Genomic DNA, 288,358 nt, shown 5'->3' with positions numbered 1-288,358 from the left:
TAAGGATTTTTAAGCTGCTATGTAAGTGGAAATGGACAAGTAGGAAATAAGTGGTATCTTCATTCAATCCTGATTTCAATTCTACTCTTCTAATCCTAAAAATCCGACTTCTAAACAGTCGACTGAATGTCCAGTGTCATTTTAGTAGCACTTGAACAAGCAGCACTTGGTAATGATATTATTGATACCATTATATATTAATTTAATGATAAAAAATAAGGAATTATTTAATCTTTTTATGGTTTTCATATAGAAATAAATTATTTTAATTTTCGTATTAGTAATGATGTGCAAAACAAATGAAGTTGGAACATTAAGAAGCAACTAAATGCATGTTTCTTGGGAAAAAAGTGAGGAAAAATGTTGAACCAATTCTAAGTTTTAATTAGAAAAAGATTAACTGTATAATTGACTTTGTTAACAAAGGCACAATTAGGTCCAATTTTGTTCTTCTGTATTGTAGTTGACATGTTCGATGTGAGGATTTATAAACCTTAAAATTCTGCAAATGGAGACTCAATTACAGGCACCATATGTTTCACTTGTTGATTTTAGGGTATTACCAACACTCACAAATAGACAATTCCAAATCCATCTTAAAATTTAAGTACTTGCCATTTTTATGATGTTTTCTCATGAGGTTTCTCTCTGAGATCTGTCTTTTCAATTACCATTTACTGTCATTCATCACTTCTTGCACTTTAATTTTATAATGCAAATGCCTCTGAATCCATCAAGGTTTATTTCAGTCCCTTCTCTGTTTCCATGCTGTTTTTAGTCCCAAGTAGTTTTTAAGGATCGTTCTCAAAAAACATGATTGGTAAAGTATAGTGAGGTTCAGAAAGCAATAGTAAGAGTTCACAGTTTCAAGCTTTTCTGAAAAAGCAAACAATTAGGCCATTTCTCTCTTGAATTTGTAGTAGAATTAAAGCTTCACCAGATAGAAACTAGGGCTTTAAAAAAAATGTAAGCATCATGACATAAAATATCATCAAAATAAGAAAACTCTAGTCTTGGTAGCATCCAGAGTGATAAAAGCAATATGTAATGGCTTAAGAGTATGTGTGGTGCTTCTAGCTCCTGTCTTATGCCTAAATATGTAATTGGCTAGAAAAGAAAGATCACAATAAAAGATTCATGGTTTTGGCTACTCTCTTGCAATGTTAAGACCAAAGCATTGTAGAGTGTCAGTGCCGATACTTTTTTGCAGTTACAGGTCTTGGGGATAAAGCTATTCCTAAGTGGAATTGAATTTGGTCATTGTTATGCTTGGTTTTCTACAATGCTGAATACCTGCTGGTTTTTGGAAGTTCAAAAATACTTTGACCTTTACTGAAGCCAGTAAGAGCTGTGTGTGTTTAGGACTGTTGAAATTAGAAAGTTGCATGCCAGAGCACAGGATACACAAGGCCTAATGTCTCAGGATGCCATCATTTAATTGCTGTATTAGCTAGCTAGTAACTAAATTAAAGCTCTGCTCTTGAATTGCCCTGTGAAGGTGTCTGTCTGTCTTATCTAACCATGGATGAGAAGCAGCTACTTGACATATTACCTGATTTTCTTAAAATAAGCCTTCACAAATACTCTGTGTCTTAATTTTTCAGTCTAAGTTTGAAAATGGCAACTTCCATGTTTTGTAAGTGGCAGTACAGGTAACTCAATTCTATCACCGTAACTTCTTTTTTGTTTATGTACATGTTATAGGAAAATTAAAAGCAAAGAGTCATTCTTAGGTGTTTGGCCACAAAAGTGGTAGATCCTAGAAGCATGCTAACAAGCTGGGAATTTCTCAAATGAGACATTTTACATTGACCCTTTTTGAATCGATGTAGCCTGCTTTTGAATTTCTCTAATTGTGTTCTTAAATTTCCTAAGTTCCTAAATGTGAATCTTATGCCTCCTTTTGAAAGTTCTGTAGTTTTTACTCAATTACTTCCTTGTCAGTGTGGTTCATGTTTTTTCTACAATATCTCTCATTTGACAAAGTAAACCTGCATGCTGTTTCATTACTGAAGTGGTGAGTTTTAATTGGCTTTATAGTTGAATTTCTTCAGAGTGACATCTGTTTTATTAGTCAAGAAGCTACCTTCTGTGAAAGTGGTCTGCTTTTTCTCTTTGAGTGAAACAAATTGCTATATACAGGATAAGTGCTGAACTAATTTTACAGGCTTTTGTTAGGAAGTTTTACAGGTTTTTTGATCAAGCTCTGGCCTTGTGACACCGCATTTCCTTAGGAGTTCTGTAGTGTGTTTTCCAGTGAATGGGCTGATGTTAGTGTCTTGATTCATTCGTCATACCATGTCCTTCCAGGTGCTTAGGATGGAGAATGTCTTAGGAGGAACAAGTATTTACGATGGTTAGTGCAGCCTTAAGTGTTCTGTTAACCTCTGTGCTTCTTCCTCTGTTCAGATTTGAGTGGGTATAATTTTGTCTGCGAGATTTCATGCTACTTGTTAATTTCTTAAGTTGAAAACTCCATCTGGAGAAGGTATTAATCCAAAAAGGTTATTCTGGTGCAGCTTGTTTTGAAGTTATTTGTTTTGGATTGGGAATGATTTGACCAGTAGTATGTTAAATAGTCACTTCTTTTGGAAATCTTTTTAGTATATTTAGATATGGCCATATACTTTCAGAGTGTTTCATGTCCTATTTGATATATGCTGTCTCTTGAGCATGTCTGTGACTTTGGCTCTCTCTCAAACATGTTTATCTTCAGTGGATTAATCTATTTTCTTAAAATGTTTTTCTTTCATGAGGTCTAATAAAAAAACCTGCTTTGACCTAGTTTTCTTGCAAATTTTTTAGAAGTTATTGCACATACTAGTTGCAATTTGTGGTTTACTATGAATGGGAGGTTTCAAATTTTTTTTCTTTTTAAATTGCAGGTTAACTTTCAGATGAAGTATTGTGTTGCTCTTCCATATGCAGAATTTGAAAGTAGGTAATTTAGAGTCAGCCTTTTGTGAGAAATTTCTTCCAATATTTAAAATTCCTTTCATATAACAGAGGATCAGTGTGAAGTATTCTTGGAGGGAATAGTTTCTTCTTCCGTTGCTAGATTAGTCTTGAGATCTTGTTTCTAATTAACAAAAAAAGCCCAGCAGCGTAATTCCATGTGGGGAAGAAAACTAGGGAAAGTTGCATGGTTGAGATAAGGCAAAAAGAGAAGTTCCTCAGCAGCATCTTTGAGACAGTTTCATGACTTGCAGTTTTTCATTTTAGATTTTATTTTTTTTTTACACTGAGAAAAAAGAAAAGATAAGGTAAGACTATTCTTGCAGAAGGAATGATCTCTTCTTATCCCTAGCCTTTCCCTGCATCTGGCTGCTGCGAAATACAATAGTGAGGTCATAGGCATATAGAAATGAATAAAAATATAGCAGTTATAAAGATAAGCCTAATCAGAGACAAAATCTGATAGTCAGTTGACTCTGTGAGTGACTTGTCCTGTTTCCTCCCAGTCTCATGGCAGATGATCCAGTGTGTTCCTGCTGTGCCATCTTTCTATTTTCCAGAGGTTGTCCCCTGCCTGCCCCCAACCCTGTTTGGGAGACTGTAATTTCTGGCAGGGATACCCGCCAGCAGGGGCCTCTGGGAGATGTGGGCCCAGAGCCTGCTTCTGCCACTGTGGTTGCAGACTGCATGCAGGTACCATTGCTTGCCATCTGGGCCATTTTGCTCTCTTTTAGCTCATCCATCTAAACATTCACAAAGCCAAGGTTCCTATATACTGAAATTTGTTCTTTATTTCTTCTGCTCCCCGTGACCCTAGCCCCTCTGGGACAAGGTAGGGAATGTGTGTGTTCATTAACCAGCATGACTTGAACAGTGCTGGTTTGCATTCTCTAGCCCAGGGGCAGACTAAGGTCTTAGAAAGACTAATTAATAGTTAGTTTATTAAAAGAACAAAATACATTAACTAACATTTTTCTTAAGTTCTGTTTATGTATAGATAGCAACTATTTCATTTCTATCATCTTTTGACCCCTTAATTTTAATCTTTGTGAAAGGAAGGTTCAGAGCTGTGAAAAACAGCGTTTGCTACAAAATGGGGTTCCTGATGGAAACAAATATGCTTCTAAATAGTAGTTACTGCTTCCCAAAAGGGCAGGCCCATTGCAATACCCTGCAACAGGGTGACAGACAGGGCAACCCAGTCAATCTGCTTGTCTCACTACAATTTGTTACATATGCTTAGTCCTGAGCCACTTAAAATTGAAATCACCATAAAATCCCATAAATGGGGTATATGCCCTGCTAAATTTAAGCATTTAAACATGAGGTTTCTGTTCCGTTCATTCATTGCTGGACAAAGGGTTTTTAATTCAGGTTTGCATACATGTATGTGCTGGAGGTATAAGTTATTGATAAAATATAATAACTATCTTTTTCAACCTTTTGAAATCCATTTTGCTAATAGATGAGATTGTAATTGATATACCCAGATAGAGAAGTTGTGATTTCTGTATACTTTGTTTGGCAATATTGTACACATCTTACCCTAAATTCAGGAAATAGGCAGAAACCTCTTACTGAAATTTAGTGTTGAAAACAGGGAGCTGTTTGTATTCTTTGGATGTGGTTCTGTCACTATGTCAGGATGATAAACAAACTCCATGTTAATCTGACTTAGTAAGGAGCTTTCAGGATTGTAAATTAGCAGATTCATAATCTGATTGTTTGTAAACAGATACAGTTGTTGACCTTGTTTATTGTGGATGTGCTTCATCACTATAGCTTTAGAAGAGCATGGTACCTTTCCCCATTACCTAAATTGCACAAATGAAAATGGAAGCCAGATTTTTCTGCCATATATTTCTCAAATAACTTTATTATCCCATAGCTGAAGACCTAGTGCTGTTTTCATGTTCTTATGCAATGCTTTTAATCCTCAGTGATCAGCATCCTTTAAGAATTAGAGCATCCAATTTTTCCACTCCTATTATTTTTGTGGGCACACAGTACACATACACCGGTGCTGCTTAGAAGCCACTGTGTGAAATAAATTGGTTAGTAACAAGCTGTATTTAAGGGTTCCCCTGCTGGACCTGTTGTCTCTTTCTGTTGCTTTCTACTCTTGTTTTTATTATGCAAAATAAATTGTGTTCATCATTTAGCTGGCTAAGAGAAGATGAACACCAAACTCTTAAATTCTACCTCTTTATAAAGTGCTGAATGTTAATTGGGTTCCTCATTAGGAGCTGTCTTGAGAGTCAATATGACTATAGTGTAATTGCTTGAAAGCAAAACATCTGCAGGACTGAAGCAACATCAAGTAGATTTGTTTTCTAATAAGGTACTTGAAAACAGTTAAAATGATTAATATTTTACATGCCACAGCAATAATATTTTTCAGTCCAATGGCTTGTATCTTCTGTTTCTCATACAGAAAGCAGCAAATAGAAGTTGCTTAGTGAAAGTATCTGAGACTGCTCATCCCCAGAAGTTTGCTTGAAAGCTTTTTTCTTTCTGAAACTAAGCTGACTAAAAAAGTGGCAGGTTGGGTAATACAGTTCCCCTTTTTTTCAAGAAAGTAGGACCAGATTTTACAGACTACATCTTTTTGCATTTTCTTAGACCTAGTTTCGTGCCCTGTCAATCCTCTCTGTGCTTGTGTCAACAGTGCTTCAGTCCGTCAGTGCAGTGATGGTATTTGTGTTGCATTTTTGTATGGGAATCACAGAATCACTAAGGTTGGAAAGGACCTTCAAGATCATCAAGTCCAACCATTAATCCAGCGCCACTGTGTCCCCTAAACTATGTCCTGAAGCACCACATCCACATGTTTTTTGAACACTTCCAGAGATGGTGACTCCACCACCTCCCTGGGCAGCCTGTTCCAATGCCTGACCACTCTCTCGGTGAAGAAATTTTTCCTAATATCCAATCTAAACCTCCCCTGCTGCAACTTGAGGCCATTTCCTCTCGTCCTATCACTAGTTCCTTGGGAGAAGAGACCAGCATCCTCATTGCCACCACCCCGTTTCAGGTAGTTGTAGAGAGCGATAAGGTCTCCCCTCAGCCTCCTCTTCTCCAGACTGAACAACCCCAGTTCCCTCAGCCACTCCTCATAAGACTTGTTCTCCAGACCCCTCACCAGCTTCGTTGCCCTTCTCTGGACACGCTCCAGCACCTCAGCATCCTTCTTGTAGTGAGGGGCCCAAAACTGAACACAGGATTCAAGGTGCAGCCTCACCAGTGCCGAGTACAGGGGCACAATCACTTCCCTACTCCTGCTGGCCACACTATTTCTGGTACAGGTCAGGATGCTGTTGGCCTTCTTGGCCACCTGGGCACACTGCTGGCTCATGTTCAGCTGGCTGTCAGCCAGCACCTCCAGGTCCCTTTCCCCCGGGCAGCTTTCCAGCCACTCCTCCCCAAGCCTGTAGCGTTGCAGGGGATTGTTGTGGCCAAAGTGCAGGACCCTGCACTTGGCCTTATTAAACCTCATACAGTTGACCTCAGCCCATCGATCCAGCCTGTCCAGGGAAGTCGGGTGCCTTGGAGGGGTTTTCGTATTTCGTGCCCATGCAGGGTATCGGCACTTGATCTGTGTACTGTAGCTGCAGAGTGAGAGTGTAATGGCGAATGTGGTTGTAACTACTGCTCTGTAGCAACTCATTTTCCTTTTACATGACCTTTTCACCTCATGAGTAAAAAATGTCAAATCCAGAAACAAGTAGCTAGTCAGTGTGCATTATTCAGAAGTGCTGCCTGCAGCCAGTTCCCACCACTATTAGAGAAGTAATCCATTTACACTTGCTTCTTTTTAACCAAAAGCATACCTGAAGCTGACCAGCAGCAGATGATTAGGTAGCATCTTTTTCTGATCAGATTTTAATTCATTTTTATATTCACTGATTTTTGAAGGCTCACAAAGTCTTACATGAGCTGCTGTATTTCTTTACACTTTATGGACTCCTGCGTCTTCCTAGAGAAAAACACTGGGCCCTGATATTGGGGAGTGTTTCACCACTGTGAAGGTGGCATGCAGCACATCATGTCCTGGCATATTGCTGCTTGTAATTAGTGGACAAATACTCTGTAGAGCATAATTGAGTAGCTCTATAGGAAACCGAAGCATCTGTCTCCCACCTACTTACTGTCTTGGCTTCATGCCTCTTGCATTCCTGACAGCACTGTAGTCCTGCTTCACTAGAAGGGATGACTGGGACTTCTGCCTGTAAAACCATCAAAGAATGGATTTTGGATCTTGCCTTCAGGTGTTTTAGTCCTTCACTGGATCTGTCCTTACTCAGTGTGGTAAATGCCAGCCACTTCTATTTTAATTTGCACTGAACAGCTGAGTCCATTGAAGTCAGTGGAACTACTTAAAAAATGAGGAGCAAATCTGTAAATTGAGTTTCAAAATCTGATTCAAGGTAGTCTGAGAGAGATTTAATGAGAAATAAGAAAACAACCATCTTGCAAACCACCCGCTTTTTCATGCACACACGTGTGCATGCACATATGGACACGCACAGTGCCTTAGCGTCTCTGATGGAAAACTTGCAGTCGGTTCTGATTTGACTTAATGTACTCTACTGCTGCCCACTATTTATAGAAAAGTTTTGGATCTGAATGACCCATTTTTCTGTATGAAATTGTTGGCTGTAAACCTTTTCATTGTCTTTTTTCTCAACTAACTCTTAATGACTATGATTGACTCTAAGTTCAGCTTCTCCAGCCATTTTAAATAAGTAAATTAGAATTTCAGTGATGGTTATGGTTGACCTGCCTATCATATAAGGAACCAGGAAACAGTTTGCAATACATTAAAGACGTAGGTGTTTCCTAGGTATATCCAGCTCCTGTTTTGGGGAAATAAGATGTCATAAGTGACAGAGTTCAGGAGAGAGCTGTAGAAGAGAGGTAAGCAAGTAATGACCAAATAAAAAACACATACTGAAATTAAACTTCTTTTGGTTCCCTGAACATGATACGGAATGAAAAATGTTTCCCAATGTTCAGAGACTAAAAAGTCTGCCTTTCTTGCCTTCTGCTGCCACTGTGAACACTGTCTTCTAACCAGCTCTCTCTAAACCACAGTTTCGTGTTTTTACGCATTGTCTTGCACGTCATCATGCTACTACATGCTGCCTTCCCTACTGTGAAACTATTATAGCATGGTGGACAATAAAGGTTGCCCGCTGTGATGAATGTTTGCTACCCAAGGGCAATGACATCCTTCCTGACTTCACTTCTGAGTTGCTGACTGTGCCTCCCAGGACACCTACATGAAAGATCTTAATAATAAATTGATCCCCAGTTTTGTTACTTACTCTTAGTGTGTGAAATAAATAAATAAATAAATCTTATAAAAAGAACACTTTATTGTTGTGTACAAAGGAACTAACTAACACAATTTATTTTGCTAACATGTAAGAAGAAACTGCAAGTTAGGAGTGGAGGAAAAATGTTTGTTTATTCTTCTCTACACAGCTTGGTGATTTTATTTTATTTTTCTCATGGCTTCAAAAAATGTATTTTAGCATTTCACTTGTGTATGGTTGCTCCAAGCTGCTCATAAATTCAAGCTGATCAAGACTCCTCATTGATCAGACTTTGATGTCTTTTCTCAGGCAAAATATACACAAGAATGCTGTATTTAGCTTCTTGTAAGAATATTATTTTCATGTATTTAGGTAGTTGCATCTGTAGTTTTATCAGTTCTTGATGAATCTGGAATTTCAAAGTGTTTCTAAAGGTAAATTTGTTTCTGCTATAGTTGTCTGATGCTTGATTTTTATTTATTTTACATCTAGTTTTTGGTTTGACTGCTGTTTTTGCTGGTGTCTTGAAAACTTCGTGACACAAACTGTAGCATTCTGATTATAAAGATTTTGCAAAGTTCTTTTGCTGTTGTTGCATTCTCTAGTTTTCAAATGATTTTTTTTAAATATACTTTTTCTTTTTTCTCACAAAAAACACCACTCTAACATTGTCTGTCAACAGAAGGAGAATGGAAATTGAGGGTGGAAAAATCCTAGGGTCAATTTGGTTATGCTACAATAATAATTTCTTGATCTTTGTTGTTGATGTGTTAGGTTTTTGTTACAACAAAGCTACACTAAGGTTTTGCCTGCTTCCATCTTCTGGGTTGCTTCTGAATCTTTCAGATTCTACTATGCAACAGACCTACTTAATTCTTCAGGGTATTGAAGGCAAGCAGGGTGGCCTGTTGATTGCTTGTGTGTTTCTCATAAAACCTGTAGTTAAGACTGACTTTATTGAAGTTGCAGACTCTTACAGGATAGTGGCTGCATGCTGTTGTCAAACAGAACATTCCTGTATCTGGAACTTGGAAAAAGCCATGCTTTCCAAAGGTTCTTAAATAGTTATAATAATAATTTTTTTTTGTAGTGATGTGCAGTAAGGCCAAGAAAGAGATGCATGAACAGTTTCACTTGTGCACATCAAGTAATTGTCTCAGCTTTTTAATTAGATTTGCCAGGATTTACAGGTTGCCTGCATGTTGCCTGCTATTCTCACTTGCTGAAGACTGCTGATTCTTTACAAATGGGATTTCCTGGACCCAGCTCCCAGTGTGGTTCTTTTGCACTTTTTTAGGAGATACTCTCAAATGAGTTCTTTGAAGCTGTCTCACCAGATGAACACGACCCACTGCAGGAGATTGTACCCCAAATTCATTACCTTTATCTATATTCTTAACCATCTCTAATCAGTTTCCCGTATTACCCCCCAAAAAAGCTCATTCTGGTTGCGAAAACTGAAATATTTACACTATCCTTGACAAGAATTATTTTTCAGTTGTTCTAGTAGCTGTCATTTAGAGTCCCAAGGATGTGCCAGAGCCAATAGATATGAAAGTCTGACCCTCTTGTGATACCCTTTCCCTGAAAAAGTCCTAGAAGAAAAGAAGTTGCAGGTCATACGTTTGTCAGACAGTGACCTAGTCTTCAGTAGGTCTATCTAGCATCTGGGCAGCCCTCTCCAAAACCCTGCAAAAAAATCATCTGTGTTTGGCATGTCTGGAAGCCAGCACTGTCTTCCAAGCTGGTGTGCTGTGATGGGGATTCATGAGTTACCAGCACTTGAGGAAATGCAAGCCTGGGACTAATGAGTTATGCAAAAAAGGTGTAACTTGTTAGATTTGAATAGGTGCCTTAGTGTATACATTCTGAATGCTTTGAGAGAATGATTGGGTTTACATGGATTTGAGGAAGGAGCGAGCTTTCCAAAATGAAACATTAAATAAATAAGGTGGAATCTAAAGCTTGTGGTGGCTTCTTTTGAAAATTTGTATTTCAATGTTGATAATGTACCCTTTCTGTCACAGTTAAGATTTTGAGAGCTAAATTGAAGATAAGCACTTAGTAATCTAGCTTGGCTGGTTCTGTTTTCTTCTTACATATAGGCCCACTATTGAGCTCCAAGGAACCCAAACTCCAATATAATGACAATAGCGAAAATGAGGGAGGGGCAGTTTTTCGTTCTTATGACACGGGGCAAATGCAGTACCCACAGATGTTATAATTAAGGACTGTGACCTATAGGCTGTTAAGTATTCTGCTTATCCATGTGTTTGATTTAACAAGTAATAAAGCATCTCAGTAAGCCTGATTTGCCTAGTAGTTTCTTGGAGATTTTATTCTTCCCTTACAAAATAAAGTTTCTAAGCCTCCAGCGGATCACCGCATTTCTGTCTCAATTCAGTACCAATGCATTTTATGTTTCTCTGTATCTGTCCTACAGGCAGTATGTTGGTATTACAGCTTGGAACCTCAGATATGGTCATTTGCATGTCAAAGGAAAATCCTTGGTTCTGGAGATCCCTTTGTTGTTTATACTGGACATCAAGATAATGGCACGTACTGAAGAGAGGACTATGCACGTTTGTAGTAATAACCTATGGATCCCGTGACTGACCCTTCATTTTCTCCCCCACCAAGGCCACCCAAGAGATACCACCAAAATCTTCCAAACAGTCAAAATGAGGTGGGGGTTTTTGGTGGGCTTTTTGTTTCTCCCTTTCCGCGCTCCTCCCCCCCCCACCCCCCCCTTCATTCAGGCCATAAATCTTGTACCTTTGGTAAAAAGATTTTTTTCCTGCAGAGATTTGGTGAGGTAATATACCAATAGCTGCCAAAAGACATCTCTCCAACTCTTGTATTGCGTTTCAGAAAAGGATCAGTTTTCTCGTCAGATTTTGGCTAGTAAAATAAACACGTACGAAGCTCCTTCCTTGCTCTTTTTTGATGTGAAAAATTCAGAGAAGAAACTTGACATTTCTGAAGTGAGGTGATTTCAACAAATTATGGACTATTAAAATTAAGCTAAAACTTCCTTTGACATCTTTGCATTGACTAGACCTTTTGTAATCTCTTTGCTGCGGTGCTATAAATTTCTTCCAGCAATAGGTATACCATCTTTGGTGAATCAAGGAACCTTCATTTAAGCAGTAGACAGGCCCAAGCATTTGTATTAAGATCTGTAATTCCCACATTTAGTTTTCTGCTGGGAGGAATTAGATACCATGCATAATTTTCTTGGAGCATAGTTTCAAATACCAGAATAATTTTCTTATTTTTTATTAATAAACTATTTGATATGAGTAGTCTTACTTAGTGTTCATTCCAACAGCATATATGCTCTGAGAGGTGTTTTTATATGCTTAAAGTGATCATATTAATACTCAGATTTAACTCATGGTGTCTAATTTTCTATCTCAGTAATCTCAAATTTAATCAAGGACAAATGCAGGGCTTTGCACCTGGGGCGGAGTGAGGCCGGGCCCAAGGAGAAACTGGGAAAGGAGCGGCTGGAGAGCAGCCCTGCAGAAAGGGAGCTGGGGGTGCTGGTCGGCAGCAGCCTCGACAAGAGTCAGCAGTGAGCCCCGGCAGCCAAGAGGGCAAACCGCATCTCGGGGTGCATCAAACACAGCATGACCAGCCCGCCAACAGAGGTCATTGTCCCGCTGTATTCGTAGAATCATTTAGGTTGGAAAAGACCTCTAAGGTCATGAAGTGCAACATCGGTGTTGGTGCGGCCTCACCTTGAGTATACTGCGTGCAGTTCTGGGCCCCACAGTTCAAGAAGGATGTGAAGGTGCTTGAACGCATCCAGAGGAGGGCAACAAAGCTGGTGACAGGGCTGGAAGGCATGTGCTATGAGGAGCAGCTAAGGACTTTGGGCTTGTCTAGTTTGGAGAAAAGGAGGCTGAGGGGAGACCTCCTTGCTCTCCACAGCTTCCTGAGGAGGGGAAGTGGAGCGGGAGGTGCTGAGCTCTTGTCCCTGGGATCCAGGGATAGGGCATGTGGGAGCGGTTCAAAGCTGCGCCAGGGGAGGTTTAGACTGGACGTTAGGAAGCATATCTTTACTGAGAGGGTGGTCAAACACTGGAATAGGCTTCCTGGAGAGGTGGTCGATGCCCCGAGCCTGTCAGTGTTTAAGAGGCATTTGGACGATGCCCTTAACAACAGGCTTTAACTTCTGGTCAGCCTGGAAGTGGTCGGGCAGTTGGACTAGATGATTGTTGTAGGTCCCTTCCAGCTGAACTATTCTATTCTATTCTACTAAAATTTCTTCTAACTTGATAACAACGCAAACTTTCACATTAGCAATTCTATTCTCCCACCTTTTGAAGATACAGTTTTTTGGGTCACCTTTTTTGTTAATGGTCCTCTGGGAAATGAGAGAAGGTTCATTGGGACAGGTTGGAGTGGTTACTGTTCTTGCTACTGTGTGGGTCAGATCCGGTCTGTGAAGAAAAAAATGAGATGAATGCACAAAAATAGGGAAGGAAGAGAACAGTGAGAAATGAAGTGGGTCATCTGTTCCTTTTACTGATGCTTACAGAGGTGCTAGAGAATGACGTAGGTACCTGTTCAGAGACTTGGTGAACTTGTATCAGCTCAGGACTGTGTAAGACCTTGCTTTTAGCTCCCTTTCTCGTCAAAGGCTACATTGCTGTTGCAGAGTATGAGGTTCTGGCAGTTTAGGTCTGATGGTTTTTTGGGTTTTTTTGAGGGGGGGCGGAGGGGGGCAGGGGAAGTAAACTGAAGGCTAGAAGAATTAAGAGAAAAGAAAAGGAGACACGTCAAGAAAATGAGCAGGATAATCTTGCATTCTAGGTGATTTTCAGAGCTTACCTGAAGCTGTAAGAGACAGGAAAATTGTCTCAATCTCTTGTTCTCTAACTCAGTTTATTCTTACCAGGTCTTAGCCTGAGGGCAGCAAAGGTATAACAGCATTGCAGTATTTTCTGTACATAACAGTGAACATGGTGCAGGTGCTAAAACATGTTGCATTTAGACGACTTGTTCTACCTTTAATGTCCAAGACCCTTTAACCCCACAAATGATTGATGGACTAGGTATTTTATTATTTTTATTTATTAGTCAAACCTTAAATTATATGAACTTAATGATTTTCACACTAAAATATATAGGAAGCTGGCTGAAGCAATCGCTGAACATGTTAATAAATTCTTTTTGAGGAGTGTGATGTATTGTTGAGTTTCCAGAAACTACAAAACACAAGAAAGGGAATGATTAGCAGTGTAGGAGTGCCAGGGAAAAAATCTGAGAGAAGAAAACTGGATGTTAGCTACTGATGTTGACTGCTGAGGAAGAAAAAAGGAAATACCAAACTGGAATATAGAACCAGGGTTGCTGTATATAAGATAGTAAATAATTTCTGTTTTACTCAGTATGCATGGAATACTGTCTCCAGTTTTGGGCATCCACATTTTAAAACATGAAGAAAGACTATCAGAAGTAAAGAAAACATGACCTCTAGGAAAAATTGAATTCTAAGGGGATGTTTGACCTAAAGAAGGGACACACTGGGGAGACATGGGAACAGTGCTCAAATATGTGAAATGCCTTTGTGAGAAAAAGGGTAAAGAGTTGTTCTTTGTGTCTGCTGGGAAAATAATGAATAACAAGCTTGAGTTGTGTCAAAGGTGTTATTTTCAGGAACAAAATTCTGATGTTTAGAATAGCAAAGCCATTTCAGATTCCATCCTTTGAGGTTTGTAAGAACAGGTTATAGTTAGCCCAATATATATTAGAAATGGCTTAAATACACCTCATTTTGCTGTGGGCAAAGAGTATAAAGTAAGTAGTCTTGTGATCCCTTTTAGCCTGTTAGAACTCTTCTGTGTTCACCAAGTTTCTGACACTCCTGTGATCTACTGATTCTTGATTCCACCTGTCTGCCGAACACAGCCTCAACATAGTTGAGCACAGCATCTTTGAATGTTTTCAGTTTTGGGATAATCCTCTCTTTTTCTCTTTAGTTTTTGCTGACTGTGTAAAAGAATTTAATGTGTCTTCTAAGAATTGTTTCTTCTGTGAGAGTTAATTTTGTTGTTTCACAATTTACCATGAGTTCAGTTGTTGTTGGAAAGGAAAACAGTAGGACTTGGTCTTTTGGTCTTTAGAAGTGGAAAGTCACAATGTGACTCCAGCCAGCATTCTTCAGAATAGGACTGGGGGAGAGAAATTAATGAAGAATCACCTTTTAGCGCCACAGTCATGTATGAGCCCTTTCTGTTATAATAAATCTACCTTAGCTTCAGCTGTACTTGGTGGGATGAAAGCCACAGAGTGCCAAGAAGTGGAACACTTTAGTTTTTTACAAAACTGGAAGTGTAACTTCTGATCTAAAAAACCTGTTCACCTGTTCTTACAGATCTGGCCCAAAAGGTTTGAGTGGCACAGTCTATAGCCTGCAGCACTCTTGGATCCAATTCCAGCTGAGAACTTCACTGTATAGTCAGCTTTCTTCTTGAAAATGAGAAGTGGAAAACAGTAAATCCTTTATATTGTAATTTCTGTATTTATGGCTTTCAAAAGATAGGATGAAAACCATTAATGTCATTAAATGAATGGCAGTGGGACAACCACAGTGACTGTGAATGAAATAGATTTTTTTGTGTTGATATAAATAGGTAGACATGCCAGCTGATTAGGGGAGACTTTTAGTAAAGTGAACTCTCTGAGAGGAAGCATTTGTAATACAGTCAGGAAAATCTGCATTATCGTATCTTGGGATATATTCTTCAGCCAGATAATGACTAAGCATAAATGCCTTTCATAGTGTATTGAGTAAATGTCATTCTCTTTATTTTCCTCCTCTTGAATATCACAGACTAGATTAAGGGAAAGTGCTTGAGTGCCTATTCAATAAGAAATTGATATACTGAAATTCCTATTTTATATCCTTCTGTACAGTTAAGTGATATCTTCTCTTTAATTTTCGATATAAGTAATTATCACTGGAACTGTAGTTAAAATGAAAATCAGTACCGTAGCATTACTTTAAAAGTCGATTTGTGAAAAACAGAATCCATATGTTTTTGAGGTTTACCTACTACTGTTTTTGTCTGTACCATCTGTAATAAGGTACAAAAAAAATTGTAATGCCTCTTTTTATGATGACAACTAATAAAGTCATGTGCTTGACATATTCTGCTTTGTCTGAGTTGTACTCACTCTACTCCCTTTTGAATTAGTCCAGATAAATACAGCCAAAGCTCATGTGTTTCTTCATCCTCCAAAGGTTTCTGTCTTTGTGTGACTGACTAGAGACTCAGGTCTGTAGAATTCTGTTCCCTGCTGTTGCTCACATTTAGCTGACATTATTTTATTCTGAGGAGAGAGCTTTTATCTGTTAAAAAATACAGTGCTTGTGAAATACTGAACTGAGCTTACAGTACCACTACATTTCATAATAGTGCAAAAGAGTACAGGAAAGATAGCAGTTCATCTGCTTTGGTCCCAGGAGTTGTTTTATGTCTACATCTCTATTTCTGTGGAATTAGGTATGATTCCTGCAGTCCTCCCTCTGCTGCTGTAAATTACACAACTATGTTGTATTTTTCCTGCAGCATTAGCAAATGATATATAGAAATCTGATACACAGTTTCTCAAATGGCTTGTAATCAGACAGAAGTAAGACTTTTATTGGGTTTAGTGGCAAGGTTTTGATGCAGGGTGGGGCTGCAGGGGTGACTTCTGTGGGAAGAAGGCAAGATCTGCCCCCACGTCTGACAGAGCTGGTTCCATACATTCCAAGACAGACCCACTGCTGGCCAAAGCTGAGCCCATCAGTGACTTTGGTGGTGCCTCTGTGATGACATATTTAAGAAAGGGTAAAAAAAGCTGTGTGGCAGCTGTGAGAGAGAAGTGAGGGAAAAAAAAGAGAGGAACAACTCTGCATGCAGACACCAAGATCTGTGAAGAAGTAGGGAGAGGAGGTGCTCCAGGTGCTCGAGCAAGAGATTCCCCTGCAGCCTGTGGAGAAGACCATAGGGAAGCAAGTTGTCCCCCTGCAGCCCATGGGGCACCCATAGTGGAGCAGAGAGCCACCTGCAGCCTGTGGAGAAGACCATAGGGAAACAAGTTGTCCCCCTGCAGCCCATGGGGCACCCATAGTGGAGCAGAGAGCCACCTGCAGCCTGTGGAGGACCCCATGCTGGAGCAGGTGGACGTGCTCTGAAGGATGCTGCAGCGCATGGAGAGCCCACACAGGACCAGGCTCCTGACAGGTGCTGTGGCCCATGGAGAGGATCCCACGCTGGAGCAGGTCTTCTGACAGACCCTGTGACCCCATGGGGGACCCACACTATAGCAGTCTGTTCCTGCAGGACTGTACCTCGTGGAAAGGACCCACGCTGCAGCAGTTCTTGAAGGACTGGATCCTGTGGAAGGGACCCCATGCTGGAGCAGAGGAGGAAGAAGCGGCAGAGACAAAGCATTATGGGCTGACCACAACCCCCATTCCCTGTCCCCCTGTGCTGCCTGAGAGGGGAGGAGCAAGTCAGGAGCAAAGTTGAGCCTGGGACAAAGCAAACGATGGGGGAAAGTGGTTTTAGATGTGCTTTTATGTCTCACTATCCTACTGTGTTACAATTAATTGGCAATAAAATTAAATTAATTTCCCCAAGGTGAGTCTGTCTCCTGTGCCAGTAATTGATGAGCAATCTCCCTGTCCTTATCTCGACCCATGGGCTTTTCCATCTTCTTTTCTCCCCTTGTCCTTTTGAGGAGGGGGAGTAAGAGAGCAGCTGGTGGGCACCTGGCAGCCAGCCAAGGTCAACACACGTTTGATTTTATATTTACTGTATATGTGGGATATACAATCTGAGAGATTACGTCTTTTCTGTGCAGATTAACACCTGTCTTTAGAATGCCCTTTAGAAGTAGTTTTACAGAGGGTGCAAACATTTCTTAAAGGTTTTAACCTTTAATGATCATTTGAGAAGTTATGACCAGGATGTTGTCTGTGACTTTAAAGTCTGCTTATGAAACTACTGTTCCAGAGTTCACAGATGCTCTCCTTGTGCCAATGCAGCCTGTGCTGTAAACTACATCATTGAAATGATCTGAGCAATTAAAATTTTTTCTAAAGTAAATACTGGGTTTTTTTTAAAGATTTTTTATTTTGAGTGGGCAAATTAATCTGATTCATTTCAACTGCCTGGTTTTAGTGTAGTCCTAGATGACATTATACTTGTACAACTAAAGGGAGAGCAAACTGAGGGATAGGAATTAAAAACCAGGATGGGCCTGAAGTGAATAAGACCTTGCTTGCTACTGGAGGAGATTTGTCATCGAGCTATGTCTGAAAGCAGCAGCCCGCCTGCTGCAGTTGATGTCGGTTTCTTCAGCTTTGAGGAACATTAAGTTCATGATCCCTTTGTGTCTACTTGGGATATTCATGATTTTCCCAGAGCGGAGAGGGGTGGCTAAATAGCACCAACTTCACATTTCACAGCAAGCTGTAAATGAACCATTGCATCTACCATTTATGTCTTGGCAGATTTAGTTTTATCATTAATGTTCACTGACTTCAGGTGAGCTTTTGGAAAGGGTTTTTTAGACTATTATTATTTTCAGCTTCTGCCCAACTTCAGTAGGCTTTATAAGTCTTTGTAAATAAAGAAAAATAATGAAATCCTGATCAGTCCTGGTTACTCCCTGTGAGTCTACTCTGTATGCATGCTGTTTTCTCTTCATAGGCGCATCCACTACTTAATTAATAATAAATAATTGATAGTCCAGCAATTGTGCCGAGAAGGAGGAGTCTTTTTTTTTTTCCTGCCTTAGATTTCCAAGGACCTTAGATTTTAAGATAATCTAAAGGATGTAGAGGAGCATCCTTTTATCCTGAAATCTTAGGAAAGGAAGCTGTATGTGCTGGCATGAAGGTGAAGGATGGCAAAATACCCAGTGCAAATGGCTGTTTGTTTTTATCTGTCTTATTTAAAAATCGATACATTTCTTTAGCATGCTCACAGAGACCATGCTAAGAAATTTTCTCTCCTACTACAGTAGGTAGAAGCTAAACTTAGCTATGACATGAGAAAGATACATATACGGTATTTTATGTGGGAAAAGAAGAGAAACGAAAGCAAATGGAAATGAAGGATATCGTGAGGCTTTGGTGATCGTAGTATTTTAAAGAATGGAAGATGAGGGTTTAAAAACAAAGGATAAAAGAAGAATTATCAGATGACATCACTCAAGCTGTCACTGGGATGAGGAGGCAAACTGGTGATTCTTTTTTGTTGATGTCTTAAAAACCAGAAATATTTAACTTCATTTTGGAAGAAAACCTCTGTTATGGAAACTATGATTCGAATAAAAAGCATAGAGCAGTCATAATGTAATTAATCTGTAAAGAAAAAACTGGATGTGTAAGAAGATTAAATTAACAGGATTACAAATGTAATCATAACAGACAATAGTATTAGATCTTTGGCAACTATGTGGTTGCTGTAAAAGTCTGCTGACATGAAATAAACACCACAAACATATGAAGTTAATTTCTGTATTTCTAAAATACTTTCCCTTCAGGTATCAGAAAAAACAAGGTAATGAAAAAATACAGAATTAATACTTCTGAATGGCCATAATGTTGGCTGCCCTCGTGATTTACAGTAGACAAAATGAATTATTTATTAAACTCTTGATACTGAACTGACCTTTGATCAACAACAGATGGCAGTCGGGTTTATTTCACTGCAGGAGAATTGCTGTTAATGATTTCATTTACATTTCAGATAAATCAGCCTTTGTCTTACATTTCATTTTTCTCTATTTGAATAGGACTTCATTTTATTGGCTCATTTATTTTTATTTATCATTTAGTTGCCTAAGAAGCCACTAACAAGTTAGCTAAAAGAGCTGCCAAACTAGAGCTTTAATTGTTTATTTGAATTTTAAGGTATACTTCCTTCAAGTGTTAAGGTAATTAAACAAAACGGGAAAAAATACCAAGCAGGATTAGGTAGAGAAGACACGTGTTGTGTATTTTGTAAAGGTTTGAAGAAATGATTTGTTTTCATTTTGAAATGGTTGATTGTGCAGTATAGTAAAAAGGCTGAAATAAGTGATGTGAGGCAGAGTTTCACAGAGCTTAAGGTCAGAAGTAATCAATCTCTGTGTGTGTATCCATGGGCCAATACATTGGTTAACCCTGGATGATCCTAGTGTCTTTGACGAGACGTAGCTTGTGTTTTTTGAAGCATAACTTTTGGGAAGATGTTGTGATTCTACCTAAGTATCCTATTATACTTGCTGTAAAACCATTTCTTACATTGCTTTGTGCCTTTGTTTTTTTACACTGCTGTGTAAAGTAGTTGAAAATTCAGGTGACATTTTCTTGCTTTATATGTTTTGGATGTATCTGCATATCACTTGGCTCCTTTTACTCTGAGTAGTTCAGGCTCTTAGAGTAAAACAGTCTATACAGTTTGTCAAGTATGGAAGAGGGCAGACATCTACAGGAGGAAGCCAGTGTTTTCAAGACAGAGGGCAGGAGAAGAGCACTGACCTACCAAAAATGTTCTGCTGAGCATCTGTACGTGATCTTGTCCTTCTCTTCTGCATTTTTGTTTCATCTTTTGGTATCTCTTAAGGGTGTTGGTGAGTTTATCAGAATGTATTTTTTCTAAGCACCAGCAAAATAATAACTTTTAATAAGGTATGGTATTTAGGTTGAATGCTATATTGTTGAGACACACTGAATTGCATATTTTTCATCTCTGGTGGCATTGGTGGAATTACTCAAAAAGCCTCAAATGTATGAAAGTGCAGTTTAGCAAAATAAATGAAATGTGGTTTAGTGGGTGATTTAGCTGTGTACAGGAAAGTGTTTGGGTAGTATTGCAGTCTTTTGGAGGGGCCCATCGACACAGAGGCCTTGCCTTTGGGGTGCAAATGTAAAGAACTTGGAGCCTCAAATGTATTTGTTAAATATCGTATGGGCACTTCACAACATACTTGCTGAAGTCTGAATAATGTTTAAGAGCCTTTGGTTCTTTCATATTATTAGTAATGTTTGTTGTGTTTTTTTTAAAGTGATTATGATTAGTGAAGCACAGCAGTAACTGTTTTTTGTAAATGGAGAAATTTTGTTCCCACTGAGTGATTGCTTTGTGGCAAGGATAGAATTAGGAATATTTCTAGTTAACTTCAGGCTTTGTTTGTCTGTTGATTTGTTTCTCAGCAGTCTTTTTCCAGAGATAGCCTGAATTAACTGACTGCCAAGTCTTTCTTAGAATTTCCCTTTCCATTTTACTGCAACCATAATACTTAGACTATAATGTGGCAGTATATCAAAGCCTTCCAGAAGTGCAAAAATCGTTTCATCCCCATTAGCTCTCATTGTCACTTCATCTAACTGTAACTTAAGTAAGCATGACCTGTTCGGTATAAATCCATGTTCATTTTTATTGCCTAAGTACTGAACTAGAGTTTTCTCTCTTATTTCTATTTTTCATATTTTTCTTCCTCACTTCTGAAAAAAAACAATGTAGAAAAGTGATGCTGATAGTAAACTTCTTATATACTCCAGGTATCCCCAGTGCTATGGGTACTAAAGTCACTCCCTTTCCATTCCTTGGGTTATTTCTTTTGAACTAGTAAAATTCTATGTATAGTTCCTTTTACTTCAAAGGTAGCAATTCACAAAATCCTTGAATTTGGTTGCTGTTTTGTGACTCAGTTTTTCCCATTGCCTGTAGAAGATGCTTTGTTCTGCTCTTACTTTTCAGGACTTACTGTTTGCTGCATAAACTGTATGCAGTTTACTATGTTACTGCATAGTAGTGTTTTATTTCTCATGTCTTGCCTCATCTGTTTATTGCCCCCTCCTAGCTTTCAATATCTTTCAACTCAACTGTCTCAGGTTTATATTTTGATATATTTTGTTCCTGTTTGCTGCTTTTAGTCCTGTATATAAATATACTGAATTGACCTCTTCTGGGAGGAATTTAATATAATTTGGTTTTCTAACCTTTCAGAACAGAAGTTCTAAAGTGTTCTCTTCTTGCTATTTCCTTAAAACAAAAAATCGTCTGCAGTCATCCTATCATCATATTTGTACCAGCATTATATTTCAATTATCCCAGCTTCAACCATCATTTCACATCCCCTTCCATTTATTTCCTTCTTTGTACATAGACTCACAGGATCACAGGATAACTGAAGTTGGAGGGGACCTCAGAAGGGCTCTAGTCCATCCTCCTGCTCAACTCATGGTCAGCTGTGAGATCAGTCCAAGTTGCTCAGGGCTTTATTCAGATAGGTTTTGAGAAACTTGAAGGAGGGAGGCTGCACAACCTCTCCGGGCAATATGGTCTGCTGCTCAACTGTGATCATGGTAAAAAGCACCTCTTTTATATCCAGTAAAGCCTCTCGTTTCAGTAAACACCTACTGTCTCTCATCCTCCCACCATGCATCACTGTGAAGAGGCTGGCTCCATCTTCTTAACAACCTCCCTGTTGGTACTGGAATGAGCCCTTAGGTCCCCTGAAGCCACCCACCCCTTCTCCAGGCTGGAGCAGCCCAGCTCCCCCAGCCTCTTCTTACAGGGCAGGTGCTCCAGCCTGACCAGCCTGGGGGCCCTACGGTGAACTCACTCCAGTTTCTCAGTGACCTTCTTGCATTGAGGGCAGGTTGCAGAACTGGATGCAGTATTTCAGGAATGGTCTGATGATTTTTGAATAAAAGGGAATGATCCTGTCCCTCTATCTGCTGGCCATGCTCTTCCTAATAAAGTCTGGGACGCTATTTGCTATCTCTGCGCCGGGGCATGCTGCTGGCTTGCGCTCAGCTTGCTGCCTCTGGGGCCCTCCCAGCCAGGCAGTGCCCAGCCTATGCCACTGCAAGAGTTTCTTCCTTCCCAAGTACAGGACTTTGTGTTTGTCCTTGCTGAATTTCATAAGGTCCCTGTCAGCTCATCCCTCCAGCCTGTCCAAGTCTCCCTGGATGACAGCCCTGCCCTTAAGCATATCAACTGGTCTCCCCTAATTTGGTGCCATCTGCAAACTGGATGACAGTGCAGTCCGTTGCCTCCTCCAGGTCATTGATAAGGAACTTCTTTTGTAATTCTATGAACATTTTATGCCATGTTTATCACTATAATACAATTGTTTCTTATCAGAAAATATTTTTATTCTTGATAGTTGTGCTCAAATTTGCATGGGTTTGAGCAGTTAGTGTGAATCTCAGTAGATCATGCTTAAATACATCAGGTATAAATGAAAAGGTTTACTGCACCTTTGTGCCAGTTTTTCTGTATGAAATGGCGTCTTTAAGACATCATTTTAGAAATCACTATTGCTGCTGAGAAGTTTCTCATTTTGGAAGTTGTAGCCTTCAGAATTTATCTCCAAGCAGATAAATGACATTTTTCATCTGCTCTAGTGCAAAGTGAGTCTGTTTACTTTAACTAGACTTACCCATTTAATGTGGCTGGCTAGAAGAGAGCAAGGACGGTTCTCCCAGGCTCTTCTGCCACTTTGCTATGAGGACGGTACCTTCCACTGGAGAGGGACGAGGTTCAACTGAAAGGCAGTAGCTGACAGGCAGTCATCCTTGCTAAGCCAGCGAAATGCTGTGGGAAACACTTCTGTGCAAAAACTTCCTGTGCAAGAAAAAAAATGTCCAATGTCCAAATTAATGTTTCATTTAATATATTTGGTGACCATATCAGTCTTTTTTTTTCCAAAAAGGTTATAGTTGTGCCTCAAGGAAAAGGAAGGTGATGCTGCCAGCAAAGTTTCTGTTGAGACAGGTGGCAACGTCTCCAACACCTTGCTCTTCTGACTTTCGCACCAGTCACTTTCAAGGGAGGATACTTCAGCTACTCAGCAATTTTATACCTGCTCATTTTCCTCAAATAGCTTGTCCTGTTTTCTGAGAAACTACAGTACCTTATGTCATCACTGACATTATTATTTATATCCAAGAAGAGACAGAAAGCATCACAGCCCTTCAGTGAAAGTTCTTACGAACATAAAGGCAGACTTACCTACTAACGTAAGATGCTTAAAACAGAATAAATGCTTGTGAATGGTGGAAAAAGAAATGATCATCAAATGATTGAATAAACTAGGGTTAAAATTTTCAGTGTCAAAGTTCCACCGATGCTCCTGGGATCATAAGTGACTTTTTCATTTTCAAATATGGCACCTGGACTTCCAGGTCACAACCTAAATACTTCTGAAAATTAAATTAAGGAGTTTGAACCTTGCTACTTCTAGGATAAAAGGAATGCCTGAATCAGATCTTTGTAGTGCATTTACAGATTTAGGCTCCACATTGTATAATCAGCTGTCTGAATGGCTTGAGATACTTAACGTGTGCACTGGGGCAGAGGCTGAGTTGCAGTCCTTAATCTCATCCATGTTCTGTCTCTGAGCTGCGTATCTGACAGCGTAGACATAGCTTAGGCTTCCAGTTAGCCTGACAATTGTAAATAGCGAACTGGAGTGTGATTTCCCAAGACATGCAGGGAATGTGCATGCCCCAAATCCATTGATTCACAGTTTGAGTGGACACTTGGCTTACTTAGAAGCTTTACAAATTTCCAATCAAGACAGCTAACTTGAAGCATGCATTTGTTATGCTCTCAATGTAGAGCAACTGATGTTAGTGAGTGGCAGGGAGAATAATGGCATGGGAAGGAGAATGTACTTCAGGCTGATGATATTTGTGCTGCTTGCCCAGCTGCAAGGCTGTGATTCTGGAACAACAGGGCATGGAAAGGAAGAGGGAGGTTCCCTTTGACTCTTTGCAGCTGTACAAATGAAGGAGCCACACCAACACAAAACAACCCTACACAAAACAAAAAAAAAAGTGTGTTAGGAGCAACTGGTAAATTGAGACAAAAATGTCACTGCCCAAACCCATAATGGAATATGGTGCTGTGAAAATACCACTTCCTCACCTGGAGGCAACAAGACATCTTACCTGGTGTCATTTTATCTGGTGTGACATGGAGATGTGAAGTCCCCTTCAGCATCTTAGAATTTAGGAGGGAGTTTGTAGATAAAAATCCTCCTGTCAGTCAAGATCATGTAATTACAGCTTCCTGATGAACAAAACATTTGTATCTAGATTGCACATTTACATTTTAAAAATCAACTAAACTAGGATAGATTTTTTTATTTTGTAAGCTATGTCTTTCTGCTTTAAATTGAACATTCGGGAGTCAGGCGGAAAGGTTTCATTAGCATCAAAATTAGATGTCGGGAGGGCAGTGGACGCGTGCGATAACATTCACAAGGGTTGTGAACCAAGGTTGCGAGCCGTTGCAGTCTCGTGGGAAGGGACCCGGCGGGGAAGCCTCGCGCTGGAGGGGCTGGTGCCTGCCTGCACTTTGCAGTTGCTATTCCTGCTCCGCGGGCAGTGAGGGACCGGAGCGCTGTGAACAGGGGCTGCGCAAGGGGCTTGGTTTGTGGGGCTGGGAGGATGCAGGGCACCCAGAGCGCTGCCTGGGCTGCTCTTCGTGGGTGCTCTGCCCGGTTTGTCTCTGCTTCCACTTCTGCTGGGAGCTGCTTCCGGCACCTTTACCTCCAGGCTGCTGCTGGGAATGGCTGACTCCTGCTTTGGGAGGGCTAAGCTCGTGGGGAGCAGCAATGACCCCCGTGTCACAGCCATTAGCACAGCAGGGACACAGCATCTCTGCTTAAACTTGCCCAGAGTGGCTTGGAGGATGTACAGTGAGGGTCTCAATGCCCCACAGGGATGTTCCCTGGCACCAGCTTGTCGTTGACACATTGGAGCTCCTCAGCCTAGAGGGCACACCGAGGAGGCTGCCACTGGCCTGGCGTGGGGCTGCAGAGCACTTGGGGCTTCTTCTGGGCTTGGGGCAATGGGGGCCTCTCCTGGGGACAGGCACACGGAGTGAGGTGCTGACTCACATGGGGAAGGAGCTGCAGAAGAGATGAGCAGACCATGCACCACCAGGAGAGAGAGGAGGAGATACTTGGGGTCCTCACCGAAACTCTGCAAAGATAAGAGCCTGAGCCGGGCAAAGTGAGGAAGGAGGGACAGATGCAGACCATGGGTGAAGAAGTTGTGGCTCTCAAGAGAGACAGTCTCAAGACAGGAGGGAGGGAAACTAATGACTTTGGGCAACAGAAGGAAGATTCCTGCTCAACCTTACCAAACACACATAGCACGGCAACAAGTGGGGGGAATTAGGAGTTCTTGCACAGCTGCAGCGCTGTGACCGCAGTGGGATTACAGGTAAATGGCGGGCTAGCGCTCGTGACTGCAGTGCTGCAGCAGATGGATACACCAGTGGAGACTGGTGGTAAGACCAGGTGGGCAAGCCAGGAGGAGGGGTTGTGGTCTGTGTAAAGGAGTGGCCTGAATGCTGACCAGGCTCAAATAGAGTAAGGAAGGACTCAGAGGGTGTAAGAGGGGCAGGCTACGTGGGAGGAATACGGGACATGTAGGAGCACTGAGGAGTACAGTTGGCAAAGCCAAAGTCCAGCTGGAATCAAAACTAGCCAAGGAGGTGAAGAGCAACAAGAAAGGTTTCTGTAAGTACATTGGCAGTGAAAGGGAAAGCAAGGGGAGCATGGGCCCATTGCTCAGTGTGGCCGTGTGGAAAAAAGCCTGAAGTACTCAATGCCTTTTTTCCCTTGGATTTTGCTGGAGAGACTTGTCCTCAGGCCTCCCCAGGTGCCTGAGCCTCCTAGCAGAGTGAAGCAGTACTTGCAGTAGAGGAAGACAGCATTAAGGATCGCTTAGCCCACTTGAATGTACAGAAGTCCACAGGACCAGATGGGATGTGTTTAAGGGTGTTGAAGAAGCTGGCTGATGTTCTTGCAAAGCTGCTGTCTCATCTTTGAAAAGTCATGGCACGTGGGAGAGGTTCTTCATGACTGGAAAACAGCAAACGTCACACCCAGCTAGTAACTAGTGAGGTCCCTCTGGGTTCAATATTGGGACCAACACTGTTTAGCGTCTTCATTAATGACATCAGGGATGGGATGGAGTGCAGTCTCAGCAAGTTTACGAATGACATCAAGTTGCAGGCAGCAGTCATTGTGCTGGAGGGCAGTGCTGCTCTTCAGGGAGACCTGGGCAGGTTGGAGAAATGGGCTGACAGGAACCTCACCAAGTTGAGCAAAAGCAAATGCAAGGTCTTGCCCATGGGATGGAATAACCCTGTGTAAAAGGATGGGCTGGAGACAGCTGCCTGGGAAGCAGTGCTGCAGAAAGGGGTCTCAGAGGCCTAGGGAACCGCATTTTGAGCATGAGCCAGCTGTGTGCCCTTACAGCAACGAAAGAGGGAGAAGAGACTAAGGTAGTCATTCAACAAATTGAGCACCAACATTTAATTAAGATGTAAATTTATATAGCTGGCAATTCAGGACGATCTTGTTTAGCTGCTTTGAGGCACCTGAATTTCACTCGGGCACCTGAATTCACCTTTTGAAGGCAGAGGCTTTTAGATATTGCGCTACCAGATAGCATTATACCTAACTCTCTTTGGCGAGTAACTGCTCTAACAACCTCAGGTTTAAGCCCTACCAGTAGGTTTTGGTCTTAGGTTTTGTAACTTTTATCTTTTGTTTGTTAACCTTTACATTGTTTTGCTAACACTGTATTTCTACAGAATTGCCAGCTATTCTCTGAAGTTGCACTGGAACGTGTTTACTAACGTACTTATTGTTCAAGATATTAAAATCAAGGTCCTGAGTTGCTTAGTCTAAAAATCTCTGTCTTTCTTCTCATCCAGGTCAACAGAAACAGCCTTGTGCAGAGCAGTGCATTCATAAATGTGAAACAAGCCTGCACCATCATGTTTGGCACTAAGAGGTCAGTTTTCACCTTTGTTGTTATGCTTTTCATCTCCAAAAAATGGTATAGCTGTTGTGACTCTAATCAGAAAATTTTACATTTTCTGAATGTATTGTTATACAAAATGCATGAACTGGATATATTGCTCTTTCTGTTATATTGGTTGGGTTTTATTTCTTGTACAGCTCTGATCTACTTTAACTGGGAGGTGTGTGGCTTAGAGGCCATGTAGCGCACAGGCAAATAGTATCCCCAAGACATTGTGGGTCACACCAAGACTGCCAGAGAATACACTGTAACTAGTGCTGGAGGGCATCCCTTCTGCTTTCTGGGTACGGAAAATAACACCAGGACAACAAAGCACCAGTGTAAGTCAGGTTCTCTTCTGCCATTTTAGGGAGTCCATACTGAGTAAAAGGTAACCTCCATCTCTTATTCTGGATGATTCAATGTCATACCCCAAATGTCTCTAAAAAATCAGTATTTTTGAATCCATGCTGTCTACTTCCTGCATCTTTGAGTGCTCTTCTTAAGAATTGGGTATCCTGTACTTATCAGCAGACAGCATGGCCTTGCTTCTCCTGCAGTTTTTGCAGCGACAGAAGCCATCACGGCACCCTGAGGAACCCTGAGGCACCTTGCCAGGTACCAGCTTCTGCAGCTGTGGGTCTTTTGTGCGGGAGTGTGATTTCCCCATGGAACAAATATTCTGTAGACCATTCCTCCTCTATGTAAACTCCCTGAATTTTAGGGAGTTTAGGTTTTTAGTCCAAGCTAGCCGAGGCCTTCAACATCTGTGCCCCAGTCTCACGGCAGCCTAATCAAACGTTCACCCTGTGCAGTGGCAGATCACCTTTAATCTGGTACCTGGAGAAGTAGCTCACCTCTTCTGAACTGTTAGGAAGCGGGCAGGCTAGCTTGCCTCTGAGAAGTCGCACATATGAAGCAGCATCTTGCATGCCTGCAGTAATCAGGGGTGGCAAATAATAAGAAAAAGCAGCTTGGTTTTCTGAGGCATCAGCTCCTGCACCAGTTGCGCAGGGCTTCACGTGAGCTGCATCTCCGTCCGAGTCGGGGTGCTACCAGGGACTGCCCGGTCCCTTCTGCTCCTGCGAGCACGGGCACTGCTGCCTCACTCGGCAACAAATTCAACAGGATTTGTGTCTGTCTGAAGTGGTATTGGCATCCCATTCCAGACTCTGTTTTCTTGTATGCGAGACGCAAATGCAGGACATTTTTAGGGTAACTTCAGGAAAAGGAAACTTTGGTCCTATTTTTAGGTAAGTACAGAATTCATTGTTTTGGCAGTACGATGAGTTTAAGATAACTTTTGCTGAGGGTATAGCAATGGAATTGCAAACTTCCCATTTGAGGATTTCTGCTTTTAATTGATTGCCTCTGCAGAATATTAACACTCAAGTTAATCAAAGACATTCTGCTAAGTGACATAAATTATTGTATTACATTATATTGAAGTGGATTAGTTATTTTTGCCACTGTTTAATATTACCCCGTATGAACTCCTTCTGGGCTAAACTAAACATTTTTTTTACTCTCAGGATAGTCTCTTTATCTATTCTTAGCATTATAAAGTGATGGCAAAATGAAGAATTATGTTTGACTGGTAGCCTTGAAATTTGATTCTTCATCTTTTTTTCACCCGGTTTGAATCTTGATTACTATGCAAATGAAAATTCCTCGTGAGGAATATTACAGACACTATGAAATTCTCTTTCATGTCTGCAAAGAGAGGTTTTATGAAAAAGGCACATCTGGGGAACAGAAATTCTTTGCCTCTCCACTGTACCATGTTCTGCTATTTCTCACTTTACACAGACTGTTTTGAACCACATACAATAAATAAAGAAATTCCTGTTTCCAGGAGGAAAAGAGGCAGAGTGGACTTCCGTAATAGTAGCCTCCTGTGTGTAAACTGGGAAATTACATCAAGTATTCTTGAGATTGGTACCATATTTTAGTTAGACAGTGATTAGGTACTTGTCAGATGTTTTGTTCTCCCAATTGCAGTGCATTTTGAATTTAATTTTCATATAGGACTGTTAACTGTGAACAAGAAAATCCCAAGTTTTTATTGATCATTTTTAAAGGTTATAAACACCTGCAAATAGACTGCCTGAAACTACCGAGAGTTTTTGAAAATGTTGGTTTGATAAGTTAATTCTCTTCCTAAAAAGAAATACTGTATTTACTTGGAAATGTCATGAGAAAGCTATTTTACTATAGGAAAGGATGATTTAAGGTTTATTTTCTTGTATAATTAATTTTTAATTAGTTCTAATAATACATTGCTAATTATAATCTCCACAAAACATTTAACAAAATTACAAAGCTCTGACTCAAAGACTGAATTATATCCTGTCACCAGATCTTGAGAAGTTATCAGGTATATAGCATCTCAGCTCCTTTTTTCATTTTTACATTTCCCTTAATTTTACATACAAAGTTCATTTTTAGTGGATAATCCCTGTTGAACGGACTGAATAATGAAGTTGATAAAAGTGATTGTCCTATCAGAACAGCTTTGACAAAATTCATATGTGAGGAAGATATTTCTCAGCTGCTTTATAAAAAGCTGTGTTGTTAATGTGAACTGACATTGCTAACAGAGAGGTGAATTCTTCTTGATTTCAATTTAATGTGAGAGCTGATCCCATGCTTTTAAATACTGAACTATTGTGGTTTCTCCATGTTGTCATGTATTCTGCTCTCATCTTTTTCTCTACCATGTTAATTTTTTTCCAATTAATTAAATCTACAACAGACAACAGCATTGAAATAGCAGAGTCAGTATGTATACCAATGAGTTTCTGATGTGTTGTATTATTCATGTTGTGTACTTATTTCAGTCTTGCAAGAGCAATTGCCGATACCATTGACCTCCTGTGGAAGGGAAAAGTATGTAAATGGCTTTAGAGAAGTTGTTTTGTGGGAACCAACTTTATGTGTGGAAGTCGCTCTGCAAAGACAGGCCCCAAATTAGCACATCTTCAGGATTTGCAGTAAACTCTGACTGGCTACCTACCACTGGCATCATGTTTGGGGATACTCTAACCTGTGGTTATATACGTTCTTCAGCTTGGAAACCTTGTGTTGTACAACTCCTTTAAACTACATCCACGCAGATGGAGGGTATTTCTCCTGGATGGCGTGCTCGGTTCTCTTCTACTTCTCTAGCGTAGATTGGAGTGCTTCAAAAGATGGCCTAAGTGACAGATCTAACCCCCAGTGCCCAGCCATTTGGTCCCTAAATGAGTTTAGATAGGCTGAAGGAAGCAGATGTCAGAAGCAGGAGGTGAGAAGTATGAGAACATTTGCTTAAGTGTATATGCGATACAGCTCCATTTCTGGAGCTGCATCCATTTGTCCCGCTTTTGAGGAGCTTTCCACACAGCATATGTTTGAATTGGGCTTGTGGAGGATACCACCTTGGTCCTGTGAAGCGTGCAGACTACCACTAGTATCTCTGGTTAATTAGAAGTTCGCTGCCACATCCAAGTCTGTCTGAGTTGTCTTCTGCTGTAAGCATGTGGCGTCTCCTTCCCCCTCCATTGGTTTGAAGCTCAAGAAGGTCCATAGAGCTTAGAGAGCAGCTAGAAGCTTGTGTGATCAGTTGTGAGCACTTAGGCTGTTGAGGGCTAGTGTTACCAGGTTTAATTCAAACTACTTTGGATGAAAGAAAGAAAAGGTGAACAAAAAGAGGAAAGGACTCTGATCTCCACATACCCTGATCACCCTGATGTGAACTCAGGGTTTATTTTTATTATGGTTGTCTTTGTGAAGAGGATGTCACTCCAGCCTGAGTCTCCGGTGGCTAATGCAGCTGGTAGCTTCTGTTATGTGCCGATGGCTGGTTTGGTGCTTTGTGATGGACAGCCAGATTGTGTGAACGGCAGCGCTGACAGCCTTGGCCAGCGGTCCAAGAGTTTCATAACACAACAGTTGTTTCTGGAGGCAAATAGTTTTCTTTCCAAATCATATTCCAGTCAGCCATCCTGGAAAGTTATATATATATTTTCTTAGGCCAGGTCTGTCAGCAGCAATTTGAGTCCTGTGATAAGTAGAAAAATGAACCTTTCTTGTGGTGTCAACTTATATTGGCATGTTTATGATACTAGGTGATAGCTGAACTGGGGAAGTAATGTGACGTATAGAAGGAGGATGAAGAGATTTGGAAAGGCACATTGACTTTTTAGTCACTGACAGTTACTGACTTCCTATTCTTGTATCTGGTTTTGATTAGAAAGTTACAGAAATAGTATTAATTTATGAGCTCCTGATATGAACAAACTGTAATGTTTTCAAGATAATATAAGCCTAGTTTCTTCTTTCCCCTTAGGCGGCAGAAAGGCTATGTTTACACATGGTTTCTAAATTTCATATTTTTTATTGGCATTGGTCCTGGACCGTTCATGTGTTTGTTCTAATACTTCTGCCAGGTTCTAAAGCATGGCCAGTGGATGACCACGAAACTCTGTCCGCTGCTGAACACTAAAAGCGTGTGTTAAAGTTCTTTTCTTTGGGATTTGTAAGTGTACAAAAATAATTATCTGGTTTGGCCTAAATTCACATGATGTTCACTATCCCCTTCCTTTTGCTTCTTAATTGGAAGTGACACTACTTGAATGAAGCTGTATCATGTTTTGTCTCTTCTGCTCTGTATGGAATTAACTTTCTTACTGCTGAATTTTGTTATGGTAGTAAACTGCAAAATAGTATCTATTGACATGGACTTTTTTAAAGTTTACTACCATTTCCTAAATATGAACTTCCAATGTCTTGCACTGTTTTATTGCTTTGGGGCCTAGAGGCTGAAAAATGTAAAATGATAAGGCAGCTTTGGGACTTGGTTTCTAAGTCCCAGGCTAGTTATACAGATGTATGTAGGACAACAGAATGTCTAACATCCTATACTGACTGTCTCCTGGTTTTCAAGGTTTTTTTCCCTTTCACACACCTGTCCATTTTTTCCAGCCTGTGCTATGCTTAATGAGAGCTCAGCTTTCTTAATAGATCACATAACTCTTTAGATGGGGTAACTCAAGCCTTCAGTGCATATATGGTCTTTCTGTTCATCCTTCCAACATGGAGTGTGGCTCTCTTCTGATAACCCACAGCTGCTCTCAGCAGCCTTTGTTCTAGCTGTGGGTAAGCAAGAAGGAGAGGAAGTGGACCTGAGCATGTCATTCCAGTTACGAATGATCGCTTGCTCATGTCAGGTAGCAGCACGGAAGATTTTTCTTCTTCACCTTAAATGTGCACTACCCGAGTGCCAATTGATTCAGGATGTAAGGGGCCAAGTTCTTTGCCTTTCTTGACAGCTTTATGTGTTTGTAGCTCCAGAACTTAACTGTAGAGCACAACTTGAGCTTCCCTGTAGATTGGCAATTTATCTTCGTCAAGTGTTTCCTCTGTCATGTCTTCCATCTGCTTAGTTTTCCTCTTTTCATTGGGTTTGGTGTTTGCCACACACTACGTTCTCTGATCCCTTTGGGCCCAGTTTCCTGTAGTCTGTCTCTGCTTTGTCTGAGCATCTGCTGTTCATCTTCTGCCTCTTGCACTCAGTTCACCAAGATTCTTAATGATCTCCTTGTGACTCTGCACTTTGGCCTCTGCAACATGGTGGCTGCCTTAAACATACACTTCTTGAAACGTTATCCTCTGTTAGCTTCCTTGAGTCTCACTTCTCTGAATATTATTCTTCCTACTGGAGTGAAGAGGGTTTTGATCTTTTTTACTTCTTCCGGTAATAATGAAACTAAACCCCAAAGTAGCCTTGTTTAACTAATGAAGTAGTAAGATAACAAAAATTTGATTTGCTATGGATCTGCCAAAAAAGTCCTGAAGAGTTTACAGGTTATGTGGTAGTTTCATCTTGTCCAACAACTAAACACCCACACAGCCACTCACTCCACTGTCCCATGGGATGGGGTGAAAAGAGAAGGAAGGTGATAAGATTTGTGGATCAAGATAAAGACAGAGCAATAGGTGAAGCAAAAGTACACAAACAAAGGAGAATAAGGAATTCATTCACTGCTTCCCATTGGCAGGCAGATGTTTAACCACTTTCTGGATAGCAGGACCTCAAGTCATGTAACAGCTACTTTATAAGGCAAATGCCATAACCACGAATGTCCCCCTTCCCTCTTTCCTTCAGGTTTTATTGCTGAGCACAAGATCGTATGGGTATGGAATATCCTTTCAGTCACTTCTGGTCAGCTGAAGTTTTGTTTACCAGTCCCTCTAATAAAAATATGGCTTTCTATACAAACAAATAAAACCAAAAAAATTTTAAGCTATGGTGAACAGCTTTTAAAAATTTACTTCAAGCAATTGCATCCTTAATTATAAAATGTGAATTAATATTTGGATATAATCTATGTTTTTACAAATGAACATATAAAAGAAATTTAACTCTGTTTAAATTTAAGTGATTAACATTTTCTCAGTTAAATTTTTGCAGAAGTCTCTTTCACAATAAGAGAATTTCACAATTTCTACTCCACCTTCTGTAGAGCCTTTCAAAGGCACTTGCATGAGCTAACCAGCCAACCTGGCATGTATCTTTTTGTTAGAGGAAGTCATCTCCATTTCTACACCAACTTCATGCTGTAGATCTAATACTCAGAATTATTTAATTCTCCTATTGTGTTTCTTTGCTATATCTTGGAGTTTTTGTAAGAGTATCTGATTATTGCCTGCAGATTCTTTAATTAGAGGATTACACTTGCAGTTCAGTTATAACCTTTAATACCATAAGTTACTTCTTCAAAAGTGGCTGGCATTTGAAATTACAAAGAGGAACTAACATCCCTGTGACTGGATTTTTTTGTTTGTTTTTCGTTGCATTGGAATGCTAGTGTGCTTATTAACTTCTCCAGTTGATCTCAAGCAATTAATGTGTGAGCAAAGCTGCAGACACCTTTCTTGTTTTGTTTCCAAGATCCTTAAGATTTGTCATGTATGTGGCTGGGCTCTTCAGTGTACAAGGATGTGTTCCCCATTACACCCCATGCAAGCTCCCGCAAAAGGGAAAACCTCTGGCATTTCTGAAGTCAGTGAAATTCTTTTGCTCTTATTCTAGAAGTCAGAATTTCACCTGAATTTTCTAACAGTACTCTTTACCGAGAGTATGCAGGATGAGGAAAATGTTATTCGGTTTCGCTATTCAAGAAATGCATTTGGAAGAAAAATATGCCAAGGTATAAACTGAAGGTCAGTCAGTCGAAGGGACTCATGCCCCAGTTCAGTCACTTCTTCTTCATGAAGATATTTCCCAGGCAAGGATGAACTTTTTCCTCATGCTCAGATTTCGTGCTGAGCTTCGGCCTCAGTGCCCTGCAGACATCTCCAGTTGTTGGTATGTTTCTGGTCTTAGGTTCTGGCTTTAAAACTAACTTCGTAAGATTTCTCTCATTTTTAGGAAATTAAGTCTGTAGATTAGAGAATTATCAGTGCTGCCACTCATGAAACCTAGTCTCATTTTAAAACCACTCTAGCTTAATTTCAACTTAAGAATTCACAATTCTTAAATGTGAAAGGCACACGTATGACCATCAGCACCTAACAGCGCTAAGTGGCATCATCTAGACTCTGCTGCATCTTTCACATGTAAGAATAGCTTCACTGGTGGTCAGAAATACATTTTCTCTTGGGGGTTGCTTGCCAGATAGCTCTTTGAAACCTTCCGAAGCAGAACTGGTTCCACGTAGTGAGAGCTTGTTGTTGTGTTCTACAGACCTTTTCAAATGCTTCTGGCAATTACATGCTTTCTTTGGATGCTTTTTTAAATCCCTGCCCACAATCATAACACTATATCAGAGCAAAAGGCTCTTCTCCCTGTATCTTTATTTCCTAACAAAAATCCAAGTATCCTGACAAAAACCAAACCTCATTTCACAATGTGATATGCCTGCGCCCTGCTTGTATGTATAAAGCCCTGGGGTTAAATTTTCAATGTGGTGGCATAGCAGATACCTGCACAAATCCCATTGTCTGCTAATGGGATCTGTTCATGCTGCTCCCCGACACCTTTTTAAGCACTCATCCTGGTGATTTATTTTATTACAATGTTATAGAGGATACATAGTGAAGTGTGTTCTGATCCTGCATTCGGCAACATGAAGCAGTCAGAGGGAGCGGGACCAACCAAACGGCTGTGTCTGTGCTGTATTGCCACAGATAGTGGTCGTGGGTTGTTGGCTCCGTATTTATGTGGTCGTAAGTTGCCTATTTTGCTGACACTTCAAAGTAAATGAAGGGAAGCGTCAGCACTGCTGGCTTTCTGGCAGGAAGCCTAAGAGCAGCTTGGTATGCCTTGTGTGTCTAGCTAATGCCACTTCGATGGAAAGTTTTAATTAAGTGCGTGTCTGTGCGTGCAGAGAAGAAATCAGAGACACTTGGGAAAAAGAAAGTGGATCTGCTCCAGACTCATTGAGGAATAACTTGTTGAGAGCACTACATGACTTTAATTAATTGGAAAATATTTTCTTAAATATCGCTGGAAAGTACAAGAAAATCAGTCTGTAGATCTAATCCATTTGCTCCATACTTGTTGGAAGATGTCATGGTAGTACAAGCAGAGGTGTAGGGATTGTGAAACTAATCTGATACACTGGGTTTCATTAAGTTCCCTAACTGTAATTATCAGAGGAACACTGGAAGCTAGTTTGCCTACAGCCAGTATTTTTGGTTTGTTATTTCTGTAACAGTTTCTAAGGTTACAAACATCCAAAAATTCATTGTTAATACAAGTATAATTTTTATAGCAAATATTTTATAAGTAGGTAGCTATATTAAAATTCTAGCTGGTGAAATTGAACTTATTACATGGGAATTTTAGCTCCATTTCCTGCTTCTCATAGTTACTGGAAGAAAATTCACTCAGTTCTCTTCAGACTGTCTAGAGGCATAGCTCTTTATGAAAAGAGCAGTTCTGAGGAGCAGGGATGATTCATTTACCACTAGATACGGTGTGTGATTTATTTTGAATAATGTTTGGTGTATGAGTCATTGTTCTATCTGCATTATAGCAAAGCCAAAAGGGCCAACCCAGGCTTGTACAGGGCTTGTTATGTCATACTGTACTTGCCTTAATCCCTGTAATCTTTTTATGGCCTCAATACAGCATGACTTCCACACTTTTATCAATCTTTCAACCAAGGTAGAAAACCTGCTTTATTATTCACATACCTTTTCTTCTGGAAAAAATGCAGTTTTCTCAAGAGCCAATCCAAACCTGTGCAACAAACTCCGTGAGGGGGTGGGGATGACCAAGTCTTAGCTTTGTTCCTATTTGACCTTCCATCTTTAATATAACTCTAAAGTACTCTTTGCATTAAATAACCACAGTGAAAGAATAACACGGGTGGCTTAAGCCTTATCCCGGCGAACTCTTCTGTTGCTCTGTATGACGAGTGATCGGTCAGCTCCTTTGATTCAGCTTATTTTAAATGCCTATTCTTCTGTGAACGGTACTGTCAGATGAAACCTTCCCTCATCCCCAAAGCCCCATTTTTTTGTTTTTTTGTTTCTTAACATGGACAAGGTTATTTTCTGAACACAGAATTCTAGGTCTGATTTCCTAATATCTTTCTCTATTTCTGCTGATATTTATGAAAAAGTGAATCTGAAGACTGGAATAGATAAGGCTCTGCTCTTAGCATGAATTATCAGACGCCATTTCAGATGTATACAGCAGATGGGGAGTCTCATGGGAAGGGGAGAAATGAATGCAACAGATCCATCATAAAAGCAAAAAAGCTACTTATGAGAATAGTTTCAGGAATGGAAGATGCCATCAAAAGGTTATTTACCTTTTGGCAAATCATTGCATTTTGCCTGACTTTTTCTAATCTGAGAAATGAGAAATACTTCGGCATTTATTACCAGAAACTAGTTGTAAACAGAATTATCTTGTTTCTCTGGGCATAATGGAGCAACGCTAGGTGCCTCCACTGCTCATGACAAAGGCAGACAAAGAAAGGAATGCTTTTGGACAACATAGGGAAAGTCCAGAACCCAGAAAAATGAAGAATCTCCAAGTATTCCAATAAAAGCAATGAATGCTGTGGTCTTAAGACCTTTGCTGCCTTAAGACCTTTGTAGGATCACCACTTCACACTAAGTTAGAGCAGTGGTCCCGTGCAGAGTGTGGGGAGGCATGAGAAACATTGCCCGTATGACAGCCCCCACCCCGTACACCAGGCCTGCGCGCGGCTCCTCAGGCAGCGCATAGGCAGGCTCTGGAATTTGTTGCAGCAGCATGTGAGTGCTAAAAAGTTCAGGAAACGCAAGAGAAAACTTCTTTTAATGTGAAGGTGGTCAAACACTGATACAGGTTGCTGTGAGGTTGTGTGGTTTCCATGTGGGGAGATAATCAAAACCCAACTGGATGTGGCCCTGAGCAATCTGCTGCAGCTGAGCTGGCTCTGAGCAGGAGGGTGGACTGGAGGATCTCCAGGAGTCCCTACCAGCCTCAGCAACCCTGTAGTCTGTTGCAGGCTATGAAACACAAAGAAATACCTCTACATGATGGAGCCTCTGAAACCCAGATTCCTGGGAGAAGGGAAGCTTTGTCCTACTGTTTGTCCTGCTGTTTGCCACTGTCTGTATCAATTTCTTCCGTAGGGCTGGTCTTGGCCACCATCCCAGAGGATGCTGAACTAGGCTGATCGTTGGTCTGATCCAGCATGGATGTTCTTGTGTGTGTTAAGAGGATACTGGGATAGACTGCAGATAAGGAGTAAGTCTGATTATGGAGAGGTTATTTAGGAGAGGAGAGGAAAGCAATGCGGCTCCACCCGCGATCCAGGCAGGGCCCCCCAGGGAGACTCCTGACATTGAGCCGTGTTTCTCCTATGGGCATTGCAACTCAGGGTGGAGATGCTGGAAATCTGTCCAACACCAGTGTCCCCAGCCCAATCCACTGGGGTTGCTGCTGGGGCTTGGCAGCTACAGCGCAAGGCAGACTGGTGCCCTGTGCTCACCCCTTCTCCACGTAAGCTCAACACAGCTTCCTCTTAATTTTAAATGTGTTTAGTCCAGTTGCTGGGGACCCGACATTATCCCAAGAGCTAAACAAATTGATGTTTGTGACGTTTGACCGCTGGGCAGCTGGGAGGCTTGATTTGTGTTATAACACTTATTTAGTTTCACCTGTTTAATAGATAGGACTGTCGGGGTTAACGGTTGACATCTTGTTAAGGTATGTGAAAGGGTTGCCACAAACTCTAAAGGCCACAGTAGGAGAAGCCAAAAAGGAAAGATTTGAAAAGTGATACTTCTGAAGTTAGAAATGGAGATGAAGCAAAGTAAATTAAGTTAGAAACAAACCCCAAAGACTGCTTCTTCATCAACTGTGAGTCCTTCTTGTCTTTCTTTATAAATGTCAGTTTCTTTATAAATAAACAATTTGCTCTTTTAAAATAATTGGTGATGACTCAATAGCTCATCTTTGTTATTGTGTATTTTAAATATGCAGACTTCAGCAAGTCTAAATCTGTGCTCTCTGGGGAAAAAATAAGGCTTTAATCATATTCAGACCTAGCCTCCCTTTCATCTGGTAGTTTACTTTCTTTGACAGGTGAATATAACTTTCTGAGATCTCTGTTTTGTTTTTAAACCTATTCACCTTCTTATATAACTTTCCTTACATAGAGATTGTAATTTTTGTTTTACCTTAACTGACACCAGTCAGATAAAGAGGCAGGTTTATAGACATTTGCAGTTTATTTATTATTTTCCAGTTGGTGTTTATAATATTCTCTCCTGAAAATTAAGTGTTTCTCATATAAAAAGGAAGGTAAGCAGAACTGCACGTGGCAATGCAGAGGTATTTTTTGTTATTGTTATTCATTAAACCCCACACTGGGTCCTGAGTAAAGGATCTCGACACTGCTGTTGCTTGGATATCTCCTGCTTTGCCCAGTGCTGATTGCCGCAAGGCTGCAATATAACTCTGCCCCTCATTTGAGTTAATGAGAAAGGAAGGTGGAAAAGCACATAGTTTTGTTTTCTTAGAGGTTGTATGATGTAAGGCTTGTGGGTCCTCCTCTTTGAGGAGGCATTAAAGTACCTGGGTGCTTCGGTGAGGAGTCTCTGTAACCGTGCAGCAGCAATGGGAACCATCTGCTAATGCTGTGCTGTGCTGGGGAGAGCGGGAGCTGTCAGAGCTTAGCACTAGCACTGAAGGAACAGGAAAATAAATTAATTCCAGTTAAACGTGAGTGTGAAATTACCACTCTGAGGCAAGGTTGAATATTTATAGCAGCAAACAGCCAGTGGATTGGCCCACAATAAAAAGACAGCATTACCTTTCAAAGGGGAATTTGACTTTTGGAAGTAGAGCAAGACTTTGGCTTCAGGGCAAGCATATCTACAAATAAATACTGGGGTTTTTTTCAAGCGTTTGTATGTGTTATGAAAAGCACTAGCAGCAGAAAGAATAACAAGCTGCCCCATATTGTGAAAATGTCTGTCTATAGTGGATCCACGTGCGAGCTTGGCTTGCAGCAGGTAGCTTTCTGCCTGTTCTATCACAAGCAACTCCATGCTATTGGAAACAACTATGTGTTACTTCACTTTCTGGGCACCCGTATTTCCTCATGTCAAAGCTGCCCTTTGGGCCTGCCCCTCTGCAGTGTGGCTTATGCCAGTAGAGATCCAAGACCCCTGCACTGAGAAGAGCTTCTGCATGCATCATCTTTAATATAAGGAGAGACTTGCATTGTCTGTATTGATTACAGTTCATAAAGCTGACATTTAATTGACATCAGAGTTAACCGTCAACATCCTCAGTGGAGTTAGTCCAGCTTTCATGTTTTAATAACTGTGAACAGCATGGACCCACAGGTAGATTCCTTTCAGGGTAGATTCATTAGGGCAAAAAAGTTCATTAGCTGCTGGTAATGGATTGTTTCTCAGTAAGATAAACACAAATTCAGACACGCTTTGAACAAATTCAGAACAAGCCAGTCTAGGCTTGTTTCAATGACAAAGGGAGCAGGTGAGCCATATATCCTGATTATTCCTTTTACTTCTGTTTTAAAAAAAAACAACTTTGAAGACCACAAAGTGTTGGAAATATATTGTCCTATCCACTAATGAGCAGTAGAGATAATGAGATATCTCAAAACTCCTTCAGTGTCCACCTACTTAGTGTATACTTGGCTGAACTTCATCTAATTTTTTTCAAAGTGACGTGTGGATTTGGTGTCAGGAGAGAAATACTGGAAGCAGTTTCCATCCACTTCAGTCGTTCAGTCACTCATGCTGGGTGAGAAGCGCTGGTCAGATCTGGGTATCTGTTATGCTTTGTGGTGAGCATATAATGACATGGTCGCTGCCTTGCTGTATTCTCCTCTAGTTCATGGGCAACATTCATAAAGCCAGGATGAGAAAAGTTTGGTGATAGCCATTGTTTGCTGGAGAAAATTTTATATGAAGGAAAAAATACTATGTGGCAATATCCTCTCATGTATGACGGTGCAGTGGTGGTAATGGTGGAAGCCTGGCTTGCCCATAAAATTATCCATTTCCAGAAACGCCTTCAGGGGGATTTCTCATAGGGTGTGGGTTCTGCCTCTGTTCTTTCCCCTTCTGCTCAGTAAGGGCTGTTCTCACAGGTACAGCTCTGGCTGCAGCTGCCGCACAGGAATAAGGGAATCCTTATTCCTTATTAATTGAGAGATTGTGTTTGATAGAGGCTTGCTGAAAGAAAACAGCTCCTTTAATAAAGCACAACATCTTTCTGTGGCTTTTACCTCCTGTTTGTGTTGGCATCCTGAAATACGTTTGTTTAAAAAAGTGCATAGTCCCTTTCTTTAAAAAAAAAAAAAAAGGTCATTCTCTGTATCTTATTTACTGGAAGCACTCCCTCGTGCACCACTCCAGAGAGATAAAAGATTTCTGAGCTGCTTGTGGTTCTGTACTTTTCACCTTGTGACATTTTCTCACAGGAAATAGTTGCAGCTTTTGCAAATGTTCAGAGTTTTCTCTCGGTCCTTGTGACTAGCAATGGCTAAGATGTATGCAGTTTTAATCTCAGAAAAAGACGATCATGTGCTTCCTTTAATAATGGAAGTTATTTAAGTCTGGACATCTTGTCTAGCTAATATGATTATTTTGGTTTTAAATTGACTAGGGAGCTGAACATATTCATGTGAATAGTTTGAACCTAGCCTCACTGAACAGCTTGTATATAAAAGAGTGCAGATATTGGTATGTGATTATGAAATAGCTAGCATACATACTGATAATCAGATTTTTTAAAAAATAATTGTTATTCTTTCCCTCAAATGCCTCTCTAGATTCTGTCCAGTCCATCTTGTGAAAGTTTCTGAAAGCCATTTTATAGGAAGAGACCGTCTTCACAGGAATCGTTACTATCGGTTAACGTGTGCTTGGCCACAATTTGGTGCATGTTCTTAATAACATATTAACAAAGGATTTGGCAGAATTTTTGTTCTGTGCAGGCCTTTTATTCAGGATAAATGATCTGCTAGAGAATAAGGAGTTGAACTTTCTACAGGGATTTTTTTGATGAAATCCTGTGGTCTTTGTTGTTTATGAAACAAATGTTTCATAAAGGCCAAATGTTATGGCCTTGGATTTAACCCTCCCTCTCCCTCTTTTGTTTTGTCCATTATTATAGTCTGCGAACATGGAAGATTTGACTTGGCAGAATATTGTGTTTTATTTTGTAATTATATTGGAAATCCAAATGAAACCTCCTCTGCATACCTACTTCACCCATTACAAGGTGTTACTAGAAGGGAAATGCGGTTAACTACAAGCTATGCAGAGCTCACGGCCACAGACTTTTTAACCCTTGGCTCTGTGCATCCTGTTACGTTGCTGCTCTTTCATCGGTCCAGCAACTCCTTTGCAGCCTTGTCTAAAATGGAGGTTTGAATCATGGGATGAAATCCTAGGACAACTGAAGAAACTTCTGAACTCCTGTTGGAGTTAGGGTTTTTCTTATCCTGAATGCTGGCTGGAGCCCCTCATGCAAACCTCTCAATGGGGAGTGAAGTAGGGTCAGGAAGGGACTATAGGAAAAAGATACAGTTCTGAATAGGTGTTTGAATGCATAATCTATTTAGTGAATGCCTTCTCACTAGTAGTTTTCTAGGATGCTTAAACCATCTCAAGTACCGTAGATACATCTGATTTATATGATCTTTATATGATCTTCTATCTTCTATATATCTTATATGATGTATGAGACTTCAAAGGTGCTGTTTTGCTTGTGACACGTTATTTTATGCTTTCTGTCTCTCTCTCTCTGTTACATTTTTTCCTCAAACATTAAGAAGAGTCTAAACTACCAGTTTAGATCAAATAACTTCTAATAATAATTGTATTGATGCCTGTATAAAGTAGATAATATACTGCTGCTGTAAACTGTGTTGGTGGGACTTGAAAGACTATAAACAACCAGGATGCTGATTTCAGGTTTCATCCAAAACAGAACCCTCAGGGAGACCAGCCAACCCTGCACCCTGCAACTTACAGTTGTGGATTACTGCTTTAGGCAGCTGCCTATTGATTTTGTTGTATGTCTGGCAGACCTAAACACACTGGACTTGCTGTGCATTCAGAGCAGGTGAATTTGCTGCTTTCAGAATCCTAATACTGGTAGAACTGCTGTCTGGAACATGGAATTAAATACTGATTTAGCATTAACAGTTCAGGAGATGGTGATCTTAACATTGCTTTCTGCGAGGATGTTCTGCAAAACATCCATAAGTCATGGGACCTGACGAGATGCATCCCGGAGACCTGAGGGAATTGGCTGATGTAGTTGCCAAGCTACTCTCCATGATATTTGAAAAGTCATGGCAGTCAGGTGAAGTCCGTGGTGACTGCAAAAAGGGAAACATTGCACCCATTTTTAAAAAAGGAAAGCAAGGAAGATCCTGGGAACTACTGACCTGTCAGCCTCACCTCTGTGCCTGGGAAGATCATGAAACAGATCCTCCTAGAAGTTTTGCTAAGGGACATGGGGGACAGGGAGGTCATTCGAGACAGCCAGCATGGCTTCATCAATGGCAAGTCCTGCCTGACCAACCTAGTAGCCTTCTGTGATGGAGTGAACACATCAGTGGACAAGGGAAGAGCTACCAGTGTCATCTGTCTGGACTTCTGTAAGCCCTTCGACACGGTCCCCCACAACATCCTTCTCTCTAAATTGGAGAGATACAAATTTGATGGGTAGACTGTTGGGTGGATGAAGAATTGGTTGGATGGTCACATCCAGAGGGTAGTGGTCAATGGCTCAATGTCCAGACGGAGATCAGTGATGAGTGGTGTCCCTGAGGGGTCCGTACTGGGACCAGTACTCTTTAATATCTTAATCAGTGACATAGTGGGATCAAGTGCACCCTCAGAAAGTTTGCAAATGACACCAAGCTGAGTGCTGCGGTTGACACACCTGAGGGACGGGATGCCATCCAGAGGCATCGAGGCATGGGCTCGTGTGAACCTCATGAGGTTCAACATGGCCAAGTGGAGGGTCCTGCACCTGGGTCAGGGCGATCCCCAGTATCAGTACAGGCTGGGGGATGAATGGATTGAGAGCAGCCCTGCCGAGAAGGCCTTGGGGGTTCTGGTGGATGAAAAACTGGACAGGAGCCGGCAATGTGCACTCGCAGCCCTGAAGGCCAAGGATATCCTGGGCTGCATGCGAAGCAGCGTGGCCAGCAGGTCGAGAGATGATTCTGCCCCTTTACTCCACTCTGGTGAGACCCCACCTGGAGTCCTGCATCCAGCTTTGGAGCGCTCAGCACATGAAAGACATGGACCTGTTGGAGCGGGTCTAGAGCAGGGCCACCAAAATGATCAGAGGGATGGAACAACTCTCCTGTGAGGACAGGCTGAGAGAGTTGTGGTTGTTCAGCCTGGAGAAGAGAAGGCTCCAGGGAGACCTTATTGCAGCCTTCCAGTCCTTAAAGGGGTCTTCTAAGAAAGGTGGGAACAGACTTTTTAGCAGGGCCTGTAGCAATAGGACGAGGGATAATGGTTTTAAACTACAAGAGGGTAGATTCAGACTAGATGTAAGGAAAAAATTTTTGACAATGAGGGTGGTGAAACACTGGCCCAGATTGCCCAGAGAGGTGGTAGATGCCCATCCCTGGAAACATTCCAGGTCAGGTTGGACAGGGCTCTGAGAAGCAACCTGATCTAGTTGAAGATGTCCCTGCTCATTGCAGGGGGGGTAGGCTATGTGGTCTTTGAAGGTCCCTTCCAACCTGAAGTATTCTATGATTCTAAATATCTGAGTGTTCTACTTCATTCATGGGAAGTATTCTTGTGACTGATGTTTGTGACCTTTTTTTTTAGAAATACTTTGTATTCCAGAATGTCACTTAACTCTAAATAAGTGATGTCAAGATTTAATTCATTTACTGATTCATACGTGCTTTTGAGAGGTTTTTAAATTTAAAAAAAAACATGAATATAATGCAATTTCCAAAGTATTTGAGAGGGCAATTTAAAGGGAAAAAAAGCACTAGTTTTGAGATGGAAGCTGTAGTTTTAGGAAACATCTGGAGCCAAAATAACAGCTCACCTCTGGCAAAAGCGGGAGAGAGGGCAGTTCTGCCTTCTCCCTCTCATGCTTTGCTCCGCTTACGCACCTGCTTTTGCCACTTAAGCAAGTGCCAGAGCTTTCCAGGTGATTGCCTGGCAGGTGGGTCCCGCTCCCTAAAGCAGCAGAAGAGCAGCTCGGGGTTGTAACGTTTCTTGCTATGTCAGTGAGGCAGGGCTCGGTTCTGGGGCCGGCCTTGTTCAATATCTTTATTGATGATCTGGATGAGGGGATCGAGTGCTCCCTCAGTAAGTTTGCAGATGACACCAAGTTGGGTGGGAGTGTTGATCTGCTGGAGGGTAGGAGGGCTCTGCAGAGGGATCTGGACAGGCTGGATCGATGGGCAGAGGCCAACTGTATGAGGTTTAATAAGGCCAAGTGCAGGGTCCTGCACTTTGGCCGCAACAACCCCATGCAACGCTACAGGCTTGGAGAGGAGTGGCTGGTGAGCTGCCCGGCGGAAAGGGACCTGGGGGTGCTGGTTGACAGCCGGCTGAACATGAGCCGGCAGCGTGCCCAGGTGGCCAAGAAGGCCAACAGCGTCCTGGCCTGTATCAGCAATAGTGTGGCCAGCAGGAGTAGGGAAGTGATTGTGCCCCTGTACTCGGCACTGGTGAGGCCGCAGCTTGAATCCTGTGTTCAGTTTTGGGCCCCTCACTACAAGAAGGACATTGAGGTGCTGGAGCATGTCCAGAGAAGGGCAACGAAGCTGGTGAGGGGTCTGGAGCACAAGTTTTATGAGGAGTGGCTGAGGGAACTGGGGTTGTTTAGTCTGGAGAAGAGGAGGTTGAGGGGAGACCTTATCGCTCTCTACAACTACCTGAAAGGGGGTTGTGGCGACGAGGGTGTTGGTCTCTTCTCCCAAGTAACTAGTGATAGGACAAGAGGAAATGGCCTCAAGTTGCGCCAGGGGAGGTTTAGATTGGATATTAGGAAAAATTTCTTCACCGAGAGGGTGGTCAGGCATTGGAACAGGCTGCCCAGGGAGGTGGTGGATTCGCCATCTCTGGAAGTGTTCAAAAAACGTGTGGATGTGGCACTTCAGGACATGGTTTAGGGGACATGGTGCCACTGGATTAATGGTTGGACTTGATGATCTTGAAGGTCCTTTCCAACCTAGTGATTCTGTGATTCTGTGATATAGCCTGACACCTAGCATCAGGGCTAGTGCAGAGAAGACCCAGGACTAGTGCAGGCATGGTGGTGGGCAGGAAGGAGACACACCACCAGATTTTGGGGATGGTTTCTGAACTGCTCCCTTCTTTAGGCTGTGACAGTTAGCTCTTCCACTTTAAGACCCTTTTTTTTTTTTAAGAACAGAATAGAATACAGTAGAGTAGAGTAGAATAGAATAGAATAGAATAGAATAGTGCAGTTGGAAGGGACCTACAACAATCATCTAGTCCAACTGCCTGACCGCTTCCGGGCTGACCAGAAGTTAAAGCCTGTTTTTAAGGGCATTGTCCAAATGCCTCTTAAACACTGACAGGCTTGGGGCATCGACCACCTCTCCAGGAAGCCTATTGCAGTGTTTGACCACCCTTTCAGTAAAGATATGCTTCCTAACGTCCAGTCTAAACCTCCCCTGGCGCAGCTTTGAACCGTTCCCACATGTCCTGTCCCTGGATCCCAGGGACAAGAGCTCAGCACCTCCCTCTCCACTTCCCCTCCTCAGGAAGCTGTGGAGAGCAAGGAGGTCTCCCCTCAGCCTCCTTTTCTCCAAACTAGACAAGCCCGAAGTCCTTAGCTGCTCCTCATAGCACATGCCTTCCAGCCCTGTCACCAGCTTTGTTGCCCTCCTCTGGACGCGTTCAAGGACCTTCACATCCTTCTTGAACTGTGGGGCCCAGAACTGCACGCAGTATACTCAAGGTGAGGCCGCACCAACACCGATGTTGCACTTCATGACCTTAGAGGTCTTTTCCAACCTAAATGATTCTACGAATACAGCGGGACAATGACCTCTGTTGGCGGGCTGGTCATGCTGTGTTTGATGCACCCTGAGATGCGGTTTGCCCTCTTGGCTGCCGGGGCTCACTGCTGACTCCTGTCGAGGCTGCTGCCGACCAGCACCCCCAGCTCCCTTTCTGCAGGGCTGCTCTCCAGCCGCTCCTTTCCCAGTTTCTCCTTGGGCCTGGCCCTACTCCACCCCAAGTGCAGAACTCAGCATTTTGACATGTTAAATTTCATCCCGTTAATCACATCCCAATGCTCCAATCTATGTAGAACCCTCTGTAAAGCCTCCAGTCCCTCGAGAGAGTCAACAGCACCTCCCAGTTTGGTATCATCAGCAAACTTGCTGACAGTGCATTCCACCCCTGCCTCCAGATTGTTCACAAGTGTGTTAACAGAACCTGCCCTGGGATTGAGCCCCGAGGAACACCGCTAGTGACCCGTTGCCAGCCAGGTGCAGCTGCAAAAAAGGAGCTGTCAGAAGTGGGATTCGAACCCACGCCTCCAGGGGAGACTGCGACCTGAACGCAGCGCCTTAGACCGCTCGGCCATCCTGACCCACAGAATACCAGTGCTACCACTGTATTATTGGTGTATTTGTAGATATTTTTTAGTGATGCTATATTGTACTATTCGTCTCACGCAGAGGATGTTCAAAAATGTTCCAAACTAAAATGTATATTGTGTTGAATCTAATGTAATTCTAATAACTGATGTTACTTTGGTACATGCAGCTGTTTCATTCTGTGAGTACGTCAGTGTTCGTATGTTGAGAACGAAGCAGGGGCTGTTGCACATAAATTAAGTGTGCCATGTACAGAACGAATAAGAATGCAGTGTGTTGCACAAGGGCATTGCTTAAGGCTGATTTGTTTCCTGTAATGTCTATGAAAATCCCCTTGAGACAGGTACAGATTATTCACGGTGAGAGTTCTCTGTGACATTTGAAAGGGGACTGTGACACTGAAACAAATTGTATGTCCCTGTGCTGTATTTTTATAAGAGGAATTCATGTACTTGAAAGGTGCGTCCAGGAAGCTCTAAACATACAAATTTGGTCAGGATTTGTGAGTAAAAGTCAATGCAGAAAGCAAGAGGTATACTTGCTTGCGGGCGTCAGCTGTAAAATCTAGTTGCTGTTTGGAATGTAAATGTAGTATAAAAATTTTGGAATGGACAATCAGAAACTGACTATCAGAAATGGCAAGTATACCTCTGGTCCCAAAATGTAATTATGTCCCAGAACCTTAAGGAACAATATTTTCCAATGGCAAAAAAGGCTACAGTCTCTACTAGATTGGTCAGAAATTGATACTAATTTTATTTGGTACTGGTATTGAAGCAAAACAGTTGCTAGTTTGGAGAAACCAGTTCATCTGGCTCCAGTTTGCCAATGTCTTTCTTGCACTGGGGAGCCCAAAGTGCTGGATCCAGTTCTGTGATGCAGTCCCACTGTTGTCGAGTAGAGGGGAATAATGACTTGCCTTGACCTGCTGGCCATATGTCGGTCCTTGGATATGCACAAGAGTTGACTGGACCAGGCTCTGTCTTGCCCTGACTCCAGTGTTACATCTATCTTCAAAGTTGGCCCTGCTTTGAGCAAGGCATTAGAGCAGGTAAATGCCAAAGATCCCCTCAAACCAAAATTGTTCTGGAATTCTACAATGACATGCCATATTTTTGAACAATTTTAGGTAACAACACTCTTACAAATTGAGAGTATTAATGCTGTATCTTGTATATGCAGTTAATGTTTCCTAAACATTTGCATTTTTACCCTTGTGCTCATTCTAGGGCAACAAGTAATCTTGTCGGAGTCCTAACTCTATGTTAGGACTGGCCTAGGTAACGAATATTTTTATAACATTCTGGAAATTTTATGCTTGTTGTTATGGTGGGACACAGAAGGTATGCTGTAATGCATTTCAGTATTCCAGTCTTGGAGAAAGAGCAGGACTGGTTGACTTACTGGAGGGATTCTTTGATGGTCAAAGGTGCAACTTTCCTATATTTAGAATTAGTAATAAATTTAAATACTGTGAAAACAGGGACTTGGTACACAAAGTCACAAAAACTGTTCATATGGAAACAGTAGTTTTGTCCAAATCCTAGTCGTAGTAAATGTGGTGGTGGTGGTCTTTTTTTTAAGCTATAAGTATTGAAGTCAACAGAAGCAGAATTATCCCAGTTTTGGTAAGTCTTCCTGCCCTCTGTAGCAAGATTGCCAGAGTCTAATAAGAGAAGTACAGGTGGCAGAGGTATCACCATCAAAGGCTGCTCATAGAGTAGCAACTCCAGGATGAGCTGAGGTTGCAACCTAGACTCTTTCTCCTATCAGCACATAGCCAGCATCTCCAGAACCTTATGTTCACTAGTTTAAGACACAATGATGATGTAAAACTGGTTAAATATATCTTGAATAGCTGGGAAAAGTAACTAAATATGTCTTAATTTAAATTGAAGCCTAAGTCATAAAGATAGCATTACCCGTTGTGTTCAAGACTCCTGGATCACACAAGGAAGGCTCTTCCTGCAGAACTAAGTGTGTACCAACATACAGTGACCTCAGTGAAGAATCGGCCCAAGCCTACCACTGGACAGCACCAGTGTCTCCTTTACTAGTGAGAATTTTTTGGACCAGAACTTCAGTAGTTAACTCTCAAGCTGCTGTCCAAATCCCTGCTCATCTGGCAAACTTGCTGGTCAAAACGTAGTGGTACTTCGTATGCAAAGGGTGGATTCAGCCTTGATTGCTGACCCATGACTCAATTTCATATAGCAGTTGCCATACTGACTGAATTGTGCTCTACTAAGTGAACTGGCAGCCTCAATAAAAATGAAGTATTTATAAAGATACATGTATTCCCTAACTGCTTTGACATAGACTTAACTAACTGCCTGTATATCACTCAGCCAGACTCATTGGACTTGAGGCTGGAGATTGTTCTGTTGCAGGATGTTGATAGGCTCCAGCAAATGTGTTCCTCAGCCACTGAAAAGAAGTCCCTGGGATGTGTGAATTGTTATTGTCCATCAGAAGGGTTAACTCTACTTGTACCTGAGTACATGTTCTGATGATAGCAGGTGAAGAACAGGAAACCCAACTCTTGTTGGGTATCTTTGCCGATATTCCCTTGTACATCTTTGCGCTGGTACCCAACCTAAAATTACAATGATAGACTCCTATTCATAGCATATTTGGAGAAAATCTTACTCTGTTTTGCATTTTTTGTATATGTAACAAAAAGCAGTACAAAGTCCGAGTTTAGTTTTCAGAATACCTGATGACAACCAGCATTGTTCTAGAAGGTTCAATGAGATAATGGAGAATCCTGAAAAATAATTGTAATGTGGCTGTGCATAATAAAATCCTTAGTAATGACTTGTCCTCTGAAAGCACATTTGAAGAATCAAGTTAAGAATAATGATAAACCCATACAAGCTAATGTGAAAATGTCGGCAATGATCACACTGATCAATGGAGCTTCAAGTGCTGTTCACATTAGAGTGAATTAATGGATTTAATCAGCGTAACAGGAAACATTTTTGGGGAAAAATGTCTTTCCTCAAATAGAACTCAATAAAATAGCAGGATTTTTCTTTCATTTGTATTTTTTCTTGTGTGAGTTCACAGCTATGGTACCTGCCTATAATGTCAGTTGATGAGGTTCATGATTTGATGGATGTTACATGATGCTTCATAAAGCTCTTTGCAGTTAGAAAGGGAAACAATGTTTGTAAATTCTGGTTTTATTTTGGGCAAAATTCAGAAATAACAGGTAGCAACAAGGGGACTCCCAAATTCAGAAGTGTGTCCAGATTCTGCACTTGGGCGTGGGTACACAATTTTTTCTGATTCTGCTCTAGCTTCTGGGTGTCAATCCCTAAACACTTTCTGGAAAAAGAGATTTAACCCAAGACTATTTACAGCTGAAATGATATGCAGAATGGTCAGCTAAGCTGGCAGGTCTTGAGGCTGTAACGTTCTCACCCAGCACTGCTGGGAAGAGAAAGTAGTACATACTCATCATAGAATCATAGAATAGTTTGGGTTGGAAGGGACATTTATAGGTCATCTAGTCCACCTCCCTGCAGTGAGCAGGGACATCTTTCAACTAGATCAGGTTGCTCAGAGCCTCATCCAGCCTGACCTGGGATGTTAACTGTATGAGGTTTAATAAGGCCAAGTGCTGCGTCCTGCACTTGGGTCACAACAACCCCATGGAACGCTACAGGCTTGGGGAGGAGTGGCTGGAGAGCTGCCCAGGGGAAAGGGACCTGGGGGTGCTGGTTGACAGCCGGCTGAACATGAGCCGGCAGCGTGCCCAGGTGGCCAAGAAGGCCAACAGCATCCTGGCCAGTATCAGAAATAGTGTGGCCAGCAGGAGTAGGGAAGTGATTGTGCCCCTGTACTCGGCACTGGTGAGGCCGCACCTCGAATCCTGTGTTCAGTTTTGGGCCCCTCACTACAAGAAGGACATTGAGGTGCTGGTGTCCAGAGAAGGGCAACGAAGCTGGTGAGGGGTCTGGAGCACAAGTCTCATGAGGAGCAGCTGAGGGAACTGGGGTTGTTCAGTCTGGAGAAGAGGAGGCTGAGGGGAGACCTTATCGCTCTCTACAACTACCTGAAAGGGGGTTGTGGCGACGAGGATGTTGGCCTCTTCTCCCGAGTAACTAGTGATAGGACGAGAGGAAATAGCCTTAAGTTGCGCCAGGGGAGGTTTAGATTGGATATTAGGAGAAATTTTTTTCCTGAGAGAGTGGTCATGCATTGAAATAGGCTGCCCAGGGAGGCGGTGGAGTCACCATCTCTGGAAGTGTTCAAAAAACGTGTGGATGTGGCACTTTGGGACATGATTTAGTGGGCATGGTGGTGTTGGTTTGATGGTTGGACTTGATGATCTTAGAGGTCTTTTCCAACCTTAATGATTCTGTGATTATGTGATTCTGTTTCCAGGGATGGGGCATCTACCGCCTCTCTGGGCAACATGTGACAGTGTTTCACCACCCTCGTTGTCAAAAATTTCTTCCTTGTGTCTAGTGTAAATCTGCCCTCATTTAGTTTAAAACCATTACCTCTTGTCCTATTGCAACAGGCCCTGCTAAAAAGTCTGTCCCCATCTTTCTTAGAAGCCCCTTTAAGTACTGGAAGGCTGCAGTAACGTCTCCCCGGAGCCTTCTCTTCTCCAGGCTGAAAACCCCAAGCTTACGTCCATACGACTCTGTCAAACACCAGTGAAGTTGCAGGGTCTGAGGTTAGTGGTGCTACGCAGTTTTAATACTGAATTTGAACTTGTTCTTGTAGATGTCATGGTAAAGCTTACTGTGCTGTGGTGATTTACATTGACGTCACTGTACAGTAGCAGGTGATCTATTTAAATGCTCTGGGTCCAGTGTCTCCAGCACTGGAGTTAAAAGGCCTCACAACATCCCGTGATATCAAAGGCCTCTCTCCCACCTTTTCTGTCTTGCCTCTGTCACTTGATAGCCCCTGCTTGGCCATTCTGGGTTTCTGTCCTGCTTTAAGCAAAGCCACTGGCAAAGTGAGAGCATCTTTTGTGCTTTTGTACTCTTCTTTCTCTGAATAGGAGAGTTGTTTTCCGCCTTAGGTTTCAGCGCTCTTCCTGTGGGCCTTGAAAGAAATACTTACTAATTCAAAAAAAATGGCTGAATCCCGTGGGACCAATGCATCTCCTTCCAATGAGAAAGTGGAGTATGTTATATGGATGATAACGAGGTTAAACATGGTTAAATGGAGAGCTGATTTAAAAACATGATCCCTTTTCAATATTTTTATAACTTTAGTTCTGCAAATGCAAACGTGCTTAACTTTACGGGTATCACTAGTCCTGTTGTCAGACCTTTCCGGTTGCACAAACAGTAATAGAAAGCAGTGCATAGACTCCAAATGTTGTCAGTCACCTGGGAAGCTCGCATCCTGCTCTGTGAAATCTTTAGGGACCAGACTTACTCCTTTATATTAAAAATCTATCTACAGCAGTAGCAGAAACAGATTGCGAGCTAGATACAAGACTGCTGTGCATCAGATCCATGTCATCTCAGCTGCCAACTGTTTTTGCAGTAGAAGTTCAAGTCTTGTTGTGGTCACAGGTAGGAATGGGCTTGAATAGTAATGGAGGCTTTGTCCTGGGCATATTCCAGCTCTTCTAGTGGGAATTAGAGATTTGAAGGGGGCAGCTGAGGAAGAAAGTAATCTTTGTCTTACTCCATTCACATGCATGGGTCTTCTCTATGTGAGAGAACTCATCCTCAAAACACCTAATAAGTACGAACGCTCATAAACCTCCTTTGAATTAAATATATGCCGTTAAATTCTCAAAATTAGTAAACTATATTTGAAGATATAAAGCAGATGAAATGTGTGAAACCCTATAGTGGTTATAGAAAATTGAGAATACTAAAGAAGGCTGGAATAGAATGTCTGCACTCTGTGATGATAACAGAAAATGCCTCAGGAGTGTATGTTATCAGCAGGATCCAGAAGAGGTACAGCATCTGTATTTGTGGCAGGGGAGGGAGAATTCCTTCTATCCCTTGAAACTGATGCTGAGTATCAGCTTTTTTTTCCTCACAAATCACTATTTCATCATGAACTTGAGCACCAACTGGAGAGCTCTTTGCTCTGTGGTTGCTGCTTGTTGAGGGGCAATAACTTTTTTTCTTCATACTTGTAATTCCAAAGTGTAAACTGGGGAGTTCTTCAAAACAAAAAGATAGAAATGTCTTTATTTTAATGCTCATGTCTGCTGTTCACAAGAGTCATGAGTGAGGATAGTGAGTGGATTTCTTGTCCACTTTCATTAGAACAAATTCACATGAAGAGCTGAGCGCAGTCGTGTTCCCGACCTGTCCTCTTACTGTCCAGGAAGATAAAAGAGGTTACATTTATGACTGTAAATGCAGGGTGTGGATGTGGGTGTGTATTTAACATGGCTGCAGTAAAAGGTAACTTGACAGCTGACACCGGGGCAGAACCTGACCTGCAAAATCCTAATTACTAATTGATGAGTAAGCATCTAACCTGACTTCCAGCTTCCAGCTCAAGTGTTCTAGCAATGAGAAATATGCTTGTGCTTGTTTGAAAAAAAAAAAAAAATAAAGAGAATCTGTAACTCATTGGAGATATGATAAGCATGGAAACTCATAATGACAGAATAACTATGTTTTACTGTTAACAGTGAATTTATTTTCATTTTTAGATGACAAATTCCTAAAATATTTCAAGAACAACTGCACATTTACACTCTGTTAAGTTCTGTCCTTATTTATAAAGGCAATAGGAAGGAAACTATTGAACCTGAGGGAGCTAAGTGTTGCAGCCTTGTGGTAATTAATTGATGTTAAAAGAATCAGATGATGTCCTGTTTCCCAGGTTCTCAAGTGGATGAACCAGGGACAGAAGTAGTTTATTGCCTAACCTGTGCTGAAGGCCCTGTGTCCTCTCTTGGCACCTTCCAGGAAGGCTGAGACATGGCAGAGAAGTTTTAGCTTAAACAGGGTGTCGTGGTTGAGCTGAAACCAGGACACAGGGCTAAGCAGGATTTGGCTGTTAGACCTGGCTGTGGAGAGCTCAAGAATGGCTTGCCTCCTGCAATCAGCTGGAGCGGGGAGAACCGAATGGGATTATCATCTAGAGTGTTGCAAGTGAATGGCTCTTCCAGATTTTTGCAGGGTAATAAACAAGCTTCAAAGAAAGGAGAGGAAGCTGCCTGCAGCTTGGTTTCTATTTCCGTGCAATAAAGCCACTTCCTACTTAGGGAAAGTCTGTGAAGTAAATTCCAGGCCTGTTGGTGCTGGATGTTAGTGCTTGGTTCCTCCTTTTGCACATTCCAGCCTTTCCCTCCTCTCCAGAGGGAAAGGATGGGGCCTGCGGGCATTTGCTCCCCGATACACAAGTGAATGTTGCTTCTTAGGTGCAGAGGACAGAGGTAGCGAGCTTCCAGCTGATTTTATACGGGCTTGTTTGCAATACAGAAGAGTGCAACAAGTGCAGCACTGCTAATTATTACACAATGGTGATAATGATAATTAATAATGATACAATATATATTATATAATAAAAATACTAAATGACCTAATAATGATTGGCATATTATAAAGTGTAGAAGGTTTCTCAAGAGCATGGTCTGTTTGAAAACTGGGGTTCGTTAGTGCAGTTGTCAATACTAGAGTCTTGTGGCTGAGTTATCAGTTATGTAAAAGAGATAAGCAAGATGTTAAATGCAAAATACTTAGCCCTTCACTGTGTACAGAAAACAGTGACCCAGTAACGGGCAAATATTAGCCATCCCCTTAGAATTCCTTCTTTTTCTAAAAGCAAAATCTTTACACATTTACTTTTCTTATCCCAAAGAGAGACACGATCTTCTTTTCTTTCCCTCAAAAGACTTCCTATTTGCATGATTAATATGTTCCTTACATACTGTGAAGAGGGAACCCATTCTTCACTCTGGTATCTGTGCTGACTCCCCATCGTTTCCTCTCCAACGTAAGGACTATTTATGTTTGCAACAAAAAGAAATCATGCTGGTTTTGAGTGACGTTTACTTGTTGACATTTTAGAAACTGTTTCAGGCTCTTCTTAATATTTGGACAAACCAATATGTTTGCTTTTTGTGGTATTGCTGTTGATATTTCCTAAGGGAATTGCTGAAGATGTTAACAACTTCCCAGCACAGGCATGCTGTAATGGAATAGTTCTTTGCTTGTGGCCTTGACACAAATTCCTCTTAACTGATGTTTTTGCTGAAAGTAATGTGATTGTGATAACTTACGTGAGTCTGGGTAAATGTGAATCAGCCCTGGCTATTTTGGGGAGCATAAATGTCTGCTGAACTCCTTAGTGTTTTGCTTCTTGCAGATATAACAAGCAGAAGGTGCCAATTTATTGTGTGCATCAGAGCCTCTGTGCTGCACAAACATCTGCAGTGCACAGCGGAAAGAAAGTCCGCAAGGAGCATTGGTAATTGGCTAAGCCTGATGGCCAGGAGAGCTTGTAACCCAACCAGCAGAAACTGGTCAGTTAGAGGCTTGGATAATTTTTAAGCCAGTAGCCATGAAAAACAATCACGTAGCAGAGCTTGCTCTTATATGTGTAGCATATACCTCAAGGGCACGGTGGGTTAGACACAGATTGATGTTATTGTGAGTTTGCTTCTTTAAGCCATGATTATGAACCTGTGCACTTCCATATCTTTAATATCTGGTCAGTACAAACAGTCCATAATTATGTTAGCAATTAAGTCAGGACTATCCACTTAGATTTATCCTTTATTACACACCTTTTATATGTGAAGGTTTTGAAGACTTTTCACGCAGGCTGGGTTTTGTTCTGGAATCCCTATTTAAAAGTATGAAGCTCTTACATGCGACCAGACAGCCGGTTTAGTCTGTGGTCTGTATTAAAAATACCCACATTGTTATCTCCAAGAATCAGCTATCGCTTACAATCTTTTAGCAATACAGTATCTTTTCCTGACTGGTCACCATGTATTGCAGCTATGGAACAAATACTCCTCAAAACACATTGCTGTTTTAAAATCCTTTTAATTGAAAAGCATTTCTGTTTCGGCAATTATCCTAACCTCAACTGTTACATCCTCTGCGTTTTCAGTGGAATTGTAGAGAAACTCACTTGCAAGATGGTCATGCAGCAGCATTTTGGCCATGTTGTTTGTTCCATTTCCGAGCCCTTCGGCAGAGGCTTGGGGAGAGGCAGTCTTTGTTGGTCTGCGGCTGTTTCCCTGCCTTGAAAAAGAACAAAAACTGTCAGGAAGAAAGATATTCATCCTAAGGGTAGACTCCAGTTACATTAAACAGAATAGCAGCCACTTGGAGATGGGACTGGAAGGCAGCCAAAAGGACACTGTGAAATTTTTCAATAGTCTGTCCCTATGCCTGTCTTCCAGTGATCGACAGAGAATGTAATTTCAACCTTCAAACTATTCACTGCTACCAAAGGGAACTGAATGCTGTTCTGGCTCTATTTTAAAGAGCGTTGGAACCTAGATGAGAAGATAGATGCTCTTCTCTGAAATATGCGTGGTGTTCTACTATTGCAGTAATTCATTGCAGATATTACTACTTACTTGTTTAAGTAAATTGTCCTTTTGACTGTCTTCTATGTGTTTCATAAGGAAAAAAATTTGGCCTTGACCAGTGGGTATAACATAATTTCAATGGGTGTTTTGATTAAGGATTTCTCAGGTGGTCCTTGGTGCTTATATTAGCTGGAGGCGGTCAGCCTGGAATCACCAAGTTAATTCGTGTTTTGAGGCAATAGCATAGTGGTATGATCAGCTGGCTTTCCACGTAATGTCCGCAAAAGGGTTTAATTACATGCTGTAACCTCTTTATGAAAATCTCTCAGGTTTATGTATGTAAAGGCAGATGGCCTGTAACTTACAGCAAGATTACAGCCTCATGAATCTCCAGCAATTTCAGGCATGTATTTGCAATAATAACTATTCCTTCCTTGTGAGAAATCTCTGTAGCCTCATGTCATTGTACGTGAGGCATAACGCATCCAGCCTGGTGGATCATCTCAGACGAAGCAAGATCAAAACCAGGTCTGCTGTCAGTTGGTTTCAGGCACTGCTGCTCCCTCCCCAGTGGGATCTCTACATATGTCTTCTGAGGGAAAGGAGGAGCTGAGCCCTTTTTAATTTTAAAACAGTGCTTGTGTTTTCTTTCCTGGTGAAATGTACAGCTGTACTTGTAACGCCATTTAAAAAACAGCAACACCTTGTCCCTTCTTTCTACACATAATGGTACTGAAATAGTTACTTCAGTAAATAGGAAAGCAAAGAGGTGGGAGGTGCCCTCTGTGAACATGTTTTGGATGTAAAGAAGTAAAGATGACATTCAGCTTCAGCAAGATGAGCTGTAGGATTCAGGAATAGAAAAACATAGGTGCAATAGGTATATATATGGGCTCAGTTACCGCTGAGTAGTGATTTCTCAAAGTTTTTAATGTGCTTTATTCTCTGCTTCCCACAGGGTAACCTGCTCTGTTTTGCAGGTAGGTGTCAAAGTACAGGGGAAGTAAGTGGTCTGCCCAAAGCCCTGTAGTCCCACCCGGGCCATGGACAATCCTTGAACGTGCCACTAAGTATGACGCTTATTATGAGATATATGGGGTCTTGCACAAGTGTAGTGTCTTGTCTAAAGTCCCCACTGACCACAGCTAGTAATTATGAAGAGCAGCAGTTACCACTGTAAGTAGTCCATTAGCTTCAACAGAAACTGCGTTGGTGTGTTCAGGAGTAAAATAATGTCCTTTATTTTTTCATTAAATGTAGGTAGGGCTGCATCTGTGATGCTAAAAATCTGGATTTATGACATGTTGGCAGCTGAAGTGCTCTTCAGGGCAGATAGTTTTACTGAATAAAATTTTTTAAGAGTTTGGCAGATAGAAGAGAAAGAGCGATTTAATAGCCACCTTTAAATTCGGTATTTGGTAAACGCACTAGAATCTAGCGCTCTGGCTCAGATTTCTGTCTCTCACGGGGCTTGTGCAGAGTCTGTTGCTTCTAAGGACCATGATCTATGAGATGAGAATAATGACAGATGTTTTCTGTGACGTGGATGGCATGGCTTGCTGGCATGGAGTTCCTGGACTTAAAATGGGCACTGCTGTTAGCCATGTCCACCCCGGGGGTTCTTCGGGAGGACAGGGCATCATTCAGCCAGAGCTGCATCTTAGACCTCAGCATCACACAGGCCTGCAGGTGCTGATTACTTCCCAATCTGTTTGTTACAAAATGTCCATGTTCAATTATGACTCCTTTCTGAAATCATCTAGTTTGTTATACTCTTTTTTTCCTCTCTGTGCAAATTATGGTAAATAAATGGGGGCTAATAAGAAGACTGAATGAATAAGGAAGGAGACAAACAAAAGAAAGGTGAAAGGAGTGAGGGCAGTATGAGGGAGTGAATGATAACAAGGGACAGAGCTGAAAGAAAATGAAGTTACATATGTATAAACATTTTGGTGGCTCTAGGAAAATTAATAGATTCAGGATTATAAACTAAGGAGAGTCTACCTAGACTTGTGCAAAGCATCTGACACTGTCCCACATGACATCCTCATCTCTAAATTGGAGTGATATGGATTTGACAGATGGACCACTTGGTGCATAAGGAATTGGGTGGTGGTCGCACTTGAAAGAGTTGTGATCAGCGGCTTGATGTCCAAGTGGAGACCAGTGTAGAGGGTTGTGCTTCAGGGGTCAGTATCAGGACAGGAGCTGTTTAATCTCTTTGTTGGCGACATGGACAGTGGGACTGAATGCACCCTCAACAAGTTTGCTGACGACACCAAGCTGTATGGTGCTGGAAGGAAGGGATGCCATCCAGAGGGACCTTGACAGGCTTGAGAGCTGGGCCCATGTGAATATCATGAAGTTCAACAAAGCCAAGTGCAGGGTCCTGAACCTGGGTTGAGGCAATCCCAAGCACAAATACAGGTTGGGTGAAGAATGGACTGAGAGCAGCCCTTAGGAGAAAGACTTGTGGGTGTTGGTTGATGAGAAGCTGGACATGACCCAACAACGTGCACTTGCAGCCCAGAAAGTAAATGTATCCTGGGCTGCATGCAAAGCAGCATGGCCAGCAGGTCGAGGGAGGGGATTTTGCCCCTCTACCTTGATCTTGCATGACCCCACCTGGAGTCCCGCGTCCAGCTTTGGAGCCCTCAGCACAGGAAAGACATAGAGCTGTTGGAGCGGGTCCAGAGGAGGCCACCAAAATGATCAGAGGGATGGAACACCTCTGCTAGGAAGAAAGGCTGAGAGAGTTGGGGTTGTTCAGTTTGGAGAAGAGAAGGCTCCAGGGAGACCTTTTAGCAGCCTTCCAGTACCTGAAGAAGGCCTACAAGAAAGCTGGAGAGGGACTTACAAGGGCCTATAGTGACAGGACAAGGGGCAACAGTTTTAAACTGAAAGAGTTTAGATTGGATGTAAGGAAGGAATTTTTTACTATGAGGGTGGTGAGACACTGGACCAGGTTGCCCAAAGAAGTTGTGGATGCCCCATCCCTGGAAACATAGATGAGCAACGATCTAGTTGAAGATGTCCCTGCTTATTGCAGGGTGGTTGGACTAGATGATCTTTAAAGGTCCCTTCCAACCCAAACCTTCTGTGATTCTATGGTTCTATATTCCTTGTAGCCCAGGGGCTTTGACGTCTTGAACATCAAAAGGTTTTCTCTATTGATTAGCTTATTAATTTATAAAGCTTTACCAATTCTATTGATTTTGATTGATCTCCTACTTGAAAGGAACTTCTCCATTTAGACAATTCTAAACCTGCCCTTAGTATCTCTTCAATAAAGGTTGTACTAGAAATATCATTGTTACCTTGGTATCACATGATATCACTGCAATACAAACCCCGTTGCAGAGAAACACCAACAAAACCTGTAACAGAACTCCTGTAGCGTGACTGTTGTTGTGGAGCCAGAATAATGCTCTTTGTATGTGATTCTCTCGGGCTTTATCTTCCTAATAAATTTTCTATTCTTCACTTTTACATCTAACGTTGCTACATTTATAACTCTGTGAAGCAGATGATAGTGTAATTGAAAGAAAACAGCTTTGTGTATCATGTTTGTTGTTTTCAGCCAGTAAATGCACCTGAGCATCGATTTTCTTGAGCCAGCTCAAGGGTGATACTGCTGATTCTGACAAAAATGTTTTTGTAATTAGCCTTACAAGGAAGTTTCTTGATTAACACTTGCACTTTGTATTCTTATAGGCAATAATAAGTGGATGCAATGCTTCCAAGGGTTAGAACTACAAAAACATCTGGGCTGACGGTTAAGAAATCATCCTGTTAGATGTTTCTTCATATCATATTACCTGGTAACAGCAGGAGTTAAGGAGCATCCAGAGTTGATTAGCATTTGACAGGATAAGCCTCTTTCAAATTGTCTCTTCCTATCCCCAGGTTCTGAATCTATTTCTATCACATTTTGAATAATTTTCTAACAAGGTAGCTAGATAATGCTTCTCCTTGATTCAGTGAGAATGTTCGTTCATAAAGTGAAACTTTAAATGTATATTCTCAAAACTGTATCTGTTTTTCCTATGAGCATGAGATTAATCTTCCTGTTAGGTTTCTCCTGTTCTTAAATTTGTCTATGTCAACTTTATGTCAAAATGTCAACTTTACACTGTTTTATCGTTCAAAGTAAGTGGTATTTTGGGTGGAATGGAACAAAAATCCAGTACAAATGAGCTGATTTGATAGTATGCCAAAAAATAACCAGTTATTTCATTAGAAGTGTGCTTTCCCTGTTCCTACAGGCTGTGTAATTTCAATCACTAGTGTTAAGAATAGAAGATAGAATTATAATACAGGTCACTTATTAGTGAAGATTTAATTTCCTGTACTGAAATGTAATTAGGTAGTGTAATATCAGTGATATTGTCTGTCATGTGATATGGGAACATGTGCCTATTTGCATATACACTGTCTCTGTGTATAGTATTACCTTCACAATAGTTCCTTAATTTGGAGGTTCCTTACATAGTGCTTGGGTTTTCAAAACAGTGTATCATCTGTCTAATCTTCCCAATCAGACCTATCTGTCTGATCAGCTCTGTGAATATATAAAAATGCACATCTGTTTGATGAGTATTTTGTTGCCAGGGCCTGATTTTCAATGCCAGTTTGAGACTGCTGACCTTTGTCTGTACAGCAGAAGTGAAGTTGTGTTGGTTCTTGACGTTTCATAGTGTAGAAGAGGTCAATGGGAAATACAGACAGGGATATGTTTGTTTGACTCATTAGACAGTGGAAAAGCAGCAAAAGGACAAGGTACACAAAACAATGGACAGCATTGGAAAAGATAATTTTCATTATACTACTCATACTACTTTTTTGTATTATAAGGCAAAACATTAATTTAAAAGAATTTAAAAGGCAGTGGTTTTATACCTATGAAAAATACATGTGGGGTTTTTAACACAAAAAGTAATTAACCTGTGGAGCTGATGCCACGGAGGCAAAAGGTCTAGGGAGTTCAAAAAGGCCTTCACATTCACTCAACGGTAATGAAGCACTCAGGATTTTGTTAAGACAGGGTGATGCTTTTTCTAAGGAATACCAGAAAAAACCTTAATGCTCAGGGAATGAAACTTCTGGCTGACTACAGTCTGGAGGAAGCTTTCCTTGGGTTCTGCTCACTGGTGCTGGCTGCTTGTCAATAATAGAACCCCTGTTCTCACCCTGGATTTCTGGTTTTTTGGTGTTTTAATTCCCTTTACGTGCTGGGGCTAAATCTGTACACACTACTCATGCTAGAAAAAAGCAGGCATTAAGTGAAATAATAATTCTAAAAGTGTTGTCATCTGCCAAAGTTACTTCTAAGGTCATGGCCAAGCAAAGAGGAGAGTGCAGACACCACAGCTTAAGCCCACCACTCCATCCACTTCCCATTTCTGTAGTGAAGGAAAAGCTTATTAGTTGAAGGTCTAGTGAGTCATACCAGCTGGCGTTTCAACTGCCATAATAATGGACCACAGTCAAAACATAATAATTCATATTTCTGTGTGCGGTGTTTATGTACAACTGAACAAAAATTTACTCACAAAATTAAGACATTTATTGCTAATATTGCCTCTTTGGTTTTTGTTTTAGTCTCTCTTGAGTCATAAAGAGGGTGTGCCTTTTTATTTCAGCATAGAACTACTTCATCTAATAGGATGGTTTTCAGTTTTTTTCCTGATTATCTTTGCTTTGCCTTTATACAATAGTTAAATGTTTGCTCCACTCTGCTAATGAAAGGCGTGAGTTCAGGTTTTCTGTGCTGAAGTTCTGCTTTGTTACTGCCTCCTGCATATCCATCTCCATCATCTGTTTGTTCTTAAACTTGCCAGTTCTTTTTAATGTATTGCTTTTACGTGTCTAAATGGATCAGTGATACCATGAGGCTGAGTAGGATTGTCCAGTCTTCTTGATTTCCTTCATAAAAATTACTGACTTTTAAACTCCCTTTCAGAGTTTAATAATAGCCACTTTTGATATAACAAAAAAAGAGAGCCTAGACTTCTAAGAATATTCCAAAGAGGCTATAAAACAGACTATCAGATTACTGTTCACTTGAAATGATCATAGTGATAGAGAGTTGAAAAGAAAATTTGCATAGCTTTTCAAACAGGGAAAGAAAAAAGACAAGATTTATATCATTATATCAAATGTTATGCTGAAGGGTCTTCCATTATTTTCTTACAGTTCTTTTTGGTCTGCTGAGTTAGTGGAGGATGATAAGTCAGGCTGGACTCAATTCTTCCTCTGGGTTCCAATTTTCTTTTCTCATGTTGAAGTTTTAAGCATAAAAATTTTCAGGTGGAGGAAGGATAGTCGAATTGATCTGCTTATTTGATGTCTGCAAACAATGATTACTTGAGAGTATGATTTAGAGCTATGAACTGTAATGGCATTACATTTAAGCAGTCAGAAAATTCCTGGATCAAATGTAAAGATGATGTCAGGTTGGAAGAGTTTAACTCCTGATGCACTATTGAGTCTTAAATTCACTGTGTAACAGAAAAAATGTAACTGAGAATGAAAGGAGAAAGAAACCACTACATTTTCTCCTGTAAGCCAGCTAGCAGAGAAGTCCTACAGCCTTCCTCACATTTTATACCTGGACTTAAAATATTCACATACAAAATGTAGAAGTCATTAAATATTCCATATACAAGGTGGAATTCATATATCTGATTTTTTTCTGCGGGACATTCCTCTTTCTGTAAACTTCTAGTAGTGTAGAGTCCCTGGAAGGTACAGGAAAGAACATAAAAACTGATAAACTGAAGAGAATTTGAAAAAGGAATGTGAAGAAGATGGATCGACAAGTTATGGACATGGTTTTGGTCTATGAGGATATAGTAACGCTCCTCAGAGATTATACCCTGAGGATACCAAATATATCTTTATATATTTTTTTTTTATTATATATTTTCCTGTTTCTCATTCCCACCCTCTCTTCACATGCATCACCCAGTGGGTTAACAGTGGGCTTTCTGGTCATAAGATTAGACTCTCATGTATAAGGTATGTGAGCTTAATGCTAAGTCCAAACTCCGAATGGTTTTCTGTAATACAGGGGAGGAACTCTGTTCCCTGTGTAGGTGAAAGTTCATTGAATGTTGTGTAAAATAGGAATGACTCGAGAGAAAAAAAAAGCCTAATTCCCAGATGATATTACTGGGGCATTTAGTTTGATAAAAAAGCTTTTAATTTTTCTGCATTGGATGTCATCTTACAAAATGCTGAGAATTTTGCTGCTGATGTTAGCAAAATTCCAGGCATTGAACTAACATCAATTAATAAAGAAATCGTCCAGGCATTGATGTTAGTCTTAGGAATTATCTCCTTATTTTAGCTTGACTTCATTCTTTTTCGTGTGTTCTTTATCACAATTTATGATAGCAAAAAGGCTTGGAAAGGATTATTAGGTCTGTCCCACTGCCACTTAAAACTGTTACCCATGTTCCATCTTTATAACAGTTGCTTAAATATCCCTGTCTGCCATCCTTATTTTCTAAGACTTTCTTTCTGTGTGGACATCAAAATAGTTCTGAGGGAATGTACAAACATATTAGCGGAAGCTTTTTTTGCTCATCCGTATCTCCCAGAAGCCAGGCCTACTTCTGGAGCAGGAACACTATGATAATATATCACAGGCTTGTTATATTAATTACTGTACAATATATCACAAGCTGCTAAGGTCTTGTTCTACAATAAGGCTACCAGTTGTAACGGTGCCATGAGGAGATTTAATAGCACTCGTGCAGAACTCACTTTGTCACCGCTTTATAGTATGTGAGATAACAGTTCAATAAATATTCTGGGCCAGCCTAGACTAAGTGAACATTGAATATGTAATTTAAAATACTTACCTTTGTTGGAGGCAGGTTTTAAACCAACAAACACACGTGACCATTTATTACTCATAGAATACGATTAGAATCATTATTAGAATCACTGGAATATGTTACAAACTAAGCATTGCGACTTCAAAAGGAATTGCACATTTGAGCAATTCTATAATATTTTCTTAAAGCCAAGCTAAGCTGATTCCACATGACAGCAGTCTTAATGAGACTTAATACACAGTACAGTTGGTAACCTCAGGCCAACTGCTGAGCAGAAGCCGAGAGCAGTGCTACAGCTTTAGTGAACCCATTCCTGTGAAAGATGCTGGATCCTGGAGCAGCCTGAGTCACTCATTGCACAAGAGATGAAGCTCCGATAAATACAAATGAATATCCAAGGTGATGGGTGACAACTTTGTGCATACGTGATTTTCTCTGATTTGACAGTGCCTTGATATGTTCTTAAGGCATGTGGCTTACTAGCAGCCATTTACATTTTTAGCCATTGAATCTTCTGTTTTACTTGCAGACATTAATGTTTGGGGCTTGTGGTTTTGTGTAAGTATTAAAAATTTCCTTTGCTTACTTTTTGGGCCTAATTCTCAGAACTACTTAAGATCTAGAACAACCCCTATAAACTGTTAGAATAGTCAACAATGCTGAAATGTCTATGGTTTTTTTCTGACAAGTTATGCTTATGTTTATTAAAGTCTTCTGAAGTTGAATTGATACAAGAGCTTGCATGGGCATGAAGTGTCTTCAGTCACATGATGACAAGTAGTCTTGAGCTGCTTATAGCAAACCCTGTTGCAGGCCCATTCATTCCCTTAGGTTGAAAACAAAGAGCAAATTACTGTGTCTTGATTTTTTATTTTACTAGTTGTTTAACTTTTCCTATCCACTTTTTGAAAAGAGCTATTTTTAATAAATAACCCTGAATTTGTTCTTTCATTTGGAAACTTTGGTACATAGAATAATGGAATAGTTTGGGTTGGAAGAGACCTTTAAAGGTCATCTAGTCCAGCCCCCTTGCAGTGAGCAGGGACATCTTCAACTAGATCAGGTTGCTCAGAGCCCCGTCCAACCTGACCTGGAATGTTTCCAGGGATGGGGCATCTCCCACCTCTCTGGGCAACCTGCCCTGCTAAAAAAGCCTATCCCCATCTTTCTTACAAGCCCCCCATAAGTACTGAAAGGCTGCAATAATCTGCAAGGAAATATTATAATCAGTTGCTGGAGTCAGATATACTATTAGCACATGATAAAACAAACTCTCCTCTAGCATTAATGTAATACAAACTGGTTAACATTCTGCAGTAATATTGCTTTTGCAGTGTTGTGGATAGAAATTGGTAGCGATGCTGCATTATCATGAGTTTACCATGCAGCTGTCTATAGGATAGGATTATCAAATTCTTCCATTTCCTGTGTTGCCCAGATTAAAAATTGAGTACGTTGAAACTCCCAGCCTTATGCTACCCTTTTGTTTTCCAATGTGGGAGAAAGTATTCTGGGATTTTGAGCCCAGCACAACTTGAGGCCAGTTGAAATCACAAGTCACCTCCTGAGCCACAAGCTTCCCACAGGCATGGGATGTTTCCTACCCTTGGGGCTGATCTCGGCCCATCTCCCCCCACCAGCACATCCACTGGCCTGGAGCCCCATGAGGGTCCTCCATAAACAGTCTGCGTCTCCCAGGAAGAAGGTGAGGAAATAGTGCTTAAAAGACCACTAGAGGCAACTAACTCCTCTTTTAAGGTGCTATGGTTCCCTTAGTCTTTATGAAAATATTCCTAAAGGTTCTCTGGAAATACAGTATAAGTGGATTTAAGGACTGAAAGAGCAGAGCTGTGTTATTTAAACTTGAAGTGAACAGGGATGCTGAACCAACTCTACGGCTGTTAAAAGTACAGACCAAATTAAACAGAAGTGGTGGTGGCACAGAATAAAAAATTTGGTATTGTACAAGAAAACAGGCAGAGATTTGTTTACATTGGTGAAAATAGTATATAATGTGCTGGACTGTTTACTCATATTTCCCTGAGATAATCTTATTAAAAAAAAAAAATAAATCTGAGGAGTTAACCATGTGTGCCAAAATTGTGATTCTTAAATTTTTACCTGTCAGTTTTGCAAAGTTGCTGAATCACAGGTTAAGTGGTTAATACTGAAATGCAGGCTGATAACAGGTTTACCATTTACGCTTTTGATCTTCAACCTAGTAAGACGGCAGAAAAAGATGTTAAAATAACATGGAGCCACTGCAAAAAGATTATGCAATCAGATGCTGTTCCCTATTTAGTACAGTTAAAATACCGAATGGCAACAACAAAGCATAAGTTGTCATCTGCTGACATTTAATTTAGTGGAAAACAGGAATAATGCACTGTTAGAAAGTGGTATCAGAATTACTAGGGATTTGCAGAGATCTAAAGAGACAGATGAACACAACAAAAATCAATATGGTTAGTGTCCTGGGCTCTATCGCCACTTCACAAAATGACAGAGTTTGTATTTACAGTTGGGAATGATGTCCTCACATAGTGGTGGCATTGCAAGAAATGGTCTGGTGACCACTTAACATCATCACTCAGACTGTGAAGGGACAAACCACAGCTTTTTTAATCACTGGAGGAGGGGGAATGAATGATACTAGTACACTGTTTTTCTTTAGAAGGCGTCAGGCATAGTACGGTGCAGAGTGAGATGTCTGAGCCAAGTGACAAAATGCAAAGTGCACTTCTACTGGGTAGGTCAAACATTTGGAGTTCCAGGCAGCAGTGTCCATAATCTGAGATTAAAGAAGTGTTGCTAGTTTGATTTTGCAAGCGTATTGGTAGTTGGCATTTGAAATTGTTCTGTAAGCGGCTATTGTTCATGGGTAGGAACATAGTAGCGTTCATAGGAACATCGGTAAATGTTTCTTTCCAAAGAAGACTGGCATGAAAAGAGTTGTTGTGTTATGCAGGAGTAGTTTTTTAGTGTCATTGCCCGTTGAGTGTCCCTGCTAGGTTAAAAGACACATATGAAAGGAAGACGGTTGTGCTAATTGCCAGAGGTTTTATAGGCTTAAAGCTATTAAAAAAAAAAAAAGTAGGTAACTGAGCGTAATGTATTATTCAGGAAATTTTTTCCTTGGCGTAAGGCTGCGTGTGTGAGGTCTCTAGTTGCTAAAACATGAGTGACTTAGTAATAACATGGATCTGTGTTGCCATGACTTTTGAATGCCTATAGACATCTCTGTCACACAAACGCGATGCTGTGGCTTTGTGCAGCTTGTTGCAGTGTAGCATCTGGACTAATGATAGGCCTGAACTTTAAACGGTCTTGTATCCTAAAGAAATTGGCACCTGACAGCTTTTCCCATGTTGCTGTGTCTGTGCTGAGGAGTTCGTGATCACTGACTCGGGGAAACAAACGGGGCACCTGTGCAGAACTCCAGAATTTCAGTTGTTTCGCATTACAAGTCGCTAGCTTATTTATTGAATCAGAATTTATTGCTGTTTCCCATCTCCACAGAAGCTTAAAAAGACAAAAAGCTAAAATGGACTATAAATCCAGAATGAAATCTCTTATGATGTATATGTCTGTAGGCCCTGGGGCCAGTTTTCCTGAAGGTATCCCATGGGAAGTCCAGGATCACTCCACTTTGCCCGTTGCACCTTGTGATGTATTCCTGCCACTGTGACAGTAAAGCAAGAGATGAAGTAATTTGGTTTTGAGTGGAGATGGATGAGGCATATAAACTAGTACGTGCCAGGCCTCAGACATTTTCCTGCAGTGGAAGGAGAGCTCTCTTTCCTCTCCATTACTATCACCTATGGTTGTGGTGCCTGGGACAGATTTTGAGTGGGTGGGGAAATTGTACTGCCTGGGGTCTCATCACGTTGTACATGTGATCATGGCCACCCATGTGTGAAACTCCCTACCCTCAGCCAAATGAGGGGTGAGCCACCCTCTCCGAACTCCTCCTTGTGCAAACACGGCGGTGCAGGAGAAGGCATCTCAGTAACCCAGCTAGGGCGGATCAGCAGTACCGGGGATGAAGAGCAAGGAGCAGTGGCTGGTGATGTCCTTACTGCTTCATTCTCCCTTTGCATTGAGAGTCTCAATGTAACTTCTGTGTGCTTGAGTTATTAAAAATTATGTTCTAAGCTCCTAACTGCAGGCAAGTTTTTATGAGTGAGTGGTGTAATTCTTGTGATCAAAGCATGAGCTTTGCTTTGTCAAAATAATATACAAGCATAAATGAATTGTTCCCATGTCTGTTGAAGCTTCTCTCTCATTCTGAGTATCAGAGAAATAATCTCCTTTCTTTTCTTTTGTCAAATTAGATTTGCTGTTTGATTGATATTCCTTTTAGGAGGAAATTCAGGTATGAAAGCCTAGGGGCAGTGATAATTTGGAAAAAGATATTTTCTATCTGTTTGTGTTGACTTTATTGTTCTGGCTAGGAGGAATTCATTTGGCCTGAATAGCCATCCTGGACTACTGCAAACCAGTAACTGGGTCAAAAATGAAGTGTTTTACTAAATTGTCACTTGAGTCATTGTTGTAATTATTTTGATGACATACTCAAAACAATTCATTGTTATATAGTACAGCTATTGTTCTGATGCTGTCATGCTGATTTTATAAAATAAGAAGGTTTATTTATTTAGATCTTCACTTATACATACAACAAATGACAGACCGCTTTCACTCCTAGGTAAGGACAGAACTTCAGAATGAAATCAGATACTTTGAAGAATTTTTGAAGTTAGAGGTTCCTTTTTAACCAGAAAGTAGAAGATGCTCACAAGGAAGGTTAGACTGTAGGACACCTAAACTCGGAACATTGTACCCAGGAGGTATAAGGCCAGAATTGCTCATGTAAGTCAACACCACCCTGTTACAAACAAGCGCAACTTCAATGTAAGCTCACCGAGAATCTTGTCTGTAGGGTATTTGCCTTAAGTTCAATTTACTTTTAGGACACTGATAGGAAAGCCTATTTCATTCATGGACAGTAATGGCTTCATCAGAGACATTGAGTCTGATGATCAATTGTTAATTAAATTTCTAATAAGAATATAAAAAAGAAAAATGTCATAGTAAAAACCCCTGTAATATTTTATTAAGCAAGTTGACCCTCCAATTTTCATGTTTCTGCAAGAACTGTAAAAATGTCATTTTAAATTAGATTGCAGCTTATTGATGAAACGCTAAGGAAAGTATTCCATCCTTTTTGTTTTAATGCCACCATCTGAAGCTATGTCGCAACATCGTGATGAGCATTTCTACTGCAGCTAAAGCAAAGCCTTTAGCACTGGTCTCTGCACTGAGGGCGCCTGGATTTAGAAACCCTTACGCGTGAGAATTTGTAACTAAATCCGTACAAGATTGATTAGCCCAAATGCTTATGTACGATGTTTCACACATGAAAATTTCTGCCGTGCAGCTTTGGTGCTGCGCTTGCTTGCTCTGCCCAGGAGCCGCGGTGGGAGAGGGCTGTGCTGGGAGCCTCGCCGTCCCTGTCGAACCGGGCACGCGTCCCCTGCTGCGGGGGCTTGGCAGCAGCTGAGGCAGAGGCTGCTCCTGCCTCTGCAGGAGGAAAAAGGTCTTTTTACCCTGCCTTGGTCAGCCAGCGCCTGCAAGGAGAGGGGGAGGAGCCGGTGCCGGGGCAAGGAAGCATCACTAGCACAGCCAGCCTGTGGCTCTGTGAGCAAAACAGTTTGTCAGAGCCTTGCAGAGCTTCCCCTGAGGAGTGTTGTAAGAGATGGTCTTCCACAAAACTCCAAAATAAATAGCAGGGAACAAGTATGATGGTTCCTCGCTTCCTCTTCCCATCTCTCTTGAATGTGAGGTAGTTGCCAGCTAGAGGATCTGAAGAAAAAGGAAAGGAGAAAATGACACAAAATAGCGTAGCAGTTACCATCTTCTATCCTAAAATTTGTAGAACCAGACAATCCTCTGAGGTGATTCAGTGAAGAGTTGAATCAGTTTATTTCTGAAGGGGAACTGAAGTCTTTGATACTCCTGTTTGAGTTTTTAAAATTAACCAGTGGTCTTTATCTGAGCACTTGCCGCTGACAGGCAGCAGAGGAGCAGCAACAGCACGGCTGGAGCAGAGGCCAGTTCAGCACGCTGAGCGTTGGCTGCTGCTCGCTCCTCTGCCGCGGAGCCATGAAGCTGTTCTTTGTAACGCGAAGGGGGGTGGAAGAGCTCTGCTGCCTGCGGAGCTCAGCCTCCAACATCAAGAGCGGTGCTGAAACGGCATTGAAATGACAGTGGCGTTACCTGAAGAGAGGACAATGACATTGAGACAACAAAACAAAATACAGGAATATTTACGGGTGAGGGTAGTATCACTAATATTACTGACGGTCAGTGTTAGAGCTCTCGAGATGTGAGTCCATTCGATGGAAAGTGGAAAGGGAAGCAGTACGGGTGGAGGCAGAGCTGACCCTGACAAAGCCAGAAACAAGGGCAGTTATGAGCAGCAGAAGCCAACAGAAGTGATATAAAATGCGTGGCAGGTTCGCGGTTACAGTGCTGGCTTTGCCACCGATGTTTCCCAGTAGTTAGAGGCGCGGTGGGTAGCTGACCCCTTCTCCTCCCCTGGCCAAACACCCGCAGCCGCCGAATTAGCAAAAGCCCGAGCTGCCTCATTCTGTGTGAGCATCGCTTTGACAGAAATAGGCTTGGGGGAAAAAAGCAAAACCACCTGGCTAGTAAGGTGAAACAGTGTCACTAATAACATGAATTCTAGGACATCAGCTGTCCTCAGCATATATACAGATTTGGATTTTAGAAGATAAAAACAAGCAGTGATACAGGAGCAGCTGCAGCTGTGTCAGGAAATACAAGTAATTTAATGAATACAATATATGGTTTATGTTTTTGACATTAACAGTTTAATAGGAAGGAAAAGAGAGTTGTGGAGTTGAAGACAGTGCAGCGGAGCTTAGTGTCTCCAGACCTCAGCTTTTGTAAAGGATATTGGATATTCTGTTAAGGTGAATACACTTCAATATGTTACTTACAGTTATTCCATGGATATATGAAAGGACAAGGGAACTTTTCTTGGAATGGGCTCCTTTTAGTACTTTTGCTGTCAGGTTGTGGGGTTTTTTTTGTTTTGTTTTGGTCTGGTTTGATTTATTTTCCCAGCAGTAGCCTAAAAATAGTTTGAACTACTGGGAGGTGAGGGGAGGCTTCATAGAGATACACGGTAATATAATTTGAGTAGAAGATCTGCATGTGTTCTGGCAGCAATGTCTTGAGGCACTTAATGACTGTCTTTGCACACTGCTAATTTGGACTGGTATTTTTAGTTGTACTCCCAGTAGAAATGGCACTGAGTTTTTGACAGCATCTCACAGGCAGCTTTGATAGGTGACTCTCAGGGGAAGAGGGTACCATGGAGCTGCAGTAGCCATCCATCCCACCATTAAGGCTGATGCCTGCTTTACCCTGATAAACCCAGTTTTCAAAAAAACCCAACCTCCTAAAACTGCACATCCTGTTCTTTCCAGTGAGATGTTTGATTTTTTCCTGGAAGACCAGGGGAAGGGATTCTGGGTGTATGTTAAAGCTGTATTTATACAATTTATCATCTGTCCTACCAACCTTAACCTGCAAATTCTCAAGTGATGTTATCTTGTTAGTTGTGTTTGAATATTGTAGTGATTTTCTCCATCTCTTCTCCTTCTGTTTTTATAAGAGTGTGTTGGGAAATGAGAGAGCTACTTCACAGAGCTTGTAACAGACTATGTAATAGACTTTATGAAAATCGGCAGAGATGCTCAACCAAGAGTCCTTCAGATGAATTATACAAAGAAAAAGGGGACTTAAAAGAATGTTTTTTATTTTTCTAGTTTATTTTACTTAGTAAAACTGCACTGTGATAAACTCTTTGCATATTTAAATAGGTCACGTATGGAATACATCTGCAGACTAATAATGATACAAATCATCTGGGATAAAAAAATAATTTGTGACACCAGAAATCATAACTTTGTGAAACATTATGTCTGTAGGACTAAAAGAAAACCCAAAAGCTATTTTAGATTTCTCTAATATTCATAATCAGAACTACTATTCCATGAAGGGTTGTGAAATAGTCCTGTTGGGCATGCAAGTATTCCTCATGAGCAGTTCTCAGAATTTCTAAGGACTGACTTTGCTCTTTTATTAGTATTTGAGTTTTCGAGGGCCAGAGCCCTTGTGACTCGTGCTGCTGGCAGGCCTGCGGAGTGCCTCGCTTGTATGCTGGAGAGAGAGAAGTACTGCCCTGATATATTGGTAGTGGATTGCGAGTGACGTGCAGAGCAGAAGCCTGGATTGCTTTAAAAAGTACATGTGGGGCGGGGGGTTGCCATGTTTTTGTTTTTCAAGCAACCAATTTGTATTGGTAGTCCTGAAGATACTCACTTTTCAACTGTGATTTCAGGAGCAGTTTCTGCCATTACTGGGAGTCCTTTGTAATTGCATTTTTTTGGGTGGGAGTGTTGGGAACTAAAATACCCCCCAAAATTGAGCACTGTATTGCTTTTTCTCCAGTAGTCTTTGTCACAAAAAATTCTTATACTACGTCTCTGCCGGACACTGCGGTTTGCATATTATCCTGTTTTCACTGTCTACGGCAGCTCATGGCTTTTATTTCCAAAAGGTGCCAGCACTGGAGGCAGGTGTGGGGTACGAAGTACCCGCAGCAGTTGGAAACCAGGCATTCTGCGAGTTGCGGCGAGGCAGAGGCAGAAGAAGCAGCTGCTGGATGGTGGGAAGTCCATGAGAGTTGAGCTCTCCATTTGTGTATAGAAGACTTGGGAGGCTTTGAGCTAGATCACAGGTAGTCCTGAATTTCTGCACATGGCTCTCCACTGTCCTCTAGCTAAAAATATTTTCTGGAACGGAGAGTGCAGGCACCTTGCTTTGGACTGTCCTAACTCCCGCTGTGTTCAGTACATCTTTCTGTTGATGCAAGCAGAGCAGGTACCACTGGGTGAACACACCAGGCTCTTTTGTGCAGGAGAATGTGGAGACACTCTAAATGTCGGGTGAATGGGCTGGGCAAAATACGGGAAGCTGCTTGGATAACACGTGCAGTCGAAGAACATGGGAGGTAGGAGGAGGGTGGCAGAGGGGGCCGCTCCTGGGAGCTGTGTGGCAGCTGTGTACGTCGTCTGTGAAGCAAAGAGTTTCCTCAGCATAAATGCCCTTTATTTGCATTGGGTTTTGCCGTCATTTTACGTAAAGGCCAGTTTGTATTGATGCTGTGGATAAGGAGAGTCACCAGGCTTGACGACACCTTTCTCGTTTCTTTTCCCTGTCTCCGCTATCGGCAGATGTATGAAGATAACGCACAGCAATACTTGATCTTGCAAAATGGCGGTGCTTATGATCTGGTGGCAACAACTGAGCGCAAATCCAGTGCCACTTTTGTTGGAGGAGAGAAAGGACAGGCCGCTCGTGGGGAGGCCAGCATGGTAGCCATCCCCATGTGAGCGGGGTGGGCGGGGCTGGTGATGGTAGCCAGCGTCAGCCCCGAGTCCGGCAGTCACCCCGCAAGCTGACAGTGGTGGGGCAGGTCTGAGGGCCGGCTGGGAGGTTGGCTCGCAGGTCAGGGTCTGGATCAGTGGGTGCAAAGACAGGCACGGGCATGGCAGCAGTGCAGCTGCAACACTGCTCACCCGTACTGGATTTCCCTCTAGTGAATTACTCCAAAGTTTAATTTCTCTTACTGTCAGGAAATTTCATGTTTTTAAGGTTTTGTTCATCTAAGCCTGTTTACACCTATCGAATCTTATGCCTTTGTTTGCAAGACTGGAAAGTAATTTTCCTCCAAGCGTTTTCCATATGTAATCATAAAAATTCAGTGACAATTCACCTTTCATCCTTCCCTTATGAGCTGAGTAGATTGAACTTCTTTAATTTAGCATTGCAAGGCTTATTTCTCAGCCTCAGGGTTACTTTTGTTCTCCTTCAAAGTCTTCAGGAAGTAAGTGGAAATAATAATAAACTTTATCAACAGAAATGTTATTCTAGTCTGGTAGTGTTTGAGTTCAACCATGTATGAAACTTCTTTTACGCCAGCATTGAACCCAGACCTTTATGAGAAAGCAGGCATGGCTTTAGATAACCAAGTCTGTCTTTGAGCTGTTTCGTTCCAAGACAGGATCTTTTGTCCTGACTTGGAAACACGTTATCTTGGAGGAAGAAAAGAACATTGAAGTGGCAAAACCTTTTTCCAAAAAAAAACCATGTTGACTGGCATTAATCAGTTTTCTTGCATCTAATTGATAAGTCACTATGATGACAACAGTGAAGAAAAACCTTAGAGGACTTGAAATTTTCTGTGGGTGGTAAGGATACCTTTAGATAACAGTAAATACTATCACATTTTAATGAGGATAAAAGATTTTGAACTAGCTTTTATATCTAAATATAAAGATTCACAGTTAGTTTTAAAGCGTGCGTAGGAGAGGAGAGGGGGGCCTTTTACCCCGTGTCTCTCTAAAGCAAAGTTTTGTGTTGCTACACTGATCATTGGAGAAAAATACTGGATTGGGCCCGATTCAATATCCCTATTACTGTACAAAAAAAGATGAGTTGGTGGCTTTGACAGAATTGCACAATAAATTCTACTACAAACAAGAAATCAGGTTCTCTTAAGGCACTTGATGCCATTCAGTGATGTATCTTCCCAAATCTTAATTGCAGGGCGGTTCTCGGGCACACATTCTGCCACGCGGACTGAGCGCGGTCTCGCGGGCTGTCAGCAGAAGAGGCTGCAGGGAGCCGGTGCCGAGCCAGGTGCCGCAGGGCCATGAATTCCAAACTCTTCCACCATCTACCTGGACTTTAGTAAAGCCTTTGACAGCGTCTCCCACAGCATTCTCCTGGAGAAACTGGCGGCTCGTGGCTTAGACAGGTTTACTCTTCACTGGGTCAGGAACTGGCTGGATGGCCGAGCCCAGAGAGTTGTGGTGAATGGCGTTAAATCCGGCTGGCGGCCGGTCACGAGTGGTGTTCCCCAGGGCTCGGTTCTGGGACCAGTCTTGTTCAACATCTTTATAGATGATCTGGATGAGGGAATTGAGTGCTCCCTCAGTAAGTTTGCAGATGACACCAAGCTGAGTGGGAGTGTTGATCTGCTGGAGGGTAGGAGGGCTCTGCAGAGGGATCTGGACAGGCTCGATCGATGGGCAGAGGCCAACTGTATGAGGTTTAATAAGGCCAAGTGCAGGGTCCTGCACTTTGGCCACAACAACCCCATGCAATGCTACAGGCTTGGGGAGGAGTGGCTAGAGAGCAGCCCGGCGGAAAGGGACCTGGGGGTGCTGGTTGACAGCCGGCTGAACATGAGCCGGCAGTGTGCCCAGGTGGCCAAGAAGGCCAACAGCGTCCTGGCCTGTATCAGCAATAGTGTGGCCAGCAGGAGCAGGGAAGTGATTGTGCCCCTGTACTCGGCACTGGTGAGGCCGCACCTTGAATCCTGTGTTCAGTTTTGGGCCCCTCACTACAAGAAGGATGTTGAGGTGCTGGAGCGTGTCCAGAGAAGGGCAACGAAGCTGGTGAGGGGTCTGGAGCACATGTCATATGAGGAGCGGCTGAGGGAACTGGGGTTGTTTAGTCTGGAGAAGAGGAGGCTGAGGGGAGACCTTATCGCTCTCTACAACTACCTGAAAGGGGGTTGTGGCGATGAGGGTGTTGGTCTCTTCTCCCAAGTAACTAGTGATAGGACAAGAGGAAATGGCCTCAAGTTGCGCCAGGGGAGGTTTAGATTGGATATTAGGAAAAATTTCTTCACTGAGAGGGTGGTCAGGCATTGGAACAGGCTGCCCAGGGAGGTGGTGGAGTCGCCATCCCTGGAAGTGTTCAAAAAACGTGTGGATGTGGCGCTTCAGGACATGGTTTAGGGGACATGGTAGTTCTGGATTAATGGTTGGACTTGATGATCTTAAAGGTCCTTTCCAACCTAGTGATTCTGTGATTCTGTGATTCTGTGATCTGCTTTCAGGAAACAGAGGGGGGAACGTCACTGTCCTTGGGGGCGTTTTTGCCTGTGGCTATCAGACAGTCTTCAACAGCACTGAGCCCTGGCTCTGAGCTCTGCCTGCAGTCCCTTTCCCTCGCTCCAGCTCCTGCGGTGAGCTCGAAGGAGCCTGACCCATTAGAAACTTTATATCGCATTTCTTCTGAGTATTATAAAACTAGTTAGAAAATGATAGAAGTGGTGAATCAACTTTTTTTATTTCCAGTAAGTAAAGGATTGAAAAAAACAAAGAATCCACCCAGACCTTTCTTGAAACGAGTGAGCGCATGTCCCCGCTGCCCAGCGACTCCCGCAGGCACGGGTGGTGTTGCTTCCTTTGCTGTGACGGCATGTCTCGCTCCTTGCTGTGTGGCGTAGGTCTGTGCTAGCCACAAGTTCATAGGGAGCTATGGAATGGTGAGGAGCCCTGCCTGCTTGTGCGCAAACCCCGTTGCCTCAGCAGCTCTTACTTGCTGTGTGCGGCACTGAGCTGGAGCAGTCGTCCTGCTCGTTTTGTGGCCCAAAGAGCCGTGACAGCCTCTGCCGGCTCAGGTCTCCGCTGTCCTTGTATCAGCCCCTGGTTTTGTAGTCTGAGAGGCTGAAGACTGGAGGGAATAGCTGAAGCACTGGCACAAGAGCCGGTGTGGGGTAGACCTTCAGCTGCAAATTGGGAGAATTTGCGACTCACAGGTTTGCAGTTTCGTTAAGAGTCTTTTTGAAACCCCCAGTATCCTTGTGTCGTGGTTTAGCCCCAGCCGGCAACTAAGCACCACGCAGCCGCTCGCTCACTGCCCCCCTCCCGCAGTGGGACAGGGCAGAGAATTGGGAAAAACTCGTGAGTTGAGATAAAAACAGCTTAATAGGACAGCAAGAGAGGAGGAAACAACAATGATAACAATACCACTACTACTGCTACTACTACTAGTAATAATACGGACAAAGGCATGTACAAGAACGAGCGATGCCCAATACAGCAATTGCTCACCACCCGGCAATCGACAGCCTGTCCCCGAGCAGCAGTTCCCGCCCCCCGGCCAACTCCAGTTTATGTACTGGGCATGACGTTATACGGTAGGGAATATTGCCATGGCCAGGCTGGGTCAGCTGTCCTGGCCATGCCCCCTCTCAGCTTCCCGTGCACCTCCCCGCTGGCAGAGCCTGGGAAACTGAAAAGTCCTTGAGTTAGTATAAGCACCACAACTACTTAACCACGGCTAAAACTTCAGTGTGTTATTAACAACATTCTCATACCAACTCCAAAGCACAGCACGGTACCAGCTATTTGAGAAGAAAAACCAAGTCCATCCCAGCTGAAACCAGGACACCTTGCTGGAGGGCTGATCCACTTCCAGATGTGGGTGGCCAACCATTTTTGCCTTCTGCCCAGATCTCCCAGCCATGCAAGTGAATAGTGATGAAAATAAAATAGCTGCATTACGTAAACCAGAACACCCTTCCAGCCGGAGAAGAGGATGAAGCTTAATATTATCATTGTGGTGGTCTTGATGGCCTTTTTTTATTGGTCACATAAGACTGTCAGCATGGGGAATGAAATGCGTTTGAGATTCACACACATCTGCACTGGCTCCTTGCACTTGTGGGATTTATTTTTGACTTCTTCCATTGTGCTTGGAGTGCCTAAAGTGTCATTTGCAAAATTAATCCTTGAAATGGAGGAAGAATACTCATTGCATTTGGAGAAATGGAGTAGGGGCTAAAAGCCTCATTCGGCAAATATTGCAAATGTCATATTGTGCTAAAAAAATTGGCAAAAACGTGAGAATGGTTTTAGTCCAATTTTAAAGCAACATAAAAATTAATGGCCAATGGACATCTGAAACCTTTGAATATTTTGAAAACAGAGAAACCTTGAATTATCTACAGTCAATTTGAATAGTAAGATGGTTTTTAATTGAAATATCATAAAGAATATTTTATGAACTTTTAAATTAAATTTTGTTCTTTTAAATGAGAGATTAAGCAAGTAGCAGTCATGTTTGAACATCAGTTTGGGAGCATTTCTACTTGAAAAGCAGAAGAAAAGAAAAATCTCTCTGTATTTAAATTATTTTTTTATGAAAAGTTTAGAAACTCCTTAACAAAAATCTTTGGCTTTTTTAATGAAAAATAATAATCGGAGGATTTTTAGACACGTTCTGAAAAATTATTTCAATCTGTGAATTTTTTTTCTGAAAAACATATTTTTTTCCTTCTCGGGGGATGTAAATGTGCTGTTGATGGTTTAGGGAGCTGTTTTGTTCACATAGTAGATTCTATGGAGCTATTTTGTTAGCACTGATAGCTAAATAAAACCCAAGCAAGTAGTGGCAAAAGTTAAAGCCAAACATCTTCCTGAATGATTTATAAGTTTGTTACTTTATATGTTTATTTCTTTTTTTAAAGCCTGATTTTTATTATGTCAGATGATGTTCAGCATTCAAATAGTGACTGTCCCACCATAAAACTGCTATTCAAAGCTGGAAAAATATTGTTATTAAAATACATTATTTCTGCTAGAGTCTGACGTTAAATGATGCATTCAAACAGTTCAATATTTGCTGTACAATATTATTATGGAAGGGAAATAATAAGAGAACATCCTGTGTTAGTGGTCAAGCAAGTTATTAGCCTTAGAGTGCATGTCTCTCTGTGAAACAATAGTTTTGTGGGGGATTTTTCTGTGGTCTTTTGTGAGAAGTGTAACGAATAGCAAAGAAGTTGCTTGCTGCATCAGCCTTTTACCTAATCTGTTCTGGAAGAAAAAGTGCCTTCTGCACATCACACTTTTATGAGTCTGACCTGAAAATACTAAGAAAAGGAACTTTCTCTAAGTCTTCTTTGACCACTTTTGTCCTCAAAGGGGTGGTAATGTATGCAAATAAAATTATTGCAACATCTTATTAGTTTCTGATTCTCCTGCCTTCTCCCAGAGGCAGACCTGCAGGGGCTGGGGCATCTGCTGCTGCTCTGCAGAAGGACAGAGATAATCATTATATTGGCATTCAGTCTCTCCCTTGGGTAATCCTTGTCCCTTCCCGCCTTTCCATCTTCTTTCTGTAAATATTAATGTGTTGTCTTGTTTGAATTTTAAGACTGATTTTTTTCCCTTAAGGCTAATTTTCTGTAATTATTTATGCTATTACCTATTTCTGAAAGATTTGCGTAAAAGCTGTAAACTCAGTATGGGGATGTAAAACAAAACACTTTTTCTTCCTTGGCAGTGAAGTCTAAGGAAAGCTAGAAATGGTTGTTTATTAAAATATTCAAACTTATTTAGAATTCAGACAGCAATTTCTGTCTGTTCAGACAAATATTTGTTCCTCCTGTGAGGGCAGCTCCCAGTACAATCTGATGGACTGGGTACTCATGCCAGTCTCACTTCATCAGTGATTTAAAAAGAAACAGAAGTGAGTATTTTGGGCAAGGTCATCCTGCAAGTGAGAAAGAACCTGGAAAATATCTGGAAACTTCCACTGTTGTGGTACCCTCCTCATGAACACTTTCAGAGAGTTGGAGATTGTGACTCCTCTCCTTTATCCCTCACCGCAGGCAAAAGATTTCCACCCCATAAATCTCCGTTTGGTGCACTGAGAAGCCTAACACTCCAGCGGCAGCAACACCCAAGCCTTGTTTTGGGCATTCAGTCCCTTCCTTCCCTGCCGGACACTGCCACGGAGCACAGCAGGGGTCCTTTTCTCAGCTTCTCTTCCTCTCTTCTTTCTCCTCCTCCTCAACTCTTCAGGTTGCATAGCACTCAGGCTGCGTGTGCAAAATCTACTGACGTTTTACTATTTATTTATCTTATTTCAGTCTTCCTGAGCTGTCTGGAGGTGGATGATGTAAGAACAACTCTTGCATCCTTAGTTAAGGTACTTATAATTTGGAGCAGGTGTAGCACCACTGTAATTCTTACCGGGGAATCTCAGATGTCTCCTTTGCTCAATAGGCAGGTATCTACTTTTGCCTATAATAATGCATGATCCCTAGAAGAGATTATACAGTAATCAAACCGAATATTTATATTTTCTTTTGTTTTCACAATACCCTTAGAGGTAAAATAGGTTGTAGATTACATTAGCTGTGTTTCTGGGGTTTGGATTTATTTTGGTGTGGGTTTTTTTCCCTGTGTTGTACTAAAAATCTCTAGGCTATTATTAGTACTGCACTATTTTCTGAGTGAAAAAAAATAAATGCCACTTGACAGTTCACAAACTAGCAGAATATGCTTTTAAACAGAAAAAGCCATTACCCTGGTAATGGGTGATGGCAGACTGGGTGATCCTGATGTAGTGTACCCGACTTTCACATGCAAAGTGTTGGTCCAGCTGTCACAGTTTCTTCTGTCCATGATGGCTGGGATCTAGCAACAGCAACATGAGCATGAAACCCTTGTATTGAGGAGCCTCATACATCTTCTGCTGTTATGGTGTTTAAATGGTTGCCAGGGAAAACAAAGGAAGGCCTGTTTGGAGAGGAAGGGAGTTAAAGACAAACTGGTTCCCAGTCCATTCTGCATGTGAATAGTGTGACACTGCAGCAACAATAGCATGAATGGGAAATGTGTTTATTTTTAGGTATGTTCCAGCAGTTTCCTATTTGTTCATTATTCTGATTGTAAGCTTGCTAGCTGGGCAGTAGGAACACACGTAGAAAGAAAATATACATTAGGAGCAGAGCTGGAGAGGTTTTTAGCAAGAATGGACTAACCTAGAGAAACTTACTTCCATGCACAGATTATATATTTGTTTTAATCTTTTTGTTATTAGTCCTAATAGGGTCATCCCTGTTTGGGATGATGACAGTCATCACCTTAGTATTTCCTTCCAATTTGCATTGCAGCTGTGAGCAATTTTCTGTTGTGCTGGGGAATAAATCTCCTTATGCATCAGGTACGCTGGCAATTCAGTAAGAAACAGTTATTTCATGTTCCTTCCATCTGTTGTGCTTCGCAAACTTGTAACGGGAGGAATGGGGAAAGCACAAATTATAGGTCCTATGATTCCTGCCAAAACTACTAGCAAAATGTCACTGCACTGGCGGTGGATATTTCTGAAACTGCTACTGTTGTGGCTACTTCTTACCAGGCAAAGATTCTTTGTTCTCAAGAGTCCAATATAAGAAAAGAATATATGCAAACTTGAAATGAGTGGTGTAATAGAAACCTATTCAAAGGGCATTTGCAACTAGACCCCTTACTTCTTTGGACTAGGTGGATTTCCGTGTTGTGCAAAACGGGGTGCCTGAACAATGTTTTACTCTAGGAGCCAGCTGCTGAACCTCTGCTGCTGGGCCTGCGTTGCTTTTTTTTATTCCTTCTTGTCACTGGTTCTTCATGTTGGCCAAGGACACTTTGTCCAGCTTTTATACATGGATTCTCAGATTTGGGTTAAGTTCTAACAGCTTTTTATCCCTTTGTAATTAAACTGTTTTTATGCATCATATCGTAGGCTGTGACAGAAGGCTGTAACCAGCAAGAATGTGTTGTTTTTTTTTTCCTTGGGGAGACCCTTTGAACACAAAATGCTTGTAGGAGACAAACGGTAACCAGCTCTGCCCAGCATCACAGCCTCCCCTGTTCTCCAGGGACATGTTGTTTGGAAAAGCCAATGAGTTACATCTGAAATGTGGAGTTTTGTTGGAGGGGAGATGCTGCATTAGTGCAATAAAATGCATGAATCGCCAGTGTCAGAGAAATGAGAGGGGAGGGCAGCAATAGGGATTAGTTTCATATACCTCAGATCTGACAGATTTATGTAACACAGACATATGGTCTGGGTATAGATCCCAAGATGGAAAAGAGTCCACATCCACTGCTCGATGGTAAAATGTGAAAATACAGCCTGCATTTCTAGAGCATCACTCTTCACTGTTGCCTGGGCCACATGGAAATTGTCAGAACAGCTACAGCCTTTTAACTAACAGCCTCTGAAGGAAGGTCTGCATATGTTTTTTCTAAATTAATACGGTTTAAAAGAAGACCAAGAATCTGCTGTGGTGCATGCAAATGAAGAGGTGCTTGTGTCGATGTCTGTATGCTTCTAGCCACACAAGTGCCACGCCAACACAGATCTAGCATTTCCAAGTTAAGCTTTCTGAACAATGGTGATTTCATTTTGCAGTGTGTTTCTGCTCTGTGCTGGAATAGATCCAAAGCCTTCAAAGCAGCATCACAAAATGAAATTTTGTGAAAGTATCCGTTTTCAGATCGGAAAGATTAATTTTTTTATTTGGCATCTCCCTTTGGAAGTGACAGAAATGTACCATGAACTACAGAAACCGTTCCACTGAAATTGATACATCCCTGTGAAACATTTCAGCCTTGATGAAACAGCATAATTCTGTGGGAAAAAAACCCAGCACCCAAAATATTTTGTCAAGTTTTGACAAGATCTAGTCTCGTTTCAGAGAAGTCTCAGAGTAAATGGATTAATTCAAGCTGTTTGTTTCTCTTTTTTTTTTTTTCTGTTTCCTTAATAGGACTATTTTGCCATAAAGATATTTTTTGAAAAATATACCATGGCTTCCAGCCTTTTGACACAAGTGTGCATCTAGCACTGCCTGCTAGGTGATATAAAAAATGACCGGCCTGGAACCAAATGTCTCACTGAAAACTAACATGAACAAAAATGTCAGTCAGGCTTACAAGAGATAGCTAGAAAACCTAAAGGTCTCCTTAGGTGCCCTTATCATTTGTCTTTTTCTAATTTGGCAATGGATGCTAGCAAAGTCTGCTTCCTGATGTTCCTTAGACTACAGACCTATGTATGAAAGAACAAACTGACAAAACTGCTTAGTTCAAATGCGTGCTAGAAAGGGATACATAACTCAGGTACAGGTGCTAGTGCTTAGGTACAGGTACATGATTTTACAAAAGGCCAACAAGTCTACTCCTATGAGAGTCTATGGAGAGCAGCCCTGCCAAAAAGGACTTGAGGGTTCTGGTGGATGAAAAGCTGGACATGAGCCGGCAATGTGCGCTCGCAGCCCAGAAGGGCGACCGGTTCCTGGGCTGCATCCAAAGCAGCGTGGCCAGCAGGTCGAGGGAGGGGATTCTGCCCCTCTGCTCCACTCTGCTGAGACCCCACCTGGAGTCCTGCATCCAGCTCTGGAGTCCTCAGCACAGGAAAGACATGGACCTCTTGGAGCAGGTCCAGAGGAGGGCCACCAAAATGATCAGAGGGATGGAACACCTCTTCTGTGAGGACAGGCTGAGAGAGTTGGGGTTGTTCAGCCTGCAGAAGAGAATCTGGGGAGACCTTAATGCAGCCTTCCAGGAATTAAAGGGAGCTTCGAGGAAAGATGGGGACAGACTTTTTAGCAGGGCCTGTAGCGATAGGACACGGGATAATGATATTAAACTAAGAGAGGGTAGATTTAGACTGGAAATAAGGAAGAAATTTTTCACCATGAGGTTGGTGAACCACTGGCCCAGGTTGCCCACACAGGTGGTAGATGCCCCATCCCTGGAAACATTCCAGGTCAGGTTGGACGGGGCTCTGAGCAACCTGGTCTAGTGGAAGATGTCCCTGCTTACTGCAGGGGGGTTGCACTAGATGACCTTAAAAGGTGCCGTCCAACCTAAACTGTTCTATGATTCTGTGATTCTATCCCACAGGCCTGTGAGATTCCCCAGATGAGACTGCTGTTGTCTGCCTTTGGGAGCTCACAGAAGATTGCATGTAACTCTTCAGCATGTGTGGCAGCTCCAAGGATTAGGTGAAATAGTTTTTGAGACTGAGAAACATCACTTGAGGATTACAATTACTGAGGAAGGAAGCATGTCCCTGTCCTACCCCTGGCCACTCCCTGTGCACGAAGTGAGGAAGGCCTGGGGGCAAAGGCACATCATTCCTTCCCTCCCAGCTATTAGGCTGTTGCATCCAAGCTCTTCCCCACTCCTCCCAGTGTGACTGTCCCATAGGCCGATTACTTTTCTCATCCTGCTGACTAAAATCTACTGCCATCAGCATGAGGGCTTGAAGGGATGCCTGGGAACATCAGTTTGCAGGTTCCTGAGAAATCTGTCCTGTTTCCATTTTAAAATGCTACCATTTATTTATGGTGGAAAGCTTTTAAAAAATAATTATCATCAAGCGAGTGTCATCTTTGCAAATTACAGCAGCAGACTGTATCTTCACTGTATGCTGTTAAGGTTTCTCACTTCATGGGCCCCTCCCAGGATTGTGTAAGACTTTGACTGGGGTGGAAGCAGTATCAAGGGCATTTAATTATATTTCCTTTATTTACTTACAGATGTTTCTCTTACAGTCTTTCTCCTACAAGAAACATATGTGAGTGGATGTTTCTTGATCCCTCCTAGGGATTTGGTTTACTTTCAGGAGTGTGCACAGGAGGCAACACCGAGTGCTTGGTGATGTTTTGGGGGATCAGATGCATTGGCATGTGCAGTCTGTTGCCCACGTAAATGTCAAAATTCTGTTGCTGCAAACATCCCTTGGGCCACCAGTCCAAGTGGTTAGGGCTTGTCAGCTGAAAAATAAAATGCTGCTTTAATAATCTCATAGTGCCTTATTTCACACTGCTGGTTTGAAAGCACCAGGTGATACATGATACTATTTTCTGTATTGATCAGCTTATTTAAAAGAAAGAAGTCATTACAAGTCGTGGGCAAACTCCAGCAAAGCCGACTTACTGTTAACAAAAGCAAACCAGGACAGACCTGGGAGCCCTCTCGCGCCGAAGGAAAATTTATTTTGGCTTTCATGAATAAACCCAGCTCCGAGTGAAGTCCAGCCTCCTGTGCCGGGAAACAGTGGCGCAGACGAACGCACATGCCTCATCTCCGGTTTCCTTCGCCGCATCCTCCGCGCAGTGTCGGTGTGACAGCACCGGTGGCAGAACGCCACCGCAGCCGCCGGCAGCAGGCTGCGCCCCCCGGGCCGCGGCCGGCTCGATGAAACCCCCGCTCCCCGGCGGGCTGGGGCCGCGGCCGGGGCCGGCTCGGTAAAACCCCCGCTCCCCGGCGGGCTGGGGCCGGGGCCGCGGCCGGGGCCGGCTCGGTAAAACCCCCGCTCCCCGGCGGGCCGGGGCCGCGGCCGGGGCCGGCTCGGTAAAACCCCCGCTCCCCGGCGGGCCGGGGCCGGGACGGAGGCCGGCTCGGTAAAACCCCCGCTCCCCGGCGGGCCGGGGCCGGGGCCGCGGCCGGCCGACAGGTGGCAGCCCCGCACCGCCGGGCGGCAGCCGGCGCCTCCTGGCGGGCAGCCCGCGGCGCCCGCGCGCCTCGGCCTTCCACCGAAGGGCTGCTGCGAGCTGGGAGAACGTTTCTGCCCCCGCTGCGATGGCGGATTGGCTTTCTGTTTGCCTTCCGTTTTCTTCCGGCTGTACAAAACGCTTTCAAAGCCCCCGTAGCTATGCGTAAAAAACAAACCAACCGAACAACCCAGCAGTAGAAACTACCGTCCTTCTCCTTGGCGACGGGCTGCCGCCGCGGAGCTGCCGCGCTGCGGGCCGGGATGGAGGGCGCGCAGGCAGGCGTGCGCCCAGCCTCTCCCTGCAGCCAGCGAGAGATGCGCGCCGGTGTGGAGGCAGAGGCGGAATCCTTGTGCAGGATTATGGGGCCGTTTCCGGGGAAGCGGCACGTAAAATGGAGGGTTCCTCTGTTTAGGATGATACTATTATGTACTTTCTGGAGGGTTATTGATTACGTGATTAGTTTAACTTCTGTACAGATTTCTTTAGCCTAATAACTGTGTGATTATGTTTAACAGCCTACTCGCGTAGTCCTTAGGCTATACTTGCCTCAATGCTAACATTTCACCTATGTGTAAATACTAAATCACAAGGAAGCGCGTGCGTGTCGAACCAAGAGGCCTCATGAAATTAAAACAAAGAAGAGTTAAGAGCAAGAACTGAGAAATTAACCTTGAGAACAGAAACATCCTAGCAGGAGTGTTCAAACAAGGATAAGAAAGAACTGCTTCGCTGCACAACAGAAGGGGCAAACATCCGAGGAGAAGAAACTATCCTCAGGAGACCTGAGACTATAGAAGGGAAAAAGGAGTAGGGAGCTAACTCCCCAAACAACCACCGACCACCACCCGAGACCCCCGCGCATGCCTAGTGTAGTTTTGCAATGCTAGCATTATGTAAATGTAGTAGATAGGCAGGGAGGTGGAGATTTCTCGGAAAATGTGTGAATATTCATGTCTTTAAGGTATATAAAGGATGAACTTTTGTTTCAGGGTATGCATGTTAGGTGGAACGATCCCCCGTGCAGGAAGCGCTGCGATAAAGAATGCTTGCCTTCTAAAACTTCAAACTAAGTGTTAGAGGGCTTTCTTGCTGACTTTTTGGTATCAAGGAGCTGTGATTTGCTCCCTGAGTGCTGCCCCGGACCACTGGCTGAGCCAAGCCCTGCCCTCGCCGCTGCCCCTGGCCACCAAATTCCTGGCTTAGGGGGGTAAGGGATACTCTGCTTTGCTCCAGCTCAGCTGAGCAGCTCTTGCAGTGCCACAGAGGACATAACGATAGCATAGACACGAGACTGGCCTGGGCTGTTCTTTTTCTTGATTTTTACCTCTCTGGAGGTGACTGGACTGTCTACAAGGTTGCATAAATGCTGGGAAGATGTGGGGCAAAAAAGTCTGCCTTGGAATTGGAAAAAATAAAAGTCTGTGCTTTTGGATATGTAGCACAGATATCACAAAGGAATGTTTAATTAACATAGGTCTCTTGATGAGAAATGGTGTTTCCATAGGTTGTAATTCATTAAGCATAGTTGTAATTGTGTGAAAATTTTGTGCATTCTCTTTTCTTAAAGTGAAAATATACTCCTCTAGTGAAACTGTTCTGTATATAGAAGACAAAGAGCTTTTTATTAAAGTTGAATTAGACTGTTATATGTGCCCAGAGAGGCGGTTCCCCGGAGGCAGAAACACTCCAGGTCAGGCTGGACGGGGCTCTGAGCAACCTGATCTAGTTGCAGATGTCCCTGCTCACTGCAGGGGTGTTGGACCAGATGGCCTTTGAAGGTCCCTTCCAACCCAAACTGCTCTATGATTCTATTACCGTACTCCTAGCTTGTATGTGTGTGGAAAGGTATCTGTAACCGACAGTAGGCTTTGAGAGCATAGTGAAAGATGAATATCCTGGCAGGATCATCAGATGCTTTCACTTGGGAGTGACTTGCAGAAAGCAACTCCTCCTGTGAAACCGTGGTATTTTCAATAAACCTCACAAAGCGGATAGGACTTGTATTTCAACCATCCAAAGCCATGTGGTGAAATGATACAGCCCTGCAAATCTCTGCTCTCTGGTCTTAATAACAACTGTCCAAGATGCATTTGCTCCTCACAGCCTGAAGAGAAAGTAGAATGTTAGCAAAGCAAAAATGCCTCCCCTTCTCCTCCTGAGGTACCGTTTTTCCCATTCCTCCCCCCGAACCCCCACTTTGTGTCACAGGAATCCTGTAGGGCTTTCCTCTTCCCTGAAAATGCATCTTTTTGCACTGAGAGAAGCTGTAAGGACCCCTTTTCAATAAAATCTCTGTACAGTTTAGCTGCTGTGGGTGTGCCAGGCCTGTGGTTATAACTCCGGATAGTTTCTGTTTCACAGACCTCTCTGAAAGTCTTTGGATGCATCTAAGATCTTCAGGTAACTTAGAGGAGATGTAAATTAACATGGCTTTACCATTCTTCCCTAAAGTTGTAAATAGGATTAAAAAAAACAGGTTTTCATCTGTTTTAAACCAACCACTGTGTATTGGGTGTCAGGCCCAGGTGCTGACAGTGGGGGCTGCAGGGGCGGCCTCTGTGAGGGCTGCCCCGTGCTGGGCACAGCCGGTTCCAGCTGGTTCCAGCCAGCTCCAGCTGGCTCCAACCGGCTCCCAGGGACCCACCGCAGGGCACAGCTGAGCCCCTCAGCCACGGTGGTGGTGCCTCTGTGATAACACATTTAAGAAAGGGCAAAAAAACGCTGAAGGAGATAGAAGGAGTGAAGTTGAGCCCAGGAAGGAGGAGGGGCTGGGGAAGGTGTTTTTAGTTTTGTTTTTATTTCTTACTATCCTACTTTGTTATTAATTGGCAGTGAAATTAAATTAGTTTCCCCAAGTTGAGTCTATTTTGCCTGTCATGGTAATTGGTGAGCAATCTCCCTGTCCTTATCTCGACCCAGGAGCTTTTCTTCTTATTTTCTCTCCCTGTCCTGCGGAGGAGGGGGAGGAAGAGCAGCTGGGTGGGCACCTTGCAGCCAGCCAGGGTCAACCCACCACACACAAACTTTGCTTTACTGCAGGTGCCATTAAGAAAACCAGTTTTTAAAACAAAGTTTTTGGAAAGGATCTCTGAAATCTAAAAAAATAAAACAAAAACCAATGTCTCGCATCACTTTTTATATCTAGACTCAACACTAAGGGTTTAACCCGTGTTTGTGTAGAAAGCATTAAACAAGTTTAATTTTCAGAATGAAGAAAAAAAAGAAGCAAAACCACTGTGTTCTTCATGGTGCTTGTTCAGTTTATTTTGATAGTCCACTTAGGGCCAGCTTTAGAAGGTTTTCTGTGACTTTGGCTCATTGGTTGTAAGTAAGCTGCTATGTTTCGTGGTCCATTGCTTAACTTGCCTCAAGAACTGATAAATGCATCAGTAAAACCTGGCACCATGTCCAATGCAAATAGAACTTGTCAGGCCAGTGCATCAGAGCTGATCTTCATATCAAGCAATGAGAACACACAGTCACTTTGGATAAACAATATTCCCATGCAGTTGGTTTGACTTGGTGTAAAGTATGTGCTTTAATGAGACAGAGACTGCAATGTATATTATACTTCCAGCTTTATACAAAGAAAAAATCTATGAAATTTCTAAGTTACTAATATAGTGTTGTTGCTTTTGTTTTCTCTGGCTTTAGCATTCAGAAATAGTTTCCCATAAACCCCTTGCAGGGACCTAAATAATGATTTCGTGACTGGGATGAATAAAATAAGTATCTGCTCTGGTTACTTAACTGAGCATTTAGAAGAAATTATGCTGTATTGAAATTTGCATGTAACATCAAAGTCAGGATTTATTTCCACAAAATCCTATTACATTCCAGGCATCAAACTGAAAAAAAGAGCATCTGTTGTCCTCCATGTAGTTTGTTTGTGTTTTTTTCTGCATGTGATCTATATACAATCAGTGGAGGCATTAGGAAAACAGGTGTATATGCACATCAGCATATAGATGCACAGAGCATATGTATGCACATTAGCTCTAGATTGCTAATTTTATCAAAGGAATTCTTGCTTTGTTTCATTATGACTGTTTTCCTTTCCTGTCTACTTTCCTTTACCCACCTTCCCTCTCCCAGAAATCTAAGTTTTGACTCAATGTTTCACTCTGGAAAAGGAAAATCCATGGAATATATTACACTGAAAATATCATAAGCTGTTTCTTCAGATACAGATGTTTGATCTTCTCACACCTCCTGATTTTTATTTGGTTGCCATTTGAAGAAATTTCTGCTTTGTGAGCATTTCTAACAAAAGCTACCTAATCCTCAAAGCACAGCGTCCGCTCACAAGAGCTCTGTGCCTGACTCCAGAGAACTGCACAGTGCTTGGCACATGGAGTTGCATTCTTTCACACTGCACATTTTTGGAACCTCACTTTGCTGTCAAATTTCCCTTGGCTCCCGCCTCATCAACAGAGAGATTAAATCACCCTCAGTCAGGGAAAGTCAAATTAATCAGCAGGCAGGTGCTGTGACTATCTCTTCATGTGTAGATGTGGCACTTAGGGACATGGCTTAGTGGTGGACTTGGCAGTGCTAGGTTCACAGTTGGACTCAGTGATCTTAAAGGTCTTTTCCAACCTAAATGTTTCTATGGTTTATGATTCCATTTCCCGACATTTGAACAAATTCACAGAGGCTGAGCTATATACTGATGTGCTCTATAGGATATAAAAATACACATACATGACTTGATAATGAAAACTAGTTATCTGAAGAAGGATGTGAATTGCTAAAGTACAGACTTGGTGCTTGGACAGTGGAAAACAGTTATGGTTTTTACAAGGAATGAGGGGCTCTCCAGCATATGTTTGCTGCATTAATATATTAACTTGTACCCTTTTAAGATGTTGAGGTGAAGAAGGAAAGAAAATTAGCCTGACCCAAATTTTTCCAAGATTCCTGAAGCAGAAGGGATTATTTATCTGAACCTATTTCTAAACAGAAATTAAGATCATTTTCCCTAAGTGACTTAAACTCGTTTCTAATCCCCTAGCAACCTTAACCAACAAGTTTAAAATGTTGTTAAAAAACTATTTAAGGCTTTTTACTTGGATCTTACTGTCACTAATCCAATAGCACTATTCTTAGTGAAATCAGTGCAAAGTAACTTTGTTCACGTACTGTCACATAAGAGCAAACAACACAAAAATGTGTTGCGGGGAATACGTATCTGTAGTGTTGTTATACGGTATTGTATTTTTTTACACAGGAGGCCCTTTTATGCTACCTTGAAATTAATCAGCAGAGTCCATGCTGCAGCAGCATCCTTGAAAGGATACCCAGCCTGGAAGGTGCCCACCCTTCTGCAGGCCCTGACGCAGATTTTGAGGAGCGGTGCGTCCCCCAGGCCATGCTGTCCTGTGCAAGAGCCGCTGAGCATTCGTGCCTTTCTGCAGCCTGTCTCCTGTGATTGCCCCTGGCAATCTGCAACTTCTGCTCTGGGTTGGGAAGGGGTGAGAGGGAGCGTCAGCTGCAGCGGGGGAGGCGAACGCACTGCTGTGCCGTCACACTGCCAGCAGCACTAGGCAGCCCTGACCCCCGCAGAGTTGCAGCCGCTGTCTAACAGGGCTTGCCATCCTCAGCCCTCTTCAGGGAGTGTGAACTTGTTTCTCTTGAACCTCTTCATGGTCATGCCATCCTTGGTGGCCGCTTCGGTCAGAGGGCTCCCACTTGGTTAGAAGTGGCTGGTGCTGGTGCTACCCCTGCAGATCTCTGCCGAGCACTGCTGGTGATACTCTCTTCTCCTGAGGATGCTATCAACAGGCAGAAGAGCACAGGTGAAGCTTCCCGTGCTAAAATTCCCTCCTTCCCAGCAGATGGAGGCAGCTGTCATGCCTGATCTGGAATGGTGCTGTGTGAGATATGTAAGAAAGAGGGATGTGCCCTGCTAGTGTCAGTGACTTCTATTACAATATGCAATGTAAGAGCACCAGGGAATGCAGCATGATCATGAGAGCTAAGCTGTCTGGATACTCTTTGACAGACTTGGAGTGATTTATACAGAGATATTGTGGTTATTACAGCTTCTTGGTGGCAGCAGCCTGAAGGGCCCTCTTTTCTTGTTTTCCTTGGGCTGTTCTGAGCGGGTCCCAGAGGCCACTACAAAAGTTAGACATTGGATGGTGAAAGAATTAGGTCTCAGTGATGCTTGGGGAGACACAGACACTGGTTGACAATGATGCAAAACTGCTGGGCTCTCTGCTTCCAAGGTCTTCCTGACATATGTTGGAGCTTTGTACTGTTGTACTTTCCTTAGCGACTAAGCGTGCTTCTTTGCAAACTTGGCTGCAATAACAAGTCCCTGGTAGATTCTGTGCACTCCTCAGAACTCCTGTCCTTTAGAAATTAATGGGTTGTTACTTCAATTTACAGTGGTCTCAGTATATTTTTTGGTTATTCCTCTGTTATTCTGGGTTGGTTTGGTTGTACTTTTTGCATACTTCTTTTGAAAGGATGGGGATGAAGCCACAATGTAGCTCTGTATTTCTTGTTCCCTCCTGACCCCCTCCAAAGAACTAAAGGGGAATGAATCGGAAATTCCTAGGTCCCTTAATATTAAGAGAATTAAATTCTCGGTGTGACTGCAATTTTAGGCTGAGACTAAATGTTTAGAAAAGTATTTGTAGAAAAATTTTCTGTGCAGAGTTGTTGATTCAAGTTTTATTTCTTTGCAAAACAAAACCAAAGAAATGACAGTTCAAACCTCTTAATATCTTATGTCTTCCAGATCTTTCGCCTGGGGATTTAGGGGTTCCCTTGCTGGGTTCATCTGAGCATCTTTAACCTAATTACTTCCCTGATAGCAGAGGTGCCCCAGGCACTGGTAGTGTCTTGCTCATTCCTGTTGGTTTTTTACCTTTTCAGTTTTCCTTTTAGTGTCTTGGACAGGAATATTTGAATTAAGTAATAACAAGCCTAAAAGTGGAAAACTTTGATGAAAGAAACAGGAACTTGGTGTAAATGGTCTAATACCATTTCGTCTAGTGCCTGAAGTCTGAGGTGCCTTTCCTTGAAGACAGATAGTTTTGAAAGAAGAGAGGACCTTTTTTGCATGCAAGACGTGTTCTGTGTGTCATGCTTTTCTCTAAAACTTTTGGGTGATCTTTTAAAGGCTGACTCTGTCACTTCATATCACATTACATCTCTTTTCAAGATCTGAGAAACAGACACTTCTCAAATGGCCAAGACTGTAGACTGACCCCAGAGATGCCTGGATGGGAGCATTATCAATACAGCAAAACAGAGCCTGTCCTAGGGTTCGAGCTCCTTTTTTATGTCAAATTGAAATATGGAACACTGTGTTCTTCGTACATGTGAATAGACCTGTTTAGCTCACTCTTGTCCAGAAGTGCTTAGTTTGTTTGAAAATGAATTTTGTAAACTCATGGCTGGATCATGTATTCCTTTTGAGTGGAGCAGTAGGAAAGTCTGGCAGTGAACCTACAGAGTTTGTTGGGCCCTATTACAGATTTGAGCCTTTATTGGCAAACTTAATGCTATGACTGATGGCTCCTTCTAGATTGAGTGGTGGCTGTCTTCCCCTTCTGAGCTCACCATTGTCCCAAATGAGAACCCAAGATGTACCATTAGGGAAGTGATTGTACCCCTGTACTCAGCACTGGTGAGGCCGCACCTCAAATACTGTGTTCAGCTTTGGACCCCTCACGACAAGAAGGACGTTGAGGTGCTGGACCATGTCCAGAGAAGGGCAACGAAGCTGGTGAGGGGTCTGGAGAACAAGTCTTACAAGGAGCAGCTGAGGGAACTGGGGTTGTTCAGTCTGGAGAAGAGGAGGCTGACGGGAGACCTTATCGCTCTCTACAACTACCTGAAAGGAGGTTGTAGTAAGGTGGGTGTTGGCCTCTTCTCACAAGTAACTAGCGATAGAACGAGAGGAAATGGCCTCAAGTTGCACCAGGGGAGGTTTAGATTAGATATTGGGGAAAAAATTCTTCACCGAAAGAGTGGTTAAACATTGGAACAGGCTGCCCAGGGAGGTGGTGGAGTCACCATCACTGGAAGTATTCCAAAAACATGTGAATGTGGCGCTTCAGGATGTGGTTTAGTGGGCATAGTGGTGTTGGTTTGGTGCCTGGACTTGATGATCTTAAAGGTCTTTTCCCACCTTAATGATTCTGTGATTCTGTGGTTATTCCTTTTCACCCACATGGCTTTGTCTCCTCAAATAACCAACGTCTGGAAGAGGTCATTGCTATATGGCTCAGTCTCCAATTACAGAGCACTAGTGCTTCAAAGTTCTCCTTGGCCCACCTGCTTAGACGTAGTGACAAACTGCGTGTCAAATTAGGCTTCAAAACAAAACAGATGCATATTTCTCAGTGTTTGCAGAAGGGAAAGGTGGTGATGGAACTACTCCTTAGAGTTCACTAAAGATTTTGTCTAGTTTGTAGTGTGTTAGTGGCATGTCATATATCTCTCTGGGGGTTGTTATTTCCCTTTGTTATGCTCAGAAACACTGGGTAAAAGGAACAATAAATAAGATAGCTCTCTATCAATCTACCTATACTTGGAAAATGAACAATTTGGACACCCACTTAGCAGCTGAAGGGAAAGCACTATACTATATCCTGGGAAGGGCAAATCATGTGTTCCATGGTGACAGAAATGGCTCATTCAGGCAGAAAATGTAAGTCTTTGGGCACTCTTAGATTGTGTAAGTTCAGCTGTAGCAGTTTGTTAACCAGCAGACAGATCCACCCTAGGTTTCTGCTTGAGCACTGCAGAAGACTCCAGAATGCATAATTGTTACCAATGCTGGAACTCAAAGTCTTAGTAATGATTTTTACCATGTAACTGAAGGTTAATTTTTTTATTTCAAATGATGCATTTGAAAGACAGCTTTGTGTTCAAAGTACTTAATTCATTTGTATTTCTATTATTCAGCATGCTTACTTTGCATAAGGAGTATCTAGAGCTGTGTTTTCCCATGTATGGAAAGCCATATGTGGGAAGTATTACAACAAGTAAAGTGAAATTACTATAACTTGGGTTTTTTAGCTATTTCAACTACATCAACAATTCAGTAAAGACACAAACCTGAAAAGCTGGTACACTGCCAGCATCATCTGTCTGTACTGTTGTGGAAAACTTCCAAGCAGTTTTTTCATGTTTGCTTTGGCAAGTGGTTACCAATAGGGATGGATGGTTGCTGTAGCTAGCAAGATTTTGGCATTTGTTAGACTTTCGTTTGTTTAATCCCTGTTTACCAGGAAAAGGCAGAAAAGGGAGGCAAAACTGCTCAGAGGTATGGCGTGCCCTCCTGGTGTGGTTTAACCCCAGCCGGGAACTCAGCCCCATGCAGCTGCCCACTCACTCTGCCCTAGTGGGATGGAGAGAAGAATCGGAAGCGTAAAAGTGAGGAAACTCGTGGGTTGTGATAAAGACAGTTTAACAGGGAAAGCAAAAGCAAAGCAAGGAATACATTTGCTACTTTCCATGGGCAGGCAAGTGTTTAGCCATCTCCAGGAAAGCAGGGCTCCATCACACGTAATGGTTACTTGGGAAGACAGATGCTATAACTCTGAACGTCCCCCACTTCTTCTTCCACCAGCTTTATATGCTGAGCATGACGTTATATGGTATGGAATATCCCTTTGGTCAGCTGGGGTCAGCTGTCCCAGCTGTGTCCCCTCCCAGGTTCCTGTGCACCCCCAGCCTCCTTGCTGGTGGGGTGGGGTGAGAAGCAGAAAAGGCCCTGACGCTGTGTAAGCACTGCTCAGCAGTAACGAAAACACCCCTGTATTATCCACACAGTTTTCAGCACAAATCCAGAACACAGCCCCGTACTGGCTACTGTGAAGAAAATTAACTTTATCCCAGCCAAAAACAGCGCACCTCTGTACAAGGAGAGAGTAAACAGGGACTCTTCAGTTTGAGAATACATATATATATACACACATACATAGTGTCTGTAAAGCATCCATTAAATTTAGCTATCGGTGGGTTTGAAATTGTCACCTGATGTTACAGGGACACACAGGTTCTTTTAGGCATCCTTGGCAGAATGAGGACTGGCCACATGGTTGCAGTTATAATTAGAGCCTTATTATTACATCAAAAACTTAATAATCACCGTAGGTTATTGTTATCTACAATTTCTAGCGGTTAGCATGTCTTAGTGTTATAGAGTATTCTTAGCAATTATCAGTTAAACAGAATTTATAGTAATTAGTGTACCTTTCTTACTATCTAGAGTTTTTAGTTACCTGGGTCCTCTGCAGATCGGGTCAAATTCTTAATAATCAGAGTGCAATACGATAACCATGATGTAGGTTCAGACTCTACCTAAAACAACATGAGTCACTCAGGCTCGGAGGAGGCAGGCGATGGTGGGGGTGTCCCAGACCCCCGGGGGATGACGGGTTTTGCCGTCCAGCAGCAGTTCTGGTCTATGTCCCACTTAGGACTTGCAGCTGCTTGATTTTTTAGGCAATACCTCACGTGCTGGTACGCTTCCCTGTTCCCTAATGGGTGTCACCACATCCTGGCAACAGTGCTTGGTGGGCAAATGGTCTTGTTGCAATGCTGACAGGGGGGCTGTCTGTTCTATAAGAGGGGTCATCACATCCTGGTGACAACCACAGTGTTGAAAAGGGGAAGAGAGAAGGGGGTGGTACGTGATCAGCATGCTGACGTATTACGTCCGTTTGTCTTAGAAAGGGGTGTTGGTTATGCTAACCATGTTACCAGGGTCGGGAACAGGGAGTACCAGACTCAGAAACAGAGGAAGTTATTTTTCACTCAAACCTGAGTAAATTACCACAGGTTCCCATGAATGCCAAAAGCATAACTAGGTTGAAAGAGGGATCAGACACAGTGGTCCAGATATAATCTCTTGGATCTACTCAGCAAGCTCCTAACCTGCTCATTTTCAGAAGGATAAATACAGCGGGATAATAAGTTTGCCCTTTTTCTTACGCCCTCTTTATAAATTCCAGTTTTTGGCGACTCTTGGGAATAGGATTGAGGAAGAGAAAAGGAGTTGTTCTGGCCGGCGTGGCAGTTCCCATACTGTCACAGTTACACTGGGTACGTAAACTGCAGGTGACACATTTAAAACAAACAAACAAACAAACAAAACCCAACAAAAACAAACAAACAAACAAACAAACAAACTTGTTCTGCAAATACAGACATACCTGCTTAGCCAGGCTGTGCCTGCCTGCCTCCTTCTAAGGCTCTGCATGAAGTCAGGAAGGTCCATGTAATATCGATGAGCCTGTACATTGATTGTGATGAGGAACACAGGATTGCTGCTGGCTCTCTTTGACGCCATGATTTACAGTGACTTCATGGAGGGTAAGACTGGCATTTCCAAAGCCGTTATAAATGCTGTTGCAGTTTTGACTGCTCAGCTACAAATGCTTGATCAAAAATATAAACGTAGTAACAAATACCTATTTGCATGCGGTTGGGTGTGTAGAATAACAAACTGCCAATTACAGTGCTGTTCAATATTAAGGTTTGGAAAACCTATTCTGTTTAAGATGTCGGCTTATTTAAACGTTTTGCAAGTGGACAGTCTAAATTGCGTATGCTCTGCTCTCTCACAGCAATATGTGTGCCATATGTCGCAGAGTTTGCATAATTCATGGAAGCCAGGTGTATAACTGTGCTGTTATGAAACTTGCATAAAAATCAGTATTTTTGGTATCCAGGAAACTGTGGGCATATGTGGACTATCCAAGAGCTTTTATGTGTAGTTGCTTTGTGTTTAGTTTGCAATTAAGTTGGGCATAGATCTTTTAGAATGACTTGAGAACATTTTAAGGAGATTTACAGTAGTTGTCTGTAATATCTTTTCATCAGGATTGATAATTATTCATGTGGTTTCATAATACTAGAAGTTACTTTTGTTCTGCATCTTGTTTCCTAAATATTTTAATGTGTTTTCTTCAAAAATCTTATCCCACAGAGAGAGTAGTAAGCAGTAAAGCAGGTGTAATGTGCTTTTGTAAATGTTTGAAATTGCCAGTGTTCACCAGGTATCGTGGGAGCTGAAGAAATTGCTCTTTCTAAAGTTACTAGTGCCAGTTAGCCTCTGATTTAATGAGGAGGGAAGGAAAATTGCTGGTACTGAAAAGTATATCTGAAGGATTGTTTCTGTAGTGTATTTTCGCTCTTCTGTTGAGGCACTGAAAATATCACTATTCTAAACTGGTATCTCCTCTGCTTTAAAATGTTTTCGTTTTTAATTAAAGTTTTGTCAAAATTACAGAAAACACTAGGAGGGAAGAGATTTTTTAAAATAGTAGCATTATTCCTAAAACAGAACTGCCCAAGACTTTGGTCGCACAGCTGCAGAAGAGGGCCAAGAGGAAAGTGAGATGACTCTTACCCTTTTGATTTCCAGTGGGGTGTTTTCCTTGGTGTGTCAGAGAGGATCTAGCCCAAGCAGCTCTCTGGGTCAGACCATTAAATCAACTGTGGTCAAGGGAGCTGAATGTCAGCAGGTTTTGGAACAGACCCCCGGGGGAGATAAAAGGTCAGAAACACTTAGTTGTTAAGGTTTTTTTTCTTTACTGCTTAAAAGATGGTATGCATATTATAATTTAAGTAACGACCTTTTTCTAAAATTTCACTTAGTTCATGTATCCAAATAGCTTTTATATTACTTCTGTTCATACACATTCAGGTTACTAGAGTAAAATGAGGTTTCAGCACGAGTGCCATTAATTTTCAGTTCTTACCAGTGCTGTGAACCTTTACATTTGTAGCTGTTTTTCAGTGTTTGTTAGGCTATGAAAATTTCCAAGACTCTCTTCCATGCTTTTCTTTATTTTAGCTACATTTAATTAGTGAATTTAACTACAAAAAGAAAAGAAGGAAAGCTAGAATCCAATAAAGTTGTATCTCTTTTTCCTTATTTTGCCTAATTTATAGTAAGAGATTGACTATTGCAAATGTAGAAGTTGATGTGTTAGTGCCCAAAGAAAATATTGGAAAAATCTTCTGTAGTTTGTCTGCATGCTTTGCTTCTATACAAGGACAATTCCAAGTGCCTTGGTAACAATAGAGGCAGGTTCTTATTCTAATCCCAAACCTGTGCATCCATCATGAAAAAACCTAAACGCATTTAGTCATTTCTCTCAAAGGAGTCACAGTGGGGATTAAACATTAAATTGTCACTCAGTGCTTTTGATCAGGGGTGTATTCTTTGTAGAAAGCCTGTACAGGAGTAGCACAGAAAATCTGTGAACTTGAAGACTCTGAGCTGCGAGGTGAAGACAGCATTATGCCAAATGTGGACACCCAAATAGAGTACGATGGTTCCTATTCCTGTGTCCTCCATCCTCCTGGCCTGACTCTGTCTTACTGTATCAGTATCACACATGAAGGACATAGCTTCCCACTCTGTGTCCAGGCACTTCTTTGTTTTCTTTCTGCCATTGTTATAAAATGCTTAAATAAGACATTACAAGTCTTGGAAAACATTAGAAAGCCCGAGTCGCACTTAGTACTTGAGAAATGGACTATGTGAACTCAACTGGTAGCTGAGCAGAAGGTGAAACAGTGCCGACAAAACAGTATTTAGGAGCTGGACACTTACTTTATTGTTCTGGATTCATCCTTCTGGACAAGGCTGACTTTACCAAATGCAGGACTGTGTGAAAACAGAATATTAACAAGAAGGAAAACTACAGCTTAGAAACAAGGACAAATTCCCAGCTGCATTAGGAGAGTGAGCACTATGTATTTTGCCATTTAAAACTTTTAATGAGAAATTAATTCATTTTTATCCCGTGTACTCCCTGAGATACAAACCTCCCCAAAGCTTAGGACCTAATGCAGGCAGCACATTTTCTGAAGCCACATCTGTTTCATGGTCGCCAGAATGTGCCGCAGCACTGCTGTCTTCCTGCTGTCAGTGCCTCGTAAAGCTTTTTATAGCCAGCCGTAGACTTGTGACGGTGAGTAGCATGTCGGTGTGAGACAGTCTGCTGACTGTAGACAGGGAAATATGCAAACTGGTTGGCAAGTCTCTGCTTTGCATAGACTGAAGGGTGTCTCAGCAAACAAAATGAAGTATGAACTTCCAGCTCTGTGCAAGAAAGGCTTCTTCTCCACAGGAGCTGTGACTAAGAGTTGCCTGAGTGTCTGAAAGGAGGAGGAGGAAGGAAACATCTTGTGATCCGGCAAGATATAAGGTTGAATTGAAGCAAAATGGGAGGAGTGGTTGAGCTTGCTTACCTCCTGGTTTATCCCTGATTTTTTCCCACAATCTCTACTGTCCTGGTTTCAGCCAGGATGGAGTTAATTTTCTTCACAGAAGCCAGTGTGAGGCTATGTTTTGGATTTGGGATGAGAAAATGTTGATAACGTGCTGATGTTTTGGGTTGTTGCTAGGTAGTCAAGGACAGTCCAGTTTCTCATGCTGGCCGCTAGTAAGAAGGCTGGGGGTGCACGGGAAGCTGGGAGGGGACACAGCCAGGACAGCTGAGCCAGGCTGACCAAAGAGATATTCCATACCATATGACATTGTGGCCGGTATATAAAGTTGGGACGAAGAAGGAGGTGGGGAGAGACGTTTGGAGTGATGGCATCTGTCTTCCCAAGAAACCATTACGCGTGATGCAGCCCTGCTTCCCTGGAGATGGCTGAACACCTGCCTGCCCATGGGGAGTAGTGAATGGATTCCTTGCTTTGCTCTGCTTGTGTGCGCAGCTTTTGCTTTACCTTTTAAACTGTCTTTATCTCAACCCATGAGTTTTCTCCCTTTTACCCTTCTGATTCTCTGCCCCATTCCACTGGGGAGGTGTGAGCGAGCGGCTGTGTGGGGCTTAGTTGTTGGCTGGGGTTAAACCACGACATCTATTCGTTTGGGTTGTCTGTGCCACTTATCTATGCCTTTGGCAGTGATGTGGCTCAGGAGATGGCCTCCAAAGCAGCACACTCCCACTCCCTGTCCTGTACTCTGTGTAAATGCAGTCTTCAAGTGAAATGTCTGCAAATCCCACATAGCATTCATGTCTGTGATGCTGGAAAAAGTCTTGCCGTCCTGTCTGTTGAGTGTCTCCTATACCGTGTTGTCACCACAGAGGAGTATTGCCTGTATGTTAAAAATCTGGCTGAGCAGAGGGTGTCCTGGCCAGACTCTGCTTATTCACAGGTCTTACGAGGAGATGCTGAGGGAACTCGGGATGTTTAGCCTGGAGAAAAGAAGGCTCAAGAAAGACCTTATCGCTCTCTACAACTACCTGAAAGAGGGTTGTAGTGAGGTGGGTGTTGATTTCTTTTCCCTAGCAACAAGCGATAGGACAAGAGGAAACGGCCTCAAGTTGCGCCAGGGGAGGTTTTGATTGGGTATCAGGACAAATTTCTTCACAGAAGGGGATGTCAAGCACAGGAACAGGCTGCCCAGGGAAGTGGTTGAGTCGCCATCCATGGAGGTATTTAGAAGACATGTAGATGTGGCACTTAGGGACATACATGGTTTAGTGGTGGACTTGGCCGTGCTAGGTTTACAGTTGGACTCAATGATCTTAAAGGTCTTTTCCAACTGAAATGATTCTATAATTCCATGATCTGCAGCTGTGCGTGAGCCTGCTGCTCAGATCTGCTCCTGAGGCTTGCACAGAGCCGAAAGCCGTGCATGAGCTTGGTTGGATCTGTGTATTTTGGATGTCAGCTAAGAACAGGCTCAGGCAAAGGCTTTACCCATATTGCATTTTAGGCCTAAATCTGTCTTGTATCTCAGCTTTGAAGTGTAAGGTGGGGTATTTCTACCTTGCCTTACAGGTAATGAAAGCCTTTACTGATGATGAGGCTCTCTAAAAAGCAGTTTAGTGCTGATTTTTATAAAATCTGATTCATATTGTATGCAAAAAATGTTAAGGAACAGATATGTGCGTGTTAGTTGCACCACATCTGTGATAGGGCATGAACCCCCTCCATGTGTAACAAGAGGAAAAAGACATGTTACTGGACTTCTTGTGTGAGAAGGAAAATAACTGTCATAATTTATAAGAAACCTAAAGTAGGCACGGATGGAGGACCTGACAGCTGACCTAATTAGAGAAGGGCTGACTATAATGAGGCGTGCTCCAGCAAATTAACTAGTTTGTCCAAGCTAAAAGACCCTCATCTTATGGTTGAGTGTTAAGGAGAAATACTTCTCTGCAATATTACTTAAAGCACAGTTCTGGAAAATACCGATATAAGCAAAACATTTAATAACAGTATCAATATTATGTTCATATTTCTGCTACAGATAAGGTACAAGTAGGTATCAATAGAAATGCAAAGACTGGGGTATTATTTAAATGTAAAATATTGCTAGCCCTGATTCATATTTTCATTTTTAGATTAGATTTTCATTTTAGATTATATTTCATTTTGGGTTAGATTTTGTCAGCTCTCCAGCCAGATTCATCTGCATTTCTGCTAGTAGTAACAGGTTGCAGTTAATTGTCCCACTTCTATCACAGGTGCAAAAACCTTCCAATTTTCTTCTGTTTTTATCTTTCTAGGATTGCTTTTTCAGTGAGGCATCATCTGACTTAAGCTCATTTTAGCATGTAAAAATCCTTTATTTTTGACAGTTGTCAGTCATACTGACAAACTGGTGTCCATTTATTGAAATGGACACTTGATTTGAAATCTGTTGGTTTCAGAATGTCAGTAGATTTGTGGAATAAACAGTTCAATTTAAAAGAATGTTAGGTTGAGAAATTTTGGGGTAGTAAGACTTGCTGTCAGATTCTAAGTTTGCAACATTTTTGAACATGTGGGTTTGATCATCTTTTAAAGATTAAAATTTTAAAATACCAAATCAAGTAGTGCATTAATACAGTGTTAGACTAGTGTATTCTATTAAAGCAGAACAAGAAGTGTAGTAAAACAGTTAGCATAATCCACTAGTCCACAGTGATGACATCGTAAGGCCATCAAGGAAAAATATATGCCTAATATTTCAGGTCAGTCTTCCTAAAGGAAAAGATTTATCGAACTTGCCAGTAATGTAATCATCTCTTGCTCAAACACAATAATAGAGGATTGTAAACTTTTAGGATACTAACACCACTCATCTTGCTGTGGTAACGAAATACTCTAAGTTGAGAAGAAAGGAAAATCTAAAACCCCTGAAGCAATCGTGACTCCTCCTGACTATGCTATGCAACAAGCAAAGACTCCCATCACAGATATTTCTTTTTTAAGAGTTACATATATCTGTTATCTTGCAGCTCTTCAGCGCACTGTCTGGAATTCAGAGCAAAGCAGAATAATTCCTGTGTGTAATTCTCCATGATGGTGAATCAGAGAAAATTCTTAACCCTGTGTCTCAATCCTAAATAAAATCAGTGTTGCAGGAGTGCATGCCTCTGCCATCTCTGCCACCGGTGTGGTGTTTAGGAAGGCTAATCAGTCTTGCAAATTTTGATTTTGGTCATGGGGCAGACGATTCAAGTGGAAGCTAAAGAGATGGCCAGCTCATTGTACGGTGGGCACTACGTAATGACCAGCTATCGACTACCAGCTAGGTTGGTATGCAGCCAGGAAGTCTCCCTCTTAGAAAATTGTTTCCTTATGAGACAAAGTAGTTCAAGATATTGCTGTCCCCTCTACTGAAAGATATGAGTGTTCGTGATGTATTTCAGTGGAAAGGAAGACAAATTAGTTTAACACAGATTATGAGAGCTCTGTGGTGAATTAATCACATCTCAGCAGCAGAGGAGCAACTCCTTTAAATCATTGCTGCTGCTTAATAGGTGAACATTTGACCATCTCCCTATGCATGACACAGATTGCTATGTTGAGAACATGCTCTTTAGACTTTTTCTGAATTTAAGCAAATGCATGCATTCTTTGTTGCTTTAGGGTGGAGAGGACCATAATCTGGTTTGCAGTTCACCATCCTCCAAGGTTGTGTAGTCCTGTTTAAACAAGCAGGCATACTGAGTTCAGTGCCCCAAATTCCAACTCATATATTGTGTATCCCTGTAGAAGATTTGCTCAAATTAAAGTAGCTTAAATATTCATATGACCCAGCTTTTTAGACTAATTGCAGACAAAATAAATTAAAATACATAATCAGATCCTTGCATGAAGTACTGTAAGAAAAGCTTTAACAAAAATCCCCCTGAGAAGAAAAAGTCAATAAATGTTTTATATAGTGCTTTCCAGTCCCTTTTATCTTGAGAAAAAGTTCTGTTACTTATAGTGACAAAATTGTGCAAATTGTAACTAATTATCCTATGATTGGTTTGTCTTTACTCAGCTTTTATGAAGGGTGGGGGAGAGGAGATTTATCTGAGTGTGCTATGCGTTTGCTTTGCTTTGCCTCCTTTCCTAGGGGATAGGAGAAGAAGGTTTGGAGTAAGCCTCCGCAAGACCATCCAGTAAGTAAAAAGAATGACCACTTCCACATGGTATAAACAATTATTTATCTGTCTGTCTTATCTTCTGTGGGTTTTTTGGACCGTGCTGAGTGCAGACCAGCAGAGACCGAGAGTAGCTGGTAATAGATGGTATGATACAACTGTCGTCTTCTGCCCTTCGTACCCAAGGAAGTTCAGTAGATGAACCAAAGACATTAATGAATGTATCACTGTGTCTGGTAGATAAATTGTGCTCCTCTAATTATACTGATGGGACTAAGAAACAACCTTCCTCTGGGTAATATGGGCATAATTATGTCAATCCTATAGTCCAAAGCCATAGCTGTGTGTCTTTGCTGTAAAATGGCAGTGCTGAGGTGCCATTTTTGAGGGTGTAATGTCAAGACAATCCATATCAGGTTTTCTATTTGTTTAAACAGTGCAAGTTTCTTTATAAAACTTACTGCTCTTTGTTAGCAAGTGTTGTACACTGATAAAATGATGAAGGGAAAAGCATACACTTTGATATTAATGCTCAACTAGCTGCTCTCAGAAATCAATATCTTAGCTATCACTTCACCACACCTTCAAAGAACACTTTTTAAACGTTCCTGACATTTTTTCCTGACATCTTCCTTAACTGCAGGTAATTTATAAACCTCTAAACAAGTATGAGTCATCCTGCTTTTAAACTCAGTGACTCTTCTGCACTGAATAAAAGGCGCTAGCCAAAAAAGGAAGTTTCTTTTCAAAGAGAAGCTGAAAATGTTTTTAGATTTATGCTGTCATCCTTCTACCTCAGCAAAGCCAGGCTTGCGTACGTGTGTGCTCTAGATGCATTTTACGTTCTCTGGTGTTGGAAGCACACGTATGTGTGAACTGGTTGTCATAACAAAGATGCATGTACCTTGAATAAGTAGGGCTGGGCTGAGCTCATTATTTGATACAGCCCTAAGGAAGGACCTGATGACCTTGCTGCGCTCCCAGCTGGGACTTGTGGTAGAGCTGACCTCCTGGCAGAGGAAAGGTAAGGAGGAGGAGGAGTTATCTTGGAGATAAGTCCTTAAGCCCTCCTGTCACTGGTGGAAAGAACCTGGAGTTTTGCAAATCTGGTGGTCCTGGCTGGCATAACATATCACTGACGTCTCTGGACACATGCGTTTGTCACTGCACATGTTTTATAGCCTTGTTTTTGTCGCTGCGGTTGAGGTTGGTCAGCACTGTGGTACTTTCACAGTGTCATTGTCCTATCCAGAACAAGCACTGATGCTACTTGTTCTTGAAGCTGTAACTCTGCACGTAAGGCATATATTTGTATCAGCTGCTCTTCAGTTTTGAAGTCACTGACGATAGGTGATGAAACAAACTCCAAGAGCCTACCGCTGAACACGGTGAGAAATTGGGATCAGATCATTGTTCTTAAACATAGTGCTCAGTCCAGCTGTGCTGCAGGGGTTTTTAAGTATGCTTGGTATCTTGTTATTAGCTGAGCCAGGCAGAGGAGTCGTCACTGATGCTGAGCAACAAAGAACTAAGAACATGCTTTAGTTTGTCGCTTGTAGTTTGTAGCTTGCCAGCATATCCCTGGTATGTCTCTGATCAGAACTTGAACCTCTCTGTTAGCTTGAAAGCCCTTGAAAGGCCTTGCCTGAGTTGTCTGGTTGGACGTGCAATGCCAAGTGGTGGTGGATCTGCCTTTACCTCTGTCTCCTCTCCTGCAGCTGCCCTGAGACACGCTGGCCTTTGGGAAACTGTGTATAAAATTGTGCACTGTTGAAGTACGCTTTTTGTGTAGGAATTTACTGGGTCTAAGAGCATCCTGACCGATACCCAAAACATCTTAAAGATTTGTGTTCTGCAGTAGTGTCTAATTCAGGTTTGAGATGAATTGTTAGATTTAAGTGTGTGTGGGAAAGATAAGCAGCAGGTATGTTATTAAAAGACTTTGTTTTTATGGGAGAAACTGTTTGCAAGTTCATAAGAATATGAATCACCTGGCCACTGAAGTCCTCTGGAGTTTACTTTATTGCTAGATAAAGTAGCTCTAGTTCAATACCTGAACTCTTCTGTTGCCATTTTCAAACAATACTTCAGAGTGTTTTCACATTTGTTTTCATGCCTTTGATAGCTCAAGTCAAACACTGTCAAACAGAATATAGCTTGACTGTATCAGATTTATGATTAGGTTATTGCAGGAGAATTTTCCCACAATTGTTCTTTGTTTTATTTGCAATAAATATCAAGAAGAGTTTCACAATCAGTGCATTTTGCCATCCAAAACACCACCAAGTGATGTGTGCAAATGCTGTGTGCGGCAGTAGCTCATACGGGCCTTGAACTCCACAAGAAGACAGTAAAATAAGCTGTCTGAAAGAAGTACCCCGGGGAGCCTAAAGAGTTGTGGCCAATCCACCCCATGATGTGCAGACTTACGCAACGAAACCTTTGTGAGGTGTTTCCCTCCCTTTCTAGGTGAGCATAGTAACTGGAAGCTGCAAGATAAAACTGGAATAGGGAGGGAGGAAAAGAAGCCCTGAATGTGAGAACTTCTTTTTTTCAGAAGCTATTTCTCAAAACTTTACAATTTGCCTAAACAGATCTGGAGAAACAGATGACCAAAGCCATCAACTACGTCCAGAGTTCTTTTTCTGCTGTTAACTATTTATTAAACAAAACAAATATAAAGCTAAGAAATAGCACTATATGGGAAGGTTTTAATGATGGAAGAGCAAATGATGTAACATCTTTCTCTTTTTTAAGAAATTTTATCAGTTGAAACCTGAGAAGTGGAAAAACTTTTAGAAACATTATTTTCAGAGAGAAATACTGATCCTTCTCCTGTTAAATATTCATACAAGGAGCAATTCTAGATTCCTCAATCTCCACAGGCCACAGTCCCTTTGGGGGTGCACCTGCTCTAGCATGGGCTCATCTGCAGCCCCAGTTCCTTTGCTGTGGAGCACCTCCTTCTGCTCTGGCCTTGTTCTTCCCTTTGGCTCCTCCATCTTCCTTCTCTCCCTTTTGCCCTTTCTTAAATAAACTTAAGAAAATTTTGCCCTTTCTTAAATAAGATTTCACAGAGGTACCACCAGGTTGGCTGATGGTCTCAGCTGTGTTCTGCGGCTGTTGCGGAGCTGGCTGGGACTTGCTGTGTTGAGCACAGGGCAGGCCCTGGCCTCTTCTCACCGAGGCCATCCCCGAAGCACACCTCTACCAAAACCTTGGCATGGACACCCGATACAACTGCTAAGTGTAAGAAACAGACCAATGATTTAAAACATTTGGAATAAGGTTCTTGTAACTGTAAATAGGAAGCATGGAGGGTAGTTTTAAAAAACATGTTGCATTCTCAACAATGTAAATTATTTACCTTAGCAAAAACAGTGCAATAGAAAGACCTTATAAGAAGTAATAAAAATCATTACATGAAAAAAATAAGTTAAAAATGCATTTCCTAAGATTTCTCAAATTAAGCACTGATGCAAGACATACACAAACCTGCAGTTTGGAATAGTCTTATTCCCTGCCACTTTAACTGTCAGTGGCTACATGTCTCTGTTTTCAAAAAGAGCAAAACTGGATCTTCATTATTTAAAGAAAGGCAGTAGTGGGAAGCACTGGCAGTGACACGCCTCTTTTAAAAAATACTCACAAAATTCAACATCCAATAGACTCAGGAATATTTCCAAGAAAGAAGTTATTTATCCACAACCCATGCTGGAGCAGAAGAAACAAATAAGAAGGAAGGAGCAACAGAAGAGAGGAGTGGGAAGCAGAGAGTGGCTGAGACGAACCGCTACACTGGTAACTCCCTGCACCTCCCATCACCTCACTGAAGGGGCTGAGTGTAACCTGGGGTGATAACAAGGGGAGTGGAGACCAGGGAGGGGAAAGGAGAGGCGTCTGGAATGAAACTGAGGCTGGAAAGAGGGGGTTTTTTTCCTAAGTGTATAAATATTTGTCTGTTTTGTTCATTTCTCAATATGTGAATCATTAATTAAATATTTATGCTAAATGACAATAAATTAAGTGTCCCCAAATTAAGGCTGTTTTGCCTGCAACAGTACTTGGTAAGAGATTTCCCTCTCTTTATTTCTACCCAAAAGTTTTCTCATTCTCATTCTTCCTATTTTCACTTGTGTCCCGTTGGGGACAGAGGGAGCGAGCAGCTGGGTGGGTGCTTGGCTGCCAGGCAGGATCAAAACCACCACAGCAATCTATATCTTTGCAGTTCTTCACACTTGCTTTCCCAGTATTTGTTACTGTCTGCCATTACAAAAGGTCAATTACCAGTGGATTTTTCCAGATCAATCTTCCTTACACCTTTTAGAAACTCTGCAATTAAGATGCATTTCCTTGCTAAATATTTTTTACTGTTTCCAAGTATTTTATATATAATAAAAATAATTTACTGATGCAGCACACCAGCATGTGTTGATGCCTCACTATACCCGTAAGTTATGTTTCAGACTATCGGGGAAAAAGTGACACCCAAAATACTTTGCTTCCAGTGATGCTCCATTTGAAATCAACTTGCCCCCTTTTGCTCTTAAAAAAAGGAAATGTGACACTGACTAGAATGGGAAATACCTGACTTAAACTTCACAGAATTAGAAGGTTTGTGTTGAAATTTGTATGATTTTTTAAAATATAAAATCTATCTTAACAAGGAATAGGCATAGAAATGAGAAGTTTTTTCTGTTGAAAAGCAAAACCATGATGATTAGTTTTAAAGTGATAAGATTCTGACCTCAAGCTACCTCTTTTTGCAGAGATAATTTGTTACCTTCAATTGGCAATGGTGTCTATGCAGGTAGCCCTTTTTAATTATGGAGAATTTATTTGAAGTTTGGGTCTAAATTTGCCCCTTGCTCACAGTTAGACCTGCGAATGGCATGTGAATTGTGACAAGAAGTCTAATATGATTTTAAAGGAGGGATGTTATTTCATCAATGATAAATTTTCCCTTCAGAAATTCATTAAGCTGAGGCTGCCTTCAGCCTCTCTTGCTCATCCCAGCAGGTTCTTGTACAGCCCTAAGGATCCAGGATGAAGGCAGCAGAAAAAAACCTTAGGAATTACACAAAACAGGAAAGAATTTTTGAGATTAAGTAGTGCTTTAGTGTGGAACATTGCCACTGTGGGATTACACAGTGAACACTGGACTCCCAGGAATAGATAAGATGCATTTCTTTTGGTTTTCAGAAGAACCAATGCCTCTTGGGGGTTCATGGAGGGTGCACACTGTTAGCAGAGACAGCCCTGACTGCTTCTGTTTGAGCAGTAGCTAAAGGAGCCTGTATTTTACCACCTCTTTCCCTACCTACGTTATGGGTCTTGTCCCATTCAGTAGTGAGAGGAGGACAGTTATGCTCTGATGCATTGAAGACCATGATGGGCTGTGGCATCTTCTTACACGGCTGATCACCTGCAGGTCAGCAGGATAAAGCAGCCCTACAGTAGTGTAATTAAGCCTATTAGACTGTAGACAAAGATCTTCCTTGCTCATCTGTTAGGTTTCCTTCAGTCTTTTCCGACAGAGTTGTTCCTGTGAAAAGCTGCTGCTTTGCCCACTGCTGAATATAGTTGACATTTTAAGCTTCTGCTTGGATTCCGCACTAACAGGCTGCCAGGTCCAGTTCTGGTTTGTGTAACTGGTTCATTTGGAATGGAGTAAATTGGGAGGCAGGCTATCAGTACATGCCATGGAGAGGGAGGCTTTGCCGTCATAATGCAGCAGGAGAAGAAAAACATCTTCATCTAGATATATCATAAAATGTTGCCCTTTCTTTTATCTGAGAGTTCTCCAAATTTTTCTTTAAGAAACATTCCTATTCTGACATTAACGATACCCTGTTTCTCCAGGAAAGTGCATTTCCCCAAGATTCTTCTAGATTGTCAGGTAGAAAAGACATGAGATGAATGCTGTAACATCAGTCTGAGCCCTCCGTGCAGCCCACCACTGCAGGCAGAATTTGCTCATGTCCACGTGATGTTCTGTGAGTGCCGATTATGCAACATTATGATGACAGGACATAAAAATGTTCCCATAGAGAGAACAGCGGTTCACAAAAAATGTCATCAGTTCAGAGTTTTTTCTAAAGCATCCCTCAAATAGCATTAGTACATTGTAAAACTACAGTTCTTGCAAACTTTTTTTTGCAGTCTGCTGAAAAATGAAAATGGAAAGAGAAATAATACGATACAATAAATGAGACATGAGAATTGGAAGAACAAAGACAGAAGTTATAAAGAATTAAGATGTAGGATATGTAGGAAGAAGAAAGACAGAGGCTAAAGAAAGTGATAATGCACAGGAGCCAAAATGTATTATTTCATTGAGGACCAGTACAATACTTGTAATCACTTAAAACTTGTGCAAAAAATCAAGAGCAACTTCAAAATTAAGGAGAAAGGAAAAAAATTTAGTGGAAAACCCCATGGAAAATGTGAGATCAAAAGGATTAATTTCACATAACCTTACATTCAAGTGCATATAGCTTCTGCTCATGCTTGCAGTGTCGTATGGAAGTCTTATGTTCCCATGATGTAAAGGTGTGTTATTAACTGTTTTGAGAATTTACAGTACATGTCAGATAATAGTATTCACCAAAAGTATAGTTTCTGTCATCTAAGTGACTTGAGAGAGCACACAGGAGGGCAGAGTGTATCAGGTAGCCTAAAGGAAATCCAAAGTTTGCCCATTGCAGACAGATGTGTCCTTACTATGCAAATGTTAGATTTAAATCTAGAATTGTGAAATCTTTGGAGTTCTGTCAAATAGCGTGACTAGCTAGTGAGGGACAAAATATACCTGGTGGTGCCGTAGAATGAATGGCCATATCACCCTCTGTATATTACAAGGCGATGAATAAATAAATAACCCCCAGTTGTTCAGATCTTTCCTCAGCTAATATTTCATTTTATCTGTCAGTTTACAAAGGCATATATTTTATTACTTGCCCTACTTTGCTTTCTCCACTATGGAAGACTTGTGAGCAGTAGATACATGGAGTTATAGACAGTTCTTTAAGCAGGATTCAATCAGAGGCTGACAAATGTTTATTTTAGTTTTAGAAAGTTAAACATTAACATTCCTACCTATGGCCAAGTTTTATTTCTCTGGCATAGCTCTACCAGATACCAGTAACCCACTGTCTGGAAGCAATGGGCCCGATTCTCATTGTCCTCGGTAGGCAATACGGTGAATAGATAACAGGATGTTAAACCACTTGTGACAGGGCTCAGATAGGGCTTAAAATCTTGAAGTGTATGAATTTGCCTCCAGTTATGTATAAGTCTTGTGTCCCTGGCAGAGTGGAGTAGTGAAGTTGTAATGGACATGTCCATGTACCTGTAGAGTCCAGCTGTGGTCAGAGCAGGTCATGGCGGCAGGGGAAATGTGTCACAGTCTCTGCTAGCACCTGTGGTTTTTTTGTGTGCCTATAGAAACGCAAGCCCCGGTTCCAGCCTCATGAGTGCAGTGCTGGAATAGCAAAATGGTTCTGCTTCCTTTTACTCTGCTTCAAGAATCTGGCCTTAACGTATGTTGGGTCAAAATAGGTTGTATCCTGAACTGAGTGAAAGTGGTCTTCATGTCATCATCCCGTACTTGCACCAAAGGAACCCCTCATGAGTTTGCAGGCATACTTCTGCTTTTCTAGCCACATCAGGACCTCAGTTTCTGGATTTTCCTAACACCTTTCTTTATTGCTGCAAGTTATGGTTTCTTAAACAGCTTATTTAAGATGGAAGATGGCTGCTGTAATTTAGGACTAATTCTTTTACTGTCATCTTCAGAAAAAGAAATAAAAAGTTGGTGTTAAAAATAGTGATGCCTTTATTTACATTTTTCCTTTGCACTAAGAGTTTGGAAAATGTATCAACTGAGGTATGTGACTTGAGGTATATTTAGGCCTTAACCACTGCCAGTCAGGCTTTGCTAGTCTAGAATTCTTATTGTCCTGCAAGGCACAAGAGGATGCATAGGTACTGAACGTGCGAGGAGAGCAACTATTTCTACATTATAGATGTATGTCGACCATCATAGATAGAAGGATGTGTATGCTTCTGTGGTATCCTTGTCCACTCAAAGGAGTGAAAGGTCAGATCTACTAGTGGGAGGAGCTGCATGGCATTTATTCTCTTCTCAGAGGCTTTTGAGGATGCAGTGTTAGTGGGGTATCACTCCTGCCTTTCCTCAGGAGCAGTGGTAGAAGCTCCAGAGATTTCACAGTACCTGAATCCCCCTCCATGCTGCCATGCTTGTTCCCATTTTGGCTGATTCCTACTTGTCCTTTTTGAGGTGGGTGTTCTGGGGAGCTGGAGGTGGGAATACAGGTTCCTCTGGTTTACGCAGATACCATTTCTAGTTTACAAAGAATTGAGTTGAGGTGAGGCAATGAGCACTGGGAAAGAAATACGGCCCTGAGGAAGAAGGGATCAGCTTAGGTCACACTGTAGGGTCTTCCTTTCTGGATCCAGGGAATGGACAGGCTCAAGGCTTGGGTATACCCAGATACCTTTCAGCTCTCAGTGGCTTCCATGACATTAAGCTTTAGAGGACACTCTAAGGAGCTGGTGCTATTTAGGGAAGCTGTGGGTCAAGTATGAGGCTGTGAATGTAGGAAGAGAGAAGGTTAAAGAGCAGTGGCAGGAAATACAAGCTTTGTGAAAATGGCTGAGCAGAGACGGTGGCAGCTTCTCAGTAGGGGCGATTTACTCATAAATAGACTTGTCACAGCTCAGGTTTGCTTCAAATGTGGCTTGGCAGGGGAGTGAACAGGGGCCTGGTCTTCCAAAGGAAGCTCAGGAACCTCATGCCCATGTACCACGTGCCACCTCTGCATCCTGGACTCCCAGCTCAATTTGTGTTAATTAGATAGACACTACATTCCATGGCTAGGGGTCCTTATTTAATGTCATAAATTTATGGCAATAAAAAGAAATGCTTTGTATCGGCCATTAGGCTTTGGTCAGAGAGACTGTGTTTTTTGTAATTGCTGTGAGTGTCACTCTCCAGAACTGCTCGGTGTCCCAGTTAGCTGCCTTCACCTTGCGTGGCTGGTGGCTTCTGTTTTGTCCTTAGTTTTCTCCCTTTGTATTTGATGGTGATTATGACCGTGGAAGATGAATGGCACTGGCAGATGCCGTAGGTGTGCAGTGAAGGGAGGTTTTGCACAGGAACCCTCCTGTGCTCTTGTCTGGCTTATTTCTGATTTTAGAAGCCCAGCATGCTGCGCCACACAGATGGAGGTGTGGGCAACTGCCTGGTAAAGATGGGGGCGAAGTCATTCGCTCTGTTTATGAACAAACCAAACTCGAATCCCTGGATTAAACATCTTGGATGCTGAAACTGGACTCCTCATTCAATGCAAAAATTTAAAATTAAGTATTACTTAGCTTTGGTTCTCAGCACTAACTAGCTCTAATTTCAGTAGGTGTTTCTGGCTGTTCAGTACTTTCAAACATCAGGATGTTCCTCTAGATAGGAATATGGTTGTATCACTGTCCACAGTGCAATTCATGGCCTGAAATAATTCCATTTTGCCGCTCAGCATCTGATTGCATTGCCTTTCAAAGCAGAGAAATCTGCTGAAGAGAAACATTTGTGCTGCAGAGAACAGAAAAGCTTGTGCTTTTTCAGTGGTCTAATTCTCAGTGTTCCTCCTGAATTTACAGGAAACATGTCAATGTAAATAATGAGAGAAGAAATACTGTACTTCACTGTGTAACCACTTTTTATCTATTGAAGTTGGGAAATACCTACCGAGGTGGTACACTTGATAAAGCTTTGCTTTCCAAAGCAGTGGGGATACAATGTGTACACACATTTTCCTGATAGGTTGATGCTAAAACTGTTGCTAGGACAAAATTAATTGGAGTGTCCATGCCATGAATATCACAGCACATCCCTTTTTCTCTTATTTGCTTATTTGTGCTTCTTAACTTTTAAAATGCTGTTTAATTTCCTAGCACACAAGTTCCTGGAGCTGGAACATCTGGAAGTGAGAACAATGGGCTCACTGCATGTTTCAAAGAAAGGTGTTCCACCCACGTGGTGGGCATAGGGGAGTAGGGAGATGTGAAGGATTAGTGAGAAGCATGGAGAAGTCAACCTGTAGCTCTTCAGCTGAGAGGATTCTGACCAGTGGTGCAAAAGGTTCCCTAGTGGGAAGCTGAGTTTAAGCACTGCCTGAATTACTGGAGAGAGGTGATTGCTCTATCAGTCTGCTGGTGTGTCTGCATTCGTCAGTAAATTTTACAGAGAATGGAAATTCTTCTGCTCCACATTTCTAGATATTAATTTCTGCCTGAGTGTATTCTTTCAGTTATGGCCACATGCTTTAATGTCTATACCCTCCTGTACCTTTTACATTATGAGGGAAAAAGAGAAGTTGCAATGAGACCTTTTTTCTAGGGAGGACACCAAGCAATTTAGCGTTGGGTTTGCAGGTGGTGCTGTACACATAGCTTCTTAGAAAACACCATACTGAAAATATTATAGCATGAGTGGTCTTTTTTTTTTTTATAGCTATTTCTTATTTGGGTACTTTTTTTGTAAAGTCCTTTGTGTAATACAAAGAAGGATGCTAGCAACCCACTTACTTTAGGAAATATGCCTTTCTAATGATGTACTTCTGTTTCATAAATTGCAAGATGTAGAAATTTGATCTGATGGATTTTGAGGTGGAAGTGAAGAAGAGCAGTGGACAGGGCCTGCATTAGTTATAATGATGTTCATGTATTCTCCTTGAAAGGACAGGAAGAAAGAAACCATTAGAGAAGAACAAAACTGCATTAATAATATTTTATAATAGCATAGATGTTAACACCATGGGCTGCATAATGTGTTTTGGTTTGTTTTGAAGCTGAACTTAACAGTCAGTGCTGTTTTAGTAAAGGAAAATGGTGAAACCTAAGGTCATCAGTGATATCAGTTCCTAAATTTACATTCCACCTTTTAAAAGTCTGTTGAAATACAATATATGTCCCTTAGATGCCATTTCAGAAGGAAATTTAGACTAAGAGTCAGCTTGTTCCCAACTGAAACCTTTATTTCAAGATGCAGGTAAGAGGCCAAAACGATTAAAATCATAATTGAATTTTACGGTTACGGCCTTTGCAACATTAATTTTATTACAGCAGCTGGGAATCAAATAGAAGTATAAATGCCCTTTTTTTAACCCCCAAAGGTTTGTTTTAAAAAACTGGTGTCACGAGGATGGATCACTCTTACAGAATATTAAACATAACAAGTTTAGGTGTTGCCAATGATACATCATTTTATGGGGTAAATAACCAAATTATTTCATACTTTTATATTCCCTCTTCCTGTAAATGACAGCTAAACGGGAATAAATTGCCTATCTGTTTCCAAATGTCACTTTTAGCCACCTGCTTTCTGAACTTCAGAGATGCTCACTAACAGCCCTGGTATTGCTTTGCCTCCCTGTGCTATTTATAGTTAACGTCAATGCGAGAAAGTTGTTTATTTCTCAAACTGGTTTTCTTCTGGGAAATCAGGGATGTATGCCTCCTTTCAGAATTGACCATCAGTGTTTCTAACCTATCTATGATCAGAAAAAGGGACATATTGCAGTTCCCCAATTTCCAACAAGAATAAAACCTTATTGTTCGTTAAAACTGTAAAGTGTGATTCATGGGGTCTATAAGGCAGTGATCTCTTTTGCAAGGTTTCTTTCAAACTGCAGTTTTGCAAGCCTGTTATCCCTGATAAATTTTGTGGTTCGCTATCTTCTCACATCTCGTGTCAAGCTGGCTCTAAGAGCTAGCTAGCACACTCAACAACTGCTGATGAAAATGAAGAGCATGAAAAGTAAAATGTGACTTGCAGAGAAGCTGAAGAGTTCCTATTTATGTGATCGTCCTGGATGAGTCACTGAAGTAGAAGTGAGATGACTTGTGGTGAGGGAAGGCAACTGGCTCCAAGAGTTGTCATTCGAGCCTGTCCCATGTAGCCTATTTGGGAGGAGGGACAGAAGATGGAATGAGAGATAGGGAAAAGCAGTTACTTAAGGCATTCCTCCTCCACGGCATATCTGGGGGTAAAAGAAAACAAAACCAAACCCTTGATGTAGTTCCTTGATGAGCTTAACAGCTTTGATGAAGGGAGTTGGATATGGCAGTGGCAATGTGGCCTCTTTGACAGTCTTGGTTCACAGAGTAGAGGACGATCAAGAGACTTGTAGCTGGAGGAGGAAATGTTCAGCCTTCTTTTCTATTATTTTCAGAGCTGAACTGATACACGTTTCCAAAATATACAGTTTTATAGCAAGCAGGCATTTTAGATCATAGCACTGATTAAACACTCCCCTGATTTGGCAGTTGCGAAGGCACAAAGAATTCTGGAGTGGCAAGAGATAAACTCTCATTACAAGAGACCAGCATTGACCTGAGAGATGTCTGACGTCAGTGTCATGGCAAGTAGTTGCTGAGAAAGTCACTTAGAAAACAGATTGCTTTTGCTGAGGGTTCCTGGTATTGGAGTGACTCTGCAAAGAAATTATTTTTGAAAGCTGCTGTCATTTCTTAATGCAGGCCTTGTTTTGCTGAGTACAGGAATATGTCAAAAACAGCTTTTCCTTTTGGTATATGGTATCTGAAGGTACCCACAGTTTCTGAATGGAGTGGGCTTTTTTCTTTAGGACTGGTGACAGCATCCTGACTGACAAAGATGCTTCTGCCTTTATGCTTTCCTATTAAAGCTCTCATTTTCTCATAAGCAGGCTAACAGGTAAAGGAATTCCAGTTGACTTATGAAGACAGATGCACATTATTACATTAACAGAGGGGCTATCTTCTGTTTTAAAGCCATTTGTGGGGAAAAAAACACCAATAAAAAAACCACCAGATAGGCAATGATCATGTAAGATGCTACATGCAGCCAGGTGTCTGTGCTGACCTCTTCGAGGATCTGGAGAGCCCAGGCGTATGCCTGCGGTGAGGGGCTTGCAGGACTGATAGTTCACTGGGCATTGGTCCAGCATCAAGCACAGCATCTTCCAGGCTGAAATCATGGGTATGTTTCTTTGCCTCCACCCTCAGGAAATCTGGGAAAGGAAGTGGGAGGAATGAGAGGGCATTGCCTTATTAATTGTGTCTCTTGTATTCTGCTGCTGTACAACGATTTTTCACTTCTGGGATTTCCCTGTATGGTTGTAAATCTTTCAAAATGTCAATGGAAAGTCTGTCCCACACAGACTTGTTTTTCTCTCCCCTAATTTTTCAGGTAGCCTAAATAAGGTGGTCATACACCAGAAACTAAAGCGTACAGACATCAATAATTTCTTACTTTTTTTGTGTGTGTGTATAACACCTCAGTCTCCAGAAATGAAATATTTAACCTGTGTTCATTGAGTCCTGCTTCCCCCTCCATGCTGATGACACCTTGTCTCTCTTTTCCTCTCGTTGTTCCAGCAGAAGACAATGGATGCAGGTGGGTGTAGTTTAATATGGACTATCAGGGATGCAATCAGAAAAACCCTCCGGGAGGAAACAAAGGAAAATCTCAAGAGGGACTACATGGGTATCCATGTCCTGCAGTTCCTTGCCTCCCAAGAGGAGGAATAAGAAAGGGAGGGGGGAAAGAAAGAGGAGAGGGGAGGAACTGAGGGTGCAGAAGGCATGGAACTCCCAGAATGGACCTTCGGGGTGGGAGAGGAGTCTGCTAAAGCAAGAGAGAGAGAAGTTGGAATGACATGGCAGGGACCTCCCAGCTCTGTTGGGCACGTCTTTTGTGACAGAGCCCTGCCCTCCTGAGCGAAGGCCGCTGTTGGGGGATGATAATTGCAAACTGCTGCCAGGATAGAGGCCTAAGAAACAAAAAGGAAGTGATTTCTTATCGGAGTGTTGCGTGCATCCAGCTTAAATGGATTTTGTAGCCATTATTTGTATTCCTGATTGAAATGCACAGGCTACTACATCTGCAGTAGTTCTCCTGACATTTCTGCTCTTGGAAGCTTTCCAAAATCTGATTGCTTATATTACTTCTCCATCCATCTTGTCTTCTTTAAAAAAAGATAATAAAATCCCTCCCGCAGAGGAGAGCCCATGTAAAAATAGTATTGAAGTGGCTTAACTCAGTTCCATGAATTTTCTTATCTGACTTTTTCTTATGTGCTCCTTTAGTCCTGTTATCATGGAGGAAGTGGAGCAACATGAATGGAGAAGTACTAGAGAGAAACAAGGAGATTAAGATGGGGGGGATCTTTGGAGTAGTACCATCCGCTTGATGGGAGGAGGAATCAGAAGGCAGCTAAGCGTGGGAAGCAGGAGACTTGCTGTGGTTTTACTGGGTCAGCCAGATGAAAGACAGCACTTACTGTTCTGCTGAGATTAATTTCAAATCCTGAATCGTGGGTCATTTGTCTGGATGTGAACATAGGGAGATGAAAAGAGCTGTAGGGAGTTAATACTGTCTTTGCTTGGAAACTTTTTAGGCATTTAGTGATAGGAAGAAGTGATAAAAGGAAAGATTGTTTTTTGCAATTCTGCAGTGCTCTGGCAAAAGCTGGAAGCCTTGAATTTTTAGCTTTGTCACCCCCAGTGAGACACAGTTTTATCAATGACTCGTCTCTGAGTAGTGGTGAATGACTAAATAATCTGTTCCTCTGTGTGAGTGGTGAACAGAAGTGCTGAGGAATAAACGAGAATATTAACTGTAAGAAGGCAGCAATGTGGATAAAATGCTTCCAGTCAGTCTGCTGCGGGAAGCCTTCAGTTGTAAACGGGGGAATGAGTCTGAAAGGACAGTTGGTCCAGCTCCAATACTGACTAGTGAACAAAATGAGAGGAGAAGGTCAAGTCTTCTTTGGACCAACATGGCTGTCTACAAGTCTAGCCTCAAATATCTACCATCTATCTATGGTATTATTTCTTATCTACCAGTAAAAAGTTTAAAATCTTAACACGCGACTGATAATCTCATCCACAGTACAGTTGCGAACTTCATCTTAAAGCTTTGAAAATCCCTTCTCTGAAAACCTTGTGGAAGAAGCAGCCCCTCGGGCTTATGAGTGGTCATGCAATGCATATTGAATGCATGTGTGCAAAGTGTGTCTTGGCGTAAAATTGATTTCTGTTATCTCATTCCCTGCAGCTATTCAAAAAGACACTGAATTTGCCTTCTAATGTCTTGAAGATCTCAATTATACATTTAATTGCTACCCAGAAGGCATCTTTGGCAGGAGGGTACAGTGAACATGTGGCTATTTTAAAATGCAAAGGCATTTTAGTTAAAAAGAAAGAAGTAAAGAAAGAAATCATATCATCAGATGGCAGTGGGAGCTATTTGGGAATTCTGCTTTTGGTTAGGTCTTTCCCAGGTATTGTAATTATAGAACTTGAATAAGTAGTTCTCAAGCCTTTTTCTTTTTTTTTAAATTAATCTCTCCTAGAAGCTGTATTTTGAAGAAATCTGTACTGGCACTGTAGCAGATTAGAATATCAGAGTTACGTGAAGGAAACCCACAGAAGTAGTGATTTGTTGTGTTACAATTTTCTCTTATGGCACTGCTGCAGTTTCCCAGTCATTAAAATTCTGCTGCTGCTCTTTGAGTGGTGGGAAATCCTGACATGGCTGAACAAAATGCAGTGAACATTTCTTTATGCTTCTAAAATATATTAAATATAATATTGGGTGTAAAAAATGTGAAAGCTTTCTTGTGAAAGCAAGTTTAGCAGAGTCCAGATACAGCTGGCAGCTGACCTGATCACACAAGGATTATTGGTAAATGAAACTGCTCTTTATTTCCTTTAGGACAGCGTTGTGCAGCTAGGGCAAGTACATGTTTCTCCAGCTTGCTGTGCTCAAGAGTCTCAGCCTTGATTTTATAACAGACCATCTGACGAAAGTACTTGTAGTTTGCTGATGCTGATAATTAAGCAAGAGATTTATCCTCAATGCAAAGATTTAATTCTCTGGGTATGGACAGTGGTGCCTTTTGTCGCCATGCGGTTGTGCAGCTCTCACTTTTGCTCACAGGACTAGATCCAGATGGAGTTCTGTGCCTAAGAATGTGAAGACCTTGGTCTGGTGGGCTTCTGAAGTAGCTGCTTAATAGATGGGCAGCAACACCTCACAAAAACACAGTGTCTGGTACTTCCTTTTGAAAGGTGCTGAGAGAGATGTAGTTTCCCTGTTTATAGAGCAGTTTGGTAATTCACTGGAGCCAGAGATCGATTTTTGACGTGAACAATGCATTTAACCTTGGCCATGTTACATAGAGGCAGACCCTTCTCCTCCCCCAGAAAAGGCACACAGGCAGATTTTTGATACCCAAGTCCAGAAGTGCCTCCTTGAAAGTCCTTGTAATACAGATGGCTGGTCTGAATAGATTCAACTCTGTAACTTAGAGCTTCACAAGCTCCCTCTCGATTTTAAGTTTTTCTCTGTTTGGTACTTCCCTGTTGAAATTATTTGTGTTAGGAGGAATTTAGGCTGGATTAGACCATAGAAGAGGTGCAACTGATGCAACTTGGGTCCCCAGTACACAACATGGACCTGCTAGAGTGGGTCCATAGAAGGGTCATGAAAATGGTCAGAGGACTGGAACACCTCTCCTATGAAGACAGGCTGAGAGAGTTGGGGTTGTTCAGCCTGGAGAAGAGAAGGCTCTGGGGAGACCTTCTTGCAGCTTTCCAGTACTTAAAGTACTTCTAAGAAAGACTGGGACAGAATTTTTAGCAGGGCCTGTAGTGACAGAACAAGGGGCAAGGGTTTTAAACTGGCAGAGGGTGGGTTTATGTTTGACATAAGGACAAAATTTTTTTATGATGAGCATGGTGAGACACTGGACCAGGTTGCCCAGAGAAGTTGTGGATGCCCCATCCGTGGACAACTTCAAGGTCAATTTGGACGGGACTTTGAGCAACCTGATCTAGTTAAAGATTTCCCTGCCCACAGCGGGGGGGGTTGGACCAGCTGACCTTTGAAAGTCACATCTAACCCAATCCATTATATGATTCTATGATTTTATCCAGTTACTTTCTTCAGGTAGAATGTGTCAACCACCCTGAATTCCTGATTGTGCAATGCTGTCATTTTAATTTGGTTTTGGTTCAGTGAATTCTCTTGTCATGTACTTTGGTCATATTTTCATATGCTCCTTTTTCTTCCATTATACCCATATACAGAAAATGTCTTCTTTTGGTTCCCTTCTCTAAAAGTTCACTCCACTTGTAAATGAATCAAAAGAGAATTACCGATCTTTTTTTTCCAGGTGGCCTAGGTTTGAATGGAGAAATGGTGAGATCAGTCAATGCAGGGATTAAAAAGAGATAAATTTTTGTGGACTCTAGAGATTCTTTTATGGCTCCTGATCTAGTATCATTGTCTGTTTTGGTTTCCTTTGCTGAGAGAACTGGAAAATAAAATAGATCTGTTGACTTGGCTTAGCCTCCAATCAAAGATAGCTTTAAATTTTTTTGATGGAACTGTTTTCCCTTACGAAAGTACAGACTGATTTAAGTAGGACTGTGTTGTGTTTCCAGGTTAAAAAAGCATATACTTTCCTACAAAAGTATACAAGAATTGTTTGGCTTTCTTACAATTAAGCTCCATGTTGTAAGTCACACTTATTTTACCTATTTACTATTTAGCATAAGCAAAATCAAAATGATGTCGTTTATTCTGTTCCTTCTCTGCTCTGCCTGTCCTTCCACTTCCCTCCCACACTCTCTTTTTCTTCAAAGTTTTATTGCTCATTCTTATTTAAAAATATACATGTATATAGGGATGTATTATGGGATGGAGATTTTGGTTCCTAAAGATTTTTTTTTTTCACATCTTGTAATTGATTTTAACAGAGTGGAACTTAAAATGTCATTGGCCCTATCAGCTTTTTACTGAGTTATATAACTTCTTGGTTTCTAAGCACTCTGTAAAGTTGAAATGGTGTAGCTGCACACAGATGAAGAGGTCGGTTCTCATACACGAAATACTGTGTTTACCCTTTCTCCACTTGTATGTTACATGTCCTATTTTTTTATCAAAGCAAATGACTAATTTTTACCATAATAATATTTAAAGCTTTATATTCTCAGAATATGTGTAATTCTATGAATTACTGAATTCCAAGCCAATTTTTTTCTGCAGTATATACTGCAAAATAAATGCAATGGAAGGTCAAGAAACTCCGTATTTTGTTCACATAAATTATAAGTACTATGATGTTCTAAATATACGTCATTTGGACACCCAGTTATCTTGGAAAAGCTGTGGGACTGGATCTGCAGGAGGTCACAGTAATGATCAGTACCAAGACAGACACTGAACTGGTGTATGTAATTCATATTCCTGCTGCAGAGTAGGAACAAGCTTTCTGTCTCATTTTAGAGATCTCCATATGAATCTTTGCATTGCTCTAAAATATTTCTATAAAAATACAAACCCGGCATTAACCTTAGAGCCAAATTAAGTCAGTTCAATCTGGATTTCATTTACCAAAACCATGCATTTTTCTAGAGGAAAGTATTATTTTAAATAAAACTTGGGAAGCATAAGAGTTTCCCAATGCAAAGCTTGACTTCTTCTGGGTTTTGACTTTGGTGGAGAGTTTATTTTTTGAGCCCAAACCATTCTGAAAGTGGAAATCTTGACTGCATGAAACACCAGAGCTTTCAAGCTCTGGGCTGAAGGAGCTAGGCACGGTGCTTGTGCTGCTGGGTTTCAAGGAGGGGACCCTGCCTGGCAGCCGGAGACGGAGCAGAGCCTTTCGTACGCGCCGCAACAGGCAGGAGCATGGGCTGCCTGTTGGCCCTTTCCCGTCTGTGCTCGGTGAGCGGAGGTGCCAAGCGGAGCCTGCGTCCAGGCTGGCTGGGCAGGAGAGTGAGGAGCTCTACTGCCTTTTCCTCCTTCTATTCTTTCGAGTTTGCCGTAAAGACTTACACGGGTTTTAACAGGTGTTTCTTGCAGGCTACTAATATGGTTAAGAAATTAGCCAATTTTTTGGGGATCTGAACTAAGTATATATAAATGCAGAGGGCTGTTGAAGTGCATGGAGGGCATAGGATCCAGGCTCTTTCATTTTTTTCTGTTGATTTATGTTCCTAAATTCTTCCTCACATTTTTCACGTGCGAGCAAGAGGTTTTACCTTTCTGTTCATAAGAGCAATTAGCAAGGCTTTGCCATGATATTTTGTTTTCCTAATAGCTACTTTTCATAGAAGATTATCCAAGGGAAAAAACACACATTGTGAAATTTGTTGAATAAATCTTGAAGTCCTGCCAATACTTCCTGAAAACAAAGTGTGATTTACTGATTCTTAGTTTGCATTTAGAAGAAAAGCTTCTGATTTATATGGTAGGACTTCTAAAATCTTGACAGTTTTATTGCATGCATCTAAAATGCAGCTTCCATGTTTTAGCTTGTATGCTGTTTTCTTACAAATGCTTATCAGGTGGTTGTTTAACAGTTCTGCCTTAGAGCTGAGCTCTAGTTAGGAAGCTAAATACATAAATGTTTCCAAACTCCCTTGCCTCATTTAAAATGCTCTGGCCTCATTTGTCTTCTGGGCTCTGGTTTTGATCTTTTCCAACGGTGTTTAAATCTCTCCTTGGCTTCTCTTTTTCATACTGTCAGACACTAGCTCCTCGTCTCCTGTACCTTCTCTGTTCTGCTGCCTGTCGAGGCTTATGTCTGATCATATGGATCTTAACCCGGCAATGCCAGACCAGCCTTGAGGTGCTCTTTATTCTGGACTAAGGGGGAAAAAAGCCTCACTGTGCTTTGGAAAGCCACACTATAGTGCTTTTTGATTGGATTTGTCTTTAATGTCATTTACTATGATGCCTATAGATTGCTAGTGTCTGGTAGTGGGTGTGGCTGCAGTGCTTACAGCAGTTCTGCTCTCTGGGTTTATTGATTTAAAAATAATAATAAAAAACCCTGCAGGGCATCAGTGTTCTTCAATCTCTTGTTTCTGTGTTTGTCCAACTCTATTTTGTGTCGTTGTGAGTGATTAAAAAAATTAGGAAAAGATTGTTGCTTGCCTCAGGCATAAATCTAAACGGTGGTTCAAGGGCAAGGTCATCCTTTTCTGCTGGTGCGGACATGTCTTTCCTTCAGCATGAAACTGAATTGTGGTTTAGGTTTCAGATTTCTTCCTGAATCTCAGTATGTGCTGCCTGTAACTCACCTGCAGAAGAGAAATAAGCAGTGCTGAAGCTGTTCCTAGCCTGTCTGGCGCAAGCTGCAGCCCGAGCCCCAGGGGCTGACAGCCATTACTGCCGCTGCAGACGCGTAGGTGGCTGCCCGGGAGCGCTGCTGGTCTTCCCCTGCCTTCCTGTTTTTCCTTTCTCTACCCCCGTGTCTCTCCCCAGTCTGCAGCTAAAAGGTTGAGAAGACACCCAATTTGTGGATAAAACTTAATGATCTCTTTCATACTGTTGCAATGTCACTGCAGCGCTTGTGAGGACTGCCCTTCTTGGTATCTTAACTTCTTGCTGGGATCTTCCTCCCTTGCTTAATCCACCAAGGTTTGAGTGGGGATTAGGGTTTTAGGGTAGGATTGTGGTTTTAGGGTCAAGCAGCTCATCTGTAAATCTCTGAGAAAGGAAGAATGAAAAAGCTGTGCTTACTGCAGTGTGCAGACCCAGGAGCCGCGGTCCCAAAAAAATCCTCTTCATGCCCATGACAGAGAGTGCCGCTACTGAAGACACGACAGCTGAAACATGTTGAAGCACAGGAGCACAGATGCAAGATGCATCCTGAAAGAAAATTAGGAAAAAGCTGAGACGGATTGTTTTGCTTTGGTGTTGCACAGGAATGTTTTGCTTACCGGGAGCTGAGCCTTAAGGCGATGATGTGAACAGGCTTGTACCATCCTGGACACGCACTTGCCTCTCAGGCGTCAACTACTTCATGTTTATCAATGCAATTTCTTACAAGGCTTCTAGATGCTCTGCAACATAAATGAAGAGGTTTGATATTTAAGTGTTTTTATGGTGTAGCGGCTTGGCAGATAACTCTGCAGAAGGATGCTAGTTGTCTGCCCTTGAATCTCAACACGTGCATGTGCCTACTGAGCCAATTGGTCCTTGGCAAGCTGTCACCTGCCTCCACAGCTAGTTCAAGAAATAAATTTCTTCCGTATTAGGATGCTGAAAAGAGCCCAAGATTGTTAACTCCTGCAAATCTGATCTTTCTTTTTACTATTGACATGCAAATTGACAACTAGAGATTTACATTGCACATGTAAAAAAAAAAAGTATCTGTTGATAAGCTGTGCTGTGCGTTAATGGTGACCTCCTTCCCAGGACGGTGACAGCTGAGCCACCTTGCTGGTGGTCTCAGGGTTAGGCAGGGACCTAAGGATGCCACTGAATCAGGGCCCCTGTCAGAAGGCTGGGAGAGACTCAGAAATGCGGAGCTGGTTTATTAAAGACTGAGCAGTAACACACTTCATCATGCTGTTCTCTACTTTAATTTAATTGACTGGCAACACCTGTCAGAAGAAAGTTCAGCTTCTGAGAAAATTCTGACAAACTTGGTAACTGCAGTACTTGATGTCAAGGTGGGTCTATTAAACACACAACTTAAAAATTAAGCCTTCAGTCTGTTCCTAACAAAGCAAACTTTGCGATATTTTTAAAAACTTTTTCAATATTTATTGATATCATTGCTATGGATATAAAATAGAGGTGTCCCTTCCTTTCTAGGGCAATTTCCTTTCCTAATGTTAAAATTTTGCTACGTGTTGTAGAAACATATTATATATTTTTACGACAGGAAAGATACATTTTTTGTTATTTAAATATTTTAAAATGTGTAAATTTTTTAAGCATACACCTTTTTAGAATCCTACATCTTTATATAAATCTGGACTATGTAAGTACTGGACTACGTATTTATTTTGTCCATCACAGTTGTAAGTAAGTAAGTGGAACGCCCACCCTACCTGCTTGAAGCTCAGGCCACGGGCGCTGTGCATAGACAGGGCATTGAGGGCGCTTGCTGCCTTGTCCAGCAGGAGATGTGGTGGTGGCAACATGTTGTGTAGTCTAGAAGTGCCTTTACGTTCAGTAAATGGGAGAAATCAAAATAAATGGTGATACTTTTATTAAGGACGGGTATTTTAAAATAGTGGAAATCTGCTATCTAAATCTCCGGTGGCTTCCAGCAGCCAGCAATATGCTTTGATCATTGGGTCATCAAAGCACAGTGTCTTGATAACGGGAGCAGAAAACAGGATTACAGGGGAGGACCTGAAAGGACCCAGGACCAAGTCATCTTAAGAGGCAAGGAGGAATTTCATTTGTAAGGAAACTTGAAAAGAGAAATTGGCTGTCATAATTCTTAGTTCGAAACAGAACTTAAGACGAGGAGAAAACTGCACTGGTAGGAATGAAGAGAGCTTTCACAGCCCTGATGAAGTTTCATAGGCACTGTCCATTGCGAGCCAATATCCAAATAAAAAATATCATAAAAAATAAAAAATATACATCCTACACTATGCTTAGTGTAGGATAGATATCAGCAGTGGCTCCTGCTTACAGCTCCGCAGACCTAGAATTTACTGGGAGTGGGAATTTTTACTGTGATCACATCACATTTATTTTATGTCCCCATGGTTAGGGGATGTTCAAATCACTGTTGAAATCTCAAACTTTCTCAAAATATAAAAACTTTCATGTTCTTGAAGGGTTTTCTTTTTCCTTTTTTTACCATAGTTTGTTGTCCCCAGAATACGTTTCCTTGGTTTCAGGTCGAACATGATTTCGGTGTTTGCCTGAACCACTTCATTCTCTCCTGGGGATGCTCATACCCTGGTTCTCACTCCTGTGGCTCTTGCTGCTCTGCCCAAGAGAGCTTCCCCCAGTGCACAGACTCTTCTGCACCAAGGACTCTTCTACACCAAGGCGGTGTATCATCATCAACGCTTGTGGGCTCTCCTTGGAGAGCAAAGACGTAAAGAAATGTCTTTACAGCCTTTACACTTTTCCGGGCACAAAGTAAGAAGTTGTTAAAAATGTTCCCCCTACTGCCACAGAACTGCGAAACAAAATAGTTGTGTGGGTTTTCAGTTTGTTTTTAAGTAAGTAGGAACTATTTCACAACCTATCTGTTCAGATGGATGTTTCTCCTTTATATATAGATTTGCTTAGTCCAACCTGTTATTAATCAGCTTACCAAGTGGCATCTCTTACTTTTTGGGATGACAGGCCATGAAAACATATATGCTTAAGATAGCGTTTTCTCAATAGGTGCAATTAACAGACTTCCCATTTTCTAGTTGCATCTGATGGGACCTTAACAAGGCTCTGGATCTCTATCTATGGTGTGGCTGCAGTGTCCGAGTGAGTAGAGTATGGGCTGGCATCCCCAGTCAGCCCGTGGAGCTCGTCTTGGAGCTCTGGACGAAATGCTGGTAACTGCTTTGCCATGTTACTGACCCCGGGTGAAAAGAGAAAGCTGGTTGGGGTTAGTCGGAGATGAATACTTAGAGCAGGAGGGTCTCCTGCCAGAAAGGTAGGAGGATAATTTTGGCTTGTCTAAGTACAAAATACTCTTGGATCTTTGAAGATGTTTCTTTCCCATCTGGTATATGCTTGGCTAACCTGATTTATGAATCAGAAATGCAAAAAGAACAAGACAAGCACTTTTTCAAACCTGTGTGGTTAGTGCCCAATGAAACTGCCTCAAGAAAAAGAACCTTGAATGAACATGTTTTCAGTGGAGGATGTGGTGTATATATCAAATAATAGTCAAAACAGCCAACCAATATAAAGCTCATTTTATACAGTCTATGTATTTTCCGCACGTTTCACTAAAATGCTAAAATTATACTTACTATTCAAAATACTGGAGTTATGCATGAGTTGTAAGGCAAAAGCTCAATTCTTCTTTGGCTCTCATGATGAAAGAATTCTCATTTTGCCTCGTTTCTGACTTGCCTTTAATAAGTTAGGTGCTTCCACAGAGCTTTATCCGATATTGTTATATCCTGCAGAGCACTCTGAGAACCAATTTATGTTCCTAGCAAGGAGAAATGCTAGATGTTTTAGTCTCCTCGAGGAACAGCTTCTGTCTCTCTCTTCACTGTAACAAGAGTCTGCCCTTTGTGAGTTGGTGCTAATTGCTTCATTTTATGACAGTTTCTTTTTGTCCTGTGAGGACTTATAGAAGAATATATGATGCGCATGTTGCAAATCTATGTAATTTTTATTTCAAGGCTAACCTTGAGGACACGGGTTTTGTACAAATTGTATAACTTAGTAGCCTAAGATAACTACTGTTTGGCTTACAGTTGAAGTTGCTAGCCTTTGTCCAGTCTTGTCATTGACCTGTATTCAATGTAGACAGATGGGTACTTCCAAAGACTTCTAAGTATTAGAAGTATTAGGAGGAAGACCAGACCAGAAGGTCCCCACTTGCCTGGAGGCACTGCAGCCGATGGGCTGTTGTATCTCCCTGGGCTGAGATGCTCCTGGCTGGAGCTCACTCACTGCTTATTTATAATATTTTCCCCTTTCACAAAATACCTGTACAACTCACTGAATTTTCAGTGATGAGATCAGAATGTCTATCCCAGGTATGTGTTGTGGAATAAAGATAATAACGATGTATAAATTGGTTTTATATTTTGAAAGAAGTCTTTAAGTTCTTTCACCGTGTACATTTCAAGTTGTATGAGCTACCGGGCAAGGCAGAAGAATGTTCAGATTTGCATTTCCACATTGTAGGACAAGCATATCCACAGCATGTTCTTCAAACCTGAGCTCCAGTCGCCTGCTGTGCTGATGCTTATTTGTTGAGATGATAGGACTAGAACACACAAAGCTGTGGTACTGTAAGAGCATTGTAACTTCCAACCTCCTCTGCTGTCTCTTTGAGAAGTTAAAAAGCCCTTTTGCTTCCAAATTTGTCTACATAAATGTGTGTGTGTTATGATTGCATATACTGTAGCAATGTCAGGAACATTAAGTGCCCAGGGATATTGCAGCTGACTTGTAAACAACTCAGAAAAAGCATCAAGCCTAGGGTTGGAATCAGAAACGCAAATGCAATTGCCTAAATTAAAGGCTATGGATAAAACAGCTTTGTTGATGCATAAATTACCTGCAGTTAGCACAGAAAATAATTGCTATTATGACAAAGTTAATTATATGGAAAAATGCTACGAGTTTATATGGCTTCACTGTAGGTGAGGTATTCCATATGTCTCAGGGTATGCCACGCAGCTCCCAGACCACCAGTTACACCTGCCCTTGAAAACCCTGAATTCCATGTTTAGGAAAGAGAAGATGGTAGTATAGGAAGGATGTGGTCCTGGATAATGTAGGATGTGTGAAAACCTCACAGTAATTTTCAGGGGAATAGGATCTGGGTGCTGGTTGCATAACCTATAATAAAGAGATTTCAGAAATAGCTACTCCTAATCAGGTGAAGTAAAGACTTAGTGATACAACCTTAAAATAGTTCGGACAGTTTGAATCCATCCTTGTAAATGAAGTTGCATTATATATAATGCTACAGCATAAATGAGATAAATAAGAATGAAATAAAAATTATCATTACTTTAAAACCATTATGCAAAATTTTTCTGTGCTGAAATGACAGAGCTGGAAATTTCAAGACCCATGCAAATTGTACTGAGGTAGATTTGCATAAAGCATTGGAAGAGCTTTTGTGAAAATGGAACTAGTGGGAGTTATTTAAATAACAGTATAGCAGCTATTAACAAAATAGCAAGATTCAAAATAGTAATTTACTTTACACATCTCTGCTAAAACATGTCCAGAATCAAGATAACTGTCAGCAAATAGTACAGCACTGCAACCCACCCTCTCAAAATCCTGAAAGAAATGTTGAAGAGATTCTCATCCCTGACAAAACACACACCCTAGTTGCAGAGCTTATTACTTCCACCATGTAGAGCAGCTGTGAAATATTCTACAGCCATGGCGAAGCCATATGATCTTGAGCTCTTAATCCTTACAAAAACTTAGGCAGGAAAAAAAAGAATGAATTGTATATGCTGTGACTATCTGAGTTACGTTATGTATTTAGCGTGAGTGCTGCCATCTTCCTCTCCATCATCACCATTGCCTCCCTCCCCACTTCTGCCATGCCTCACCCTTCTGCAAATGTACATCTCCAGGCCCATCCGTGGTGTGTAGACGCTTTGACTCCTTTGCCCGCGGACTCACTAACGCTTCTCTCCCAGGCAGTGAGAATGCCTTGTCACACCTGAACCACAAGTAGATTCTGGATTCTCCCGCTTGGAGTTCATGGATGTAACCTGGCAGCAACCAATCTATATGTCTTCTGTAAATGGTCCTCCAAGGGTTTACCTGTAGCAGTGCTGTCATGCTCCCGGGAATAATCACAAGGTTTGTGTTCATTTTCTAAGTCTTTATTCTGTGATGTGTCCTTGAAAGACAAGGTGCCAGCGTTGCCTATAGAACTTGTTAAAAGGGTGTGGGTTGCCTGTTCCACACATCACAAAACCAATTTTTTAATCATTGAGATGCTCTTCATTTTTTCCCCTGAAGGCCAGTGGAAAATTGTGGTTTGGCATTGTCTTTTCTTACAGAATGAGGGATGGTGGCAGTTTTCCTTGAATGGGCTGGGACCACTTCCATAAGGGTGACTGAGAAGTGGAGAGAGGGTGGTTTTGGTTTGCTTTCTGGTACTCTGATGATTAACAGCTGTTGCATCTAATTTACGTGGTAATTTTTGGTCGTGTGTGTAAAGATGCAAAAAAGAGTGTGTTGTATGCTTGCTGTACATGCTCAAATACATATGATGGGGGTATAGAGCAAAATATGACATTGAAATGCCACTATTTTTTTTGCATTGTTTTCTTTCCTGAAGCTGGGCTGAGTTTTGCATTGTTGATACCTACTTGCTGCTTTGAGTTGTTTTCTGGGCTGTGTAGGTGTGAATTCATTCCTAACCCTTTCACAATGCCACCCCTGTGAAGGTCATCTTGTCTTCTGCCATCAAACGATCTCATAAGCCGCTTTGCATGATCAGAAGACTCTGCTGCGTGATCAATGCGAAAAGTAACAGTCTGAAGGGCTTTTCTGTGGAGTTTTGTTTGTTTGTTTGCTGACAGACACCGATTTTAGTGGCATTCTGTTTTCTAGATGCTTTGTGGTGATTGGTTTTGTTTCCCTCTGCAATTCATAAAGAGCAGTTCAGATTTGAATTGCAGGTATGTTGCGCTTGGTTGTGTGTAGTAGCAAGTAGTAGTGGGTACGTAGGGATAATAGGAGAGGGGGAGCATGCAGGGAGTGGCTCTTTCCCCGTGAAACCCCGCTACCTTCCAGCAATCCTTGGCTCAAGGATTTTGCTGGCTGAAGTACCGGCATGCTTCACAGCCCCTGATGGATGTCTTCTGACGGACTCGTGTCACTCGTTTCTGTACCGAGCGATACTCCAGACCTGCACAATTATTTCCATCATGCAATTACGTGCTATTCAAAGAAGTACTTCTTTGTGTTTATTTCAAACTTGCTACTTGCCTTCATTTGGCGCTTCTTAAATCTCCCGTGGTGAAAAACCATTTGCCAGCCCCGCTTCCCATGCCTGATGGCTGTAGCCATCCCTGCGCTGATCCCCGCCGGCAGCTACTTCCCACAGGATGTTTCGTCTCGCCCCATGAGGAACCGACCCATCGTCATCAGGGCTGGTTTTTGTCTGTATCAGTCTAATCCTGCTATCTTCTTTTTGGGAGGGGACGGCCAGAGCTGCAAGTGGTGTTGAAGAGCATTACACAGGAGATCTTCCGCCAGCCCCGCGTGGCGCTGCCGGCCTGCAGAAGGAGGCTCAGGCAGTAAATGGAGCCTGACTGCAGACCACAAGCCTTTTACCTGGCCCCTCTGAATTGCCACAGGAGCCAAAGAATGCCAGCCATCTGCACATGCAGATTTGGGTAGGGGCTGGCGGGGACAGCGTGTCCAGAGGGGAACAAGTAACTGGTTTTGGGGCTAGTCTGCACAGGCACGGGGCGGGGGGGTTAGGCCTTCTGCTGTGTTTAAGTTGTCAGACCTTTGCAGTGCTGTGTTGAAAACAGAAGGCGTTTGCTTTTTTCCAGAATCGGATAAATCCTGGCTGTTGACATGAGTTTAAATCACATTTCTTGCTACAAAGAAGTCAAACTCATAACCAGCTCTTCTGGGCAGCCAGGAATACTAAATGCATCTCTGAAAACTGAGCATCATTCTTCAAATGAATGATTTTGCTTCTCCAATTAACCGTGTAGTAAAATCTCTGTGATAGTCACAAGGAGTGCAGGGAGTTTTTCTGTATTCTGTAGATAAGAATGAGCGAGGCTTTCCTCCAAATCTTTGTTGCAGTAAGGAATTTTTACTTAGAAATTCACAAAGACCAAATTGTACAGATTCCCAGCCCCTGGAATGCTTTGTATGCTTATTTGTTTCCACCATAAATGGTTTAAATACTTTTTTTTCCCCTTTTCTTTCCAACTGGACTTCCAGCCATGCTTGATTTAGGTACTTTCAAGATCTGTTTAGACAGTAATGCCTTTTTTTTTTCCCCATGCTGCTTTACAAAAATTCAGTTTGCAATTAGAACATGAAAAAGTGCATGGATTGTATTAGGAACGGAATAGGTTTGTGATAGTGAATGCTGGGGATGAAATCCTAATGCTCTTGAAATCTAGAGCAGACCTGCCAGATAATTCACTAGCCCCAGGACTTCTGGACTTCCCATATGCCCAGAGCACTTGGAGGTCGATGCCCAAACACTCGACCACCTGACCACATTTTTTTTTTTTTTTGAGGGAAATGGTAAGAATCTGTTCAAAGTGACCCGTTCCTGGGAGGTGCGGCTGGGGAGCGCAGGACGCCAGCTGGTCAGGAGGAGGTAAAAGCTGGGGCCATCTGTTAGGCTGTTTCTATGATGCAGTAGAAGACTTTGCAGTTGTATGCAGAGAGTGGAAAGAGAAATGAAGCTTTTGCTAGTCAGTGCATCTGCCTACAGGTATGTCATATCACACAGCTTGGAGATGCACATTCCTCCTGAATTAGCTAAATGAGCAAATCCTCTGCAATCGGTAACTGGCACGGTGCTGAAAGGCAGATTTGGGCTTTGTGCCTCTGTCTGGTAGGTTAGAGGCACTGAGGGGTGACTGCGTAGAAGGTCTTGGATGGCTGGAGTTACTGTGGTGAGCAACATCTGTTCTAGGAAAACACAGCAAGTTATGAAAGGAGCAAATGGGGCCTTAAGGGATTATTAGCAATAGTGCAACTGAATTACACAAATAGGTGTGTGAAACGTGCGTTTGAACAAGGTTATGTAAAACTGCTCAGCCGTGCTCCAAGAAAACATGGCATTTCCAGATCCAGTCAGCAGCACCCAAGTAACCCTTCTCTGGCCCTGCTTGAGCTTCGACCCAGGATAGTTTGCTTGAATTAATTGTCAACAATTGGGACTTCACAATCATTCCGTGTTATCTTCTCCTCTGAATTTACCACTTTTGCTATGAAGGTGCCTGTCTGTTTGGGTGTCTGTTTTAACACCCAAGTGAGAGCACGACCATATTTCACAGAAGCAACCAGTAGCCAAAAGACAATCATAGAATCATAGAATCATGGAGTAGTTTGGGTTGGAAGGGACCTTTAAAAGTGATCTCGTCCAACCCCCCGGCAATGAGCAGGGACATCTTCGGCTAGATCAGGTTGCTCAGAGCCCCATCCAACCTGACCTTAAACGTTTCCAGGGATGGGGCATCTACCACTTCTCTGGGCAACCTGTGCCAGTGGTTCACCACCCTCACTGGAAAACATTTATTCCTTAGATCTAGTCTAAATCTGCCCTCTTTTAGTTAAAACCGTTACCCCATGTCCTATCACAAGAGGCCCTGCTAAAAAGTCTGTCCCCATCTTTCTTATAGGCCCCCTTTAAGTACTGGAAGGCTGCAGTAAGGTCTCCCCGGAGCCTTCTCTTCTCCAGGTTGAACAACCCCAACTCTCTCAGCCTGTCCTCACATGAGAGCTGCTCCATCCCTCTGATGATTTTGGTGGCCTCCTCTGGACCCGCTCCAACAGGTCCATGTCTTTCCTGTGCTGAGGGCTCCAGAGCTGAGCACTCCAGGTGGGGTCTCAGCAGAGTGGAGTAGAGGGGCAGAATCCCCTCCCTCAACCTGCTGGCCACACTGCTTTGGATGCAGCCCAGGATATGGTGGCTAGCTCAGGGTTTCACACCTCTCAAAGGCCGCAAATTTTCCTATTTTTATGTTGCATAGTTTGCCCTCTCCTGGAACTATTATAATTTAAGGATAGATGGAGAAAAAAAGAGGAAATTTTTGCCCCTTTTACTTCAGATCTTCAAAGTTAGGACTTTGTCCTTGCTATCAGATACACATTTCCAAGCCCACCTAGTGCACTGCTGACTTTGAAATCCTCGCTGGCATGCTGTCTGCCAGCTGTCGGCAGCAGCATCATTTGGGGTCACACCAGGCAATACTGAATGATCTGTGTTGCCTGTCATCAAAAAGTTAGTTGAAAGCTACTACAGAATACATAGAGTAAAAGATAAAAAAGCTTTGCCACGGTATTTCTTAGATTTTTTATTTATTTTTCTACAAGCAGATAGCCTGAAACAAAGGGAGAACCAGGAATGTGATCCCAAGGCATTTCATGTTCAGATTTCTTTCTGTCAGAGAATAAATCTTGTTTCATCCTGACTGTGCAGCTTTAATGTAAAAACCCAAGAACAAATGCAACACAAATCTAGTAATAAAGCAGGGTGCTGGAAAAGGGCCAGGCTTACAAAGAATTCTTTCTCTTGGCTTCAAAACATACACAGTACTCGGGCTTTCTTTGCAAGATGTGGTGGTCTAGTGAAGATGCCTGCAAGTTGTTGTTCAAAGGCTGCAGTGTTCTTTCAAACCATTTGCCAGCCATGACTATTCAATATACAGTTCAGGTGGGCTGAAGGAAGAGGCATCTGGGTAAGTTAAGTTGCTTGGTTTTGTCAAGTCATTCCTATAAAGTTGTGTCCTTACTTGAACCTGTGTCCTACTCAGCTGACCCTGTTACACAGAGTCTGGGTTAATTCAGACCCTGTATCTTTCCGTCTTTCCTGGCAGCAAAAGCACTGTCACCACGGTCTCTCAAGAACTATTTGACAATATTATGTGCACTTGCTTGTCTTTCATGCTCCTGTTCTTTAATTTTAGTACTTGAGTGCCTATAACGATTGAAATCTTACGTTTAAATTATTCTGCATTGCAAGAGTAGATAATTTTTTGGACATCAATTTGCTATAGGCATTTCAGCTGGGTCTTTTATTAATGATAAGTCACCTGAAAAAGGCCATGTGACATTTTTACTGCTCAGGTGACATGTACTATCCCTTTATTCCCATGTGGTTCTAGAAGAATAGACACAGTAATACTATTTGTAACAACAAGCTGGTATTCCCCACAGCGCAGTGAGCTATTTTATTAGCTACCTCCACACTGTAACTCTCAGCTTTATTAATTGGACTGTCTTTCAGACAGCCTTGGTGGTGAAGAATGTGTTCATAACATAGTCAACAATATAAATCATAACGGTATTTTTTAATTTGTATAATTTATTTCAACTTACCTGCTGTCTGTCTTCCTCTGGGGCAGAGCACAGAAATGCGTAATGCAGGACATATGTACACTTACTGATCTTTAGGCCTCATTTGCCTTGATTTGAGATTATGGAGATACTAAACACTTTGTAGCTTCATTGCCCACAACTGTTTTGCACAACACAGAAGCTAGACGCCTTAATCACAGTGGAAGCTTTAATGTGAAGTAGAGCATTACTTCTTGCCCCTGTACTCAGCACTGGTTGCCCCTGTACTCAGCACTGGTTGCCCCTGTACTCAGCACTGGTGAGGCCGCACCTTGAATACTGTGTTCAGTTTTGGGCCCCTCACTACAAGAAGGATCTTGAGGTGCTGGAGCGTGTCCAGAGAAGGGCAACGAAGCTGGTGAGGGGTCTGGAGCACAAGTCTTACGAGGAGTGGCTGAGGGAACTGGGGTTGTTCAGTCTGGAGAAGAGGAGGCTGAGAGGAGACCTTATCACTCTCTACAACTACCTGAAAGGGGGTTGTGGCGACGAGGGTGTTGGTCTCTTCTCCCAAGTAACTAGTGATAGGACAAGAGGAAATGGCCTCAAGTTGCGCCAGGGGAGGTTTAGATTGGATATTAGGAAAAATTTCTTCACCGAGAGGGTGGTCAGGCATTGGAACAGGCTGCCCAGGGAGGTGGTGGAGTCGCCATCTCTGGAAGTGTTCAAAAAACATGTGGATGTGGCGCTTCAGGACATGGTTTAGGGGACATGGTGGCGCTGGATTAATGGTTGGACTTGATGATCTTAAAGGTCCTTTCCAACCTAGTGATTCTGTGATTCTTGAAAACTAGTGATTTTCTTCCCAAAAGTCATCCTTTAAATCTTCAAAGATTGCAAGTGGTAAGGAATTATAGAGATTTTTTATATCACCTGAAATATGGCATATTCACAACGTAGCAGAATTCAACTTCATAATGGAACACCATTTCATTGTTAATGAGTCAATGAAATATTCCAGCCTTCATTTTAGGTAAATGCACTTGACCAGCTGTAGGCTTAAAGCTCGAACTGCTTAAAACAAGGTCTCAGTTTCTGGAGCATCATTTCAAACAACAGTGCTTTCTTTCCTTTTCACACAGTGTTTACTCAGAGAAAATGACCTGCCTAGTCTTATCTTGATTTTTATATGTATCAGTGCTCATAGAAGTATTCAGTTCACCCCAAGCTGTTCAGGATGGTGTCCCCGCTGACTCCATACATGGGTCCATCGACCAAGATCCTCAAAGTAAAGACAGTTTTATCACAGTGACAAGTTGTTCTTCCTATATCTGTAGGGCTCTGTGAACAGCAGGAGCTAATGTAAGCTGCTGGTATAAATGGAGTAGTAGTTGTTCATTGTTTCTCATAATGCCACTTTTACAAGTCATTAAAATAAGCTATTGTGGCTACTGTACGCTAAACAGTGCATAGTTAAACCAGACCCTGTCAAGGTGGGATGCCACCTATATCAGAAGTTTAGATGTGTTCACAAGTAATTAAGGATAAACCGAGAAAAATAACTCCCAAGAGCTAAAAAAGGTGCATCATCTAACTCAGGAAACCCATAAACCAGAGTTTGTTGGAGGGGGAGGTAGCACTGTGCACCTGCTTGTACTCTTTCCATTGTTGAAGTTGCTAAAGACATTTGTCTAGTTGAACATCTCCTTTGACCCAGTACAGCCTTTCTTATGGGGATAAAGGTCCCTGCCACCCTGAACTGTTTGTGCGTGGCGTTGAACGCAACACACACTAGGCCAGTCTAGGGAAAAAGGTTATAGTGGAAGTAGTCTTTCTCATTGGACCAAGAAGAGAAGTTAATTTCTAACTGCTTTCAGACTGCTAGTCCTTTCCCTGGACTAGCAATACCCTATATGAGTATAGCAATTTTGCCTTCATAGTGTAATTCATAAAATTCTACATGCACTTTTGTACTTTAAAATATCTTTCAGAGCTTGATCATGACCTGAAGATTTTCCAGTCTACTAATAGCAGTAATTATTATTATGATATTTAATCAGTTAATCTCTTAAACTAGCAGATTCTATTCTCAGTGCAGGAATCCATGCTCTTTAATTGCAACCAATACCTGGAGAAAATGTTTTAAAAATGAGGAAGCGTGGAGTTAAGAGGGATGCTGCTTAGCATTGAATTGTTACCCTAATAAAATTATCCGTCGGCATTACAGAACTTTATTATTTTACTTCACTTCAAAATTTCAGAATTCTTATGATCCCTTCATCTCAAATCAGTATTTTGCTGCAATGCCATAGACCTCTTTTATTTCCAGGATCAAATAATGTAGTCAACTATATACGTTTACAGAGACTTAATTTAAGAAAAGTGTTGACAAAATCCAGTGTGTATGTAGTGAGGTTCATCATAACAGAGCATTTGTCTCTATTCAATAACACTAGTAGCATAATCACCTCTATTTTATGTTGCTGGAGATAGAGGAGATGCCAGAACTAGGGTGATTCAGTGATGGGAGTACTCACCACCACTCTGAAGCAGGATTTGAGAGTTTATCTAAGTCTCTCTCCCACAGAACTCTGATAAAATGACTAGATTTGTGAGGAGTGGGGAGCAATAATGTCATTTGCCTTGACTTTAGCAAGACTCTTGACACTGTCTCTCACAATATACTTGTGCCCAAGTTATGATGCTATGTCTGGATGTGTGGACAGCTAGATGGGTAAAAAACTGGTTGCATGAGGATAGTGATTAATAAGTCGTACTCTACCTGGATGCCAGTACCGAGTTGAGTAACACTGATTTCTTCTGCAAGACAGAGAATTTCTTTTCTTCTGTCCACTGCTGTTGCAGTGTACAAAATGGTACCTGGGGTTAGAGGGATTCTTGAGTTTTGGTGAGAAACAAAACATTGAAACTATTGCAGAATGAGAAATGCAGTTGTAGAGCTACGTCTGAATTCAGAAGTTTGTAAGTCAGTTCTTTTCTCTTGGGGCTTTCAGCAACTTTGTGCAAATGATTTAATTTCTTTGTACACCCCTGTGTGTGGAAACTTAAGCCAGGCAGCTTAATGATAGGGTAATTGTTGGCAGGACATCTTCTCTGAAATAGATTAGGGACTGATCCTTCAAGCAGCTCAGCAGGCTGATCTGAGGGCAGTTTACCATTTGTAGCTACATGTGAGATGCAAGTCCTGTAAGTGATTTAGCAGGAGCAGAAAGGGAAAATTAATACAAGGCCTAATTTATCACTGCTGTTCTTCTGTGTTTTGCTGTGGCATGCATGAATTGTTGTACAACGAATATACTGCTGTCATTCTATACATAATCTAGGTATAGGATGATGATTAATAATACCTTACTGCCTTAAATTGCCTTTAGATTAAAGAAGAAGTCCCAGTCAGTGGATATTAGTGGGCCAGGATGCAACCCAGTGGCAGCAGAAGCTCAGACACCTCAGCCTAGTAAACCTTTACTTGCCACTAAGACAGCTGCTTCTGAGGAGGAACAGAACAACACTGCAAACACCCAACGGCGCAATCCACGGAGGAGTGAGTTGAAAAGATACTACACCATTGGTGAGTTTTCTTTCACAGAAAAAAAAAAAATATATGCTTATTAAAAAGGCAAGGTCGTCCTGCTTATTTGTGGTTTATTTCTTTTGATTAATTCCAGTTGGCTGCTAAGATTACAAATGCCCACAGCGAGAATTAAGATGTCATATCTTAATGCTGATGTTAAACTACTCTGAAGAATTAACTTGCTTTATTTATCTTCCACTGTTTACAAGAATTCTTTCTTCCACCTTTTATTTTTAATAAGAACAAGTATCAAAGAAAACATAAAAGCAATTTTGGGAGGAAGGATGTAGGAAGAACATAATTGCCTTTGACAATGGATTGCATCAGAATTTTGGCAGAGATTGTTTGTAAGGCTCCTGGTTAGAAAGGATTTCCAGTTTGGAGAGGGAGGCGGCCAGCTGAGTATTAAGGGTTAATTAAGGGGGGCTCTGGATATCTTTCTCTAAATATTTTGATTTTCTGGATATTCTTCTGGGATTTCAGCATCTATGTGATTCTTGTAAAACCATCTTAGGCACTCTAGAAGATGCTTCATAACTTGCTTCCCCATAAATCATTTTGGGACTGGGTCTGACTGATCCCTTTGGCAACATTTTGCTTCTCGCCTGATTAAAACAAAGTGGAGAGTGGTCTTATAGTGTTTGTGCTGGGTTCATTAGCGCTTGTGAGAGGCAGATGTGCTAATGGGAGTGGTACAAACAAGAGGGATGGATGCTAATGCCGTACTTTGAAGAGACAAAATGTCAGTAGATTTAAGAAATACGTCATACATTTTAATTGTGGGTTTGTGTGCTGTTGAATTATTGCATTATAATGTGATCATTTCTTCTGTTCCAAGGTAACTATTTGCATGTCTTTAACTTGTCTAAGAGGTAAAGAAAAATGTGTTGCCTTAAACATCTTTCATTGTGTTATGTCTGAACCCTTGAAGTTGGCTGTCATCATAAATTATGTTTTTAAAGAAGGAAACTGCTTTAGCAATTTACACATTTTAATAACGAAGGCTGTGTTTTAAGTGGTTAATTATTGTATGTGTTTGCATTTTTTGATGCCCTGCATTCAAAATGGGGTGTGCAACTGCCTTCTGAAAACTGATAGAAGTTTCAGTTATCAGTCAATCCTGTCTACCCCAAAATAAATAAAAATGAGGCAAAGTGAAGACATTGATGGGTTCATTGGCATCTTGGACAATAAGTCTAAAATTTTACTTTAAAAATCTCAAATTGGATAATTCTTTTTTAAAGAAGATTCTGTCATATCATGTGTGAGAATAGCACCATAAAAATAAATATACTTAAGTATAGAACATATTTTCTGACAAAGCATAGTTAAAACAGTGCACTTGAGTGACTTTCTACTGTTAAAAGATATTCCCTAAGAAATACTGCTCTCTGGCTTTTTTCTCCTCCTTCTTCCAAATAATCTTAAAGGACTATCAAAGATATGCCAAGATTGCTTCATACCTAAAGCAGGAGATGGAATGGAAGAGCTTTGCATAATAGTAATAATGCAAGTAGAAATCCACCACATCACCAAAATGAGTTCTTAATCTAACTCGGGTTTAAAAAATAGTATTGGTAAATTGACCATAGTTGAATGTTCTGCTGTGATCACCCAAAACATAGCCTGTGCATGGAAGCACAGACTCAAGTTTGCATTTATCTACTTGTTAAATTTGACTCACCTGCATTTTCTGTTGGGAACCTTTACAAAATCCTTATAACGTGAACTCCATGAATGTTGGTAACCTAGATGTGCTTCTAGCGATCACAAGATCTGAGCACTAGATGCTCAAGATCTAAACTCAGTGTTGGAATAACAGATGTTTTTCATACATTTGATTAATTTGTTGGAATGTTTTGCAGCACTTGATTTGACAGATTTGTTGACTGGAAAAGACCTCTGAAGGTTATATAGTCTGGTGTCCTCTCTGAAGTGGGACTTAAGCCAACACTAGATCAGAACAGCCAAACCTTTGTCTTACGAGTCTTGACAATCTCCAGGGGTGGATACTCCACAGCCTCTCTGCATATCGTGCTGGAACATGGACAGCGTGTCCATAGACAACAGCATTCACGGGCAACTTGCCCATAAACAGATGATAACTTTTGTGAACAACAGTTGTAGACCCTGGGGAAGTATGAGGGGAATAGACCACAGAAAGTGGCCAAGCTTCCTTATTTTTCTGAAATATCATCTTCTGTTATCCTTGTACAGAATACCGGGTGAGGTAGCCCGGCTGGACCGACCCACTATGGGAGACATATTGGATTTATGTTCTTATACATACAGCCTTGTCTACGTGACTTGCCTAAGTCACAGGGAGTAAATTGCTAGGGCCAATATGACTGCATACTACATAATGTTTGAATTTTGCTGACAGGCAAATTGAAGAAACAAGAGGTTCTCTGTATCTTCACAAGTGTTTAATGGCACACATTCCTGAATATTGTGAAAATGAAAGGTTTCATCTCGGACAGCACAGTACTGATACCAGATTAACATGTTTACTGTACTGGCTAAGTTGTTCTGATATTGAGTCTATGGTTTTGATAATCTGAGAGAAACAGTAATTATCTTCTTAGAGCTTCCCATCAACTCCAGCATACTTTAAGTTATGACCTATATCACCCCCTTGATTTAAAAGTAAATTTCTATGACTTGTCTCAAAAATTATTTTTAATAGTCAAAGTCTAAGGAAGTGGTTTGTTACTTTCTGAGGATGAATGAGCTGACGCACCTGCAATGGGCTGGGACCCTAAAATATAAAAATATCAAATTCTAGTGATGTTTTATGTACAGTTGGCTGTTAAATAGCGTAAACAAGCACATTAGACCTGTCTGACCTAATACAATTACACAGGGTTTTAACTTGTTTTGCCCTTGTTTGCACGTTGTTCTCTACTAAAAGCAATCTGTGTCCAAGATCGAGCAACATGAATTAATCATTACTGTGATAAATGGATTAAGAAAATGTGTTAGAAAACTAATGCTCTCAGCTGGCTTTGCTTCCTTCATTTTAAAGTTAGTATTCTGTGGCATTAACCTCAGACCAAATTGGCAGATGACAGTGTTTATGGTAGTGACTAACGGAGCTTAAGCAAACTACTGCCAATTGTGTTTTGTGTTACTCTCATCTTAACAACTTATTTTCAGTAATTATCATGATCTTCAAAGTACTTTATAGATGTGAGAACTGAGTTCAAATCTGGATATAGAAAAGAAGTATAACATCTATATTTAGACACATACATATATATGGTTTGTATGTTTTAAAATTGTCGTGGTTTAACCCCAGCCAGCAACTAAGCACCACGCAGCAGCTCGCTCACTGCCCCACTTTGTGGTGGGGGAGAGAAGTGGAAGAGTAAAAGTGAGGAAACTCATGGGTTGGGACAAAGACAGTTTAATAGGGAAAGCAAAAGCTGCACACACAAGCAGAGCAAAACAAGGAATTCATTCACCACTTCCCAACAGCAAGCAGGTGTTCAGCCAACTCAAGGAAAGCAGGGCTCCATCACACATGACAATTACTTGGGAAGACAAACGCCATAATCCAATCGTCCCCCTCTTCCTTCTTCTTCCCCCAGCTTTATATGCTGAGCATGATGTCATATGGTATGGGATGTCCCTTTGGTCAGTTGGGGTCAGCTGTCCCAGCTGTGTCCCCCGCCAGGTTCCTGCGTACCCCCAGCCTCATCGCTAGTGGGGTGGGGTGGGGTGAGACACAGAAAAGGCCTTGACTGTGTGTAAGCACTGCTCAGCAGTAACGAAAACACCCCTGTATTATCCACACAGTTTTCAGCACAAATCCCGTACTGGCTACTGTGAAGAAAATTAACTCTGTCCCAACCAAAACCAGCACAGAAGTAAATGTCAGCATCACATTCCCTATTAAAACTTAACTTAAGGCCTAGCTGGATTTATGAATGGCTGCCCATTTTATTGAATAGCCGTGCAGCTTAAAATTATGTTTAAAGAAATATGTAACCAGCTTTACTTTATCAACTCGTGGAAAGAGTAAAATTAAAATGATTTCTAAATTATGGTTTTTTGTTTTGGCTATGCAGAAAGCACTTCAGAGACCTTTACATAGAACTAACCCTGCTTTGCAGACCCAAAGACACGTGAGCATTTCCCTTACACACACATGCTTTGCAGAAGAAATTGTAGCAGCTTGTGTGTGCTTCCAGCTACCGTGAGCAAATAGAGGCAGTTGTCTACCAGCCTGTGTTTCTAAATATTCTGTAGCTTTGGAATACTCATTAATTTTTGTGTCACTTTATGTGTACACAGATCTACCTCGGACCTTTCGAAGTTGAATGTGTAACGAGTAAGGAATATCCTGGTAATTCCAAGAGATTATAAAATTTTATCAGGACTGCTCCTCCTGTAGAGAACTATCCACAAGATAATTATTTTGCATTTCATCTTTCCCACAGGCTGCATCTCAGATGATTCCCAAACTTAATGAATGCAGCTGCCCTTTTAAAAAGTGGGGAAAAACTAGGTAAGAGGGAGAAGAACTGAGAGGAATAGGCAACAGGGAACAAGTTGTGTGCTCAGATGAAATGAAACGGAAAATGGAGAGTCAGTGAGGGGGAGAAATAACTCTTCCATATGGCAGGCTCAGCAGGCAGGAAGGCTCCTGCACCTCCAGTGCTGAACTGGTGTGAAGAAATTGAGTGGGAACTCCGAGATTAATAAGGCAAGTGTAGGAAAAACAGTCTGTGTGGTGGGTTGGGTGAAGTTTTTTGGAGAACTCTAGAAACAGCATCCAAGACACTTAAAAATAAAAACTAAAATTAGACTCTTTAGATGCTTCAGGCACTTAAAAATTCAGGCCACTTATTTCTGAAGTGCTTATTGTTGAGCAACTCCCTCGAAAGAGAAAAATAAGCTATCTGGGTCTTCTGCACTCTAAAAAGTGGGCTGGAATAGTATACAATGGAGAATTACATGGGTAACCTGAATTCAGAGCAGTAAGGCTGTATCAGCTCAATGCCATGCCCAGGCTACAACTAGCTCTTCTTAGCTGGCTTGCAGTTAGCCCAGGTGCAGCATCACAGCTGTGTTGCTTGTAGGACCCAACTGAAGGGTTGCAGGACCATACATTATGGTGTGATGCCTCAGAATATATGCTTAGCAATTTATTAAGGTGACTGAAGTAGCTAATGTTGTTACCCTATAAAGACATGCACTTGAGGTCTAAACTCTGCTTCTCGTTAAGCCATGAAAGCCTGGTATATAGTGCTTAGATACCTCTAAGAGGATATACCCAGTAGACTATCTGCCTAGTAACCCTAGTTGTGTAGATGTAAAAGGCCTTCTTTTGTTCTATTTGCCATTAAACTGCAGCACTGGTATATAGTAAATGCATACATCATTTAAAAATAAGATGATTGCATAAAAGTATTTTCCTGATTCTAGGAATCGGGCAAAAGAAATCATGGAGCAGGACAGTAGTTCATACTAGAAAATGTTAGTGTACAGTGTTGATGGGGAGAGGAAGAATGCAGCAATTTTTATTATATCTTCTAATAAAAGCCTTAATGCAAATGTTGCTGTACAGGTTTCTGCTAACACAGCTTATTTCATTTAGAAGACAATTATCAACTGTCCCAGGAGGCATCTTTCGTTGGTATAGTCTCTGTCGTCAGTGGAAGGTATTGCTGCTACAGCTACATACACTTAGTAGTTTAGACGGAATGCATGAGTATGTATATGTATACATAATATACAGCATGAGGACATTTGGGAAATACTAATTGCCAAAGTTCCCTTCACTCTAGTGGTTCATTTTTTAAAAATGTATTTCATGTTCCACTTGTTAAAAAAAAAAAGACAACAAGCCCTTTTCTTCTCCAATCTCTCTTGCAAATGAGGTCAGCAGAAATCTTAATAGAGAAAATATTTTCTGCTAGCTTGACCTGGCCATATTAGTACTCTACACTTGTATATTCCTTGAATATCAACATATTCAGAGTAGTGGAATTGACTGATGGAAAATCAGTGTGGAAGAGAAATGAAGCTTTTGGCATAAGCAACTCTGAATAAATACATATGAATTGACTAAGTTTCCAAAGCAAGTGTCTAGTAGCTAATGACAAAGTGATAAATAGGAAAACAGACTTTCTTGTGGGCTCCTAATCTCGTTTGTAACAGAAAGTTTCAGTGGGTAGTCACTTTAAATTTAGTTGGGATTAGTTTAGTCATTACTAATAATTTAGTACTTCAAAATGTATTTTGTGAAAAGAAGATGTATCTTACAAAGAATTTAATGGCATACAATGTAAGTAATGACTGGTCACAAGAATTATTATTAATGCACAAAACAGTATAAGAGAGTATTTATAGAGTGATAGAGAGTATTCTAGAGACAATTTTATGGGGACACCTAAAACAAAATGTTTTTTTTCAAGTGATTAATAAGTCATAGTCTATTCCTCCTGTTATGAAAGGGAGAACTAAATAAAAGCTGGTCAGCTACTATTTAGTGGATATAACTATACCTAACTCTTGTGCTATATGCTTTTGAGTGAGTCCATTTAAGTCATGACTTTTACAATGATTTGGAAGCATAAATAAATGTCATATTGTTTACATGTGCAGTAGATGCACTTTCTTTCTGTTTACATACATTCCAGGCCGCTTCCATAAAATTATTACTTACTTTAAAATATGTCAGAGCTACCAGATTAAGTATGAATTCACCCACATTTATTACTAAATTTATATGGTGTACACTATCTGCTAATATAATTCTTATGCAGGACTAACATCAGTTCAAGTGGTGATCTCATATGTCAGAGATCTCTTATCCTGATGGTGCTTTGTCACCCATGGACCAGTGAGACATTTTGGAGAGCTGGTGTGGCACCCATAGACCATTGGTCAGACATCACAGTGAGTCTGCTGTTGGACTCGAAACTGGAAAAGGAGAACATCATTGCACCTGAAAGTGTATCTTATTTACAGTCAAGCTGAGAATCTTTGGGGGTTTATCTCATGCGACTACTTGCTATTGTAGTCACTGACTAAAAGTTAGGGGGTTGCCTCTTGCTGTCTCCTCTAAAAACTTATTTGAAGGGCAGAGCATTGGAGCATTTCTTTTTTAGTGCTCAAATACCTTCCTGCTCTGAGAGATTTTATTTGGGGTGCTCTGGAAATATCTTATTCCTTTTAGGGGACGTAATCTGATAATAATTGGTGTATTCACTGTAGAGAGGTTTTCCTGCAAATAATACTCCACTTTCTTTCCAAACGTGTCTTTGAAAGGTTCTTCTTATCATTTGGCAGTTTTGGAAGTATTTGCTTCTCCTCTTCTGCAGAATACTGAGTGTATATATATTCTGAGGCTTCTTTCTGTAGTAGCTCCCAAATATCCAATATTCTCCTATTTGCACAATAACCTTTCTTGTTTGTTGTTAATACTAACAAAGCATGAAACATAAGCAGGTATATTAGAAGTTGTTAGATAAGTGGTGGGGTTTGGTGCAGTAGATGCTGTAAATTTGGGCTGTGTTCTCTCCCTTTTAGAAAAGGACAGGTGGGAGATGAAGCTGCCAACTCACTCTCAGAGGATCCAGATGCTGTTCGCACACATTTGCAGAGTCTGACTCTGTCCCATTCAACACACTTACCATTTCCTTACTGAACACTCACTGCTTTTTGAGGAACATCATTCTGACTGCTTCCTTTCAAGTATGATCTCAGAAGCTTTTAGAGGAGGAGGCCATTTTCCTCGAACCTCATTACCTGTTTGTGAGTGATAAGGAAAGGGAAATAATTTGTGGAACGTGTGGATGATGAGGAAAGTGGCTTTCATAGCAACAGTAACTATGCAAAATTCTTACTCATTCACTTTTCCTGAAGATTTTTATTAGTGATTCAGATCGCATAGCTACTCTGGATGAGCAAGCAAGCATTTGTTCATGTCTTTGTTTTTCTCTTTTTTAGAATTTAAAACTTGGAGCCATTAAAAGCCAGTTTTTAATGTTGTATCCTTCTTTTGTCCTTTACAGATACTCTGTGTATCGTTTGAATATAAATGAGTTCTGAGCTATAGAGACAGCATCCACCAGAAGAGTGATGCTCATTAATGTCCTTTCATCTCAGCATGTCCCTTTTCTTAGCATGTGGTTTTGTTTTTAATCATATAGATTGCTATCATATCATCTGCTGAGTCATTTTGGGCAATATGTATTTCAGGATTTTATAATTTCCTTGCTTTACATCAGGACGAAGTTAAAATCCTTTATAGTTCTATAGGCAAGCTACTCAATTTGAAAGATCAGCTAATAGTATGTACTCTTGGGATACTAAAATGTGAATCTCTGGGGGAGAAAAAAAAGAGAAACCTGTAAGCTCTAGGCTGATAGAGACCTTCAGTCTCTGTCTCGTTGGAGGTCTTCTGTATGAAGGAAAAATGACTGAAAAAAAGGACATGATTTGTAACACCTCAAACGTGCCTTAAGAACCAGCCTTTTGAATATTGTGGAATAGCTGAGTCTTCCTTCTAACAGTAAAAGAACAAACAAGGAAAATGTGTATTCACTGCTGAAATAGCTGGGTGATTTAGTGATAGCAGATGCAGATAAGGCTGAGGCTTTTGAGCCTGGAGGCAGGGTTCATGGAGGACAATAATTACTGGTAGTGGGACAGGGCTAAGTCAGGGACCTCTTGAGAAAAATCTTGATCTGTAGAAGTTCATGGGACCCAATGGTATACATATGAAGGATGCCGAAGGAGCTAGCTGGGGTCATTGTAAGGCTGCTCTCTATCATCTTTGAAAGGTCGTGGAGATCATGGGAGGTCCACGATGACTAGAGAGAGGCAAATGCTGCACCCCTTTTCAAAAAGGGCAAGAGGGATTATCCAGGGAACTACAGGCTGTTCAGCCTCACTTTTAGTCCCTAGGAAAATTGTGGGGCAGATCCTCTTTGAAAGTCTTTCTGGAAAAGTGATGGAGAAGGTGATTTGGAATAGCCAGTATGACTTTGCCGTGGGTAAACTATGCTTTTCAAACTTTATTGCCCTCTCAGATGAAATGAAGAGATCAGTGGATGATGGGAGACTGGTAGATACCATCAACCATAACTTTTGCAAATACCCTGTTTTGTCATGGTTATCATCTTCCAGAGCATCCCTGTGTCCATGTTGGGCCATTGGTGGTTGGACAGTTTTCCTGCACAGGCAGAGGGCTGTTCCTAGCTTACCGCTTTCATCAGCAGAGAACGGTCTACTCAGCCACCTATAAGAGCCCAAATTTTGCAGTCTTCATCATGGACTGCTAGGCTACATTTATTCCCAGTTATTTTATCTGTTAAACTTCTCTATGAGAAGAAGGAATATTATCACACCAAAGCACCTGTTCTAATTATTCTTATTGTATTCATTCTGAAGTCAAATGTGACTGGAGGTTTCCAGACAGTTTGTTAATTCTATATATCTAAAAAAATGCACTAAAATTGATTATAAAAATGTGTGATTTTTTAAAATTAAAAAGAAAAAGGTTAAAGTAGCTGAATTTATTACCTGTTCTTCTAATCCCCCACTTAAAAAAAAAAAAAAGGACTTTTTAAAAGTTCTTAAAATATAATGGAAGACCGTGCAAGTGACCATTAGTGCAAGAGGAGTCTGGTATCTCTAGTTTAGGGATCATTTCTGTTCTCCATGTATTATGAAAGCTATGATTTTTGGGCGTTAATCAGAGACCTAAGTTTATTGATAGAGTCAAATGTCTTGGCATATTTTTATTTGTTCCCTTAAGCTTTCTTTAAATCCATAAAAAAGCCTGCAGAGATGGGGTTGGGGGTGGAAAAAGACATTTTGGAAAGGACCAAAGCACAAATGCTGCAGGTAATCTCAGTTTGGAAAGTGACTTCCCTTCCCTGTGAAGCTAACGTTGAGATGGTGAAGCCAGTAAGTTTCCTTCTGTACAGTATATATGTGAGTGCAAAATCCCAAGATCAAAGTCTGATGTTACTTATTCTAGGATAACTACAGTAAAGCAGAAGTCAGTTTGGAATACAATGACAGGGTGGCCAAATCCGGATGATGCTGTGAATGCGTAACACTGGACAACCTCCAAGCCTACCCAACCCTTGGCACAAGAGGCACGACCAGTCTCTGTCGCCATGAACAGTGTTTCAAATATTGTGGTTGTCTCAAGGCAAGGTGGCTTGTGCTGATGTGGGGTGGTACCGTGTCCCTCCCCTACAAGCAGATGGCTTTCCTGTGAGTCTGGCAATGATACCATTCAAGCCATTCTTACTGTACTGGGACAGACCCTACCCACCATTTAATATTTCTGGTTCCTGAACATGAGGAGCTACCAAATATCTCCCAGCACATACTGGGCTCCAAACAAGCTGTTTGAAAAGCTTCCTCTTCTGCTACTGGTTTTTTTTTTTCTTTTTTTCAACTAATTTTTACCCTTTTCTCTATTCAATCTTTCTCTTTATATTGCTAGATAAATTAGAATGAGATGCAATTTTCAGGAGACAGAGCTGCTGGATTAGGTTCATCTCCAGGACAGCTGGCTATGAAATTCCTTTTGGATTTTAACAAACTGGCTTGTTACTATGATCTTCACCCAAAAAACCTATGGGAACTGAGTATTGTTGCTAAACCCTGATTTCTATCTTTGGCCAGGAAGAACAGTTGGATTTTATCATGGAGTTATTGTACTGTTGAGCATTCCACAATTACAGAGCATTAGTATGCACATAGGAGTATGCAAAGACTTTACAAGCATCAAATATTCAACATTTATGAAAGAAGCCTTTTTATAAATTTAGATAATAATTGCCCAGATATGTTCATGAAAACTAAATAGTGGCAGCAGCCCACTATGTTTCCAATGAATCTTATTAATTAATATGCTTGAGCGATTCTTTTATTCTTTTAATTTGCAGAAGATAGGATGACAGTCTCTTTCCTCTGCCAGAGGAAATGTGGCAAGCATGATGTGTTGTAATAGTTGTTGACTTACAGTTTCTCAGGCACCTTAGACATATATTCATTTAAGAACATGTGTGACCACTTGGGTATGTAATTAGGTGCCTTTGTGATCTACCTACAGTTTAAATTATGGTGTTCTCTTTTCATTTGTATGTAAAACCATGCTGAGATTGGTTGTTCGATAGTTTGCCAAGTTTCTGATATTCTTACTCTGAATAAGCCTGAGAGAAAACAGGTCTGCCATATAGTAATTTTTTAAAACATACTATTAAGAAAATTAAATGATGTTTTGAGAAATTGGCTTAAATTCATTTGACAAATTAAATGACAAATGTTCTATCTAAGAAGAAGAAACTCTCGTTTTCATAGAACATGAGGTGCTGATTGTTCACAAGTCAAGACTTCCCGACGTAGCTGCTAACGTTAACATCAGCTGCGTATTGAAAACTGCTAGGATCTCGGAGAGAAACCGTCGCCAGTGTGAACCCTGAGAAAATATTGAGTGACACCACTGCTGACTCTGTGCTAACCAAAAGTAATCTAGTGGTGTGGCCCAAACTCAGCTCTAGTAGAAAAAGATGAATCCTTGTGGGGTTGCAGCTACATAATCCACAGCAGAGTTGGATTTGATAGTTTTTAGTTAAGGTAGAACAACTTTCTTGCATTATCTGACACTGATGTAAACCTGTACTAATTTGTTGTGGGTTGTTTTTTTTTTGTCAATACTAAATACATACGTTCCAAACCTGTCAGATACAAGAGGATAATATAGCAGCTGTAAAAGATAAACCTTATTTCTTATTAGCAAAGATTTCACTATCTGCTGAAAAAGAAACCAAGGCAAGTAAGCCAAGAAATTTGGCCTTTTTTACATACTACATTTCTCTTTAAGGGTTAGAGATGGGGTTGTAACTCATCACAAGCAAAAAGTATGAGAGTTAAGATAGATAATTTGAGAAGTAAAGGCCGCACCTCAAACCCTACAGCAGTCTCTTGCAAGAGAGGAAGAATATGTTTTTCCATGATAAGGTTGTTCTGAGAATACATCTGGTGGAATAGCATATTCTTAGGAATAACATGTCCTTATTACATTTGATTGTAACTAACCTGCCAGAAAACACTTTTTCCAATAAGCTGCATTAATAAAGGTGGATTCGGTTCAGCCCAGTGTCTTGGTATTCATTGAATAGGGTTCCTATTCATGTTTGATGGTCTTTTAGAAGCCCCATCTCCTTCACTATTTTACTGCCATAAACACCATCAAATTGATTTACATCTTTCATTTAGCAGAGATGGAAAAAGCATAACTTCATTTGCTTTTGGATAGCTTGCTAATTCCTTCTTCAGGGCAGTAACAAAATTTCTCTACATTGGCAGAAACAACATGCTGCCAGTAAGTTATTTTGTAATGATTTAATTTTTATATTTTTCAGAGGGGGAGCTGCTAAATGACAGTGAGGGACAACTTGAAAACAGTATGTTTAATTTTGTGTTTTTAACATGAATAGTGAAGCTATATTACATAGGGAGAGTCAAGCACTGTAACAGGCTGCCCAGGGAAGTCGCTGAGTCACCATCCCGGTGATCTAAATACATCACGGACGTATTTAAAAGACAGGTAGATGTGGCACTTAGGGACATGGTTTAGTGGTGGACTTGGCAGTGCTAGGTTAATGGTTGGACTCAATGATCTTAAAGGTCTTTTCCAACTGAAATGATTCTATGATTCTACGTAGCAAAGAAGGGCTGAGAGATGATTTAATATGGTTGAAATCATATGTCTGAGGGATCTATAATTCATCTGCAAACCATGAGTTACTAAGCTCTGCCTGGGTACAGGATACCTGATTGCGGAGGTAAAGGTGTTGGAGACAAGGAGTGGGCAGCACTGCAAGTATGAAGAGTGTAGAGTCAGTGAAGCACCGATAGGAGAAGAAAGCAGCAAAAGGGTAGGAGCGCAAGCAAGTAAAAAGGGAGCCCAGGTAGTGAGGAGAGGAGCTATCAAAAAGTTCACTTGAGAAGAGTTTGAATAATGATGCAATATATCAGAAAAGACCTGTCTCATGCCATAATCTAACGTTCTGTAAATAAAATCAGCCAGTGTACTTCTGATTCTTGTTCTGCTGATGACATTCCTGTCAATCATATGATTGTGGTGTTAAGACATTGTTAATTTTAAAAGAATAGGGAGAGAATTGCTGGGTAATTTACTTTATTAGTAAAAATACAGAAATCTCACTTCAAATATACTGATAAGAAGTGCATTCCTTCACTTACATTCTTGTGAGAGGTAAAAGGTGGAAACATTTAGCATATTTTAGGTACTCACCCACTTGCAGACTTGATACTTGCCCCTTTTCTACTGCCAGGATGACTTATGTATGAATAGGATGTAAAAATAGAGAGCAAAAACCTAAATATAATTTGATTTTTGGTTGCTAGAGATTTCAGTCGGATCATGTTTTTCTAACCAATGCACAGCTATGTATAGGTATCTAACCTTATACACTGAAGAGGTATCTGTTGCTTAACAGCACAACTGATGTTTCAGTTTTACATACCTGTAAATTCATATAGTATCTCTGTGTTGGAAGATAGGAGATGCACATTATGGTGGTTTTGTGTTTTGTTTTGTGGTTTTTAGCACAATGTGTAGATTGTTCTATCTTTGCTAAAGGAAACAATGAAAAAAATATTATTTCTACAAACAGGACAGATTGTTAATATTTGCAGTTATTCTTATTTTCTGGGGGTTATATTCCATGATCTTCTGCTCAATGAAACAAGTTCCCTTAAAACCATCTGCAGTAATACTACAGCTTTCATCTGGTTTTTATCTCATTGAAACCTCCCAGGTCTTCAGTTAGCTTGCTAATTTGTTGCTTAAGGCAGAAATATCAGCAATATGAAATGTATGTGCAAATTGCTATTATTTATACCAACACCAACCTGAAGATATAATTCAGATATGTGTTCTTCCCAAACACCAAGCCAACAACATGCCTGTGTGGAGGGCAGCTGTGTTTTTAAAGTCCGAAACAAAAACCAGTGTCCAGGTCTGTTGGCTTCCTCCATCCCAAACCTTCCTGGGAGGCCCTGTGTAACCCCAGGGTGGCCCCAGGGGAACAGCAGCGATGTGCCTTCCCAGGAGCCAGGCGCTGAAAACAGAGATTTAGAAGGCTAACAGTGCCACCAGGTGATAGCATAAAAGGTAAGGTTTGCTGCTAGAGTAACTCAGTTCAACAATTATCTGCAGATCGACTCTATTCTAAAGCATTAAGCGTAATTTCCTCCCTAGGTTCGTGTGTGTGGATCTTCAGATGTAACTACTCTGTGTTTGCTGTAAGATCCATCATAAAGACAGTGTCTATGTATGGGAGTTTTATTGGTGGTGGTTTTCTGTTGGGGAAGAATGGATTGCTTTTGGGATTCTTTGCAATGTTTGTGGGCTGCAGGGAGGCATGTTCAGGTTATGGCAGAAGGATCCATCTCTTTGAGCTTGTTCTGATATGGCACAGATGAGAGAAGAATCACGACAATATTCTAACAAATATCAGTCTAATGTTATTTATGTGAAACCCCAAGGCATATGGGATAAATGTATTGGTTGTTATTGATGCCAGTTTGAATCAAGGTTATTTATCATGAAGTAATGTTATTTGAAAGCAAATTTAATTTATATGTGACACCTGTGATGATCCTGCTGGAGTGATTTATGTAGAAAAGTTGCTAGGGATGTGATCCCATCCTAGTGGGATCTATTAATAAAAGAAGATATTTGCAACTCTGAGGAGTTTGTTAGCTAACTAGTGTTAGTTGTTTGCTAACACTCTAGACATACTGGTATAATGGGAAACCTGTTGCCATGCAGCCTACCATCGTAGCAAGAGAAAATTAAATAAACAGGAGTCCCTTACAGCAGACTATATTCAGGAAGCCCTGACAAAGGTAATATAGAATTATTAAAGTTTTTAAATAATTTCCTGTTTAGCTATATTCATGTTTGTTAATAAAAACAGGGTCTTCAGTTAAAGGGTAATTGGATTTCATTGCTTGAAGCAACCTGCCCTCAGTGCATATCCCACTCAGGGAAATGCTACAAGTTGCTGAATTAATGGATGGTGAGGGAACCAATGTGTTTTCAGTTTAATACTTGTATTCCCTCTACAAGAGCTTGTTCTTTCCTAGGGTGTAAGGAGGTAAAGAAACAGCGAACAAGTCTTCCCACTCTTGGAAGTTACATTTCTTGTTCATGAGCGGGAGGGAAGAATATGTTTGCCTTTTTCTTCCCCCCCCGCTCCCCCCTCAGCTTTAAAGCCACAGAAGACAACTGATGGAGAATTACACTTTCTTTCTGTAAGCTTCTATAAACTCTATAATTTGTGCTACATGTCTTAAAGTTTGTGAGAGTCCTTACCTGCCATTTTGTTATTTTCTGTGATTTTGGAGTAGATCCTTCTTCATTTGAAAAAGTGGGACTGTATGCAAGATAAAGACATTCCAAAATGTCTTCCTTTTCTTCGTGAACACAGCTTGATGGAAGCACACTTTGTAAACCACTCTAATATTTGTTGGTGGGTAGAGGGATTAAATTGTGGAGTAACAGGGCACGGACTCTGGCGGGGATTCAGGCCAAAGACCTTTATTGCTACAAGTGTCCACTTTTTATGCAGTTACAGCTCTTTCACGCACCACAAAATACGTCCTGGTTGGTTACCACACACAGTCCATGCACTTCTCACACAGTCAGGATTCGCTGCCTGCAGGTGTCCGCGCGTTCCTTTGCTTCCTCTTAGTTGTTTACCACAGCTCCTTCTCCTCAAGGCTGAATCCTGCAGGTGTCCAGCTGCTTACCAGCTTCTCAATGCCACAGCTCCTTCTCCTCAAGGCCGAGCCCTTGCAGGGTGATCCCAACATCTCCTCCTTTTTGTTTATATATAAACAAAACCTGATGGATCATTCGCAACCCGAGGACTGTGAGGAAGATGGACCATCTGTACATTCTTGTGTCGTCCTGTGCTGCGAGCTCAGCCCAGCAGTCGGTAGGTGCCAGCTTTACGTGGGTGTCCCCATGGATGCAACGGTGGCCTTGCCGTACACCGGCCCACTGCCCTTCGGGAAATCCCGGTATTTATACATTTGCAGAGGAGTGGGTTTCGACACACGTGGCCAGCGAGTGTTGGAACACGCCTTGGTTGCCACCTCTCAACACAGGGAGCCTATGGCGTATGCGGCCGCTGGCCAGGCGCGCTGCACGCGCCACAGCCATCCCATGTTGGTTCGTAGGCTTTGTTCACGCGGCATATTACCATAATCCAGCAGTCACGTATCAACCATGCTCAAGCCAATAGCAGAACGTTACAAGGCAAACAAAATTGTCAATTGTGCTTTATATTCCTCCGTTACTGCCCATCTTCCACATCCTCCCATAACCTTGATCAACTTTCTTATCTCTGTGGGCTGTTTTCTCTCACCCAGCATAGTATCTATTTCTTACCCAGCCATCCGTTTCCTCCTACTCTAACTGCAGTTTTCTCACAGGCCAAAATTCCATCTGTTAACCTCTCCGTATACAGCTGCAAGCCTAAATTCGCATTTACAGTGCGATTAGCAATAATTTCCATCTCTGCCAACAAGTTAACTATTGCTTTTCCTAGCTGTACTACTCCTAGCGATGGAAAAAGCGCCCGTACAAAGCTATGATAACTTTTATTATATCTCACCAAAGCATTTGTAGTTATAGAGCGCTTTGCCCTAAAAGCTTTCCATGTTCCTCTAATGGTACCGCTAATTTCAGCCTGATTAATTATCTGCAAATTAGGAACTAGGACGCCCGCAGTACCATCCCCTGACCAGTTCCCGGGCAGGTGTTTCCCAGCCAATTGATCTCCACACAGCCACCATAACCTTTCTGGCAGATTGCAAGTGGTATTTATCCTTTTGCTGTTGTTGTTGGTGCTTCGTCCCCAGAAATAGTCCGCCCATGGCTGCCCTCTTACCATGAACTTACTGCCTCCCTCCATCATTGTTGCCTGATATATCGTTCTATATTACAACAGATATATCGAATATACCCGAAATTCTCTATCCTCCCAACTCTGTTACACTGTACACACCGTGGGGAGAGTGTCTTATTCAAATATACTCTTTGATTCCCTGCAAAAGAAATGATATATTTGTGACAATAATTATGACGACATAGAACAAACCCACAACACCGTTTTACAAACATGGTATATTGAAGTTCCTGCGCTTGACCGTCCAGGGAGTGCCGCTGAGATGGTCAACGAGCCATCGTTCCCCATACAGAAGAGCGAAAGCATCAGCTGGCGGTACGTCAGAGTTGACTGCGTCCGTGGGACGTGTGACAGGATCTTCTGGTCTTACCGCCGCCGTACCAACCTGGCCGGTACCCACTTCACTCCGTCGTGTCCCCCCCCATCCCATCCCCCGCCAAGGCCTCTTGTCTCATGCCTCGCCAATGTTGGGCAGGGTCGTATCTTGACTTGGGGGAAGGATGGCCCCAGGCAGCCCCGTCCTGTTGCGGCACGGGCGACCAGCGCTCAGGTTCCGGGCCAGGAGGCGGGGGCCAAGGAGGACTCGCCACCTCCGTTGGTTGCGTTAGTGGTGGGGCGGGGGTGCGGGGGTGTGTGTGTGGGGGCGGGGGTCGCTCGTTCTCATCGTCCCCAGCTCAGCCTCCCTTCTCTCCCGGGGCTGTGGCAGCGGCAGCTGCTGCCGCCGCCGCTGTCCACTCTGATTTTATGGCCTTTATAGAGTCTCTGACTAATCACCAGGTTGTTAACACTTTCGCAGCCGTATGATCCCCTTTAGGGCTGCCTCAAACACCAGTTTACCTGCTTTGTCCCAAGTATTTAGCTCAAAAGCTGTTGCAGAGTCTGCTGCTAGCCCCTGGCTCTTCAAAAATGCTAACAATAATCACGAAGTTTGTTCATCATAAGTAATCCCCCTTTTATTCAAAATTTTTACTATAATACAAAGGATTGCTTTTTCTTCCAAAGATATTTGCGACCCCATTACTTAACGTCCCCAGCTGCTCACCTCTGGTGATTATTCGTCCGGACTGCAGCTCTGTCCCACTGCTATTTTCTCCCACAGCTCTCTGGTCCGCTGCTATTTTCCCCTTTCAGCTGGGCTACTCCACCGGTTGTTCTCTTCCCATGGTTCGGTCCCTGTTCGGGCGCCATTTGTGGAGTAACAGGGCACGGACTCTGGCGGGGATTCAGGCCAAAGACCTTTATTGCCACAAGTGTCCACTTTTTATGCAGCTACAGCTCTTTCACGCACCACAAAATACGTCCTGGTTGGTTACCACACTCAGTCCACTCAGGATTCGCTGCCTGCAGGTGTCCACGCGTTCCTTTGCTTCCTCTTAGTTGTTTACCACAGCTCCTTCTCCTCAAGGCTGAACCCTGCAGGTGTCCAGCTGTTTACCAGCTTCTCAATGCCACAGCTCCTTCTCCTCAAGGCCGAGCCCTTGCAGCGTGATCCCAACATCAAATGTACTTTTGCCTTGTTGTATTCCAGTGACTTACTCAAAGCCATCTTCAAGAGAATGGTTTTTGGTCTGTTTAGGCTGTAATTCAACAGAGTTGTAATCCCGCTGCCATTAATACTGCATGAACAGGTTCAGCTCAAACTATTCGACACAGATCATTTCTCTTCATCTCAGTATGGTTTAAAATTTTGTTTCACTGGTGCAAGAAGGATCAAGCAATTTGTCACCACCTTTCTTAGCAGAACCCTACCAAAAAGGCTGTTGAAATCAATGAGATCATTTCATTTCTATAGATACCAAGCGTCCGTCTTCCAGTCCCACAATGCTCTAAGTTTTGTATTGAAATAGCCAGAAATTCTTGTCCAAGTGAACTGAACTGCTCCCATGAAATTCAACTTCAGTCACTGTGATCATGAGCTAAAGTGAATGGGTAGCTTTCCTCTGTTGTACGAATGCTGATCCCCTTCATTTTCATAATGCTGACAGTACCAGCATTAGTTTTGCCAGGCAGATTATCTGCTCTGCTCTTTTATAACATTCCTTGTTCCTGATTCCAGCTCGTAATTGTGATTACTGAGTTGAACAACTGTACAGATATGTGAGGGCAGACCGTCCTAATCAGAGAAGTAAAATGTCTTGGTAGATGGCAGTACTGGCAGCCTGGTAGTTTGTACCAACTGGAAATCCTAGCAGAAGTCACTGAAGTTGGGAAGAAACTCCAACAGTTTCAGAGGTCGTAGACATGCTCTGATACAGGCTGCAATAGTCTCTTCATAATAACTTATGTATGACACCAGTCAAGATATTAGTGTTTCTTAATGGCTAGTGATTTAAGAATTTTTCAAATGTAGCAGGTATTTATAAGCTGCCATCATTTGGGGGGAAGAGAGGGTAGTTCATGCATTGCACATCCCACAGGAAAACTAGCTGTTACCCAGGTAACCGATTCAAAATATCAATGCCTACAAATCTGATTATCAAATTAGATTAAACACCTTCCATGTAGCCGTGTAGAATCTGTGAATGCAGATAATTTAAAAACAGCAAGTAAGTCTCACAAAACTTGGGGGCAGATACAAAAATGTATGATTTTTTGTGTACAGTACAGATATAACCTACAATGCTACATTCAGTCATGACCCCTAGGTAAAGGTATAAACCTGCACGAGCTGTCAGTGTTCATAAAGTTTACTCTGAGTTTGCTTCATCAAAGCTTTAGAATCTGGCCCATCTTTTCTGCAAAACGCTATTCAGTAGGCGGTATGGGGTAAGGGAGAAATTGGCTTTCCCGGCATAAAGGTGTTGTGTCAGGCATTACTGTGACTGAAACAGGAGTATGGAATTGTGTTGGTAGCGGGAACAGGCCAACAGCTCCCTACCCGCTAGGCAGGGCACGTGCGTGCGTAGCGCGCTGCTCGAGCCGAGAGCGCGGGATGCACCTTGCTTGTTTCTTCCCCCACTTCTTGCCCCAGCAGATTTGTGCCGACGGTGCAGAATAGTAAATAAGCCCCACGGAGTTCGCAGCTTCAATCCAAGAACTGGAATTCCTCTGGCAACTTGAATTGTTTGCTGACTTAATTGGAAATGTTTAATTCTGCTTTCTCTAGCTGTTTACCACCGTGGTGCCCAAACGGTATCCACATCTGCTTTTGGACCCTCCAAATTATGATGATTTTTAATAAACAGGTGCTTTTTAATAATTATTTTCTGCATGTGTTGTGTTATTTTTTCCTCTAAAAATCCCTAGCCTTGAACAAGACTCGGGAGAGAATTCAGCCACGCCACTCTGCAGCATTGAAGCTAGTCTAGGAAGGAGCAGCTTGTACTGTTTGCAGAGTGAAAATGTGGCCCTCTTGGAAACCACTGACCTCTTTTCAAATAAAAACGTGCAGTGAGAGCACCCGTTTGAATTTCTAATAACTTTGTGAGTCAGAATCTGATCACTGAAGTAAAACTTCTCGAGGCACAAACTGGAGTGGAAATTAGGTTCCGGCTGCTGTGCAAAGTAATCAGCGGCAGCCAAGGAAATACACTTCTTCGCTCCAGGTCTTTCTTGCACGTGATTGCACAGTTGTTGCAGTTTCACAGCCACCCACCCAAAACCATCTGTAGATATCTGTCCTGTGCCTATGTGTAATGAAATCAAAGAGTTTTTAACTTCTGCTGTAACATTAATGTGACAGCAAAAATACTTCTTCAAGAGCTAAGTGTAGGTCTTCTGTTACAGCTCCTGCACCAGGTTGCCAGCATGGAAGTACAACTTGTGAGACACAAGCTCTGTGTCCATCATGTAAATAAATGCTGTGATTTTCACAACAGTGATAAATATGAACGTAAACTTTTCCTGTTACCTAGAAAAGTGATGTAAATGTGGAAAAGTGGCTCTTTCCAAAAGTTAAAAATACTTCTGTATATTCTGTTCTCAAACCTTAGAAGTTTTTGATTAAGAACATCTTTAGCTCTAAATATTTTACTAATGAGCATGTAATGAATTAACTACTTCCCTCATCATGCAAAGTTTCTCAAATATTGGACACTTATTCAAGTTCGATAGTAAGGACACCCTGACATTGTTAAAGCACATGATTTACTTCTTGAGTTAAAAATTTTGACTGATTCAAATTAATTATAAGACTACTTAATAAAGTAATGACAGTGTCTTGAATGAACACAGTGTCTTCCGAGTAGCTATCACATTTAGTAGTTTATGAGTAATATATATGAGTATACTAAGTGATCTCAAGTGTGCTTGAGAAAGTCGTTCCAAGGAGCAGTACGAGAAGAATAAAACTACTGGGGAATTAAAAGTGGCTAATTGAAGCTGGCCTAATTGGCATATCCAAGACAGAAGCCAATTTCTGCTATTATGGGCATCTGAGGGTCAGGAGGCAATAACTTTAAGGTATTATACAGTATTCAGGACTAAGAGGAATGGGTTGTAACAAATGATTACAAGTTTTTAGAATAGAATTTTGCTCATTTACTGATATTTTAAAATGTCAATTAAATGAACAGAACAGATTTTGCCTATTTACCCGCTTAAAATATGGATTTACAGGGTGTGGAGGGAGTTGCTTCTGAATATATCTGGAGTCTCCGAACCTCATTTTCCTCTTGTCTTTTTTTTGTTTGTTTTTTTTTTCATAGCAAGCTGAATTAGATCTTTAGTCGACCGATAAGCCATGAGGTGAGAGCTTGAACTGACATTTTTTATGTCCTGAAGTTGTAGATGTTCATGATTTCTTAGAGTTTGTTTATTATTTATCTAATGTTTTTGTACTTCTCAGACGGGTATTTAAAAAATCTGTTCTTAGTGTTTTATGTTTTACACAGCAGTGTAACGTTTTATATGAGATGATTGTATTGGCGCAGCAAGGGAGTATATAAAGAGTGTGTGTATATATATATAGATACATATATAGGGAGTATATATATACATATATGTATATGACACATCTGTCCTCCATTGTGAAAAGCAACTCACCTTACAATGCCGTATATTATAATCATTATAAACTCTAGCAGTACTCTTTTCTTCTGAAATACTAAACTGCAGGACTGGAATTATTTTTTTTGGTGTAATGATAACAGTGTTATGATACTTTGAATTTACAGATGTACTTATTCTTTATTCTTGAGAGGTCAAATACTCTTCTGTGATTCTGTAGAGAGTATCACTAGCTTCCTAATTGAACACTGAATGTTAAAAAAAAAAAAGATACTTAAATGCTAGGAAAAGTAATAAAGTAATATTACACTTGTTTGAGCTAATATGCTGCAAGTATGCTAGTAAGGGCTCACTGACTTAACAACAGGATATCAAACTTTTCCACTCTGGTCACTAGCCCAGAACTAATTTAGGCTGGTGGCTATGGATGAGATCTGTGTCTCTGGAATGAACTGGTGACAGGAATCGTTTCTACTGCTCAAGTGTGTCATAAAAGACTATACCAATTAATACTAATGCGCTGCTGTGGTAGCAGCCACAGCACAGAGACTGAGCGCTGGAGAATCATAAGTAAACATTAGTCTCTCACCATGAAGTGATCTCACCAGAGCTGGGTTTAACCTAGTGGGTGAGAAGGTACTGGGAATACGCTCAGGTCTGTCTGTCATGCTAATAAAGCAGGGTCTCCAGTCGTCAGTGCTCCGGTCTAATGTACCCATCATTGCATTCAATTGCAGGTCACAGAGAATGACTACGAAACCTGTTGTGTGTGGCACAAGGAAGCATTTTATTTATTCATGGTAACAAAACCTACAGCTCAGTTTGAAGATTGCCTAACCTGTGCTTATACCATGGAGGGCTATCAGGCATAATTGACTCTGGCCCAAACTTTGAGCATATAAGCACGTTGAAAACAGGCAAAAAAATCAAGACAATATGCCTTTTTGTTTCCTGTTTCTAAATATTCAGTTACTGTATGGTTAAAGAGAAAGCATCTATGCACTTATAACTGTATGGTGCGTTAATTCAGAGCCGATGCATCTTTTACGAATGCGTGTAGGGATTTAGGGACAAGCTGCTTCCAGCCTCTGACTGGTTATACGAGGGAGAAGGCTGCTGAGGACCTGCCGTTCTTTTTTGGCCCAGAACCATCCTACTGGGATGAAGCTGGAACAAGACCCATTCAAGCTCGTACAGAGCACGCTGCTGGCGCCCGGGGAGCAGCGGGAGCGAGCTGTGTGCTCTGCCTCACTCCCCTGCAGCAGTCACTCCCAAAGACTCAGTCGTTTGAGTGTTCCTTAGATAAAGTGTCTTCTCAGCAGCCCCACTATTTTGGTACAGCTTTATTCTGCCCTCGGTGCACACAGTCGGCCCTTCAGCGTTCAGTTATATATTTAAATGGCTACGAGGTCTGCAGACACAACACACTGGAAATTTATGTGGTCATACAAAATGAGCAGAAGTGAGGTCATGAGGGATCTGCGATCTCTAAGCATGCAAAAAGAGTGGAATAATGGAAAGATTGTTTGAAATTTTAAGTCTGTGTCATGTTTGTTATACATGTCTTTGCAGCAACCACAAAGATTCTGACTGGCTGCAAAAGCACGCAGAACTCAGTCACTCTGCCTGAAAAGATTTTTAACCTTTAAAACTAACACATAAACATCCCAGGGTTTTTTTGTGAGTGTTTCCTTGCTGGATATTTCAGTCCTAATTTCTCTTTTAGTTTTGTGCTCCGGATGAGATCATTCCTATTAGCCTATGGAGTTCATGCATGACAGGCAATTGCGGTAGGGAACTGTAGAAACAACTTGTACGGTGACCGATTTTTCCTGGAATTGCGTTTTTAAGGGCGCAATGTGTTCAGCAAGCTTCCTTCTTAACATATTATGTGGATGACTTTCTCAGATGTAGGTCAGGCACAAATCCTGCTCTTTTGACATGGCACAGTCCCCAAATAGCATTAAAGTCATGTCTGCAAATACAGTGGGGCCAATTTGCTAATAAAAATCGCTAGTGACATCTATCAACTAGATTGGATTAATCAGATCATTGCCATTATAGTAGAGAATATAATTGTTCCTTGATGTGAATTCTGGTTACACAATCAAAATGGCACTTGCCCACAAATTTGCCTTCAGATGGCATTTGCACGCCTACACCCCTCGTACTGCCTGGTTTCACTCATTTCTTAGCGGGGCTGTATCAATTGTGTGTCAAGCGTAGATTGGGCACTTCCAGTACGTTTTGGGGAGAGTTTCTAAATACAGTGTTGTGCCTAAAAGACAATGTTGTGACAGAGCTTTTCTTCTGCTAAGTAAGTCTGGTTTACCATGTTAATCATTCCATTTTATATGAGATGTTAGCTGTATAATAATTCTGAGGAAACAATCACTTTACAGTGTATTTGAAACAAATCAATGCCTCATGCTTCTAGAAACATAGTAAATAGCTTGTCATTGCCTTTTTTCTTTTAAAATCTGCATACAATGGTAGTATCTTGCAATATAACATTAATTACTGGTGATACTTAATATGGCTTGAGAATCTCACAGCTTCACTACAGAAAACTAGAAGTTTGGTGGGTATTTTTAATTTTTTACTGGAAAACACATTAGAGAAAATCAGGAAGAAATATGAGTTCATTTGATTTCTCTCAATAGTTTTTTTGTTGGATTGCTGTGTGGGAATTTTTTGCTGATGTTCACTGATATGCTCTTTTGCATTCATAGACTGGGATGATTTTGAGCTTTCAGAGGAGTGTTTTAAAATACAGTGTGTTTTAAAACACAGAGTATTTTACTACTCCATGCTAGAGTAAGTCTAAGATTTTCTTTATGAAATAATATTGGCAAAAACAACAGGCCCTGAAAGAACAAGGAGAAAAAAAAAAAAATAATTTGACCCCAGAAAAAAACAAGCAGCCTGTTCTGTCTCTCCGGCAAAGTGGCTGCCAGAGGTGAGTCCGCAAGCTGTTATCTGCCGGGGCAGTGGGAGGGGGAAGAGAGGGACCTGTGGCATGTGGGTAGGGGAGGGCCTGGGTGGGAAGTATGCTGCAAAGGTGTGAGAGCAGCATTTACGTGGAGCTGCTTAGGATGCAGCAGGATCTGCCTGCCACCCATGCCAAGGACAGCCCGGCGCTCTCAGAGCCGTTCGGCATCTCCTCTCTTTGCTTCCCGGCACTCACATTTCTGGAAGACTTCATTAGCAGAGGTGCACTCAGCTGCCTCAGACCCAGCTGAGAGAAGGCTGACGAAGCCATGCATGCGGAGAAAATCGGGGCAAAATAGTGATTCTGCTAGGCCTAGCAGAGCTAAGAAAATCCCATTAGGTTTAGCTGACTATGCAGAGCCATTTGTATGTCTAGTGGGCCTGTGAGCTGCCTTGGTTTTGCGGGATGCTTGCCTTGTGTAACACGAAGTGGTCAGGTTGTCCACAGAACCTGAAAGTAGCATTGCCCTCCAGTTAATAAGCTATGCTGGCTCTTCTGTGAACTATTTTAGGCAATTTCAGATACAGTGGAAGCTAATGGATATACTGACTTCTGTTCTCCGTGGATAAATGGAGAACGAATGAAACATTTTTTCAAATAAGATAGCAGGGGATATTAAAAGTATCGCCTTACTTAGGTTTTATCATGCGCACGATTGCCTTGGGCAGCAGCTTCCATTGTCTCGTTATCTCAGTCCATTGAAGTGTTCAGCTGCTGCTTTCATGTAGCCTGAATGAAGGCTGTTAGCATACCCATTAAGTTTAAGAACTGTCATTGCCTAGAGACAAGATCTAATATTGTCTAGAGATCAAAGCCTTGACTGATGGCAGCCATTAACACCATCGCAGGTTAAGATATTTTCATGTCCATGTAGTCTATCCAGACCGACAGGTTCAATAACTTTTCAGTTAACCTATGTGATCCAGCGCCCCTATTCACCCCTGGACTGGGACGATAGCTGAACTGTTTGATTAGCATTACTGAATTTGTGGCTGGTTTCCACCAGCACTGTCATCTGGGGCCTCCGCAACAATCCAAGTGCCGCTCCTTCAGACTCTGTCCTTTCACCGGTACCAGTAAGGACGCTCTGAAATCAAGGCATGGTGCCATGCTGTGAAGGAATGCGTGTCTATGGTCGTGGACCTGATGGAGAGATCCTTCATTGCTTCCTTGCAGTATTTTATAAATAAGATAAAAAGCTTCACATTTACATAGTTAAAGCGCATGGACTGAGAATTATTGTAGTACCGTAGTACCGTTGTCTGGATGTCCCATGTGCCAGGACTAGGTGAATGCAACACTAGTATTGTGACAGCTATTACCACAAAAAGTTTGTTTACAATTGAATACTCTTCCTTATAAATGAAAGTTGCTTATTACTTTTTTGAAGTATGGAAGAAGAATGTGTTATGTTTTCTGGTTTTAGCTTGTTTTCTATATGATTACAAAAGGTTAATTACAAAGATAACTTCATCTCTGCAGTGTAGTGAACGCTCATCTTAGCCTTCCTGAGCTTAGGGGTATGGCTTGTAACATCAGTAGGAGTGGCTGGGGTGTGATAAAAGATATGGAAAAAAATCCCCAGGCTTTGGGATAGATAAAAACAGAAGTAAAGACCAGAGAAGCAAAGGAAAAAAGGTGGAAGAGGTGAATAGGAAACTGAGTAGACCTCATACGCCAGGGGCCAGGATGCCTGGAATAAACTGAAGCTACATAACTTACTGTTAAAGCAGGTTTATATATATTCCTTACATTTTTGGGTATGTTAACCAAATAAGAACAAAAGTGTTTTTTTGTAAATACGCAAGGACATGTCTGAAATGTCCAGTCTGTAAGGTCAAAGTCTTAAAGACAGTTCATTTATTAAACACGCAGATTGTACCAGAGTTTACATGAACCCATGGGACCAGACAGGATGCATCTGAAGGGGCTGAGGGAGCTGGCCAGTTGTAAGGCATGTAAGGCACTCTGTCATCTTTCAAAGGTCACGCAGATCTGGGAAGTTCCCGAGGACTGGAAATAAACAGATGTCACAGTCAAGTCACCTCAGTCCCTGGGATGGAGCAAAGGGAAGACATGTCCCGGCCCACAGATGCTAAGGCAATGACTGGGAACACCCAGCGTGGATTTACCAAGGGCAAATAGTGACTGAGCAAACTGAATGCATCCTCTGATGAGATGGCTGCCCCACTGGATGAAGGGAGAGCAGTGAATATTTTGGAGTGACCTCCAGAGGCTACTCCTGACCTAAATTATGCTGTGGTTTTCAGCTAAATTATTATGTGATTTTCAGCTTATAGTGCATGGGCTCGTGGACCCATGTAATAATACTCCTCAAATATTCACACAGTAATGAAGGCTTAGGTCTTAAACTGTATACCTGGAACTTGTTTTTCATAAAGATATTGTCCCTGGTCCACCAGCAATAAAAACCTATTGCTGTATTTTGTCTTCAGTTAGAAAGAAACAAATTTTACTGTGAACTGGCTATTTCTAACACCTCACTCTTTTATGTTCCCATCCTACTGCTTGGTTAGAGAATACCTTGTTGTGAAAAAGCTGTTTGGGTCGCCTTGCATATCACTGGTGAGGACTTAAAATAGTCTTGAGTCTGCTGCATAATCCCAGTAGGGATGCAGGATGCTATGGCCTGCGGACTGAGGATCCCAGCACCTCCTCTCTTTAATGGTGACTGTGCTCATGGGAGACACATCCAGAGTAGCTTGAAGTCCTGCTGGCCACGTAGCTGGAACAACATGAAACCTGGTGCCTGCAGGACAGCATGGCCAAGAGGCTAGGTGCTTCATCCATGCTGCTCTGACTGGAGTACTCTCAGCACTCAGGTCTATCCGTGACTTGTCAGCGTTACTCCCATTGGTGAAGGGGAGAAACAGAAGAGTTTTTGAGGGCTGGTAAGGAAAAGAGACCTACCGCCAAGGCTGGGAGCACTCAGAGTTCTGGGGTGTTGGGAGAGCAGTATCACACGAGGCAGCTATCCAGCACTGGGTATTCTGGGGTTCTCTTTATGTTTCTGAATCTGAGAATTCATCTTGTGGTTTTATGCAATGATTGCATCTGGAAAATAACACAACATAGAGAGACTTAAACTATAATGTGAGTAAATAAAAGTTAATACATGAAACGGAATAGTACAAAGCCACAATACCGTATCCTGAAGTTGTTTGTTGTTTTTTTTAATAGCAAAAATGTTTCTGAGTCTTCCTTAGGTAAATGAAAAATCTGGATTTTGAAGTCAGATTTTTACTTCGACGCTGTCTTTTGTCGTTTTGTCTAATAGTCTTGTTCTCAAATCCAATACCATCAGAAATATATTAGAAGAAATGAAACAGGAAAGTACGCATGCCCAATGTTAAATAGTCCTTTTGAAAAGTAAATACTTTACTCCTCTTTTTTTTTTCCCCAAGAAGACTCTCTAGAAATACATGGCACATCAGTGCTTTTTGCTTGGGAGAAAATGTTAATCTAGCAAACAGGAAAAACTTCTAAAAGGGGCATGGACCACCTCATTTCAGGAGGTTGGAGTTGTGCAAATGAGATATATGCAGGGTTTAAGTGTTGGCCAGTGAGTTCATTGACGTTTCTTATATGTTGATTTAGACTGACTCTGAAGTGTATAAGGTATAGTTTGAATATACAATATAAAACCACGAAGTCTTTGGGGTTCTCCCTACTTAATCAAATGAAAATCAGAAATAGATATGGAAGAGAGTGTTTTGATCTATTTATAATGCATGCTGTCTAGACAAGTGACTTTATAAAAGGAGTATTTTCCTGCCTTCCCCCCCCCCCCCCAAACAGAAGAAGAAGTTTGCTCCTGGGGCTAATTGTCAAACAAGGCAGCCAGGGAACCACATGTGTAATCCATGAGGCTGATACCACAATGTCTGTAAATGATATATCTGTGTAAGTAGGAAACAGACTTTGGCATTCAACACAGGGATAAATATGGTGTAAACTGCTAACTAACTAGGTGCACATACAGGGTATGCACTCTTGTTTGAAAAAAAATCAGACTTGTATCTCTTTCTGTAGACTTTTGCATTTTACAATATGCCAGAAATGCAGGTGGCTCTGTTACTTGCTGGGGACAAGTTTGTCATTATTCAGGTGAGAAATGCAAGCGCTATACATTAGCAGAGCCCTCAGAGCAAATTTAAGAGGGATTTAAGGCACACGGACACTGTGTTAGGCCTCTGCAAAGGAGTGAATAACTTCTGTCCTCTTCAAAACTTCAGGTTGAAATCCTGAACCCAGTAAAATAGATAGAAAAATGATGTGGATTTAAGGAAATTAGGTTTTCGACTCAGAGTTTCATCTCATGCCTATCAAAGTGAATGAGCAACGCCATTGATTAGGGTGAGCTCAAGAATGAGTCACTAACCCTCTGTAGTCACTAGCGGTAAAATATAGGTGATATCCTTTTAAGACCTCTTAGGATCTTTTTCACATGAACTTCAAAGAAATTATGATAAATGTCTGTATAAATGACCTATAAATGACCTCTCAGAAGAGAGCAGTTTTCTGCCCTCAGGAAAGTCTACGGCAGATATGACAGATTTATTACTAAGCAGAATGTATATTTTGGGGGGCTGCTTGTCAGGTTTTGTTTTCTTTTTTTTTCTTTTTTAATGAGGCATCAGCTGTTTATTAAAGACTAATTAGAGGAAATTTGTCAGCATTTGTGGATATGTTCCTTTCATGTTTCAGGAGATAAGCCTGCTTTGTTCTTTCTCTTTTCCTCTCTCTCTTTAATGAAGTGTTTCTTAATAAACTACTAATTAAAATCTTCTGCATCCATATTTGATGACAGTTAATTTGGGACAGAGAGACCTTCTTACTGAATATGTTTCTGTCATGAGTCCATCTTGCAAATAGGTTGGCCAAAAGGGTATGTTTAGACGCAGTGTGTGCCTTTGCACATCAATGCACATGCGTGTGCCAGGTCAGACTGGGATGTCCGACATCCAGGAGGCTCCTGACGCTGAGCCCTGGGCACTCGCAGCCCCAGGAGGTTCCCCACGCTGCTGTGGTCTTCAGGTGTCTGAAAGTCCCTGCTCCAAGAGCCGCGACTCTGCTGGCCTGAAACATTTTGCTAAGATGCAAAAAGATATTTATATGATCGTACCAGTGCTTGGAGTTGACTCATTGTATTTGCACTGACCCTGGAATTATGCATTTCTGCAAGGAGAAACAAACGTACAATTTCCAGAAAAAAGGGAGCAAGACTGGGTCTTGTTTAGTTGTCCCATTGCTGTGGTTGAGTTTGCTTACACCTGGTGTGACTTAGGTGTTCAAAGACAAATAACATATTTAATATGGAAAAAAGATCTCTAGCCTTGATTTCATGAGCTGAACCATTGCTTGGATTTGGAGTGTTTACTTGTTGAAGATCTTATTTTTTGATTATTCCTGACTTAGATAAAGGAGTAAGTCTGGTTGTGTCAGAGAGATTTAGTTCAATTAAGCAACCTAGCTTTCAGGATGTTCATTATACTCAGATGCTGATTCCCTTGACATTCTAATACAACAAGCAGAAAGTGTGTACCCGCGACAGCTCATTTATGTCAATGCACATCAAGTTTTCCTCGGTATTTTGTGCTGGAAGGCCTGATGCGCTGCCAGCGCAGGGACAACGCAAGGATTTTCCCTCTGTGGTCGCTGTTTGGGTGGAAGGTGAGAGGAACCTGCCCTTCCCTTCGTACTTTGAAAGAGCCAAACCTGTTCCTCCCGTTACATGGCCAATACCTGGCAGGCGACTGAAACGCGCGGAGGCCGGTGGTGAGGGAGGACGAGCAGCCGGTGTCGTCGGTCTGTCCCTGCTGCCTCCCGGCTGGCAGCTCCCTGAGAGCGGCTCCTCGACTAAAAAGCGTTGCCGTGCACTATTTTCCATCAGTCAGGTCTTTCATATAAAAAGGTAGAAAGCGGGGAAAATTCTTTCTTTTTAATTTTTTCTTCCTGCGTAATGCGAGAGAGTTTTAGACTTTGATTTCCACAGTAGATAAAATCAGTTTACGGTTAGTTGGCAGTTCTATTAATACGGAATAATTCCTCACTGTGCAAACTCAATCTTCACTTTTCCTGCTCAACCTCACCCTTTAACTTTGCAAAGGCCTAACTTCTTGTTAGGTCAAGCAGGGACAAAATTAGAAAAGCAAAAGCCCAGCTAGAGCTCAGTCTGGTCACAGTTGTAAAGGATAATGAAAAATGCTTCTAAAAATATATTAACAACAAAAAGAGAGGCAAGGAGAATCTCCATCCCTTACTGGATATGGTGGGGAACATTGTCTCCAAGGTCGAGGACAAGGCTGAGGTACTTAACGCCTTCTTTGCCTCAGTCTTTAATAGCCAGTCCAGGTATCCGCAGGGTATTCAGCCCCCTGAGCTGGAAGACGGGGATGGAGAGCACAATAACCCGCCCATAATCCAGGAGGAAGTGGTTAAGGAGGAAGTGGTTAAGGACATGTTAAACCACCTGGACACCCACAAGTCTATGGGGCCGGATGGGATCCACCCGAGAGTACTGAGAGAGCTGGCGAAGGAGCTTGCCAAGCCACTCTCCATCATTTATCAGCAGTCCTGGTTAACAGCGGAGGTCCCAGAAGACTGGAGTCTTGCCAATGTGACGCCCATCTACAAGAAAGGCCAGAAGGAGGATCCTGGAAACTACAGGCCTGTCAGCCTGACCTCCGTACCGGCGAAGATCATGGAGTGGTTCGTCTTGAGAGTGCTCACAGGGCATGTGCAGGACAACCAAGGGATCAGGCCCAGCCAGCATGGGTTCATGAAAGGCAGGTCCTGCTTGACCAACCTGATCTCCTTCTATGACCAGGTGACCCGCCTAGTGGATGAGGGAAAGGCTGTGGACGTTGTCTACCTGGACTTTAGTAAAGCCTTTGACAGCATCTCCCACAGCATTCTCCTGGAGAAACTGGCGGCTCGTGGCTTAGACGGGTTTACTCTTCACTGGGTGAGGAACTGGCTGGATGGCCGAGCCCAGAGAGTTGTGGTGAACGGAGTTAAATCCGGCTGGCGGCTGGTCACAAGCGGTGTTCCCCAGGGCTCGGTTCTGGGGCCAGTCTTGTTCAATATCTTTACTGATGATCTGGATGAGGGAATCGATTGCTCCCTCGGTAAGTTTGCAGATGACATCAAATTGGGTGGGAGTGTTGATCTGCTGGAGGGTAGGAGGGTGCTGCAGAGGGATCTGGACAGGCTGGATCAACGGGCTGAGGTCGACTGTATGAGGTTTAATAAGGCCAAGTGCAGGGTCCTGCACTTGGGTCACAACAACCCCATGCAACGCTACAGGCTTGGGGAGGAGTGGCTGGAGAGCTGCCTGGTGGAAAGGGACCTGGGAGTGCTGGTTGACAGCTGGCTGAACATGAGCCGGCAGTGTGCCCAGGTGGCCAAGAAGGCCAACAGCGTCCTGGCCTGTATCAGAAATAGTGTGGCTAGCAGGAGCAGGGAAGTGATCGTGCCCCTGTACTCGGCACTGGTGAGGCTGCACCTCACTACACTGAAGATCTTATTTTTTGATTATTCCTGACTTAGATAAAGGAGTAAGTCTGGTTGTGTCAGAGAGATTTAGTTCAATTAAGCAACTTAGCTTTCAGGATGAACTGTGTTCAGTTTTGGGCCCCTCACTACAAGAAGGACGTTGAGGTGCTGGACCATGTCCAGAGAAGGGCAACGAAGATGGTGAGGGGTCTGGAGAACAAGTCTTACAAGGAGCAGCTGAGGGAACTGAGGTTGTTCAGTCTGGAGAAGAGGAGGCTGAGGGGAGGCCTTATCGCTCTCTACAACTACCTGAAAGGGGGTTGTGGCGACGTGGGTTTTGGTCTCTTCTCCCAAGTAACTAGTGATAGGACGAGAGGAAATGGCCTCAAGTTGCACCAGGGGAGGATATTAGGAAAAACGTCTTCACCGAGAGGTCGAGCATTGGAAGAGGCTGCGCAGGGAGTGGTGGAGTCGCCATCTCTGGAAGTGTTCAAAAAACGTGTGGATGTGGCGCTTCAGGACATGGTTTAGGGGACATGGTGGCGCTGGATTAATGGTTGGACTTGATGATCTTGAAGGTCCTTTCCAACCTAGTGATTCTGTGATTCTGTGAAATTAACACAAATAATTTCAACATTTTACAAAATGGAGAGTGAATTCAATGGCTCTGCAGTATACTGGTGCACTGACTGAGCCTTCAAAAAACATTTCTGCCTTGCTTCACTGCTTGTATTTTTGTTTTAGGGAGGCAGGAGGCGGACTGTTTGCTTTATATTGCAAAATGGGAAAACAATCCTAATACAAACAATGAAGTTACAAAGGTAGATAACCCTCACAAAATAGTCACAATTAAGGGAAAAATATGGTGGCTTCAACGGTACAAACTTTACAACTCAAGATTGGTACAAGAAATCCTGGGATTCTGTCTGCAAACCTACCTCGTAATTCTCAGCAGCATTTCTTGTTTAAGTTCAGTGAATTGAGTAAAATGGTTTTGCAGTACATCTTTTTTTAAAGTATGGACACCAAATACACATGTAAACCAGGATCTTCCTCGAAAGAAACCTTGGACTTTTTACCTTTCTTTAGGCTCACATACCACTGTCTCTTTTTTTTCTGAGGTGGTCCCTGGAGCATCTCCCTTAAGCAAGGTCATGTCCTTGCCTCATCTCACCATCGATCCCATTGGCCCTTCTTTGCCTCTACCCCCCGATGGGCTTGGTCTTGGATATGTTGTGGCTGCCAACCCAAAGGCGGGAGAGGAGGTCCCCCCCTAAATTTTCCTTGGTGCGTACTCTCTACTTGTGAAGTCTCATGTCTTGTTCTCGTCCCTCCTCAGGACAGACGAGCGGGTCAGGTTGCTGCAGCTTTCCTCTCTGCCTGGGCCTGCCTGCCAGGTGGTTTCTCTGTTGGAGGTACCCCAGGGCATTAAATGTGGCTCTTCAATGTGGCTTACATTGATCACTGCTTATAAAACATTACTCAGAGTAAGAGTGTCATAAGGGTTATCTTTATCACAGATATAACTTCAGGGAAGTGAAGTGTAAGTGGTAGGATGAAGTTCAGTTTCCATCGACTGAGTGCAGATGAAATACTGTGGTTCCTATATTTTACAGCGAAAATTCCTGCTGTGAAGAGGTCCTTAGGAAAGCAGGCAGGAATATCCTGGGCCACTCAACTGTACAACCCACTGCTTTCGTGGGTGTACCGATTTTGGCTACCGGTTCTAAAAAGCATGGGTAAATGAGTTTGGGCTTCACCTTCAGTGACACAGGGTGATGCGTTAGTGATATTTTGTAAAATTTCAGTGGAGTTTAATTAAAGGAAAATTGGGCAAGTCCAAGTTAGTGTGTAGTGCTGATCTTCTGTACCTCCTCAGACTACAGATGGTAGAAGGCAGCATATGTAGCTTCTCAGTTTCTCATATAATGCAGACATACTGTAAAAGACTACTTCAGTATCTTTGCAAAACCTCTTCTGCGTCACTGCCGCTAGTTGCTGGGTAGATCCCATTTCTTCAGTAGTTTCATCCATACAGCTCATGAGCCACTCCTCACCTCACATGCATATTGAAGTGCCCATAGCTTCAGTCACTGCTGTCTGCCGTTGGGGACATGGTGGTGGGGCAGGTCCTTCCTCGCTGCATGTCCCAGGAGGCATCGGTGTGGGCCCTCATAGCCTTGCCGGCAGCTCTGCATGCAGGCAACTTCCCTCCTCAGCCACTGTTTCTTGCCGCAAGCATTCCCCCTTTGAGCATTTTGCTTCCTCTTAGGCACAACCTGAAATACAAGCTGACGGGTGTCAGTGTTGTGGCTCTCCCGAGGCATTAGAAGGCACTCAGAGCAGGCTGACACCATCAGGGGTTCTGCTTACGGGGTGTTGGTTGCCATCCACCGCAGCTCTTCCCCCTTATGAGACGCCAATGGGGGCAGATTTCTGCCTGTGTCGATGGTACCAGCTCTTTCTACAATTAGTTTTTCCATTATTCCTTTGTATTTGTTAATTAAAGTTTACCTAATTTAGATTGACCTGCTTCAGTTTCACACTTACCCTAAATTGCTGTAGCAACAACAGTAGTATTGACATGTCCTGTGGCTCAAACCCCGAAGCAACATGAATTCTGCACAAGAATATGCCTTGCCCTTTGCACTTCCAGGGTTTGAAGTGTCTGCCCCCTCATAGCATGCTTGTTTCTCTTATCAGACTATTTCTTGCCAGATTATTTCTGATGCTACTTCCTGACTTGTCTGGTGATCCTTAGTGTACTTCTTCGCTGTACTTCATTGCAGACATCGCTATTTTAGGAGAATCATGTCCCTTCAGATTAGTCATTTAGAATGTACTGGAGAGACATATGTTTATATGTGTGTGTGTGTATATATATACAGTGGTATTTATAATTTTATCTCAATCTTCAAAAGCCTTGCAGAAAAAAACCTGTGTTTTAGCGTTTTGTAAAAGGCACAGAGAATGAATCATTAGAAGTTACCACCTTTTTCACTCTGGAAAGTAAACAGGTACATGAAGGCAAGAAAACTTACCAGAAAAAGGATCTGGGTCATCGTATAAGGTGGTGATGATGCCTTCAGGCGAGGTTGGTTCTGATCAAAAAGCTGCTGAACATGTAAGGAGTCAATAAGGTGGCATTATCATGTGTCATTCTTCCACATTGCTGCATGACTGCATCTTTCCACCCTCTATCCCTTCCTTCTGGTACTGTGTAAATTGGTAAATCCTAGTTAGGAATGGGTGTGTTCTGGTGTCATCTGCTTCCCTCCAGAAGTGAAGTCAGTGGAGAATCAAGCCAAAGACATGCTTACAGCAGATCAACTCTGTAAGAATCTGAGCATAATTCAATACAAATTGGGTCAGTGTACAACAAGCAGGTGACTATAAGTAGTATTCACACGTCTGTGTTTCAGCGAGCAAGGAACAGGTCACAACTAGAGCACCCATGTTGTGCCCTGCTCCTCCCCTCAGAGCCTCCTCCTCTCCCAGGACATCATGTTCCTCTGGGCTTCTCCATCTCCACCGCCTTGTACTCGTCCCTTCCAGCATGCATCCAGGTGCCCCGAGCTGGTGGCTGGTCCCTACCTCGTGTCTGGGGGAAGGATGGGCCAGCTAGAGGGTCACTTGTCAGGAGGCACTTAGTGCTTCAGCGCTGGCTCTTCGGGCTTTGCCTGCAGCCTGCTGTACCCCCGCTAGCAGCGCACCCATGATTACAAGGAGACTGCTGCACCGAAAATACTCGTACCGTAAATAAGAGGTTTACTAGATTCTGCTGGACTCAGAGGAATAATCTTTTTGTTCCTCTTTGAAGGAAGGAAGAAGCAAGACAACACAATTTTCTGTGGTAGTTTTATACTGCAGGATGGAAAGATTAAAAAAAAAAAAGACAGGATTTTATTTATTTCAGCTTAAAAAAAAGAACTGTTTGGAAAACTTAGAGATTTGAATGCAATTTATCACTCGGTTGTAAGTGGGCAGGAGAGCTGCACATATCTCTTCTGTAAAATTGCAAGGAAGTGTCTGTCTTCAAAATCAAGGACCTTTTTGCTGAAGGAAGACAGTTATGCATCTTTCATTAAAAAGTTGAACTACCCATTATGGCTATTTTTATGTATTACAGTCAATGTTGGTATTTTACAAAATGTGCCTGAATATACTTTATCCTTAAAAAAAAAGGGAAATGGGAAATCATTCAATATGTGCCCGCAAAAGCAGTTTGCAGCCTGCCCTGACAGAGAGTCAGCAAGCCTACTGACAACCGTTCTAATGGTCTGTTTATAAAGATCGAGTAACGTTGTGATTGATTTGTTATTGCAGGGTGTTTTGATTGGTAAAGGAAGCAAGACAACATCAGTTCAATACTGCTAACTCCATTCTCTGTTTTCTTTTTATTTTTTAGCTGGCTCAGCATTTGTTGCATTTCCAAGATACAGAATAAATTCTTTACCAATAACTCTCTGCATATATACAAGAAAATCTATTTTTACCTTGGTTCTTAAAGGAAGGAACACTAATTTTGCTGTTAAGTGAACTTGCTTATGAATTCCAAAACATACATTCCTTCATCTGATTTTAAAATCTGTATGGAAGTTCTAATCCTTAAAAAGAAAAGAATTTAGTAATTTAAATTCCTCATCTCAGAAAATTGCTTTTTCTTTTCCTTTGAAATGTATCAGCAGTTAAATGTCTAACTAACTTCAACGGGGCTAATGCAAAGTCAAGTCAGCTGTTTTAGTTGTGTATGTGCATTCATAGCCTTACGTAAAAAAAAAAGTTCTGGTGAATTTATTGAAGTTGGTTGCTTAAATAAAAGGTGAAATTTTTACCTTGCTGTGAAAATGAAAAGCTGTTTTCTGATTAGGACTTCTCAGAAGTTTGTAGAAATTACTCAGCTGTGAGGAGAGGAGATGAATGCCACATTGGGTGGCATTCTTGTGGTGCACATCATAATTCTCCATCTTTCCTCATTCATGACATTGTGACAGTGCAGATCATGACCCTGCGTTAGCTTTACTGGGGTTTTGCTTCAGCCCGTGGCCCATGTGCTTGGAGTTCACTGCAGAGCGACATGCTGGGATATTAAAACTGCACTGACTGCAGAAGATTGTCTGAAATGTGAACTCCACTGCAGGATATTGAGTTCTTTGCAAAATGATTTTCTTTACATAAATAAAGGTTGACTTTTACAGTTTCAGTTCCATAGGCACCTATATTTGGGGATAACAGGCTCCTTCGCACAGTGCACACAACCTGGAAATACATGTTTGCAACAGACTAGTTTCTTGTCGAATTTGTTGCTGTTACTTCTGATCTGGACCAGACTTGAAAACCAGATAACAAGAATTAAGTTCAGAGTATCAAAGAGTGAATTAGTAGCATATATACCTGCAAAAGAACTCCATTTAAATGTGCTAAATTGATTAGTTCTGCTGTAATTGTAAATCAATACTGTCAAGCCCCAAAGGATGTGATGCTCGCTGGAACACAGAGCAGAGTTGCAAAGCAAGACTATTCCCTCTTTTTTGGTACTTTTTATTGATTTTGCTGTATATGCCCTGCCTTTTTAGATAATGCTTTGTCTGAGATGAACCACGTTTATAAGTTAATGTGTCACAACTTAGTATGAACTTTGGAACCACACATGACAGAAAACAAGCTTCCTATAAATCTCACATTCTACCAACCAGTCTCTTGTTCAGGCCATGAACTCTGAAGACGATGTTAGAGGTATCTTGTTCAAGTGCCTTGAGACCACTTGGCACGTCTGGCAGTAAAGGAAACATTTTCAAGCCCATCTTATATGGGGTTCCCTGTTTTGCATGTGATTCATCACCAATATCAAGATCAGCCTCTTGTCCTCTACAAAAGCCCTCTCTTTCCCCCAAAGAAACTACGTGGCAGCAACATTTGGCTGTGAGCAGCAGAGGAGCCATCCAAAGAAAACCATACTCTGTATTTTTCCATCAGCCTCCAAATGAAGATTGAAGGGAGGGGAAGAGGACCAGTAACAGGAGTCCTCTTACCAGCCTATTGGGGGGCCTCCAGCCCCAGCCTTGCCAAGCATGTGTGGCCAGGGCACAGCTGTGTCCCAGCTCAAAACCAGGCTCTGCTAGGGCTGGCTTTCAAGATAGTCTAATGCAAGCCAAAGAAACTCCTTTGTTTGTTTTGTCCATTTAATTTTTTTCCAAGGACCTTCTTATGCATGAAGGTTTGCAAGCCCTGAGGGAGCACAGGGTAGGTGATGGTACTTTGTGGGTCACTGCATGGGAGTGACCTAAGGCACACTCAGAATGCAAATTTTTATCCCAAATTGACAGCGAGTATCCAATGGAGAGTGCTGCAAAGGAACAGCAGTCCTGAGGTCTTAGTTAGTCCCTTGTGCCTGTTAAGACTTTCTACTAGCACCATTGAGAGCCCCCCAAGCCTATGCGGTGGACGCCCAGGGAATGTGTCCCTGCAAGCGCCTTTGGATCGCTCTCTCTCAGCTGATGTGGGTGAAGATGTAGACATAAAAGAGGTCAGAATGGGAAAGCTGGGGGTAACTTGGAGCCAATGAAAATAACAAGAGGCAGTTTACAAAGCTGGACAAAATGCTAAGAGCAGATACTCATAAATTAAATAATATTGTTGAGGAAGCTTTGGTGATGGTTATTAGTTTTTTTTTCCCTGAAGAAAACTGGAGGAACAGAAAGGATCAGAGTGGTAGCTACTGTGCTTTAGCTTGTTCCCAGCTGGTGGCTGGCATTTTGGGGGCATTCCCAGCAGGCATACTTCAGAATAGCTGTTTGATTACTGTAGTCTGGGGCTCTTTATGAACCATCCTTAGAACAGTAGTGATGCAGAAGACTGTAGATGTGGTTTAGAATTTAACCCTATTTTTGTGAAGTGCCTAACACACACTTGATTTCTATAAAAGTAATTATGATAACCATAGCTTGCTTTGGGACTGTGCTCAAGTGTTTCAGGAATATCTCTGGCATTTCAGAGTTTTATAGAAAGATTTTATCTCCTATATAAAGCTGTGTAGCTATGAATGCAAAAGAAGAAAAGAAAAAATTGAAATAATTATTTCCAGAATACCAGGTATTACAAAAGATTAGCAAAAGAGTTTAGTGCTCAAAATATTTTATTAGTATAATTAGAAACAATCTGCTATAGGAAAAAAAAAGATTAAAATACGAATCTGCATGAGTGTCTAATAACCTCACCATAAATTATTATAATATTCAGCTATAAGTGATACCTGAAATGGCAAAGAAGATCTTGGGGCAAAAGGAGGCTTTGCTGAATGATTGTTTAAGTTTTTTCATTACAAGCCGCAACGTAGGAAACATTTAGCTTCTAAATCTTTTTCCTCTTTTCCCAGAAGGAAATATTTATTTTGTTCCCTAAACAACTTTGATGTACTATATATGTTTCATTATTTTGTTCATTCCAGTTTGTGCAAATTTCCTTTAAAAACGATTGTGATGTCTGTATACATTACATTTATTGGACATTTCCAGTCTAGCATAGTCTGTGAGAAATGACCTTAGAATGAGAGAATCGTGGAATAGTTAGCATTGGAGGGGACCTTTAAAGGTCATCTAGTCCAACCCCTTCATCTAGGGGCATTTTCGATCTCTTTGGTGTCTGCCAGCACCAAAGAAACTTAGACAAGTGTGAGCTTGGTACCATCTATTAGAAAGAACTCGTCGCAACAGCAGCATTTTCAAATGTCAAATCTAGCTGTATGGAACTATTAACTTGAAATTCTATTCCTAAGATAGCAAGAGCAAGAAAAATAACCTAATTATAAAAGTCCAGGCAGGTCCAGCGTTCTAACATAAAGTTTCAACTAGAATCTTCTGTTTCTCGTTCCTCTCCATGTCAAGTTAATTATTCAACTTACCTTCAAAGGACTGAAGTATAACTTAGGGTTTATTGAGATAGCTTTTTTTAAAAAACACTTTTGCCATCTATTGAATCACCAAGAATGTGGTTTATAAATATGAACTAAGGATTACATTTCTGCTGGTAACATCACAAATAGCTGCAAGCATATAATCTCTCCAGAAAATGTAGTTCTATTGCAATGAGTAATTAGAGAAGTTGTATCTGTGACTTTGAATTCCTCACGTCTCTACAGATTTATTCCTACAAGTCTCTATTCTTACAGTTTGCATTTTGCATCCTTAGGACATCTGCATTTAATCAGATTGTCAACAGTGCCACAGTCTGCCACAGAAGGAAGACTGGGGTTGTTTTAATATTGGAGGGTTGGCTAGTTAATGAAATTGCTGGAACACACACTTGAGATTCCCTTGAAAGCAAGCCCAAACCTAAAATTTCCACGACAAGTTGTAATACTTTCAGCCAGAAGACCAAACCTACCATCTGTGAAGCTGAAATGTAGTTTTGCTATGATTTGCAATAAACAGATCAAGGTCACATGAAAAACCCGCATAGTGGCAAAAGCCTGATGAGAGGAATCTGGGGCTGAAGATGATGGTGCTCACCTTAGTGATGAGGGATTCTCCACTGCCTGCAGCTTTTGGCTTGTATTTTCATATGGCTTCAAGGTCTGGCCACCTTGTGAAACAGAAATGTGCTTTGCTTCAACTGACTTTGTACTGATGGACACCCCTTCTAGCATCAATATTGTGCCTACAAACAATCTGCAGTCAAAACTTACAGCTTTCAGAGTACTCGGAAGTCACCGTTAGATCCAGAGTTACACCAGCATCAGGCAGGCTGCTCTTACTGCTTGAGTACAGGTTGCACTGTTTCATGCATTATAGGAGAAGGATTCAATTACCTTTACATCATCTCTAATAAAAATGAGAGAAGTCAACCGAAATGAATGCAGTCTTTTCCTTAGGTGCTAACTTAAATTCAGGGGTTGGAAAGTTACCAAAAAGGTTGCTTGTTGCATTTATTCACATTCATAATTGATAGAGAGGAACCACAGCTCCTATTTTTAATGTGTTTTCCTTATGTAGTACTGCATATCCTTTATTGCTGTGAAATATTTGGTTAACTAATTACTATTTTAAGGAAAAAAATAATTTTGTCATAGAGAAAGCAACTGTATTCTGTTAAATATCCTTCCTGAGAACATTTATGTGGTGCTTTTCATCCTGGTAAAGCAATTTAGCCAAGATGTGAAAAGCTCTAAATGAAGAGAAGCTGTGGACAGTTTCCATGGACTCCCAAATGCCATTTTTCAACTACTGGCAAATATGCCCCTCTGTAGGCATATAAGTGCAATGCAGAAATTTGAGGGAAGTAACAGCAAAAGGATCACCTGCAGATTCAAACTGCATTGAAGAGTCTCTCTGTGGAAGGTAAAAGGGACTGGAGGAGAGCAGGGAGAAATTACTTCTCTTTTCAAAAGCTTCTTTGACAGTTTATGTCTTTACTTACTGACAAAACCTTTGGAAGAACATAGCAAGTATAGCTTGTGATTCCAGTTTCTTTGTGTAGAACTGTAATTGTCACAGGATACAGCTTGGAAGACTCTTAAGTTCTTGGTGCAGTGCCTTCCCTGAAGGATCTGCCTCTGGTGGACCAAGAATTTCTACAATAACAGACTGAAGCCAGTATTTTTAGGGTTCACACTGTTGAATTCAAGTTGAGTCAGAGATAGTATTCAGCTCCTGCCTGTCTGTTTGGCAGGAATAGTTATCTGCACCCTTGACTAAGGAAATTACAGAGCACTCTTTCAGAAGAATAGTAAATGAAAACATTATGTCCTTAGAATACATTTACACTTTGATAAGTGATTGCTACCTTAAAGCCAAGCAGAAAACAAATCTGTAACTTCTGCTTTACAAGGTGTGGTGGGTTTTTTTGTGTACAATGCTGTCATATTCAAACAGCCTTCATGTTTTGCCCTCATTCATGTCTGATTTTGGGACAGACAGCTCATGTAGGGCTTTAGCTTTCGAGTCTTCTCCTTTTCTTTGGAAGATTAGAGATATGATTATAAATCTGAATATTTTGTTCTTTTTGAAGTTGATTAAAAGGAATGTAATCTACTCATCTTTGAGGAGGAAAAAAGGAGAAAAAAAGAGGGACCAGTGGTGAATGCAATTTGAGGAAAACTGAAAGGACACTGTGCAGGCCTGCATTGCATGTGTCCCTGAATAAAACTGCAAGCATTCAAAAACTTTGCGACCCCATTCAGTAGGACAGGAAAGGGAAAGGGAACCACCTCCAGAAAAATGGGATTTGATTCACTTTACCCTTTGTTTCTTATGCAGCCCACTCACCAGACCTAGTAGGAACTTCACACCAAATGAAATATTACTGGAGCTATGGGACAATTTGGGTTGGAGGGGACCTTTTAAGATCTAGTCCAACCCCCTCTGCCATGGGCAGAGACATCTTTCACTAGATCAGGTTGCTCAAAGCCCCATCCAACCTGACCTTGAACACTTCCAATGATGGGGCATCCACAGCTTCTCTGGGCAACCTGTTCCAGTATCTCACCACCCTCATCATAAAAACTTTCTTCCTTACATCCAGTCTAAACCTACCCTCTTTCAATTTAAAATCATTGCCCCTTGTCCTGTCACTACAGTCCTTGGTAAAAAGTCTTCTGCCATCTTTCCTATAAGCCTTCTTTGTATGTTGAAGGTCTCCCAGAACCTTCTCCAGGCTGAAAAACCCCAACTCTCTAGCCTTTCTTCATACAAGAGGTGTTCCAGTGCCCTGACCATCTTCATGGCCCTCCTCTGGACCCCCTTTAACAGGTCCATGTCTTTCTTGAACTGGGGATCCCAGAGCTGGATGCAGTACTCCAGGTGGGGTCTCACCAGAGCAGAGTAGAGGGGTCACCTCTCTTGACCTGCTGGCCATGCTTTTTCAGATGCAGCCCAGGATACGCTTGGCTTTCTGGGCTGTGAGTGCACATTGCTGGCTCATATCCAGCTTTTCATCCACCAGTATCCCCAACTCATTTTCCACCCCACAGGGCTGCTCTCAATCCCCCAGTCTGTACTGATACTGGGGGTTGCCCCGACCCAGGTGCAAGACCTTGCACTTGGCTTTGTTGAGCTTCATGAGGTTTGCATGGGCCCACTCCTCAAGACTCTCAAGGTCCCTCTGGATGGCATCCCTTCCCTCAAGTGAATCAACTCCACCACTCAGCTTGGTGTCATCTGCAAAATTGCTGAGGGTCCACTCATTCCCACTGTCTATGTTGTTAATGAAGATACTAAATAGTATTGGTCCCAGTATGAACCCTTGAGGGACACTAGTCATTACTGGTTTCCACTTGGACATTGAGCCATTGACTGTTAACTCTTTGGATGCCACCATCCAGCTAATTCCTTATTCATCTAACCAGTCCATCTGTGAAGGGTGGGGATCACAGAAGGCCAGCTAGAAGCTTCTTTTAGTTAGTGGCATGAAATCTGAAGTAATCTCTTAGAAATCCCTAGAACCCTAAGCCACCGCATGGAGACTGCCAGCCCATGGCTTTTAGAAAAAAATAAAAATAAAAATCTCTGAAACCTCCTGGATTCCAGTGGGAAGGAAAAGTCCTCTGTCTTTCCCAACTGCAATGAAGGAAGTTCCAGCCATATTATAGGAGAAAGCCCATGCTTACATGGTTGAGAAAAATCATAGAGCCCCCCTAAGTTCCACATGATTCTTTCTCTTTTTTTCAAAACCTCCTAAAAGGGACCAACTAATGAAGCTATGTTGGTGAAGTGAATTATTTACAGTCCCTCGTAATATTCTTGCCACTAAATTGGAGATGGATGGGAACATCAGCTACGGACTGGCTGGGACTTGACCTGACAGAAGACTTCTCAAAACACATCTCAGCATGGCTACTGGCCACTGTTAGGGCTCGCATACTGGGGGCTCTTCTCTTTGCCAATCCATTTCTGAGGGGATAAAAGAACATCTCTTCTGAAGGCTATGTGTTCAGCATTTTTAAAGACAAAAACTTTCCATCCAGTAAAGAAATAAACATTTTGTTTATTTAAAAAATATCTTCTGGAAGGTCAGTTACAAAGGGAGAGCTGCATGTGTGAGCTGCTTGGAAATATAACATTCTGGACAGTTCTTCCTGAGGGATTCTTCATTTTGAGTACATTGTCTCCAATGTGGCTGCAACGAAAGATTCCCAGATGTGGAAATGACTCAGAGGAAAAATGTCTGTAACACCCAGAATTCTTTGCACTTTTCCAGTTCTTCTTTTCACAGAAATGATCATATATGTTTATGGATACTGGAGAAATTTCTCCAAGTGTTTATTTATCCAGACAATCTTTTCCAATCCTGTCCTGCCCTCCAAGGGACCAGGGGCAGAGCTGTACTGCCTGTAGGTTGAAGAGTTGCCCAGGAGAAGGCACTGCAGTCAAAGTTTGATGACAAAAGATAGACTAAAAATTGAGGATGATCCTTGGCTAAATATAACTGAGCCTTCACAGTTGACTCGAAGAAGAGCCTGAGCCATGGGGTGACTTGCAGCTTTGCTAAGTTATATTATGTACCAAGTTATGTATGAGCATTTGAGTATTTCTTTTCAGGTTGTGCCATTGTTGTTGCCACGTGTGGCATCAGTTTCTCATAACCCATGTGGATGGAGGCTGTGAGCCACTCCACAGAGGTCAACTCGTCACAATGCCAGCGCAGGATTTCCCAAAGAGGAATGGGGAACACTGAAAAGTTTGTTCTTCCTCGGCAAGAAAATGCTGTGGTGCCAAGGGCCAGATCAGGGGGCTTTCTAAGCACTTCTTGGGTTGGGGTTGGAGGGACGGGGGGAAGAAGAACTGAAAAACGTAGCTCAGTTTCTGTCCCCTGCTGGGTCTTCAATGGCTATTAAAAAGTGCTGGTGGAAGGTGGAGGAGGGTGTCCCCCCCTTCCCAGAAGTGACCTTCTGCTGCTCAGGGGATTACATCAAAAACAGAAGTGGGGGAGGGAATGAAGTGCCGTCTGCGAATCCTTCATTTGCACTAAGAAAAACCTTTCAAGAGAGCAATAAAAATTGCATGGACATGACTCCTCTCTTCTCTTGCAGTAACTGTGCTCATACCTCTACTATCCCCTCACAGGGTTATGTATGAAATGTGTGGTATCATGAAATTTCATATATAAAGAGGGACCTCTAATGCTGGAAGCATACTGCTAGAGACAGTGGTCTTTTTACTAGTTCTACCCTTTTTCCTTAAAACTCTCCATCTCTGATATTTGTGATTTCAGTGCTGTGTGGATTTTCAGATACTGAATTTCCATGCCTCAAAGACTTGTTATAGTCTCCTTCTTTTTGCCTGCTCACTGCTAGGTTTTTCTCCTTCCATATAAATAGAAATTTGAGAGCTGTGGGTTAGAATCCATAATGGAAAGAAATACTCCAAAAATAAAGTAGCTAACTGTACTTTTTGTGCTTTTCATGGACATAGTTTCTATGTGCCAGAGAAGAGGAACCAGTGAGTAAACAAAAAGGAAGAAACAAAAAAGTAAGACCTCCTGCACTCCAGACTATGACAAAGATAAATGTGAACCTAAGGTCCATTGTGTTTGGCCTGAATACTTGCCAAAACAATCAGTCCCTTCTATGGCCGCATATTGGCATTACTGGCTTGCAGGATTTCCATTAATAAAAGGCTTTGCATAGGTACCAATAGCAAGGTACAGTTTTGAACAGATACCTATAGGAACATTCTTTTAAACAAAGTTTGACAAAATGTACTATTTTTAGACATGTACTTTTCCACTGTCAAAACATTACATCTCAAAAATCTGCAGAATGCCCTCAGGAAGACACGCATTTCTGTATTCAGTAAGGAGGCAAGAAAAGGTGTGTCTGGCATGCACAAATCTTGGTTAAATGCTTTACTTCAATTCTTCTACTACATGCTGGGTTTGCTCTGAAAGCAATTAACAAGAAGAGAATGTTCCCCCTTCACTTTTCTCTTGATTAACCCTCTTCTGCCCAGGGTACTAGCCAGTTTATTAACGTTTGGACGTAAGATATTATAGTGGAATAAGAGAAGCAAAGTGCAGGACTTGCAGTAGCACTGCAGGAGTTCTGCCATAAAATCTCATGGATCCCCACTCAGTGCTTTCCAGACATCTCACTCTGTGCTATTCAAACAACCTCCCTCTTGACCCAAAACCAAAGCTGAGTTAAAAGTGTGACCCAAGAAACCAGAAGAAATTGGCCCAGAGCATCTTTTTCATTTTTGACCGTGCGCATTCCCTATTCATGTGCCTTGGAGTTAAGCCACCACACCAGTACATCTCCAGTCAAGTACTTCTGCTCTGGAGGAATGTACCAGCATGAGACTGCCCTATGGAGAAGTTTCAAGAATACAATTTATAAAACTAATGCCAGAGATTGTACCTTCTTAGGTCAGCAATGCAAGATTTGTTCCTGTATGTATAAGGAATTCATTCGGAGTATGTGAATCATACTGTGTCCTTTCTTCGGAAAATCATAGCAGATGTGGTGAATAACTGCCTCCTTCACTTGTTAATTTTGTCCTGTAGAACAATAGCCACGGGTTGTAATAGAAGATATAAACTTAAATGTTCACGGTCTTTGACAAACTTTTTAACAGTAAAAAAAAAAGACCACTGAACTCCACTTCTTGTGAGTGGAACGGTTCTTTGCTTCTTCCCCCTCAGTATGCCCACTGAATGATCCAGTACACAGTCCTTCATATTAAGAGGGACCAAGTGAGGGCAAGCGTTTAAGAAAACCTTTAAAGATGCTGTTTGATACTAAGCTGATACACACTTCGGTAAGTGTCTCCTTAATGCAGCACTTTATGTGTATCTAGATCATCAGCTGTATAAAACTATTATTATTAGCTCAGACAGTGGTTATGTGGGAAAAGATACTGTTCCCTTCAACACCGATACCAAAGATGAGGGAGGGAAAAAACTGAAGCATTTAGCATTGTAAATCTGAAAGACAGCTGTACTTTGTTGACAGCAGGTAACATAATGTCTCCCTGAAAAAACTGGGCGAGTCAGGCAGTTTATTTCTGTTTTCTAGTAAAGCTGTTTTAATTGACAGATATATTTTGAAAGGGAAAATTTGTTCTTTTGGGATTGTTTGTACACTTTCTTTTTAATATCTTGTTCACTCATTATGTAAAGAACAAGCGTTCCAAGCGGGCAGTCCGCAATTTGTTTATTGTTATACGTGAAAACACTTTACCACTCACAGTTTTCTGCTGACTCCTTGCTGCGATAGTTTGATCGGTTGCTACAGAAATCAAATGTTCTCTCCCCAGCACTGCTCAGTCTCAACTACCGCAATGCACTCTTTTCACTGAGTGCACCATACTTTCATTACCGAACCAGCCACTGAACATCTGAAAACTTAATTAGGAGAAGTACAACGGCATTAGTTAAAATATTTCATAAGTTTTACATAAGTGAAACCATGGAAGAGCTAAAAAAAAGACTGCTGAGAAATGTAAAGTACCAAAGTACAACAGAATCAATCGCATGCTACTTTGCTGTAAGTAATGAAGTGTTTCACAGGATGATTCGACTGCTAACTAATGGAAGGAGAATTTATTGCACTTACTGGTAACTGTTTGCTGAAATTAACTTATTTTTTTCCCCTCCTAAAAACATTACCTGTAACAGGGAGTAAATGTAAAGAGCAGTAGCTCAGGTAGGTTCGGGTGTAGTTGAGTGTCTATCAGTATGAAAGAAGGGAGGAAGGGCATCATCTGAAAATGTTTTGGAGATCATCCCTATGGATCTATTGGCACTTAACCTTAGGCTAATATTTGGATTTTCTTCTTGAAGCACGAGCTCTGGAAAACAAAAGGTAAAGATGTTAAAAACAAAGCACTTTCAAACACTGGAAGTCAGTCTGAAAATCCTCATAGTAAAGAGATCCAACTCTCTGCATTATATATGTAGATGGCAGTAAAATATTTTTTTTATGGCGTGCCTTTTGACTCACAGCGGGGCTGACTGCCCAGCATGGTTACACTTTCATTGCCTCAGAACTGTTGCAAGATTCTGTTTGACACTAAATTTAAAAAAGTGTTAGAAGAGCAGTTCATTTAAAGGGGAGTCACAGAGAATGTAGTGGTACTAACATCTGTTTATATGAATGTTTTTGTTAAGAAAAGGGAAAAATGAATTTTGGGGGAGGAAAGGACAATATTGCTTTGCATGAAAACAAACCATAGCTGCTCTGCTTTTTAATGTTTATAAGAATTTTTACCCTCAATGATGCAAAATGCTTTTGTAAAATGTAAGAGGCACGGCAGACCACAAAATTAAGCAAGATTTTCCTATCTGCAATATGCCATGGCAATCTGCCCTCTGAGGTCTAATTACCTCTTTCAAAAGACTGGTGTGATTATGCAAGCTGCACACAACAATTTCTCTTCCTAATTTTTCTGTAGGGGAATAATGCTGATACTTGAAGAAATATCTTGCTATCCAAACAAAAGGAAAAGCATTTAAACAGTCAAAGCACTGCTGTGGATATCAAAGGTGTAATGAATTCTGTTTCCCAGCGCAGAGTATCGTGCTGACCGCCTAGCCTAATGCTGGTTTGTTGACGGAGACACCATTGTCCTGAGTCAGGCCAGTTTACAAAATGGAAAGACAGCTTCCCCATCCAGAGCATTTCGGTCACAGTGTGTCACGGGTGGCACTTAGTGACGGTGAACGCAGATCATTACATTGCTCCTGAAATCCCTATTTATATCACCACGAGAGGCTTACTCCCCGCTGCTATTTCATTCAGTAAAAATCTTTTCTATGCATCTGCCAAACCACTCATCCAGGGCCCTGCAGCACTTGCAAGCTCGTTTTGCAGGCTTACCTGCAGTCCATGGAGGTGGGGTGGGGAGCAGCAAGTCCTTGTGTCATCCAGTCTGAATAACCTTGGAAAGTGAACGCTATAGCTGGTGCTCCCTGATGTCATCACGCCTATTAAAAGTAATATTAAATGTTAAGTCTGGTGAGAAATAGTGAATTGTGATGTGCTGTCTACAAGTTCTAATTGACCTCAACATTTTTGATCACGTAAGTAAACGCCGCATGCATAAAAAGCATATGAAGCACACTTTCTAAAATGAGACTTCTTGCTGTCTTGTTTTCTACCTGCTGGCTTCAAAATGTAAAGGCAAAACACTAGTCTTCACAGAAATTAAGGAAAAGCCAATAGTATTCACTGTAAAACTTATTATACATCTCATTTGAAAGAATATTGTTTTTCTGTGACTTATAAAACAAAACACATCTGATAGTAAAAGAATAATAGCTTGAAATAAAATATTTAATGCCTGAACTGGTGTTGAGTTTGATGTCCTTATGCAGAGAATGCTGAATACAAATTACATAGTAAAAAGCCTGGAAACTTCATGGTACTGAGGCTAGAAGAATTTTTTAGAGGAGCATACCTGAATTTAAGAACTGCTCATTACATATAAATTGAAATGTGTGTCACATGAAAACAAGTGGTGCACTTACTAATTTAAAAAATTATACATATATTTATTAAGGCTTCTGACAGTTGAATTTCATAAAAACAGAAAATACAGTTCCTTGAAAAACACAAATGAAGTCAAACAGTCAAATAAGGAAGTATACACAAAACAGAATAATCACGTAGAATATTCTTAATCCAGAAGACATGGGAAGCATGGAGGATACTAAGAATTTAAAATATTTGTAGGTGAGTGGATGTTATGCATCTACTGAATCACACCTGTGACGTCTGTATTCACCTTTGAAACAAAATCATTTCGTCAGAAAGGATTTCAGCATCAGGAAGCCAGGATGACTTCAGCTTGCAGGAATTGTAAAGAGCTGAGTACAATCTCAATGCCAAATGAATCCAAATTCTCTGCCTCCCTTCTCTTTTCCTAGAAGTGTTGAAAACAAGTCAGAATAATGATGGTATTTATTAAAATACTTCATTAATTCTGACAATTCAATCTCTGAGCTATCAGAAAGATGCTCTAAAAAACCAGCCAGCACCCTCCACATTATCCCATACTGTCTCAGCAGCAACAAGTGTGTCAAGACAGAAAATGCACTAATGCAGTAAGAGAGGTAAAGTAAAATGTAGCCTTCTACCAGTTGATACAGCTGATAGTTGAACCAAACCGATAGAAAGTAAACCATAGTTCCTAGGCAATTTCTTAAAGTGCTGTGCAATCAGAACTCCTGAGTGTTGGAAGCTTAAGTCACAAGTGATCATAGCTGTTTGGCACAGTCCTCAGATTTCTCTCCATTTGGGCACAGACCACAATTTTTTGGGGAAAAAATTATGGTCATGCTCACAGTCTCTGTGCTTGGCCAAAGAAAGCAAAGTAACTAGTGCTTTGTGCTGTGCATCAATAGTAAGAATAGCTTCCCTCTGTATTTTGAAATTATTTTAGCTCAATCTTGTACATTCTTCAGGTAGGAATTTTGTAGCTTATACGAGGACTGACTGACACGGTTCTAAGACTTTGGCAAGCAAATCTTGGCTATTGCCACTGCTGTCTTTTGGTAAAGTATCATATTCTGGTTGGTAAGTCATACATGAGTAGACCATTACACCTGACGATAGACTGTTTCCAGGTTAATTTTTTAAAAAGATTAAATACTCATACTGGGTTACATGCTTTTCTCAGTAACACTCTCTTCCGTAGGCCACTTAAAATCTCTCAATTGTAACAGTTCTTCCGTTCCTGACAATAACTTTGCATGACAGTAAAATACTATTTTGTATTACAAAAAATGTAAAATACGATCTGTCTTCCTAAAAGCCCTGAATTGGGAAGATTCACTTTAATTTCTGAAAACCAAAGAACCACTTATGTCTGCACGTGGAGGAGCGGTGCTGTGAAACCCCTGTGCCAACTTTTTGTATTGGAGAGCGTGAAGCAGCGTGCGGCGCCGGGGCCTGGGCAGGCTCCTCTCCCCGCCGGCCAGCACAGAGGGACCTTTGTTGTGCTACGTCTAAAGCTGCTATAGGATATATTCTCTGCCCTTTCAGCTTGCTTCTCAGGCCAGTCCACAGCTACTATACTATACCTAGGATGTTTGGCAAAATCTGGTGGTTGTTCTTGCTTTTTTCCACATTTGCTTTCCTTCGTAGAGGACAACTTCAGTGCCCTTAATGCTTAGATATTTGAGAATTTCCTGGCAGTCCATTTGGATTCTTTTCCACACAGGTTCCTAACTTTGCTACTCCATACACTTTATATTTATGACTCCTCTTTAAATGAAGTTATCAACACCAGCAGTTGGTGAGATTTCCAATTTTCTGGATAAGATAACTGAGACGGAGAAGCCACACCCAACTTCTGTTCACTTGAGGAGATTAAAACAGAGAGAAAAATGAAGGCGAAGCAGTAGTTTTTCTCCCTTTGTGCTTCAAGGTCTGTAGCAGTTGAGGTGTCTCGTATCACTCTGAGCCCCCAGACCTGTTCTTCTGAGCCTCCTCAGTCTGTAGAGGTCACCCCCTTCACACTGCAAATGGCCCAAGGAAAGAACTTGTGGAGGACTTCTCCTGGTTCTGGAGCAAGGGGACCAGGGCAGTGTCATGGCAAGTCCTAACATCAGAATGGCTGGGTGGGGTGAGGAAAAGGTAACGTTTTGCTCACGTCCAACTTAGTGTCCTGTTTCCCACAGTGGCCAGCAGCAGGTGGCAATTAGGGAAAGAATACAGAAGAGGATCAGTATGGAAAGACGCTTTGCTGGTATTTCCTCTGAGCTTTAGGCAATCTGTGGCATAGGACTTCCAGAAACCAGAGTTTGTATCTGCATTCTTGTGCTTAATGGGTCTTGATGGACTTTCTATTAATTTTTCTAATTACTTTCTGAACCAGTCATAGTTTTGGCATAAACAACATCCTGTAGTAATGAATTCTGTGATTCAGTTATGTTGTGTAACAAATCGTTTCCCTTTCTTTCAATCTTCTTAGTAGTTTCATTAGAGGCCACTACTTCTCGTATCATGAGATACAGTGAATAGCTTTTGTCTGATCTATTTTCTACTTACCTACATTGTATTTTTTTCTCTACTTTCCTAGAAGCAGCTTGACACCTTTGTTGCTCTTCTCAGTCTGCACCTTTTTTAGAGACAGGGTGACCAGCAGTACAATCTATATTCATGAGAAGAATTTAAAAGAAGTGTAACGATATTTTTCTAGTAATTCATATTTATTTTGCCTTTTTGATGTCGTGCTGACTGACATTTTCATATATCTCTTTACTGGATGGTAATAGCTTATTTAAAGCTCATTACTATGTGTATGTATAAACATAGTTACACACTTGGAGGAAAACTTGTCTTTACTTTGCATTTATCAACAGTGAATTTCACCTGCCATTTTGTTGATGACCTGTATTATGAAATAATTTTATAAACTTTTTTCAGTGGACTTGACTTTCCCGGCTAATTTTGTATCACCAGCAAACTCCATCAACTTCTTGTTCTCTCCTCCTAGCCTAATAATCCACTAAGTTGAAAAGCATGGATCTCTGTTGGGCTGCACTGATAATCTTTCTTCCTCTGTTGTGAAATCTGACCTCTTGCTTACTGTACTTTAAAGGTTATTAAATGATGAGCCCTCTCATCCTACAACAGCTTCATTTCCTTGGTGAGGGACTTTGTAAAAAGCTTCCTGAAAATAAAAGTACACTGCTGGCTATCAAGTGATTATTCTTGTCCACATAATTATTGAGTCCTTAGAAGAAAAAAGATAGATTTACAAACCAAGACTTAAAAATGTGGTTGATACTTTGCTATGTATTGCTATGTCTTCTAATTCTATTATTACAATTTAATTTATTCATGAAGTCTTGAGTAACACCAGAGGTCCTTTACTACCACAGAATCCATCAAAGCTTTCTATGCAAAAAAATGAAAGTTACTGGGGATCTAAAACAAGTCTAAAATATTAAAAGTTTTTTTTTTTTTTCAGAATTGCTTTCGGGCTTCTAGTAAAGATGATATTTAATTACAGCAATTAAGAATCTGTCAGCACTACTGAACTTCAAAATGAACAGCTGTAATTTTGGTGCTTGAAGAGACAGATGAGGAAGTCCACAACAGCATATTTAATACTCTACATTTAAGAAGAACTGAGTCTTTATAATCAACCAGTATTATGGTGGGTTACTAATAAAAATGAAGCAATTGCATTTTATGCAGAGTGAGACTTACTTATATATGGCCCCAGTTGCCTGCAACAGCATCGACATCTCAGCACTCAACACCACTTACCGTATTCCTGCACCAGTCCATCAGGCACCCAGCCCAGCTGATTAGCTGGACTAATCATTCAGACTTCTGGAACAAAAATGAGACAGTTGCACTACACTACAGTTAGGGTACTGTGCTACTGGAAAGCACAACTTTCTTCAGTAACCTGGAGCTATGAGCCATACCCAACGCAGGACTTCAACATCAAATTAGCAGGAACTTGAGAGGCAAGTTGCATCATTATTCAAATATCTGAATTTTTCTTTTCGTATTTAATAAGAGAACAGGTCAAAGCTAGACAACAGTTTTTTATCCCTTCTATTCTCAGCATCACCTTTCCATTCACTGAGGTTTGTTGACCCTACTAAGGTTCATGGCTGAACCAGTACACTCTATATATTTCCAACCTTGAGCTAGTATAATTCATTAACATTAGGACCTATAGTAGGAGAAATAACCTTTTGACTTCTGCAAACACAGCAACCTGTTTCCTTCATGAGAAGCATGTCACTAGTGCTTCACACTTGACCACTGTCAGCCAAATCACCTACGAATTCTGAGTCTTGACCCTGAGGCACTGGAGTAAAAAACCTTGAGAGAGAACCATTAATTACCTATCTAAACAATTGTGTTTCTTTGGGATTTTGTACACGATATATGTACACGATATTTCATCCTCCGATGAAACACAAGGAAGACAGTGAGATATGCCATCAGACATTCTAAATAAAGCCTACAGAAGAGCCTATATAAACGAAGAGAAGGAAATTAATCAGAGGCAAGTAGGATCTGTAAAGCTGTACATGTGTATAGGTTCTCAATGGTGTATACAGCATTGCAGCTAAATGTAGCTGAATGCGAGAGAGACAACATGCTGCAAATCATTTCTGGGGAAAACTGTGACAGTAATCAAAGACAAGATACTAAAACATGAGGGAGAGGCAAGAGTTAAGCTGCTAAATCTTAGGGGGAAAACTAATGTGTATAGTATACAGTTTCTTAATTCAGAGATCATACAGTAATGGACAACCTTAAATGATTTAGCTAGCTAGAAACAACATATTTGATTTTTGAGGATAAATTGTAGTAATTATCCCCAAAAGGACAGAGTAAGTAACATCCATAGGTTTTCTACATGATATTATGGGAGCAAATGAATCAGGCATATGCTTGTGATGTGGTGCCGGTGGGGGAGGGAAGGAGAGAGACCAGATGTTCCTTAAGAAGCAAGATTTAACAAGAAAAAAAAAGCAGAACTTCCTCCTAGTAAGATCAACATACTCCTTCTGGCTTCTCATTCAAAAGAAAATTTCAGGAATGTCCTGCACAGATTTAGATGGCTCAGGAAAAGGTATGTACAAAAGGCTTTCATACACTTACTTTACTTAAGGAAAACAACCACAAAAACAGGTAGCAAAGAATGGCACAGAATTCACTCTTTTTTAACTAATCCTCAATCCTAGAACGCACTGCCTAAGCAGGAGCAAGTAAAATAGAAAATCAGTAATTCTTATTACAAGAATAAAATTGCAACCAGAAGGATCAGCTGTGCCATTCTTATGTTGCCAGTCTTATTCTGGCTCCTGATAAATTCTTACGATATCTTGACCCATTTATCTAAAAAATATCACAGTACTTCAGACGGCATTCCTACTTAGAATTGGCATTATGCAGCTGCTCATCAGCTGTCCTTGAGTCGGCTTTTTCTAGGTGTCTGAGAAGAATCATTTTGTTCAGATCCATGAAAAGGATCCTTCTATCTTAGATACCTTCATGTGTAAAGATTGCAACTAAACTCATAACCTGTAACTAAAAGCCGTGATGCTTTCTGAATTGGAAACTGATCTGGTGCCAGCCGAATATAAAGGGAACACGTGACAAGCATTCAGTTATGTCTCCAAACAGACAGAACCTGTTCATTATATAGAGTCACTTCAGTGATTATTAATGAGAGCTTTTCCCTCCAAGACAGGACTATGGCTTTCTGAAGTATGCTATAAATATGAGGAATACAGCTGGTCATGAGGTGGCACGTTATCAGTCACAAAGCAGACTTTTTTTTTCTTAATGCTCTGAACGAATGCTTTGATTTGAAATCTCAGTTGCGTTATGATTGCTTACTCTTCAGAAATGGTGTACAGCAGAACTGAACTTCAACAAACTCTGTCCTACCAGAGGGACATTCTGTTTTATTGTGAACCAATCTGGCAATGTGAAAAGGACTATTGTGAATTGGAATCCGGTTCTATTGTACATTAACAACATTAACAACAATCATTTAATGAGTAGTTAGGAAAGAATAGTTACAGTTATACCGCAAAAAGGAAAAAAAAAGGATTGAGTCAAGACCGTTTGCCTAAGAATTGAATACCTGATGTATACTCAATTTTCTGATCACTTTTCGTAAGCAGTTACTTACCATTTGCAAAATTTGTGCCTCTGTGGAGTATTACTTTAGTAAGTACAGAGTACTTACTCTGTAGTAAATACCACGGAGTCATCAATTACACTGTCAGTGTTTTCCACATTCAGTTTCAAAACACATGATGAAAGAGCAAAATGTCAATGAAGACAGGGAGACATCTGTGTCTACTGAAAATTAATTTTGTTCAGCTAGTGTTACACCTAGTGAGCATCCTTAAACTGCACGGGTGTCTGTATATGCATGCACATGCATGCACACCCCTCAGGGTCCAAATTAATTTTCATTAAATTCCCTGAACAGAACAGAATGTTCTGTTTATAATAAGCCACTATTGACCAAATAAGTATGAACTGAAGACCTGGAGGTCATTTCATGTTTATTTGATAAGGTAGTCTATATATAGAGCTGTGTAATTGCAGCTGAAACTAAAGTTCAGCTGTAAACATGGAGAAGTCCCAGTATGATACGCATTTGTCCTCAAGGCCGTATTTGAAAACTTCCGTGTTGGTATCTTTGATATTCTAACAAATGCTGACATGATATGTTATTGTAGAATGGACCATTTCAACATCTAAGCATAAATATTATACTTTGGGAAAAGAAGAAAAATGCAGATTTAGTTTTAGAATATGCATTTTTGTAATGCTAATCCTGACACTCTTTTTGAAAAAAACTGCTAGCAGAAACGAGAGTTGGATAGGCACTATGAGATAGAATTTTTCAGAAAAGATGGGTAACTGCAGGCAACAAAGGTTGTTATTTACCCAACTCTCTGAAAATTCAGACCATATGCAGCTGAAATTTGGTGCTTTGAAAAGTGTCAAAAAAGTGTGGCATGCTTTTGAAATCTGATAAAATTATTTTGCAGGGTGAGGTTAAGGGTATTTTAGGGAGTAAAATACACTCACGTACTTTACACTCACCTCTACTGAGTTTCATATGCTTAGTAAGCATTTTTGTAACTATGTTGTGTATGCCAGTACGGGACATTTATGAATCAATTAACTTTTTTTTTTCTGTTTCAGTAATGCCCTAGATTTGATTGTACATTTTATTTGTATGGTGTTTCTATCTTTACTGTCTAATTTAAACTCCGCTGTGAAGATTTTTGAAATCTGGCTAGAAAAGCAAAAATTGTTTTCTCCTCAAAGGTGAAGAGGACTTGTTGGGCTGTCCTAAATATAAATAGTCTGACTTGGATTAGATTAGATACCAACCTAACAAAGAAAACCGTAACATTTATGAAACTACAACCTATATCAGAACAGACAAAGTGCAAACGGGTCAGATGGTGCAGTGGCATCTGGCAGGAGTGACTTGTGCTCTTGAAACATTTTAGATTTGATAAGACAAAAACTAAACACAGTGAATGTTATTGTACTTAAATATCATTAAGTTAAACCTAAGAAGCAGTGTTTAGGACTGCGTGTTTTGATGCTTAAATGCATTGTAGGGGGAGGCTGAGGTGTCCGACGCCCAAATGTTGTCCTCAGCTTGGAGAAACCTAATGTCTAGTTGTGGTACCTTTATTCTATACAGCTTCTACAAAAGGAAATGAAAGATTTATTGAGCTAGACTTGAAATACTAATGCAGTAGGAGTTTGATACAGTTTTCTACTGAGAAAGCAACTCCCCTAGAAGAGATGCTGTAATGGCTTCCTGTCTTTTTTGGTGCTCTTTCAAGAACAATCAGATACAAAACATAACCTATACTTGAAGTATCCCACTCCAGAACCAAGGACTGCCAAATTTCCTTGTTCCCCTTGTTTATTCTGTCTTGTCCCTTCAGTGTGACATTTTCTGCTCAACAGTGAACAGCAAACAGCATCAAGGTCAAGGTGAAGACTGGCCAGCATTTCATTCTCATCTTACAGGGAGCTGGTTAGTAAAAACAGAATTATAACCCTAGCTGCTGAAGTCTGAAATTCCAAGTTTACCATTTCTGAGGCTAGTATGCAGATGACAGCTTCCTTCTTGCTGAGTGTCTGGTCTGAAAAGAGGATGTGGTATTGTGAAACCTGTATGGACAGACACACCTAACACGCAGTTCTCTGTAAAGAACCTGTTTTAAACACACCCATTTACTTAGTGTCACCATCTCTTTTAAACTTCTCTCAAATTTATTGTGACATGCCCTTTGGAACTATTTGGACCTTCTCAATCCCAAAAATAGATTCGTGGAATCGTTTTTACTTCCAGAACTGTGCACTTCCATACTTCATCATTCAAATTAGTGTGTTCATAGAGAAATATGCCTGAGAATGTGGAGTTCCACATGCCTCCGTTCCAGTCCCTCCTTCAGGGACTGCATGGGCATTCTGCATTGTGCTTAATTTTTCCTGAAACAGCATTGCAAACATGCAGTCTGTTTTTCTGTGTGTTGTTTCACTTTTTTCACTAGAAAAAAAAACAATTCCTGAGGTATTTTACATTGCTAAAAATAGGTTTCATTAAAAATTAAGAGAGACGTTAGGCTTTTATGCATGTTTTAATACAAATCCCTATTTTAGCCACTCATTATAGGTTTTGCAACCACATAAACGGTAGGGTCTTGACCAGACATGGTAATTTAGAATACTTAACAAAGGCATACAGCATCCTCATAGCATCACATGAGAGTCGGTGCCTCCAGAATGAGTAAGGAAGCTTAAATGAGGCGTTTGGTTCAAACTGTCAAAATCACATAGCTGGGTATCGGTTGCTTGGATACAAATGAACGCTGGCTGACTGACAAATGACTGATATCAAGATTTTCACCTTGGAAAGCATATACAAACCTCATTTCTCACAAAATAAAATAGGGGTTTCGTGTTAGTGCCTAGTGTCCTTTTGCCTGCAGCTTGGTAGCGCTGGAAATTTGGCATGATGAATTGCAAGAGGCCCATATCCTGTACCCCAGGCACAGGAACTGCCCAAGACCTAAGGAAGCCTGCACAGCATCTGCTGGTGTTTTGCCTGGATTAGTTGCTGCCATTTGCACTTCTTTTCACAAGCAACAGATTTGTCCCCAAAGAAATGACAGGTCACTACCACTTGCTGTGTTTTCATCTTCTTTCCTCCTTTGAAATACTTTTATATGTAATTCTATGTCCAGACCTTGGAAATATTCTTTCCTCGTTGTGTCCTCTTCTATTTAACCAAAACTGATCCCTGTTCTCTTCTCTATACCACCAGGGCTTTTAGGATGCTGCTCAAGCAGCTCTCTGCCTGCTCTGGTTTGGGACTGTGGAATCTAGCTACAAGACCAGGTTGTGCCTTTATTTACAGCAACAGATTAGCATAATGTGTTATTAAGTGTTGCATCGTAAATGCAGACGTATTCTGTCAGATATTTCTGTAGCTACTGAAGGTGTGTTTGTGTGCAGTACCGATACGATGGCACCTCCACTTGTGCCACAGTTTCACTATCACTTTGAGCGGTGGCACTGAAGGTACGAGGCTGTCCTGCAGCTTTCTCCCTCCCTTTCCTCTCTTCCAGCCACTTCTACTCTTCCGCTGCTTTGCAACTTGCACTTCCGCAGGTGTTTACACACAACCAGATCTGCAGATCTAACTGGGGATAATATTAACACCCCCCCAAAAAAAAAAAGTTTAGTTAGTTTTGACTAAACTAAATGATACTTTTAAATGGATCAGCTTTACTGCACAGTTCTTTCACCTGACGAATGCTCGTGCTCACACAGGTAGCACGGGAACAGGCACAAGCAATTAAGAGCAGGTAGGACCAGCTCCTTCTTTTAGAGGGCCAGTTTTAAGTGATTAAGTTACAGAAATACACTTTCTGCACTGATACCGCAGGCTAGAAAATAAACCCAGGAGAGATCCCGGTTGCACATTCAGAGATCAAATACAAACTTATTAGCCCTTCTCAGCGAAATCCTGGTTGTTCTAGATGTTCAGGACGTAAAGGCAATATGATCAAGTTTCTGTAAAGGTGTTCAAGAACAATATGTGTAAAAATTATTATAAATATTGTACAACATAGTTATATTTGTTTTAGTTTTATGGCAAAAGGGACACACATTGCTTATGTACATAGTGTTTACGTTGCTCGTACCAGCTACAAAGTTGAGGAATGCTGCAAAGCTTTTCAGATGGAAACGTGTGCTATAATCTTAAGTCCCAGTATATTAGATTTTATAAATGACACAGGATTAAGCCCGGTCAGTTTTCAGACCAGAGAGCATTGTCAAAAATCTTGCTGTCATAGGTGTGGCACAGCTAAGTAGAAAGAGCATCTTAAAGCTCCTAATAGTACTTCTGGATATTTGTGTTGAAAATGCCTACTGAAGTATAGCTCTGACTAGTCTTCACAATGTAATAAGAATTGTATTACCTCAGTGCCTTGAAAGTTTATCAGTAGTCAATGAGAGTCACGTATCTTAAAGAATACTATTACTTTTCAGCAGCACAGATACCTAAATCTTGGTTTTATAGTTGAGACAGTTCAACTGAAGAATCTGTTCTCCCTAAGTAAAAACATTGCTAAATGGATGCTTTTGAGTATGGGCCATGGTTCTCAAGACTATGAAAACAGCATTGCAGTAATTAGGTGATCATTTTATACTTCAGTTAGACTGTTTGTGAACAAAGCAGATGAAAGCAGCTAAAATGTAACTAATTCATAGTTATCAAAACATTTACCTTGAATACTTCATCAAAACGTTGACTGAATCTGTAGCACTGCAATGTAATGATAAACGCTGCATAATATGGGCTCAGAAGAGAAAAAAGAACTATTTCGAACCACGGAGGAAATACATGCAATCAATACAATAACAGAGGTGTGTATGTGGCTAGAATACTGGTGGACAAGCCAGCTCAAAGTTTCAAAAGTGCTGAGCACCACAGTTGTAAACTCATGCCTGGTACAAAGACGTTAAGTAAATTTTCCCTAAAATAGAGTCAACAGGGCAAACGACCAACCGTAAGTTCTTCACGGCAGAAACACTGTAATGAAATGGAAACCAATTACAGTGTTCAGGGCAAGACAGATCTGGTAGGCAGAATAGTTTATATACTAAACATCTAGTGGTACTTAGACCATGCAGTGACTGCAGTTCCAGATTCATTCATTAGTCATGGAACAGACAGATTACACATCAATTTCTACTGGCAGGTTTGCGGGGGGAGGGAGAGCTAATTCTGCTGAAAATTTCTTGTTCTGTTTCAGTGAAAACGTTCTACTTGGAAAAAAGTCTTGAACATCATTATCTCCTGAGCAGGAACTGATTTAAGTAGTAGAAAGGTTGATTTGAGTATCCTGTTTACATCAAGTAACCCTCAGAAATCAGCACTCCAAAATGCTGACGTTAACCTCTGATTTAATTGAGCAGCTGCTACAAGTGAATAGGAATTGAGATAGCTCAGCACTTTGTTCCTCTGTTCTGCATGTACACAATAGATTTGGCTCAACAAGAGCATTTTTTATTAAACAATGCTTTCATTTGTGGCTAGATGCAGCATATAATTGCATCATACTCTGATTAGAATATAAGCCCATTAGTTTACAGTTCTGTGTTCTTAAGGTCTATGGCACAGGTAGTAAATATGATATGGCTGTTTTTCCAGCCTCAATACGTGCAGAATGCACATGGTAAGGCAGATCTTAATCATGAGGTTCAATGTCTTTGATATTTCCTTCTCTGTTAAAATGCTGGATCATGTTCTAACTGGTTTTATTTCTTCAAACCTTAAAAGTTCCAAGAACTCTGAGGACAAAGAACATGAAGGTACGCATGAACACCACAAATCAAACGTCTTTTTTCAAAAAGAAACACTTGTATACCTAGTTAAGTTCTGCTGGGAGACTCAAGTGATGTAGTCAGTTCAAAGGTTGAGTCACGTATCGGCATTGGGGAATGCTCAGAGGACAGGGGAACATGGCTGGCACCGCACCGATGGTGGTGTCCCAGGTGGCAGGGAAGCCTGGAAGTGTGAGGGATCAAAAGCAGAAGAAGTGTCACAGCTCGTCCTGTGCTACAGTTAGCTACGGTGGTAAAACATCGTAATACCCACGACTGCGACAAGATTCCAAAGTCAGAGACTGCCTTGATTCTTGGTCTTCACACTTCGTAGTAAAGGGAAGCCGAGACACAAAAGCTGAAAGTCAACAGAAAGCTTCGCAGCGCGTCGCTGCAAGGCAGCGAGCGTCCGCAACACGTCCCGAAAACCCCAAACTGCGGGTCGGGACGTACAGGTGGCCGCGAGCCTGCCCAGGCCGAAGGAAAGCGATGCCCCAAGCGCCCCGCTTACGGCGGGGAGACCCCGGCGCCCACCGCTTCTCGTCCTGGCCGCTAAGAAACCGCCCTCCGCGCCTACAGCTCTGAAAGCCCTCCGCGGCCGCGGGCGGGCCTGCTTCTGGCAGCGGGGAGACGCCGGGGGGAGGCGGCTGCCCGCCGCCTTCCGCCGTCCTGCGGGAACACAAGGAACCTCCGAGAGACGCGGGGCGCTGAGGCAGCTGCGGGAGGCGCGTCCCGCCGCCCAGGCGTTGCCCCTCCGGCCTGGCCTCGGCCCCGGCCGCGCCTCTGGATGGGGGGTGCGGTGGCCGCAGTCCCGTCCCGTCCCGCCCTCCCCCCGCGGCTTCGGCTGTCGGCGCCTGCTCCCCGCACGGCCCCTGGCTCGCGCCCGTCCGCGCCCAGCGCCGGCGGCGGCGCCGCGGCCCCTTTAAATGGAGGCGGGGCCGGGCCCCAAAGTTTGCCCAAGTTGTGGAGCGGGGCTGGCGGCCGCGCGGAGCTGCGTGTGCGGCCCGGCCATGGGTCCCCCCGGCCGTTAGGAGCTCCCCGCCGCCATGGACTACCTCACCGCCTTCACCGGCAAGGGCGGGCGCCTCCTGCGCGGCACCGCCAGCCGCCTCTGGGGGGCCGTGCCCGGCGGCCTCCGCCAGGTCCGCTTCCAGGACGGCCGGAGCCGCGGGGCAGCGGGCCCCGCCGAGCCGGCGCCAGGTACCGGCGGGGACGGGGTCGGTGGCAAGGGGTAGCGGGTCTCCCCGGGCGCTGGGGCGGGTTTCTCGCCCCGTCTGAGCCTCCCCGGAGCGGAGTGAGCTCCAGCGGAAGCGCGAGCCTGCGGGAGCAGGACGGGGAGAGGGTCCCTTTCCCGGCGGGGCGCGGCCCGCGGGCCCCCCACCTCGACCCTGCCTCGCAGCCTTGCCGAGCCGCGGCAGGGAGCGCGAGGGCGGGCTGCGCCCTTCGCTCCCGCGGCGGGGCGGCTCCGATCCGTGGCCGAGGGAGCAGGCGGCGAAGGGAGGGCGTGGGGGGCCGGCAGCGGGGCCGCGGCCTGTCCCGCCGCCGTGCCGACGCGTCCGCCCGCGGGGGGCTGCGCCCCGCAGCGCTGGCGCCGGAAGACGGTTCTGACAGGAAAACCCAACTTTGCTCGTGCTGCACGTCCGCCTGATCTCAGCGGCGGTGCTGCTGCGTTTGCTGTGGTTACCGCCCCCCTGCCCCGCACACGCGCGCTTTCCTAGTGCTGCTACTGACCGGCGTGAGGGAAGGCGACGGGAGGACAAGCTCCCAGATCCGAGATCTCCCTCGTGTTCGAGGTGGTTTCTGTCTCTCATGTGCTCCTGAAGAGCAGGCAGCAGTGCTCTGGCAGTAGGTTTGGTGATGGTGAGGGCAGGAGTAGTTCGTCTGCCTTCCAGTGGTCAAAGAGGTCAGTCGGGAGACAGTGAGCAACTTTTTTTGCCCTGTGGGAGTAGGAGGGCTGCTTTTGTCACCTCCTTTCTCCATAATATCGTTGGACTGTATTGGATATTGTAACTCACTCATCTCAAGTGAGCACTCGGGTTGGCAAGAAATACCGTGAAAAGTGGAGGGGTGGGCGGTGAATGTACACGGACTGTGTATGCAGAAGAGGACGGGGCAATAAGCACTCTAGGGTGGTAATGCTATTGACTGGAGAGAAAAAACAAACCGTGACGTAACTATTAAAAGCGGCATGGTCTAAGGACTGCTTGGAAAGACAGACAGATGAAGTTCAGTTTGTGAAAATGCTTTCTAAAAAATCTGAAGAGCAGTATAAAATGAATAGTAAATGTTTTCCTCTTTTCCTTTTTCAAGAATCTCTGTGCTAAGTGAATGATCACGTTTGTTATAGTCCATAGGTAAGGTTGAAGTCAAGCTTCAATTAAAAGGTAATATTGAAGACCATTAAGTTTCTTTGCTACTTTTGGTTATTTTGGAAGAGTAAAAAAATTGTTTTTTTACCAAGAGAAACAAGGTCTTCTACTTACTGTAGTAGACAAGGCAGTAGAAATGCCCATGCAGTCTGTCAGGTGTAGATGAGGTCGTCTTGTGTGGATCACACTTCTTACAGGGAAAGGAGAATCAGTAACCAGCTATATTGACAGTGCCACTCTTTCTTTCCTTTTTGCATCTCCCTCTCTCCCAAGACCCATCTCTAATTAAAGAGAGGTTGGATTTCAATTGAAGTATTGTTCAGAAAGAGAAGGGAGAGAAAGAGATAGCAACTTGTGTTGCAGCAGCTAGTTGAAGTACCTTGAATGAGGCCTCTACAACTGTCAAAGACGTGTTGACAAAGATTACTTACACCCTTTTGCAGAAGCAAAATGACAGTAAAACTCTTTAGCATCTTCTGGTCTTTTAATCAGTTACAAGGCCATGTGTTGAGCTGTGAGTTTAAAGCGTCTCCTGTCATACATGTGATTTCTTGGGGGGAGAAGCTCTCTGTGAACTGTTCTTCCCCTCTTTCTGTGGGACAAAGGTTTAAATTAGGCTGCATTATACTGTTTGGGGGTTTCCCCTGGCTTTGAGCAGGAAGTGTATTTCCTCAGATACTTGCAAAATGCAGTACCTAAAATTTGTGTTAAGGAAAAGTGACTGCAGTTCTGGAATGCATGGTGTATTTCTGTGCGTATAGAATTTGATGTGCCTTTTTGACAAAACCATACTTTGGGGTTTTCCTAACCTAGGCAAAGCACACCATGCGAGGCGATTAGATCCTGGCCCTCCCGTGCTGTCTTCGCCTTCATGGGGTTTCTGTCAGTTATGGGCAGAAACAAATTCTTGTGACTGTAGAGTTCTTCTGGCAAACATTTTGCTGGCTTTCACAAACCACCCGTGCCCTGGTAATGGGCACTGTGGAAGCTGTAACAATCATTACAATACTTTAGTTGAAATCCAACCTCTCTTTAATTAGAGATGGGTCCCCTGACATTAACTTAAACCTTAATGGCAAATTCTAGCTACTCCAAATGTTCAATCTCTGTATGTGGTGTTCTGGATCCAGGCCTACATCTTACTCTAGCTTTTTCCACCCCACTTAGGACTTTCAGAAGGACCTTTTCAGTGTTCATTTTCTTTGCATGTTTCAGTTGTGACTGTGCATTACTTCTTAAAAGAACAGTTCTTCATAAATACCTTAAAACCCTATTTCCACATTTCTGAAACAAAAACCAAGCTTTTTTTTCTTAATTATTTTTAAATTCACTTCTACAATAAAATATCTCAATTTTATTCCTGTAGTATTAGTAAACTTAGTTTACTGTTTCTTGCTTGTTTTTCTAAACAAGTTGAACAGCTGCTAAGGGAGTCAAGTCTGTTCCAAAGCTGTTCTGAGCGTGTGTACTTCTTTGGGTACGTGCAGAACAGTTTATAGTATTTCTTAGTAGGGAGAAAGGAGGCACTGAGAGACTGAGTATTGCCATAGGAGTCTGTAAACCTGTTTAACCAGTTTACAGTGTTTGTGTCAGCAGCCAAGTCAGTGAAATAACTTTAGAAAGGTATTTGGTCTTGTAGTGGTTGTGGTGGAGGATAAAAATGCAAAGAGAACCAGAAATTCTGGAGAAAGCATCTCGCTTTAGTAAAGGTGCTACCAATCATTTCAAAGTGTAAAATTTCTTTAAAAAAAAAAAGGCCTTGTGGGCTTTGAAATATAACTTCTAAGTATAGTCTATTGATAATTTCTAAAAAGAGCTAGTATCTATGTATTTAAGGTCTGGATTTACCTAGAAACCTTAGCTAGAACAGAGTGTAGCTTTCTTGTTTATTGGTATATATTGTAGGTGTTAGTGTGTTGAAGTTGCATGCATTTTTATTTGCTTTAAGATGCAACTTAAGGCTTTAGGGAATGTATAATTACAGATTATCTTTACTGCAGATTTAACTTGAACTTTCAGCTTAATTTGATTCTCATCTATACAAAGCTCTTGCTTAAAAGGGCCAACATCATGTCGCATAGTTTAGTATGCTAAAACATAGTTTGCTTTGTCTGCTGTGTAAGGGGGAATGTGGCTGGCGGTGAGGGATGTGGTTTTGCTTCTTTTCTGTGACACTGGTGAGGCTGTACTTTGAATGCTCTTTGGTTTGGTGCACCACTGTTGAAGAAAGCTGCTGAGAAACTATAGAGGGTGCAGACAGTATGTTTAGGGGCATAGGGCATATGACCATTTAGGAGGGATTGAGGGAGCTGGGCTTTAGTCTTGTGAAGAGGAGACGGAGGCGGCTTAGAGACAATCTAATAGTGACCTATATCTACCTAAAGGGGCACACTCTTCTCGGTTGCAAGAGGTGATAAAAGAAGGGGCTGCAACCTGAGTTTTAGCTTGAGAGGTTCAATTTGGACAATAGAAAAAACTTCAAGGAGAGTGGTCCATCATTGGCACAGGTTACAGTTTTCAGCTGACCTCATTTGATGTTGACAATATTCCTGCTTTGAACTGGAGGCTGGAATAGATGTACTCAAGAGGTTTCTTCCAGATAATAACTTTGATTCTGTGAGGATGTACTTCCATACCTGGAGTTTCATGTTGCTTCTCTCCTAGACGTTTTCACCTCACTCCTGTTTGTGGAAGGAGAGGATACACTGCACAGGCAGTCTTGATTTCCTGCAGTACGTCTCTCATTAAGTACAGAAGTTAAAGAAATGAAAATCAATCATTCAGAACTCCTTGTTCAGAGAATCCTCTTAACCAGTCTATCGGGGAAATTCTTCTAGCTGCCTTCTATTATAAGATGGAGTTTTTTTGTTGTTTTTCTCCCTCAGGCTCAACTTGATTGTTCAGTTCTGAACCATGCAGCCTGTGGGTTTATTTACATTTTTTTCTTATCGGCTGTTGAATCTTGATTGGCAAGATAACCATACACAGTATATCTGGTAAGCCATGTGGCCTCTTGGTCCACTGTACTATGGTGAAGGTAGCAGCAGTGCATTAGAAAGATGAATGCACAGGGCCAGGTTACACTACGTTTCTCAAGTCCTGCTTTAAAACTTAGTATCTTCCTTTCTAAAAATCTGTCTTGGAATAAAGCAGTCATAAGAATAAGGTAGGCTACTTCCTCACTTCATCCTTATTACAGTACTTCACTATTAAGACATTAACTTCAGCAGGTGTATGATAAAGTATGAGGGAGGCTTCAAACTGGGGAGACATAATTCTGCAAGTTTTCTTGTACACCCTGTTCCGGATGAAGCACATGTGAAATGTGCCAGCACCCTTTACAAAGACGCTAATGCTTCGCTTTCATGTCTGAAAATACTTCAGTTGGTACAGGCATAAGAAGCAAATGTGATCTTGGAATGTATCAGGCTGGTGAGTCAGTCATCTTGTGATATGTTAATGTATGCACAATCTCTTCTTCCGACTTACGCACTACTAGCATATAGAAATTCTTGACTGTTCCCTGGGTGTATATGATGTTAAATGATCCTCATGTTATGCTTTGTACTGCTACATCTAACTCTGCTTTTTGCTCCAGGCTCTGGGGCTACAGAATTCCTTGTGTGTCCTTTTGCCCAGCCTTTGCTGGTGATTGTGCTTCCAAGTTTGTTTGCTGATGTGCAGTTGAACTGTTTTAAAAACTAGTCCATTGGGAACTCATTAATATACCCCTCCATTCTGCTAGTTTCTATTTCACTCTCCCCTTTAGGGAATTTTTGACATAGTTTACAATTTTTGGTCCATTTGTTACTGTTCAGTGGCATTCTGGTGTATTGGATGTTTTACTGAAGTTCAATTTATATCTTTCAGACTTCTGCTAAATTAGTTATAATGTAAGTATGGTTTATTATAGTAATCTGGTATCCTGTGCATTTATGTTGCATTTATGTTTTCATGTGTCGTGTTGCATTTTTATCTTACTTCTGGTTAATTCCCATTTCTAACATTAAAATAGTTTTGAAGCTGATGTTTTATTGAGAATCTGCATGCTCATGGCTGCCTTTCGTCTCACTACGTGTGTGAATAATACCTTTCTGTTCATCCATAAGCAACACAACCTTACTGTGTGGATCTTCCTCTGACCTGGTTTGGGGAGGCAAGGGAAGAGGTGGCCTTAAAAACAGCTGCAAAACTTGTTTTGGTGGTGGCCTCATGCATCTGCATTACCTGCCAGAAAAATGTGGGAGGAATCACAGTTACAGATAACTCAAATGGCAAGCGAGACTGTTTAGTCCTGCTTAAAAAGTAGGACTGTGACTTCAGGCTAGGTTTCTCAGTGCTTTATCCAGCTGGATCTTGAAAATGTCCAAGGATGGAAACTGCACAACTGCTCTGCACAATTAGATTTTTACCTTTATTCCAGTCAGAAGCTCTCCTGCTTGTCCATTATGTCTGTTGTCTTTTCTTCTCCCACTATACATTGCTGCAGAGCCTGGCTCTGTCATCTTGATGCCTGCAGGGAAGTTACCTAGAAGGTACAGGAAGGCTGTACAGTCCCTCAAACCCACCTTTTCTTCAGTCTGGAGAAGCTCTGTTCTCTTAGCCTCTTCTCACAGCCCCCAGCTACCTTGGTGGCCCTTCACTGAAATAGTTTTTGTTTATCAGTGCCTTTCTTATATTGAAAGGGACAGGGGGGAGTGGCATGGGGACACTAGAGCCAGTATTCCAAAACCAGTCTGAGTGCCACGCTGCTTGTCTCCGGCACACTGTCTGCTGGCTATGCTCCTGTTAAGACAACCGAGGATGCTGTTGGCCCTCCTTGCTGCTGGGACACACTGCTGGCTTGTGTTCATCTTGCTGCCTACGAAGACTCCCAGGGGTTTTCTTACGCAGAGCCGCTCCCTGACTGGGCAGTGCCAGCCCATACAACACAAGGGTCTCTGCCTTCCTGTGCAGAGGACTGTTGTCCTGTTGAATTTCATGAGGTTCCTGTTAGCCTGTTCCTCCAGCCTGTTCGGGTCCCTCTGAATGGCAGCTCTGCCCTCAAGTATGTTGACTGGTCCCCCTAGTTCGATGTCATCTGCAAACCTAATGCAATAAACTTGTACAGTCAAGATGTTTACCACATCTTTGGGTATAACTTCACATACACAATAAATCTGTTTGCATGTTAGCAGAGCAGTTTTAGTGCACAAGCCTGCTGCATCATTAGGATAAGCTGACTGATCTTGAACTCTTAGAAAAGCTAGGTACCATTGGCTTAAGTGTGATAAGACAGAGTAAATTCTTAAAGATGTCTCAGGATAACTTGATATTGCTGCTTGATGGTCAAACTGCTTATGGGTTATTGTGTAGACTTGAAGATATACAAATAAATGGGCTTAAATAGCTGAAAGAGGAAGGACAGTAATTGTTGGAAAAGTTGACTTCCTTTGCTGTTTTAATAGAGCAGTCATGATTTTTGCAAGTTTTCATTAATAAATACATTTGGTCTGCAGAGATGTTATACAGTAGGTGGAAATTGCAGTTAGATGATCTCTAATGTATTAAACCGTATACATACATATTTTAGGTGCAGCAGGGAATGAAGCTTACTGTTGTTAACAAATACCGTGGCATAATCTGAAGATTTGGTGAAGCATTTCTGTTTACCTTGAATTTGAAATGTTATTTTAGAAGAAAGCCCATGCGATGTACATACCAGGAGTGTCATGCATGGAGCTGGCTTTATGTCTCCTAGCCATTTGAGGAAGTGGCCAGCTTTAAATTTGCTTCTACTGAATTACTTTTCATCCTGAAATCATGCGTTTAGTTATTTCTGCCTACATGCCATGCAGCTGACTGGATAGCAGAAAAGAGGGTCATGTGTTAAGGGGGACCACAAAGTGAACTGGGATCGGTGATGAATCTATGCTGCAGGAAAAAGCTATTTTGATGTGTTTGATATATTGGTGCAGCATTAACAAGGTTTTGGATGCATTTAGTTTGGGGTTTTGCTTGAGAAAAACGTCACCAAAAGAATCACGTGGAGAGCGGTGATAAGGATTAAGAGTTTTGAGAACATGACTTACTAGGAAAGACTGAATCACAGAATAAGTAGTTGCTTAGCAAGAGGAGACTAAAGGGGGCATTGTTTATGACACTGCCTTGGTCTGAAAAACTCCCATTTTGGATAGAAAACTGCAGGCTACTGGCATCTTGTAGGCTGCTGTTAGGGCCTCTTTGTTTCTGGTTCCTAAGACATTGGAAGATAACTGAAAATAATATTCCAGTAATTAGCATAAGCATATCTAACTTCAGGAGCGGGAGTAGGGTCAACAAGACAGTTGCTCTGTTGAGATGTACCCCTGCTGTTAAGAACACCAAGTCACCAAACCCTATGGGATATAAAGATTTCCTACTTGAATCTTTTTTGTTTCTTTATGAATAAAGATCTAATTGTTACTGAGTAGAACTAATCTAGTAAAGATACAATATTTATGCTTCTTCTGTTTTATCAATTAGAAAATTGTTTTATGAGCTGCTAAATAACAACATACTTGAGAATATTTTGAAGAAAGGCTACTTTTCTTTCCTTACCTTCTTGTGATTCAGTTTTTAACAATCTTTACCCCATATGTGCTGTGTGGTGGTTGTTTTTTTTTAACAAGATCCTGCGAAAAATTGTGTCCTAGACAAGCATTTAACAAGGCTGCCGCCTCTGCCTTTTTCTTAAAACACATGTAAATGCAATGCATATCTTGCCACTCTTGTTGGGGGAGGGGTGTGAATCATCTTGTTCTCATCTCTTGACCATAATAAGCTCAATAATTAATTGTAAACAATTTGCATTAATTGTTGACTTGTACAGCTTACTTGCTTTATCAAAGGATACTTGTTTGGTTTATCAATATTTCTCAGGAAAAAGTGATTTTTTTTGTAACTTCTGTTAACACTGAAATGCATAGAAGGTCAGCAGCTTATGAAGAGAAACATGGCAACTTGTTTGAGATTTAAGCTTATCATGCAGAAAAATAGTAGGGTAAAAGAAAATTTAATACATTGTGCTCTATGCAGAGCTTGAAGATACTCCTAAGCAGTTCTTAGCATGTATCATTGCATTGTTACTCAAAGTACAAATCTTGAGTTCTCTTTACCAGCTTTTATTGCCAGAAGTCCAAAGGATGTGCTAGAAGCATCATCAAACAGAAAATTGAAGGTCTACAATTCAGTTCACATGGCATACTAAGAAATGAGAAATGTCACTCTTGTAATGTCGATTTGAACTAGCAGTGCCACAGGAATATTTTCAGTCAACCAAAATTCAGTGGCACAGGGCCATACAGAGGCGGTCAGTAGAACTCACCTACAAATACTGGAATTTAACTTCAGTTGCCTTCAAATTTCTGTTGAATAATGCCACTGACTATTACATACCTTGTGGTCAAAGCTGCCTCATTGAAAGCTGTATGTTCCTAAAACACAGTGTTCCTAAAAACCCTTTTCCTATCTAGTCATCCAGCATTCATGCTAAATATTGGTCTGGTGTCATTTTGAACACTGCCTTCTCTATCTTTCTAGTTCTAGTCTTTTAAATCCTAGACAGGTGAAGTATTTTCTTGTCATTTGTGGATCTGAGATGTACTTTTTCACTTCAGTGTTTCAAGCTGTTGTGGCGGCCCAGTCTTGTGAAATGATATTTCAGAATTAAAGCGTCAACCCTGATGTTACAAAAGGTCTCTCTTGTTTCTCTCTAGAACAGCATGGCTGGAGATCTGATAACCTAGCACCACAGGTCCCCGTGTTATACAAGTCACTGTTGACTCTTGAGCAGTGTGGTCAGTGGTGTCAGGTTTTTCTTATACCTATAGTCTGAGAACACCAACCTTTTGTAGTCTTACTGGTTTACTGCTGGTAAATGAGCTAATGATTGTGTGTAACCTAACAAGATGAGCTCATGTGCAACAAAGTTATCAGGAAAATAAGTAAAACAAAAGGATGAGACTGATTCCCATTGGTGCTGAAGTATTTTCAGACCACTGCATCCTGTGCTGGCAGTTTTTCCCACTATCACATGCTTTCTAGAGTGCTGAGGGCACAAGGATGGCTGAAAGACTTTTCTGTCCTCTCAAAAATAAATAGCCCGCTCATTCAACGAGTTAGTTGGAGGTTTTGTGGTTTGCCATCAGGGAGGTTGCATTCTTGTCTCTGCTACTCTGACCTATTTTCATAGTCGAAATGCCTCCTAGTTTTGTTTCTGAGAGGTCAGGTGGAATGGGTGGGTTCTCTATGAACAGGCAGCTCAAGCACTCAGGCTGTGGGCAGAGGTGTTTGATAGCTACGCCACGCTGGTGCGTGGCCAGCTGGGTAGGCAGCGCGCATGTAGCTCAGCACTGCCTGCCCCCATCTCTTCTTGACTTGGACTAGGGTCACAGTAGGTTATGAAACACTTGAATCCTGTATCCATATAGTGAGGGGGAAATAAAGCTGTCGCACAGGGAAGGAGTGGAAGTGGGCACTGAAGGGAAGAGCAGGACTTACTGTCTTAGGTATGGGAGGGGATGATATTTAAAAAAGAACTATGAAAAACTGTAGATTATAAGTGCCTGGGGAGTTTGTGGTATGAGTTTTCTTGGCATCTGCTTTCCCCCAGCGTGCCTCCAGCAGGGACCTTCTTTCGCCACCTCCGCCCCTCTGGTTGCTTTTACTTTCCTGAAGTTACCAGAGCGCTCTGAAGTCTAAATCACAGTAGGTCCTTCTGCTCTGAAGAAATAACTTTCCTTTTTTATTTTTGGCATAAGGAACAGAAGTGGTTATTGTGCAAGACTTCATTCTACAGTTCAATTACTGCGGAGGGAGCAGATCATAGAATAGTTTGGGTTAGAAGGGACCTTTAAAGGTCATCTGGTCCAACCCCCCTGCAATAAGCAGGGACATCTTCAACTACATCAGGTTGCTCAGAGACCCGTCCACCTGACCTTGGATGTTTCCAAGGATGGGGCATCTACCATCTCTCTGGGCAACCTGTGCCAGTGGTTCACCACTCTCATTGTGAAAATTTTTTTCCCTAGATCTAGTCTGAATCTATTCTCTTCTAGTTTAAAACCATTACCCCTTGTCCTGTTGCTACAGGCCCCACTCAAAAGTCTGTCCCCATCTTTCTTAGAAGACCCCTTGAAGTCCTGGAAGGCTTCAAGAAGGTCTCCCTGGAACCTTCCCTTCTCCAGGCTGAACAACCCCAACTCTCTCAGCCTGTCCTCACAGGAGAGGTGTTCCATCCCTCTGAGCATTTTTATGGTCCTCCTCTGGACCTGCTTTGAGTGGCACCTGTCTGCAAACTCTTCAGACATTTATACACGAACTAGTAAGAAGAAAAATGAAACTTAAATTTGAGTTTGGAAGAAAAAAAACCCACACAGCATTGGGCTATATACAAATGAAGTGTCTTTATACAGTGGTAGTATGGGCCACCTTTATTTCTATCTAATAGCATGGCGGGGGGTAGGGGAGTTAACTTGCTTGTTCCACAAGAGTGCTCCATGTATAGATTATTAAGTCATGTATGGGATCCTGGATTAGATCAGTCTGTCTTCAGCTGCATCATTTGACTTTTGATTAGGAGTATGTGAACCAGACTGCTGTTGAAAGAAAATAATTAGGCTGCTGGCAAAGCTTTGATATGGACTGAAAAACTTGGAATGACTACAGTCAAGCAGCTGTTGCAGTTTTTCAGTAGCTTGGAGGCTCCTGTTGTGTTGTGAGGTCAGGTAAAAACTTTGGTGGCAAAATATTTGACCTGGACGAAGAGAATGTTGCCTACTGTTAGTCTGCACACAAACTTCTAGTGTATTGTGTTCCTTACTGACTTGGTTTAATTTTCCCTAGAGACGTTTGGAGCATCTTTAAAAAAACGTTAATGTAATCTGAAGTAAAGGTTTCTTTCAGGCAACTTTTTAAAAGCTGCAATTAGTAAATAAGGGAAGAAATACCTTTTAATGCATTGAATGAAGATAGTAGGATGCAGAATTGTTTAGAAATGTTTAGATTTAGATGCAGAAATGTTTAGTTTTTGAGAATTTCTAGAGAGTTTTTTGAAGTAGGCTTAGTCTTGACTGTCATTCATAGCTATAAAAACTTATGATAATTAATACCATCTATAGATGAATTTTTATCTTGTACGTATGGGAACATTCTCCCTCAGACTTTTTCCAATATATTGAGAAAAGTAGAATCAGTCCAATGTTTATTTCCTTATTGTAAAAAGAGCACCTCAGCAGAGTACTTAAATTGAATCTGCTATAAATCACTTTTATTGTTGCCCTCTGCAGCTTGCCCAATATAGGAAATGTAAGGTATTTGCTGAGGTTTCATTTTTTTATGTGTATTTGTTTCTTGTTTTTTGACACTGCAGAACTTCCTGTGTATTTTGTGTTGGATTTCCACACACACCCCCCCCACCCCCATCTTGATAATTTCAACTACCCATGTAGAAATGAGGGGTGTATGAAATTCGTGCAAGTATTTGTCTAGTCTCTTTTCCAGTGTTGCAGTCGGGATGCTAACTAAAAATAGTAATGCACAAAAGTTGCTGTCAATTTATAGCAAGTTTTCTTAGTACCTCAGGTGAGGCTTAAATAGACATACAGCATGTTTTCTATTCTCGATGTAGCTGTGCGGAAATATTTTTAAGTAAGGTTTGTTTCTTCTATTCAATTTGGTTTGAAATATTTGATTAAATATATTCAGTTATGGTAACACAAATGTGAATGTATCAAAATGGGAGTATAACTAATCCCATTGCAGCATGAAAACCTAACATATTCATGTAAGTATTTCGGGCTCCTTAATAGCAGATATTTAACTGTTGAAGATGGAGGCCTTGTGGTAGAGAGCTAACTTTTTAAGAGATTCATCTAAAAAAATGCATATGTGTAAAGCGGATATGTTAAAAATCCACTTTTCTAGATATGTAGAATTAAATGCTTTCTTCCGAATCATCTAAGTACACTGTTACATTGTCTTAATCATAAATATCAAGCCAATTAGTATCAGGAAGTAGAGTACACTTCAGGTAAAAATTGTTGTTGATTTGGCTTATGAAATGGAGGTCATCAAAATACAATGCCCCAATAAAAAGAACAGTTCTTAGCTTGTGTTATTTATTTGGAATCTTTATTGTTTATGCATAGGCTGTATGTGTTTGCTACAGACAGGATAACTGTGGAGTTAAAATACTCATGCTTTTTTTTAAATATAAAAAAAGCTTTAAATACTGTACTTATCAAACAGCATTTAGACAACAAATCCCAACTGATGAGATCGAATGTACAGGAATTCTAGATCATCTCCCCTCTAGATAACAGTAGTCTGGGTATGATATGAAACCAGTTAAACAGAGTAGTTCCAGAAATGTTGCGTCCTCATGGGGTCAATCTCCTATTTAAGGCTTCCTGGATAGCAGCAAGTACTTACGCAGTTAATTGATTCCCAGTTATCTGTGGCTTATATTGGTCAAATTCTTAAAACACTGCAGAGGTATGAAGTCCCTATTCTAGCAGCCGGTTGTCTGTTAGACAGAGTCACCGGGAGCAAGCTGTGTAACTGGTGAATTAGATGTCTGCCCACGGGGCTGTAGTCAGCAGCCTGTGACAGTACTGAGAGAGGAAAATGAATTTAACACGCACGTTGCCTCAATTTTTTTCAGACACTGGCCAGAAGAAGACCCCAGACAAGAAAGATGGGCGACGCATGTCTTTTCAAAAGCCTAAAGGGACTATTGAATATTCTGTAAGTTACTGTTTTATTGTTAGAATGTCATTGCATAGGAAGTGCAGACTTAAAGTTTCATTACAATATATAAGCAAAACAGTAATGTGCATCACCTTTAATCTTAGAATTGTGTGTATCTGATAGCTTATTTTTGACAGGAATTAAATGTGGAATTAGCTAATAGTACTTGAATAATGCTTTTTTATTTGGCTTTTTTTAAAAAAAAAACCCCACAAGCTAATCGGTCTGACTAGTTCACTTTTAGGTAACTAGTTAGAAATGGTAAGTAACATTAATTATAATAGCATGTGCAAGTTCCCTGTTTTCAGCATTATTAATAAACTGCTGACAACAGAATGAAGTTGTGGGGGAAAGCTATGTCTTGATACTGACCTTCTGGCATTCTCCTAATAATTTTCATAGATCTATACCTTTTACTGTACAGATCTGTTTCTGCAGCAGTATCTGAAAATGGAGCCTTTCTCTGCCTGTTCTGTTCTTGAAATGACCCTCAAACTGTGCTGCAGTCAGCTTTTCACATTTGTGGTTACTAAGGGAAACTGAAGTGAGAAGTATCTGTCTTGTGTTATATACTGGAAATATAATTAAGCCTATAAATAATGCTTATAGGGTTGACATTACAATAGGGAAAGTCTGTCACAGTTATCTATGAATGCTTTTGAAGCTGGACATGATAAAAATGAGAACTTCTTTACAAAAAGTCTTCATTTGACCTCTTGGTGTTCTTTTATTCCAAGAATAAGAGACTATGTGGGAGACTTAACTCTTAATGTTACATTAAGCCAAGCCAGGCTTAACTACCGAGAAGGCTGTGATAGTCATTTGGAGAGAGACAGAGGATGTGTGTATTGGAGCAAGCAGCACTTCATTAGTGTGGCTTATATTGGCAATTTGAATATCATTCTAGCCTATACTAAAGGCTTCCTTGAAGTTAAAATTCAGAAAAGAAATTTCTTCTGCTGAACTTCTAGCAGCTGAAGAATGGTAAAGTAAATGTGACTGTTGTTTCTTTTACATTAACCCCATTTTGTCTGAAATAACTGGAAAAAATGCTCAGGTGTAGCTCTGTAAACCTGGGGTCCTCTTTAGTCAGTAAATCCCTTAACTTGTCTCTTGGCACCGTCTGCATGCATTTACCTTGGTATGTGAGATTCCAGGCAAAGCTGAAGCGCCAAGTTTTTCTTTTTTAAATTGATAAGTTTGTGACAAGTTGTCATGCATTTCTGCAGGTTTTTGTGTTCCAGTAGGTGGGGTTTTAATTACAAAAATAACTTTCTTAACACATACTGAAGCATGTATCACTTCCTTCTGAGTCAAAAAGACTATTCACAAGTATCAAAGACTTTTTTTGTCTTTAAACTTAGTCCAGCTTCTAAAGGAGCCTGTTGTGCGTATGGAACATGGTACGTTTCAGCTTCACACATGCAATATTCTGTCTGGTCTTGCTGTACCTCTCACTCACGAAGTACTTCAGTAACATCAAGTTTTCAGAGCTTTTGATTATGTGTCATGCACATATGTCTTAATAAAATACACAGATCTAACCTTTAGGAATCAATATAATGTTCATTATATGTATAAGAGGTCTGGTAACCGTTGTGATAATTTGCTACTGTTATTATTTATGACTTTATACAATGTGTAGAGATGCACTTATGTCTGGTTTCTACCTTCATCCTAGTACCTCTCAAAGCAACAATGCACGCACACACACATGTGCATATTTAGATGTCTGCATGGGTTGCTGCTTTGAGAAGAAGTAGAATGATGAAGTCAGAAACCAGACTCTCCCTGGCCCAGTATTGTTGAAAAGTTAGTGGAGTGTTTTCCTTTGTTGTTTTTTTGTAATAATTTAATGTGTTAGTTTTTCCAGTGGCTGCCTGCTTTCAGGAGGGAAGGGCTTATTTGTATTCCTGAAGCTTAGAGGGAGATAGAATCACACTGATGCAAACTATGGGTTTTTAAGGTGAATGACACTTCCCACCTGAATTTTTTTAAAAAAGAGCATTTCTTTGGGGACAACTAAACAATAAAATATATTTTCTCTTTAAAGATAAAGCCAAAAGACAGTTAATGTTGAAGATTTTAATCTAAAACTCCAAAAGCATAAAAACTTGGAACTACTGCTCTGTATGTAGTACCAGAGGGAAGATGTCAGCAGATGTGGTGCTCAGTGAAGGAAGCAAGTCCTAAGCTTATCCAGGCTAGTAGGTTTAAAAGAATGTCACTAAGTTAATTTTCAGTGACTGCCTCTAAAGGGTACAGAAGACTCTAGTTTATTTTCACTATTATTGCTTACACAGTGAAAAATTATTTTTTTAATGTTAATACAGTATCTCTTCTTTTGAATGTTAGTCAACAGATTAGATGCAAATTGATATTATCTGTTTTTTCAGAATTCACAGTTGGTGCGCCAAGCCTACTGTGTTCCCCTTCTGCACACAGCTGATGCATGTGAACAGGCTCTAAGGACCGACAGAGCAGATAGTTTAGGTGAATTACCTTGCCAGCTAGAACCTGTAGTCCTCTGTTGTTAAAATAGCATTTTTATGTTGCTTATTTGACATCATTATATTACTGTTGCATTAGAAGTATTTTGTATTTACATGTTGTACAAACACAGCCAGTGTCTGCTTATAGATGTTAGATGAGTCAACTACAGATAAAGGAGCATAAGCAGACAGTGTTGGCCACTGATCATCAATGATACTAGTATGGTACCAGTTGCATGACTTCAACGAAAGCCTTCTAAACCCTCTTCCTTTGGAGGAAAAAAAAGGAAATAAATATTTTGTGGCTATTTACAGATAGCTTGTTGTACTTGAGAAAAAACTATACAGGAAAAGCACTTTTTGTTGGGGAAAAAAAAAAATTACAAGTGAGCAATGGAGGCAGATGATTTAGTTTATCTTTGTTGGAGGCTCCACTGTAAGACTTCTCTTCCCCTGCCCCACTCCCTCGCCTTTAACTCTCTGGGGATCGAAGGCTGTGCTCTTCTCCTGAAATAGCAGATAAGCACCGTAACACACAGGGTATGCTCTCCAGATCATGAGAAGAGCATGATATCAATTAATGAAGGTCACACAAGCCTATAGTAGACCAGAGTCTTAAGACTGAGTTTTAAGCCAGACTCCTCAGTTTTGAGCTGCCGGTCTTCCTGCATGTGATCTTTTCCCAGTTTCTTAGTGTAATTCCAACATCCAGAAACTGGGTCTTGACTCTTTTTGTTTTAGTTAGAAACCAGTTAGATAAGTATACTGAGAGCAAAAGTACAGGGGCTTTTGAAGTCAGCTTCTTAAGGTAAAGCACTGCACTAAAAAGAATCTTTGATCCTTTCTTAGCTCAAGGGGTGTGGGTGGCAAGTGTGTTTGTGGTGACCATCAAACAGGTGAAAGTTCACTAGAATTTGAACCCACATGAATACTTGGAATTTCTTGTTGTAATGACTTGCTGAGCATGTTTATTTTGAGAGTGGATAAATGGTTAGTACCTGCTCATATCTTTCTAGAGTAACTATGGGTTTGGCTTTCAATTGTAGGGTAGCTTGGCTAGAGTGCTAAAGGTTCTGTCTCCTGATGCAGGTAGCTTTTTTTCCCATCGTAAGCCTTTACATGCTGTTTAAATTACTACACACTTAGGAGTTTTTGCTTTTTTCCTTGGTGCTTTCATTTCAAAGCCAGGGATTGTGTTTTTGTCTCACTGTCACTTTTCCCTGAGCATGCCACTGTTGTAGTCTTTTTCCTAATTTTGGGGGAATACAGAAAAGGTGGATCATAATAATGGCATATTGCTTTTTCTGTTGTATCTTCTGCCTAATTTTAAAATTATTTTTGGAATTGCTTTTATGATATTTACAAGTTCCTTTTTCCTGATGTTGCATAATACAGAAATTAGACCTATTAACAATTAATTTAGTCCTAATCTATGTTATTTCTAAAGGCTTGGGTACAGCGCCAAAGTTGTTGTGTCTTCTTCTTCCCTTTGTCCTCACCCCTCCTTCTAGTCTTCCCATCTCTTTTTGTCAGTTCCTTTTAATACTCTTAAACCATTGTTTTGTTGTTTTTCTGATTCTTGGACAACTAGTCTTGAAATACTTTTTTAAAAGTATGGCTGTGCTATATGGTGGCATGTTTTTTTTCTTTGCTTGTTCTTAAACTATGCTTTTCCATGAAGTTACTCTTTCAGCTTTTGATTGTTCAGATTCTATTGTTTGAAATTGTAGAAAGCCTGAGAATTGGAAAATAGGCCTTTGAATATAGGGCCTATACTTCCTCAATACTTCAGGAAGTCTTTATTACATGAAAGCTTCTTTGATTTAAGAAAGTATCAGTGCTGGTCTCTGAAATCCCACATATTGTGGAGATTCACCTGTGCAAACTTTACAGCCAGATGAGAAAAGGAAAATTATAGTTGCCATTCTTGTGTTCCTGATTTGTGAGATAAACCCCTTAGTTGCCAAGAGATCTCACTAGATGGTAAAAGAGTGCATTCTTAAAGAGCTTAAGTTTTGTGAATTTTAACTGAATGCTTTTAATTAATTTATTTTATAGCATATCATAAGTTAGTCTAAATCTCAAATATTTAAATCATAACTGATACCTAAGGAATATCTACCTAGAAGCTAACCATTGTCCTTTAACACTTATGTGAGAGCAGGCTTTTGAATTAGGCAGAGCTTTTGTATCTCACTTTACAGTTTGTTTTAGCAAACATTCCATATTATGTAGACTTTCTGATGTAAGCACTACTGCACTACTGTTCTTTAATTTGGTTGTTGGTTTTGTTACTGTCTATGGAACAAGTAGTACATACTTGGTCAGGTTAGGGTCCTGTTTTGATTTCTGCTTTAGTACCAATTAAGTGGCATAGAAGAATATTCTTATTTTTCTCATTTATGTGATCATACAGTACTGAAGTACTAAGAGGTACTGCAATGGAGTCTTTCATACCTGAAATACCAATACAGAGAAGGACTTGCTGCTTTGTTTAGCTTAATGGTTTCTTATATAGAGAATTGTCATAATAGAATTAGAAATTTCTGTTAAAGCTAATTACCATTTCTTTGGCAATACTTACCTTTTTTTCTTTAGTGAATCTAGGCTGACAAATGCACCTTTACAAAATGATAATGAATTCTGTATGGAAAGGATTTGTTTAACTCTTGCTTGGGAACTTTAATCATGTTAGTATCCCAAGCTGCCCTCTGTTTTTATCTGTTGAACTATAACAGCCTTCAAAGTACATTGTATTTGTAGCACACTTTCTTGCAGGACAACCCACTTCTCTATTTAAAGGAAATAGTTTGCTTCTCTGTATCTGTCAGTTATACTTTCTTTATTGCTGTGCTGTCAACATGTGTTCACTAACATGACACAACTTTGAAAAAAGTTAATGAAGAGAAGACATTTCTTTTCCTAAATTCTTTTGGGGCTAGTGTTCTGTTTAGTGTTAAATTTTGGAACATTTAAGTGGGAATGCATTTTGAAGAGTAATTATTTCACTTTTTGTATACTAGTTTTGCTTTGCTGCCAGTAAGAACTCTGTTTGCCAGCTATTCTCACAATGCAAATAAAATGTATTGAAATATTTAAATATTTAATCACCCCATATTAAATAATGCTATAACCTGTAGATACATATTTTTCCATTCTGGCAAAATGTTTGCTTCTTCTGTAACAAATGAATGTGCCTCATTACATTCTACTGACAGCAAAATGTATAATGCCTATTAGTTATATGGAATATACTAATTGAACTGGAACAGTCCATAATAGAGTACAGTTGGAAGCAGGTTAGCCTAGTGTATGTTTTACTACTTGCCTCCAGTGCAGTATGGCTACTGAAATAGAGTGGTTTAGTCTTCTGGTTCCAAACGCTGCCTTTTTCTGGGTGACTGTGGTAGGTCAAGGTCTACTCTTAGAGCAGGCAGTACCAAAAGCTATTAGAACATGTATGGTCCCAGACTTTTCCTTCCTTCCACTTGCCGTACCAGGTTTGGGGTTTTTTGCCCTCATTCAGTTGCTCAAAGAGAAGTAAAACATATCTACCTCCAAGTCCAGCAATAGTTGACAAGGCATATAAGACATGGTGCTCCCACATTTTTGTTAAGGAAGTGAGCGAAGAGCAGAAGGTACCTAGAGGGTATGCAGTCAACTAATGATATCCGCTGGCTTTCTCAAAACAGTTGAGTGTAGACCATATACTATGAAGAAAAATGTGTGTTTGTCTTTTACTTTTTTTTTCTCTTCCCTACTTTTCCCTCCCCTAGATCTAAGGAAGAAATTTTTTATCATGAGGGTGGTGAACCACTGGCACAGGTTGCCCAGAGAGGTGGTAGATGCCCCGTCTCTGGAAACATTCCAGGTCAGGTTGGACAGGGCTCTGAGCAACCTGATGTAGTTGAAGATGTCCCTGCTCACTGCAGGGGGGTTGGACTAGATGACCTTTAAAGATCCCTTGCAACCCAACCTATTCTATGATTGTGTGACTCCTGAAAATTAAGTAAAGAAAAGGGAATTTAAAAGAGAAACCATTCTTTTCTGTAATTGTCAAGAAAACTTAGAGCTAAATGAATAGCCTGAAAATATAAGGAAAATTAAACCTGTGAATAATTAGTCTAATACTTACTATTTATATGGAGTGGAAGGTGTGTATCTTCTGCAGAGGAAATAAGAGGGACAAATGAGAAGACATTTAAGACATGAATCAGTGGAATTTTTCTAGCTGTGCTCCATATTTAGCAACAGAAATATAGCTTTGCTTATATTTGTTCATTTTACCTTAACTCATAAGATTTATTTTTCCTGTTACAGTGTTTATGATGTCTTGTGCCATTATGCAGTGAACTTCTTTTGGTTGTATGCTGCCTTGTCAGATGAAGGGATAATACTTGCTATGAACTCTTTATTCTGACATTCTCTCTGTAAGCTGTAGGCAATCCAGGAGACTCCTGGATTGCATGGAGGATAACTTCCTATTTCAGGTAATAGACAGCCCTACCAGAGGGGATGCCATACTGGACCTGTTGGTCACTAACGCAAGTGTGTTAATTGGTGACATCAAGACTGGAAGCAGCCTGGGCTGCAGTGATCATGCACTGGTGGAGTTTGCAGTCCTGAGGGATATGGGACAGACAAAGAGTAAAGTCAGGACCCTGAATTTTAGGAAAGCAAACTTCCAGTTCGTCAGGGAGTTAGTCAACAGGAGCCTCTGGGAAGCTGCCTTCAGGGACAAGGGAGCAGAACAATGCTGGCAGAACTTTAAGGACACTTACTGTAGAGTGCAAGAGCTCTTGATCCCCAGATGTAAGAAATCAGGAAGGGAAGGCAAGAGGCCAGCATGGTTAAGTGGATACATGATGGGCAAACTAAAGGGCAAGAAGGAGACGCACAGGGCGGTGAAAGCAGGGACAGGTATCTTGGAATGAGTACAGGGATGCTGCATGGTTGTGTAGGGATGGGGTTAGGAGGGCCAAGGTGCAGCTGGAGCTAAACTTGGCAAGGAGTGCAAAGAATAGTAAGATGGCCTTCTACAGGTATGTCAGCCAGAAAAGGAAGGTCGAAGAAAGCGTACCCCCTCTTGATGAGCAAGACTGGCACACTGGTAATAATGGATGAAGAGAAGACTGAGGTACTCAATGACTTTTTGCCTCAGTCTTCACTGGCAGTCTGTCTTCTCACATCTCTTGAGGGGTTGGCTTACAAGACAGGGACTGGTGGAGCAAAGTCCCTCCCACTGTAAGGGAAGATCAGGTTCGAGACCACCTGGGAAACCTGAATATGCACAAGTCTGTATTGCTCATTGAAGGGCATTGGGATAGATGACCTTTAAAGATCCCTTCCAACCCAAACTATTCTGATTCTAATAAAACCTTTTCCCCTTTGCTTTCTAATGTTCGTTCATATTGAATACATTTTAGGAGATGGGGATGACAATAAGAGCTTGATAAAAATCCTTTCCTTACTTGGGAATCACCTGCTCAAAATGCTTATGCTCCATCTGCTGTCATACTGGTTGACCTGTTTTGCATCAGTATTTTTACTTTTTATCTCAGTGATGGACATTACTTGAAAGTCAGGTTAACAAGCCTATTTCAACAGGAAGTGGGCGTGTTTGCATTTATAGAGGTTGCTTCAGCACTTTCTGAAGTGAAGAACAGAGGAGTTGGAGAGGGAGAATGAAGGGCTCTGAATCCAGTCAGTCGTGTATTGGAATAGTGGTACCCAGGAGTGAATTTATAGATGAGAATTTCTGGTGCCGTAGCTGAGCCTACAGCTCCGGGTGTGTGGCTGACGCTGCTGGCCACCTGGAAACGCTGTGGGAAGGCACGTGTCCTTATATAGTAATATCAAAATAGAATAATATTTAGGGGGTAGGTAAGTTTTTGGGGGTGGTTTGTTGTTTTGGGGGGGAGGGAGGCCAGTCATGAGATACGAAGACTTAAAGTTCATCAAAATCTCAGTAAATCTACATGTGATAAAATTTGTAAGCCACTATTTGAACTAACTGCTTACAGGTTTGTTTTTCTTTTTTCTGTTTTCCCCAATTGATACAGGTGGAATCAAGAGATACTTTAAACAGTATTGCCTTGAAATTTGATACAACACCCAATGAACTCGTTCAATTAAATAAGCTTTTCTCCAGAGCAGTCGTTCCTGGACAGGTACTATTACACTATATATGTTACTTACCCAACAAAGGCCTCTTTTTCCCTATATTTCTCATCTCTACCAGAGAAAGTGTTGAAGTACTTCTTTTACAGGTTTTCCTACTGGCTTTGTAAAATACTTTTTTTCTTTAGTTTGTGAATTCCTTATGCCTATTAAATAACTGCCTAAAAAGGGAACATGTAATGAAGCTACCTGTCTCTCAAATAAGATCAGGGGACTCAAAAAACTAAATATACTTAATGGTATAATAACACTTAGTTACAAGCTAAATTGTTACTTTGCAGAAATAGCAGGCTGTTTACCAACCCTAGCTCAGAAGACAAATTTAGGATACAGCTTACAAACAACATTCCTGACTGCATGTTGCTGCCTGCAATTCTATTTTAATAAATTGAATAATGTTTCCATTCCACCCTGAAAACTTGCTGTCTTTACCAGTGGTAGAAGAACTGTCATTCACTTCTTATAGGCACTACTGCTTAAGTCTTTTTCTTTCCCTGTTTTTTTGCCTTCACTTTTCACTTCTTGTTGAAAGCCAGGCCTGGAAACAAGTGATAGGTCAGCTATGGTATTAGCCCTCTGGTTGAAAAAATCCCGTGTTTATTTCTGGTTGCTGCAAAAATTTGCCAAGGCAGCTTTGAATGCCTACATTGGCCAAAATAATGTATTTAAGGGCTGAATAACTTCAGCTGACTTTTTTTTTTTTTTAACATTCAGTGCTAAGAGCTATGTCTCTGAACTTGTTCCTCAGCCTGTTCCTTGGTTGTTCAAATAGTAGAGTAATAGCAAGAGAAATAGTTGGGTAGGCCTTCCTTGGACACTGTATTGGGTGTTTCTGGCATGCTGTGTACTTCTAATGCTTTCTCTCTGAGCTTTTTTCTCAATTATTGTGACTAAAGATCAGGCTTATCTCAAGATAACATTTAAAAACTTTAAAAGGAAAAATTAAGAAGTACTTTGTGTGGTGTTATTTATTCCCTGAACTCATAATTTGTGTTAAAATTAACAGAAGCAGGAATGCTTTTTGTATAGCTTATTTTGAGAAAGCATAGCAAATATACCTGAACGAGTGGGAAATCTAAAGTAAACCTGAAATCATAACTTCTAACTGCATTATATCTTCTTTATAGATTTTGTATGTTCCTGACCCAGACTACATTTCTAGTGTGGACAGCTCCCCCTCTCTAAGTCCTATAAGTCCCCTATCACCTACATCTTCCGAAGCAGAGCTTGACAAGGCTACAGTAAATGTAGGTATACCTGTTGACCTTGAAATTAATTTTCCCTTACAAAATAAATGCTACAGATGCTATGCTTTCTTCTGAAACTATCCTTTCATTTTGAGGAAAAGTACTTTATAACACTTGGAGTTGAAAAGTAAAATAGTACCTTTTTAAAGTAAATACAAGCTTTCAATCTTCGTAAATGGCAGTTTTCTATGTGAAAACTGATTTGAAGGCAAGTTATTTGTAGTAAAATACTATCCTTGCACACTGATATCTCATATACTAGTTCCTGTTGGATTTCTATATTTGTTACCTTTCAGAACTAGTTATGTATTTGTCTCTAGTCTTATTGGTAGTTTTTGTAGCAATGATAAATTGGCAAGAATACTTAAGTAGCAAAAAGGTAAGGGCTCCCCCAGCTCCCTGTAGAGGTGTGGGAGGGGGTTCTCTAGCTTCATTTGACAAAACAAAGTAAAGAAGAAAAAATGATAAATTGGCAAGAATACTTAAGTAGCAAAAAGGTAAGGGCTCCCCCAGCTCCCTGTAGAGGTGTGGGAGGGGGTTCTCTAGCTTCATTTGACAAAACAAAGTAAAGAAGAAAAAAAAGTCTGTTTCAGTGAAGGGCTAATACAGACCTGATAATAGCTGACTTCTAGTCAGTAGTTCTACCTTTGTAGACTTTCAAATATTAAAATTGTTTAGCCATCGAAGCTGCTCTGTAATTCAGCTCAAATGTAGATTTTGGCTAGGAGCTAAGTTTGTAAAAGCATGTCTTTCCAGGAACATTGGTTTGCTGTCAACAGAATTCTATGGGGAGAACTCCAACCAGGAAGATGCAGTATCGGAGCCTGAGCTTCTCTGCAATTCATGCAGTTATGACCTTATCCAGATGTTCTTTAACATGTCACTACTATTCTTTTCCCAGTTGTTATTATTTTTCTTTCAAATTACAAATTTTCTTGGTAGTGCGCAGTCAAGCTGTCAAATGTCTACTCCAGGATTCTGTGTGCTCAAAGTTTAGGAAGGTTTGAGGTTTTAAGCATTTCTGTATTTATTTGCTTGCATGACTTGGTCCAGAGAACTTTAAGTACAAAGGTGTTGCTTTGTTGCTGAATAGGCTCCCAAGCTGCATTACAAAGGCTGTGATGACTCTTTCTGAAAATTACTATTTGGTTTTGCTGCCATACCTTTACTCTGACATAGTATGCCTATTCTCGTGAGATGTCTGCTGTCATTTGTACTGAATAATTTCTTTTATGTTTTATGGTGAACTGAAGGTATTGTAGCACAGCAAATAGACTAGTCTGCAAGAATACGTTCTTCTGTATTGGTCTCGGAATGACTGTAAATGCTAGGATAGGCCTACCCATACAGCATATGTCATGAGAAGTTACTCAAGGGAAAACTGTTTGTTTTACTACTAGAAATCAGAGCTCTTCCTACAGTGCACTAGATCCCATGTCAGAAACACCTTATTCTTGCTTTTGTGGATTATTTTGTATATGCTTGTTTGCACAGAGTAGATAAGGAGACTTAACAGTGTAACCATACCTGTAATTTTTTTAAACATTTTATTGACTGTTTGCTCATAGCAGAGATAAAAGCTTGAAAGTGTAGAAGAAACAAAGTAGATTAAGGTATTTTAAAAGTTGAAATCCTCTTATGCAAAAGTTCATGTTTTTTAGCGTAGCCTGTTTGTTGTTGGCAACAATTAGAGTGTTAAATTTCATTTAACTGACACTATATTGTTGCAGAACTATTTAGTGCATCTCACCACAAGTATTTCTTAAATGCTTCAGGGAAAGTCAAACAAATGAGCCATGTGACAATATATAATAAAGTGTTTTCGGAAGTTTTTGAGGTCTTTCAGAGTGCATGCAAGGAGGGAAGGGATGTTCCTAGATACAGTTTGTCAAAAGAAAGCAAAGAACAGAAATCACTTGCACTTGTCAGTGTGGAGTCTCTGTGTGTTTGATTTGTTTTTTGTTTTTTTTTTAAACTTCTATTTGAGCAGTTAAGGTTGGAGGGTTTTGTTCTTAATCATAGCACCTGTTTTCCATGTTTCTTTTTTCTCTCTTTGATTGTTATCCTTATGAACAAGAGAAATACTAGCATATGTTCTCTAATGCTCTGTATTGATGTCATCTTTGACTTTCCTCCAATTTTGACTCTAGATTTGCAGTTTAAACTTAAACACATTTCAAGGTAAAGAGAGTATGTTACTCTGCCTGTATAATGTAAAGGGGTCTTCTCTCTGTGCTATGGTCATTGAAATCAATGAGTTCTTGCTAGAAATTGAATGAAATGGCTAACCAACATCTGAACTTCTGTTGAGGCAAAATATAAACTATGATGTGCTCTGTTCTTTTGTTTCTCTCATTAAATATTGGAGTAGCTTAACACAACCATGTGACTAAATACAAACCAGCATGTGGCTAAGAAGACCTGCATAACCCTGTTGAGTTTTTTATGTTGCTACACTTAAGCTAAGATTTCAGTGTGTACTTCAGTAAGTTTGTTAATGTCAGTGTTTATGTCCAGCTTAGATTTTTAAGCCCTTCTTATCCTGCTGGGTTTTGTGAAGCGTTTCTTCATTCAGCAGTTAGATGCACATATTTGAGAAGATCAATAAGCTTTACTACCTATAAAACTTTAAATCCACTTCATAATGACAAGGATGTTGTCATTAAATTTGAAAGTCTGCCACCAGTATTATTCATTCTTCTGTGTTGTGTGGCAATATGAATGAGAAATAGCTGTCTTATTCACAGTGGACTTCGATATCAGCTGGAGACTCTTGCAGTCACAATGGTAACCACATAATTTATAAGAGAAAGGCATATATAGAAGGAGAATTCACCTCTAAGAAGTTTACTTTTTAATTAAATCTTCAGCAGCTTTTTCAGCAAAACTCAATTCAATGTTCTATAAGTTGTTTTGGTGTGTTGTTTGCTTTCTAACTTCTAACAGGCTAAAGTAGTGCCAGAGGGATGATGAACTGAAAACAATTGTGTATCTGTTCCTGGATATGATTAAAGGCATTTAGCTGTACTAGCGAACAGAACCGAACAGAAAAGCAGAAAACCAAAGGGAACATAAAAGTTCACAGGTTTTATAAATAGTAATATTTTATTAGTGACTAAAAATAGCAATTACATATGAAATTGAAGTCTTTAAATGTTGTTTAAGCTCCAAAACAGGGTTGCCATGACTTAAATAGGCTTTTGTACAGTCTCATTACTATGTGTAGCTTTTATTTGAAACCAGTTTTTTCCCTATTTGTCCTGTCCCTGGTAGGGTCCTATGTTCACTACTTTGTTGGATGTACTGTTAGACAGCAAGATGGATAACTCTTCCTATTATCTGCCCAGGAAGGTCTTGAAGGACATCCTCTGGAAGTTGTATCTAGGCATATGAAAGACAAAGATGGTTGCAAACAGCCAGGATGAATTTTCCAAGGGTGTATCGTGCCTGACCAAAGTGATTGCTTTCTGTGATGAAATGACTGGCTCAGCAGATGAGGGAAGAGCAATGCATGATACTTACCTTGACTAGAGCTAAGCCCTTGACGCTGTCCCAAAGCAGCCTTGTTACAATACTGGGGAATTGCGAACTTGAATGGGTGGACTACAAGATGGGCTTGAAAAATTGACAGGATCTTTGGACTCTGAGTGATTCAGCATTTGTGTGTGTGGCTGGTTATTTTTGGTTGGTTGTTTTCTGTGGTGGTGGTGGACAGCTACAAATCCTTGAGGATTCCCTATTGGGGCTAATATTGTTTATAATATGCCCATCAGTGACCTGAATGGTGGGACAGAGGGCAGCATGCACTGTCAAGCAAGCTTGGGGTGGAGTGGCAGCAAAAATTAGGGAACCTGGTCATTGTACTGGAGGGAAGGGCAAAGGCTGCACATCAGAGGGACATCAAGAGTCTGGAGAGATGAAGTAACAGAAACATGAAGTTCAACAACAGCTAAGACCTTGCCTGCCTGGGGCAGAAAGAGCCCCATGTGGCAGTACGGGGTGAGGTTTGGCTAGCTACGTAGCAGCTTTGCAGAAAAAGACTAAGGGCCAGGGAGAGGTTGGGGCTAGTGTCCTGGTGGATATGTTGAACAATGTCCACTTGTCATGGTGAAAGCTAATCACATACAAGGTGACAGATGAAAGAGGAATCCAAACAGGTTAAAGAAATCTATTGTTCCTCTGTCTGGGGAGGGCTTGTGAAGCTGCACTTGCGGTGTTGTGTCCATTTCTGGCACCTCCAGTACAAGCCAGTGTGACATGCTGGAGAGAGTCCAGCGGAGGGCCGTTAAGATGGTCAGGGAATGGAAATATGAGACACAAGGACTGGCTGAGAGCTGGTGGGAGGCTGGTTGGTTTTTTTTTCAGCCTGGAGAAGACAATACTAACAGACAACCTGATTTCTGTGTTGTACTAACCAGTAGAACAGGTTAGAGGAAGGAGAAGAAGAGTCAGGTTCTTCAGAGGTTCAGAGTAAAACGATGGGCAGCAACAGCTGCAAGTTGCTGCACAAGAGGCCCTGGTTAAATAACAGGAAAATATTTTTCACATGAGGATGGTTGAACACTGGAGCTGCTTTCTTGGAGAGGCTATGAAATCTCTAGCCTTGAAGACTTAAACTCAACTGGGAAGGTCATGAACAACCTGATCTAATGTAGGCTTAGGCCTGCTTTGAACACAGGTTGGACTAGCTGACCTTCCAACATATGCTTCCATAGTGTATAGTATTATGGAAATATAACAGAGGACATGTAACAGGACTTCTGTTGAACTTGAAAAATAATCCTTTCTGCTAACTTCTGCTCAAATTTTGCATGTGACTGTATTGTATGGTTTCCTTATGTGAATTCTGATCATTATTTTGTTGTTTAGTCCCAGGTTGATTCTGAATATCATTGCCCACTTGAATTTCTTATCATGGGCTTGTTAAGCTGTGCTTCATTAGTTATATGCACTGTCAGATCAAAGCAGTCCTTTAAACTGCCGTGGATTTGGAACATTATTTTTATATTTGATTTCATGTCCAAGAACAACAACAAAAATTACACAACAGAAAATCTCTTAAAAGTTAATATTGAAAAAGGCAGGTTGCTAAGTTGTTGGGTTTTGGTTGTTTTTTTTATATTCCCTTTTAGGATCCAGATGGAGTCCAACGGAAAGAGTCGGCTGCTTCACCAGCGCATGCATGTGTTCGTCCTACAAGAGTGGTATCATCCACCTCCGAAGAGGAGGAAGCGTTTACAGAGAAATTTCTAAAAATTAACTGCAAATACATCACTAATGGCAAGGTACTTAAACATTCAGGCTTTACTGTTACTGTATGGGATGTAAAAATAAAGTGCATTTAAACTATAACCCCACAGTAAAATTAGTTACTGGTAGATGGATCAGCTTATATACATATATATGTCTATAAAAATGTATTCATTTTCTCATTTTATCACTGTTTCCTTTGGATTCCCAGACCACTTGTTTCTTAGATGTGATGCAAGCAGTTAATATGAGATTGACCTGTGACAAACTTCCAGTAGCCGTACGGCTATGTGATTCTCTTGTGTTGAGGGCATGAGGTCTGTTTGCTCCTTATGTTGGTATCTCTCATAAGTAAATCTCTTCACTTACAATGGCGAAGAACATGCCTTAAACTATAAGGAAATAGGTAGTTGGATAGCTTCACTTCCATTTTCCTAAAGCAGAACAGTCTGAGCAGAATTAAGTTCTGATTCTGCAAACTTCTGTATTGGGTATAGATGGTAGAAATCTTGATTATATTTTTTTAATTATTTTTACCTTTTTTTAAATTTTTCTTTCTTTGAAGCAGTAGTTAAAGGTCTCTCAGTAGTGTCATTACACAAATGCCTCCAAGTTAGTGGCACTTAACTTCCATTCATTTCATAGAGGCACAAGTCTTGTGCAGATTTTTAGGGACTGAGATCATGTCAAAAGACTACCTCAGAACGCTTTAGGGAAAAAAACAAGATGTATTGCTCTCCCACCCCACAGAAAAATTACTATTAGACACTTTAATCATGAAAAATCATGCCTTCGCTCAAGCTGAATGAATGCATAGGAACTCAAACTACTTGTAGTACTTCCCAAACTTCAGGTGAAGCAGGTATTTATATACAAATGCTGCTGATTTTGTGTTGCTCAGCAATTGGTTTGTAGGTATGTTAAATTAATGATAAACAGATTAAGGACCATCTACTAAAACTGCATTTTTCTTTTAATTGGTTTTGCTGATGGAAAGGATTGCAGAGCTATGTATGTCTAGACTTGAAGCCTTTTGACAGTACCTGTATATTGGCAAAAGCTGTGTATTACAAGTTGGTAAAACAAGTAATGGAAAAGCCTTATTTGTTACTTTGTTCTACTTCGCAGTTAATTTTCTTTACTCCTTGCATTCTGTCCCGAGGTGACTTTTCATAGGTTGATTCTAGACAAGTGATTACTTCTTGGTTTTAAGCGCTCTGATGCAGAGGAATTGAGAACTGTGAGCCTCTGTTAGAAATTGGCCATACTGGAAAAATACTATCTAGGGTTAAAACTTACAGCATATTTACGTGCCATAATTTTTTTATCACGCTATTATGGAGAGTGTTCGCAACATCTGTCTTTGACTTGCATCTAATAAAGCCTATTTTCTAAGAGCTTCAAGGAGAATTCCGCTTCTAAGAGTTGCATAATCCACCACAGTGTCGGCCCATACTTGGGGAGGTGGATGGGGAGAGAAATGAATGCCAACTTCCTCAGATTTTAGTGCCAGATTTCTTAAGTTTAGCATGTAATTTAGCCTTTGTGTCACATGTGGTAGGAATGTCCTCTGGCATGTTGTCTTACCCTCTCCTCTATACATTTCCTAATGATGCAGGATGATAAATCTTCAAAAATTTTCTGGTGAAAGCTTAAAAGATTCACATCTGCTTCGCACTGTGGAGATGATTTTTGAAGCTCGTTGTTAACTGTTTTGTAGAGCTTCAGACAAAGTCTGTCATCACTGTGACGCTCGTAAACTAAAACATAGCGAAAGCCTCTTTTTCAATGTGTTTAGTTTCACATATGCGAAAGGGCTTGTATTAAGATAAGGCTGTCTTATCTCTTGCTTTTCAAGACTGCTTATTCTGTATGTGTTTGGAGTTGGTTTTAGCCACACCTGTGACTTCTTGGACAAGGACACAGGAATTCTAGGGGATGCAGTGGTTGGAACCTGGAAACATTTGCTCTGTTACAATATTTGCTCTCTGTTATCTGGTTATAGCTACTGTTAGAGGCAGGGTGTTGGGCACAGTTAGAAACAGGCTGGTGTGAATACGCCGCATCCTATCAGACAATAAATCAGCCTAACCAGTGTGCAGCAGAGTCACACCTTAACTCCCTGTTTATTGCTTATGTAGGCATGCCCTTTCTGGCAGCCAGGCTGTTTGCTGCTTTTGTAGAAAAGTATGCTGCTCTGGTTTTTCATTCTTTGCACTGTTTGTTGGAGGCAGAAAAAAGTTATCTTAAACAGTCTGCTTGATTGAAACTGAAACTAATAGAGGAACTTTGAAATTCTTTGTTCTTTCTTATGCTTGCTCGGTTACTTGCCAGGTTACTTGCCTTGTTTTGAAAAGCAGTAGGTAAAGGAAAATTACTAATACTAAGGCTTTAAAAAAAACCCAAAACAACCTGGCAATATGGGCACAAAAAGCACAAACATATTGTTCATGAAATGAAAAGGAGGGCACTGATGAGGTTCAAGACATATACAAGAAGCAAAGAATAAAACTGAATTTTTATCTTTATGATAAGCTTCATAAATCATGAATTGTAGTTGCTGTTCTACGTTGTGTGTTCAAGACTACTGGAATTATTTAGAGGTAACTTCTGCTTGAAAACTGCTTGTCAGAAGTCCTCTTAAACCTTCTTAAAAGTGTGTTTTACTGAACTGCTTAAATGTCTGGGCTCACCAGTGTCATAAAGTTTGGCTCTAATTCTCTCTTTATCACGATTGTTTGAATTTCTATCTCAGATATTATATAGGATTTATTGCTCCCACTTCCTGAGGCTTAAGTAACTTTAATGGAAAGAAGTTAAAACCAGTTCAGAAATTAATATGTGCATATAGATACATTTTAATCTAATTTCAATATGCATGGTTTTGCTTAGCTGGATTAATATTTTTCTGGACCAGCTTTAAGGCTAAAGAGATCTATTTTTAACAGCCTGGTGTGTCTGCATGGTTTTCAATAATAAAGTGGCTCGGCATTTCTCCTTGAGGTTGTTAAAACTGAACTTCACCTGAATAGAAATTCACTTCATGTCTTTAGAAACGGTCTTACATACAGGAAACTTGACTTCTACAAGTGGTGTTTTGGGGAGTTTTACTCAAGAACCAGAAGTTCCTATAACAATATCATGCTGAACTACTTAGTAGCTATATGCAGAGTCTAATTTTTACTTAAGGTTCATTGACAAGAGTTTTTGGTACTTTTTTTGTCAACAGCTGGTTAGAAGTGTGGTCTGAGAAAAACAAGTCTGGTTATTTGGTGGAGGATGTCCTGAAAACCTGTTTCCCACAGTCCTCTATTGACAATTTAGCTGCTTACAGATGTTCTTGTTCTGTTTTTTCCCCCCAGGACTAGAAAATTAGGAGATCAGAGCAAATGCTGGCAGTATATTGCAGTCATGTAGGAGTTTGTAGTGTGCATGCCATTGCCCCATCTGTCTCTCTAGCTACTTTATTGGTACAAATAATTCTTAAAGTATTTTGAAAATTACATTTTTATAAAATGAAGTCAAAGAGCTGTTTTGAAGATGTTCAACAAATATTTGATTACCATCTAAAGGATCTGTGCTGAAGACACAGCATGACAGAGCATGACCACAAAGGAGAAGCTGAGCTCATCTCCATGTGTTGATATGGGTAGGTGAGGGCATAGGAAGGGCTTTACTTAGTAAATAAGACCCCATGCTGTTCTTTACTCTGAAGAATATATTCACATTGCAGATATTTTCAGCAGCTCAACCAGGACAGAGGGAGCTTTGGAACTTTCTCCCTGCTTCGAAAGCAAGGAACCAAGGTGATTTTATGGGGAGCAGACTTTAGGGTATCGGTAGTCTTCAGCGCTTGTAAGATAGTAGGGGAGGTTAGGTTATTGAAAGTAAGTCACTAAAGAACAGTATGCTATAGGTTTTTTCCTGGCATCAGTGTTGTTACTGATCTCTGGATGTTTTGTAGAACAACTGTGACATCTGCTGCCATAGTGCATGAATGTGTATGAGTAACCAGAAGAGTCTGTTCAGAACCTAAAATGAGTGCGTGGTACTAAAATGCTCAAGAGTTCATTGCTGGCTTACTCTGAGACAATACTTCTGAAGTCTATTTATTATAGAAATGCTAACATAGAAGTCTGTCTGATCTATAATGGCAAACCAACAAGGTAATGAAGTTTTAGGTATTCTTCTTTAAAGAGGATACGTCATTTTTATCTTTACCGATGCAAAACTGTGGGTTTAGCTCTCAAAGGGTGGAGCTGCTTCAGTTTCCATCTTTCAGGGAAGACTAGCATAATGTAATGAGCCATTCTTGACCGGTGGTTGGCTAGACACACATATGCTCGCACTTGCATGTTGTGTTCTGATGTTACCCAATTTTTTCTCACAGAATCAATAGCACTTTGTTTTTGTCCGTTCTAGAAACCCCATCTGTTGAGTAATACATGTTCCACAGGTTTTTCAGAAAGCTTTTCTCCTGCAAACAACTTAGAAGGTGGTAAAGACAGAAACTGTGTTGTCTTATAAGAGTCACAGAAATAGAAAAATGCTGGCATGTCTGAAAAAGCATAATTGAAACTTGGGGCCAAACAAAATAGTTCTGTATCTGGTTGTTACCTGAGCTTTACCTGGCTACCTAGGTTAACATGCAGTGGTCCTTGGTAACAATAATAAAAAAATGACAGAAATATTAATGATGTTTAGTGTAATACTAAGAATCTCATTTGTAGCCTGTAAATTTTGAGGCAGCAGTTCTTCTCTAGAGAGGTACCCTAAGTGTTGATGTAGTAACTGTGGACCATATCAAATAACTTGTGAGGCAGAAATGTTGCATTGGTCTGCCTTTTGTTGTCTTTTAAATAGATAACAGTGAAATAGGTCCTCTTAGAGGAGCTATAAAGCCAGTGTTTTCAAGATACGTGTATAATCTTTCAACTGCTTACAGTCGTTGCAAGTGAAGTGTTTAGTCAGCTTTTAGTCAAGTACATGTAAAAGCCTGATAGTTCCAAAGGTTTAATTCTCTATTTCTCAGTGTAATAATTTTAAATGGAATTACACTTTCAGATTAATTTTTATGCTCAGTATTTACTTGTTGGTGTTGAGGGTTTCTTCTAAGACCAAGATGAGCAAGCTTCTAGGTTTCTAGCTGTGTTTTTGGTGGAGGTTGTGGAGGTAGGCTTTAGAATCTTCCGTGCGTGTCAAGGACAACTGCTTGATGTACAGGTTTGGGATTTTTCCTGCCATCAGACAGGTCATTGTCAGACTGTTCTAGGAAGCTTCCATTTACAGTAGAAGGTTTCTTAAACTTGTTTCCCTTCCGTAGTCAGTAGTCTTGCACACTTTGGCCGAACGTTTGCCTGCAGAAAGATTTTTATCTACTGTTCCTCAGTGTCTGAGTCTAAACACCGCTAGGGTGCTATATAAGTTCTTTAAACACATTCAAATTTGCCTTGGAAACAGGCTTTTGTCTTGGATATTGATGACATTTCTTGCACATTCTGACAAGCCTGACCTGTGAGAGGGGTAAGTCGGTGTTTCTGAATTGCTAAAATTGAAGCTGAAGCAAGGTAACTGAAATGATATGTGCAACTGGTTCTTCATACATGTTATTCTAATGTTATGACACTCTAGTGTTCAGATAAGCAATGTAAAATTGACTTATGAAACTCTTAATATTTCAGTTGGAAGGGACCTACAACGATCATCTAGTCCAACTGGCACCAAGGCTATGGCCTTGACTTTTCTGGGTCACATCTGGAGAATATTAATAAAATTCCATTTTCATGTATGGTCATCAATGAAAGAGCTCAGATTTCAAAATTATGCTTTTTTGCACTATGTACTGAATTTACTGAAATATTTGTTTAAAGAGAAGCAGTTGTTCTGAGTAGACTCATACTGACTTTTGCAGTCATATTAAATTTATTTTCTAAACTACAGTGGATACAACAAAATGCAAAATTCTGTTTTCTTAATGGTCAACTGGTGGTGGTGTTTGTATGTGTTTCTAATGCGGGGGGGGAGGGGAGAGGGAAGTTTAATGTATTGTAAACTAGCTTGTTACCTGTAAATTGGAAGAACCCTACAGCTCATAGTATGAGTATCAACTTTGTTTAATTTTTTTTCATACTAGAAGTTTAAAATCTACTTGTGTTCATGTACTGCAGCACAGTATCATTGTGAATAAATCCATCCAAAGCTGCATCTTCAAAAATCTTTAATATTTTTAATCTAGTTTTACTCTAGAAACATATTTGTCCAATCAGTCAACAGGACCATTAAGTTAGAATGACTTGTATCAGATCCTGTTGTTGCCTTTGTGTAAAGAAAATGAAGATAAATGACAGTTTTTGAACATATTTCTTTTTTTTGTTGTTGTTCTTTTAATTAAATAGTAGAAAGTGGGAAGAGTTAAGAGTCAGTTTATAGACCATGCTTGAAGTTTCTTGCAAAACTGGCAGTAAGCCCTGTGGTTATCTGGGAAGGATGTGTCTTTATCTCAGAGGAGCTGAGCATATCCTTTAGGGTGCAAAGGTTTTGTGTTGTGGGGTTTTTTTTATTCAGCCTCGCCATTAAGTAGTTGTGAGGAACAAAACTGGTTTTTGGGAAAGCAGGTGGCATTAATTTGCTTCCCCAGAAAAACAGTTATGTTTCTAGATGACTGAAAAACACAAGAAACTGTATAAAGTTGCTTAAATACAAATATAAAGATGCTTTAAAAACAAATAAAAAACACCTTTTTCCAAAAAAAAAAAAAAAAATTGAGAATAAGCTGAAATATGAAGGAGAAAATTTACCACTTCTTTTCCTTCTCATTTTAGGGTACAGTCAATGGTGTGCTGCTAGTGACGCCAAATAATATAATGTTTGATCCTCATAAAATGGATCCTCTGGTCCAAGAGAACGGCTGTGAAGAGTATGGCATCATGTGTCCGATGGAAGAAGTGATGTCAGCTGCTCTGTATAAGGAAATTGTGGACAGCAAAATTAAGGATTCATTAACCATGTAAGATAGAATAGTATTTATGAAGCTTTGAGTAAATATGAATTGTAACAATATTGCTGACCATACAAAACTAGCAAACCCACATCTTCTTCTGTTGTTTTCCTTTTTAAGAAGATCAAAGATTGGCTTGGAAAGACCCTTGAGAAAGCTTGCTTTACCTTAAGTTCTTATATTCTATATACTATATAGAATAAATCCTCTTCTATATACGTGGATTCTAATTTCCTCCAGTAGCATATAGCAAGAGGTACTACACCATTTCCTTTGTATCTTTCCCACTATGAAAACAGCAACAAATACATTTTGATTATTTTGTGATTTAAAAACTGATGTACAAAATAGAGAAGCCCAACTTAAACGGCTTTAGGTGCAAATCTTTGTTCTTTGCCATTTTCCACTTGCTTCTCAAATTAACTTCACATACCCTCTTGTTGCTCTGATAAGTGGTTGTAAGACTAATTTTCTGAGGTTTGTGTATGTTTCTATGGCATTAGGCCCTTTTTGACTAGGGGAGGAACTGCATATTTGCCCTTAGGTGTAGCCTTGTTTAGGGTGAACAGAGTGAATTTGGATCAGTGAGCTTTAATTACAGGTGTTTAACATGGTAGGCATTTAAAACTGACATTAAACAGCATTATGCAAAAATCTTTGTTCCATTCTGTCTGTTGCCTAATTTTTACACTGTCCTCAGAAATAAGATGAATTCTAACATTAAAGCCAAAAAGGATTTTAAAAAATAATAAATCATGCCACCTTTACCTATCACAGCCCATAAAGCACACATATTTGCAGACTACCTTGACCATCTCACTGCAGGGAAGTGGGACTCCTTTAACCAAGGTAGAGTTATCTATATGTATGAGAATTAGTAAAGCTGTTTGCCTGATGTGTAACTCTAAAAAATGCAACCATTTTAAGTAATGTGTAAAGATACTCAGTAAGTCTGAAAAATGCCCTTTTACAGTAATTACAGGTAGTATGCTAAGCACATCTTTCTTGATAATCTTAAATATCTAGACACCCATAAGATATAACTTGTCTTGCACATTAAGTTCAGTTTCAGCAGAGACCTGGCAGTAAAGTGGTATCTTGACATGGTCTTGTTTTCTGGCTGGTTATGTGTTTCCTGAAAGACCAACTAATGTATGTAGCACTATAGTAGTGCTTTTGGGGCTATTGATGTAGAATGATGATGCCTTCAGCATGATTGCTTTCTGGAAGTTTATTTTCCAGATTGAGTTTTAAAAAGTTACTCGTAGTTCCTACTTCAATTCATGTATAGTGCAGGTAATGAGACTATGAAAATTTGATCACTCTTTTTAATCTACCTATTTGAATTCTATTATTGTAGCTGCAAAACAAGTCTTTTTTCCTAGCATGTTTAGTTTCTTAAAGACTCAATGTTGACTTGCAGATTTACTTTCCTTACGCTGTTGATTTTTTGTGCTCTTGTAGCACATGCATTTTCTGTTTTGTGGTTTGTTTGTAATATAAAATGCATATGGAATGAAAACATGCCTAATAATAAAAGGTCACACTGTGCATGCAGAGTCCCATATGTCCTATTTGATTTCTCTTTCTTGTAAACTTTATAATCTATTAAATAGAACACTAATTTCTAGTGTTTTCTTCAGTCCTAGCACTTCTATGCCTTAACCTCATCAAAACTTGAGGCATGTGTTTAAATTTTGGGGAGAATAAAACTCAAGTTTCTTAAATCTGTAACCAGAACTCCCAACAGCTTCAGCTAGATCTGACAAGACCTTCTGTCTGTCTCAAGGTATTTGAGACTTAAATCATGTTTTCCCACTACTTGTTTTTTTTTCTAAATATTCCGCTCTTATAATTAACCCTCTTTTCTTCTCCCAGTTTTGCCAATTGTTAAACCTGTTTAAACTTGGAAAAACAATCTGAATGCTGAAAACCTTATTGCAAAACTGATTGATTCTTTTAGTTCTTAAAAGTACAGTTTCATGTTGTATGTATATATGCCACAGTCTTTGCTAAAACTGGGAAAAAAATATATCTGAAAACATACAGATACTTTACAGATTTCATGAACCTTAGGTTGAGCTTGTCCAAGAGCACCTATTACCAGCGCAATCTGAAAAATTAAGGAAACAGCCCAGTCTAATAGGTGATAAATCCTAAACTCTAATCCTCATGCTTTGTAAGCAAAACTACTACATCAGCACAAGCTTAATATCAGCTTCATGTTAACACTTGGGTAAAAGGGTGCATATGCTTTGCAAACATCCTGAATTTTAGCAATGTCTCATGTTAGTAATGCAACCTAACTGAGTAAAAAGTTTTGTAGAAATGTGGAATGGATTTATCCTTCTTCAGGATGGGAGATTAAGGTACAAGCTTCTTAAAGCATTTGATACTGGGTAATGGGATATGTAATGTGCTTGTGGTAGCAAGGGAATTGGCATTGAGAACTCCTGTCAAAAGTATGTTTAAACATGAGAAATTTTTATGAAGATTGTGTACTGCTCAGGTTTTTTGACAACACTGGAAAAGCTCGAGTCCTGTAGATACAGTTGAGGATGTTCACAGTCCCCTTTTAGTCCTCCTTTTCTAAAACTTGTGGAATTTCAGATTAGTTTGTTTTGAAAGGCAGGTTTGAATAAGATTATTTCCTTTGGGGAAAATAAGTTCCATTTTCATACTTGCTTTTTTTTTCTTACACTATTTATCAACATTTGTCTGTTCTTTAAATTGTTCAGTTGTACCAAGTAGTTTGGGATTTACTTTGCCTAACAGTGGTATCCTCAAAGTTAGGTACCTGACACTAATTACTGTTAGGTATTTCCCATGGGCAGAATGGTAAGATCTACCTTGATGGTTCCTGTTGTTCTGCATTGACTAGCTTAGGTAGTTAAGGTTAGACCAGACGACTTCTGCTATTCATTTCTTACCAGTGAGCTCGTTGTCAACTTCATAACAGGGTAGGACAGATCTATACAATTGTACTGGCCTCTTTGGTAGGCAAAACTTAAAAGATTATGGAAGGTTTCTACCTTCTAGAGGTTATGGTTGTGTGTAGCTTTTTGTTGTTTTCCCCCTGTTTCTTTTATTTTATTTTCACACTGTAAGCATCTCAATCTTGTTGGTTTCATAGTAGAGCTTTTCCTTGCAAAAGTTATGTCATGAAGTTGGAAAGTCCTGTCTATGTCCTGCTGGCAAAAAGTCTCCTATAAGCTTACTGTTACAAGAACAGATTTTAGTTTGTTTGGTTTTGGGGTGTTTTTTGTTTAAAGAGCACCTTTAAATTTTGTTGTTATTGATGTAAAACGCACCTGCTATAATAACAGTCTTATTTAATCAACAGAGATGTAGAACAGCTGTCTGTAAGAGAGCTCTGCCATTCCAAGAAAGCTGCAAAGAGCAATACAGATGAAATGGATTCCAGGATTCGGGATACAGGCAACGACAGTGCTAGTACTGCCCCAAGGAGCACAGAGGAGTCACTTTCAGAAGATGTCTTCACGGAATCAGAACTCTCTCCAATACGTGAAGAACTTGTTTCCTCAGATGAGCTTCGACAAGACAAGTCTTCTGGAGCATCATCAGAATCTGTCCAAACAATAAACCAGACTAGTGCTGAATGTTTAACAATCATTTCAGACTCAAATGAAGCTGTCAGTGACTTAAAACTCAGTGCTGAAAGGGTTGTAAATGTTAAACAGTTTGGTACCCACAGCTTAGGTTCAGAAAGTGCTGCAATGACTATAAAGGGGGGACAAGAACCTAGTGAAAATATTGCAGATGTCCTCCAGCAGTCTTTACAAGGATCACACGGTACTGAAGAGCATGACAAAGAGGCAGAAGTGGGTGCCCGTCAAGATTCTTCACAAGGAAAAGAACCAGAAGGAGAGAGTAAGATGGGAGAGGAATGTCCACGGTGTGAAGACATCACAGACTCTGAAAAGAAAGAGACAACTAGCAAAGGAAAAGTAGTGAGAGGGCAAACTCAAGACTCGGAGACAGAAGTTGAAGAACTCCGCAAGCTCTGGAAGACCCACACTATGCAACAAACCAAACAACAAAGAGATAACATGCAACAGGATTCACAAAAAGAAATTAGTCAGAAAACTGTGACGGCAGGAGATGGGCAATTAGAAGGTGAGTCAGTCAGTATTTATGGATAGAGTATTAGCCTTCAAACTTACAGTCTTGCTCCCGCCAGCTCAGCAGAACTTTTGTTGTTTTTCATTCTGTAGAACACATCTCTCCATGTATTGTGTATATTTCTCATTGGCTTGATGATACACCTAAGTTATACCCTCTATAAATCAGTGGGGAAAATACTGCTCAGGAAACTGAAAACGTGGATCCCTTTTTTACTGTCATTTTTTCTCACTGAAATTATATTTATGAACATATTAAAACGCAGTATCTTTGTAGGGGAGATTTAAATGAGCCTGTAAAATTAGATCCATGATGCAGTAATAACTGTAGAGCTCAACATTAAAAATGTTCCTTAGCAGTCAGCTGGCTGCCACTTAAATTTTGATGCCGCTGTCCATGTGCAGGAATGAATTTCAGGGAAATTAATTTCATCTTAGTTATAGCATGTCTACCTTGTGGTTAAGGTTTTTTATGTGAGACTTAACATCAATAGTTTCAGAACTTTGTTTCACTTTCATCTTGTCGTACTTTCATGCTGACTGGAACAAAAATCATTTATCAGGTTAATTAAGAGCTAGATGGTAAGAAACTAATGCTATGAATATGGGGAACAACTAGGCTTATTTCTTTAGTACCTTTACTTGTCTGCAAAGATCAGGCCCTAGGATTATTAGTTGGAAGTTATCTTGAAAGTCTGAATTTACTCAATTCATATTAAAACAAAAGTTGTTTCTTTAAGTAACTTAAAGATGTTTCTGTATGTATTTGATTTTTGCTTTTTAAAAATCAATAGGTCACTCTCTGGTGCCTTACCATCTTACTAATGGTGATGAACTAGTTGTTTTAATTGTGTGATATTTTGTTGGCTACAAAGAAAACACATCTCTAATGCCTATCACAAACTATTATAGATTATATATGGAGTGCAGTTGAAGGTCAGATTGTTTATGTTAATAGTTAAAAGTTCAGATTGCACTGAATAGAGAGGTGCATTCTCTGGTTGACAGAAATTCATCTTATGTTTCAGAATATCATAGCTTTTACTGGGTTTTTTATTTTGTGTCTTTCCGTTAAGGAAGTAACTAAATTTTGAAAATTGAAGCAGATTAATAGTTGCATCATTCTGTGATAAGTTTGGCTCTTGTACCTTAAATAATAGTTGCTGGTTGGGACTTATAAAAAGTGCAAGCACAAGTGTTCTTTGCCACAATTTCTGCTTTTCTTTCAATTGAATATTATTTGTAATTCAGTTGTATTAGATGCTTTAGTTTTGTGGGCTTTATAAAAGATTGTATCATTGAGTGACACTGCAGGTTTTTCATGCAGGATGTTTGTATAGTCACAGTATATATCTATATAATCAAAAGAAGTGTCTACATACAGTCAGACAGAGGGGTGCTGGCTAGAAACTTTCTGCACGTGGTGTTACAGCTTCCTGAAGGTTGTGGGGGTAAAATAGAAAGAAAAATAATTAAAACAAAAAAAAAAGGGGGGGGGGATGGGGGGGGGGGTGGGGAGAATTTAAAAAAAAAAAAAAAAAAGCAAAGGTTACTTCTTGGAGATTTATGCCAATGACCTCAGTCAAACTTCCGTTGGAATTTGGAATTACTGTATGTTTCTTATTCTTGCATATTGTATTAGCAGAATGCAAATAAAACAGTAAATTATGAATTAATATTTCTCTATCTAAATAGATTTGGTGACACTTATACTGGCTTTGTCTACAGGCAAGTTTAAATAGAGCCAAGATAAAAGCATTGATCTATTGCTTAACTTTTGAAGGTCACCAAAGGCTAAATATGACAGGTCTATTAACAGTAGGTCACTAAAAAACACTGGGTCATTAAAAAAAATCAAAACACTGTAAACATTATCTAATACCCTGTCTGTCAGACTCTGAAGTAGTCATACTATGAGTTTTGTATCATTAAGTTACCTAGATAGGACTTTTTATCTCCTGCATATAGAAGGACTTAGTTGAATTTGTTCTCTTTCGTGGGAATTTTGAGCATCTAGGTTTTTGGGAACTACCATTTGTTGATCTTCAGAGGTCAAATGTTTCTGGGTTTGGAATTAATGATTTATTCGCTCTGAATGTTGAACAGGTGATGCAATGTAAGTTGATAACTGTGAGTAGTCTAGAACACCTAAAAAGGCCTCCCTTGGATTTTTTTTTTTAATTACCCACGGCTCTATTATTCTATTCCATTTTTAGAGACCCTTAATGTTGACCACTGGACTGAAATAACAGCTAGATGTAGTTGATACTTTGGAGAAATACTTTTGTATGTATAACAAGCTGAAATATCATTAAAGATAGCATGTGTTTTGCTGCTTAACTACCTGGATATTGGCCAGGATTGAAAGGGGGGAAAAAAGCATGCCACACAATAGCCACTACTAAAAACTTTTTTTCTGATGAATTCTGTATGAAATATATACCAAAATCCCAGATATTGGATCATTTTAAGAATACCTCTCTATCACTATCGCAAAGTTCATGTGTCAGTCCTATGAAACAGGTTTTTTGTTTATTTTGGTTTCTTTTTGATTTTCAGATTTTCTATCTGACGATTTACCTTTCAGCTTATGGGTTTATAAAATACTTCCAAATTATGCATATTATGACTATTCTACCATACTGTATACTGCAGGTATAATTCTAAAATATTGTAACTGCAGATTAGGAGGTGCACATGTAAATATTTACTGAAAAAATAATTCTTTTGTGGACCAATGCTATTCTAAACTTTGTGGTGAAAATCTGATTGAGAAAACATATAGTAGAGATGTTTACAGTTCAGGAAGGGGATGTTTTCTGTGCTTAGTGTAGCGATAGTCTGCATATACACTGAAGGAGTACTTCAGCTGTAGAGAAAAGATGAGTGTCCTAGGAAACTGGGACGTATCTGTAGGTACATGTAACAGAAGTAGATTAAGTCTTTTGTTGTCACAGCTGATCATAAGAATTTTTAAATTTACATTTTTCTTTCCTTTCTTTAAAAAGTCTCTTGTGGCTGGAACTCATGTTGTAGGACTTGGGCAATTAATCTACCAAAGAAACAGTTTTGAGAAGGCTTCTTCCTTTACTTTGTGCTGACTTGACAATCCAAACCTTGAGGGTGGTTATAATTCTATTAGTTCAGTTAAATGTACTAGTGGAGGGGAAAAATCCCATACCTTAATATCCAGAAGTGATGTTCATACCTTTGAAGTGTTTGATATAGCTAACAAATTAAAATTCATCTCAATCCTCTACTAGTAGTGGCAAAATTTTTCTTTTTTAAAATGAAAAGTAACTAATGAGCAGCTTTGACATATGTGAATCAGGCCTAAGTACTTATTTAGTGCTGTATCTTTTGCCTGTGTGTGGAATATATCTTTTTAACAGTGGGAAGGATGTCTGATTTACTGTTGTGATATGCACTGAGAATACCTTCTGCAATACTTTCAAGTATGGATGAAAGATTCTCGTAATGCGATCTGAGATTGGAAGTGGAAATTAATGTTAGAATTATTCAAATGTGTTGTACTTTGGAGTTAGTTCTGCTGATGCAATTTATGCAGCAAAAAAGGCCAGGTAATTACTACTACCTGTTACCTCATCTCCTATTGTTTATACATTTTTCCTATATATCTGTATTGCCTAATACAAAATTGGCTAATAATTTTGTTAAGCTCTCTTGTGCATTATGGATAGCTTGCTTTTTCTTTACTAATAGGTTCTTCACTTACGAAAGAAAAAAGACGACATCGATCTCACAAGTTTCTGCGTCTCAGGGTTGGAAAACCCATGAGAAAAACATTTGTTTCACAAGCAAGTGCATCAATGCAACAGTATGCACAAAGGGATAAAAAACATGAGTACTGGTTTGCTGTCCCACAAGAAAGGTAAGAACGAGGTAGACTGTATGTGTTAAAAAAAAAACCCCAAAAAACACCCACACACAATAGGTCTTTGACCTCCTTTTTTTTTTTCTGCACCATTCAAAATTTTTCAGTGACTGTGTCTATAAAGCAACACAAAAAAAGGTCAGCAACTGAGGATATTGAAGATTGGCTTAACACTGGAATACCTTATTACCATACCAAAGCTTTACTGATTTACTTCAGTTACTTGCAGGTTCAGCCAGCAGTTTCTCATGGTATTATTTAGGCTTGTGTTTGTAGCAAGTAAATAACAAAAGAGATTCAAGTAAGTGGTGTCTCGTGAAGGAAGTGAGTTCTGCAACAAAGCTTTTATTGTCGTTATCTGTGCTTCCCATGATTTGGAAACTTTCTAAAATTCGCTCTACTTCTTAGAGCTCTGAGTTCAGAAGAGCTAGCTGGGGTTCTTTTGTCTTATCTTTATATATGGTACATAAAACTTTCCCAGGAAGCAACTTAAATATATATACTGGAAAAATATCTAAATTTGTTGCAGTGATTCAAAGACGTGAGATGTCCATGCTCACTCACTGGTATTGAATTCTTAAATGATCTCTACTGTTAGGAAACTGTGACTTATTTTCAAGTTGAACGTAATTTTGGGGGTTATTGGAGATTATTATATCCTTTTCAGAAGGTGGGAGGGAAGAAAGAAACAACAACAAAAAACTATCAGCTATCATCTTGTATAAATACCTACACAAAATGATCAAGTCACTTTTCCATCTTTTCTTTTGAGCTGAATGGCATAGAATGTCCAGTTGGGGCACTGCAGTTGAGGACAGATATGGATCAATTGGAGAGAGTCCAGAGGAAAGCAGCAAGACTAATTAATGCCTAGAAAGTGTAACATATAAAGAAAATTAGAAGTAAGTGGGGTTCTTTAATCTAAAGGAGAAAAGGTTGATTACAAACGTAAAATCATTTCATTCTTAAAAGTTGGCTGCAACGAGAAAGGCAGTAGTCTTTTTCGTGTCCACGGTGAATGGATATGTGATATGGATTGAAATTACATCAAAATATTTGAGTTTTCCAACAGGCAGAATTGAGTCTATGCTAGCACATCACTACCCTGCTTTTAAACATCACCCTTGCTGTTCCTAAGTGGTGGAGATCATGCAATTTCATGAGACAAATGTCTGTCACACTGGTTCTGTATAGCTAATCCTGTCTGGGCCAGGTGACCTCTTGTGGTTACAGTCAACTCAAATTTTCTTGTTCTATTCATTTCATATTTAATTTGAAAACGGATAAATATTTCACGTATGGCAGTGATGTCTAGGTCAGCTGATTAAAATGATTACTGTCTCTTTGGTTCATTTTCTAATGTATCAGAGCAAGTACAGTACCTCTTTTCAGCATAAAGCAGAATTTATCACCTATTTCAGAAGAAATAGTTCTTGGTTAATAGTCTGCATCTGATCTCCTTGGAAATTACTCCACCTATGAAGGGTTTCTTTCTCTTAACTGCATGGGGAATTAGTAATCTGTTCTTTATCCATCCAATGTGTGTCCTCTGTTTTTGTACACAAAGTCACATGTGGTGGTAGTGGGGTGTTTGTTTTCTTAATTCAGTGTTAACCTTGCCGAGTGCTACTCTGAATAGGCCAAAATATGTAGTGTCAACCCAGTTGTCTTTGTCAACTAGTGGTAAGAAAGAGGAAAAAATAGATAGCTGACAAACCTGCATTATTTCAGTGTTCTTCATACCAAATGAGCCAGTCTGGAAAGGAGTGTCTTAGAGTTCCTTAAGCATCAAGTTTAATTTACTTCTTTAACTGCTATAATTATACACAATTTCAAGTGCTTAAAAAGTTAAAATCATTATTTTTTTTTTAATGTTCCTACTTGTAAGACTTTATGAAACTTGTACCTTATTCAGTGCATGAGGAGTTTGCAGCTTCTTGTTCGTAGATATGTTCGTAGACATTAGATAAATGTCGTAGAATTTATCTAACCTTATGCATCTGAAATGTTTTATTCTCTTTTACTGTCAGAGAAGGATTTGTCTTTTTTTCCTTTCATCAGTGTTATCCAGAAACCTTAGTTTTAACAAGGGTGCCTTGGAATAACTGACCCTCTTCAGAGACTATTACTACATACCTGTGTGCTGCATACTTCTAGACATAGAGGTGTATGAAAATTATAGCTGCAGTTTTGTGAGACTTTGCTGCTCTGTATCTCTTGCTGTTCTTCTAGTGTTCAGTTTTGCAGGGATTTAGTAAGGAGCAGGAAAAAATAAAAATCCAAATACTGTTCTTCATGCTAATCCAGTATGCAGATTCACTGTAGCAAATATCTCTGAAGAGGGACATAAGGAATATTCAAACTCTTGGTAACCGGAGCCATGAAGTTCTAGCTCAGAAGCTCTCTTTTCCATGAAGATACACTAGTGGAGTCACTGCATGTCCTTTTTCTAAATGCTTCATCTATCTGCGCACCTACAGGACATGCTTAAACAGTATAAACTGACATCTTTTAGGGTTGTAAATAACTTTCTTCTGCAAATTTGGTCATTTTGTTCTTCCAAACTGGAGAACCATGCCATTTGTTACAGGTAACTTAAAAGGAGGTTACTTTGAATCTTGGTACTTACTGCAGTACTACAGTTAGAATGGTCTGTAGTTTATGATGTAGCTATCTATATGCACACTTTCAGCCTTATTTCCTCATGTCTGTAAGTAATTCTCACAGTCTGTATAATTCTGGTTACATGTCTTGGGAGTGTTAAGCTCTTCTTCAGGGGTGGGGAGAACAGACATGCAGACATCTTTAAAATCCAGTTTTGTTTGTGCTTTTATATAACTTTTTAAATAAAAAGATCTTAGTGTTTTATTTTGGAAGTTATTTCAACTGTAAACAGAGATTTCCGGTGGGACAGAAATGTTTAAAGGGCCGTACTTGTACATGTGAACACAGATAGTCAATTGCCAACTTGTTTCCTGTTTTTCCTACAGTGTCAGCTTCATATAATTAAAAAGAAACAAAAACCTAACAAGCTTTTTTCAAATGTGTCTCTAATATATAGTAAAACATGAAATAGTAAGTATTTTCGCTTTAAATACTTCATAATTATTAGACATCACCGAAAAGATCACAAACTTACCATCTTTTTCTTTTCTGTATCATTACTTGACTTCTCTAGGACAGATCACTTGTATGTCTTCTTTATCCAGTGGAGTCCAGAGATATATGCAGAAGATACTGGGGAATCTCTTCGGGAACCTGGATTTATAGTGGTAAAAAAGAAGGAAGAGCCTGAAACTAGTGAAGAATCTACTACTGAAGATGCTACTAAAGAGTGGGAGGTAAGGAAGAACAGTGTCGAAGACTTTTTTTTTTTAAATACTTTCATAGGAATATAGTTAAAGGAGTGTTAAATACTTTCCAGTAAGAAAAACAAAGCGATGTCTTATATTAGTCTGCTTACTATAATCATGACTGTTTAATTTATGCCATCCTAATGCTCTGCTCTAACACCAGTTAAGGGCAACATTTCACAATTGCAAGTCATTTTTGTACGGAGCAAATTGTAACTGAAAACTTGGAGTTGAAAGGAATATGAATACAGCAAAGAAGTTGCAACTTTGATGAAGCAGACTTTAGTTTTCAGTCAAGTAAACTGACAGTTTTCTGGCATTCGGGTATATTCTGTACCTAGAATGTTGAGTAACCTCAACCTTACCGTATTGGTAACTTCTTTATAACGTATACAGAATTAAGATGCTGTTGCATGGATTTTAGTAATATACTGTAACTGGAACTCTCTCTATCTTTTTTTATAACAAACACATTTCTCCCATGTGAATCTGTGTCCACTGTGCTTCTATGGACACATCTTTACATGTCTACGTGGTTTTGTTTTGTAGTGTACATACAGTTAAAGCACTTGTAGTCTTGTGCATTCAAGTGTCAGTCAAAAGTTTGATGATTCTTGTCATATATATTGTGGAAGTATCTCATCAGCACAGTTTATCTTGGGTCTCAGGACAGCAATTGCAATGTCCGATTGTAAGACTGATTTTTGCTTTTTCATCCTCCTGCCCCACCTTGCAATGGAGCATGTTGAAATTAAGGAAGTCTATAGCTGTGTTTTATGTATAATGTAAAAATTTTTTTTAAAACTACAATAGTCTAACTTTGGGCAATAGTTTTCTTTTTAGCTCCAAAACTTAGAATCAAACTCTGACTTGAAACTTCTCACTTACTTCGCTGAATTATTAGGCTGTGGTTACAAAACACTATCTGTGCAGCTCAGTGATTTCCCATGGAGTATTTTTGCTTTAAGACATTGAAATTAGTGTCATAAAAGTATGTCTTTTGAATCTTCATGTTTCAGGCATGTTTATTGCTCAACTGTTGTTACCAGCAATGTATTTTGGTGTTGACTCTTGCTCAAGGCCTTTAAAAGTATTTGATGTTTTAAAACTTGGCCTTTTGGAACGTGGGGATCAGTGGCAAGTGATCAACGTTATGATTTAAGGCACAGTATGTGTCTCTTCTAATGAGCTCTTCAGTAACTTTGCACTTTAATATAATTACAGAACAGTTTCCACAGAAAATAGTGCAAATTTTTCTGCAGAATTAAATGTTGTAACTTTTCAGGAGTTATTTCTGAAAATAGTAGAGGCATTGCTTTTCCTACATGTATTGAAATCTGTAAGCTTTATTTACTACAGAATGAGGTTATCCCTTAAGCCTTTATTTAGGTGTCCTCTGGAAACAATTGTAGAAGACATATTACAAAAATATTGTTATGTCCATATCTGTTATGTGAAAATTATGTCAAGTTTGGCTCTCTTGATCCAAAAATTTTCTGGATTTAGAAGTTAGTGTGATTAGTAAGATGGATAACTTTTTCAACAATATGTTATGCAAGTACAAGAAATATGCTAATCTTGTCTTCTGTGCATTTTAACTTAAGTAATGTGACTTCTTATGACTGACTTCTAGCAGAAATCTGAAAGCTGTTAAAAACTAACTTTTTTATCAGAAGTGTTTGACAGTACCAGATGGTTCAACCTGTCATTACGTACATCTACATTTTAGTGGCTCATATGTGCTAGAAAGTATCAATACATACAGGGAATTATAGCTGCTGTTGTCATACCCATTATTCCCATTGAATTTCGGTCATTATTTTCAGTCAATATACTTCCTTCCTTTAACCCACCAACCTTTTTCTCTGTCAGCTCTTGATCTAGGTGTAAATCAAAGCTAGCAGGTGAACGGTGTCATTGAAACTTTTTTGTGGGTATTGGGATGAAAAATAGACAGCCTTCTTCAGAACATGGTGATAGGGAAAACTCAGGGTGGAAGGGGAATGGAAATCAAAATCTTGATGCATGAATGCATCACAAAGTACTATTGATCTACGAAAAGAGGAAGCTAATGGAGTAGCTTTCTTTTCCAAAAAAGTATTCTCTGCTATTGTTGTACAGTATCTTAAAACCGGAGAAACAAAGGGGAATAATAGGTAACCAGGCGTGGTGCTCTGAGACAGCTTTTGCTTCTTTGGTCCTATGTTAACACATTCAGCTGCAGCCTCTTATCAAGAGACTTACGGAAGTACTGTGCTGCTTTTTTTTTTTTTTAGTGGAAAAGGAATTATCGGAAGAAGGATCAACCAAATGTATCAGTAACATATGAAACAAGTAGCAGGGGTTGGTTTATACGTTTATTAAATGGATCATTGACGAGGACTGAACTCTTACTCTGAACTTACTCAGTTTTTTCATCTGCTTATGCTTTCTTCTTCTACTTTGTATACAGAGTAGTCTGCTTCCTATCAGCCTTTTACCAGAAGTAATCCAGTAGATGTAACCTCAGCTGATCTAGTGGCAAAGAGATCAAGATTCCTGCTGTCTTGAAATAAAATCCAAGGAATCCTTTAGCTGACTATTACGTGCTACACAATAGATAACTGATTTATTAGAAGTAACCATGAATCTACTATCCAACATTACCATCAGTAAAGGTGACTAATTCATAGTCATCAGTTACTTAGAGTTTAAAACAAACTCTGTGTGGGTTACCTCATACTTCCTGTGGCGGCTGGTGTTCCTTAGTATCTGCCTTCCTGAGAGGCCTTTGCCTGTCCCATTGGCAAAGCTCTTGAAAAAGGATACCTTTTCACTTAAGATCAGTCCATGCTAAAGACTCGTCTCTTGTGTCCCCTAGAAATGAATAGACAAGAATTTTATTTTATATAGTATGTAAGAAATTAAACTGTGCTGCTGGGTTCTTGATGATATTACCCCCATCAGTGTTCCTCAAATATATTTTACCTTCTTGTACATAAGTAAATGGACATGCACCAAGGAAGAGGGTGTTTTGAGTTGGTTTTGTTTGTGTTTTGTTTTGGATTTTTTGCTGTTTGGTTGGGGGGGGGAGTGTTTTTGCACTCTGGGTTGGGTGTTTTTTTGGTATCTGTACTGAGCCTTGGGGTTATAGAGGTATATTTATCATGGTATTCTTTTTTTACTTAGTGTATGAGTCCCTGTGCTAATGGCTTTCTTTATCTGTTAGCACAAATATTTAATACTGTTTAGAAACCTATGTGTTGATAAACAAATGCTTTCTCCAAAGCATATTCCAACTTGCATCTAAACATGGCCAGATTTGACAGCAAGCTGACTGTGTCTGTTGTGCAGTGCCTCAGAAACCACCTCCATCAGTACTTTATGGTCTAATTTTGTTTAAGTTCAAGTTGTGTGTATAGTAATGTGTATAGAAATTAATGATGTACTGTTAAAGTGCTTGCTGTTAGATAGGTGCTGATGCATTAACATCATCTTGGTGCCAGTTAGGACCACAGATTGAAAGCATTAAGGAGCTGTTGCCTGGTGTTGGTATAGGCATGGTACCACAGTATTTGAAAGCAGGGATAGGTCCTCAAGCATTTCTGTTAGCATTTACATTGTTTGGAAAATACAGAAAACCAGCTTGATTTAAAGCTGTCTGAAAGTTAACCTCCAAAACAAAGCATGAGTTGATAGATACTTGAAAATTATTTTCCCCAGATTCACTGGGTCATGTTCTAGACTTGCATTTCATAATCATTACCTTTGGGTTTGCGTATTAAATTTCTGTAGAAAATATAGATATAATACTTCTGAAAAGCAGTACTCTTGTAATAACTCACTTGTCAAACTGAATTTCAGTTAGAACTTTAGACATGGTTTCAAAGTGTTTACTAGATCAAGCTATTAGTTGCAAATGTTCTGTCTTCCTAAAGTGGTATTTCAGTTAGGCATTCAACATTTCAATATTAAAAAAAATAGTAACTTCTGGACTACCTAGAAATTCTACTTCTGTGTACTTGTAGAAACATGAAGGTCACAAACAGCGGTTATGTCTCCTGATCAGGTAACATCTGAAGAAGGGTTCTTGAGATTGGAGTACTGGATGTAGGTGCTCAAGTTCCTTATTGGTTCTGAGTTGTAACCTACAACATTTCTATATTAAAATGGGCATTTCAGTTTCAGTATGCACTGCTGTCTTAAGTTTTTGTATTCTTAATCATGTTTTTTTCCCTGTAAGCTTGCTTCCATTCCCTACTTTATACTTGAGTCAGTGCTCAGATGCTAGTGAAACTCCTGCTTGTTGTGTCTTACATTTTAAAATGTGGTATGATCATAACGCTGCATGGCAAGCTAGGTAATACTAGATCAGCAGAGGGGAGAGGAAGTCTGGAAGTCGTAGGCTTCTTGAATGAAACACTGTAACACTGCACACAAGGTGTTAAGATTTATCACAGTAACAATGCTCAAAATAAGTATTTTTCCAATGTGCTTCTTGAAAGGTTGTCTCTTTGTAATAGTATGTTGGATATACAAGCTTGATCATTGTTTGGTTTTTACATTATGCATTGTCTGTTAGGAAATGGGACATGTCGCTACGCATGTGTTGCAGTGTATTCACAAGTATGTTTAGTAAGCTTTGCTCTTGAACCAGAGGATAAGAGTCACTTGAATTTCAGCAGTCACGTGCAATACTTAGAAATGTTTCTGTTAAATTATTTTTTGTTACTGAAGAGAGAGACTCTGGTGCCCATTAACATAATGCAGTGCCCTCTGTAGAGACAGGTAACTTTCTTGCTTTTGCAATTAACTTGAGCAACTATTGTACACTCTCTCAGCTTCATGCATGGGATATTTCTTGGTTTGCTATGTTTCTTTAATCTATTTGGAATCTATTTATAACTTGTAAGTGAAAATTTGGATGTTTTTACTTCTTGAGGCTGTCCTGTAGTTGAAATCATGAATGTGGAATTGTAATTGATGGTTATTTCATGTATCTAATGGAACTGGGGCAGTCCCTCTGCTAAGCGTTGAAGCAGAATCATTGAACTAAAAAGCTTGTGTTTTTGAGACTCTTAATGGCCTTCAGGGTACCTTTTGATAATCCTGAGGAAAACTTTGTGGATGGAAAAATGCTGCTTTTTTTCCACTTCCCCATAGCTGTTGAGAGGAAACAAAGGATGCCTTCTCAAATTAGACTTCCTTTCTTAGGGAAACAATCAGCCAGCTAGGAAGCTGTGCCAGTCCCTGTTGTACTGGCTACCACAGGCTGGCTTTTGTACCGTTTGGTGTGTTTCTTGTAGTGGGAAAGGGGGAAGGGATCAAACCTCAGTTAACTGTAATCCCATGTTAGCTTCACCTGCAACAACTTTTATAAAGGTCCAATTGTTCCAGAAGACAAAGCAGTAGCTTTGCTTAGGAGCTAGTACCTGATTTTTATTTTATTTTTTTAACTGCATTCTAACTTCATTACTTCTGAACTTGGCACTCTTTCCTTAGTCATCTGAAAGGCTTTTTGTACCAAATAGAACTTGTCTGCCTTTTACTAAAGATAAACTGGACCTTAATTCAGCTGTCTCTTGTATGCCTTGTATCATCAAAATATAAAACTGCCTTTCTTTCACGTAGTGGGATTCCTGCCAAATATGACAATTTAAGTGGCCTGAGCATCTAAATTAGGTGTCTTCCTAATTTTGATGTTTTTGGCAATTTATATCCTACAACTATAATACAATGAGCAAATATACAGGATGTACAGCTCTTACCAGAGCTAATGCTATTCTAAATGTAAAAATATTGGAAGACTATAACAGAGTTCATAATTCTAGAATTGTTTTCTTTCATATTGTACTAATATGCATTGAAACAACACTATTTTTAACCAATACTTGAGGCAGTTTTCAGTTTTTTCTTTTGGGATCTTTGGTGATGGGAGTTTTTATTACAATCTGTAAAACATCTCTGTTGGATGTAATTAAATAGCAATCTCATCTCTTTAAAAATACTTTCTAACAAGTAGATAGGCTACGGGAAGTGAAACTAATGTCATTGCTTATTGATTGGTTTGTTCCCAGGCAAACACATACAACAGCATAAAAACAAGCTTTCTTCTCATCAGTCAAAAATGCAAATTACTTACGAATTGCATTGAGGCACTGGAGTTACACAAACTGGTTCCTGTGATTTATATGTTTTTCTCAATTTTCAGGGCTGCTTCTGAAATTGGAGTATTAAATTCTGAGAACAACTTATTTTATACATAAGCCTCATATAATTTTCACAGGATATGCTTGGGGATGCTTATCTTCAGTGTACCACATCTGTGGCTTTTCATCACAAAACCCGGTCACCTACATGGCCGCTTCATGTGGAATCAACAGCAAGTTCTAAATAAACTGAGTAATTATGTGCCCCCTCCAGTATCTCTCTGGGATAACCTCCCTCCCTTAAGAGGGAAGGAGCAGGGGGAATAAATGACAACTTACTAATGTAATATCGATCAAAACACATTAGTATTAAATACAGGGGTTGTAGAATTCAACATCACAGCTTTTCTATCACTGTGGTTTTGGGACACTGTGTTAGCTACTAGGTGAAACGGGATAATGCTATCTAATCAAACTGCGAAGATGTTCTTTCATACCCAGCATCCAGTCTTCCTATGCAAGTTTTTAGAGTTACCATATTTACTAACCTGTTTCTAGGTTAGGAGATCTTGTCACCTGATAACTTTAAATCTGGTATGGCAGACGGTGTAAACTAGATAATTGATTTGGAATGAAAATGAGACATTTCATAAATTGCACCTGTATTTGTTGGCATTCTGCTTCTTATCTGCTGCTACTTTAATATTTTTAAAGACAGATCAGTTTATTCATGATGTTGTTTTCTCTAATAACAATTACTGAAAGACTATGTGCTTCTGCCTTGAACATTGCTTGTGTAGAGATATTTAGCTTGGTTACAAACCAGCAATGACAATAACAAGATTATCATTCAGTGTAATTAGATATGTTTTGGTTTGATCTGTTCTCTAGGTAGCAAATAGGTGGATGCTCTTAAGCGTGTGCTGCTCTTCTGCACGTATGTTGGGTGTGAGCTGGTACTCTGCTCTAGAATCTTTTTAATTAAGAACTTTCATGGCAAGACATCTATTAACTAGCAACAAGATACAAGGTTCTGATTTAAATTAGCAGATCAGTAGTATAACCCACGAATGCACAAAAGACTAAAAGGGCAGTTTATTTTATTTTTAATTAGGGGATGCTCTTGGGGTCAGGCTTCTTGTGTGGGCTTCTTTGTCTGGCTAATTGGAACATATCTTCCACCAACTTGGAAAAAAGACTGTTTGAGGTCTGGGGCAGAGGTCAGTCACAAGAGAACACTTTGGCCACTCTCAGGACTGTGCTGTTCCATGATGATGCCCAGGCTCTCCTGACCTGCTTTCCACCCGCCCTCTCCCAGCCGCAGGGCAGGTCCCAGCTGGTGGGAGCTGCTGCTGCTGGAAGACTGAGCATCAAAACAGACTGGCAGGAGGTCTGATCAAGAGAGTTACTGGCGCATTTATTCCCTTTAAACTTCGCAGCTGTAATTAAGTGAAAAAGTGAGTTGTCAGATCTAACAAACAAGTTTATTGCTCTCTTTCCTTTTGAGCAAGTTTTTTGAATCCTTTCGAGAAGCTCTAGGAGGAGCCAATTTTTATTTCAGGAGAAGCTAAAAACTTCCAAGTAAGTTGTTTGAATTGTTTAATCTTAAATGTTCTAGAATAAAAAATTGTGTGGTGGCTTAGATTCTTTCCTTCCTCCTGCAGTCATGGAGAAACAGTGTGTTGGCTAGTGTTAGGGGGGAATTATTTTTTTTTTTTTTCCAGAGGGGAGAGGAAAATGGGGGGGGGTAGGGGGGAAGGCAGACTGCTAAAGCAGGCTGTGGGGCAGTTAGTTCTGTGGCTAGCTTTTTGGCTTAGAAGTTGCATGTCCAGAGGTAGTTTGAAATAGTTTTTCAGCATACTCTCCATTCCTTTAAGGTTTGCCAGACTTGGGGTGGGGGGAACGCTGTAGCTTGTATCTTATTTCTTATATTGATTGAAATTGTCTTATTTGAACCAGTTTTACGGCTGTCCATTTTTTGTTCTTGTTTTACCTCAGTATTAGCTCTCTTATTATTTAAAAATAAATATTTAAAAAACGAATATATGGGCATATAGTTTATTGTTTGACTCTTACACCATTTGACTGTGTATCAAATGTATATTTGAGTTCCATAAATGCCAGCTTTCAATGTCCCAGTGATGAAAATGTTCTTACTTGCCACCTTAATTCTTGTAAGTTGACACAAATTGATTTTTAGAGTTACCAGCTCCTGAGAAAGGCTTTACTGAAAAGAAAAACATTTTATCCATCTGAATTACGTTGAGTGAGGCGCTAATGCGAGGTGAAGCGTTCCAGTGCACAGTTTGCAGTGGAGTTAAATACAAGTTCTGGTAGTGCTTTTCTCTGCTTGTACGTCTTGACTTTTAGATCACAGCGCAACAGCATCAGCGAACAATGTTTTAATGTTGTTGTGATGCTGTCTGCTGCTGCCTTGGCTTGTTTAATGCTTTTACCCAGGACTCAGAGCACTGAGTGTTTTTGGAGAAGCGGGGGGGGAAGTGTCCAAGTGCTACTACAGGGAAATTCTCAAAGGGTTGCCGTGCATATTACTGTTGCACACGCCTGTTTAAATAAACATCCTTCCTTAAGAAAAAAAAAAAAAAACCCTGACTCCAAAAATACTTTATTGCTGGGACTAGCATTTAACCCATAGAGCAAGTTTAGTTTATAGACAAAACTATTCATTTTCTTCTTTTACATTACAAAACTGAAAATGCCGTGAGGCTAACAGTTCCTGAATGTTTTAAAGCCTTTTTAAAAAAGAGTATTTTTCAAAAAACCACATTTTTCAACTGCTTCTGGACTCTAAGAAGTAAGTGGCAGGGCTTATATACGGCTGTCAATGTAAGTACAACAATCTATTACTTTGAGATTGAGTGCGCGTTTATTGCCATTAGAACTTGTTTATGAACAATTACAGCACAACAGAATATTGCAAGCAGTTCTTGGGGATTTTTTTTTGTATTCTTCAGTATCGTAGATGAAAAATGTAGTCGTCCTGTATCTTTAAATATTTTAGCCTTTCTAACAAACTAGTGCTCTGCAACCGCACTTGAACACAGGAGACCTTTCTTCTGCTGTACCGTCATCGTTTGCGATCCATCCCCCTCTGTACACTCGCTCATTCGTCCCCTGCCGTGCCAGTCAAACGTGTGTGCCTAGCAAACTATCCTGTCACCGTCGCGGGGCTCTGCCTGTGCCTGGAACTGACAGCAGGTACAGACAATGCTTTCCAACAGCCTTGAATGATTTTTTTTTTTTTTTTAAATTATATTTTTAAATGTCTTTTTTTAGTCTCACTTTATTTTTGGAAGGGAAATGTCTCGTCTCTGGTATGGGAAGAAGGGAAGAAAGCACCAGCCAGTTAATCATAAATGCGCTCTGGTAATTTTCAGTGTAGTGTGTTCATTTCTGTTATTGCGGTCTTGTAACGTTGTGGTGCAGAGGCAGTTTCTGGAAGTTTAAATTTTGCCTGTGTAAACAGGATGCTAAGTCACAAATTTCCATTACTTTTAGGTGCCTAACCTAATTGCTGGTATTTCATTGGCTTTAGATGAGAGAAACTGCTTTGAGCATTAAGGGGCTCCGCAGTTTTAGGGTGGCTTTTTTTTTCCGCTGTGGAGTAATGCATTTTTTTCAACAAAAATGCAGTTTATAGCTAAATACCATGAACAGTAGTTTGCATTAGCATTTAATTAGAAAAGCATACATCTCCTGAGTTTCCATTTGATTGTACCTTCTCAGAAGTCATTCAACCACATGAAGGTCAGATAATACTTTAGATTGATGGAGAGGAGTATGCTCTAGTCCCACATTTATAATGAAGAGGGGGAAACCAATAAAAATTATTTTTACAGTGTATTAGATTTATGAAAGCAACTGTGGTGTTTTTTCAGTGTTGTTTTCCCCAAAAAGCCTTAAATTTGTAGTAGTATGTAAAGGAAATGGTTCTCGGTGAGTCTTGCAAAACAGTAACATCTTGGATAGGGAGGAAGTGATCTTCACAATATACTTGTGCTTTTACCAGCCGATAGATCTGGCAGATACTTTTCATTCAGACTCTGCCTGTGACAGGCTTTTTACTGTCTTCTTAAGAGTTACAGCTCGCTGGGTTTTGGTGCATACTTCTTTTGGAGGTGCTGTTGATTTTGGTTTTTATTTTGATCCTTATTTGTACCCAGGTTACTTGCAGAATATGAAACTGTCATGTGGCAACAACTGGTTCTGTAAACATGTGTTCCTAACTAACAAAATATTTTTTAAATAATAGGCTCTTGATTTTCCTCTGTGGCAATGGAATGTAAAATGGAGATGTAATTCCTAAATTTAACTCAAATGTAATTTGAGTATACCCTGCAGCAGCGTAAAAGGTATCTGAAATTTACCAAGACTGTGTTCTTTAATATATACCTATTTATGTAGATATATAGATATAACTCACCCAGCTAATTAAAGTAGTAGTATCCCTTGTTACAGTTATTTCCCTTAGGACCAACACTTCATTTTAGCCAGAGTCCAACTGTGGTAATAGAAGTGATAGTTATTAGCTTTTAAGGAGAGGTTGTACTGAAGAAGATTGTATGCAGAGACTCTTTACTGTGGGACAGGTAGACAACAAGTTGTTGTAATGTGTAAACCAAGTCAAATCAGAAAAAAGGGTATAGAAGTATCTACAGATGGGAATATTTTTCAAATGTTGCTATGTTGACAAGACATGCACTGTTCTTGAAGTTGGATTTTTTCCTTCAATGAATGATCATAAAGCTAATGCGCAAATGTAACGTTCTTACGGAGAAGAGGGGAGGACTACTGGTACCATTGCTTCTGTGTTATGCAAGACAAAGCCGGAAGCGTATTAACAGACTGGCAGCATATGTGAAGTACAGGCTTTTGACTAAATGTTTCATTAGTGGTTGTCCTGAAATTTGGATGAAAGCCTATCTGACATGAAATAACATAATTGCTGGACCAAATGGGGTGATACAATAAAACAAGAATGCTTGCTTGAAGTAATTAAGTCATCCTGGATTATTTACCTGAAAGGCCTTTGTTATTTTCGTGGTGATAGAGTAAATTTGGGCTGAGCATTGTAGGGGTTCGATACTTTCCCAAGATAAGAGATCAAAATTTTGGTGACTAACCAATGCATTATGCTCTCCCTTAAAGCCAGTAACATTGACTTCTTACTTTTTCAGTAAATCTGTTTGGTATTTACTGTGTCTCTCTTGTGTTGCAGTACGATAAAGATGCCAGTAAGTTTCTAGAACGTCAAAAATGCAGGCAACCATTCTTTCTGTCTTTTGTCTAAAGTCCTTTGACATCAAACAATGCAAGAGAACAAAAGGTGGATTGCTGCTTTTGGGAATGCTTGTCCAAATGCTTTGCAGGGTTTCCATAGGCAGCATTGCCAAGGGGGGCAAAACCAATGAAAACTTAACTTTGGCTTTTATATTCTTAAGGTACTATGCCAAGGGAACTAAAGTGGTGTTGGTTTTAATAGCTTGAATGATTTGAGACTTGCACAACTTCTGAGGTTCTTGATTTATTGGTTAACTGTAGTTGGTAAGCTAATGGCTGTAGTTCTTTGGCTGTTGCGGAGGTAGAGTAATAGGGGCTTACATGTGAAAGATGGGAATTTAGTACTTCATCCCTGTGGATGTCAGAACTGCAAGGTTGCATCAGTCCAATAATAGTGCTACAAAGATCTTTTTAAAGTCAGCTTTCCATAGCAAGCTTTGATATAGAGTAATAAAGTGAACTGATGATCTAAGCCTCTTTAAAAATACAAAAAGCAGAGTGCAATCCAGTACTTCTTACACTGATCACTAAGTCTAGAATCTTTCCTTGATGACAGATATTTGCCGTACCCATAGTCCTAAATAATTAGGGGGCTTGTGTGTCATGCCTCAACTAGATCTTCCATTTAATTATTAGGTGTTATATTGTTTAGGCTTTTAATAATTGTGAAATATTAGTCCTCACTACAAATGCAGTCAAAGTACAGTAGCACTTGAAAAGGCTGATTATAAGTTGAAAGAAAACAAATGAGTAGTAGAGGCTTATATTCTCTCTGCATGTTTTTAGTGGTCTGTGCAATCTGAAGCTGATCCTTAGTTGATCATTTTTCCGATTAAAATAAGAGACAAACATTTCCACATTGGCCTGTGATTCAGTTACCTACTTCTAAGCATGTATACCACTTTTGTGTCAGACCTGAGAGGGTCTCTGCATGGCACTAGCAGAACCAGGATGTAGCCTCACTCAGCCTTGCCTTCTCCTGGAGTGGCAACTGGTCAGGCACCAGGTGCTTTGGGTTCAGCAACTGAACCTCTGGTTTCTCTGCTTGCTGCTGCTGAAACTCCCTTAAATCATTTTGCAAGAGAGCTGGGATTTATTGGTAATGCTGCTACAGATCTTGTTTGTTTTTTTTTTTTTTTTCCTTTGGACAATTTGCCTGACCCGCTTCTTTAAGAAAGTAGTTTTCATAAGTCTAATTCTTAGTTCTTTGCACAAACATCCTAAACTTTGTTTGATGCTAGCCCATTTAGCTCTCTTGCTGGCATTATCATATCTCTCAAATTAGTGATTTCTCATATCTTAAAAAAAAATAGCTTGTTATAAAGGTTTCCAGACTTGGTGTAACACTTTGTGTGCTGCAGGCTTTGGTTGCTTTCTTCTCAAGTTCATTTATTAATCCTGGTTATGGCAGACACTTTAATTTATCTTCAGTATATGTTAATTATGACTTGGTACAGTTGCTGTGGGCTTAGAGCACTTCGAGACAGACACTTAACAAACCATCCCGCAAAGCTGCGGGGACAATAGTGATCTCAGGGAGAGCATCACTGTCATGTAACATACTCGACTCTTCTGTCCCTGCTCTGGAAAACACCTTGGTGTGCAGAACAGTTCTGAGATGGCCAGATTTAAAGGTATTGAAAGGGAGGAAGAATCACAGTGCCAGCCAATTCAGGGGACTGCTGTGATTCTGAGGTCCCTCTCCTCTGCTTAAAATGGCTAGTTCTTGTACCTTCCCTTCGTGTCACCAGTAGAGCGACAGGGAGCTGAATTAGCTGAAAACCACAAGACAGAAAATGGTTAGCTTTGCAGCCACAGTCATTAAAAATTAATCCAATTGAAGTAGTCTTAGCTTTTTTCAGAATGATACTTTATAACTATCTGATGGGGTAAACCCCATGTATTAATGCATTGCTGTAATGTAATCAATACATCCCAAGAAATCATATTTGTGATGGAAAAGTCTGCTTCTTCAATATGGCTTTCTCTCAAGCAGTGCCTAACATTTTGGGAGGAAACTAAATTTGTCTGAAAAATGAAGTTAGTGTTTTCTCTTAAAAGATTCATAACAGCATTCAGTTACGCAGCTTTTATTTTCATGGGAAGATATTTACAGCCTTTAGAAAGGATTTGGTCCTTTCTTCCCCCTCCCCATTTACTGATGAATTGGAGGTGGACTGATATTTTGAAGATGGACCGATATTTTTGGAGTAACTTCTGTAAATGGCCTGATAAAACTACATTGGCATTTACTTTTTCAATTAAATAAACCCGGAACTTTTAAAGGTGAAACTTCTTTTGATTCTCAAGAAATAATGTTCATGAAGCTTTCACTTCACCTGATTTTTACGCAGATGTATTAAGATTCAAAGTAAAATTGTTCAGCTTTCATTCTCTTTCTTAATATTTTGCTTTTTATTCCATATTCACAGTTAATCATGAGGGTATAGATAACTTATGTTGAAGAGAACCACTTGTACCGTTACACTTTCTCTGTTCTTATCTTCCAGAAGCACTGTTCAGGTCTGATAAGTCCCTCCCTTTCTCTAAAGAGCCAGTTTCAGCTACTTGTTAACTCTGAAAGTTCAGCTATACTTAGTTTGAGGGCAGCAATTCTCCCAGTTCTCTTGGGAGAAGAGCCCAACACCCACCTCACCACAACCCCCTTTCAGGTAGCTGTAGAGAGCGGTGAGGTCTCCCCTCAGCCTTCTCTTCTCCAGACTGAAAAACCCCAGTTCCCTCAGCCGCTCCTCATAAGACTTGTTCTCCAGACCCCTCACCAGCTTCATTGCCCTTCTTTGGACATGCTCCAGCACCTCCGCATCCTCTTGTAGTGAGGGGCCCAACTGATACGTAACTGATTTGATTGCAAGGCTACCATAGCATAGAATCAAAAGCCTTGATGAAAAACAGATAAATGGTGTCTATTGCTACATGCCCAAAAATGAAAGCAATTTATGACAAAGAAACGTTCTGTACTGAAAACTGCAGTCCATTATGATTCATACAAAGCTGCATTTGTCTTTTGTGAATGCAAGACCTTACTTCCCAGGTATTTCTAATACCATGTGAAAAACTAATGATGTTATGTGTTTAAGAATAAAAGTTCAAAGTGGAGTGAGGTAGAAAGTAGCTCCTTGAATGATCAGGAGAACAGACAGCTGACACAGGGGCAGGGAAGAAAATAACTGGTTTATTTAGCTTGGTGAAATAAAATAGAGGATTAATATGACTACAAGGAAGGAAAATGAAATCTTGATGGAAGAGGAAGCAGCTAAGCTATGAGTTAAACCAGGTTTATAGAACAGAATAAACTTCTGATGTTACTACTAACGTTTCAAAACAGCCCTCTCAAGCCTTGCAGGGACAAAATGCTAGCTGTTTTCAAGATACATCTCGATCAAATCCTGAATGAAGTTGTAGAAGGTAGTTGCCAGTAGGCTTAGACATACATGACTTGATGATTAAATGAGCTATAGAACCCTGAAGTATGTAGTCTTGTCCACCGCAAAGCAAAAACAAAGCCTGTTGACCTGAACTGTGAGCATTTTACAGAAGATCAGGTATGGTAGCTGAACTATTGAGTTATCTTAATGTACTCATTTAAAGCCTAATGCAGTGATGAGCAGATAACCTTGAGACAGTTTGTCTTGTGTTTTACTTGCAGAGTTTAGTATGGACTGTATACTTGCTGGGTTTGAGTTTGATGTTCTATGACATGCTATTTATGACGTTTGTCGTTGCATACCAGTGGTCTGTGACTGTACAGGCTTTTGTTCACAAAACAGATGTAAAGATGTAACAGGGTGGTGTGCAACAGGTTCAAGATGCCAAGGAGCTATTATTGTGTACACACTGGTATAGTAGTCATGTTTTGGGCAAGAAATGTATCCAAATACCTTGTGCACGCTGTTCTGAGGATGCAAGCACCCCTATGGCATATGAAAAGGCGTGTCAGATCTTGATCACTGAGCAAAAGGGTTGATGAGCAGTTCCCATGTGCAGGATTCCAGGTGCAGGATTGTGATAGAGTGTGCATTTGACAGGTCAAAGGCAAGATGGCATTGCCTGTAAAATTGTCTAAAATTCTGGAATGTGAAACAGCAACTCTATAATAGTGTCAGGGATGATGAGTGTTGTTTCTTTGGGTTTTTTGTTTGTTTGCTTTTTGGTGGGTTGGTGTTTTGGTTTTTTTTTCCCCCAAGAATCTCCATAAGCAACCACACACTTATGGCCCATTGTAAGTTAACTACTGCCTCTCATGTGATAGGGGCTGAGCTTAAAGAAGCAACAAGGCTAAAGGGTGCTCACATTATTGTTTCTCAGGATTACACTGCTAAGGTGCTGGTGTGAACAATGTAATTTGCAATGAACTGTCATAGCAAATAAAATGATAAAACTATGCTGTCACTTATATGCTTGAGTGGAATACTGTTAAAGCTTTGCATATAGCTACTTGACTCTGAGAATGCACAAACCAATACAATTTACATCAATATTCTTGATATTTTTAAGAGAACAGTAGAAAGTGGTGGAAATAAATTGAGTGCTAGTAATTACTGATTATTCAGTAATAAAACTGAATGTCACAAGTATTCCTTTTTCCTTGCCTTGCAGTTGCATGGGGTAGAGTGAACCATCACTGCTCGAGAGCCAGTCATGCATGACTGTGGGCTCTGTACTCAGGACAGTGGCGAGTATCTGGCCAAACTCCTTGTAGTAGGGACAGGTAGATGGGGAGCTTCTGGACTTGTGGTTATCTTCCTTTGCGCTGTGGTAGGCTCTAGAAGTTTTTAATACACTCTTACTACATGGGACATCCATTTAATCTCTCCACCAGCTGTATTAAGATGCTTTCATACAAATGATGATTTTGAATCGTTCTCAAAATCACATTATTTGCTGTAGTTACATCAAAATGACTGTCGTAGTCCTTTAGCCACCTTGTTGCACCAGAGCAGCATGTTATAGAGCTTTCTGACTAAAGGCTTTCTGGCTGTACACCTCCTGTCAAAGTGGAGGTGCCATGTGGGGTGAATGTGTTGACAGATGAGCAGCTCCTGAAGCTTTGGAGTGAATAGAAGGTCCAGGATAAAGACACTATGAGGTGGTATGGGGCAGTTACTAAATTTTAGTCCTGTTACCTTGTCTTTAACTGTATCTTTGTTGCCAGATAGTCAGAACCCAGTGAGAAGCCCAAGGTTTGCTTCAAGTCTTTATCCAAGAAAGCAAACCAGGTTCACAGGATTCATTAATCTGGGCGTAAAGAGTGTTTGAGAGGACTTTGGGCTGAAGAGTTTGGGTTAAGGCATGCAACTCTGACTTCTAATTTAGCATCCCGATGCTGGTGACTTTATGCGCTCCTATATCAGCTCTATATTCATCCTAGAGCAGTGAAATATATCTGACTGCTAGTGCCATTAGTGTTTAGTTTGTAGTTTTGCTGTGTTTACTCATGTGTCTAAAATCACCTACATGTGCATTGTCCTTGCAGAAACAAACATCTTCTTGTTTGTTTGTTATCATTGCACATTTTCGCTTCATTACTCTCCTCCACTTTTTTCTTTCTTACCTTTTTACTTTTCTTCAACTGTCAGTGGAATTATTGTCTTCCTGTCTCCATATTCAGGTAGTGTCAGTGGCTGAGTATCACCGCAGGATCGATGCTCTAAATAGCGAAGAACTGCGCACACTCTGCAGACGTCTCCAGGTGCCCTCTTCAGTAGTTTAAACCACATCTCCAGATACTACAACATCTTCCTTTGTAGTGTCTTTGATCAGGGCAAGTCCCACACTCAGTGGGTGTGTCTTGTCTACAGCACTACAAGGATCCAGCAGAAAATTCCGTTGTTTTGGATGTATTTAATTGTGCAATACTATGATGGAATCAGTAATTTTATTATGGAATCATTAATTCCAACTTTTTCAAACAGGAATTTTCTGTCAGAATTTGAAAATTTGTTCTCAGTACTACTTGACTTGGAGTGTTGTGTTTTAACTTCCACTTTAGACTGGTGTATTGTGTTAGCTAGAAGTTTTCCTAAAAAGAATGCGAAACAGGTGAAGAATCCAAAATCTTTTTGCATGGGTGTTTAATTTTATGTAGGAATCTTTCATCAAGAATCTTACAGTACTTGGCAAGTATGAAGGTTCACAACTTCTGTGGAATAGGTAAGTATTTTTCCCATTATACAAGCAGGTAACTGAGGCAGTTCAGCATGGCAAAGGTTGTACACATGGAACTGGTAATGGAACTGTCTGTTCCAAAAATAGTACTTTGAAAACAGTACTTCCGTTTGGTTTTTTGAAGTGTTCCTGGTAATGGACTTAAACTGATATTTGCATTCTCTTTAGGTGTTTCTTAGTTCTTTGACAATTATAAAGTACTTAGTTGTTTTGTACATCATACATAACTTACTGATGGAAAGCATAGCTTAGAACTCCTTAGAAACATTGAGTGTTTTGTTTTCCTGTAGTAATTGGCTGCTGAAACTGTAAAAAGTTTCAGTTCTGTTTTTTTTTTACTTTGATCTTGACTTTTTTTCACCTATTATGTAATTAGATGTAAGAAAACATGTTCTTAGCTCTTTTACTTCTGTTTATTTAATAATCAGTAATTAATTGGTTTAAAATATTTTGTAAGTGGTATGGTTACATAAATCAACAGTGAGCATGAACCTGAAAGCTGCACTTCTATAGGAAAATCGGAAATTTTGGGAAAAAAAATTCATTCCCACTTGAGAACAAAAAGCTCTGTTTCTGCAAGTGGTGGTGGAGGAGAATCCTTGTGTTAATATTTTGGAAGTGCAAGAGCTCTTTCCAAATACCTTTCACCTGGAACACCCAAATGCAAGGTTTAGGCCAACTTGAAAAATCTGATGTAATGGTTTAGAGCCTATAAACTGCTCTCAGGTCGTCTGAGAGTTTGTGGTGTAGACTGCGTTACTAACCTCTCATGCCCCGGAAATCTGACTACAAGTCAGTCTGCTCTGTCAAAGTTTAGTGGGCGATGAATTTGCAGGTTTTGAAAGTACACTGCATTCTGTCAGACAGATACCTTTGGAGAGACACATGTCTTTGCTTCTACAAAGCAGTGTTCTTCCTAGAAGAAAGTTGCTTTACTGTAATAATAATAATTTTAAAAGGCAAAAAATACAACCGAAAAAAACAAAAAAACAAAACAAAACAAAAAAAAACCCAAAAAACAAAAACCCACCAAACCAATCAAAAAAAACCCACAATCCCCCCACACCACTTCAGTCCAAATTTATTCACAATCCCCCCACACCACTTCAGTCCAAATTTATTCACATTTTGCATGGTGCACTTTAATCAGAATTAAAGAATAACAAAGGGCATAAGCTTTCTGCTGTACACTTGAACAGTGCTGAAAATTTTACTGAGTTGAAGCAGTAGTATATGATGAATGAAAGGCTTTTAAGGTGGAAAAGAGTTGGACTACAAAACAACATGTTTTATAGATAACACTCTATAATGCAGTCTGTAGGTCATCTTTTTGTACATGAAGCTGTATGGATAAAGGCATATACTTTTTTGTTGTGGTATGGAAATTAGTGGATAGTTTACAAGCATTGTTACCTTCCATTGAAAAATGGAAGGCTTGAGCTTTTTGCTTTCTTTAAGCATACTTTTTTTGAATTAAGAATTAATATTGTAATTAAGTCATTGTATGAATACACTTTGATACTTTGACTTTATAAGCCTACTTTTAAGTAACAGGAGTTTGATAGTAACTTTTTTCATAGTTCTTGAAGGAGAGGAAAGAGATATCCTTTTTTTTTTTTTCTCAGGTGGCTGTATTTTGTTTAACTATTGCTATTTGTATTTCAGTTTGATTTGATTTGGCTTTTCTTTTTTAACTGAGAAAGTTCTCTTCACAACAGCTTGGCAAAGTTTATCATGTTGGTATTGTGAAATACCATAATTGTGTCTTGTATGTTTAGAATATGAGTTATATGGCAAATACTGGTTGTTATTCTGGAGTTGGCAGATGTTTTTGGCAGGTAATCTCTTTAAATTCTCAGGATTCAGGCTTTAAATAATTTGGACAGTCTTGACTTTCAAGGAAACTTTGTTTAGGCTGATAAATTATTTAGATGCATTAATTCTTGTTAATTTTTTTGTTTTCCTTTAGCAAATCTTTCAAGACTTTAGTAAGTCTTGCTACAGTAGTTTAAGTTACTAACTTCCTTCACGTTGTCCTACTCCTCTGTCAGATTTCACTATCCCTGCAGCAAGATTTATAGAAGGAAACATCTTTGGGTCTCGGCTAGTCTAGTTCTCAACAACGTGGCACTTTAGCTTGAAAGTGCCAGTGAATGTGGACTGGGGTAAGAAGCTGTCATGAACTACGATGATGTCTGATGAGGAGTTTTGTGGCCTTCTGCCACCTCCAGGAAATGGTGATCTACAACAACTCAATAGGGTAGATGTATGGGGCAGGTATTTTAAATTACTACAGGATCTTTGTGTGCAGTGCATCTCTCCCAGACCTCAAAGCTCGCTATGTAGCATAAGTATTACTGCTGCTTTCCTCTCTCCACCCTCTCAATTCTTTCTTCTTTGATTTCCATAAGTACTCCAGCAGATCAGCTTATGGAGCAGCAATATTCCTAAGTTTCTCTTCAGATGATTTACTCAAAATACTTGACAGCAGTCTTTACACATGTCTACTGCATATCTGGAAACTTTCACAAGTACTCTAAAAGAGTATTGATTCAGAAACTACTGAGAAATGTCCATGCTGAAGTTTCAATTCCTTTCCTGTCTGTTTTTTTAATTAAGTTTAATGTGAATGCTATGTTAGTTTTAAAATGCAAGAACTTTATAAGCTGACCTCTGAGAAACATTTTAAGTCCTTCAGCTGTGTATGAGGACTTGTTTTTTAGTATACATCATACCTTTCTTCTGAGTAGGTCTCTTGTGTAATTTATTGCTAGTATATAGTTGAGACTGGCTTGCTATTGGAAGCAGTGGAAATGTTGGTCAGATCAGATCTAATGGATTTCTTAACTTTTGAAAGAGTTGCATAACTGAATTGGTAACTGCATTATTTTAAACCTGCAAATTGTATCTTCCCTGCTAATAGAATTGCAAATACTTATATTCATGTTGTTCTTTTTGTAGATAACAACAAGAGAAGATACCAATTCAAAACAGGCAACGAATATCAAAACAGACCTGGAGCCTGAAGCATTCCGGCCAAATCTTAGCGATCCCAGTGAATTACTACAGCCAGAACAAATTGAAAAGGTATATAAGTCAATATGTCATTTTTTAGTATTGTCCATTAAATGTATCAGAAATGCTATGACATAGTGTAAAACACCAGTAGGAAGACCTTGTGTGATACTGAATAGAATAGAACAGAATCATTTAGGTTGGAAAAGACCCTTAAGATCATAGAGTGCAACTGCTAATCTAGCACTGCCAAGTCCACCACTAAACTATATCCCTAAGTGCCACATCTACACATCTTTTAAATACCTCCAGGGATGATGACTCAACCAATTCCCTGGGCAGCCTGTTCTAGTGCTTAACCCTTTCATTGAAGAAATAGTCCTTAATATCCAATCTAAGCCTCCCCTGGCAAAACCTGAGGACATTTCCTCTCATCCTATCACTTGTTACTTAAGAGACCAACACCCACCTCACCACAACCCCCTTTCAGGTAGTTGTAGAGAGTGATAAGACTTCCCCTGAACCTCCTTTTCTCCAGACTAAACAATCCCAGTTCCCTCAGCCACTCCTCATAGGACTTGAGCAACCAGCTTTGTTGCCCTTCTTTGGACATGCTCCAGCAACCTCAATGTCCTTCTTGTAGTGAGGGGCCCAAAACTGATCATAGTATTCAAGGTGTGGCCTCACCATTGCTGAGTACAGGGGGACAATCACTTCCCTACTCCTGCTGGCCACACTATTTCTCATAGAGGCCAGGACGCTGTTGGCCTTCTTGCTCACCTGGGCACACTGCCGGCTCACATTCAGCTGGCTATGGACCAACATTCCCAGGTTTTTTTCCACCAGTCAGCTTTCCAGCCACTCCTCCCCAAGCCTGTAGCGTTGCGTGGGGTTGTTGCGACACAAGTGCAGGACCTGGCACTTAGCAATGATGAACCTTTATACAGTTGGCCTCAGTCCATCAATCCAACCTTTTCCAGATCCCCCTGTAGAGCCTCCTACCCTCCAGCAGATGAACACTCCCACCCAACTTGGTGTCATCTGCGAACTTACTGAAGGAGCACCAGATCCCCTTGTCCAGATCATTGATAAAGATATTAAACAGAACTGACCCCCAGTACTGAGCCTTGGGGAACACCACTTGTGACTGGCTGCCAACTGGATTTAAGTCCATTCACCACAACTCTCTGGGCTTGGCCATCCAGACAGTTTTTTACCCAGCCAAGAGTACAGCTGTCCAAACCATGAACAAACAGTTTCTCCAGGATAATGCTGTGGGAGATGCTGTCAAAGGCTTTACTAAAGTCTGGGTAGACAACACCCACAGCCTTTCCCTCATCCACTAAGTGGGTCAACTTGTCATAGAAGGAGATCAGGTTGGTCAAGCAGGACTTGCCTTTCATAAACCCATGCTGACTGGGCCTGATCGCCTGGTTGTCCTGTATGTGCCATGTGATGGCACTTAAGTTGGCCTGTTCCATAGCCTTCCCCAGCACAGAGGTCAAACTGACAGGCCTGTAGTTCCCTGGATCCTCCTTCTGGCCCTTGTTGCAGACAGGTGTCACGTTTTGTTAACTTCCAGTTCAGTTAACTGGGACCTCCCCAGTTAGCCAGGACTGCTGATAAATGATGGAATGTGGCTTGGTGAGCACTTGCATGAGCTCCCTCAGTACCCTTGGGTGGATTCCATCCGGCCCCATAGACTTGTGTATGTCTAAGTGCATAAGCATAACACAATTCATAGCTAAAGTGACATAACTTTCACTACACCATGACAACACTAGTCTATGTCTTTGTCCTTATTGCATTCTTCCTTGAAAACAGCTTGGCTTTCACTGCTGCTCTTGCTGTCCAGTCTAAAGTCATGTCATTAAACGTGTTTATTGATAGTTTGGATTAAGACTGACTGCATTCAAAGGCACAGGAACAGGAGAGCAAGCATCCTTTACCCTTCAGCTTGTTACCTGTTGACTTGAGTGATCTAGTTCCTTAGTACTGAGACATAGTATTGTTATGCAAGAATAACTATGTTTTACTGTTTTTAGGGAAACTTTTTAGAGACCTTACCAAACACATGTTCTTCAGTTGGTAAATCATTCTTCTCCTGCAGGTCAGTGGTTGAGGTAGGAGAAGAAACCTGCTTGAGAGACCAGGGATAGAAAATATACATGTGAAACTTTAGGGTTGGTCTGAAGTTTTAAACTATCTTTTAAGGCCACTTGTAGTTCAGAAGAATATAATCTGCTTTCATTTATATGTAATATATTAAATAAAGGGATTGTCATTATCTTGTTAACAGCTCACAAAGTCTCTTCCTCCACGGACCATTGGATATCCATGGACTCTTGTCTACAGTACTGCAAAGCATGGCATGAGCTTGAAGACTTTGTATCGAACTATGCTGGGATTAGACACACCTGTGCTGTTGGTGATCAAGGACAGTGATGGACAGGTAGGAGAATGTTGGTGTGGAGGTAGGAGACCTATGAAGAAAAATGTTTGAGGTATATAAAGGAATAGCTGACGCTTCAGCCCATCATGGGAGATAAAATTGTGTGTGTCAAGCCGGTTTTCTCCTTGGTAGTTATGTTGAGGCTTTTAAAAACACATCAAGGCTTTCAAAAGCACTACTGAGCGACCCTGACATACTACTTTTCTAGGAAATACTAATGATACAAGTTCACCATCACAAGGCATGAGTCTCATAATACCCAATTACTGAATTAACTGTTAATATTCTTTTTTTATGCCAGAAGATCTTGTTGAGTTGGAATGTCATTGCCAGCTGCAGCCAATGCTTCTTGGTATATTCTGTGGCTGCAGCCAACATGTTTCTCCCATTCAAGGACTGTGGGATCTTTGCTGCATAATTAATTTTTGTTCTGTGAGTCTCCATAGTTGTGCTCTATTCTCGTTTGACTAGGGTATGAATTCCAGAAAGTGGATCACGTTTTGCCGTTTGAATAGCAAACATTCTGTCTTAAGTATTCTAATAACAGATGAACGTTACAGGAAGCATGAGACTTTGATTCTTTCTTTCTGAAACTTCTGTGGCTCTCTCACAGAAGCAAGTTACTGCTGTAATGAAGAATTGACAGAGCTGCTACAAAATCTGTAGCATTTACGTTGCTTATCTGTCCCACTTTGGTAACCGCAGTTTTTATTTTCAGGAAGCATGGGCTCATATCACCTCATATTATTCAGGGGGTCTGAAAACTGTAAATGAAGGGTATGTTTTCTAATTCAAGTCACAACTTGTATTTTTTCCTTCTGTTTTCTGCCTCAGGGATCCCTTAAAAAGAAAAAAAAAACCCTTCTAAATCTCTGTTAGTAGAGCACTTCTTCCCAGAAGTTCTTTAAAAGGGAGCTATTTCTTAATTTACTTTCCAATCTTGAAGATAAAAACTATTCAATAGACTTGAGATGTCTTTACAGACCCATCAGGCTTTTAAATGTGCTTTGGTAACTTTCCTTCTCTCATTCCCTTATTAGCTTCTCAAGATTAATTTACTTCCTAGTACCTGATTGATTATCTGGCCCAGAAAGAAAATGTCCCATTTCTGATAGGGCTGTCTTGCCACCGGCATGTGGTATTGCTCTGTTGCTGAAAGTGTTCAGATTACCTTCCATATATGAATATCTGAATTTTCATGTTCAAAAAGTGTCATGGTTGCCCAATCAAAACAGGGAATTCATAGACATGGGGTTTTTTTTGGTTTTTTGTTTTGTGTTTGTTTGGTGTTTTTTTTTTTTAAACAAACCATGACAAATCTCAATTTACAAGCTTATGCCAAGGAACGTGTCTGAAAGTGTTCCTTGGAATTTTGGTTAAGTAGTCACTGAACTTTTCTTTCACAGTGTACACCAATCTTACCTAGGTTCCACACAAGAGTGAGTGAAATCCATGTGTATTCAGTGAACAGCATATGCTACAGAAGGAAAGGCTCAGACAAGTTTTACATGCTCAGTCCTTCACCAGTGTAGAGTGCGGTGTTTTCAGTAGTTCTGTGTCTCAAGCTTTTAATGAGAAATGTCTTTGCATTTGACAGCAGAAAATTAATTTTACACTATCTGTTCAAAACCTATGGAAGTTCAGTTTAGAGTCTTTCTCCTCCTGATGCAAGGATCTAAAATCATGAAAAATAAGACAAAGGTGGCCTACTATGCCCTTTGACAGCAATTAATCAGGGTCATCCATTTGTTGACGTTTTGAAAGATGTTAATTTATCTTTGATATCTTGTAGTTTCCTGGCAGATAGTCCTATAAAACTGCTTTCTATGGCTGAAAAAAGAATCTGATTACTTTTTTGTAGGAGAGTGCATTCAGAAATAGTTCACCAGCAATATTCTAATATAAATACTATTTATGTCCTTCCAGAATGTGTTTTGAGAGAGACCAGGTGTTTTCATATTTTAGCTCTGAGATCACTGCCTGTTTTCTAAGCTGTCTAGTTTTTGAAGAATGGCAGAATTGTGATCAGATAGTTTCTTACCATTTGCTGAGCATACCTCTTCACTCCTTTCTGGCATTCATTGTTCTGCCCACTCTGTTGCTTCATGTTTATGAAAGATACTGGTTTTGTCTTATCCTTGGTTTAGGTACTTTTCCTTGAAACTAGAATTAATTTATTTTCGGGGCTACCTCTTCTGAGACTCTGTTCTTTGTTGTCCATGTTTATGAGGACAGCCTTTATCTGATGTTGACAGTAAGTAGAGTAAGGAGGAAGTGTACCTTGTAACTTTTCATAATAAGGTTCATTAAAGGCTGCTAAGCCTCACCCTATTTTTTTCCAAAATTTTCTCCAATCTTGATTTCTTTTTAAAATCAATTAGCAATTTTACTTAAAGGGCTGTAAAAAAAACATAGACAAAGCACGCAGCTTTTGCAAACTAAAGATTTATTTGTGTAAATGCTGAACATTGTCTAGGTGGAAGTTGGAATCTGAAGCCACGTAAATTGCCTGCTGTTTTTAATTCTAGGAGATCCTTTAATAAAGCTATCAAATAAATCTATAGATATCTACATTACAATTGTCATGGCCTGTCTATCTACTGGTCTGTGCTTCTGTTAGTGAAGACACCAAGCTCTGGTGTCTACTCTGACAGCTGTCTAAAAAGAAATCAACACTGACTGCTTGAACATGAGTCACTAAACAAGTGGTTGTCTAGAAGTGGAATTAATGCAGTTAACCACCCAGAGACTGTCTAGTTTTATAGTCGTTCTCCAGATTGTATTATAAAACCTGCAGAAGTGTGAGACATGGGGCCTAGAACTTGAGAATTTTAGGTATCCACCCTAACAACTAGCCACAACAATCTGATCTCATGCAGAAACCTTAGACATCACTTCTCAAAGGACTAAAATAACTGTTCGGAAGCAAATTGCTGTTTTGCTGTAAAGCCCAATTCTTTTAATGTTGCTTATAGCAACAATGTGATCTTTCAAGACACAGATTTGTTGATGGAAACCTATTGAAAATGTACGTAGGGAGGTGGTGGAATCCTGATTCCTGGAGGTACTCAAAGGTTAACTGGACAAGACTGAATCAACCCAATATAGCATCAGAATTAGTCCCCCTTTGAGCAGGGAACTGCATGAGAAACCATCTGAGGTTCTTTATAACCTCAGTTATTCTATAATTAGAAATAAACTACTCCTGTATCTCTGTGTGAAGCAAGCTTCAAAGTCCCTTAAGTAAAGCACGTAAGACTTTCCATATGGTTAGGATGTACTAGCTTTGCATTTTACTGGTATGCAAATAATAGCCCTGAGATGATCTGAGACAAACACTGAAAGGTGTTGTGTGAAAATTTCATACCAGTATAGAGGCTGAACTAAGATAGTTTAGGATTGGTGCAAACCAATGTTTGCAATGTTCTGTATGTTTTTTTAACAGAAGGTTAATTCCTCTCAAGGAATGTCAATTGTTAATGAAATTTTTTATTTACTTAATTTTTTAACTTATATTTACTTACTAGATGTAATGTCAGCCCTGAGGGTATTGCTCTGAACCAAGACATGTCTTAGCTACCTGAATATAGCTACCAGAGCTGATCTTCAAAGAATAACTTGAGCCCTTAAAGGAAGTTAGGATCCAGAGACAAAGATAGTTTGAAGCTACATGTAAATTAAAAAATAATTGGAAGGATTCAGTGGCTTCCCATTGCTGTGAAGTTGCTGGAAAATACTCATGTAGTTATTTAAATGTGGTGTTTTCTTTATTTCAGCAGCCCATTTTGTTCTGTTCATGAGTCAAACTTTCTTAATTTGAATTCAGTATGGATTTTTATCCTAAAAGATGCTCTGCTTAAGTTCAGTTACCTGCAGTAAAGCACAATTGGAGGTCACAAAACGCCTAACAGAAAAAAGTTAACACACAGGTTTCTGAAGTCTAACCTACTGCCCCAGACACTTGAAATCACAAGAAGGAAAAAATGTCTCCCCCCATTCTGCTTCTTAGAGATTACATCTGCAAATATAACAAAAAGGAAAAGAAAAGAAAAAATAAAAAAAATTGAGCGCTTCTTTCTGCAGAACTCCAGCCATAGGCAGAATACACTACAGCAATTACGCATTCTTTCTGACTTTTTCATCTTTAATTTTTAACCTTAACAGTTAAGAGTTAGTGGAACACATAGTAAAGATCAGGTAAAAATTAAATACCGTCTTGAAGTTCAAATTGTGTTGTTGCAGAAAATACGCATGAACTCAGGGTTGGTGGTAATTATTTTTGTGACACTGAAATAAGCAAATAAAACTCTAAAAGAATGTTACGGTGCTAAACAACTCGAAAGAAACTTGAGGATTTGGGTAATGAAATAACCTAGTTCTAAGGCTTTGATATTTGGTCGGTTGTCTTTGAACGACAATGAACCAGTAATTCTTAAAGTTCTGATGGAAGACCTGATTTTATAAGGAATCAAGTCATTAAAAGCCATTAGCCGAAACTAAGTAAAGCCTATGTAGAAGAATCCTTCTCCCAGCCTTTACTTATGGAGACTTCTCAGCAATATCTGAAGTACCAGCTTTTAGAGTTAGTATTCTTTCTAACAGGACAACTGTTGCTTCTCTTAATTTAAACCTGAAATGAAACAGCAGTTTTAACTGCCTTGTCTATAATGTAAATTTTGAGTTCTTCACAAATCATGGGGGAAGACAACACTTTGCATGTCTTTGTAGCACTAGACTAAATGAGTATGATTATGTTAAATCTAGCTGATTTTCCACAAATGTCAAGTAACAGAGTTCCGATCTAATTAATTCCTAATTTCATATTCCTCCTTTTCCCCCCCCATATTGTTCTAATACGCACTTCCTTGCCTATCATACCAGAATTGAGATGGACTTCTCTGATCTTTTTTTAATAACTATCGTTTCTGCTGTTTGACTATATGATCATTGAATGTTCTGAGCATGATTTTCTACAAATCTTGTGTTGGATGTTATACTTGGTCAACTCTCATTGAACTGTTTGATCCACAAGGCCATCTAACTAGTAATGCGCTGAGAAAAGTATAAAAAGCTGTAGGTCTTAATAACATTGGGGACTCATTTCAAACCTACTTTAAAAAAAAAAAAAGAAACCAACAAAACAAAAACAAACAAAACCCAAAAAACCAAAACATGGTGGGGAGGAAGGGGCAAAACAAAAAAGTCTTGTGGAAAGTGACAGGAAAACAAACATTCTTCTTGAAAGAATTCCTTCATTTTGGTCTGATTTTCCCAGAAAGCAGAATATAAATGGTAATTTCTATCTCTCTCAAGCCTGTTCTTGTCACTTAGACTGTGGGATAACAGAGAAATGTCTTGCCAGTGTTTGATCCTATATGTTGAATGAAATCAATCCCATTTTTGCACAGGCGTTTGGCTAGTTCTCACGTGAGTTCATGGAACTTCAAGTTTTTAGACTGAATTTGCTGTTTAACAATACATCTGAAACTCATACAGGTCTTAGAAAAGTGAACACCGTTAGCTGACTGTGATACTTTATTTCATCACCTTGTGGAGTGAATTTAAAAGTTCCTCCAGAGAAGCAGATTTTAGAAGGTAAATACTGGTTGCGTGTATGCTCAAAGGTAATTCTCTTTGCTTAAGTCAAGGAACAGTTTTATGCGTGAGTAAAGTATCTTGTCAGTGTAGTGACATTACGTAGTATATATATATGAAAATACAGTAATAAGCATATAAGGAGGTTTTTGTAGGTATCACGACTTAAAGGAAGTTCGGTATATAAGTGCTATCTCTGTTTGGCTCTGTAACAATGGGGTCTCAGCAGTGACTTCTAAAATGTGAAGTACTATGTGCATCAAATTAATTTTGTTTGCTCTTGTGCATACTTTTTTCAGAATTATTAAAAGTTTATTGCAAGAGATTAGTGCTTGAATTCAACAAAAAGATTTCAAAACACTGCTATTGGCATGATTGATCTGTTAAGACACAGTCTGATGTGGATTATCAGGATTTTTGAAGAAAATTATCCCTGATTTTCTTTAGAAGACTAGCAATTTTTTTCATGTAACCTGTCAGTGGAAGATTGTGTATTGAGGGCAGGAGGGTGTTTTGTTTCATAATGAGGGCATCTTTTCTTTACCTGACTCTTCTTTCAGGCTTGCTATCTTCTATTTCAGTTAGAAGTTTCCAAACAAGAAAATTTCTGGAGCACATAAATTTTCTGAGAAATAAGGAATTTTGTAACAGAGTTTTTTTCTGAACTGGTAACTCAAAATTGAGCTGAGGCAGTCTTTATTAGATGCCTGATAGCTGTATATATAATCCTTGAGTTCCTGATATCTGAAGTTCACGCTCGCCTGGTTTTGTGTTTGTTAAGAGCTACTATAGAGCTCAACATGGAAAGGAATGCTTTGAAAAACCTACCTATGGCCAAGGTGTTTCTTAGGATGGGCAGAAGAAAACAGTTTCTACTTCATATCCTGAACATAATCCAAGTCAGGACACCAGCTTTAATGTCTCGCTCTCATCAGTCCCATGCTTCTCAAACTCACTGTTTAATGTGAACAAAACCACAAAAACCTTATTTTCTTTTTATTTCCTTTCTCATACTGACAAATGAGAGAGTGCTAGTGGAGTGCTTTGGTACTTAGGTCTACTCTGCTCTGACAAATGTTGAAACCAGCTTCCTACTAGCACCAGAAATCCTGATTTGGGGGGTGGGTTGTACTTCATGGGCTATAGCTGATTTTCCATAATTATGCAGGGTTATTTTTTTCTAGCTATTCAAGTTCCTGAGAAATCAATACTATTTTACTCAGATATAAAAATCCAGTAATTAGTCCTGAATATTATAAATGCTTTTACTACCCAGTAAGGGCTTAGTTAAAATCTGTCTCTGTTGTAAGACAGGGTAACCGGTGCTTTACTGTTACTTGGATTTGAATGAATAAACTACATGAAAAATAAACAACTCAATTACAACTAGGAACTTGCTGAAAATAACCTCGTTGAAGTGGAAGGGGAGCTATGTATGAAGGAGCAGAACCTTTTGATCTGAAGTCTTAAAATTATGTACATTGTTTCTGAGAATTTCCTGAGTTCAGTTTTCATCACCTTAATTTTTTTGTTTTACTGTGTTCACTTTATGTGTAGAAAGAGTTCTCTTTTTTTAAAGTGTACCACAAAGCACTATGCCATATCTCAATAAATACACTTAGAACCGAGATACCATATAAGGCTTATCCTGTAGTGAATTCCAAATCTGGCAATATTTACAACCTGATTTCTTTATCAGTTATATCATTAGAAATTCTGTGTAGCTTTTCGTAAGTATTTTGCATATTTTTGCTTACAGGTTTTTGGTGCACTAGCTTCTGAACCATTTAAAGTGAGTGATGGCTTTTATGGCACTGGGGAGACCTTTATGTTCACTTTTTCTCCAGATTTTGAGGTAAGTAGTAATAACTTCGTATGCTTCTGCTATTTTTCCCCATATGCATTATCTTAAAATAATTACTGAATAAATACAACAGTAAACAATCTGAAAAAATCTAGGAGTTGGACCAAAAAATGTCATCATACTAGTTTTTCCACAGAATCCGTAAGTGCACAGTAAATTAGTAGTGTTTGTATAGTGAAAAACATATTCAACCTGACTCTCACTGTACTGAAGATTTTTCTACTATTCTAAATTCTGCCAGGTGTCTGTCTGAAAATTCATAAACTACATCCTTTTAAAATCATAGAATCATTAAGTTTGGAAAAGACCTTTTAAGATCATCAAGTCCAACTGTCAACCCAACACCACCATGCCAAATAAACCATGTCCTGAACTGCCACATGTACACATTTTTTGAACGCTTCCAGTGACTGTGATTCCACCACCTCCCCAGGCAGCCTGTTCTAATGCTTGACCACTCTCTGTGTAAAAAAATTTTTCCTAATATCCAGTCTAAACCTCCCCTGGTGGAACTTGAGGCCATTTCCTCTCGTCTTATCACTAGTTAGTTGGGAGAAGAGACCAACACCCACGTCACCACAACCCCCTTTCAGGTAGTTGTAGAGAGCGATAAGGTCTCCCCTCAGCCTCCTCTTCTCTAGGCTAAACAACCCCAGTTCTCTCAGCTGCTCCTTGTAAGACTTGTTCTCCAGCCCCCTCACCAGCTTCGTTGCCCTTCTCTGGACACGCTCCAGCACCTCAGCATCCTTCTTGTAGTGAGGGGCCCAAAACTGAACACAGGATTTGGGGTGCGGCCTCATCAGTGCCGAGTACAGGGGCACGATCACTTCCCTACTCCTGCTGGCCACACTATTTCTGATACAGGCCAGGACACTGTTGGCCTTCTTGGCCACCTGGGCACACTGCTGGCTCATGTTCAGCCGGCTGTCAACCAGCACCCCCAGGTCCCTTTCCGCCGGGCAGCTCTCCAGCCACTCCTCCCCAAGCCTGTAGCGTTGCATGCAGTTGTTGTCACCCAAGCGCAGGACCCTGCACTTGGCCTTGTTAAACCTCATACAATTGATGTCGGCCCACCAATTACAGGGCATGTCATCTAACCTAACTATTTTCTTGATATTCTTTATTGTGTAGAAGTTCCAGTGCTCAAAGACAACCTATTTTACAATGACCTTATTTTAAATAGTATAAAATGTAAGAGAATTTTGTCTGCATATATCTGTTCCTTGAATTTTCTATGTAAACATGGTTAAATTGGCCTCTAGCCACCCATAGCCTGTCTTTACTGATATTTGGTTTCCCTTCTGCTTAAACAAAAAGTTCAGATATTTTAATTTGCTAGTCTGTTTTGGGCTTCTTTTTGTTAGGTTTTCAAATGGACAGGAGACAACATGTTCTTTATTAAAGGAGACATGGACTCCCTTGCTTTTGGTGGAGGAGGGTGAGTTGTTATTTCTTTTTGTCATCTGTTAGAAGTGTGTATGTCTGCACACCTTGGAAAAGAAAATTTGGAATTGACTTCAGTTTGATAGCTCAGGAGTCAACAGTTGCCAGCCAAGAAGGATTTAGTATGCAAGATACAATGTGTCTTGGTGTATTCAGAATGGACACAAAGTATTATGATTCTGAAGGTATGGAAATGTCAAAATTACATGTAACTAGAAGAGGCTTGAATCGAAACTATACCATCACAAGACATGCCAGTGTCTTCAGAAATTATAAGTTGTCTCCCCCTGGGATTTTTGTCCCATGCAAGTGTAGAAGCTTCTGGGATGTTTCCCTTATTCCCTTATTTTCAGCATTCGCCTCACATTTAAGAGTACTGTTATGCCTTTTTCTTAATACAAATGGAAGGGGCTGGAGACTGAGGAATTCTGATTAGCTTTTTGTTTCAGAATATCTGAAAGAGGGATATTCCCAAATTAATAATAAATAGTGTAAACAAAAAAAAAATCTTTGCAGCTTCAAATTTATCGACAGCTATAAGGTACTTATGTTGAAAAAGAATTTTGTAATTCCTCCTTGTTCCTGAATTATGAATGAAAAATACATTCAGAAGTTTGATGCTCACTCCCTTAGTCTTTTGCTTTAATACCTTGTCTGTCTTGCAGAGGGGAGTTTGCTCTCTGGCTCGATGGTGATCTCTACCATGGAAGAAGTCATTCATGTAAAACATTTGGGAATCATACACTTTCTAAGCGAGAAGACTTCATTATTCAAGACATAGAAATATGGGCTTTTGAATGAATGTTTAACTGTTTCTACAGGGTATTGTCCCAAACCTGACACGAATCAGTGCAGCTCAAAAATCTCTAGGAGCAATATAGTGCACTGGTTTACCTTTCTGATTTTTTTTCTAAGTTTTCAGCGTGGCCATCTAGTTATTATTTTTAAATAGCAGACTTTTTTTCATGCTCTCACATCTGTAATATACTGTCCTACTTTTTCTAAGTTGTAGACACTTTTACAAAATATAGACCATGTGGACTAAAAATTAATAGTAGTTAGAGCCTTGCAGCCTAAAAAAATTTCTTATCCTTATTACAGATGCCTCCCAGGTTTCCCACACACACCTTTCTGCAATCCTGCTAGGGGGCTGCTTCATTGAATATAGGTTATTATTTTTGTATTCAAATTATGTCTATGAATGAAGTTGCCCTCTGTGAACCTATATAAGAAGAAAGCTGCGTGTGGGTACTTTGCAGCAGCACTGCAGAGATTGGTCTGGACCAGTGATGGGTTAATTCATATGGTGCCACAAACAGATGAGAAGCCCAGCATTCCTTCTTTAACACATACCGGTACACATATGGTGAAAAGATATCCAAAGTCAACTGTGCCACTCGTCTTGTTTATTGTTCATGTTTAGAAAACAGTCAGTTAATAACGTGCTCTTGCTGCATGCCGATCATATTTAAAGGGTGTTTTGCACATGCTGTTAATGATCTGCAGGTTTGGGACAAATTCTGACAATATTGAGCTACGTGGCAAGGACTTATAAAATAGCAAGGGAATGTAAGAATATGGTAGTTCCATAAATTAAAAGGCTAAAACAAGCAAAACTTGTTGAACAATTTGTAGCTATAGTAGGGCATTAAAAGTGCAGATACAGATGCATCTTTCTTCAACATAAAGTGTCAGATATATACTGTTATACTGTTGTAGCCGTGTAGCACATCAACTCCAAGAATATAGCTTATTCCTGTCCAAAGAAAAAAATAGTTGTGATGTTTTTGAGTGGGTCTATGTTGTAAATTTACAGTTAGTACCAGCTCTGATTAAAATGAGATAATGTACTATAGGTAGACAATATTGTAATTCAGTAGACTCGTGGAATATGCAAACTTACTGTCATGTGACCTCAAAAAAAATGACAGGCTAGAATACAGTTCCAGTAGCTCTTGTCCACTTTTGTAGGAAAACTGATAAGCCATTGTGGCAATAACAGCTCAACAAAACTGTTTGTTTCAAGCTTTTATTCTATGTTCTGCAAAAACAAACAAACAAACAAAAAAAACAAAAACAAAAAAATTGCTGTTAAGTGTGACAGTGACTGACCTTGTGCTGAAATTTCAGCTATTTCGGATGAACATTGTATATTATCTTGTAAATTAATGTTTAAAATAGTTTTGTTATTACAGGAAAGTGTTGATCGACGGGTTGCTTATAGCACTTTAAATTATTCTAGAAACGGAATAAAAGCCAAATGGGTTGGCTTAAGTAGATGTAGTTGTATATTATTTCAAAATATTTACATCTTTGGAAAGTTTTAAAAACTTACTTGAAGACAGCCTACTGCTATGGTAATGAGAAAGGGCAGATGTTTCATCTATAATATGCTAATACTCAATATGAATAGAAATACAGGGCTTTGTTTCCTGTCTCTATGTATAGCTCTCTATCCTCATTAGAACTTAGTACAATGTGTAGACTAAATGTTTACAAAATAAGGAACTGTAAATAAATTGAAATGGCTTTTCTCCCCTTTGGTCTTCCACAGCAGTATTATTGTCTTTGTGGAGTTAAGACTGACTATTACAACAGCAAAAAAATCCTGTAATGGATTTTAAGTACTCTAAGGTCACAGTGATGTATAGCAAATAAATCTAAATATATGTAAAAATAAACTTGAGTTGGAGTTTATTTAGAAGTTGGAGTTTCCTTAGAAGCACATATGCAAATTACTGCTGCTCATTTAATAACTTTATTGAGTATATAGGAAGCATTTGATCATACTTTTGGGGATTTTTGTGTTTTGAAAGACCAGTGGGAAGGGGTTAGAGTGAAATATCTGTGAATGGCTGTCTATAGCCATTTTCAAGAGGAGGGGGGGAAAAAAAGCATCTCATATTATCCTTGCTGACAAAACCTATACATTCAAGTGCTTAGTCTATCTCCTAAGATCATATTGCAAAGAAAGCCTATAATAGATTTTACATGATACTCTGAAGAATTTTAGACAGAATTATAGAATCATAGAACTGTAGAATAGTTTCAATTAGAAGGGACCTTTAAAGGTCATCTAGTCCAACCCCCCTGCCGTGAGCAGGGATGTCTTCAACTAGAGCAGGTTGCTCAGAGCCCAGTCCAACCTGACCTTGAAGGGTTCCAGGGGTGGGGCATCGACCACCTCTCTGGGCAACCTCTGCCAGTGGTTCACCACCCTCAGTGTCAAAAATTTCTTCCTTATATCTAGTCTCAATCTACCCTCTTTTAGTTTAAAACCATTACCCCTTGTCCTATTGCGTCAGGCCCTGCTAAAAAGTCTGTCCCCATCTTTCTTAGAAGCCCCCTTTAAGTCCTGGAAGCCTGCAAGAAGACGTCCCTGGAACCTTCTTTTCTCCAGGCTGAACAACCACAACTCCCTCAGCCTGTCCTCACAGCAGAGGTGTTCCATCCCTCTGAGCGTTTTGGTGGCCTCCTGGACCTGCTCCAACAGGTCCATGTCTTTTCTGTGCTGAGGGCCCCAGAGCTGGGTTCAGGACTCCAGGTGGAGTCTCGCCAGCATGGAGTAGAGGGGCAGTGACCTGCTGGCCACGCTGCTTTGGATGCAGCCCAGGAGATGGTTGCCCTTCTGTGCTGCGAGCGCATGTTGCTGGCTCATCTCCAGCTTTTCATCCCCCAGTACCCCCAAGTCCTTCCCAGCAGGGCTGCTCTCAATCCCTTCATCCCCCAACCTGTACTGATACTGGAGGTTGCCCTGACCCAGGTGCCGGACCCTGCACTTGTTGTGGTTGATCATAATGAGGTTCACAGGGGCCCATTCCATGAGCTTGCCCAAGTGCTTGTGGATGGCATCCTGTCCCTCAGGTGTGTCAATGGCACCACTCAGCTTGGTGTCATCTGCAAACTTGCTGAGGGTGTACTTGATCCCACTGTGTCATTGATGAAGATACAGTATTGATGCCAGTACAGAACGCTGAGTGGCACCACTTGTCACTACTATCCATAATATAATTAAGTTGTACTATAATTACATAGTATCTGTATCTGGACACTGAGTTGTCGCCCACTACCCTCTGGTTGTGACCATACAACCAATTCTTTATCCACCCAACAGTCCACCCATCAAATCCATATCTCTCCAATTTAGAGAGAAGGACATTGTGTCAAAGGCCTTACAGAAGTCCAGAGAGATGACATCAGTAGCTCTTCCATTGTCCACTGATGTGGTCACTGCAGAAGGCCACTAAGTTGGTCAGGCAGGACTTGCCTGTGGTGAAGCCATGCTGGCTGTCTCGAATCACCCCCCTGTCCTCCATGTGCCTTAGCAGATCTTCTACAAGGATCTGCTCCATGATCTCCCCAGGCACAGAGGTGAGGCTGATGGGTTGGTAGTTCCCGGGGTTCTCCTTGCTTCCCTTTTTACAAAACAGGTGCAATATTCCCCTTTTTGTAGTCACCAGGGTCTTCGCCTGACCGCCAGGACTTTTCAAATATCATGGAGAGTTGCTTGGCAACTACATCAGCCAATTCCCTCAGGACTCTGGGATGTATCTCATCCAGATTTAGTTATTTTAATAATTGAATAATAGAATGTGCAGGCAGAAGGATGTTGCACACTGGTAATGTGGGCATGGTATAGGTGGGCAACTTTGGAAATAAACCCTATTTAAGAGTTTCCTATGGCAATTATTATCAGCTTAATCATAATCAAGCAACATTAATAAGTCCAGCTGAGTGAACAGTGTGCACTTACTAATGTAGTATGTACCAACCACGCCTAGTGTAGTATGTACAAACCAAAGTGGTCCTGCTGGCTGTCCCACTGCAGATCACCGGTGTCAGGTCTGTTTAAGATCTGCTTTCTGCTCTCCTGCTTATCTGACAAGCTTTGTAACCCTTGTTGAGTTCCTGTTGTAATAGTTATGCTGCTAGTAGTACACATGTTGTTGAACTACTTTCAGTGTGCCCTGTGGTGGCAGGAGTGACTTTAAGTTGAGACGTTGGTGTAGTGCAATGTATATATAGCAGCTGAAGTAGCTGTGGCAACAGGACTTGCGAATATTTGTTCTGTCATCAGTGACAACTGAACATCGCCGCAAATGTTATGCTTTCCACTACAGCTAATTTTATTTCAGTAGCCTTCCCTTGTTTTAAAAACAAGCAGTAATATTGAACCCTGACCATACAGAAACATTTTAGAGAAATTGCTTCCGTGGAGGAGGGAGCTGATTTCCAATGGGTGGGATACACATCCAGTGAACCATCCACCTGCTTCAAGCCACTGCAGCAACTATTCTAAGACTTAAAAAGATACAAAGGTATGAAAGTCAGATTTATTTCTTCTGGTAGAATCCATGTTGTCACTTAAGCGTGAAAGCTACGTTAAGAATATTGAAAATGTATCTCTCGGTTCCTACAGAAGAGATGCACCTTTTCAATACCCATGGGGCAGCTTTGCTTTCCTAGTGAATGACACAACCCTTGAAGAGCAGCACAAGCCTCAGACAGAAAAATGAGGGAGATGTTACTTGTCAGAAGGAAATCTGTTTCAAATAAAACATTTGAGGGGTGAATGCAGTATTTAAGAAAACAATGAGCAACTGTAAGCTACCATGTGAGTAACTAAGAGTTACTGTCTCTTAATTTGAAAGGTTAAGGGTTTTATTTTTGAAGCAAGTCAGAAATAGGAAAGCAGGTCTTAAATAAAAAGTCTACAAAGACTGCTTTAATCAAGCAGTTTCTGACCTTGATCATCTTACTACCTAGAATTTAAGTAGAATATTTAAATTCAGCAGAGGTCACACTAGGTTCACAGGAATGTAACAGTTACAATACAGTAGGAGAGTTAAACCGGATAATTTATGGAACTCTTTTGTTCAGTTGTTTTTTAATTAATTCAGTTTTATTTTCTCTACCTAATTTTCATGGATAAACTCGTCACACATCTTTATGTGAAAAAATTTACGCAAAACACTTCCATACATCATAAATTTTATCAATACTTAGTATTTCTCTTACACAAAAACTGTAAATACTTTTCACAATTTTGAAGGCTTTGTGTGGTACTGCCTACTCAAATGCTGGAGGACAGTATGAGACAAATCATTAGTGATATCACATGTGTGTTTTTCTTATCCAATTGGAAATAAATATTTTGAGTGGAAAAATTGAAAAAGTTTTTGTTTTTATTGTTGCATAAAGTTTTTAACATTGCATTGGGATGACAGTGGGAGGCTTAAAAAGTTATCTGCTGTGAGCTATAGATTTATGATACATAGTAGTGATTCCATTGTTACACAGCTGATCTAAGGATTTAAAGGCAAGGAGAGATTTCAAGAGGGCTGGTGAGCTTGAGGGCTCGTCTTTTTCCCTTCAAATGTCGATTGATCTAATGTTACCTTTCTCTAAACCTATAATCTTGTTTTTATCCTATATGGTAAATATAAATGCACATATATCTGGGTGTTCTAATATGCAAGACCACATCAGCTGAATGAAACGTTGAGATTCAAGACGTAGAGTGACACTGCTCTGTTCTGTTGCTGAATGTGTTTGAATAAAAGTTACAGAAGTTCAGTTCTCTGTGCTGCGTTCCATAAAAGAGAAAATGGGAAGGTTCCCCATCTCCTCTGTCGCTGAATTACAGTTCAGCTGAGAAGTTTGCCCGGCAGCTCTGTCTGTCCTTGCCTCTCTTGTCCCCAGTATTAATATATGCGTTGTATGAGACTGTTGAAGTGTAGTCTTGTCCACAGTGACTTCTGGTGGGCGTACGGGAGCTTGCAGACAAGTCAGACGTCAATAATCTGTTGCTCACAAATGATTAAGTGGATGAAACTTTCATGAATCTCAGCATTAACTTGGGTGCAGATAGGCCTAAATTTCAGACATTAAGACTGAGTCAGAAGCAATTGTTGCCTCCAAAGTAAATGCTTAACTCGCCCTAATGAACCTGAAGGAAGATGGCAGCATTTGAGAATTGCCAGCAGTGTTCAGTCCCAGTCGGGTGTCTGCCTCCCCGCATCGTATGGGGCAAGAGCAGTAAAACACCAGCGCTAAATCTGCATGTGATCCAGCCAGCCCAGCCTGTTTTGTCAGTAGGCGTGCAACGAGGCAGGGATGGCTCTCATGTGAATGAAAATTGTTGGCAACAATTGCTGCTTTCCTTTCGTGTAACTTCCTTCATTAAAAGCAGTACTCGGCAAGTGGGAAAGGCACTCCAGCTTCCATGTTCTGATCAAACGGGTAGGAAGAAGTGGAAAAACTTAATTTACTGCAGTTTCTGCAGGCTAAATTGTTGGCTCAAGACCTAAGCCAGGAAGGTTTTTTGAGTCCTGCTTCAGCAGTACGTGCCTAGTTGTATTCCAGATGTTTCCCTGAAGGTGAAGTAGTAGATGGTATGGACTTCATATCAAAGCACAAGCTCTTAATACGTGCGTGATATTGAAATGCACCTCTGGGTGGCAAACTACGGTTTGGATGTTTCAGTAGAAAAATATAACATTCCTACAGTCTCAGGACACTGAACGAAAGTAGATGTATGTGATTCCTCAGAAAATGATGAGGTGCTTTTGGTCTTTAAGTCACACATGGACATAACACCGGAAAAAAAATCTGT

At 40.7% G+C, this 288,358-nt stretch overlaps 2 protein-coding genes across 3 annotated transcripts; both read left to right on the top strand.

Annotated features, from left to right (window-relative positions):
* Positions 1-97,091: 97,091 nt before the first annotated feature.
* On the top strand, positions 97,092-237,636 carry LOC309417556 (oxidation resistance protein 1-like; the record flags this gene model as incomplete). The annotated part of the gene is made up of 8 exons (XM_082015067.1): positions 97,092-97,232; positions 98,981-99,078; positions 139,068-139,264; positions 215,118-215,200; positions 223,758-223,865; positions 225,003-225,122; positions 230,255-230,407; positions 237,194-237,636. 8 exons carry the CDS (start codon positions 97,092-97,094, stop codon positions 237,380-237,382), a joined length of 1,089 nt encoding a protein of 362 aa, XP_081871193.1. The 3' UTR covers positions 237,383-237,636.
* A 20,151-nt stretch (positions 237,637-257,787) lies between these two features.
* OXR1 (oxidation resistance 1) lies at positions 257,788-281,544 on the top strand (the record flags this gene model as incomplete). 2 transcript variants are annotated; one of them, XM_081996673.1, is made up of 7 exons in its annotated part: positions 257,788-258,274; positions 265,818-265,898; positions 269,336-269,461; positions 271,689-271,841; positions 279,196-279,291; positions 280,665-280,738; positions 281,409-281,544. In XM_081996673.1, exons 1-7 carry the CDS (start codon positions 258,209-258,211, stop codon positions 281,542-281,544), a joined length of 732 nt encoding a protein of 243 aa, XP_081852799.1. In that variant the 5' UTR covers positions 257,788-258,208. The 2 variants fall into 2 exon arrangements, with proteins under 2 accessions (XP_081852799.1, XP_081852800.1); XM_081996674.1 differs by lacking the exon at positions 265,818-265,898.
* Between the last annotated feature and the right edge of the window lie 6,814 nt (positions 281,545-288,358).

The sequence above is a fragment of the Phaethon aethereus genome (assembly GCF_964289735.1).
Source record: "Phaethon aethereus genome assembly, chromosome: 2".
Classification (NCBI taxonomy): Eukaryota; Metazoa; Chordata; class Aves; order Phaethontiformes; family Phaethontidae; genus Phaethon; species Phaethon aethereus.
The sequence above is the reverse complement of the archived record's forward strand: the minus strand, read 5'-3'. Positions and strand labels throughout refer to the sequence as shown.